Source organism: Denticeps clupeoides, chromosome 13 (assembly GCF_900700375.1).
Source record: "Denticeps clupeoides chromosome 13, fDenClu1.1, whole genome shotgun sequence".
Classification (NCBI taxonomy): Eukaryota; Metazoa; Chordata; class Actinopteri; order Clupeiformes; family Denticipitidae; genus Denticeps; species Denticeps clupeoides.
The window spans coordinates 2,028,522-2,266,889 of NC_041719.1; the positions used below are offsets into that span (position 1 = coordinate 2,028,522).

Here is a 238,368-nt window from a genome sequence, read left to right on the forward strand (position 1 = left end):
AAGGTATGAAGTAAAATGTCCCTGCAGGAAAGAAGACATCATAAATATAATATGTCCTATGTGATAAATATCAATATCAAGATCATCATTTGTTAATAAAACATTATTTCAATCACTTTACTTCATTTCATTTTTTTCTTCCATGGTGTATCAAGGAGCAGAAGAATTCTCTTTTATATTCAGCACTTTACAGAAGATCTTTACTTTCTGATTCATTTCACATGAAACCTGAGCTCCTCCATCACTACTTATTCAGCATCTGAAGGACTCTACGTGTCCTTCTCACCTTCATCTCTTTTGTTTGACCGTGGTCAGGGAGTCTGGAGTCGAAAATCCAGGATAGATATTCATGAGAGAAAGCTAAATGAGCTTCAGGTAATAAATAAAACACACACATACACACACACAGACAACAGAGCATGTTCAGGTGTGCCAGGACTGTGGTGGTTTCTGATGAAACTCTCTGACATCCCACATCCACCCAGCATCTCTCCAGCAGCCTCCACATCAAGAATCTCAGTTCTGACCTCCAGCATTAATTGTGCGTCGGTGCAGCAGCTTGATTACATTTTGCTTTGACTGTAGAAATCAGAAATGTTCCATCCTGCAATCTTCTTTATTAGGAGAAGAAATGAGAGAATGTCCATATGCAGCTGTGGATCAGCACGTCCAGGCATCTGCAGCATCATCCACCGTAATTAAGCCATTGTCAAATCGATATTGGTCAGCATTACCATCAACAGTCATAACACTCATATCTCATTTCCTCACTAGACTTCTCCTGCTGAAAGGCTGCGTGGACAAATGAAGCAGATGATGATGATGATGGAACACCATGGTGCTACTCACTCACAATCAAGTTAATCAACACACAGAAACCATCCACATCTGCATGAGTGGTCTACAGAGGGCTCCTTCAGCAAGTTTCTGTTTGAAGACATGGACAAAACTCGTTTCCAGATCCAGAAACCCAGGAACAAACCAACACAAATATGAACAAAGCCAGCAGGAGAAGGAAATCGGGACAAAGAAGTCGATGATGTACAGAAGTAGGGCGAGATCAGGAGACTCCAGGGGCTCAGAGGAGCTGCTGAAGGAAGAGTATAAATAGACCTGGGGTCAAGGGTCAGACACAGGCCTAAAAACCAAACAAGAAGCAGAACATGTCTGATATCGAGGAGGACTAGTGTCCACAACTCTAAAATACACATAGTAAACCCCTAATTAATAACAACTCAACTTCCATTCATGTCATGATCCGGTCCGGCAGGGGTTACTCCGGATCCGGAGTTTCATGTTGGTCCTGTGTATGTTCCCTGATTGTTATCACCTGTGTATCATTGTATAAAACTATCCTGTTCGTGTCTGTTCGCCGTCAGGTCATTGTGATGTTCCTTTTTCGTGTGTATTATGTATTGAGCCCCTGTCCTGTGACGTCTGGCGTATGTGTCCTCCTTCCTCGCCATGTCCAGCCATCGTGACAATTCATTATTCAAGTTCCATTATTCAAGGTGTGAAGTAAGTATGGCACAAATAAAAATACCTTTTATTCCTTATGTCTTCCAGGAACAAAACCGTGACACCGTGGAGTTACCCTTAAATGACGTTCTTCCCTGATGTTACAGATCCATACCAATTCCTGATGTTCCTCCAGTAATGAACTCGGCAGGTTGCTCATCACTGCGCTTACTGGCCTGAACTTCCCTCGAAATCACGTCCACACAATTAACGCAAACCAACACTCATCTCATTCTGCACCAAAAGCAAAGCTAAAAAAGGCCAGGCTTAGTAAATGACTGGACAATGGACCATGAGCATGCTGGTACTGGACATGTCCAGTTGGCAGGAGCCGCAGTGTCCATTAAATTCTCATTTCTTTTATTTCTTCTTTATATTTCAATTTAGAGTCGCATCCAACACCCACAGCAGCTTACAGCTGGCGCTCATGGCTGAGATCCAGACCTGCAGCAGGGAGAACAGCGGGGTCAGGACGGGGTCAACAAGGTCCAGACACGGTCAACATCAATCAATGCTACATCTGGACTTGTTAATTACACGATTTCTCTGGAGCGCTAATGCTAATTTCTGTCTAAATATTAAAAAAATAAATATTTGTAATGATCCTTCATTGTTGATACAGTTTCAGCTGATTAATGTGTAGCACCCATCAGCACCAGGTATTTATGCTGAACTCCCACATTAGAAGTGGGATGAAATTTGCCAGAGGGGGGAAACCACAACTGAGGCTTAATGCATCTTATGGCCTCGAATATCTAAACATGGAATATGGTTTTAAATGATGAATGAGTTCAGGCTTTGATTGGCTAAGAATTCCACTGCTAGTGTACATTTACTCACAAGAACATCTTAGTCTTAGACATTATTTTATTTAAATTTTCCAAGTGCAAATGTACAATACTCTGAAAGAAATACAAAAAAATGTGAAATGTAGCTTGTTGAAGGCTAATTAGAGGGAGGGCTCTCAGGTTTTGAGGAGTAAGGGTGAGAGCAACATTCCACCACCGCCTAGTCAGATGGGCCGCAAAAATTAGGGTGTTTCAATAATAATTTAAAAAGAAAATTATTTACAGGCCTGTTTGGAGAGAGATGATTATAATATGAGAATATGTGTGTCATAATGAAATATGGGTTAGCATGTGGTGGTAAGTAGAGTAGCCTGTATATGCCTTTTTCCTGTGTATACCAAATATTACATTGCTCAAAATTAAAAAGATTTTTACAGTCTAATACTGTACTATTCAGTGTGACAGAGGGCTTCATTTCATTTCTTATATCAGCGGTCAGTTTAGACAACTGGTGTTATTTATGTCTGCTATATAAAGAAGTTTGTTACTAAGGAATTTTCACAGTTGGATTCTGAACCAGCTAAAAGTTGAATAAAAACAACTAGTGTTGTATTGGATTCATGACTAATCCTTTTTTTACACAAGTAATTGAATGTAACTAAGTAACTTTTTTTTTCTTCCATTTGTGGCACCTCCTGGAACATGGAATATATGTCACAGGCTGGCCATGATTCCTGGCCCTCTATGACCTTTGTGACCTTTGTACAAACACTGGTTACTTGGTGTTTAGAAACGTCATTTGCATGTTTGAGAAGATAAAAAGATCTTCAAGTTGGGGCAGTGGTGGCCTAGCGACTCGGTTGAAAACGGTTGTGGGTTCGAATCCCGGGCCGCCAAAGTGGCGCTGCGGTGCCACTGAGCAAGGTACTGTCTCCACATGCTGCTCACTAAGGGTGATGGTTAAATACAGAGGACACATTTCTCTGTGTCACCGTGTGCTGTGCAGCAATGTTTCACAATGACAAAAACTTTCTCTTCACAAATTCTTGAAACAGAAGACCACACCACACAATTTTTTGTGTCTGTGTTTTGTGGCAGATTTTCTCTTCTGATAAATATGATTTTTTTACATTTTCTGCTCCTCTAGTTTATGATGAACTGCAGGCCGAGTGAATTCAGACCCCCCACGATTGGGAGAGATACCTTGGACCAGATGTTCTTCTCATCACGTGAGGAACTAGAGTCACTGCCATTCCTGATCTCGGTGATGAAACTGCATTCATCCACACACAGATTCCTGCATTATGCATTAAAAATGCCGCTGCTTTATGAAAAGGCCTTTTAATTTTTCATTAAGGAGAGCTCATATACTCCAGGGAGGTGGACTTCCGACTCTCGATTAATCAGATAGATTTAACAAGTAGTAAAGCATCCCATTCAGAGGCGGACCGGGCTGGTGATTAACCAATAAAAGGCTGCGGTGAATCCATTAGCGTCCGCGTTGTGAGCTGTTTAACACCTGCTCATCATTTCTCAGCGGGGAGCATCGATCCAGCGGAATCCACTTCCTGCACTTCCATTCACCAGGTGCTGACGGGGGCTCCTGTGAGAAAACGTCTACAGTATGTTCTTCTAGAAACAACGAATCTGTGTCTGACAGATCAATATTCAGTGTGAAGCTGTATCTCAGCCTTGTGGTCTCCAGCAGAACCAAAGGTCAACGAAACAGAAGACAAGATGAGATGTTTCAATGTGCCAGTCAGACCTCCTCGATATCGTATTTATATTTCAGTGGCCAGGTGGGCATCCCTGTCCTCATGTTCTGCTTTGGAATTTTTGTGTGTGCAGCAAGGCAGGTGCTCCTCTTCCACCTCCTCCACCTTCTCTGCTTATCCTCCACCTATTCCAACTCTCTCCACCTTGTCTTTTGTCTTCCACTTCCTTCTTCTATTCCTCCACCTCCTCATCCTCATCTTCCACCTCATCCTCCACATCATCATCCACCTCCTCCTCCAGCTCCTCCACATCCTCCTCTGCCTCCCTCTCTTCCACCTCCTCCACCTTCTCTGCTTATCCTCCACCTATTCCAACTCTCTCCACCTTGTCCTCCACCTCCTTCTTCTATTCCTCCACCTCCTCAACGTCATCTTCCACCTCACCCCCCACATCATCATCCACCTCCTCCTCCAGCTCCTCTACCTCCTCCTCCTCCAGCTCCTCCACATCCTCCTCTGCCTCCTCCTCTTCCACCTCCTCCACCTTGTCTACTTATCCTCCACCTATTCCACTTCCTTCACCTCATCCACCACCTTGTCCTCCACCTCCTTCTTCTATTCCTCCACCTCCTCAACCTTGTCCTCCACCTCCTCCACCTCCTCCTCCAGCTCCTCTACCTCCTCTTCCTCCAGCCCCTCCACATCCTCCTCTGCCTCCTCCTCCTCCACCTCTTCCACCTACTCTACCTCCTCCATCTTGTCCTTCAGCTCCTCCTCCACCTTGCCCTTACCTAGTCCTCCACCTCGTCCTCCACCTGCTTCTCTGCCTCCTCTTTCTTTGTTTTCCAGCAAAAGGTCTCAGGTGCAAACACAAAGCTGAAAACACAAATGGGTTTTGAGTCTCAGCTTTAATCTCTCCTCTGTTGGTGAAACGTTCTCTCACGATTAAACGGATCCAACAGAAACGCTGTCTTCTCTTTCCTTTCGCGTTTAATGTCGCTGACCCCACCATCACTGACTTTTCATCACTATGCATTTTTAATCCACTTGCTTATGGACGCGGATTTTTCTCTCCTTGAATATCATGTCCCTCCCGAAAAACCAGGCACTGTTATTAAATGTATTTAGACATTAAAGTAAAGTAAACACAACACAACTGCCACCTTTTTAGTCATGCTAAATTACAGTTCTCTGAGCGGGAACCAACATTAAGACCATAATTACGCAATTACCATCTGTTTAGCGTAGCCAAGGCTGCATTATGCATGGCAGCGGGCACTTCTTAACTAACAGCAGCGCGCCATGCCTCATAAGCCCCGCCCCCAAGGAAAGGGTCCCACGAACAGTTAATGAGCCACTAGATTACAGCCATGGTGCTTCCAGATTTGCCGGTTGTGATACACAGCAGCACACGGTGCACACAGTGAAATTTGTCCTCTGCAGTGCACACAGTGAAATTTGTCCTCTGCATTTAACCCATCACCCTGAGTGAGCAGTGGGCAGCCATGACAGGCGCTCGGGGAGCAGTGTGTGGTGACGCCTCAGTGGTACCTTGGTAGATCGGGATTCGAACCGGCAACCTTCTGATTACACTATGCCACCACTGCCCTGGATTTTACTCTGAATTGCTCGGGATCCCGTACAAAAGAGCAGGAATTCATTTAAATATTCTCATTAAGCTCAATTCAAGCGATTTTGTAGCCCACCTTCTCAGGAAACAGCTAACGTTGATCCGTTATCTGAGCGGCCACAGATAATCCTACCCTGAATTCAAGATGTTCCTATTCATACAAAACATTAATCGGGAATAATCCAATTAACCGTGCCGCCGCTATCTGGTGCAGCATCTCCAGCACGTCTCAGGAGAAACGCCACGGACAGATGAATGGTTGGAGACATCCTGCTGTTGCGGCTAATGGGAAGGAGCTGCGTTTCACCAGAAGATGGGATGTGAAGGAGGCCTGCTAATATCTGTCGCGGTTCCGTTCGACTCTGGCGCCCCGACTGCTGTCTTTAACCGCTGCTGCCGGCTCCGGGCGGCTGTGTAAGTGCGACGGTACTAATTTATGTCCTCGGCTCCATTGTAACGTGAATAATGCCCTGGGCGCACTCCGTTTAGCCAATCATGATCAGTCTGAGTGGCGAAAGTGAGAGCTGTGAAGGGGCCGCAGATGAAAGGCGGTGAATCATCTCCCGCTGATGGAGGTCACCGTAAGCCGTCAGGAGTCTGGGCTTCCCGTCGTCACCGTTGGCGATCCATTTTGGAGGAGGGGCTGCCCCACGCCCACTTCCAACCCCGCAATTTGCTGCTAGACACTATTTCCTGTTGACATCTCAGGGCATAAATCACTTCAGAATGTAACATTAGAGTTTATCACCCATGAAATAGGATGGATTTTGTACATTTGTACTCCTTTGTTTTGGCCGGACACGTCTTTAGTCCATAAAACCACACTCAGTCCTCATGAATCTTTTAAATGCCATTTTTTCATCCACTTCCTCCTCAACACTGTTCTGCGATGGATGTCCAGCTGCACTCCATTTTACATCTGACCCAACGTTCCTCCTGATTTCCTGCCAGTGGGGAAACAGGAAATTGTGCCATCATGGCCTCAGACATCTTCACTGCACAATAAATCTCTTCTTCAGATCATTGTTAGTCAGGGTTCCATACGGAACGGAATCCCGCGCTTCTCGCACCTGGAATGCTCTCTGTATCGCGTTCTGAATTATTCAGCGTTCCTCCGTCCACTGTGAGACTGGAGGCCTGTGGAAGGACCTGCTTCTCAGTCTCTCCAGCATTCCTGGACCTTGTTCTGGGTGATGGTGCAGATCAGGGAGATGGTCGGACTATTTTAAAGTATCTCTGTGAAATCTTCATCTGAGTTGTCCTGATAGGTTTTTGAGACCACAGATTGTCCTCTGGTGCACCTGGAAGTGACCTCTGACCCACAATTTCTGCCTTTGTCCCATAATTTCTCAAGACAACCAGGACAACAATGTTCCCACAAGGTTCCACCCTGGAGGATGCTTTGCTCCTGCTAAGTTTGGGCAGTAAGGGCAGACAGGTGAACGTGCGTCCAGTTCATCTCTCAGATCGGTTCCACACGTTCTCCAACACTAGATTCAGGGTATTGATCGTGTCATTTGTCATTGACTGAGGTTCCTGCAGCAGTCTGGACGATAGGAGACCCGGCATTAATCACAGCAGACACATGACCTCCACTCCTGCCGGTTCCATCATGCCTGAGGAGAAGCTGAACCTGGTTCCTCCTCTCTACGCTGGTTTAGCACAACCCCGAGAGCTGAGTAACTGGGTCAGTTCTGCGTCCAGAGGGTCTACTTAGCGGGGAGTCTAGGGGGCAGAAAGCAAATAAGGCCAATTAGTGCTGGTTAATGTAAAACATGAAAAACCAAACCAAACAACAGAACCACATGGAATCAAAGAAATGGGCCGAGATCCGCAGGAAGAAGAGAAAAGAAGAAGAGAGCTGCTCACAAAGGAGCAGAAGAAAGAATAACGAGCGCCTAGCAGAACGTGGGTTATGAAACGCGACATGAAAAAGCAGCAGGTGGCCCAGCGGAGGTTCAACCTGACACCGAATCCTGGTGAGAACAGGGACGCCACCAACTCTTCATCAAACAGCTTTACTTTTACTCAAACCGCCTAACAACATCAAACGCATTGTAGGGAACCGATGAAGACTTAGACCGTCGGGATGGATACTGATACGCAAATAAATAAAGAAGCATAACTTTCTGAAGATTCCATCCATAATTTCCAGTCTGAAGGTGTGTTGTGTTCTCATCTAACACTAGTGCAGAGAGAAAGAGAGAGTGTGTGTGTGGTGTGTGTGTGTTATGTTGATCAGGATCAGGATCACATGTAGACGTGTGTGTAGAATGGAAGTCACCAGACTCAAACATGAAGAGAAGCTCAGTTCTGCGATTAGAAAGCCTGAAGGTTAAATACTCCCACCTCCTGCACTCTAATTACTGACTGTGTGTGTGTTTGTGTGTGTTTGTGTGTGTGTGTGTGTGTGTGTGTGTGTGTGTGCAGTCCACCTGATTAAAGCCACTAGCTGGCAGTCGAAGATTGGTTCACTCACACCATCACATCACACACACAAACATATACACACTCACTCTCACACACACACACACACACACACACACACACACACAGAGCATGAAAAAGTGTGAATCATGGCGCCATCGGTCGTGACTCAGCTCAAGGACAACAAATCCATCTTCAGCAAAATGTCTGAATTGACCCGGCCTCTATTTGAATGAATAAATGAACATGAACAGTAGGAGGGGCCATACCCTGTCCAGGACCATGGGGGGCGGAGCTTCGTCGTATTCTAGTCTGTGGGATGAAAAAGGAAACCTCGCGTGCTAAATACGGTGAAGGTTTTGTCTCCCCCCAAAGCTCCGTGGAGAAGAAGCCAGAACGGATGTGAGGAGCTCAGCAGTCCTGTTTTTCTGCAGGTGCCTGCATGCCAGTGGTGGGATGTGTGGCAGCTCTCTGCTGCCCTCTGTTGACCCCCACCAGGCACCGCAGCAGCATCGTCACCACGCCAGGGGCGTGACGTGGGTGTGAAGAGGTCGTTCGCCACCGAACACACGGCAGGTCAACAACAAGCAATAACATGCAGATTGTGCTACAGCAGATCAATAGCGTGGAAGATATGAAGACGCTCCAGATGCTGGAGGAACTGATCTGCCCTTGAGATGTGCAGATCAATGGTCCGACGCAGATGAAATATGCGATCCACAATACCAAAGGAGGTCCAATTAGCACCAGGCTGAGCCATCAATACCTGACGCAGCGCTGGAATGAAGATGTATAATCAGTGGAGTGTCCTGCCCGCCGGGGTTTGATAGGATAGTTTGAACATTAGCATCTAATCAATTATTTATTGATGTTGAGTTCGGCATTGTTCACTCAAGGCACTTTCATGAAACTGAGACTGTTCAACCACCGTCCATCTCTCTGGTCCATATTTAAAACCAGCTTCATAAGATGGGAGAAACTGAGATGTTTCTTTATCTCACGAGACACGATCTGTGAGGTGCACATCAGCAAGTTCCAGCATTTCGCCGAATCTCCACCGTCCATCTCCGGACCATCATAAGATGTGAGAAACTGAGATTTTTTTTTTAAGTGATTGTCATTGTCATACACACAGCACACGGTGACACAGTGAAACGTGCCCTCTGTATATAACCGTCACCCTTGGTGAGCAGTGGGCAGCCATGACAGGAGCAGTGTGTGGGGACGGGACCTTCATCGAGGGGACCTCGATGGCACCTTGGCGGTTCGGGACTCGGGTCCAGGTTCCTTACCCACTAAATCACCACTGCCACACCGTCCATCACTTTATATTTAAATCTTTATTTAAACGTTTATTTCTCTCGGCTGCATTGGTTGATATATATCGAGGCCTGTAGAGGTCAACAGTGAGGAGTATTTCACAGAATGACGTTTCGAAGCGTCCTAATAGCCGCTAATTTGTTTTTTCAGCCTCATCGGCGTTAAAGGATAAATTCGGTCTTCATTAGCCTTAGAGCTTATTAACTCAGGTTATTGTTCAGCGCACACATCAATCAGGCCGCTCCATGAACAAAATCGACAATTATGTCCAGATGAGACGGACGATGGCGGCATTTTAAAATATTTTTAATGGATGTGCGCATTTCTCTCCAGACCCTCCTGCTGCCCATCCGGCAGAATCGATACCAAGCAGCAGAATCAATCTGACCAGCAGCAGCGTTTTCCTGCAGTGTGACCTTTAACCTCTCCGGCAACAGCCAGTAATGGGATCAATCTGGCCTGATCCTGGAGGTACAGGCCAGGAAAATTTAAATGAAACGGCGAAACCTTCTCTGGAAAAAAAGAGTGAGGAAGTCCACACATCAAAGTGAGTTGCCAGTGAGTGGTCTAAATGATCTCTAATGTCAATGAGACGGATGTCTACATCTGAAGACCCAATGAAATGACCGTCCAGGATCTTTTCCACAGGTCCACACATCAAAAAGCAAAGGCAACTAAGCTGAGAACCTCCTGAAAAAGTATTTAATCCGCCGTAGCAGAGACGCTAGAACAAGAACAAACCAGAGGTAAAGCAGATTTGGAGGTCACGTCCAGATCCTGAGCTCTTGCAGGTGTTCTGATGGGACATTAATCAATATTGAAACTGGAAAATATTCAACTTTATATAAACAGCAAACATCTCACACGGTGATGAATCCACAAATACAGTTCTGTTTCATCCACACAGTTGGAACCTTCATGAATATTCCGCTGAAGATCAGCTTAATAGAATCAAATGAATAATTCTTGAGCGTCTCTGCAGTAGATTAATTTTATGTGAATTAACCTCTAACCTGTTAACTCTATGAACATATCAGAAGTTCTGATATCTGCTTGGCGGGTAGTGGAACATGCTGTAATGGAGATGTACCGATGAAGCACTGCAAAGCAGAAGACAAAAATTCCTACGGCGTGAAGACGGGAGGAGTTCTGAGGGTTCCTGAGGTGCACCACGCCATGCAATGCGTTGTTGTATGTAGGACAATAATGTAGGACAGGTGTGTCAGCTGCTGCACTGCGTCAGATGGCCACCGCGCCGAGCTCAGAGATCTCCGAATGCGTGGGTGACGTCTCTGTCCTGGGAGGGGGAGCTTTAGAACATCTCCTCGCCCTCAGAGAACATGCATGAGGCCGATGATGAGCCCCCCTCATCCTCCTGGAAGCACTGTGACCAGGTGCTGTGTAAACTACTGCCCTGCTTTGCACATCATATTTTCTGCATTTTTATTAGAAGTTTTAAATATACTTATGTCTTGGATCTTTTTAATTCTGCTGTGGAGCTGCATCTGTGATTTTACTGGTTGAGTTCATGATTCTTGATTCTTCTCATGATTCTTCTCATGATTCACCCTAAGTCTTGTTCATGTTCATCATCTTTGTGAAATTTACCATAATCCACAACTGTCCACCTTAAGCTAATAATAAAGAAGATAAAAAAGGTTAACACCTGTTCCCCTACATGAGACTCCGGATGGGACAACAGTTTAAGATCCTCAGTAAAATATGGATGGCTGAGACTGTGAAGATTAAATAGATAAATTCAATATGATATGAAGTCAAGGGTTTTAACACTACTACTAACGGCCCCTTCCCCCTTAACTTCAGCAACTCTCTTGTCAAACCTAAAGCAGAAAGTGCTATTAAGTTGGGGTATCATGTACACATTCTACCGGGGAACCATCGAGAGCATCCTGTCTAGCTGCATCACTGTGTGGTTTGGAGCCTGCAATGCGTCCTGCCAAAAAACTCTCCAACGCATAGTCACAGCAGCTGAGAGAATCATCGGTGTCCCTCTCCCCTCCCTCCAAGACATCTACAGCACACGCCTCACCAAGAAAGCCCTCTGCATAGCAGCTGATCCCACCCACCCAATGCAAACCTTCTTCAGCCTGCTGCCATCAGGGAGGAGACTGCGGAGTCTCCAGGCCAGGACCAGCAGACTGAAGGACAGCTTCACCCATCAGGCTGTCAGGAAACTCAACTCCCTCCCGGCTCTGCCCCCACTCCCCTCACTCCCCTCTTCTGCTCCACAAACTTTCTGAACCCTAACACACACAAACTGACCATGCACCAGTCACTCTGTGCAGCTCTGGTCTGCCAACTACCTCACTTGAACTTACCTCTGTTGCACTACATGGGTTTGCACTCTCCACCATGTGCCCTTATTTGTATATGGTGTTTTTAAAATTGTATATTGTTTTTAAAAATTGTATTTATACCTTTGTATTCAATGTTACTGTTTTGTATTTAATGTTACTTGTATGGGTCAGAGAGTAACGTAATTTCAATTCTCTGCATGTCCTGTACATGTGGCAGAATTGACAATAAAGCTGACTTTGACTTTGACTTTGACTTAATTGGACCTTGGTTCCGTAGAGTTCTACATTAAGACCTCGGCCGTAATCATTTATTGTGGACAAGCAAATAAGCTCTTTAGTCAAGTTTTAAGGTAAAGTTATTCTGACCAATATCTTGAACGGTAGTACCATGTTGGAAAGGACACAGGCAAGGTCTTCATTAGTCCCGCCCATTGACAGACAGAAGTAATTCATGATGCGCTGACTGTGAATTTTTTTAATTATTTAATTTAGGCAATGGTACCCCTCCATATGTTTATTTCTGTAAAATTTCATTTCAAATTTGAAATTTGAAATTGATTTTATGGGTTTTTTTTATTTCAAGTTTTTGTAATGAATAATGAAGTGAAGTGATTGTCACTTGTGATACACAGCAGCACAGCACACGGTGCACACAGTGAAATTTGTCCTCTGCATTTAACCCATCAGTGTTAAGCAGTGTGTGTGTGGATGGTGCTTTGCTCAGTGGCACCTTGGCGGATCGGGATTCAAACCGGCAACCTTCTGATTACGGGGCCGGTTCCTTAATCGCAAGGCCACCCCAATACAGTACAGTATGATGCACAAATGATATTATTGTGGATGACAGCTTCATTTTTTTAGTAGATATGCTGAGATATGTGTCCTTGTCAAACGGACCATAAAGGAATCAGTGCAGATAATTGTTCACAAATTATCAGAAGAAAAACAAACACAAATTTCAAAATAGTTTATAATAAGTTTATATTAGGATAAAAAGCCTTAACAATATTATAAAGCTATGTGACAGCATTTTCAATAATTCATCTTCTGGCATCAGACAATAAGCTGTTTCATAAAGAACGCAGGTTCAATTCTGTGCTTTCATCCAGAGATGAATTAAACCACGAAGTGAATGATTCAACATACACAAATCAGCAGTTTAATAAAAAAAATGTGCCAAATAATAATAACAGAAACAATAATAACAAGAAATATTAAGATGTATTAAGATGTACCCAACTGGCCTCCAGAATCAGAATCTCACCTCCTGGGTGACAATTATGAACATGACCTGCTTTTAAACAGAATACTCGTTCATCTGAACCAGGTCATCGCTGAAGACCAGAACGCGGAATGTGAAGGCAAGTTAGCCAATGAAGATCCGGAGACCTCAGCCTGGTCTTCTCTCCAGCTGCCGCTGACGTGGTCCTGCTGGGGTCCTCCTGAACAAGTCAGACCTTCGTGCTCCCTTTACAGAGCTGCATGTCATGATTAAGATGATTATAACAGTGAGGTATGAAGCAGGGGCTTCGCCGGACGTTACATTCATCAGAAGGGTCCAGGCGGATGGAAAAGGACCATCGCGCCCCGGAATGCAGACTTCCTGTTCCTCAGTAGTACATCTGGTCCGACAAAGCAGGAGAAGCAGTAAACGACCCTGTATGCAGACGATAAACACCATAAAGGATGGAGTGATGGAGTACTTTTACATTCCAGTGAAAATTAAGGCTTATGATGGTTATACTGGTTACTGCATTTTAGTAAAACCTCCAAACCTGCGATGCCGCTGAAGCCCAAAAAAACGTCTTTAAATAACAATTTCAACCAACAAAAATCACAGTAGAATACGTTCTAAAAGAAAAACCTCTCTTTATATTCCGAGCTTTTTCTTCCCGGCGGAAGACGTGGAGAAGAGCACTTGGTTTAGCTTGTGGGGGCGTGGTCCCGAGGCCTACTCCCAGCAGGCGTCCAGGCGGCGGATGCGGACCCGCTGCTTGTAGTGGTACTCCTTCAGGTGCTCCTTGAGGGCGCTGGGGATGGGCAGCGCGCCGATGCCGTCGTAGGTGGTGCGGCTGCTGACCACGGCCCTGCAGACGTGCTGCAGGCTGAACGGCTGGGTGCGGTGGACGGGGTTGGACAGCAGCGGCTCGAAGAACATGCAGGAGTTGGGGTCCTTGTAGTGCTCCAGCAGGCCGGTGACGGTGGGCGCGTGGAAGACGCTGGGGTCGTGCACGTCGAAGCTGAAGTTGTGGTTCCACTGCTCGATGCGCGCGTGCAGCGAGCGGCCGTAGCGCCGGAAGCTGACGGAGAACAGGTAGTCCTCCTGGGCGGAGTCTCGCAGCAGGAAGGTGCCCTCGGGCTTGCCCTCCAGCAGGGTCTCCGCCTCGTAGCGGTCCATCACGCCCCAGTAGCAGGGCAGGTTGGTGATCTGCAGCAGGTCGGGCACCAGGCAGTGGATGTAGTCGATCTGGGTGTGGATGCGGTAGCGTTCCTGAGATTTGGCGGGCTCGGCCTGGAGGGCGGAGCTGTCGGCCCCGAGGGGAGTAGCCGTGGCGCCGGAGGACGCGGCCACCTCGTCCAGAGTGTCCAGGCAGCTCTGCAGGAGGAGCTGGTGGTGCTGCTGCTGCTGACGGAGGAGGAGCTGCTGCTGCTGCTGCTGCTGCTGCAGGGTGGCACGCTCGTCCCCCGCCAGCTCGTTCATGCCGTGCGCCAGTTTGGGACCCAGCTTGTATAACGGGTTGATCTGGGCGGTCACCTCGAACGTGTGGATTTGAGCATTGGGCGGAGGCTCCACCCCTTGCTCGATGCTGATCCTCCGGCGTTCGCGCAGGCGGTCGTCCTCGTCCTCCTCCGCGCCCGGAGCGCCCCCTGTAGCACCACCCAGAGACTCTAGCAGGGCAGGCTGGGAAATGGGGGCAGTGTGCTGCTTAATGAGGTGCCACTTCTGGGCCAGTTCTGACCTGGCTGGGAAGGGGCAGCTGTCCAGCATAAGCTCGCTGATGTGGATCTTACGGCGAGAGGAGGACGTGGAAGACGAGGACGCAGCGATGGACGATGGTGACGATGATGATGATGTTGATGATGATGATGGAAAGATCTGGAAGGATGATGGCGCTGCGCTGTGGCTCTTTATGGGGAAACACTGCCCCACTGCATCCTGTATCTTCTGTCGGAGGGTGCGGCTGCCTCCCGCTGCTCTGCCGTCGGGCTCGGCGGCGGACGCTTCCGGGGACGATGACGACAACGACCCCTGCGGCTGCCTGGCAGGGACGCCCAGTCCCGGCCACCGCCTCCTCGCCGTCACCGGAGAAGAGTCCAGGCTGTCGAGCAGCTCGCCGTACTCCACCCCATCACTGACCGGCCTCTCGGCAGGCAGGTGGCGGGCGGCCACGCCCTTCTTCTTCCCTCGCTCCCCCTTCCGCCACTCCACCCTTGCGTCCTGCCGCTCCTCGGAGCGGCTCTGGCGCACCTTGGGCCGCGCCCCACGCTCCCGCTCCTTTCCACGTTCTCCAATGTCCTTCGGCAGAGACATGTCCGCTCGCCCGACGATCCTCACAGTTCTAGAGTGACGAATAACCTGGTCAGTCCTGCACTAAAGCCAAGTCCTCCATCCCTGCACATCTGGAGAAGAGAAGGGAGCAGAAACAGCGGTCACGTGACATCCTGAGGGTAAAGACCCGGGTTCAAGCCCCACTTTCTCCAGGGGGACGGTCCCCGTCACACTGGACAAATAACAAGTCTAAACGTCACTTTCCTGGTGTGATACAATATGCACTAATCCTGATATTTTCTTCCACGCACGATGTCAAGTGAAATATTTACCACGAGACAAGCAGCTAAGGGAATACTTCTCATCTACTAATGAACTTATACCAGTATTCGTTATAATATCACGCGTGTTGCAGAAATAACGAGACGCGGCCAACAAAGTAGAGCAGGCTAACTGCCAACTCGCGTTAAACAAAGCCGAACCAAACGTTCCCGTGGAGGACCATTCCGGGACGCGGCTAATGAAGACATTTACCCGGTAAATTAACATACCCGCAGAAAAAGGGACCCATTATCACAGAAACAAGCTAAACAGCTACAACCTTAGCATGAGCGTGCGTCACTTCCTGTTTTCACCGGAAGCTCTTTAAAAGGATAGCGGACGCTGTTTTTTTGTTTTTTTTACTTTTTTATATTTGTGACTTATTCCTAAAATGACAGCCTTGCTTTGTGGCGAGAAACTTTCCTATTGTGATGCATTACCACAAGACCTGCAAAGCTCGATCATGATAAAGTGTAATGCAGTCATCGCTAAAACCGATTTTTAATCGGTAAAATTGTTATTCCAGTCCCACAAGCACACGTCTATTATATTAGCCATTTTATTCAATTAAACTAAATTCCTCCGTGTCTATATGTGTGTACTGGAAACTGGATGAAGTTTTACTCACGGCAGCGATTTGAGAACGTAAAGAAAGTGAACTGAGCACCAGGTGGACCTCGCGAACCGAGTCTCAATTCAATAAATCTGGTCATTTTATACAGATTATTATTGTGATGTGAAGCGCTGATAACACTACAGATCCCAAAATGCAGCGCTTCAGTTGCCTTGCCGAACGTGATCTTTACGCTGCGGCTGAATCTGTACAGAAACAGTTTCCAAGTCGACTGGGGTGAATGGGTTGTGAAGCAGCTCTAAAATAAAATGTTTCGTGCTTCACAGTCACCAAAGCGCCGTGCTGTCTTAGTTGGTCGGCAAAGTGCGCACTGCATTGTGGGATCTGTAGTTCGTGTGTTATCGTGTGCCCAGCGGGTACCCGCCAGAGGGCGGAAGTGATGAAGTGAGGGCGGAAGTGAAAATTGGGGCAGCTGTTAGCCTGTTAGCATCACATTGTTGCGGTGAGACTAAAGCGTCGTTTTAAACGGAGCCCGTGTGAATGTGAATCTGCGAATTTGAAGTAAGTCCTCGTTTGTGTGAAACGGGGCGGGTTTGTCGCTGGCGGCGCGATTTAACATCACGTTCATCAGTTCTTGTCTGCATGTCCTCGTGTAAAGCGCGTTATTTACGTTCTTGGTGGTAATGATGATGATGATGGTGGTGGTGATGATGATGGTCCTCGTGTCGTGTCCAGGTGTCAGGATGGTATGTGAGCTGCTCCTCTCCTCTGTCTGGTTCCTCTTCGTCATCTTCTGGATGGAGACCATCAGCGTGTGGCTCTTCCTTTGCTTCTTCTACCAGGACCGAGTTTTCTACCACTGGGGAGACGGGTACTGCTCACTCCACTCCTCACTTCCCTCACCCACCCGGCTCTCCGCATCCGCTCACTCTCTTCTCTCCTGCAGGGCTGTTGCTGATGATCCGGGCCAGATGCTCTACATGCTGACCAGGTGAGGAGCTTCACTTTAAATCGATCAAGAGCTACAGCTGGAAATTCTATGATGGTGGTGGTGGAGATGATTTTGATGAATGAAATTACTCCTCTGCTTTTAACCGTCACCCTTGGTGAGCAGTGTGTGGGGACGGTGCTTTGCTCAGTGTCACCTTGGCGGCTTGGGATTAGAACCGGCAACCATCTGATTACTTTTGCCACCACTGCCCTTAAGCAATTTCCTTCTGAATTAATAAAGTGTTCTAATTCTGGTGGTGGTGGAGATGGTGGTGATGATTGTAATGATGTGCGCTGCAGGGTGGACCGGTCAGATGAGCAGCAGACCTGAGTCGACGCTGACCAGTGTGGGGAAGAAGACACTCCAGCTGCACCTTTTCTTTTTATTTTGTTGGTCTCGTGAATTGAACGGATCTCCCGGCGTGTGGCGGCTCGTCCTGCACGAACTGGAACCCAGCAACAGATGTGTGAGGATCAGCAGGGAAACTGTGGCATGTTCCTCTAAATCTCCATCTAGAACCACAGGGGATTATGAAACCATCCGAAGAACGTGGAGTCTGAGACATTAAAACTCCCCTTTAAACTACAAGAAGACTGACATTAAACCCGAGTAGCATGACAGTGCACTTTTTTCATATTTTCACATTGGATTTTCTTTTTAAACAAAATATTAGATCCATTTATTGTATGCAGACTGTTACTGTTTTTTGCCTTGTTAATAAGCAATATAAATAGTTTTTTTTTTAATAATTTTCAACAAATCCTGTCCATTAGTGTATATTCCGGTAAATAATAAACGAGTGAGAGGTTTGTTATAAATGAAGTCATTTTTGGCGTCTGGAGTGTTTGTTTTGGGGCCGATTTCGCGCTGCGCTGCAGTACCCCGCCGCTCCTGCTGCGGCGCTGCCGCGGACTCTCTCCGCCGGGACCCGCGAATAAGAGCGGCTCCGCTCGGTCCTCGCCGTGGCACGGTGGCGTAGCGCGGCACCAAGTTCGCTTCTGCCTACCCCGCACGACCCGACGCTGCGAAGGCGGAATCGGAACCGGAGCTCCGCCCGCTCCCTCCACGATGGCGCCGACGATCCAGACTCAAGCGCAGCGGGACGACGGGCACAGGTAGCGGCTAACGGGCTAAACGTGCGGGGGTAATATTTACCTCCTCCTACCCGCACGTTGGAACTGCGCATGGGGTTATTTGGTTGAAAGTGACGCCGGTTTTCTTTCTTCTCCTTTTTTCCCCCCCCAGGGCTTCCTCGCACAGGAGCGTCCCGGAGAGGTGAGAGCCTTGCGGCGGTTACCGTGGCGGCCGTTCTGTCGTGGGGCTCCGAGTCTGACCGCGGCTGCTCCTGTTTTCTCTAGGTCCGGTGTGGTGTGTCGGGTGAAGTACTGCAACGGCCTCCCCGACATCCCCTTCGACCCCAAGTTCATCACCTACCCGTTCGACCAGCACAGGTGAGTAAAACCCGCCGGTCTTTAATCAGAGAAAACGCGCCACTTACTACCATGTCCGGGGGGGGGTGTCCCTGTCGCTACTGATTATAAGGGCGCCTGGTAAATGCTGGAAATGTAAACGATTATCAGGATTCAAGATTGGTATACCTACAGTATACCGTGTATTGCAATAATGTTATGATAGTGCAATCATAAAAAAAATTATATACACACTTAACTATACTAACTATAACTAAAGCTTAAATACCGTACAGGTTATCTCTATAGGAGAAAAGTAGTACTTTTCTGCACAATGAACAAGACGTAACTGGACAACATCTTGTAGGATGCTTGTGAGTGGCTATGTTGGATATTTCAAACAGGACACAAGACAAACGTGCAGGAATGTGCCAAAAAAATCAGGTGCATCAGACTGGAGGTGTATTGCCGTTGAGTTTATCAGTTTTTTTCGGTGATGACGGTGCATTGAGAGCTCTGACTGTTTGTGGGAAGAAGCTCTTGCAGCGTCTGGCAGTTACAGTACGGTAGGAGGGAGAACAGGGCGTGTGAGGGGTGGTGAGGGTCGGAGGTCAGTCTGAGATGTTGGACCTGAGAGAGTCCTGAACTTTAGTTCTGAATATTATATCACGGCGCGGCTTGGTTGTCCTGCCCTCACAGGTTTGTTCAGTATAAGGCGACGTCACTGGAGAAGCAGCACAAACATGAACTGCTGACGGAACCGGACCTCGGGGTCACCATTGACCTAATCAACCCCGACACCTACAGGATCGACCCCAGCAGTAAGCAGAACAGACCTACACACACACACATTAAACTGGGATGAAGTCAAATAACTGCTCTTCTGTCAGTTCTGCTGGATCCTGCTGATGAGAAGCTTCTGGAGGAGGACATCCAGGCTCCTTCAAGTTCCAAACGGTACGCCTGACACTCATCATCATCATAATCATCTCCCTCTCTGTATTTCTAGTAAATATCTGAACGTCTGTTGCCTGCTCAGATCCCAGCAGCATGCCAAAGTCGTGCCGTGGATGAGGAAGACCGAGTACATCTCCACAGAGTTCAACAGATACGGCGTTTCTAACGAGAAAGTGGAAGTCAAGTGAGTTGCGTTGCCCGAGGTTGGAGGAACCATGATGGTTCCTGCATGCGCCGCTCTTCATCTTCATCTCTTCACAGGATCGGAGTTTCAGTGAAACAGCAGTTCACAGAGGAGGAGATCTACAAGGACCGGGACAGCCAGATTGCTGCCATTGAGAAGACATTTGAAGATGCACAAAAATCTGTGAGTCCTGCTTGTCCAGTTTTAAAATCCAACGATCTGGACTGCAGACCAGCTGACTTCTTGTCTTCCTCCAGATCGCCCAGCATTACAGCAAACCACGAGTTATGCCAGTGGAGGTTCTGCCCGTCTTTCCTGACTTTAAGGTGATGAAAGTTGAACATTCCACCCTGAGGGTAGAGCCCTTCACCATGAAGCCCTCATCTCAACACGCCACAATATCTTCTCTTCACAGATGTGGATCAACCCCTGCGCTCAGGTCATCTTCGACTCCGACCCGGCGCCTAAGGACATCTCTGGTCCTGCTGGAGTGGATATGATGTCCCAGGCCATGATCAGGTGGGTTTAATATCAGATCCAGGGCCTGCATATCATCTCCTGTGTTGGGGCTGAATGTCCAGAGATGTTGCATTTTGCAGGGGTATGATGTTGGATGTTCTTGGATGATGTTTGATGTTGTGTTTTGCAGGGGTATGATGGACGAGGAAGGAAACCAGTTTGTGGCTTACTTCCTGCCCAACGAGGACACCATGCGCAAGCGCAAGAGGGACTTTGAGGAGGATGTTGACTACATGCCTGAGGAAGTGTATGTTCTTCAGATGTTTTTCCCTACATATTTTGGAACTCATGAAAGTGGCGTTTCACTGAGAACGTTTCCTCCTGCAGATACGAGTACAAGATCGCCAGGGAGTACAACTGGAACGTGAAGAACAAGGCCAGTAAGGGCTACGAGGAGAACTACTTCTTCATCTTCAGGGACAGCGACGGTGTCTACTACAACGAGCTGGAGACCAGGTGGGAACCCCCGGAGGTTCGGGGTGGGTGGGGCAGCGGCATGCATGCGTGCGTGGTTCTGACTCCGCCTCTGTTCCGTGTTCCAGAGTGCGTCTGAGCAAGAGACGCGCCAAGGCTGGAGCCCAGTCCACCACCAACGCCGTGCTGGTGTGTAAACACAGGGACATGAACGAGAAGGAGCTGGAGGCTCAGGTGAGTCTGTCTGTCTGGGTGAGGAACCTCCGGACGTGTGATGTTTGGTTGTGACCCTGCTCGTGTTCCGCGTTCCACAGGAAGCGCGAAAAGCCCAGCTGGAGAACCACGAGCCGGAGGATGAGGAGGACGTGGACATGGATAAAGACGCTCAGGACTCCGGTCAGTGTCTTGTTCTTGATGTTTGTGGGATCAGAGACACCTGATGGTGATGGTGGTGATGATGATGATGACGTTGACAGGTGAGGAGAAGGAGAAGGGCAGCGAGAGCGAGAACTCTGAGAGCGAGTCGGAGCGCGAGGAGCAGCCGGACGAGGACAGGAAGCGGCGGCGCAGCGGCAGCGAGAGCGGCGAGGACCGGCAGACCCGCGAGATGCGCGACGAGGAGGAGATCTTCGGCAGCGACGACGACGACAGCGACGAGGAGAAGAACGGGGGCGGCGGCGGCGGTGGCGCGCGCTCCAGCGGGGACGAGGCCAGCGGCAGCGACGAGGACGAGGACGCCGGTGGCCGGAGGAGCGGCAGCGCCTCCCCCGCCCACAGCAGCAGCGACCGCTCGGAAGCTCCCCAGCACAGCGCCAGCGAGCGCGCGTCAGACTCCAGCGACGCCAGCGACAGCGAGTGATGTCACTTCCTGTCACCACTTCCTCACACACACGCCCGAATCGCCACTACTGACCCCCCACAGTTTTATTTTAACGAGTCCCCGCCCACCTGCGAGGAGACGCCCAGTTCCTGTGTGGGGTAATGAATTATGGGTAATGAACTGGTGGACCTGTTTTGTTGTAGGTTAGACACAACCATGTACGTCAGTGTATAGATGATGGAAATAAACAGTATCTGGTGCTTTTTTAATCACGTCCTCGTTCTTCTCTCTCTCACACACACACACACACACCGAGAACCTCGTACAGAATTCACAACCATGAACCATCTCCTCTGGAGACACGAGGGCTTTTATTTTATAGCGTTGGAGGCTTGTACTTCAGCGGAAGAAGGACAGTTTGTCTTTGAGCCACGCCTCTGACAGGTCTTCTGGGTTTCGGGTCTCGAACACCTGCAGGAGAATGAGAAGATGACCTGGTGATCAGACTGAAGATGGACAGGTCATGGCTTCTCCAAACATCTCTTTAATTTTTTTTTAAATTCTGAGTGGAACCTGCACGAGGTCCAAGCGCGTTGTTACTTGAGAAAGGTGGAGATTTCCGGGTAAAATGGTCCTCGTGAGATGGCCTGGTTACCTTGGTGAGCTCCGCCGCCTGGACCAGGTGGTTCTTGCTGCCAGCATACATCATCTGCTGCTCAGGTCTGCAGCCTGTGGGGAGCACGCCGTCGTGAGGGCTCTACTCGGCTGGCTGGGGCTCTCTGGTGAAGGTGCAGGAACAGGACTTACCCACAGGGCTGGAGAAGATGAAGCAGAGTGGATACGAGACCCGTCCGTCAGCGTGCTGGTACCTGTAGCTGTACACCATGAACGTGGAGCTGCGAGTTAAGGAGGGTGGTGATGATGAACGTGAAGGTGGACCGCTTTAGAAGTCTGAAGGATATCTGGGCTGCCGCTCCGGGAGCTCGTTTCTCAGCTCGTCCAGCGAGACGTCCTGAAACGGAACAGAGGCTGCTGAACTCCGACCTCAACAGTGGCGAGAGATGAAGAACCATCTTACTTCGTACTCCTGCTCCAGGACCACCAGCTGCTGCTGCATGTCGATTTTCACTGGCGAGGAGACATGAATCAGCCGTGAGTTTTCATGGTGGATGATGAGATGATGAAATGCAGGAATAAAGAGGAACTCACTCAGTATGGCTGCATTGTTGGTCTCTTTCCGAAAGCGGAATTTCTTCAGTTTCTCTTTCAGGCTCTCGTCCACCTCGCACACGACCAGCGAGTCGGCCTGAAAGTTCAGAAACGAGCACATCGGTCACCTGATCAACGGAAAAGCAGAGTTCCGAGCGAGAGACGAAGCTCATGCTGAAGGGCGGGAAGTTCTTCACTTCCCGTCCCTGCACCGCTGCAGAACACGACAACACCAACCAACACCAAAAAGCGTTCTGCATTTTGCGAGACGAGCTGAGCAGGACTGCGGTGACGAGAACGTTGGACACGGCGGATTCAGCCCCTCACCATGATCTCGGATGCAGGAAGCCTCCTCTGCTCGCATCAGCTTCCTGTTTCAACTGAACATCAGGGCGGTGCAACGTTCCATCACAGGAAGTGAAAGTTCACAGTTGGTTGAAGACCACAGTGCAGCCTGATGTTCCGTTACATATAGCATTTACCAGACGCCCTTATCCAGAGTGACTTACAGTCAGTAGTTACAGGGACAGTCCCCCCCCTGGAGACACTCAGAGTTAAGTGTCTTGCTCAGGGACACAATGGTAGTAAGTGGGATTTGAACCTGGGTCTCCTGGTTCACATGCGAGAGTGTTACCCACTAGGCTACTAGCACCCCATTACAGTGTGTTTATGATACTCAGCAGGATCGTTTTTCTACCAACGTTTTCACTTCCTATGATGGGAAGCTGATGTCAGGGCAGCTGCATCTGGAACCCTGGTGAATCCGCCATGTAGAACGTTCTCTGCATCCTGGCAGACCCGCTTCACGTGCAACAACCAAACCAGCATGGAAATCATGGAACTCATGCTGGTTGCTCATGTTTTTCCCAAACACAAGCCGTTTACGGCCTTCCTCTGTTTCCATGGATGCGGTAGACTGAAGTTGGTTTGGTTCTGGACCAGCTACTTCCTGCTCTTTCTATTGGTCTTCCTGTTCTGGATCAATTTCCTCAGATGTTACGCTCTTCAGGAGACGCTGTGGGGCATAAAGTGCAGGAAGCATCTCCAGGCAACATCACCACACACACACGCACGTGCACACACACACTCACTCACGCCTCACTCAACACATCACACACCTCACACTACACACACACACACACCTCACAGTACACACCACACTACACACACACACTCACTCACTCACGCCTCACTCTACACACCACATACTCACACCACACTACACACACACACACCTCACAGTACACACCACACTACACACACACTCACTCACTCACTCACGCCTCACTCTACACACCACATACTCACACCACACTACACAGGGGCAGTGGTGGCCTAGCGGTTAAGGAAGCAGCCCTGTAATCAGAAGGTTGCCAGTTCGAATCCCGATCCATCAAGGTACCACACACCACACACACACACACACACACACACACACACACACTCACTCACGCCTCACACTACAAACCACACACACAGATTATAGTGACCTTCATCTCTGGAAACAAACTACCTGCAAGCTACACACTTCTTCTCCTTTATTGGGGGAAGTGCAGATCATATTTTAATCCCATTATTGCAGATAATATTTTCTTTTAATCCTTTTAGTGCAGATAATAACGCGGCCCGACCGACAGATGGCGCTGCTCTAATCATGTTGCTCCTTTACGACGTAATTGAAAACGTGTAAATAATAATATATTCTCTGTTCAGATGGTTATTATAAAAATTGGCCTAAACGGAAGATATCGTAAATCTAATGAGATTACGTTCTTCAGGAGACGCTGTGGGGCATAAAGTGCAGGAAGCATCTCCAGGCAACATCACCACACACACACGCACGTGCACACACACACTCACTCACGCCTCACTCAACACATCACACACCTCACACTACACACACACACACACTCACTCACTCACGCCTCACTCTACACACCACATACTCACACCACACTACACACACACACACACTTCACAGTACACACTACACACACACTCACTCACTCACGCCTCACTCTACACACCACATACTCACACCACACTACACACACACACTTCACAGTACACACTACACACACACTCACTCACTCACGCCTCACTCTACACACCACATACTCACACCACACTACACACACACACACACTTCACAGTACACACTACACACACACTCACTCACTCACGCCTCACTCTACACACCACATACTCACACCACACTACACACACACACACCTCACAGTACACACCACACTACACACACACTCACTCACGCCTCACTCTACACACCACATACTCACACCACACTACACACACACACACCTCACAGTACACACCACACTACACACACACTCACTCACGCCTCACTCTACACACCACATACTCACACCACACTACACACACACACACCTCACAGTACACACCACACTACACACACACACTCACTCACTCACGCCTCACTCTACACACCACATACTCACACCACACTACACACACACACACCTCACAGTACACACCACACTACACACACACTCACTCACTCACTCACGCCTCACTCTACACACCACATACTCACACCACACTACACAGGGGCAGTGGTGGCCTAGCGGTTAAGGAAGCAGCCCTGTAATCAGAAGGTTGCCAGTTCGAATCCCGATCCATCAAGGTACCACACACCACACACACACACACACACACACACACACACACACACACTCACTCACGCCTCACACTACAAACCACACACACAGATTATAGTGACCTTCATCTCTGGAAACAAACTACCTGCAAGCTACACACTTCTTCTCCTTTATTGGGGGAAGTGCAGATCATATTTTAATCCCATTATTGCAGATAATATTTTCTTTTAATCCTTTTAGTGCAGATAATAACGCGGCCCGACCGACAGATGGCGCTGCTCTAATCATGTTGCTCCTTTACGACGTAATTGAAAACGTGTAAATAATAATATATTCTCTGTTCAGATGGTTATTATAAAAATTGGCCTAAACGGAAGATATCGTAAATCTAATGAGATTACGTTCTGAATGGAGACGGGCTGCGCATGCGCGCTGCGCGCCGAGCGGATTTCTCCCGTGCGTGATGACGCAGCGCGTCGCGTCGCGTCGCGTCACGGCGCAGTCGGAGTAGCTGCTGTGTGTTTTACTCGGCGCTAGTAAACGCGGCGTAATCGCTGCTTTATTGTCGCGCTGCAGCCGCGTTGTCCGCACAGCGGTCGCGTAGCGGCCTGCCGGCCTCCGTTTCCGCTCGGATCGGTCCGGACGAGTCGCGCCGCAGCGCGGATCTATTAAAACGCGAACCGCCGGAGGAGGAGGAGGAGGTGGAGGAGGTGGAGACAAAGTGCGGCAGAAATGCGCAGAAACGCTGAAATCGCCGCGGAAAAGAGCGCCGAACCTCCCCGGACCGGAGCCCGCTGCCAGCGCGACGCGCGGCGGACGCAGTGAAGCCCCGACGCGCCGCCGGACCCGCCTGCTGCGCGGAGCGGCCCGGAGAAGGCCCGAGCAGGTTCGTTCCCGGCCTTCCTCCACCTGTCACTCAGCAGGACCGTCTCTTCACCTCTGACCCCCGAGAGTCTGCTGCTATAATATTCATATTTACACTCCAGAGGAGCCAGACACTTAGTACAGATACAGTCTGGCTTTATGATAACCAGGGGTGCTGGGAGGAGCACATCATAATGACCATTATCCTCATCATCATCATCTTTTACCTGCTACCAGAGATATCTGGTGTGGTGATGCTGCACCAGCTTCGGCAAAATAGATCTTTCTTCTCAGGAATTATAATCCTGCTGTGGCCAGTAAGGTGCTGAATCATTAATCTGACGATAAATAAGTGACCTGAATACAGTGCAGGCAGCGGCTGCTGCTGATGATTTGATCATGATTAATTGCTGATTAATCACGGAACCAGGGTTGTCATGTTGGATGGAAGTGACCTGTATGACCTCTTGTCTTGAGGTCGTGACCCAGGTTTACCTTGTTTACCTTGAAATGTGTTTCTTCTCTCTAATTGAGCTGAACTCCGCCCCTTCCTGCAGACGCAGAGACTCAGATCCTACCAGAAACTTCCACGCCGCCCCCCTGAACCATGTGAAGTTGGCCCTGGGAGAACGTTCCGGAAACGTCACTCTGGGATACCACACCTGCGCCTGACCTAGAGACCCCGCCCCCCAAAACCTCAAACCCCCGCCCCAGCGAGCCATGATGTTCCGCGACCAGGTGGGCGTCCTGACGGACTGGTTCAAGGCCTGGAACGAGTGCGAGCAGACGGTGGCGCTGCTGTCGCTGCTGAAGAGGGCGTCGCGCACGCAGGCCCGCTTCCTGCACATCTGCCTGGAGCACTGGCTGTCCGACTGCACCGAGATCCACATCCTGGAGGCCGAGGCCAACAACGCGGGTATCCCTTCCACCCAACACTCACTCCTTAAACTTACTACTTACTTATTGCTCTCTAGTTTCGACGGAGCTTCATCATGTTGCTTGTAAAGTACATTTAACATTTACATTCTGACCGTTAAATCCAACAAGGGAAGTCACGCCTGTGTAAAAACGCCACTTTTCGACTCGCTATTAAAAAAAGTCAGTTTTAGTTACTAGGTACTTATTGCTCTCTAGTTTCGATGGAGCTTCATCATGTTGCTTGTAAAGTACATTTAACATTTACATTCTGACCGTTAAATCCAACAAGGGAAGTCACGCCTGTGTAAAAACGCCACTTTTCGACTCGCTATTTAAAAAAGTCAGTTTTAGTTACTAGGTACTTATTGCTCTCTAGTTTTGATGGGGCTTCATCAGGTTGCTTGTAAAGTACATTTAACATTTACATTCTGACCGTTAAATCCAACAAGGGAAGTCACGCCTGTGTAAAAACGCCACTTTTCGACTCGCTATTTAAAAAAGTCAGTTTTAGTTACTAGGTACTTATTACTCTCTAGTTTCGATGGGGCTTCATCATGTTGCTTGTAAGGTACATTTAACATTTACATTCTGACCATTAAATCCAACAAGGGGAAAGTCAGGCCTGTGTCTCTACTGTAAAAACGCCACTTTTCAACTCGCTATTAAAAAAAGTCAGTTTTAGTTACTAGGTACTTATTGCTCTCTAGTTTCGATGGAGCTTCATCATGTTGCTTGTAAAGTACATTTAACATTTACATTCTGACTGTTAATTCCAACAAGGGATGTCACGCCTGTGTAAAAACGGCACTTTTCGACTCGCTATTGCCGTGTCTCTCCTGCACATTTGTGTAAAGACCCGCTCACCTCTGCCTCTGATTGGCTTTTAACGTGAAGTTTGTACCGTCAGTAACGGTAACGATACCATCGCTGTTCATAGACCTAGACCACAAAACCCCAACTGTGTTGAGATTGACGGTCTGGCTTGTTCTGCAGCCGTGGTGAGCCAGTGGCAGCAGGAGCCGAAGGAGAAGGTGGTGTCCCTGCTGCTGTCCCACCTGCCGCTGCTGCAGCCGCGGAACAGCGAGGCCAAGTGTGAATACATGAAGCTGCTGCAGGGCGTCCTCAGCCACACCATCGACAGCAGCCTGTTCGTGGAGGAGAGCCGGCAGCTGCTGAGCTACGCCCTCATCCACCCCGCCACCACGCTGGACGACCGCACCTCGCTGGCCATGTGGCTCAACCACCTGGAGGAGCAGCTGTCGGCGCGGGCCCCGCCCCCCTGCCACGCCCGCCAGAGCTCGGACGAGGGCCTGGACACGGGACACGGCTGGCACGACATGGCGTCCCCATCTGGGCAGAACGGTCACATGACCTTCCACAGCAGCGGCACAGGTGGATCACAAAATCCATACGGTTGTACATTCAAACATTTTACAGATTTACTGGAACACTCAACATTTATTTCTTATATGGCCCATAGTCACATACAGTATGGCACGATGGGCTTTGACAGGCCCTACAGTTGACCCTTCTGCACATAAAAGGGAGAGAGTAAGAAAGGAAGAAACGTTGGGAAGGAGTGATATAGAGAGGGACCCCCTTCCAGGGTAGAGTGAGCCTGCAAGTGGTGTCAGTGCAGGGTTGGTGACGATTTGTCCAAGAAGAGGAAAAAGTCCTACAGCTGTAGAGGTGGACAAGTCCAAAGTGTAGTATAGAGTCACCTTTTACATCGCCAGGCGCTCCTGTCCATTTCTTCAGGGTTCCCAGGGCTCAGGGAATTTCTGGAATATCAGGGAATTTCAGTAAAGGTGTTTTCAGACTGGGAAAGTCAGGGAATTATCAGGGAATTTTGTAAATAGCATATAATGCAGCAGCCAAAGTCTGATATGTATTTATGCGTTTTTGTTTTGCTCAACGCCTCTTCTGCTTTAAAAATTGGCAAAAATTTCAAGATATTAGGTGTGAAAATGAAGAATTTAAGGACTTCATCAGGTTGCTTGTAAAGTACATTTAACATTTACATTCTGACCGTTAATTCCAACAAGGGAAGTCACGCCTGTGTAAAAACGCCACTCAGTTTTAGTTACTAGGTACTTATTGCTCTCTAGTTTTGATGGAGCTTCATCATGATAAAATAAACGTTGCATGTAGAGGATGTCAGAGATGGAGTTGAGGTTTTGGCCTTGTGAAACGCTGCAGCACGGCACACGGTGGCAGTTAAGCGCGTCCTCTGCCTTTAACTGCACTTAACCTTTGGTGAGCAGTGGGCAGCCATGACCGGCCCCCGAATGGTTTGTTCCATTCGACACGCCAAGCTGCCTATATTCAACAACAATGATGTATGAATATACAGGGAAATTTAAATCTGACCCTGATCATTTTTACTTTTTTTTTTTTTTTTTTTTTTTTTTTATCTTTAATGGTGTAAAAAACAGTTTGAAGTGAGATTAATATCGAGGGCCAGTTATACCGTAAACACGTCCCTCCTTCTGCCCATCCAGGCATGGCGGTTCAGGTCCAGCCCAGCCCGGGCGGCCGGTCCCAGCAGGCCTGCGGTTCCGAGGAGCTGGGGGTCCGGCAGAACCCGGGCGGTCCGTCGGAACACGCGCCGCTCTCGCCCCAGAGCAGCGTGGCGTCCTCAGGCAGCGAGCAGACGGAGGAGCAGGGCTCCGCCCGCAACACCTTCCAGGAGGACGGCAGCGGCATGAAAGGTCAGAGGTCGTGTGTCCTGTGCGCCGATGTGCCGTCTGGGTGCTGATGCGGCGACTCGTGTTGCAGATGTGCCGGCCTGGCTGAAGAGTCTCCGCCTACACAAGTACGCCTCGCTCTTCTCCCAGATGACCTACGAGGAGATGATGATCCTCACCGAGCAGCACCTGGAGTCCCAGGTCAGGAGAAATCATCTCAATGTTCTTCATATGTTCACAGACACCATCCACTCATTCTACTGTGTGTGTGTGTGTGTGTGTTGAAGAACGTCACGAAAGGGGCGCGGCATAAAATTGCTCTGAGTATCCAGAAGCTGAGAGAGAGGCAGAGCGTCCTGAAGTCGTTAGAAAAGGTATTCACCTCGCGCTTCATTTCTTTAGATGAAGTTCTGGATTGGTTGACGAGTGCTGAAGAAATTCTCTGCTGCGTTTCAGGACATTCTGGAAGGAGGAAACGTACGTAACGCCCTGCAGGAGCTGCAGCAGATCATCATCACGCCAATCAAGCTCTACGCCGTGCTGAGCTCCAGCCAGAGGGAGGCGGAGCCTGGGACCACGCCCACCAAACCAGCAGAGGACAAGGACGTGTCGGTGGAGAGTTTCCAGTCAAACAGCCCCTCTGCATGTGACGGGGAGTCCTCGGCCACGCCCATCTCAGACGGTGACATTGCAGGCCAGTTCACACGAGTCATGGGCAAAGGTGAGCGCTTCAGCTGGTTTCAGGTCACATGTCCGCTACTGTGTCTGTGATTGGTTAAAACGCTGTGTGTGTGTGTGTGTGTGTGTGTGTGTGTGTGTGTGTGACAGTCTGCACCCAGCTGCTGGTGTCCCGGCCAGACGAGGAAAACATCAGCTGCTACCTCCAGCTGATAGAGAAGTGCTTAACCCATGAGGTGAAGGAGTCACCACCTTCATCATGGTGTCAGAATGGAGAGTGGCTGATGATGATGATGATGGTTTTCTCTCATTAGGCCTTCACTGAAACACAGAAGAAGCGACTGGTGTCATGGAAACAGCAAGTGCTGAAGTTGCTCCGCCTCTTTCCTCGGAAGGCCATGCTGGAGATGCCCATGTACCGCCAGAAAGGGTCAGATCTCCATCCCTCTCTCCAGCCCCCACTTCCTGTTCCTCCTGATGCCTGCTGCGATTGGACCTGCTCCTCCTCTCCTCCCTGCAGGTGGCCGTACGGCTCCAACTCTCTGCCCACAGCCGGTTCTGTGGGCGGGGCTCTGGGCCGCCGGGCGCCCAGGCAGTTCCAGCTGCCGCCCCGGGGGCTGCCATCCGGCCGCATGGGGCTGATGAGCCCGGGTGGGATCGGGGGGACATCGCCACGTCACACCCTCGCCAGCCCGGCGCTGGCCTGCCAGGGGAAGCATGTAAGTTGGTGGCCGGTCCGGGTGTCCACGACGTAGAAGATGGCAGCTCTGATCCCTACACGTCTTTCCTCTCCCACAGAACCTGTGGTTCGCCAACCCCGGTGGCAGTAACAGCATGCCCAGCCAGAGCCGCAGCACGGTCCAGCGGACTCACTCGCTGCCCGTACACACCACGCCCCAAACCATGCTGCTGTTCCAACAGCAAGGTCCGCGTCCCGCCTCCGGAACCGCAGAGGTCCGCACCGCCAGCCGCCTCACCACGTCTCTTCCTCTCCCCACAGAATGCCAAGTTCCGGGCACGGACCTGGAGATCAACCCCACGCTGGAGTCGCTGTGCCTCAGCATGACGGAGCACGCCTTAGGTGGTGAGTTAATCTTCTCACTCTGCTCTGCTCATTTATCCAAAGTAAATTAGAACATCAATTCATGAATTCACAGCTACAGGGGATCCATAAATTACATGAATTCATCAAAATATAACAGAATTACATCTGCATGGCCTCTGAGAAATGAGAGAGGAGGTGGACCTGAGTTCATGTAATGTGGGCGTGTTTATGATAATGATATTTCAATTGAAAGGGATCGTTTTAGTCATTGTGAAACCCTGCCTCACAGCACACGGTGCACACAACAAAACGTGTCCTCTGCATTTAACAGTCAGCCTTGACAGGCGCTCGGGGAGCAGTGTGTGGGGACCTCAGTGGCATTATCCAGATCGACTTACAACGTGCTTACATGTTATCATCCCCCACCATGCCCCTTGACCGCTAGGTAGGGCTGCACGATTATGACCAAAATGATAATCCCAGTTATTTTTATCAATATTGTAACATAATTATTCATCGTTTTTTGTAGAACACATTTTAGTGTACTTTCTATTTTTAACATACAGTAAGTGAACAAGACTTTCAGATTTATGGCGATTAAAAACCAGCTTTTCAACATTTTCTAACTTATGAGATGACCAAATTTCACTATGAAAATACTTAATTTTTTTATATTTAATACGAAAGATGAACATCCAATTACCTGCTTATTTCGGAAAACAATAACTATAGACAAGGCATATCCATAAACTGAGGCATTTTTGTATAGATTTGTCAAGAACTATAGATCATGAAGTAAATAAAATATATAGAAGAGTCAGAACAGCAGCTGTGCCTTTCCTGTGTGGTGGGGTGGGAAGACGAATAACGTTACTTGTCGAACACAAAATTTCGTTACATACAAGATGATGAAATACAAACTTATTAATTGTTACGCACTAATTCTTCATTCACTCATTATATTCGTACGTGGTGCAAAAGTCAGTCATTTTTGCTCGTACTGTCAGAGGAGAGTACCCCGTCCAAATATGACGCCAGTATTAATGCATGCTGAGAGGCTGAATCTGACATCTAGTGTACATAACTATGGTGTATGCAACTTTTTCAACCCCAAATGAGGGACAACTTAATTTAAGCCGTGATCATGATTAAAATTCGATTGTGCCTCCGTACTGCTAGGCCACCACCGCCCCAAATTAAACAGAACTATTGCTCATGTTGACTCCGCCCCCTTTTGTCAAGACTAATTGAAACCTTATAAAAGATTCAATTTGCCAGTTTTTCAAATGTATGTTGAGGAATGAAAATTCTGGCCCTGACATGAACCTGATCTCTTTCTACAGATGGAATGGACAGAATGTCAACGTTATGAAGTGGAAATGAAAGCTCACGCTTAACGCTTCATAGTGGAACTGGAACTCTGTTCCGGCCGAAAAAAGAAGACGAAGAAAAAAATTTACCAAGCAAGAAGCGGTCACTACAAAAAGACTAAACTAACTGTGTACATGTTATCTGATATTTTTCTACTTTATTATACTTAACTAAGTTTATTATAAAAAAAAATGGAATATTATATTACAGGAGAGCGGGCGTGGACAGGACAGCTGTGGTTGGTTAGTTCAGCTGCTCTGTGATTCGCTGGACTCCAACCTTTAGACTGACAAAGCCAGTGATGCGCCTCTGAGAGGAAGGGCAGGGATTGGTGCTGTCAAAAAAGGGGTGTCGCCCTTTGTGTTTCTTCCCTTTTCCTCCCGCCACGAGTGTGTGAGGCAATCTGAGAATGACGTCTAGCTCCGCCCTCATGCTTTAAAACGAGAACGAACGTTTTCCTTTAGGTAGCCTGGACTTTAGCTGGTTTAAAGCTCTTATGCCCACTTATATAAAAAACCCCACCTCCTTCCCACAGACATGTCCTGAGAAAGAATCGTGGTCCTGGAAGACCCCCGAGTTTCAGCTGAGCAGTGCCCACATCGTCCAACATCCCGAGAACCCAGAGGCAGACTGGTATCCCAGCCACTTGATGTTGGGAGGGGCTCGGTTATTCCCCAGGCCACGCCTCTTCAGGGCTCTTTTTCTGGTGTCAGGGACTTTAAAAGCTCGAGTTCCTCATGTTCGTCTTTTACCCATCAGTTCATGAGCAATGTTGGAAATTTGCTGATTGGTGAGTCTTACAGATTCTTCTGGCATCTTCAGGATCATATTATTGGCTAAAAGAAAAGAAAAACCCTCAACCAATGGAACTCAAATTCTACCGAGTGCATGAAATAGTTATTTTTGTCTGTGAAACAGTGTGGATCATTGGAGCACATGACAGAAGTTCTCCTGGTTCCTCCACAGACCTCCACTGTGCTCCGTTTCCCCTGGCGACCCCCGTTGCTCTTAGAAACGCTCAGGGACCCCTTATCACCCATCATCCTATGCAACATTAACCCACAGGTGACTGCCGTTCTGTTTCAGCACGTGTTCTGTGGTCAGGTTCTAGCTGGGCTGTGTGGGCGTGGCCACGGGTTGTAGAATGTGTGGGACCTGCTCAGACATAGAACATTCCGGTCCATGACCCGGCTGACCAGCGAGACTACGACTGTTACACATCCACATCCTCCGCCACGCGTCCAGATTCCGTCTTCTCTTCACCAGCGGTGCTTTTTTTTTTTTTTTTTACCACATTCCGAAATCCAAATTCTCTATTTTTAACATGACGTGCCTGATTACAGAATAGCCCCCATCCCATAACACCGCCGAACTTCATCATTCCAAAGAGTGTCCAGGACCGGTGGGAGGAGCCAAGGACTGGCCATGCCCAGGGGTGGAGCCATGTTGCCAGGGACGCGTGTTAAGTGTTAAGCAGCCATATGTGTTTGTGTTGTGTGCGCAGTGGGCGGGGCCGTGGCCGTCTCTGGCCCCGCCCCCCCAAGTGACCGCTGACCCCGCTACTGTGATCCTTCAGCAGGGAAGTCTCTGTTTAACACTAAGGACACGTGGACTGCCATCGTGCGTTGCCGTGGGAATGAGCTCTTTTTTTTTGGTTCCTGTTATTGATGATATTATTGTTATAATCATTTGCAGTTATTATTTAACACGCCTCTATGCTTTACGTGGGAGAGAGGGGGTCTGTAGGAGTTTTTTTTTTTTTTTTTCTTGTTTCCATCCCTGTCATGCTACTTACTTGAATGGATTCAGATTGTTATTAAATTGTTGATGTTTTGCTAGTTTATAAAGCCTCGTTTATTCGCGGGTCGGTCATCCGACGTGACTAGTAGAGGCGGAGCTGGTTGGTGGCTTCAGCACCACCCGCCGGCGGACAGCTCCTCCTTCGCCCCGCCCCCGGAGCCGCAGACGCAGCCACGACCGCGTCCGCTCCGCCACCGTCCCGCTCCCCGTCCCGTCCGCATCCAGGCCGCTGCTGTGGGTCACATGGCGGTCCCGCTGGTGGCGGTGGCGCTGCCGCTGCTGCTCTGGAGCCTGGAGGCCGGAGGTAAGGGGGCTGGTGGGGCCGCAGCGGGGCAGGATTCGCACGGACGCGCTTACGTAACGCGGCGTGGGCGTGCCGCATCTTCGTCCCCTTCGTCACCATCTTCGCGTCGGTCGTGTGTTTAAAAACTCGCTCCGTCGCCGGATCGATCGCGACATCTCGCGCACGTGACCTCGCGCACGTGCGCGGCGCGCAAATCCACCTTGACCCGACCTGCAGCAGATTTACCTGGAGCCCGCGGCATCATGGGAACCCTCCTCCGCGGTGGGGTGTGATGGAGGCGACACGTGAATCGGTGGCGCTGCGGGGTTGTTGTGCGAGTCTCCATGGCGACCGAAGCCATGACGATCATCTTGGTTTGAAGTGTTCAGATTTGTTAGTCCAATGCCCATGAAGGTCACCACGATCTCATTTTCTCTCTTCTCTGCAGCTGCCTCCTTGCCTCTGCAGGATGGGAAGGTCAGTGACTTTGATTTTTGTTTTAATAAGAATACACGACTGGTTGGTTGATGGGAAATTTAGTGTTTATTTCAGTCCAGCGTTACTTTCATTCTTCATCAAGACTTAGTTGACCATCTGAAGACCATCATTAGTTATATGGACAGAGACCCTGGAGATGTTCAGAGGGGTTGAACCTGGGACTCTGTGGTCTTTAACAGTGGCTGTGTTGCACACTAGGCTACAGTGAAGAACCTCAGATCATAGCTCTGGTTGGTGCATTAGGGTGATGGGTGCATCACTTCAGGTTCCCTGATGTTTCCACAACTCTGGCTGGACCCTTTTCTACTCACATGATGGTCCTCAATCATCATTCCATGTTTTAGTCAACATGACCATGGGATGTGTCTCCTGAAAAGAGAAGGTCTTTACTGCAAGACAGCCAGTACTAACTGTTACCAGCTGAAACATGGGATACATCTTCACAGGACGGACACACACATAAATACAAATACTTACACATACACACACGTACCTACAGTCTGTTCAGGGTCGCCAATCCGCCTAGTGTACATGGAGGGTAGGAGGATCCAGGAGAACATGCAGACCACGCCCACACAACATCCGGCTCCACCTCAAAAGTGTGAGGCCATGTCAATGGCCACAGTGCCATCGGGCCACCATGCAATCTAATCACCGCAGTCTAATGATTTAATCTGTCTGATTATTTAAGTCTTGCTTAATTAACTGTGTTTATTCCTGTATACGTATGTATGTGTGTGTGTGTGTGTGTGTGTGTGGACCCTCAGGAACCCGACTGCTCTCAGCTGGATGTTGGTGTGCATCTCCCGCTGTGTGGCCGCCAGCTGCCAGGTGAGTTTCTCCACACGGACCTGCAGTAGAACCCTGTAGCTCCATCCTGTTCCGATGGCTCAGTGCTGCTGTTTGTTGCAGTGGAGGAGAATCTGAGTGTGGAGCAGCGGCACCACGGTCTCTTGGAGGAGCTGCAGCAGCTGGCAGAGGACGGTGAGGAAGAGCAAGGCCTGTCCTTCATTCATTCATTCATTCATTCATTTCAAACCTCAGATGATGGTCCGTCGCTTTATTAGAGACCTTGTATCTTCACTTCTGGTCCACTCTGTTTTTGTACCTCATCAGCTACCAGTGGTCAGTTTTTACTCTGTGCTGACTTCTCATGCTTGATTGCAGAGAGGAGAAGAGAGAGGGACTATGCTCGGGAGAAAGAGGTGTATGAGAGAACTGAAGAGGAGGCTGATGAGAACCATCTGAATGAAAATCATGAGGAGCAGAAGAGGAGACAGGAGATGATGGAGGAGCCCAGACTAGAGGTGAGCAAAAGAGGGGATGAAGAGAAGGCCAGAGAACTAGAAGAACTTCTGGCTGAGGAGATCAGGAAGAAGGAGAAGAAAGATGGGGAGGAGATGGAAAAACTCCTCCTAGAGCTGAAGAAGAAGAGGAAGCAGAAGAAAATGTACGAGTCAGAGAAAGAAGACAGGAAGGATGAGGAGGAGGAGGAGGATGTGAAAAAAAGCAGCAAGGAAAACCTGGAGGACATGGAGAGAAGGAGGAGTGAGGATAGGAAGAAAAACGAGGTGGAGCTGATGGTGGAGAAGGAGAAGGTGGAGCAAGAGCTGAAGCGGCTGCTGGAGGAGGAGAAAGATGCCACAAAGACGTGGGAGAAGGAGAAGCAGAAGGAGCAGAAAGAGGAGGAGCTGCAGGAGCTTCTGAGGAAGATGGAGAACATGAAGCAGGGACAGGAGAAGGAGGTGACCAGTCCACCAGATGTGACTGGGGAGAATGAGGAGCAGGTGGAGGTGCAGCGAGAGGGAGGGATAAAGGAACCTCAGCAGAAGAGGGTAATGGAGAAAGCCAGTGACGAGGCCACTCGCCAGTTTGAACAGGAGAAGATCAGAGAGGATGAGACAGATGAAGATGAGGAAGGCGGCCAGGAGGAAGATGGTGGAGAGGAGGAGAAGGATGAAGAGGAGGATGAAGGAGAGGTGGGTGTTTCCTGCTACCTGTAATCAGACTCAGAACCCAGAACTGAAAATCCAGACAAAGATCAGTCAGAATTGTCTTCAATCTTCACCTGCATAACAGTGTGTGTGTGTGTGTGTGTGTGTGTGTGTGTGTGTGTGTGTGTGTGTGTGTGTTCAAACAGGAGCTGCTGGAGATCGAAGCACAGCTGCGCAGAGTGGCCGAAGAATTGAGAGCCATACGGCAAGGCTGAGATCTCCACACACACAGCTTCTCACCACTTTCAAACCAGCTTTCATACTTGTGTAGTTCATATGAAACTCCATGAATCAGTATAGATATTTAAAACTGATTGACTGATGACAGGGGCATGCTGTTCATTGAAACACGTTTATACGATTTGTTTCTAATGAGCGGCAGATTTCCCATGCTGTGTAAATCCATAACGCATAACGTGACATGATGGCAGGTGTGTAAATGCTCACCATAAACTAATACTTTATATCAGAATGTCATTTGGAACGATGGCATCTGTGTGAAGACTGTTATAGTGTATTCTGATCAGTGCAGGTATCAGCTTTCTCTGTTTACTATGTGTCACTTCTGGCTCGAACACTGTTAATTAATACAATAAAAGGAAAAACTGTTAATAATGTGAATGGAAGAGCGACGCTTTGCACTAAAATCTACCCGCCAAGGGCATCCGCAAATCATTTCCCAACAGCTGAAGTCCGCTGACTTCACTCTTCAGTTCAGCAGCCAAGGAGACAAACAGCGCCCCCCACAGACGAAAAAGCAATGAGCACTTTCACCGATCCGTCTGGACTCTAAAGTCCCAAGAAATGCAATAAGCTAAGAAGTACTTTATAACCCATAAACACACACAGTGAGAGAGAAAGAACATATGCAGTAGATAGTGAATAAAGTTTATTATCATTAGACCACATCCAGATCATTTTGTATTGTAATGAAATGACAGGGTAATTTAAACGATAATTCCACTGTACGGTGTCTGTATGATGATGGCTGTGTCCAGGTGGCATTTGTACTTGTGCCTGTGGTGTCTAATGCTCTAAAACGTGAATAAAAGCACAGTGTACAGAACGGCTGCAGTCTCCTGTTTTCATTCATGCTTCATACCAGCAGCGGTGATGATGACTGATGATGATGATGATGAAGCACCCTCTGTGGATGAACCTGTGGTTGACAGGAAGTCTACCTGCTTTTCCATGATGGATTCAATATAACGAAGCAGGGACGGGAAGAACTGAGGAACCCCCTCATAACCTGGGGAGATATTCAGTCTTGTGTTTATTATTTAGTAGCTGTTGTTGTAGCGGTGGAGTAGAGATGTAGTAATGCGGGAGGAGTAGTGGGGTGGAGTATAGGTGTGGTAATGCTGGAAGAGTAGTGGAACAAGGGTGTTGTGATGCTGGTAGAGTAGTGGAGTAGGGGTGTAATAATGCCGGATGAGTAGTGGAGTAGGGGCGTAGCAATGCCAGAAGAGTAGTGGAGTATGGGCGTAGTAATGCCGGAAGAGTAGTGGAGTATGGGCGTAGTAATGCAGGAAGAGTAGTGAAGTAGGGGCATAGTAATGCCGGAAGAGTAGTGGAGTAGGGACGTGGTAATGCCGGAAGAGTAGTGGAGTAGGGGTGTTGTAATGCTGGAAGAGTAGTGGAGTAGGGCCGTAGTAATGCCGGAAGAGTAGTGGAGTAGGGGTGTAGTAATGCCGGAAGAGTAGTGGAGTAGGGGTGTAGTAATGCCAGAAGAGTAGTGGAATAGGGCCGTAGTAATGCCGGAAGAGTAGTGGAGTATGGGCGTAGTAATGCCGGAAGAGTAGTGGAGTATGGGTGTAGTAATGCCGGAAGAGTAGTGGAGTAGGGACGTGGTAATGCCGGAAGAGTAGTGGAGTAGGGGTGTTGTAATGCCGGAAGAGTAGTGGAGTAGGGCCGTAGTAATGCCGGATGAGTAGTGGAGTAGGGGTGTAGTAATGCCTGAAGAGTAGTGGAGTATGGGTGTAGTAATGCCGGAAGAGTAGTGAAGTATGGGTGTAGTAATGTCGGAAGAGTAGTGCAGTAGGGGTGTTGTAATGCTGGAAGAGTAGTGGAGTATGGGTGTAGTAATGTCGGAAGAGTAGTGGAGTATGGGCATAGTAATGTCGGAAGAGTAGTGCAGTAGGGGTGTAGAAATGCCTGAAGAGTAGTGGAGTAGGGGTGTAGTAATGCCTGAAGAGTAGTGGAGTAGGGCCGTAGTAATGCCTGAAGAGTAGTGGAATAGGGGTGTAGTAATGCCGGAAGAGTAGTGGAATAGGGGTGTAGTAATGCCTGAAGAGTAGTGGAGTAGGGGTGTAGTAATGCCGGAAGAGTAGTGGAGTAGGGGTGTAGTAATGCCGGAAGAGTAGTGGAATAGGGGTGTAGTAATGCCGGAAGAGTAGTGGAGTAGGGCCGTAGTAATGCCTGAAGAGTAGTGGAGTAGGGGTGTAGTAATGCCGGAAGAGTAGTGAAGTAGGGGTGTAGTAATGCCGGAAGAGTAGTGGAGTAGGGCCGTAGTAATGCCTGAAGAGTAGTGGAGTATGGGTGTAGTAATGTCGGAAGAGTAGTGGAGTAGGGGTGTAGTAATGCCGGAAGAGTAGTGAAGTAGGGGTGTAGTAATGCCGGAAGAGTAGTGGAATAGGGGTGTAGTAATGCCGGAAGAGTAGTGGAATAGGGGTGTAGTAATGCCTGAAGAGTAGTGGAGTAGGGGTGTAGTAATGCCGGAAGAGTAGTGGAGTAGGGGTGTAGTAATGCCGGAAGAGTAGTGGAATAGGGGTGTAGTAATGCCGGAAGAGTAGTGGAATAGGGGTGTAGTAATGCCGGAAGAGTAGTGGAGTAGGGGTTCTCATTACCTGGGAAGACGTTGATGTCGATGACGGTCAGCGCGTGTGTTTGGAGGTCGATGATGATGTCCACTCCAAACAGAGACATGTCCAGCTGAGTTCGCAGCTCCTCTACCAGGGCAGCCAGGGCATCGCTGGGTGGGGGCATCTGAGGACTTGACTCTTCCTCCATCTGAGAGGGGAACAGAAGACAGGGTGAGTAGGACGGGACGTGTGAGTGAAATGCAGGATTTGGACAAAAACACTCACAGCAGTCAAGGGTGAGCAGGACGCTGGTTTCGAGACGTCGTGACTGTTGAAGAAAATTGTTGGTCTGTCTAGAAATTCAACATCAGACACTAATCAGCTCGTAATCAATATGTTCGCCGATGTGAGGGGACCATACTGACCACTGGGCCCTAGAGGGAAGTTCTTCAGAGAAGGTCTCTCCACAGTGAAATGACTGTCTCCAACCACGAAGACCTTGTGTAGGACAGCGCCGTGGTTGACGAAACTCTGCAGGACGCAGGGTGGATGAGCGTCAGGGAGGCCCGAGTCGCTGAAGATCAGAGACATCTGCAGAGGAACCAGGGAGCCCACAGTGTAGAACTCCGAGTGAGATGGTGATGAGCTGGCAAGCTACGTACCTGATGCGAGCGCGGGCCGTGCGCCACACGCGTTTTACAGACTGAAAAGACAGAAACAGTCCTCATGAACCTTCAATCATCATGAACCTTCATGCAGAACCTCCGAATTCTGAATGTTTAATGAACGTTCTGGCTGTAGAAGAATCTGAGGACTCACTCAGGGGGTATCTCAGCAGGCCGCTCCTCACCGCGGCCACAACAGCTGACAGGTCGCTGGTGTTGATCTCCAGGTACGGAGGGCAGCAGATGTTCTTCACTGTCAGGAGTTAAAAGATGGATTACAAATGAGCAATGATGCTGGAGCCCACCTAGAAAAAAAACTTCACTCGCCCCTGGCTGAGTTCTGCAGCTCGCTCAGGATGCCGTAGGTGGTGATTCGGTCCAGCAGCTGGGTCATTGCTGGGATTGGGTCCAGCAGAACCGTTTCAGGATGTGCAGAAATGTAGTTCTGAGGCACATTCACAAATGTCATGTTCATGACCACATAAAATATTGTTCTGTACTAATCATCACACGAAACCTGAAAGTTGGTGAGCAGGTTCTGAGTTTGGGCATCGCGTCCCGACTCAACAATGATGTCAGACAGTTTGTGGATAATCACATCAAATGGACCCTGGGACTCCAGGGATCGTGTCAGATCCACCTGTGAAAAGCCAGAAGACGTTACACAGAGCTGCTCGTCTTTTGTCTGAAGGTGCTGCAGCTGAGGCTGACAGTAATGAGGAAGGGTCAGGAACAGACATGCGGTGGACGGACAGGCCACCTCACCTCCACCACCTCGATCCCACGGCTCCTGAGGAACAGCAGAGAGAGAGAGGGGAGCTCCTGAACCTGGGCTTGGTTGAGGAACACATCGACACCTTCTCCTGACTGCGGGCAAGACTCACGCGCACAGGCTGCTGAAGCCGGACAGCCGCATCCGGCTCCTCTTCTTCCGGCTGAGACAGAAGCCCACCCGCCGGGAGACCCCCATCTCCACCACCTGCTGCTGCTGCGACTGACCGATGGAGGACGGGGCTCAGGACACTGGAGAGACACGGGGGGAGGAGCTTCTTCCTCCTTACGCCAAAAGGAATTTGTAAAAAACAAACAGTTCAAATATTATTTTGAGGATATAATAAGAGGCCTTTTATACATGGATTTCATTATACAGTACAGGCCAGAAGTTTGGACGCACCTTCTCATTCAATTAGTTTTCTTTATTTTCATGACCATTTACGTTGGTGGATTCTCACTGAAGGCATCAAAACTACGAATGAACACATGTGGAGTTCTGTACTTAACAAAAAAAGGTGAAATAAGTGAAAACATGTTTTATATTCTAGTTTCTTTGCTCTGATTACTGCTTTGCACACTCTTGGCATTCTCTCGATGAGCTTCAAGAGGTCGTCACCTGAAATGCTTCTCCAACAGTCTTGAAGGAGTTCCCAGAGGTGTTTAGCACTTGTTGGTCCAGCTCACCCCAAACCATCTGGATTGGGTTCAGGTCCGGTGACTGTGGAGGTCAGGTCTCCACTTTTTGTTAAGTTCATAACTCCACATGTGTTCATTCATAGTTTTGATGCCTTCAGTGAGAATCTACCAACGTAAATGGTCATGAAAATAAAGAAAACACGTCGAATGAGAAGGTGCGTCCAAACGTTCGGCCTGTACTGTATATTGTTCATGCTTTATATGTTAAATTGTGTTTTATTTTTGCTTTTTTATGGTACATGTAAAGTAGCTGTTAGCAGGCTGTCATTTCCAACGTCATTTTTCTCGTTTGATGGGACTTTTGGCACGTGCGGCGCTCCATACCTGGGCGAATAAAAACAGAAAGAGAAAGTAAAAAAGTGGAACCGGGAAGCCGCGGATAAAAGCTGCATCGCCGTCTCCGTTTTACCGACTGCGCTGTGACCATGTCCCGGGGGTCGAATGCAGGTTTTGACCGGCACATCACCATCTTCTCTCCGGACGGCCGCCTCTACCAAGTCGGTGAGATGAAAGCGCTTCCCGGGTGTGTGTGTGTGTGTGTTTGATGGTATAAACGCGATATCACGGCTGGAACAATAGTAAGAAGTCTTAAATGATGATTGTCAGGGTGGTAGTAGCCTAGTGTGTAAGACACTCGCCTATGAACCAGAAGACCCAGGTTCGAACCCCACTTACTACCGTCGTGTCCCTGAGCAAGACACTTAACCCTGAGTGTCTCCAGGGGGGACTGTCCCTGTAACTACTGGTTGTAAGTCGCTCTGGATAAGGGCGTCTGGATCTGCGCTACATGAAGATACCTGCACCGTCTCCAGACGTGACAAATGCAGCAGATAATGAATCCATATGAAGATGAAAAATATGTGTGCTTTACAGAGTACGCCTTTAAAGCCATCGTCCAGAGCGGCCTGACGTCTGTCGGGATCCGGGGGAAGGACTGTGCTGTGGTCCTCACGCAGAAGAAAGTGCCGGTGAGGAACCTTCTTAACCTTTTTGTCTTTTTTGACAGACAGATCGATTTTAGTTGAGAGTTTGAGCTGCGTTCTGCTTTTCTGACCTGCTGAAGCGTTTCTTGGTGAAGCGTCCCCTCTCAGCACTTTTCTGATGTGACGCGTCTCGTGTTTCTACTCGTTACTTTCATCGAGACACGTTTTCTGCTTCTAACCTTGAACACAGGACAAGCTCTTGGACGCCTCCACGCTGACCAACATGTTCCACCTGACCCCGCGCATCGGCTGTGTGATGACGGGACACCACGGTCAGCTGGGCACACACCCTCGGGATGATGGCTGATGATGTGAGATGGTTGTTGGAATAAAACCTTCATGTCTCTGACAGCGGACAGCTGCTCCCAGGTGCACCGCGCTCGCGTGGAAGCCGCTGAGTGGAAGTACAAGTTTGGTTATGACATCACAGCAGACGTGCTGTGCCGGCGAATGGCGGACATTTCTCAGGTGTACACGCAGAACGCGGAGATGAGGCCCCTGGGCTGCTGTGAGTCTGAACGCCAGAGCTTCCATGTCATATTTCATGTGTCATGTTCCTTCACCTTCCTCCGCCCATCATCCCTCGCAGGTATGGTCCTGGTCTCTGTAGACCCTCAGAGAGGTCCAGTTCTCTACAAGTGTGACCCTGCTGGCTACTACTGCGGCTTCAGGGCCACAGGGGTGGGAGCCAAGCATCATGAGGCCAATGGCTACCTGGAGAAGAAGCTGAAGAAGCGTCCAGAGCTGTCCTTTAGCAGCACTGTGGAGGTGAAGACCAGCTTCTTCTGCTCCAGCGTCTTCTCATGTTTGATTTCTCATTACTTTCCTTCTCTTACTTCAGTTGGCCATTTCCTGTTTGTCCTCCGTACTGGCCATGGACTTCAAGGCTAATGAGCTCGAAGTGGGCGTGGTCACCAAGGATAACCCCAAGTTCAGGTACCTTAGTTACTGAGCAGCTTCATAATGTTGCAATGGATTGTCTTTTGTCCTCAGACATGGAACCTGGGATTTAGTGACAATATAGAATTCTCACCTGTCTGACCTCCTCAGGACTCTCAGCGAGGCAGAGATTGAAGCCCACCTGATGACCATTGCTGAGAGGGAGTGAGCATGGGAGGGAGTCCCCTGCCCGGCGTCACTTGACTTGCAGACACACCTGCTTTCAACTCACCAAATCATTAGAATCAGTGAAATCTCTTAAATAAACAGAGTGAACTTTTACCCTGTGTCGTCCACAAACAGCACACAAACTTTCAAACCCACCCATCCATTCTACTAGTAGTGGACATACTTACCTCTATTTTTCATACATCTGTACAGAATTAATATTATTATTAACAATATATTTTATTTATGACGAACTTGATATTTTCACATTTCACTATTTTCAAAGTGCTACATCATAAAAGCTAAAGGAACTAAATAAATTAAGAGCCGTATATTCAACTAAAAAGAAGTCCTGGTTTAAAACTTTGGCAAAATGCCTGGGGAGCAGTGTGTGGAGACCTCAGATCATGATTCGAATCCGCTAGACCATCACTGTCTCCGCACACACTGGTACTCAATCCTTGCAGAGATGGCAAGCCAGTGGAGTGAACGAAGCATGAGGGTTATTTTTACTGCAGCCCATGAAGACTCTTAAAAGTGCGTTGCAGAGACAAAGGTGTGGACCAGTTTGTCTGCATCTGATAGGGAGAGCGTGGGACAAAGCTTGGTGATGTTTCTGAGGTGCAGATGTGATGTCTTGCCGAGGTTCTTTATATGGTTTTCTTGGAGCTGTTCCATCAACACCTTCAGCAGACAGATCCAGCATCATTACAAATTATTAATATTAGGTAAGATGGCTATCAGGTAGCAATGAACTTTTCTTTAATTAGAAGAGAGCTGGCATTCAGTTATAAAATAACCCAAATGGATTCTGGAGAAGAAAGCACAGAGATACCATAATGGTATGACACATGGCCCTACTTAAAAAAAGGAAGTTGAAAAATTTGGGTGCGATCTAAATCGAAGAAAAAACGGTTACTAGCTCACATTTGAAGAAATATACTGAAAAAAGTTACGAGAAGTCTTAGCAGTTTAAAGCACGTTATTAGAACGTTAGAACGTTGAAAGAGCGCTCATAGTGGACGGCAATACTACTGCAAGATCCCGTTGCATTTGTTGCCAGGTTGGGCGTTGCGAGTCGCAGTTTTTGCCGCTTTAAACTGAATAAGTTTCGACTCAACCTGGCAACCGAGTGTGACAGAACTGGCGGTCGACGCGGGCCCGAGTCGCGACGCGTTTAATGTGAATTTTTCGCCGCGTTTCGAGTTCCGATCCTCACAAAGTTCATGTGAAAGTGAACATGGATGCAGTGAACGCGTTCAACGGGGAGGTTGGTGGTTTTCTCTCCTTTTATTTAAATAATCGACGAGTAGTGCGCGGCGAAATGCACCTAGCAAACCAGTCAGAACGTGAACGGGCCGCGGCGGGAATTATCCCGAAATTTATTTTACTTCACCAGACATCGAACAGAAACATATTTGAACTCTTTCAAATTCCATTTGTTACGTTTTCCTTGATGTTTCGCCTGTGTTGTCGTATCCTCGTCCTCTTGTGCTAATGCTAACGCGCTAATCCGACGCGGCCTTATTTCCAGCCGAACCGTCGGAACTCCGCGCCCGTCCCGTTCTGGGTTCGGCTGCGTGGGGTGGCTGTGATTCGGTGTTGTTGGACATTATTTGGACGTTTCACGGTGTATTTGTCCGTGTGTTGGCGCGCCAGGGCGGGCCTGCTTCAGCTAGCGGCGGCGAAGTTCTCTCCCCGTAAATCCAATAATGGCCGCCGCCTGAATAATGTTGTTGTTAACGTGGTTTAATTTTATCCCGACAACGTTGGGAATATTTGTAAAATGGTAAAGCCACCCCGCCATGTGATCGGCGCAGGCTCTTCTAGCTGTTCTCTTTTACTTTACCTACTTCTCCACATTATTTACGATCCAGAGAGCAGGTCAGAGTCCAGAGCCCAAGCCCCCACAGCCCGGGGAGGAGGAGCTCCTGTTAATGAAGTACGAGGCAGCGAGCCTCTCCCCAAAACGATCTCCATGATGTCTGGTGGAGCTGCTTCATCCAGCTCAGTGCTGGCTATGGACCAAGATCACTGTTCTGATAATGAGGGTCGATTTTTGTTGTTTTCTGGGGTGGATATTACTCCAGGGGCTGATACTGTTAATGGGTCCTAAAGACCAACAAAGAACTCCGGTGAGCACCTACTCCAGGCTCTAGTACTGTAAATGGCTCCTAAAATCGAAGGAAGAACACTGGTGAACATCTCCTCCACGGACTGGTACTGTAAATGGGTCCTAAATACCAAAGACGAATTCTGGTGAACATCTCCTCCATGGACTAGTACTGTAAATGGGTCCTAAAATCAGAGGAAGAACTCTGGTGAACATCTACTCCAGGGTCTAGGACTGTAAATGACTCGTAAAGACCAAGGAAGATCTCTGGTGAACATCTACTTCAGTGTCTGTTTCAGTTGCCTCAGATGTGCAATTTATCCATGTTTAGTGTCTGAAGCTCCTGAGCTTGAGTTTTGAGTAAAACATAGTTGTTTGCGGTTGGCCGTCCAGCTTCAGGCTTGTTATGAAATTCTAGTCTTTTGGTAAGTGTACATTTGTTAATGAAGACCATGTCTCTTCCTCAGTTATTCTCCATGATTGACATGAAGCCTCCGATCTCCCGAGCTAAAATGATGTCCGTGACGAAGGCTGCCATAAAAGCCATTAAGGTGAGTGACAGACACACATCCTGCTCTCGTTTCTCTAAGGAAGTCAGTCCTTCATGCTTTTTCCATTTTTTTCAGCTCTATAAGCATGTTGTGCTGATAGTAGAGAAGTTTATTAAGAAGGTGAGTTTTCTTACACGCTCCACTCCCCTACTGGAGAGATTTATTTTTCTGTGTACATGTAAGAATGAAGTGTCGTGCTCTGTTTTATGGCTGAAGTGTAAGCCAGATTTGAAGGTCCCTGGTCTGTATGTGGTCGACTCCATCGTCAGACAGTCCCGCCATCAGTTTGGAATAGAAAAGGACGTCTTCGGCCCCCGTTTCATGAAGAACTTCAGCGCCACGTTCCAGAACCTTTACTTGTGTCCAACTGATGACAAGGTGCTACAGTAGCATCTGAGCTGAATTTTCCAGATCCCTCTGTACGTGTTTGTTTTTACGGGCTTTTATGAACATTTCTCATGCAGAACAAGATCCTGCGCGTGTTGAACCTCTGGCAGAAGAATGGAGTTTTCACCATGGATGTCATTCAGCCGTTGTTGGACATGGCCTCTGCCCCTCTCCTGCCTCTACTGGAGAACGGCTTTGTTGAAGGTCAGTAGCCCAGCTCCCCTCGTAGTTGAGCTCAGAAACCTGAGCTTCTTTGGGTTTGTGTTGATTGACAGGATTGGAGTTGGAGGTCAGTGCTGTTGTCCTGTGGCGTTATGGTACTTTGTCAGGGATCTCAGGTGGAGGTGAACCTCATGCTCTGCTCTCGAACTCTTAATTACAGAACTCATGCTAATGTGAACATGTCCAGGTATCCAAATGAGACTTAATATATTTTTATTGTAATGATTTATTTTTTTGCTTTTTGTGTGTGTCTGTTCTTGCCATCCTAAGGGTCACCACCCATCACCATGCCACCTGAGACCTCACTTCCTGTCTCCAGCACCTCCCTTGCAGCGGCTCTTCCTCAGCTGCAGAACTCTGGTGCCCTAGCTGCTGTGGCTCAGCTCTTCCAGTCCACTCAGGGCCACGAGGTGAGACGGAGGACCCAGGCACGGCATTCAAATGACCGGACTGTAAATCAACCGCCTCCATTATCTCTTTGTCTCTGAAGCAGCTGCAGCAGATCCTGCAGACCCTTCAGCAGCCCCACATGTCAGCCGAGACCCCACCGCCCCGCCAAACACAAGCCGCCGCACAGACGAGTTCGTTCGACAAGGTACCTCATCTAGAACTGAGACCCTGCACGCCATCTGTGTCTCTGAGTTCAGATCTCGAACATATTACGGGTGCAGAAATTAAGCTCACAATCGATGCATCGCGATTCAGATGTGGACGATGCTGCACTGATGCGGAACTCTACAAGTTTTTACTGCGGTCAATTAGCGTTTCACTGGCATTCGGTTGACTGTTTAACACTGTTGCTAGGGGCACTTGTATTAATGGGAAAAAATATAACAAAGTAAAGTTTTTCAGTGGGTGGTAGTAGCCTAGCGGGTAACACACTCGCCTATGAATCAGAAGACCCAGGTTCAAATCCCACTTACTACTATCGTGTCCCTGAGCAGGACACTTAACCCTGAGTGTCCAGGGGGGGGGGGGACTGTCCCTGTAACTACTGACTGTAAGTCGCTCTGGATAAGAGCGTCTGGAAAATGGAAAATTTTCATGTCATGGGACCTTCAACGCTGTAACATTCATCGTGCTCCTCGCTATTTAACGCTCGCTGCAGTTTAAGGTTTGCCGCGCTTGTAGCTGTATAACACGCTTGGCTGTTCTAACGTTTGTTGTACTCATTGCTGGGGTGTGATTCTCTGGGTGGGCAAAGCATGAGAAACAGGAAGTACAAGGGAGGTAACCTTTCTCCATACAGATCCGGCCGCCTGAGCAGAAGGGCCAAAGCACTCTTTTACACCTATCACCATTTCAAGCCACCGCAGGGCCATAGATAAGATAGGTCAGGGGTGGGGTTTTTACCCTGACTTGTGCTGTAAATGAGCGGTCAGGTGACTCGTTCCGACTAGTGAGAAGGAGTTGAATCGGACTGTCTATTACGTTTTGGTTGAACAGGGGTGACCGTGATAAATGTATAAACGACATATTCTTGACAAAGTAAAAGAGCTGTGTGCTTGCGCACATCTCGATCATGCCGCTCATTCTGGCTGGAATAAGAGCTTTTTATTTGTACAAGCTGGTAGCCGAAGTCAGCGGTACAACACGGCCATTTTGCGCTTACTGACTGGCGAGAACTGTCTGCCACCACGCAATGGCGAGGGTGCCTAACCGCCCATGTAACACACATCTCAACATGCAACACTCGACTATTTACATCCGACCTGCACATTTCCTTCCCTTCTTAGTCTAGCAAGCCTTCCTCCGAAGTGAAGGCTGATCACCAACAGTTCCCACTCAAGGGGAATGTAAATATTAACACTGCAAGGCCTTATTTTTATGTTTGTGTCATATTTCTGCATCTGCTGCTGGCCCGGCCCGTCTGCCAAAGTTAATGTGGTCCCTGAGCTTAAAAGTTTTGCACACCCCTGAGGTAGGGGAACTCATATTAATGTTAAATAAGTGAAATGTTCATAACAGGGGTCGCTGTTTAACATTCATTTCGCTCATTACTAACCCTTGTCGCGCCCGTTTTGCCGTGTAATGCCTGTTGATGTTGAAGATTCGTTAGCATTTTGCCAGAAATTGACACCATCTGAATGCGCAGCTGCCTGAACGCAGTCGTGAGTCATAACACATTCATAATGTCGTGAGACATAATGTGAAGTAATGTATAACAAGAAAAATGTAATTGAGACATTAAGTCATTTAATGGCGAGGCCAGTGAAGGTTTACACTTCTGGTATATATATATATATATATGTATATATTGTTTATCTGTGTATTGTATGGAATTCTCTTGTTCTATTTGGTGTCCATTTAGAAACTTCTTGACCGGTTTGACTATGATGATGAGCCAGAACCTGCTGAAGACGTAAACAGGGATGCAGCACCTTCTGTTCCTGAGTAAGTTTTTCTATCGGCGCCATATCTGAATTTATTTTACGTTATTGTTGGCAGAATTTAATTTCCTCCCCCCTGCAGGGACATTCATGGGAGTCTGCAGCAATCGCTGCTGTCTCAGATTCTGGCCCAGATGCCCAGCGTGGTAAGTATTTACCTCTGACTATTTTATTACTTATTATAGTTAACTTTTTTTTTTTTTGTTCTGTTGTAATAAGTCACACATTTAATAGATATTAAAAATGAAATTTATATCAATATTGCACTGCAGATGACATGACTTTTTAAATCCTCCTAACCCAGATCATGCCCAGTGTTTCCCAGTCATACCCACAGCTGCTCGGTGAAGCTGCTCATCAGGTGACCGCGGTCCCTTTAGTCCCGCACCATCAGGTAAGAGCATGGGAGTCAGGATTCATATTCTAATTAGGGTCACAACATGGGGATCAGAACCACACACATTCTAGTTTCACTGGAAGGTATATGATTTGCTTTCTTTGATAACTTGCGGGGCACTATTAATTAATTTGTGTAAATGCATTATTTAAATAATGCCAACAATAATTTTATCGCACATTTTTTAATTGTCTATTTTATAGATGCGCGTCATTATGTGTCGCGCGTTGACCACAACAGAAAAATGGAAGTGAAACGCTTGCACTGATGTGTCGTTGTTTGTGCAAGCTTTTCTACTGTTGACAATTGCATAATAAAATATTTGCATAAATACAATATTTTATTGTATAATATCTCTGTGCTACAATGACAGGAATAAAATCTTTCAATTACACAATGTTGCGCACAAAAATGTGCTTAACTGCGATTAATGAGACAATCATGATTATCTTGCACTAAAAATGTTCACTGTAACAGTAAATTGAGGATTTAGTTTTCTGCAGCGTCCAGCAGGTGGTGCTGCTGTTTAGTGTTGTTTTTATAAAAATCTGCCCTCAGTTTATTCAGATGTAATCGATTTCGCTTGTATTAAAATGCATTTATGGATTTTCAGATTCCTGCCTTTGTGCCTGAAGAACAAAGGGAAGGGAAAGACAGAACTCAGGTCAGGAGGTCGCGCTCCAGGTTGGTAACACTTCATTTCACCCATTTAATTTTCACATGTCTGGTTTTTTTTTTTTATTTATTTATTTATTTATTTATTTATTTTCTTGATTGGAATAAATCTCTCTTTTTTTTTCTCTCTGAAGGTCTCCCCGGAGACATTCTCCCTCACATTCACGCAGGTCCAGGTCCGGCTCGAGGTCACGGCGATCCCGGTTCCGTGATGGGCGTTCTCGATCCCGGGAGCGGCGCTCTCGCGAGTGGCAGTCGCCACGTTCCCGTTCCCAGGAGAGGCGTGAGCGAGAACGAGAACGAGAGCGCCGCCAGAAGGGTCTTCCGCCCATGAAGAGTAAAGCTCTCGCTGGTGGGTCCTCATGTTGTTGTTGTTATGCTGGGATTCTGCCTTTTGTCACCATGACCACTCAGCCATCCATCTTCTTCTCCTGCAGTCTGCACCACAACCCTCTGGGTGGGGCAGCTGGATAAAAAGACACATCAGCAGGACATTTCATCACTGCTGGAGGAATTTGGACAGATTGAATCCATCAATGTACGTACTGAATGTATGAGATGATTTGTATGTGTTGTATTGTGAAGATTGTAAAAAAAAAAAAAAAAAATTGTCTATGTTTTATGTACGTGAATATGATGTAATCCTGTCAGATGATTCCACCGCGAGGCTGTGCCTACATTGTCATGGTCCACAGGCAGGACGCCTACAGAGCTCTTACCAAACTGAGCAGAGGAACTGTCAAAATCAACCAGAAGGCCATTAAGGTTTGTGGTGGAGGCGTTCGTGAACAGTTGCTGTATATTTATTTATTGTAATTTGCATATTTTTGTTGGTCATCATGTGTTCTCTGTGGTCTTCTGATACTGTGGAGGTTTTGAGGGACACTCTCTGACTCTCACTCTGTCCTGGATCAGATCGCCTGGGCCTTGAATAAAGGCATAAAGGGTGAGCTGAAGCAGTTCTGGAACGTGGAGCGTGGGGTGACCTACATCCCCTGGAGCAAGGTGAATGTGTCTGAGCTGGAGAGCATTCGGGAAGGAGGGATGCTGGATCCTGACACTCTGAATCCAGGTGAACATTCCATCATCACCGTGGTCCACGGTTCCATCACTGACCTCCGGGTCTGGAGGACTGGCGTCATTCCACTGTTTCCTGCTGTGTTTAGACTGGAGCGGCGCCGTGACGGGCCTGGTGAAGGGAAGAGGGTGGGCGGACGGAGCACAGGTGGAGCAGATGGAGGCGTCGGCAGTGCAGGTAAAGACTGAAGGGTCTCAGGTGAACGTCCATATGAATGGTCCTGATGTCCCCTCTAGGCGTAAAGTTGCTGTAAATCTGCTGTCTTTGACTTCCTGTCTGCTGTGCATGTATGAATACAGAACATTTTATTGTTGTGTGATCTTCCACCAGCGCGCAGTGGCAATAAAATCCAATCCAAGCACAGTAGCTTCAGTAGAAACTGAAGATGGAAATAAAGAGGTCCGTGTCGTGAATGACGAGTTCTCCCATCTTTTAATTGGTGCTGTTGTCTCATGCTGCGTTTGGGTGGGTGTGTCTTGTTCTCACCTCCTCCTTTTATGAAATGGTGAAGTGCTTATTCTTATTCCACACAAGACCCTTTCATCCTGATATTTTATACCCTCAAGCTGCAGAACTGGCTGAAGAACCACAGCTGGACCTAACTGAGCTCTAGAGATCTAACCAACTAACTTAGTACAAAACACGCACACACAATCTAATACCGACTATTCATCCTTTTATCTGCTGGATTGTTGGTCATGTTGAAAATTCACAAACACACACAAACCGATCATTCGAGCGAACCGAGGGACTCGTGCTCTGGAACTGTGTCCCAGTCATGATGTCTAATCAGGGACATAGTCGGGGTTCGCTTAGTCTCCGTGGCAGCGGACTGCAGGTAGGAGACGAGGCTTAAGAAGAAAAGTACAATTTTAATGAAGAAACGAATGAACTGTAGACTGTAATGAAAATGTTACCTGCTGTAAATGCCTTCTGAAAAGTTCTACGGACACCTGCAACATATGAAATTGTTTGTTCATTGTTGGTCAGAGGACTACTGTTAATTCTACAGATCTCTGCGTTCACACGTATCAAACTGGTTGCGTTTTAACCTCACTGCCGTGTGGTGAAGGTGAACCTCCGTTTTATCCCTTTGTGTTTCTGTTACATGGAAACTGGGTCCAAGCATATGTGCTCTTTAGTTTGGTTCCTTGTGCATTTTTATATTCAATCGACGTTCGTATTAGAACGTCTGCAACATAAAAGCTCAGCTGGGTATGAAGGAATGTAGGAACGTTCGGAATCTCAAAACTCTGCAACAGCACCTCCTTTAAATGTAAAATGAAGACAAAAAAGACAATCTGTCCCTAAAAATGACTGCTCTCCGGATTGTAGGGTAAGTATTTATTATACTCTGGCCATTTTACTGGCTGCTAGATTTTCCACGTAGACCCTGCTTCCCTTTAATGCTCCAGTTTCTAACGTGCAGCGCTGGATTTCTCTTCGGCTCTATCGCGTTGTGATTGTGAACATATTTCATTGTGATCAACTGTGAGTTTAGTTACGTTGAGGAACAAAATGACAAAGAACGTCTTCGAATAGACTGATGATAACCAGCGTGCCGAGAATCTAGACTATTTAAAACCCGCTCTGTGTCATGGTCTCCAAAAGGTGAGTGTATATCTCTGGATTCCACCTCTCCTGCTCTCTGGCTGGATGTGCTGAGGAGCTGTAGAGGGGTGAGAAGGTAACGGTGCCTCCTTATTCCTCTCCGGCTCTCCTGCTGGACATGCTGCGGAGCTGTAGAGGGGTGAGAAGGTAACCAGGACCGGTGCCTCCTTATTCCTCTCCAGCTCTCCTGCTGGAGAGATGTGAGAAGGTCCTGGTTCTCCTTATTCTTCTGGAAGTGGTGTGTTTTTTTTTTTTTTTTTTTTTTTTTTTTTTTTTTTTTTCTCTTGGTTCTGATCATTTGGATCTCAAATGGAGATCCATCACTCCCCTCTCACTCGTCTGGCACTGATGGACTGAACTTCAGAATCCTGCGCAGTTCAGGAATCTTTCCCATTTTTCCCTGGAATGGACCAGGAAGTAGGAAGTGGCCCCTGGTGGCCTGACTGGAGCCCATCCTGAGGTGGCTGGTGTCCCCGGACCCTTGGCGCCGGTGGGTAAGAAGAGTCTGTAATTTCCCCGTCTGTTAATGTGGAGTTTTTAAACTGGTAACTGCTGAAGAGTTTTCAGTGATTAGCTCTGCCGCACCACAAATTCCCAGTTTATCCAGGGGAATTCTGATCTTACGTTTCTAATTGTATCTAAAAGTAATCTAGAATATTTTCTACATCCCAGCTGGTCTGGTGAATAGAAGCTGCACTCACATTTCGATAGTGTCACCTCATCATGGGTTCAGATGAGCTTTGAAGTTCTATCTAAACAAAGAAATGGAGGGAATTGAAGCACACCAAATCGTGAGTTTAGAGGCCATTATGTTAACCAGAAGATGTGGCCTAGAGACATGAGTGTGGTAGCTCTTATCCAGAAGACTTTCTCAGTTGAGGATTTTTGGTTGCTGCTGTGGGGAGAAGGTGCATCTGACCAGAACTTCAGCAGCAGGACGGTCAGATGCACAACTGGCTTCTCTGATTTAGGATGCCATCTGGTGGCCATTTGGAGGAAGTCCAAGCTGCACCGTGGTGTGTGGGCGTACCATCAGGTGTGTGTGTCAGAGCAAGAAGACCGTTCCTCATTAGATGCACACAGTTTTTAGTTATTCGGTCCGGATGCATCTTTTCTGTTCTGAAAATTCAGTAGATTTTCTCACGGAAATTTCACGTTTAACTTTATATACAGACGCTACCAGTCAAAAAAAAACGTAATAAATGTTTCATACTTAATTAAATAATTTTTTCGCCTCCAGTAGCGGTTGCCGCAGCAGATAAACCGGTCTTGCTGTCCGTTCAACTGAACCCCGTTTATACGTGCTTGGGACAGTCACCAAGATATATATACAGTCATGTCCCCACATACACGTCCCCAGTGGCTGGTTAAAAATATTTGCTTACAAATAAAGTGACACTAGTGATTTTGTATGTGATTTATCAGTGTCATCTCCTCTAACAGTTACAACTACAGTGTAAATTCAAGGCCTGATTCCATCCAAACCATCTCCGTCAGGCCGTACGTTTCATCTCCACTACTGTTTCTGTAGAAATAAATAGCTGTGCCACAATTTGGCGGCATGTTTGGGAAGAATGATCGGTGAGACAATTTAAATTTTGAGAGCAGTGGTGGCCTAGCTGGTAAGGAAATGGACCCGTAATCAGATGGTTTCTGGTTCAAATTCCGAACTGTTAACGCACCATCTCCACACACTGCTCCCGGGTGCCTGTCATGGCTGCCCACTGCTCAATCAGGGTGATGGTTAAAAGCAGAGGACGCTTTTCACTGTGTCACCATGTGCTGTGCTGCAGCGTTTCACAGTCTCAATCACTTCAATTTCATTTAAAAGTGGCTTTAGATGAGGTCCAGTTTACTGGTGTGAAGATGGCCTTTACTCTGTAAATACGTGCCTTCTACCGTCAGTCCCGACTGCTGAGCTTTTCCCTGCGACCGGCAATCAATATTTAAGACACAGAAATCTCTGCCCTAGTTAAACCATTAACGTTAAGGAACAGCCTCAAACCACGCAGATGTTTAACAGGATGTCACACGCAGGTACATCAATTTCCATATTCTAAAGCAAACTGCTCATAAAGTCTGCAGTTTATGTAATAAATGGAAAGTGGTAAGAACGTTGCCCGCTGGTGTAGATGGGAGAAGAATCGTGTTTATGGATTTTTTTGGTCGATATTGTCTGAAGAACAACGGTAATATTATACAATTTAGTCTAATATCTTATATACAGAACATACAAAGATTTGAGAAAAAATACCACAAGTGTACACAAGGCTCCAAATAAAATACACAGCTAATACAAATATATATATTATATATGAACTACACTAAATTATGCTAATTTAGTTTTAATAAGCTGCAAATGGAAACACATGAACCATAATAATGTAATCTGCTGCGGTGTGCATTATATATGCATATGATCAGCAGTAATTCGATATGTAATATACAGTTATGAATAATGTGGATTGTATAGTGCTGAGGTCCATTCACAGTTCAGGACTGAAATAAAATGTGTTTCTAAATGCCTAGGTGTCAAATATTAATAAAATAATGGTTTATTATTCAGTGTCATTAAGTGAAACTGACCCATACAGAGGCTGCACCGTGTTTTTACATTAACAATTGTAACTTGAGCGAGATGGACACACTGCTGATAAATCCTGGATGTCCTGTTCTGTTGGAATAGGGTAGAGCTATAAAGATGGTGTTTAGTGTGGATTTCTGAAATAAACTCGACTACATTTCTCAGTTGAAGGTAAGAAGCCTTGTCGTGAGAAATACACTGGTCGTCCGTGACTTTATTCCCACCACTCTAATAGTTAGTAGACCCCCCCCCTCTCATCACCAAAACCACTCTGACCTGACCTTGCATGGACGCCACTGGACCTCTGAAGCAAACCGTGTAAGTTGTGAGGTGTATCAAACTTGTTCTTCCAGCGCATTCCACAGATGCATGATTCGATCTGGAGAACACTGCACCTTCTCCCGTTGCGCAGTGGTCCAGTTCTGATGCGCTAGTATTGGACACAGGTCCACATAGAAACCAAGACTGGTCTTCAGCGAATCAGTAGTTCTTCTGTGGTATCGGACAACACAGACCAGCAGGCACTGCTCGTGCATCACTGTATCTCACCAGTTTTCCATCCTTGGACCAGGAACATCCCGCAAATGCAGGTTTTGCTGTGTAATTAAGGTTCAAATCCTTAAACTGGATGTGCATGTAACATTTACAGTATTTATCAGATGCCCTTGTCCAGAGCGACTTACAATCAGTAGTTACAGGGACAGTCCCCCCTGGAGACACTCAGGGTTAAGTGTCCTGCTCAGGGACACGATGGTAGTAAGTGGGGTTTGAACCTGGGTCTTCTGGTTCATAGGCGAGTGTGTTACCCACTAGGCTACTACCACCCTGTAGTGACAGGGACAGTCCCCCCCCTGGAGACACTCAGGGTTAAGTGTCCTGCTCAGGGACGCGATGGTAGTAAGTGGGATTTGAACCTGGGTCTTCTGGTTCATAGGCGAGTGTGTTACCCACTAGGCTACTACCACCCTGTAGTGACAGGGACAGTCCCCCCCCTGGAGACACTCAGGGTTAAGTGTCCTGCTCAGGGACGCGATGGTAGTAAGTGGGATTTGAACCTGGGTCTTCTGGTTCATAGGCGAGTGTGTTACCTGCTAGGCTACTACCACCCTTAGTAACATATGTAACATCATCTACTGGCCGCCTACAACCAGTTAATCAATAACCTTCACTTCACCTGAGGGTGGTGTTAATATTAACCAGTTTAATTCAAACTGCCCAGCCTGGTTCATAAAGTTGATTGCTTGTTGAGTGATTTCAGCGTCCAGCTTGGTCCTCATGAATGTTGACCTCAGCCCCGGATTCTGACACTCTACTTCACCGCAGAGACCGTTTTCTGGAAGGCTCCAAGTCTCCTGATATGCTGACTGTAAGACAAATGTAAAGGCTGGAAATAAAGAGAGCGGTTCCATTGGAAAACAGGAGAAGATCAGGAAAGCTGCCAGGCCTCATACCTGGGCACTTCGTGGTCGTAACTAAGAAGACAGTCTGGGGTTAAGTTACAGTGACGTGTGACGCTGTGGAGATGGACGTGGACGGTGGCCTGTCTGCATTGCAAATGATAGTCTGAGTAATGGCTCTGAAACAGAACTGAGGGTAAGACTGGTGTGATGTCCGACCAGATGTATCCGCAGTGTGGATCGTCAGTGCTGTCCAGAAGACATTTTCATTTGTACTTGGTACCAGGTCGACAGTCTGGATGTCCACGACGTTCGATTTTACACAATGCAGAATTTTTACAATCAATACTGTAAAAAAACAAAATCAACAAAACGGTGATCGATGGCCTGAACGTAGCCACTGGAATTATTGTAAAGGTTTTCAGTAATTGCTCTTCTCTTCCATATCAGTAACAACTCATTTCCTCATTTATCTTCTAGATTCCTGGTCTTCACGTATAAACCATAAGAGTTTGGTCTCATGAGCATGCGTGTTTTTATTTTTCGTATTTTGTAGATGCCGGTGGCCCAGGCTGCGGGCGTCGTTGGAAGTTCTTCGTTTCCTGTTCACAGGGCAGCACTGCACCCTGGAGCTCCTCCCCCTTTCACCCACGCAGGGCTGGACCCGACACGGATCCCCTTTGGTATGAAACCCCCACGTTCACGTCTATTTGAAAATACTGCGCCCGTGTGGAGCTGACTTTGTCCTTTATGCAGGATTTCCTCTACCGGGGGTTGTTCCTGCTGGTGGAGCTCCTGGACACAAGACATCACGTGAGCTTTCATGATCTCAAAATAGCATAAAATGCGCTCAAATTCCATACATCACCTAGTAAAGAGAAATCACGTTCTTCCCTCGCCTTCCCATAGTGTCTGGAACCCCCCTGGAAGACCCTTCAGACCCTGAGAACCTGACTGATCTGTCAGTCAGCCCCCCACCGCCAGCTGGTCTTCTTGGGCCCAGACCCGGGGTGATGCCCCTGCAGCGTCCTCCAGGAGCCCCGGCCCAGTTCATGCAGCACTTCCCACCGGACATGCCACTTCCGCACATGGCACCTGTGGCCCCTCACATGATGGCCAGAGGTCCAAACTCGGTCATGTACAGGGAAGCAGCTGGCAGGTTCAGGATGGCCGTGCACCACCCGCCTCTGGACGACTTCTCTCCACCCATGGAGGGATTCTCTCCACGTGGGCCACACATGGAAGACTGGGAAGGGGGACGTTTTGGGAACGACTGGCAAGGCTTTGAACCGGACCATGAGCCAGGATGGTTTCAGGACGAGCCTCCACCCAGAGGAGGAGGTCCTGGTGGACGTGGGTGGGGCAGGGACAGGCCAGGTGGCCCGAGCCATTTTATGAATCGCCATGAAGGATATTAGAGGAAAGACAGCTTGTTTAAAAAAAAAAAAAAGTGCTGATGCTTTGAATGCTCTCCGGTTCCTGAAGAACTTCCTTTCTGGTCTCACATGGAGATGTGTGGAAGAGGTGTGATGGTGTCCAGATAATGTATTTGAGCGTTGGTCCCTGTAAATTTGTGTATTTTGAGAACTTTTTGTTCATGCTGTACACTTCTATGTGGAAGATGGATGTCCTGAACATAGTGTGTAACTGCTTTATTGTGTTTGGATGACATTTTTATTGAAGAACACCACGTCTACAACATATTTCCCTCTCTCACTGTTTTTTAGTAAACTATTTTCATAATCGTGTCTTCCTTGGTCATTATTGGAGTCGCTGCTTGTGTTGGAGCAGGAGTGAGGTCTGTGGCACCTTCAGCACCAGTCAGGAGAACCAGGTAACCGGTGACCTCCGATCTCCTTCACGGCAGGACAAAACCGACGGGCTGTGGGTTAAACTGCCATCTGAGCAGCGGGAATATTTTATGACCCGCTCGGCGTGTTAATATGAAACGCCGCGACGTGATCGCATCGAAATTCGCGCCGCGCCGGCCGCGCGCTTTTCTCGCGAGATCTGGCAACACCGTATCGCGGCAACATGGTCGCGCGGCGGAGCGGCTAGGGTCGGACCCGCATCCCGAACGCCATCGGAACCGCAGGCGGCGACGGCGACCGCGCCCGCGGCAGCGACGTTCGGATTCGCAGGTACCTCCGCCTCCCGCGGCTCCTCTCCGTGTTCCTCTCCGGTTCCTCTCCGGTTCCTCGCGTGCGTCCGAATCCTCTCGTCCTGCGCGTCGCTCCCGGCCTCTTCACAGTCCCCACGTTTCATGCTTCGTATTCATCTGGTATAACGCGTGCTGCGCCGGGGCGTCTGGATGTTGCCTGGAATTCCTCAGGTCTGTGCTGCGTTGATGTTCGGGTTGGGCTGAAGGTCAGAGCAGCTTTATGAATGAAGTTACCAGGAGAAGGTCAGGATGGTGCCTCCATGTGACCATGCAGACCCGATGAGGTCAGAGTGCCAATGGGGTAACACTCCTCTGGACACCGGATATATCTTCGTGTGTGATGAATGCACCAGACTGACCCTGTGGTTCAGCAGTGCAGCATTTTTCATATTAGACAGATCTCCATTTTTTCTCACTTCTGATGGGGATGGCAGCCTGGAATATAGATGGTGGGCAGGTATGGACTTGGTGGCCTGGTATGAAGATGTTGGGCTGATATGGAGATGGCGGGCTGGTATGAAGATGTTGGACTGGTATGGAGATGGCAGCCTAGTATGAAGATGTTGGGCTGGTATGGAGATGGCGGGCTGGTTTGGAGATGGTGGCCTGGTATGAAGATGTTGGGCTGGTTTGGAGATGGTGGCCTGGTATGAAGATGTTGGGCTGGTATGGAGATGGCAAGCTGGTATGAAGATGTTGGGCTGGTATCAAGATGGCGAGGTGGTAAGAAGATGTTGGGCTGGTATGGAGATGGTGGCCTGGTATGAAGATATAGGACTGGTATGGAGATGGTGGCCTGGTATGAAGATGTTGGACCGGTATGGAGATGGTGGCCTGGTATGGAGACGGTGGCCTGGTATGAAGATGTTGGGCTGGTATGGAGATGTTGGGCTGGTATGGAGATGGTGGCCTGGTATGAAGATGTTGGGCTTGTATGGAGATGGCGAGGTGGTATGAAGATGTTGGGCTGGTATGGAGATGTTGGGCTGGTATGAAGACGTTGGACTGGAATGAAGATGGCGGACTGGTGGTACAGTGTGTGGCTTGTGATGATTGTTGTAAATGCACGGTTAACGTGGCAACTGTGAATTATTCATTTTATCCCACGTTCACATAAAGGCTCATTCAGCTCTGAAACACTGTTTTGTTTTGCTCGACTCTGGCATGTGAAGGACGCTCTCTCCTCCATCTTTTTCATAATAGGTGGAATATTTTCATAATAGGTGGAATTTGAGAGCATGGAGAGAATGTTCAGGAATTCCCACTCGGTTCAATAGGAAAATCATCACAATCTTCTTTACACTCACAGACCCACTTATTCTGAGTAGTGAACAATTAATCAATATGGCAGGCAATGGGGGTGTGGCTGAAGGAGAACTGGAGGAGTTCTCGTTTAAGTCGATTATGAAGACGAGTGAGACAAGTTTTTAATGTTTGGTCCTTTTCTGAAGGCTCACCTGTATTTGGGAAGAATGCTTTTTAATTATTAGTCATCTGCTCATTGTTGCATTATGAGCTTGTGTGTTGGCCATACAGACCCTGGCGATGAGTAAACTGGAACTGCCAGATGATCTTCTGAGAACAACAAGTTCCTTCTTCTGTCTCTGATGTGGAGGATGAACCGACTCCCCCCCCCACCCCCGTCTCCCCCCATACAAAGTGCACATTATGCAACAACATGAGGCTTTTCTCTGATGAATGATGATCTGTGTTTCTTTGACAGTGTGAGTTAAGTTTAATTCTCTGATGTAAAGGAGATGCTCCAGATGCTGGTTCGATTCATGATCCGCCGCAAAGCACCGTCCCCACACACTGCTCCCCGGGCGCCTGTCATGGCCGCCCACTGCTCACCAAGGGATTGATAAAGTATAAATAAATAAAAATATATAATAAGAAAAAAATATATAAAATGCATTTAGACCAGATTTCACAAAGAAAAGCTGTTCTTCTGAAACACCTGGAGAAGAGTTTGCCTTGTTTGTGCTGCTGTTCCTCTAAATGAGCCAAGCTATCATCAGTTCTCATCTTCTTTGACCTTTCAGCAGCATTTGACCATCCTAAGGAGTTTTGGAATTCGAGACTCAGCATGTGACCTACAAGATGTTGTGGAAAGGATACACATATGTTCCATGCAGACACTCTACTGGCTTCCCTCAGGGCTTGGTGCTCCTGCTCCCTTTCTCAGTGAGGTCAAATCCTCACATGGGTTCTCATACCACTGCTCTCAGCTTACCTTCTCCGCTCCTTTCTCTGACCGTAACGTTCCTGCCCAGACCTCCCCACATCAGGGCCTGACCTCCTTCAGTGACTGCATCTGAGCTTTCCTCCCATCCACTTATCGTTCCCAAGGACTCGGGTCCTTGTTCAGACCCCCGCAGGATGGACGGAGTGTCCGGACGTGGATGTTTGGCTGAATTATAGATGCTGCGGCTGGGAGCTGCTCCACTTTCAGCGAGTGCCGGTTCAGCTTTTTCTGTGGAAGCGCGAGGATTCCCTAAACTGGATCTAGCCTGGAAATGTACCACAACCATGACGGTCCCTAAAAGTGCTGAATGAGTGGGTTTCCTGGCATGAGAATATTTATAATACGGTATATGAGCATTATGGTGACCATTTTTTGGTTGCTATGTGTCATTAGTATTAATAATAACCTTCAAAGCCTCCACGTGTTCTCAGTCTGTTTTCTGACATGGAACCATCACCATTCAACACTAATGATCTCTGCTCAGGCCTTCAGCTTTCATCTCGCTTTACTCCTGATTATTACTATTATTCCACAAGAAAGGGCACAGGAGTGTTATTATTTTGTAATAACCGATAAATTAAACGAGCAGCGTCCACCCTGAGAACCGCACTCACTGAGGATAACCATCTCTAGCGATACACACAGGAAACAGAAAAGGTTCCGTGTTGTAGGTTCCGAGTTCAGTAGTGACTCAACTGGGATTCGAACCTGGAACTGGGTGGTGCCTTCTGGATCAGATGATGAGCTGGCAAATGCTGGGTTGAGAAGCCCCGCCCCTCAGTGACCCCAGTGTCAGTGCTGCTATGAGCACAGAGCTGCTTTGTGGATCACATGATCCCAGCGGTGGAGGGAATGCCCTCCATCCCCTGTCCTCTCTGTGAGGCCAGTACGTCATCGCCAGCACCATGACAACCGCACTGCAGACGCAGTGCCACCACCACCGCCAACTTCGCCAACACTGTCACCACGTCACCCTCTCTAAACCCACCACTGCTGCAGGGATGTTAGGTTTTATTTTCTTGTCTGTGTTTTAATTCACTCACTTTGTGTGTGTGTGTGTGTGTGTGAGTGGGGGTTGGACTCTTCCAGAAAGGTGTGTAATGTGGGCGTGGTTTACGAGGACCTGTTGGGTTTCCTTTTTTGTGCAAATGTTCCCACAAGGCACAGCGGGAGCAATTAAAGACTTGAGATCAGAGGAGGAAGGAGGAGGGGGAAGCTCCGCCCACCGTAGCTCAGCTCCACCCTCCTGCCTCTCCTCATGCTGGATTTGCTCAGCTGCAGAGTTCAGATGGACTGCGAGCAAGAGAGAGAGAGAGAGAGAGAGAGAGAGAGGCAGCTCCATGTTCCACCACTCCACATCATGAGGTGTAAGATCCTCTGGATTCTCTCCGCACCAACTGAACCTACTGCAGGTAAGAGGCGTGGCTACTTCCCCCCCGGTTGATTTGTTTTGTTTGTTCCAGTCTGGGAACTGGTGGTGTGTGAGATGGCGGCTCTGTCAGCATCAGCTGATTGAAGAAGATGAATTTTGGCTTCAGGGGGTTCAGAGGAGGCAGATAAAAGTAACACTGTAACACACACACACGTTCAAGGGCTTCTCCGTCTGTAGTCGTGCAGCAGTGCGGCGTGGTGTGTGTGTGTGTGTGTTTTATTGTAATGATGAATCTCCTGCAGCAGCTGCTTTTGTGAAGCTGTGAAAGAAAGATGATGAATTGCAAATCAGTGGTCAAAGTCACGGAGGATCCACGGGGTGTCCTGAGGGGCTGCAGAACATCTCAGTGGGGGGTGGTGGCCCATCCTGTCTGTGATCGGGGGAGGGGGCCGTCGGTGGGGGGGGGGGGGGGGGTGGAAGGTGTTATGAACAGAAGTTTAAATGGAGTTTACAGACCTCACGGTGGGCTGGAGGACGGTCCCATCAGGAGACCCCCACCCTGTTTTGGTGAGTGTCTCTGACCGCTGCAGGACATTTCACACTCGCTTCATGGACACAATGGCTGCCTGTGTTTTTGGGGCCACTTTCATAATCAGCGCCTAATTAAACTGACTGTGGAGACAACAGCATTAGCAGTTGTGTTGAAGTAGCTGATGTATGTAAATCTGTTTAAAACCTCTACAATTCAGCAGATTCCCTCTCTTCTTGCCGATCTTTTGTTCTCCTTGATAACTGTGTGCCCATTCCAGGCATATTTCCCCCTTGGTGGTTCTGATTGGTTCTGCAGTGGGCTTCCTGTGTTAACTAATTTGTGTAGATTTTCATTTTCGTGCCGTTGTTCTTGATCTTCTGGAGTTGGTTCTGTGAGTTCCAGATTAGAGCAGCTCAAGGCGACTTCTGGTTCGCTTTGTGCAGTTGTGTGTTGGGATCTGCAGTTGCCCCTGGGTGCAGCAGTAGGAGGGTGATGGTCTTTGGACCCCCTACAGAGGATCCAGTGTCTCCGGTGTTTATAGGAACAAAGAGAGAAGGACACGAACAAAGTGTGAAACCTGAGATGAGAAGCAACAGATGCATTACAGAACTGCAGGATTGTGTGTGTGTGTGTAGTGATAAGATGAGATTCTTCTGATTAGCACGTTGTGTTGCTGGTGTTGTCATGTCCTGCTTACTTCCATCATGCCTCTGGTGGTGTGTGATGTTTGACAGTGTTTTGTATAGGGATGCAGTGCTGGATCGTGGAGGTGGAACCTGTGATTTTGTGGTCATCTGGTTCATAGGTGAGTTAGCTACCCACTAGTCTACTAGTGTGAAGTGAAGTGATTGTCACATGTGATACACAGCAGCACAGCACAACCCCCCTGGCACTCTTGAATGCCCCCGACTCTGTGGAGCTGCTGGAACCTGCCTGCTCTTCCAATTAGATTGACTTTTTACTCCCTTCACCACAGACCAGAACATAAACAGAGAAACGTGATTACTGGTAATTTCAACACTTTTTTCATTCACGTTATAACATAAAATTAAAACATGACAGTGGTTATGGTTGAAGTAGAGAGGATGGCATTTATGACGTTCTAGAAAGTAGACCGTCCTGTAGACTGTGGAGTTCTACGTGTTAGAAAGTAGACCTTCCACGTTGGAAAGTAGACCTTCCTGTAAACTGTGGAGTTCTACGCTTTACAAAGTAGACCTTCCTGTAAACTGTTGAGTTCTACGCTTTACAAAGTAGACCTTCCGTGTTAGAAAGTAGACCTTCCACATTGGAAAGTAGACCTTCCTGTAAATTGTGGAGTTCTACATGCTAGAAAGTAGACCGTCCTGTAGACTGTGGAGTTCTACGCCTTAGAAAGTAGACCTTCCACGTTGGAAAGTAGACCTTCCTGTAAACTGTGGAGTTCTACGCATTGGAAAGTAGACCTTCCTGTAAACTGTGGAGTTCTACATGCTAGAAAGTAGACCGTCCTGTAGACTGTGGAGTTCTACGCCTTAGAAAGTAGACCTTCCACGTTGGAAAGTAGACCTTCCTATAAACTGTGGAGTTCTACGCTTTACAAAGTAGACCTTCCTGTAAACTGTTGAGTTCTACGCTTTACAAAGTAGACCTTCCGTGTTAGAAAGTAGACCTTCCGCGTTAGAAAGTAGACCTTCCTTTAAACTGTGGAGTTCTACGCGTTGGAAAGTAGACCTTCCTGTAAACTGTTGAGTTCTACGCGTTAGAAAGTAGACCTTCCTGTAAACTGTGGAGTTCTACGCGTTAGAAAGTAGACCTTCCACCTTGGAAAGTAGATCTTCCTGTAAACTGTGGAGTTCTACATGCCAGAAAGTAGACCGTCCTGTAACCTGTGGTGTTCTACGTGCTAGAAAGTAGACCGTCCTGTAACCTGTGGAGTTCTACACGTTAGAAAGTAGACCTTCCTGTAAACTGTGGAGTTCTATGTGCTAGAAAGTAGACCGTCCTGTAACCTGTGGTGTTCTACGTGCTAGAAAGTAGACCGTCCTGTAGACTGTGGAGTTCTACGTGCCAGAAAGTAGACCGTCCTGTAACCTGTGGAGTTCTACACGTTAGAAAGTAGACCTTCCTGTAAACTGTGGAGTTCTATGTGCTAGAAAGTAGACCGTCCTGTAAACTGTGGAGTTCTACGCGTTAGAAAGTAGACCTTCCTGTAAACTGTGGAGTTCTACGCATTGGAAAGTAGACCTTCCTGTAAACTGTGGAGTTCTACGTGCCAGAAAGTAGACCGTCCTGTAAACTGTGGAGTTCTACGCGTTAGAAAGTAGACCTTCCACCTTGGAAAGTAGACCTTCCTGTAACCTGTGGAGTTCTATGTGCTAGAAAGTAGACCGTTGCTTTTGAAAGTAGACCGTAGAGAAGAACTTTCAGGCCTTAGCGATGAACAGATTGTTAAAGTAGAGCCACGCCCCTCATGACATGCCTGGGGCAGAAACAGTTTGGTGATCCTCTGACTGAACTCTGAATGACTTCCCAGATGGGCCCGACACACATGCCTCCGCTGCTGTGATGGGAACCTCACTGTTCCACCACTGGTTCTGTTACCACGGTGCAGACATGCAGAGCGCCGCAATTTACCACTGATGGGAACTTACACACAGAAGCAGAGTGGGAATTTTCTGTCCTAACAGGGACCGACAGCCTGAGACAAATGGGATGTTAAAGTTCAGACTTCTGACATTTTAAATGCCTTCAAAGTCTTGGAACGTCTTTCCCGGGTTGTGTAAAGATCACCTGACAGTAGTGGCGAAATTCCTTCATCAATTCCAGCTAGAAATCAGTACACGTGTATTAGTAAACAATCAGAAACTTGTCTGAAACCATGACTGGGATTTATGCGGGTGCTTCTCAGTGTTTTATTTTCCTGTCCTGAAGCGTCTGACATTCCTGGTCCCTGTAGATGTTGTGAAGGGGAGGAGGTGGCAGTCGGACCCCGGAGTTCCTGCTGCTGCCTCCTGTCCTGACAGGTTGAGGTATTTACCTGTTTGGACTCTTTAATTAACAGAAGATGCTCCGCCCTGCACAGCACAGGCGACCAAATTCCTCTCGTGGCTTCGTAGTGAACGTTGCAGGAGAACCGCTGCAGGTGGATGTTTCCTCAGGACTTGTGTGTGATGTGAGTCTGATTCTGAATTCTGTTGTGGCCTGATTGTTCCTGGTAGAACGTGTAGATTTCCTGTCTTTCATTGAGAACCAGAGTGTTACAACAACAGAGTGTTTGTGTGTGTGTGTGTGTGTGTGTGTTGTATTGAAATGTGTGAGTTGCTCATGTCTCCGCTTTAGATGAAAAGTTCTCCTTAATGTTTTATTGCGGTGCTGAATCTTTTGTAAAAATTTGGCTTCATCTAAATGAAAAGTTGGTGTGGAGCCTTGTGTGTGTTGATGTGTGTGTGTGTGTGTGTGTGTACACTCATTGGCCGAGGAACGTTGTTGTGAGGACGTTTCTGGGTCAGACGCTGTAAACAACTCGTCTCTGTCCTCAACTTCAAAAGCGTCCATTCATCAGTGGCACTCAGCTGACCCGCCCCCTCATGACTGTTACTGTAACCTGCAGCAGAACACCAGGATTGTCGGGGTCACCGCGACAACGGTGATGTTGGGGACACTTAATGGAATTCTGTCGTCAGCAGTGTGTTAAACGTCCATGAAAGGTTGTTTTGTCTCAGGGTTGTGTGTGTGTGTGTGTGTGTGTGTGAGAGTTGAAGAGTGTCATATTCCATGTTGGTTGAAGGTACTCACAGGTAGTCGTGTGAACGGGTGGAGAACCGCTGGTTCCGACACTTACTTGACCCAGTGGGAACATCAGTGCAAAACTGAGCTGAAATTTGTATGTAACCACGCCTCCAGTCCCTCTCGTATCCCACAATCCTCTGCTCACGGGCCTCTGACCCCCTTTCTGCAGCAGGGTTGTTACACCGGGCGTCAGTAAATAGGATTATTCCAAAGACAGCGGCACTGGGGTGGATCTGTCCAGAATGATGAAGTATGTGTGGTGAGGTTCACTCTATTAATGTGTGTGTGTGTGTGTGGAGCACATCACACTCATCAGGAAGTAAACAAGTTGCCGTCATCATTTCTGTGTGTGTGGGAATGTGGAGAATTTTCCAACGGAACCTTTTACCTTTTGTGTGATGTGCAGCACTTGGGACGCTGCAGCCATTAAAAAGAATGACCGTGATATTGTTTTGAGCCTGGACCGTGGTACAAATCTTGCCTCAGGAGCTAGAAAAGGTCACCAGGAACTCGCGGGGTGGGGGGCGTGGCCACGTTGCGGTACCGTCACATGGTGCCTGCTGGCGTGTGGTCATATCTAAAGCAGATTTTACTGTTATCCCACGGAAGAATTCTCTCCGTCTGCTTCCAGATTCCGGCCGCCATGCTTGTTGAGTGGATCCCGCGCCGCTGGACAGGCCAGTGACCCTGTCGTTTCCGTGCAGGTTTGTGTCCCAGCTGCATGTTGCGTTGTCATTTCCCGTCATCATCTTAGATTTCATCAGACATCTGCATTGTGTTTGCAGACGTTGAACCATGGGTAACGTGGAGAGTCACAGCGGGGACCATGCCTTGTACCGGGACCGTCACGGCCACCTGTCCCGTAAACACATGTCCCGCTCGCTGCGCGTCTCCAGCAAGCACTCCCACCCGCTGCACCGCACGTCCACCGGCAAGATGGAGCACAGGAACTCGGAGACCAGCACGCGGTCCAGCAGCACTCCCAGCATCCCGCAGTCCCTCGCTGACCACGGCCTGGAGCCCTTCAACGACAGCGGCCTCCTGCCCGACTTCAGCAGCCCCATCTGGGTGGACCGAGTAGCCATGAACCTCCGACCTATGTCCTTTCACCATGACCTGGCCGAGGGACAGACGCCACACCCCACAGGCCGTCCCGCTGATGCAGCGGCAGGCAATGGTCCACCAGACTGCATCCTGAGGACCCGGGACGGCCCGCGGGAGTCCACAGCGGCAACTTTTAAGAAGCGCCGGTCCAAATCTGCGGACATGTGGCAGGAGGACAGTCTGGATCTGTCTCTGTCTGACCTGAGCCAGGCTCACCTTACAAGCACAGAGGAGATTGTGGACACGGCGGACGAGCGCGACTTCACCAGCGATGTCCCGCCCTCCGGGCCACTGGGGCTACAGTCACTGGACGACCTCTACGAGCAAAAGAGCCCGAAGGGTCGGCAGATGCACAAGCGCTTTAGCAAGTGGCACAAAGGTGGGAAGCTGAGTGGCGAGGGTGAAGACGACAAGATGCTGTCTCCAGCCGACGACGATGGGACTGCATTCGGCGCGTACACCCTGCCCTGCCGCCGCTCACACTGCTTGTCCGAGGGCCTGAACAGTCACCAGGCGCCCATGTCCGCCAGCCGACGGGCGCAGACCATTCAGGTAAGCCGTGCTTCTGCATCATCATCGTCTTTCATATCCACAGGGGTCCTCTGGATAAAGTCCCCATATAACCAAAACCCACACCAAACCTCATTATGTAAATCAGTTCCTGCATAAATCAAAACTCGAACAGTGCAGTCGTGCAGCTCCTCCTCATCACGTATTCATTCGGTGCGTGCATGAATATGGATGCACAATCGGAATTCTGTGTGTGTGTTGCTTTAGGATCACCCCGATTACAGTGCAGTGTGTTTTTAACACACCTGAAGTTGTCCTCTGTCTGAGACGCACACTGTTCTTTTGTAATGGTAATGAAGGGAGCTGAGGGGAACGTCTTCAGAGTGTGGAGATGTGTGTACGTTTGTGGAGACATGTGTATGAGTGTGTGCATGTTTCTTTGTGTTTAGAAGTTTGTGCAGATGTCGGTATGTGTCTGTAAGTTTGTGGAGACATGTATGTGTGTGCATGTGTGTGTAAATTTGTGGAGACTTGTGCATATATAACGATGTATATATATATATATATACATCGTGTGTATATATATAAGTGTGTGTAAGTTTGTGGAGACGTGTGTATGTGTGTCTATATATAAGTATGTGGAGACGTGTGTATGTGTGTGTAAGTTTGTGGACACACGTGTCTGTGTGTAAGTTTGTGGAGACGTGTGTATGTGTGTATATATAAGTGTGTAAGTTTGTGGAGACGTGTGTATGTGTGTATATATAAGTGTGTAAGTGTGTGGAGACGTGTGTATGTGTGTATATATAAGTGTGTAAGTGTGTGGAGACGTGTGTATGTGTGTATATATAAGTGTGTAAGTGTGTGGAGACGTGTGTATGTGTGTATATATAAGTGTGTAAGTGTGTGGAGACGTGTGTATGTGTGTGTAAGTGTGTGGAGACGTGTGTATGTGTGTATATATAAGTGTGTAAGTGTGTGGAGACGTGTGTATGTGTGTATATATAAGTGTGTAAGTGTGTGGAGACGTGTGTATGTGTGTATATATAAGTGTGTAAGTGTGTGGAGACGTGTGTATGTGTGTGTAAGTTTGTGGAGACGTGTGTATGTGTGTATAAATAAGTGTGTAAGTTTGTGGAGACGTGTGTATGTGTGTATATATAAGTGTGTAAGTGTGTGGAGACGTGTGTATGTGTGTGTAAGTGTGTGGAGACGTGTGTATGTGTGTGTAAGTTTGTGGAGACGTGTGTATGTGTGTATATATAAGTGTGTAAGTGTGTGGAGACGTGTGTATGTGTGTGTATATAAGTGTGTAAGTGTGTGGAGACGTGTGTATGTGTGTATATATAAGTGTGTAAGTGTGTGGAGACGTGTGTATGTGTATATATAAGTGTGTAAGTGTGTGGAGACGTGTGTATGTGTGTGTAAGTGTGTGGAGACGTGTGTATGTGTGTATATATAAGTGTGTAGGTGTGTGGAGACGTGTGTATGTGTGTGTAAGTGTGTGGAGACGTGTGTATGTGTGTGTAAGTGTGTGGAGACGTGTGTATGTGTTTGTCTGTGTTGTCTTGTGATTATGGAACTCCTCCCACACGTTCCAGTCTGAGAGAGAATTTGAAAGATGCTGTGGGTGCTCTGAGAAGGGAGAAGACCCTCTTTAACAGTCTCCATCCCTGACCTGGACTCTCCTGGCGTTTGTGGTGGATTTGATTGGACGGAGTGATGAAGTGTGCGCTGTTTTGCAGGATGTCACCGCTGGTGAATGCAGCGAGTACGAGGACAGCGGCATCGATGGGCTAATGGCCGATATGGAGCAGCAGCACCAGTCGCGCTGCTACAAGACCATGTCGGCCACCTTCTCCCTCTACTCCCCGGTGGGCGGAGGCGGCGTCGCCAGCAGCGACACGGCCAGCTCCAGCAGCGGCGGGGGCGGAGGGGGCAGCAGGGTTGGCGAAGGCGTGGTGCAAGGCATCTACGAGAACTTCAGGCAGCAGCTGGAGATGAACCGTTGCCAGGCTGACGGCCCCGAGGAGGCAAGCTCCGCCCTCAGTGACGAGCAGAGCAGCTGTACCGTGAGCTCCGCCTACCAAAGCGACCCTCTGCTCACGGTTGCACAGGGAACTGTGCGCAAAGCTGGACGTCTTGCTGTCAAGAACTTCCTGGTGCACAAAAAGAACAAGAAGGTTGAGTTGGCGACTCGCCGTAAATGGAAGAGCTACTGGGTCTCCCTGAAAGGTGGGGTTCCTCAATGGTTCAATAGAACCTCCCGTTACTGACAGCGGCGGATGTGCACTACTTACTAATGGCCACTGGGGGGCAGAGTTCCTTGATTAAAAGGCTCCGTTCCTCTGAGAACCAAGAGGAACGTTCCCCCGCTGGGTTGAAACGTGCTCACGTTCTCTCCCCGTCTCGTTTCCCAGGTTGCACGTTGTTCTTCTACGAAACTGACGGTCGCTCGGGGATCGATCAGAACAGCGTCCCCAAGCACGCGGTGTGGGCGGAGAACAGCATCGTTCAGGCCGTTCCTGAACACCCCAAGAAGGACTTTGTCTTCTGCCTCAGCAACTCTTTGGGCGACTCGTTTCTGTTCCAGGTGGGTGGAGGTCCATCACGCGGCTCATTAACCGTTGAAAACAGCGCTGACCTCTGACCTCTCTGCAGACGTGCAGCCAGACGGAGCTGGAGAACTGGATCACCGCCGTGCACTCGGCCTGCGCCGCTGCCATGGCCCGTCAGCATCACCGCGACGACACGGTGCGCCTGCTGCGGGCCGAGATCAAGAAGCTGGAGCAGAAGATCGACATGGACGAGAAGATGAAGAAGATGGGCGACATGCAACTGTCTGCCGTCACCGACACCAAGAAGAGGAAGACCATCTTAGACCAGGTGGGACACGTCTTTGTTCCCATGGTAACAGTGATTCTGACAGTTTACCCTGATTAGTCCAGCAATGAACACACACACATAAAGACAGACTCACACATTTAGACAAACACACATACACATTTACACAGACACACACAAACACACACATTTACACAGACAGAACACACATTTAGACAAACACACACAAACACACACATTTACACATACATACAGAGCACACACATTTACACAAACTCACACGTTTACCCAGACAGACACGCAAACACACATTTACACAAATACGCGCGCACACATAGACATTTTTGCACAGACAAACACACACATTTACACAGACACACATATTTACACAAACAGAAACCCACACAAAGACCAGTAGCTGGGGAAGCTTCTCATGTTACAGTAAATGGTTGTGGGCGTGGCCCTGTCTATCCAATCAGACGGATTTTCTGATCTGGTGCCGTCGCCATGGCGCTGCAGCAGCTTCTCCTGGCGTGTTGGCCAGCATCAGGTTCCGCATTGTTCCGCTCTGAATGAAGTGGGCCCTCGGTTCCTTGTCCTGCCTGCCAGTGGAATGCGCAGCATTGTTCTCCTGTCCTCTGTCCGTCACTTGGAAGGACAGTCTGGCCCTCGGAAAGTGGGGCGAGGTCGGGGTTGAGGAGGGGGTCGCCCCACTACCCTGAAACTTCCAGACGCTCAACATGCCATTTTCTCTTTTCTCCATCCAGATCTTCCTTTGGGAGCAGAACCTGGAACAGTTCCACATGGACCTGTTCCGGTTCCGCTGTTACCTTGCCAGTCTGCAGGGTGGAGAGCTGCCCAACCCCAAACGCCTGCTGGCCTTCGCCTCGCGGCCCACCAAACTGGCCATGGGACGCCTGGGGATCTTCTCGGTGTCTTCTTTCCATGCACTAGTACGTTTATCACTCCATGTATGATCCCAACCAGATACTAAGTATTTTCCCAGTTCACTTGTCCTCTTTTGGGGACCACAGGGGAGGGGTAAAAAGTTACCTTCATGTTAATTGCCATCGAGATGTGAGCGTACCCGTTCCAGTGGCTGACGGTCCTGTGTAATTTACCGTGTCGTTAAGTATGTTCAGGTACGTGGGTGTGTAGGTGTTCCTCTGTGACCTTTCACGGGCCGCTGTTTCGCCCCGCAGGTGGCGGCTCGGACCGAGAGTGGCGTGAGGCGGCGCACCCACGCCATGTCCCGCTCGTCCAGCAAACGCAAGAGCCGCTTCTCCTCCCTCTGGGGGCTGGACACCAGCTCCAAGAAGAAGAGCAAGAGCCGTCCCAGCATCAACCAGGTCAGCTGCTGATGGATGCAGGAGGCTCTCGTGGCCTTTCAGACAAACTCACCTGATTATTTGAGGCACTAAAATAAAAAGAAGGTCCTGTAAACACATGCATTATGGGTTGCCTGCTCTTTCACTCTGACCCTGGTCGCCCCTGTTCTCGCTGGCAGGTATTTGCAGATGGAGACGAGGCAGCGAAGAAGCCCCTGGACGGAGTCTTCACAAGCGCTGTCAGTGACACCATGGTAATCACAGCATCACTGCTCACAACGCAAAGTCTGCGTTGATCGTTTCATCCATAGAGCAGCAACACCTAAATCTCTTCAAACCCTCACAATCCCAACAGCGTCCACAGGTACCTGCTGCAGGTACTGGTCAGACCTTGCTGCAACTACTGGTTGCAGGTTCTGGTCAGATGTTGTAGCTGTGCACTGCCTTTGGTCTGGTTCCCTGAAGAAATCCTTGTTGCTCCACGGTGGAATGGTCTAGATGTAAATGTAATGTACAGTATGTGTAAGTGAGATGTTTAAGACTGATGCCAGTGCAGCTCCTTCACAACAGGCAGCTTCAGATTTGGAGATAAAAAGAATAAACAACATATTTCCTGAAACTCTGGGAAAAATGTCAAAATTTCACTTGACCTGCCCCACAGGGGATTTATTCATTGTGCTTCTGCAGGAGCATTGAAATGTATGTGTTCCTCTTTACCTCAGAGGTTGTGTCTCCAGACACTTTCTAATGGAACATGAAGATTTGAAGAGCTGTAGCTGGTATTTTATGTTACACATTTAGGTTGTCGTTCTTTGCTCAGCTGTAGTCAGGAGGGAAGCTTTTCTGCCATTTTGCATTGATCTGAGGCTCCATTTGTTCTTGCTGTGCAGAAGGATGGAGAGCCGCCAGTGAAGAGCCTTTCCAGGCATAGTACCGACCACGACATCTGGGCCTCCAACCACCTCATGCCTTCCTGGGTCTGCCTGCCAAACGACCAGCCGGTGTTAGCCATCATCCAGCCTGGCGAATCCGCACTCGATGCTCTCGAAACCATCTGCAAGGTAATACCTATCACCAGGAGCAATTCATCCTGATCATTTTCATGCTCACCGGCTCATCTTCTGTAGAATACACTACTGGAATAAATCCTGTTCAGTTCTGGATCTGACAGAAACTATTAGAAGTAATTTGATGGAAGACTATTAATAAATCCCCCTCCTCTGGCCTTTCTCACTAATAAAGTCTCACAAGCTGGATGCCACCAAGCATTACCTACGGCTGAAGTTCCTGATTGACGGCTTTGTTCAGTTCTACATCCCCAAGCCTGAGGAGGACGTGTACGACTTGGTGAGTGACGAACGTCACACAACTGGATTAAATTCAACAGATTTAAATTTCTGTTTGTTAAGATTCATACATCTCCACTCATCTCCACACTTCTACAAATGTTTACAACCATCTCCACTCATCTCCACACTTGCCACTCATTTACAGATGTCTACAAGCATCTCCACTCATCTCCACATTTTCCACTCATGTTCAGACATCTTCAAACATCTTCACTCATACCCGCAATTCTACAAATGTCTAAAAACATCTCCACTAATTTCCACACTTCTACAAATGCCTACAAACATCTCCACTCATCTCCGCTCTCTCCACTCATGTACAAACATCTACAAACATCTCCACTCATCTCCACACTCTCCACTCATGTACAAACATCTACAAACATCTTCACTCAAATCCGCAATTCTACAAATGTCTACAAACATCTCCATTCATGTACAAAGCTCTACAAACACCTTCACTCATACCCGCAATTCTACAAAAGTCTAAAAACTCCACTCATCTCTGCACTTCTACAAAATTCAATAAACATTTCTACTCATATCCACCCTTCTTCAAACGCCTACATAGTCATCTCCATATGTTGAGCTCTTGTAATCCATACCAGTAAACACCTTCTTATGGACCATCTATGGTGTTCCACACAGCCAAAAGCAACTCTGAATGATTGTGTTCATCCACAGCTCTACAAGGAGATTGAGGTCTGTTCCAAAATCCGCAAGATTGTCCAGTTTGAGCGCAGCGAGTCCTGCATGATTGGATACGGTAAGTTTTTCTCCAGGGTAAAATAAAACATTTAAAACTATAACTGCTGAAAATATGTACATATATATTATGACTGATTGATGACATGTATTTATGTTGGTCTTTTGTTCTCTTCTCTGATCTGTCCTCCCATCGTGCTCTTCCTCCTTCACTTCACCGCCTCTCTTCCTTTTCCATTCATCTCCATCCTGCAGGTTTCTCCATCTCAGTTGTGGAGGAGGACGGGATGCAGCAGCTCTTCATCACTGATGTTCGGGCTGGAGGCCTGGCGTTTGCCAAAGGTTTGTTTCCCTCCTTTAATGAGCTCCCTCTCTCTCAGCCAATGTGTCTGTGTCTCTCGCCCCTACTTTATTGTGTGTGTTTGTGCGCCCGATGTGTGTGTATGTGCTGCTCTCTGGATTCTGTCTTATGTAACAATGCCATTCTGCTCCTGTGGGTTTTTCTTGAGGCTGAAATTAGAAAGACGTTGTGGTGACTAACACTGAACTTTGGTGCTCTGTGTGTGTGTGTGTGTGTGTGTGTGAGTGTGGGGGGTCGTGGAGCTCTGCAGTCAAGTGTTTAGGACATTCAGGAAACTGAAAAAAGGGGATTGGGAAAAAAACATACATGTCTGGGAACACGAAACAGCAGCACAACTGACATGTTGTAGTAGTTGCCTGGTGGGTGAGACACTCACCTATGAACCAGATGACCACAAAGTCCCAGTTCAAACCCTACTTACTACCATCATGTCCCTGAGCAAGACACTTAACCCTGAGTGTCTCCGGGGGGGACTGTCCCTGTAACTACTGGATGTATGTAGCTCTGGATAAGGGAGTCTGGTAAATGTCAGAAATGTACAGTACAGGCCAATAATTTGTACACACCTTCTTATCCAACGTGTGTTCTTTATTTTCATGACCATTTACATTGGTAGATTCTCACTGAAGGCATCAAAACTATGAATGAACACATGTGGAGTTATGTACTTAACAAAAAGAGGAGACCTGGCCTCCACGGTCATCGGACCTGAACCCAATCCAGATGGTTTGGGGTGAGCTGGACCAACAAGTGCTAAACACCTCTGGGAACTCCTTCAAGACTGTTGGAGAAGCATTTCAGGTGACGACCTCTTGAAGCTCATCGAGAGAATGCCAAGAGTGTGCAAAGCAGGAATCAGAGCAAAGAAACTAGAATATAAAACATGTTTTCACTTATTTCACCTTTTGTTGTTAAGTACATAACTCCACATGTGTTCATTCATAGTTCTGATGCCTTCAGTGAGAATCTACCAACATAAATGGTCATGAAGATAAAGAAAACACGTTGAATGAGAAGGTGTGTCCAAACTTTCGGCCTGTAATGTAAATGTACAGCGTGACAGTAGAAGGTGTTTTTCTGCTGGGTGATGAGCAGTTGCAGGTGGTGGTGGTCAGGAGGCGGGGGGACGAGAACGGGACAGTATGGCACTATTCACCAAAAGTCTATAATGTGATGATTTATTGATGAGGTATAGTGATTGTAGATTAATATGATAATGTGGTAGTGTGATGATATATATGATTTTATGTTATTATGAAATGTAATCTTATGTTATTAATTAAGATAATGTGATTTGCCGGCATTCCGTAGGCGTCTTGTTTTGCTCTAATTGGGTGAGAATGGAGATTCTGATTCATGATGAGATTTTTTAAATCAGGTGGAAGAGACTAATGAATCGTCTGTTCCTTAAACTCTCATCAGGTTCTCGAGGCGAAGCGTTTCACTTTATGTGACCTTTACTTATACAGAAGTTGGCAGATGCTGACGCCACCATATCTCACTACTCATTAAATGTTTAAAAAGATCCGATTAGAGATGAATTGGTCCAGAGTCTGTGGGGGTGAATCTGGTTTTTCTGCTCACGGCTGCAGGCCTAAACGCTGGAGACGAGATCCTGCAGCTGAACGGGAAACCCTCCAGCAACCTGACCTTCTCCGACATGAAGGCGGCCTTCGCCCAGATCTTGCTCTCGCTGACCGTCAACACGCTGCCCACCGTGGAGCGGCGCCAGTTCTGCTACCAGCCCCCGCGGCGCTCCGACCTGACCGACGAGCAGTGCACCGACATCTTCTCCCAGAACCACGGTCTCCTCATTTTAACAGTGAGAATTTCATCCAGAGTTTGGACTGCTTCGTGTCACTGAATTGTGAGATGCTTTTCTCTACAGAGGAGATCCTGGACGACGGAGTCGGACTCATTCTGGAGACATCAGGAGACAGTCTGGAGGACGACTCTGAGATCTTCAGTGAAATGGACGACTGTGTGAAGGTGAGGGTTATAAATCTTCTCCCTGCTATGCTGCAGAATGCTGGATGAGTTCTCAGGCTTTCTCTGTTGGATCTGCTCCTGTTACATGCCACCATCTGCTCTGTGCTCATGTGTAATTGACCGAGAGGCGTGGGTCGTCTTCCTGTTTTTATAGAGGAGCATCACGCTGTCATGGTGACTCCTTACTATTCAGTTTAGGCGTATCGATATGTCGTCATTGATCATTTAATCAGTTGATCAATTGTAGATGTTCTCTGTGGTGAGGCTCCTGGAGGATGAATCTGTCTGATGCTGCAGGGTGTCAGGCTGGAGTTTGGGAGGAGAACGTTGAGGAGCTCCTGCTGAATCTTCAGTTTGTCCTGTAGATTCCCATAATGCCCTGCTTTGTATTCATGCCCGCCCATGTGTCTGATGAACGATGGTGTCAAGGGTGTTTCAGAGGGAAGTTTTCTGTGCAGATCAGCACTTCCTCCCTCCCTCCTTCTCCAGTTCCTGCATTGATATTCTACTGCAGAGCACCTGCCTGACTAATCCTGCTCTGCAGAATCCATCTTCTCCTCTCTCTCTCTCCCCCACTCTCTCGCTGTGTTTCCTGGTTCTGCCGTGTTCTCGGTGCCGCTTGACTCCTCGGCGTTCAGCCTGTAAACCAGAGGGACGGAGAAGGGAGGGTGGGAGAGAGGGATGGAGGGAGGAGAGAAGAAGGATCATGCTGCAGCAGATCAGAAGGAGCAGGAGTAGATTTGGTTGGAAGTGCTGGTGGGCGAGGAGGAGACGCTTCATCACGATCTTTTTTTTTTTTTGTGGAGATGAAGTGGAGCATCGTTCCTTTTGAGACTCAGACTGAAATATCAGAGGCTGTTGCTCCTGATTCATTTTTCCAGGTTCATCCATCTCCCTCTGTCAGCTCTTATGTTCTTCCTCTCCTCCTTCTTCTCATCTCGGTACCGGTTCTTACGCAGTCATGTCCGCACTGAAGCGCAGTCGACACTGCAAACGCTCCTCTGAATCCATCTACGACATTCTGCACCTGGTGAGAACCACTCCAGTACCTCCTCCACCTCTTTCTTCATCATCATTTCTGTATGTGGTTGTGCTGTCCAGGATTTATGTGACCTCTGAGTCAGAAGAGCTTCTCTGGTTATGGGGATCAGATTTATTACTGCGTGTGACAGTCTGGTGTGTTGTTGCAGTGTTCCTGGTATGGTCGGTGTGTTGTTGCGTTATATTGGTATAGTTTGGCGAGTGTAGTTTTTGTAGTTTGGGTGTGGTTTTGTAGTTTGGAGGGTGTAGCGTTGTGCATGGTGGGTGTGGTTTTGTAGTTTGGAGGGTGTAGCGTTGTGTATGGTGGGTGTGGTTTTGTATTTTTATGGGTGTAGCGTTGTGCAGGTTGGATGTAGTTTGGAGGGTGTAGCGTTGTGCAGGTTGGATGTAGTTTGGATGATGTAGCGTTGTGCATGTTGGATGTTGTTTGGAGGGTGTGGCGTTGTGTATGGTGGGTGTAGTTTTGTAGTTTGGAGGGTGTAGCATTGTGCAGGTTGGATATAGTTTGTATGGTGTAGTGTTGTGCATGCCGGGTGTAGTTTTGTAGTTTGGAGGGTGTAGCGTTGTGCAGGTTGGATGTAGTTTGGATGGTGTAGTGTTGTGCATGGCGGGTGTAATTTTGTAGTTTGGATGGTGTAGCGTTGTGCAGGTTGGAGGTAGTTTGGATGGTGTAGTGTTGTGCATGCCGGGTGTAGTTTTGTAGTTTGGAGGGTGTAGTGTTGTCCATGGCAGGTGTAGTTTTGTAGTTTGGATGGTGTAGCGTTGTGCAGGTTGGAGGTAGTTTGGATGGTGTAGTGTTGTGCATGCCGGGTGTAGTTTTGTAGTTTGGAGGGTGTAGTGTTGTGCATGCCGGGTGTAGTTTTGTAGTTTGGAGGGTGTAGTGTTGTCCATGGCAGGTGTAGTTTTGTAGTTTGGATGGTGTAGCGTTGTGCATGGCAGGTGTAGTTTTGTAGTTTGGAGGGTGTAGCGTTGTGCAGGTGGGATGTAGTTTGGATGGTGTAGCGTTGTGCATGGCGGGTGTAGTTTTGTAGTTTGGATCGTGTAGCGTTGTGCAGGTTGGAGGAAGTTTGGATGGTGTAGCGTTGTGCATGGCAGGTGTAGTTTTGTAGTTTGGAGGGTGTAACGTTGTGCATGGCGGGTGTAGTTTTGTAGTTTGGATGGTGTAGCGTTGTGCAGGTTGGAGGAAGTTTGGATGGTGTAGCGTTGTGCATGGCGGGTGTAGTTTTGTAGTTTGGAGGGTGTAGCGTTGTGCAGGTTGGATGTAGTTTGGATGGTGTAGCGTTGTGCAGGTTGGAGGAAGTTTGGATGGTGTAGCGTTGTGCATGGCGGGTGTAGTTTTGTAGTTTGGAGGGTGTAGCGTTGTGCAGGTGGGATGTAGTTTGGATGGTGTAGTGTTGTGCATGGCGGGTGTAGTTTTGTAGTTTGGAGGGTGTAGCGTTGTGCAGGTTGGATGAAGTTTGGATCGTGTAGCGTTGTGCAGGTTGGAGGAAGTTTGGATGGTGTAGCGTTGTGCATGGCGGGTGTAGTTTTGTAGTTTGGAGGGTGTAGTTTTTCTGTAATAAATGTGTGTGTGGCGATGTGCAGCAGCTCCGTGAGGAAGCTGGTGTATTTATAGAGCTCTGTGTAGGACGTGTTCCATTACCTTGATCCTATGATCTCTGGTTCTTTGTGAGGAGCACTTCACAAACTCTGCCTAAGGCTGCAGAACATGCGGTGGTGTAGAAGAGAAGAAGTTCCTCTTCTCACCTCACAGTCCAAGTCTAATGTGTTTCTCACGACGGAGTCGGGGGAGAGAACAGAGTAACGCCTCCAGAAGGAGCGTGGTTCTTTCCGAGGGGCAACCACAGATGTTCTTCCCATCCGCAGTGTTCAGTTGGAACATTTTCACAGTCCCTCTGACTGCGAGGAGATGCAGATCGTGGTTCAGCTGTTCAGTAGAAGAGCGCTGAATTTCAGCTTGCAAAATGCTATGAAGAGTCTCCTGACTTGCCTGATGGATTTTCTCTGCAGAACGTCCAAAACCACGTAGATGGTCAGTAAACGCTACAGGTACGGTCTCTGATGAACCTGTCCCCAGAGTCCACACGTGCAGAGCTGTTATGGCACCTGTTTCCAAGGCAACGTGGTTTTTTGGACAGGTGTTTGTGTTTTAGTTTGTGTAAAGTGAAGATCAATATGCCTCCCAGCTGAGAAGAACCGGGGGGGAGGAGGAGATGAAGGTCTGAAAATAGACGGCGCGGCGCAGCGCGGCGGCGCGCAGAGGAAGACGTTCGCCGCCCTGATTCGTCTCCGTCCTCTCCTCTCTCCTCCCGCAGAGCACGGAGCAGGTCGCCGCGTTCTGCCGCAGCCTGCACGACATGAACCCGGCGGACCCCGCCCCCGACCTGCCGCGGCCGCCGCCCACCGGCGCCGCCCGCCAGCTCTCCGACGCCGACAAGCTCCGCAAAGTCATCTGCGAGCTGGTGGAGACGGAGCGCACCTACGTCAAAGTGAGTATCCGCCCGTGCCACCGCCCGAGGGCACGGTGCCCAGAGCGGCTCTTCTCGAAATAAATCATCTCTACCTTCCTGCTCTCCATCCGCTCCTCACAGGACCTGAACTGCTTGATTGGGAGATACTTAACCCCTCTGCAGAAGGAGACCTTCCTCACACAGGATGAGGTAAGAACCCCATCGCGCCCCGGCATGGACTTGGACGTTCCCTCAGAACGATCAGAGGGAACGTTTCGTCCGGCTCTGCTCTTTCAGCTGGACGTGCTCTTCGGAAATCTGCTGGAGATGGTGGAGTTTCAGGTGGAATTTCTGAAGACCCTGGAGGACGGCACCAGGCTGGTTCCAGACCTGGAGAAACTGGAGAGGGTGGAAGAGTTTAAGGTATCTGTCGGACCTTTGCCGGAAATGGGAACGGGTGTTCGGCTTACTGTGTACCCTGCCGCAGATCATCAGTGCTTTTTTTTTTTTTTTTTTTTTAATGAAATTCTTCAGAAGATCCTCTTCTCTCTCGGAGGATCTTTCCTCTACTATGCTGACCGCTTCAAGATCTACAGCGCGTTCTGTGCCAGCCACACCAAGGTCCCCAAGGTCCTTGTTAAAGGTGAATAACACCTGATCAGCTCCACCCTGTCTGAATCAGCTACTTCTGTAAATGATGAAGATGACGTTCAGGATGCTCTTCATGCTCTTACAGCTAAGACCGACCCAGAGTTTAAGGCGTTTCTGGACGAGAGGAACCCGAAGCAGCAGCACTCATCCACGCTGGAGTCCTACCTGATCAAACCCATCCAGAGAGTCCTTAAGTACCCGCTGCTCCTGAGGGAGCTGTACTGTCTAACCGACCCCGACAGTGAGGAGCACTACCACCTGGACGGTGAGTACACACACACACACACACACACACACATCTGTCTTCTCTGTGCTTTATGGTGTCATCGCCCCTCCCCTCTGCTCCTCAGTGGCGATGAAGGCTATGAACAAGGTCGCCAGTCACATTAACGAAATGCAGAAGATCCACGAGGAGTTTGGCACCGTCTTCGACCACCTGATCGCGGAGCAGAGCGGGGACAAGAAAGACGTACGCCGCCGTTCCTTTTTTCTCTTCTGGTGACTCACGCTGCTGTATTTTTAGTTTCTCCGCCCACTTCCCAACCAGAGGCTTTAATAACGCCGGAGTCTCCATACGGCCCCGTGGATGCGCTGGATTCATCCGTTCCTTGTACAGTGGAGTTTAAACGAGGTCCCCTGCCACCATGTAAATGCTCTCTGTGCTGCAGGTTGCAGACCTGTCCATGGGGGACCTGCTGCTGCACACAAGTGTGACATGGATCAACCCACCAGCCTTCCTGGGGAAGTGGAAAAAGGAGCCACAACTGGTCACATTCGGTACGTCCCAGCTTCTGAATGTGGCTGCATCCAGATGTCACCGTATGAACCCTTAAGATGATGAAGATCAGATGAACCACAGCTAAAAGCTATGGACCAGGCTGACTTCTTTCTGTTTCTCTTTCAGTGTTTAAAATGGCTGTGGTTTTCATCTGTAAGGATGGTTCCAAGCAGAAGAAGAAACTGGTGAGTGTCCATCTTCTGTCCCTTAACACGGCTCTTTAATGATCCAGTACTCATACGGGCTGTCCTCTCTCAGGGTTCTTCACACCGGGGTTCTGTTTCCAGCGATGACAAAGACCCATTCCGATTTCGTCACATGATTCCAACAGATGCCCTACAAGTCCGAGCCCTTGGCACAGCGGGTACCACCAGTCCCTCAATTCTATAACGGATTCAGGTAACAACAGTTACATGGAGTGTGTAGTGATCACCATGTTGTTCTCCGTGACAGATGGGGAGGGAACCTCCATGTGTGAGATGGTCCACGTCAAGTCCGAATCTGAAGGAAGACCTGAGAGAACATTCCACCTCTGCTGCAGGTGAGAAGCAATGACTCTAAAAAGAGCCAGCACCCCTGCCCACTCCAGTAGTTGTAGTTCAGTAATAGTACAGCAAGAGTACAGTAGAAGTACAGTAATAATCACAGTAAGAGTACAGTAGTTTTAAAACAGTAAGAGTACAGTGGTACTACAGTAAGAGTACAGTACTTTTCGTGTCATGAGTACAGTAATAGAGTAAGAGTACAGTAGTTTTAGTATAGTATAGTGGCTATAGTATAGTGGCTATTCGAGCTCTCAACAACCACAACACTTCATAGGACAGAACACTAATACACTAATACAGCACTTTCACTTTCAATCACTTCTGGACTCAACCCCCCCCCCCCCCCAGAATCCTTGCACAATTTTTTACTTTTTCTTTCACTTTACTCATCTGACCTCCTTCACCCTACCTGTTACACACATTTTATGTTAAAGACATAAAAGTGTAATATTTGGTTATGTTTGCATTATTTATAGATTGGTTCACTGTATACTTGCAATATTTGCAATACTTTTGTCTATAGAAGTCGCTAAAGCATCTCACTGCATATCATACCGTGTATGACTGTGTATGTCAACTAAAATTTGAATTTGATAGTATGAGTACAGTACTAGTAGTAGTAGTACAATAGAGATCACAGTAGTTTTATATATAGTAAGATTACAAAAGTAAAACAGTTAGAGTACAGTAGTTGTAGTACTGTGCGAGTACAGCAGTGGGGTAAGAGTACAGTAGTTTTAGCATTGAATGTCTACAGTAGTAGTACTAGGGTAGGCTTTTGTACATTAAGAGTACAGTAGTACTAGAGTAAGTGTACAGTAGATTAACACCATTTACAGAATAACAGGGTGTTCTGCAACACCTTGTGAGATGAGCTCCAGCAATTTGAAATATTTGAAATCACAAGATCAGTGGCAATTTCTAATCATCTTTGTTGATCAGGAATCTTTCCTTTCACGTGATTGGACAGTGCGGCTGATTCTCTCGCTCCTGCTCCTTTCAGCTCAGTGGAAAGTAAGAAGGACTTCCTGAAGACGGTGCAGTCCATCCTGAGAGACAAGCAGCGGCGGCAGCTGCTGAAGACAGAGAGTCTCCCGCTCAGCCAGCAGTACGTGCCCTTCGGCGGGAAGCGCCTCTGTGCCCTGAAAGGTGCCCGGCCCACCATGAACAGAGCAGGTGGGGGCGTCCACAGACCTGGTCCATTCTGTAAATACCTGCTGAAGGTCCTGACATGACCGTTCTTCTGCACTCTCCTTCTTTAGTGTCTGCCCCCACACGCACGCTCGGCAGGAGGAAGTTGGTGCGGAACCGCTTCACCATCGACACGGACATTGTGTTCGACGGAGAATCCAGTGGCGACCATGACCCCCCGTCCCCCGACTCCCACGAGGCCCTGCAGCAGAGGGCCACCCTCTCCACCGACAGCGGGGACACAGATCGCTGGGTGGAAGAGCAGTTTGATCTGGACCAGTACGACGATCCAGATGGATCCGTCAAAGAGACAGACATCCTGAGCGATGAGGAAGATGACCCCGCCCTCCAGGGCCCTGTCGCTGCCCTGTCCCTGGAGAGCGAGGCCCCGAACGAAGAAGAAGCTCCGCTGGAGGAAGAGCAACATCCAGAAACCCCACAAGATGCCCCAAGCCCCCGACCCCCTGTTAAACTGTCCCACTTGGGCAAGCAGTGTGCCCTGTCAGTGCCCAGTGTGGAGGAGTCGGCTCCGCCCACCATCGCCGATGTGGTCTGGGTCCGGCGAGAATCTGACTCCCACCAGCAGACGGAGAGTTAGGGCATCAACTCATGGATATTAATCGATATATATCCACACATACTAAACCCCACCCAGTTACTCCGCCCCTCACTACACCCACGCCGCCGCCACCACCACCACCACGCAACGAGCAAATCAGAGGGCAGGAGGCAGGGGGAGGGACTCAAGTGTACAATCATTAAATATAATCAGCTGATTAGAAATGCAGCGGCGGTTGCTGATCAGAAGCTGCCAGTTGTTGCCAAAAAGTGGATTTGAACGTGGAATGAAAGGGCTGAGAATCTGTAATATCTGTAATATTCAGCGTTTTTGGTTGTATATAATTTTGCCTGATTTGTTATTCATATTGTGTTTAAAATGGTGAGATTTTTGTTATTACCCCTTTTGTTCCAGACTTTTTTTTTTTTCTAACTTAACAAATCCTGTGTTACTTGAATATTTTTGTCGGACAGTTTTTTTTTTGTGCTCCGTGCTTTGTGTCTCTGTAATAGAGGATTTGCACATTCAAGTCGTTTGCTAGCAGAGAAATCTGTAACCTACATTGTACCAGCCAAATTGTGTGTGTGTGTGTGTGTGTGATTCCTCTCGAGTGCAAGAATTTGTTGCTGCTGAAAACCCATCATCATGAATTTGACTTCTTTGAAAAGAAAAGATAAGGAACCATGAATAAGATGATGAAAAGACCTGCTGTTTGGCCGAAGCCACATTTTTAAACTTTGTAAATAGAATTGTGTATTGATATTATATTAAAATAAACTTGTTTCTTACATACGTTATTGCCGCAGCGCTGTATTAATCTGAGAATACAGCGGATGGAGCTGAGCTACGTTTGAACTACAGTCTCAGAAGCTCTACACATCTTTGAAGGTGTCTCTAATAAAGTGGCCAGTCAGCTTATTAATCTGTAGCTTTCCGGAAGAAGAGAATTTAATAGACCATTTCATAACCAGAGTGAGATCCACAGAAAGACATGCAGGAGTGTGTGTGTGTGTGTGTGTGTGTGTGTGTATGACTCACATCCTGTTAGAACCTGTACAGACTCAGAACAGCCCAGATCTAGAACCAGGAGAGTCAACTTCCTTCCACTTGGTGGCGCACTGGGTGACGTGTGGTGTCCTGGTGAGCAGCAAACACCACAGCTTCACAAGAACACACTGTCTTGGTTGGCCCTGTGGAGGTTTCTATGACGATGAATAACCAGGGTTTCATCCACGCCGACCTCCTGGTGGAACAATGAACTGTGGGCATGTGTTGGTTACAGAACGGGAGCTGCTTATGCAACCCACTTCAGGAAATAATTCACCGCCCCATGACCGAGCCTCCCACAGAGAAAATGTCCAGTGGGTGCAGATGAGGGTCCTTTTACCTTCACAACATGTCGAAATCATGTACTGGTTACCTGCTGGTTTCAGCACCTTCTGAACGGGTGTGTGCAGTTTCACGGTTCCTCACTGTCGCGTTCAGGATGTTTAAGGCGGCCTATGAATCACGAATCGATGACGCTGCCCCATATTTTATTGTTCTGCTCTGCTTGGCAGGAAGTATGAAATGCTGGACAAGATGTTCGACAGGAGGAACTTTTCTCAGATCTCAGCTATTGAGCCGAGTTAATGGCTGGCTGCTACTGTTCTTCTCGCAGAACCAGCAGGTGGCAAAGAAGAGCCACTCACCATGAGTTCTCCTTCCCACCCACACACACACATACGGCACAAACACATACAGCAACACAAAAACGTGTCCTATGAACGGACTCCTTCACCACGGAAAGATGGAAGGATTGCTCCCCGTTCTCCCCGGACACAGAGACGTGCGGTAAACGGAACGTCTGTTTACCCGTGCCGCTCGGGTGAGATTACGACTCTTCTGATCCAACCTGTCCGACAGGTTCCTGGGTTTCGCCCGGCCCTCAGTCAAATAAGCCAACAAGGAAGAGGGCTGGAAAAGTGGGCATGAAACAGATCTGTGGAAGTCTCGGCTCTTTGCAGCGGCTGCTGATCTCGCAACGGGTCGCTGGTTCCTTCACCGCTTTCTGATGTGAAAGTTTAACTCACCCTGAGGAGAGAACTACCAGAACTACCCGATCTCCTCTGCTCCGTTAAAAGATTTCTGGGGCCACAGCTTGAATTTGGCAGAATCAGTCAGTTTCAGGAACGGAATATAAAAAAACTGCCCTGAGATGGAAATGTCACACTCAAAAGAGCTCAGAAATAACACAAACACACACATACACGGCAGATCTTCTGCCAACTTCAGACATTCATGAACTTCATCTGTTCAACGCTGCGGTTGGTTGATGTTTCCTGTCCTGGTGACGTCACGCTAAAAACTGAATACTAATTGGTCATTTGCAGCTCAGGTGTCTCCACACCTCATGGTGTCACCTGAGATGACAATGGTCACCTGACACTTGCTACACCAGTGCTCTACTTACAGCCAGAAACAGCCGGACACGCCCTGCAGCCGGATGGGTCTGGATCTCCAGAGCAGAGACATAGCTGTTGTCAGCATACAACATGGTCTGGTGCTGAAGTGATTGTCTTTGTGAAATGCAGCACAGCACATGGTGCACACAACAAAATGTGATCTCAGTGGCACCTTGGCGGCTCAGGATTCGAACCGGCAACCTTCTGATAACGGGTCCGCTTCCTTACCCGCTAGGCCACCACTGCCACTAGTTCTAGCCCTAATGGTCATCTGGCATCTGCCAGATCAAAACACAACTGTGATTAAATGGTCATATCTACACTGTTTTTCTTACACATTCATACCTGGTCAAATCTTTAGAAGACTATACCAGACAAAACAACACAAGACTGTACACGACCGGACAAAACAATACAAGACTGTACACAACCGGACAAAACAACACAAGATTTTACACAACCGGACAAAACAATACAAGACTGTACACAACTGGACAAAACAACACAAGACTAAACACAACCAGAAAAAACAACACAAGACTGTACACAACTGGACAAAACAACACAAGACTAAACACAACCAGAAAAAACAACACAAGACTGTACACAACTGGACAAAACAACACAAGACTGTACACGACCAGACAAAACAATACAAGACTGTACACCTACAGACAGAACAATTAAAGACAGTACACTACTATAGAAAGTAATTAGTTATTTATTACACACATTAGAACAGAGTGAGCAGGTAAACTGATGGATATTTGTTTGCTGGATTTATACTGAAGAAAGCTTGTGTTGGAGTCCCTCCTTTACACCGATTCTCTGAGATCATCAGCCATCCCTCAGCCTTGCTGGATGTTTTAAAGGTTTTTGTTTGTCTAGTGGAGCAGGAGCCACCAGTTTTATGGCCCTCCGGCTTCTTCTGATTGGCCCAAGGTGGCAGAACCAGTCGGGTGGCATATCTCTCTTTGACTACTTTTAAAAGTCCACGTCCTGGTTTTGTCATTTGGCTAGAGCATCTGCGAAGCAGAGTTTGTCTAGCCGCCATGGCATATTCAACCAACGGATCGTACGCGCTCAAGCCCTACAAGGACCGCTCTTATGCGGAGTCCTACGCCGGAACATACGACGACAAGGAGGCCAAGTCGTATGTGGAGACCATCTACGAGGAGCAGCTGAAGAAGGAGAAGCAGAAGCGGAAAGACGCGGTCTGCTGTGAAGTAGTGGCCATCGCCATTGGCTTTTTGGGCCTGATCGGCGTTTCTGCCGTCACCGGCCTGCCCATGTGGAGGGTGACGGCCTTCATCCAGGAGAACATCATCGTCATGGAGACGCGCTGGGAGGGCCTGTGGATGAACTGTTTCCGTCAGGCCAACATCCGCATGCAGTGCAAGGTGTACGACTCCCTGCTGTACCTGTCTCCGGACCTGCAGGCTGCCCGGGGGCTCATGTGCAGCTCGGTGGCGGTCACCACCCTGGCCTGCATCTTCTCGGCAGTGGGCATGCGCTGCACCAAGCTGGTGGACTCTCGCCCGCGCACCAAGCACATTGTCCTGGTGACGGGCGGCTGCCTGTACCTCCTTGGCTGCGTCACCACCCTGATCCCCGTCTCCTGGACGGGCCACGTCATCATCCAGGACTTCTACAACCCGCTGCTGATCGACGCGCAGCGCCGCGAGCTCGGCGAGGCGCTTTACATCGGCTGGGTGACCTCAGGCCTGCTGTTCACCGCCGGGGTCATTCTGCTGTGCCGCCACGCGCCAAGAACCAACGAGGAGGAGGACCCCGCCCAGGTTCTGTACCGGGCCGGGTCCGTTCCCTACAACTACTCCTACCAGCCCTACAGCTACCAGCCGGGATACAGCTACCAGCCCGGGTATCAGCCCGCCTACCAGCCACCATACAGCGGCATGCCGCCGCCGGGGTCCATGGTCTACACCCCGGTACAGTACACCTGAGCGGGACCGGAATAATCCTGGATTTTATTTATCCCGCATCAGGACGGTCCTGGCCAGGAAAGTTCCAGGCGCTTCGGCGCTGGTGTAGAATAAATGGACAGAAACAGGAATGCTGTGATTTTTCTCTGGTTATGGAGGGATTATGCACTAGTTACAGTTGTGTACAGGCTGTTTACTTTTTTTTTTTTTTTTTAATTATTGTCAGATAAAAATAAAAATCTGCTGATTTAAAAAAAATTGTCATTTTTACAGTAAGAAGACTTCCAGTTTGTTACAACTGGAACAGGTTTCCACTGAAAGATGTCTATCACACCAGAGGAATCTGGACTTGTAGAACCAGTCGCCATTCCTCTTAAATCAGAGAGATTTTATTATGTTTCCATCTCCAACCGACAACCGATTCCAGACTGAAGGAGTGAATCTGTCCCGTTTTGTGTGTTTTGTGTTATTACCGTGTCAAAATAATACAATATGAATAAAACATTACTTCACAAATACTTGTTCATGGATTTAGAAGAAAAAGGCATGAAATACATGCAAAACAATGGGTGTGTTACTGTGTTACTGTGTGTGAGACAGAACCAAAGATCCCCAGGGTATCGTTTCCTAGCAACAGGCAACACACCCCGCCCAGTCCTCTATGTCCCGGCTCAGCGGGTGGAGGAGGCGGAGCTCAGGTGCAGCTCAGGTGTGCACCTATCAGCTCCACGTCCACAGGGATGCAAAACCCTCCTTTCCCACTGGATGGAAGCCAGCGTGGCCCCGCCCACACCCGCCGCCGCCGCGGCCCCAACACACCCAGCCAGTGAGGCGGAGGGCAGGAATGGCGAACGGAGTGCTGGAGATCGTGGCCTGCATCCTCACCCTCATCGGCCTCATCGGCTCCGCCGCCAGCACGGGGATGCCCATGTGGCGCGTCACGGCCTTCATCGGCGAGAACATCATCGTCATGGAGACGCGCTACGAGGGCCTGTGGATGAACTGCTTCCGGCAGGCCAACATCCGCATGCAGTGCAAGGTGTACGACTCGCTGCTGGCGCTGTCCCCCGACCTGCAGGCGGCGCGGGGACTCATGTGCTGCTCGGTGGCGCTGGCTGGCGTGGGGCTGCTGATCAGCATCGCCGGCATGCAGTGCACCGGCTGCATCCGCAACAACGACCGCGCCAAGCGGATGGTGCTCATCGTCTCCGGCTGCATGATCCTGGCCTCCTGCGTCTGCTGCGTCGTCCCCGTCTCCTGGACGGGCAACGTCATCATCCGCGACTTCTACAACCCGCTGCTGATCGACGCCCAGCGGCGCGAGCTCGGCGAGGCGCTCTACATCGGCTGGGTGGCCTCGGCGTTCCTGTTCGCCGGCGGCTGCATGTTCACCTGCTGCAGCGTCCCCGAGGACAAGGAGATGGAGCGGCCAGGGTACCACCGCGGCGTGGCGTACGTCCCCTACGCCTACGCCCCGCAGCCGCTGGTGCCCGTTCCGCGCCAGGACGTCTCCACCTACAGCTACCCGTCCAGACAGCCGTCCTTCCAGCACTCGGGCCAGGCGTCCCGACACCCGTCCCTGCAGCCGGCCCGACACCCGTCTGTCCACAGCGCCGTGGCCTACCTGTGACTTCAGACTCACACACAAGCAGAGAAAATTCACGTCGGTCTAAATATCCGATGTCCCTTTCTGTCCGGTGTCCCTTTCTGTCTAAAGTAAGTTGTTGATCAGGAATCTGGAATTTGATCATCACGTCATGCTGTACATATAACATTTTGTGTGGTGTCCCCAGTTCATTTCAGTGGAAAGGGTGGAATATGCCAGTAGACTTTAATAATAAATAGCTATAATTAGAAGAATTATGCATTTGCATGTGACCTTTAGAGATTGTTCCTGCACCCGGAGGCTGTAGTCGCTTTTTGTTAATTATTAAAGTATTGACCTCAGTGAAGACTGTTTAATATGCTTCAGACCACGAGGACACTATCCTGCAGGGATAAGCTGTCCACCATGAAGACAAAATGGCTGTTTGCCGTGGACACTGACGCCGACACACTGTGCTTAGCGGCCGTGTAACTCATGAGCAGCCACGCCCTTTTACAGGCTCTTCAGAGCGGCCGTGTAAAACCTGCACGGTGGAGAATGGAAACGCGCTGTGATGACTGAAATGGAAATATCATTTTTTCCCCATTGTTAAATCATCCAATAAATGTTAATAAAATATTAATATTAATATGAATCATTACCTATACAAATGATGGAAAATAAAATAAAAACACCTGCGTTGGTCACTTGTCGTGCAAAGATAAATAAGAAAACAAATGAGTACAAAATAAATGAGATTCGGATTTAAATGAACAACATCTCACAGCCTTTACACACGTGTGTTCTGCTCTGTGCTGCTGGATGGAGGAGATCTTCACTGCTCTCCTGCCCGCCTGGTCCTGTTGCAGTTTTCATTTTGGACACTAGAACTAGTGGCAGACCCCATTGACAATGCAGGAAAGAACCTGCTCCCCCAGGCGAGCGAGGAGATCTCAGGTATATAATCTCAGGTAAACCCAGGATTTCACAGCCTGGTGTCAGAAGCAGTGAATACCTGGTAGAACGGAAGACCTGGATCTGGATCCTCAGAGGGGATGGTCTTAGGTGGTGGAGCTCCACCATCCCAACAGCACCCTCATCGCGCCCGGGCCTGCATGAGCTGAGGTGCATGGAGGTCAGATGTCTCTAGCGAACTGGCCAGGGCGTGTTAAGCTGGGATGGGCTGAGCCAGCACGAGCAAAGGGACTGTAAACAGAGTAGACAGAGGTCCAAAGCGCCCTCATCCTGTCCACCAATCAGGTGGCTTGACCACCGCTTCCTAAAACAAAGCTGTTGTTTCGTGTGAACACTTGATCTGGAGAGGACAGGAGACAGGAGACGGGTCTGTTCATCGGGGACGTTTTCGTCCCCACAGTTGTGCATCGGCGTGAGTGAAAATGGGCCAGGCCGTGCTGGAGCTCCTGGCGTTGGGCCTCGGCCTGCTGGGCCTCGTCGGGACCGCGGCCGTCACCGGAATGCCCATGTGGAGGGTGACGGCCTTCATCGGCGCCAACATCATCGTCATGGAGACGCGCTGGGAGGGCCTGTGGATGAACTGCTACCGGCAGGCCAACATCCGCATGCAGTGCAAGGTGTACGACTCGCTGCTGTACCTGTCCCCGGACCTGCAGGCGGCGCGGGGACTCATGTGCTCTGCGGTGGCGCTGTGCGCCGCGGGGCTCCTGGTGGCCGTCACGGGGCTCCGCAGCACCTCCTGCATGGTGACGCAGCCCAGAGTCAAGAAGTCCGTACTGATGGTGGCAGGACTCCTGCAGCTCCTGGCCTCGGTCTCGGTCTTCGTCCCCGTCTCCTGGACGGGCTACGTGGTCGTCCAGGACTTCCACAACCCGCTGCTGATCGACGCCCAGCGGCGCGAGCTGGGAGAGGCGCTCTACATCGGCTGGGTGACGGGCGGCGTCCTCCTCGCCTCCGGCCTGCTCTTCCTGTTCCAGTGTCCGGACTCCAAGCCGCGGCCGGCCGCGATTTACCGGCCCGCCTTCTTCTCTCAGAGGCCCACCGTGACCATGTCCAGCAACATGAGCTCCATGCCGGCCCAGGCGCTGAACCAGCCTGTCCCCGTCCGCGGCGTCCTGCTGCCCCCTGTGGCCGGCACCCCGGTCATGTTCCAGAGTCTGCCGTTACAGCACAGCGCCAACGGCGCCCCTGCGGTGCCCCCCGAGCCCTCAGACTCCATCAGGACCGTGGCCACCCCCGTCCACCCGAGTCGGGCGGCCTCGCCGTACGCCTCCCACGACTCCGTCTACAGCTTCCACCCTGCAGCCCAGAGGCCGCTCTTCGTGGGATACAAATATTCCGAGGTCCAGAGGGCCAGTTCCTCCCACAGCAGCAGCGGCTGCAGCGGCATGCGCATCTGAGGACTAATCGTACGGACCCGCACGGGAAACAGGCGCGGATTTGCCCGATGAGCCGACTTTTTCATACACTCCCCATAGAATTTATTCCTTGTATTTATAAAAAAAAGGGTCTTTCCACCTTTTCTGCTTCACTCCCGCTTGTATCCTCAGGTTATTGTCTGCACGTTTATTCGTGTATTTTCTCTTCCTTCACTATATCGAGTGTTTTGCAGTGTAAGGACCAGCATGAAAATGAGCAGAGTGGACGTTTTCAATATTTCCAATAAACACAACAATGTTGAGAGAAGAATGTCTGTTTGTCCCACAACATCAAGTCAGAAACATCACAAAACCATAATGAACAATATTTCATATGGACGAAGGTCTATACATTTTCTCTCTTTTATTGTTGCTATATGCATGCACAATGAGAATAAAAGCAACGAGAAAAATACAAAAAGGTGTCAGAAATGACAAAATGACAGCGCATCATACATACAGGAAGAATAAATATGTAAATGAGGTTTAATATGCACAGTGCGATTTGAAGTGTGAGTTGCACAATATTGCACATTGATTCAGAAGAAGTCACACTAGTGATGATCATGTACAGTGAGTAGTGGATGTTATACAATACACAGATATTACACAGTGTTTCAATGCTAAATAAATATTAATATTGCACAGCTGGGAGATAGAAGGAAGTCCGGGGGTTCGAGGGTTAGACTGAGTTTCGAGTGGTTGTGGCTTTTGGGAAAAAACCTGTTCTTGAGTCTTTTGTACTGCATGGTGACACATGGTGACAGGGAAGTGGCGTCGAGGCTTTACATTTACAGCATTTATCGGACATCTTCTGATCAGGGACAGTCCCCCTGGAGACAGACTATGGTAGCAAGTGGGATCTTTTCTGTTTACTGTGAAATACTCTGGTTTCATTAACAGCTCCACATTCCCACCTGACCCACATCTGACCCCTAGAGGGCACTTCTGCATCAGGGACACAGCATCCTGGTGAGGAATATTTTCACCACTAGATGGTGCAGGAAGGTGTGACGTCACGGAGAACGTCTTAACATCCACCATCGAACCCACTAAAGATGGCCCATACCGGGAACAAAAACTGTTAACTGGAGCCATAAACACAGATATCAAAAAGAATTGTTACCATTTCCTATGAGCCTTTTCAAATCCTAAACTGTTCACAAAACCCAATATATTCTCTTCCAAAACACATTTTAAAAAATTTGACTGTGGCGGAAAGATCTGGGTCAAAACCCCCCGAAATGTGATGTTATTCCAACATTCATGGTTTCTAGAAGATCACAAACACTGGGGTTTAAAGAATGTGCACTTCTGGAACATAACAGAGTATTTCTGTTATGGATCATATTTGCTGTGCCCAGCAAGAACTTGCATTCTTCTTCTGAGCCGGACACTGGATGGAGACATGGTCCCTGGGTGGAGACATGGCCACTGGATGGAGACATGGCCCCTGGATGGAGACATGGTCCCTGGAGGGAGGCATGGTCCCTGGAGGGAGGCATGGCCACTGGATACAGACATAGCCCCTGGATGGAGAGATGGCCCCTGTGTGGAGACATGGCCACTGGATGGAGAAATGGCCGCTGGATGGAGATATGGCCCCTGGGTGGAGACATGGCCACTGGATGGTGAAATGGCCCATTGGTGGAGATATGGCCAATGGATGGAGAAATGGCCCCTGGGTGGAGACATGGCTACTGGATGGAGACTTGGCCACTGGATGGAGAAATGGCCCATTGGTGGAGATATGGCCAATGGATGGAGAAATGGCCCCTGGGTGGACACATGGCCACTGGATGGAGAAATGGCCCATTGGTGGAGATATGGCCAATGGATGGAGAAATGGCCCCTGGATGGAGACATGGCCCCTGGATGGAGAGATGGCCACTGGACAGAGACATGTCCCCCTGGATGGAGACATGTCCCTTGGGTGGAGACATGTCCCCTGGATGGAGACATGGCCCCTGGGTGGAGACATGTCCCCTGGATGGAGACATGCCCCCTGGGTGGAGACATGTCCCCTCGATGGAGACATGGCCCCTGGGTGGAGACATGTCCCCTGGATGGAGACATGGCCCCTGGATGGAGACATGGCCCCTCGGTGGAGACATGTCCCCTGGAAGGAGACATGTCCCCTGGATGGAGACATGGCCCCTCGATGGAGACATGGCCCCTGGGTGGAGACATGTCCCCTGGATGAAGACATGGCCCCTCGATGGAGACATGGCCCCTGGGTGGAGACATGTCCCCTGGGTGGAGACATGTCCCCTGGATGGAGACATGGCCCCTGGATGGAGACATGGCCCCTGGGTGGAGACATGTCCCCTGGATGGAGACATGGCCCCTGGATGGAGACATGGCCCCTGGAAGGAGACATGTCCACTGGATGGAGAGGAGGTTTAATCTGCGGATTAGATCCGCGCCGCGCCGCGCAGCGAAGATTTAATCATTCCTCGGTGTTCCGCAGCAAAGACGTTGTCGGGGTCGCATGTCGCCGTGTGCGACGTTAATCTTCGTGCCGGCGGCGGACCGGGCTGCGGATGTGGGAGGACATGCAGCTCCTGGCCGTCCCTGCGGACCTCGGACCATGGCGCACGGCGGGCGGCTCCTCTTCACCCTGCTCCTGTTCGCGGCGGACCTGCGGCGGGGCGGCCAGCAGGTGCTGAGGATCGGTGAGCGTCCTTCTCTTTCTTCTGCATGTGGAGCTCAGGAGGACTAGAAACTGTAAAGTAACTTCACGGAGGTCCTTCTTCGTGAAGCATTAAGGAGGTTTTGTTCATTGTAGAAGGGCTGAAGTCCCGCATTAAAATGCTGAGCAGATGCTGGCTGCTCGGAGATCTTGTGGACTTTGATAGATGATGATGGTTTGGCCGTATTTGGCACAAACTTCCCTGATTAAAAGCTTCTTAATTGTAAATGGCAAGGAAATCATCCCAGATTATTATAAACAAAAAAACATATTCGTTCCAGATGCCCATGTTGTCCCACCTTTCCGAATTATATTTGCACTCTTTTCTGCAAGGCCTATATTAAATAGTTAAAAATGAGTGATTAGTTGTCACATGTGAAACACTGCAGCGCAGCACACGGTGACACAGTGAAATGTGTCCTCTGTATTTTACCATCACCCTTGGTGAGCAGTGGGCAGCCATGAAAGGTGCCCAGGGAGCAGTGTGTGGGGAACATGTGAGGAACATGTCTGGAACATGTGAGGAACCCGTCTGGAACATGGGAAGAACTCATCTGGATCATGGAAGAAGCCCATCTGGAACATGGAAGGAACCCGCCTGGAACATGGGAGGAACCTGTCTGCTGCTTACCTTGTAATGCTGATTGAATATGGTGTCTTCCTTGGAGAAGGTGGAGATTTTCCTCAGACCCCCACACAGGACTGATGAATGGAAGCTGCTTTTACTTCCTGAGGTTACTGGGTCTCTTGGTTTGAATGGATTATATAAATCTACGGAACAAAAGTGTTTATAGGGATGAGGGAAAATTCTTCTTAAAATCCTTGCTGTCCTTTAATGTAGGTCAGACGCGGGAACCGAAGCGCTCAGATGATGCGTTATGTAAACTGCCCACCAATATAAAATATGCCTTTAATCTGCGCATTGTCCTGCTAATCTTTCAGAATCGCGCTGGCACGAGAGGCCGTCTAATCTTTCTCAGCTAATCTGGCCCATATGGCACTGGTCACAATTAAGGTCCCCACTTTCTCCTGCCGATGACCACTGGCACCAGAACGTGGCGGCCAGCCACTGTCCTCGCTCGCAGCGCTAATGGTGGCAAATCTCCTTCCCCAGGTTGCCCTTAAACAACCAGCACTAATCTGCCTCCTCGGCCGAAGCTGGCGTCCAGCCTCATTTACTTCTACTTGGTTTTGTCCGGTACAACGTCCTGCTGGCGTCAGTAGATCTCGTTCTGCAGCGCTCTGGAAATAAAGTGCAAGACGAGGTTTAACTGAGACGCCGAGGGAGCACAGAGACGACTCAGTCCTGCACATCAAACAGGACGCTGCTGGACGGGCGGGGTGCAGGGGATGCTGGGAAGCCTTCTAAGGAGACGCAGCACAATTACTCCATTGTGGCAGCTGCCTGTCAGAGCAGGAGCCATAAAAATGTCCCACAAACCCTCATTTGGTCCTTTATTCCGTTTCTCTCTTTCAGTATAATGATTTCTGTGCTCATGTATTAAAGTGGCTGAGAGAGCACATAAATGAGCTCATTCAGTCCAACATTCTGGATGATGCTCATGCTCGGTTTTGATGTTTTGCTATATGTGCATGAATCAATGGTAGCATCTACAGGAATCAGAATGAAGCTTTCATAAACCGAAAAAGTAAAGCTGGAGATGAAAAATGACACATCCACCTCAGCGGAACCCATCTGGCCGCAGTCCGTGTTTGTCACGTTGTCATGTGATTGTGGTAGAATTCAGAGGAGAAGGTTCCTGTAGATCCACTGCTGTCTGTAGTTTCTTTAGCATGATTGATTGCTCTTTCCTCCATTTTACTGTCATTCAGACCAGACACCGTCGTATATGACGGACGAATCTGTTCATTTCCAATTTTCTACCATTCACACAAGCAAGAACTATGGGAATAAACATGGAAAATGTTAGTGTCATTAGAGCATGAAGTCAGACTAACGTGTGAAAGTTACAGTGTGAACCATGATTACTCTATAAAGAAATAACAGGCGTGGGCCGCCAACCTCGTCAAAAATCAACAGAATATTAATATTTATTAATAATTAATAAGGTTGGGTTTTGTCAAGCTGGGTCAGGTTAGGTCAGATTGGGTCCAGTCGTCTTGGGTCGGGGTGGCTCAGCTTCTGGTTGAGTCGGCCGACCCGACCTCTACTGCTTCACCCGCCGGTTGCGTCTTCATACACCACGGTGACCATCTTCCACTTGTAGAGCTGCACGATGTCCAGCACGGCCCTGCTGATGGAGGCGTAGTCACGGTACAGGTTTATGAAGAAGCTGTCCTTGATGACGCAACCAGATCTGAGTCGTGTTGGGTCAGGTTGGGTTTGGTCTGGTTGTGTCGGGTTGACTTGAGTTGGGTCAGGTCGTGACGGCTTGGATTATTGGTCGGGTCGGGTTGGTTTTGAGCGGTAAATTAACATCCTCTCCATATGATTTGCTGCTTGGATTTTTTTCAGGTAATTAGTAAAAGTGTTTTGCATGTTGTAAATTAATTTTATTAAATTTGTCCTCATCAAGGGGGCGAGCGGTAAAGGAAGAGGCCCCGTAATCAGAAGGTTGCCGATCCGCCAAGGTGCCACTGAGGTGCCACTAAGCGAAGCACCGTCCCCACGCTCTGCTCCCCGGGCACCTGTCATGGCTGCCCACTGCTCACCAAGGGTGACGGTTAAGTACAGAGGACACGTTTCACTGAGTCACCGTGTGCTGTGCTGCAGCGTCTCACAATGACAACCACTTCACTTTCATTAATTTTACCACGTTTAAGTCATTAAGAGGCAAGGATTGTCATGAGAATAGGAGACACCTCTATTTGATGAATTTGTCTGCTTGCAGGATGTTCGTCCACCTCAGTTCAGCACCTCGCTGTGTCTTCTGATCTCTGTCCAAAAAGCAGCGTGTACGATGCCGTTTATGGTGTCATACGTCCCTTTTTTCATGTCCTCACGGCTTCTTGTGTCACTACAGGGGGCATCTTCGAGACCCTCGAAAATGAGCCTGTTAGTGTTGAAGAACTCGCCTTCAAATTTGCTGTAACCAACATCAACAGGAACCGAACATTAATGCCAAACACCACGGTGACATACGATATCCAGAGAATAAACTTATTTGACAGTTTTGAAGCTTCAAGGAGAGGTATTGTCTGGTTTTAATTTTGGATTCGGTTTCTAATTGTGTATTAAACAATTTAAAATGTCTTTGTCCCTTGCCAGCTTGTGATCAGCTGGCGCTGGGCGTGGCAGCAGTTTTTGGCCCCTCACACAGTTCCTCGGTCAGTGCGGTGCAGTCGATCTGCAACGCCCTGGAGGTCCCACACATTCAGACCCGCTGGAAACACCCATCAGTGGACAACAAGGACAGCTTCTACATAAACCTGTACCCTGACTACGCCTCCATCAGCAGGGCCGTGCTGGACATCGTGCAGTTCTACAAGTGGAAGATGGTCACCGTGGTGTATGAAGACGCAACCGGTGGGTCTCCGGTCCATTCATAACACTTCTGCTTAAACTGTCAAAAAGTCGTTATGAAAGGACGTTCTCACATTAGGAGATTGTTCCCTTTGCGTTCGTAAACTGGCCTTGTTCCACGTTTATCTGTCGAATTTGAAGACATTTCTGAGGATGAAATGTGTTCGAAATGAATGCCATGGATCCTGTCTTCCCCTGCAGGACTGATTCGTCTTCAGGAACTCATCAAAGCTCCGTCCAGATACACCATCAAAATCAAGATTCGGCAGCTGCCCACGGGGAGCAGGGACGCCCGGCCTCTGCTGAAGGAGATGAAGAAAGGAAAGGAGTTCTATGTCATCTTTGACTGCTCCTACCAGACGTCTGCAGATGTCCTCAAACAGGTCCTCTCCTCAGCTCTGTCTTCTGAAAGTAGGTTAAAGTACCTGAGATATAAGTTTCCTGATTCCTCCTCCAAAGGAACTGAACATTTTCTTGTCATGAATCATTTTGTACTCCAACTCTGGGAGTAAAAGTTCAAGTGAAGGGAATTTGGTGTGTAACATCATGGTGACCCCTCATGTGTTCACTAATATAGATAGATATCGTACCTGGAATAAATGTAAGAATTATGTGGTGACTGCATGTGTCTTCCCTCTTTCAGCTCCTGTCCATGGGGATGATGACGGAGTATTATCACTTCTTCTTCACCACATTGGTACGTCCCTTATTACTGTGCAGAATCCACTCTTTTTTAAACTGGGAATGACTGTCTGTCTCCTGTAGGACCTGTTTGCTCTGGATCTGGAGCCGTACCGCTACAGCGGAGTGAACATGACGGGGTTCCGCCTTCTCAACATAGACAACCCACAGGTCGCCGCTGTGGTGGACAAGTGGTCAATGGAACGTCTGCAGGCTCCGCCCAAACCCGAGACCGGCCTCCTGGATGGCATGATGACAGTCAGTGGAAACGGCCAACAACAGAATCCAGCTTCAAATACACCCTGATATTTTACTCTTTAATTTTACACAAATCAGTGTTACACTGATGTCATGAGAAGAGACCTTAAGAGCTGACTACTGAATACCGTTCATCAGCCAGGTGAGATGTGACCATGTTCCTCTCCCCAGACGGAGGCGGCGCTGATGTACGACGCCGTGTTCATGCTCGCCAGCGCCGCTCAGCGCTCGGCCCAGATCACCGTCAGCTCCCTGCAGTGCCATCGCCACAAACCCTGGCGATTCGGCTCACGGTTCATCGGCATGTTCAAGGAGGTAGCCACGCCCATTCCATGACCACTTGCTGATGTAACTGTCAGGTTCCTCACTGTACAATTAATATGGTCGCACATGAGACAACACAAGACTCGTAGGTCCCATCTACGATCTCCAGTTTCAGCTCTTATGCTGTCCAAAATAATTCGTTATTAGAAAGCAAACTACTCTAACTATTGGAAGAAAGCAAGAAAGGTGGAGAAGGAAGGATGGATTATAGAGTATAAGTAGAACTTTTATTCTGTGTTCTGCACGTAAAGGCTTTTGAAGATTAGGTGGGATTTACTGGGGATGCGATGAGGTGCGTAAATCTCCTCTGTTTCCATTTAAGATGAGAAAAGACTTCACTTTGTGTCCAGTTTCAGGTTTATAACAATCAGTCTTTTTCTATTCAAGTGTTTAAGGGTTTAAAGAAGGTAGCTGTGTGTTCTGGATCTGGTGCAATAATCAGTGGAGATGTTTGTGCAGTAAAGGTTCCTCTGATATGTTCAGCACTTTGCTGCTTGCGAAACTCGGTCATGGTGTCTTTAAGGAAAGTATTAGATGTTAGATGTTAGAAGTATGGACCGGAGGACATGAAGACAGGATTTTCGACCCCCAGGTGCAGTGGAGTGGCCTGACTGGACAAATCCTCATAAACAAGACGGATGGCTTACGGAAGGAATTTGACTTGGACATCATCAGCTTAAAGGAGGACGGCATGGAAAAGGTGACCAGCATGCCCCTTGCTCCTGGGTTTACGCTGTATTGTGTCCTCTACACTTAAGACCGACATGTTTCTTTCCTTTCTGCGAGACGAATGGCGAGGGCAGCAGCCGACTGAACAAAGTCTGGAAGAAGGTTTGTATTGTGGTGGATGGTTGTCCCTGTGCTGTTTTCCTGGGGTTCAGACTATAAAACGATGGCAGCTCTGACCCCTCATTTCCTCTGTTTCTTGTCCCTCTTTCCCTTGTTGAGTACAAAGTTGTAACCACATTTAAATGAAAAAGAATAAGCTCGGGGTGCCTGGTTACAGATCGGGGTGTGGAACCCCAGCACTGGCCTGAATCTCACTGAAAGCAACAAAGACAAGTCGACCAATGTGACCGACTCCATGGCCAACCGGACGCTCATAGTCACCACCATTCTGGTAGGACTGTGCCTACAATCTTCTTCTCCTTGGGTTCGGATTTCTGCTCGTAACCCGTGGAAATTTCCCAGGAAAATCCATACGTGATGTACAAGAAGTCGGACAAGCCGCTGTACGGAAACGACCGCTTTGAGGGCTACTGCCTGGACCTGCTGAAGGAGCTGTCCAACATCCTGGGCTTCTCCTACGAGGTGAAGCTGGTGTCCGACGGGAAGTACGGCGCACAGAACGATAAAGGGGAGTGGAACGGCATGGTGCGGGAGCTGATCGACCACGTGAGTGGAAGTCAGGGGTCAGCGAGCGACTGGTGCGTTTTCGTCTCATGACCACGTCCTGTTTCCTGGTGGCAGGTGGCCGACCTGGCGGTCGCTCCGCTCACCATCACGTACGTCAGGGAGAAGGTCATTGATTTCTCAAAGCCATTCATGACCCTGGGCATCAGCATCCTGTACCACAAACCCAACGGCACCAACCCCGGGGTCTTCTCCTTCCTCAACCCCCTGTCCCCGGACATCTGGATGTATGTCCTGCTGGCCTGTCTGGGGGTCAGCTGCGTGTTGTTTGTCATCGCCAGGTAAGGTCATTTGGGAGTAAGGTGAAGTGAGAGTGACGTAACGGTGAAATGTGACCCTTAGTGAGCAGTGGGCAGCGGCACCTTGGAACCAACGTTTGGATTACTGGTCCATTTCCTTACCCGCTAGGCCACCGCTGCCCCGTGTAAATTGCCGTTGCTAGTTATGAAGATAGTTGGTGCCGGTGGTGCAAGATCCTGTCTATTTAGGTTGTAAAGAAAAGCTTCAATTTTTATGCTTCGTTCATTTCGTGTGATTGTAGGTTCACGCCATATGAATGGTACAATCCCCACCCATGCAACCCAGACTCTGATGTGGTGGAGAACAACTTCACCTTAATAAACAGCGTGTGGTTCGGTGTAGGAGCCCTGATGCAGCAAGGTAAGCAGGATGGGTGAAGTTTCAAATCCAGAAACCAGACTCCCTTAAAAATCAGTGGTTACAGGGACAGTCCCCCTGGAGACACACAGGGTTAAGTGTCTTGTTCAGGGACACAATGGTAGTAAGTGGGGTTTGGAACTGGGACTTTGTGATCTTCTGGTTCATAGACAAGTGTCTCGCCCACCAGGCCACTAGCAGCCTATTCTGGTTGATTCAGAATGATAGTACATGGTGGACTGGGCTCATGCTGCAGATGGTTCTTCTTCTGCTCTTCTCACAATATGCACGTCTGTCATATTGCAGGATCAGAGCTGATGCCCAAAGCTCTTTCCACAAGGATTGTGGGTGGAATCTGGTGGTTCTTCACTCTCATCATCATCTCGTCCTACACGGCCAACCTGGCTGCATTCCTGACAGTGGAGAGAATGGACTCACCCATAGACTCTGCTGACGACCTGGCCAAGCAAACCAAAATCGAGTATGGCGCCGTTCGAGACGGCTCCACCATGACCTTCTTCAAGGTGAAAATTATGAATCTGTTTCATATCATTTCCTCATCGAACGGCTTTCAGTCATGAATGGATGAATTGATTATGAACTCAGAGATTTACTCACTGCTAGATCTAGCGGTGGAACTGGAGAGAGAACTCCTGTTTCTGTGCTGAGCCTCTTTGTGTTTTCCTCAGAAATCGAAGATATCCACGTATGAAAAGATGTGGGCGTTTATGAGCAGCCGCAAGAACACGGCGCTGGTGAAGAACAACCGCGAAGGAATCCAGCGTGTGCTGACCACCGACTACGCCCTGCTGATGGAGTCCACCAGCATCGAGTACATCAGCCAGCGCAACTGCAACCTCACCCAGATTGGGGGACTGATTGACTCCAAGGGCTATGGCGTCGGGACGCCGATCGGTGAGAAGATGCCACACAGACCACAACGTCTTTCAGCAGATTCAGTGGGGAGAGTGTCATGAAGCAAATGTCATCTCCTTTCAGGCTCCCCGTACCGTGACAAGGTGACCATCGCCATCCTGCAGCTGCAGGAGGAGGGGAAGCTCCACATGATGAAGGAGAAGTGGTGGAGGGGAAACGGCTGCCCAGAAGAGGACAGCAAGGAGGCCAGTGCTCTGGGCGTGGAGAACATTGGTGGCATCTTCATTGTGCTGGCTGCTGGACTCGTGCTCTCGGTTTTCGTAGCCATAGGGGAGTTTATCTATAAATCCCGGAAAAATCTGGACGTGGAAGAGGTGAGTGTTGGTCAGTGTGAGTGGCACAATAAGTTCTGACTGTGGAACACCGTGGACCTGCTGACCGCAGAAGGACCTCTTTTGTCAGGGATTTTCTTTTCTGTCTGTCAACCTGCCCACCCAAGACATCTTGAGTTGATTTTCGAGAATCTGCATCTGTCCCGCGTCTTAGAGTAGAGATGTAAACTGGTCCATTTATTTTAACAGTGAAGGAAAACTTGAAAATTTCTCCACAAGATTCCATTTCAAACATAGTTATGATCAAATTTTCATCTCGACTCTAATAAACTCTAGTCTGTTTTTTTCTATGCTTCATTTGTTGGTGCGGTGGACACTGAATGTGGACACAAAATATGTCTTATAAAAATGCTAATATTTTAATGTCATGCATTTTATTGATTAGCCATTGAGTGTTTGTGAATTTTTTGCATGTGTTATATTGTTTATGACATTTCTGGAATGTGAAAATTAATTTTGGATTGTTTCATTGTGACAGTCTCAGCTTTTCTCTTTTCTGTCCTTTCTGTATGAAAGAACGCTGTTCTCCTTGGTTCTGTTGTTCCTTCGTTTGTTCCTCATTTAGGGTGCTGACCAATCACATCCTCCAGTCAGTTCCTGTCTGTCTCAGAGTTGGACATTTCTTCCTTGAAATGTGTAGGATGTCAACGTCCAGTGAAGTTCAGTCGATGGTGTCTAAAAATGTTCCGGAATATAACGAGATTTTAGATGGCCGCAGTTAACCTTTCACCAACGTAAACAGGTTCTTTTATATCTTCTGCCGTATGACAATGTCCATATAATGACGATCCTCATGTGCAGGACAAAGCAGATGATATGGGCAGAAATGACAAAGCAGCGTCAGATCTGAAGAGCGCTGGAATAAAATAAATCCAAATAGAAACACAGTTTCTCCTGTTGTAAGTAACACGTGAATTCAGATCATACATCACATCGTTACTTTTATTTTCCTTGCTGTTAAAATGGATCAGCTAGGTGCAGACTTCATCAATGTCTGTACCGTGTTGTGTGACGTCTCGTCTCGTCTTCTTTGACATTTTCCTCCTTTCAGTTCTCTCATGGAGGATCTGGGCAGGAGACAGAAGAAGCATCAGAAATTGCAATGAATCTCTGGACCTCCGGACAAGAGAGACACTGTGACATCACTCCATCACCGACCTTTGACCTGTCGGGGTCTGCGGCCCTGACCCACCTTTTGTCGGTGGGGGTTTGTTCCAGCGCCGTGGATATTTTACTCAATAAAGACTTTTTCTTTTTTTTTTTTCACAAATGCTGCCTGTTGGTTTATTTCAACATGAACACCAGCCTGCTGTTTCTTTGCAAGGGTTCTAGACACGGGGTTCTATTTGTGGGTTCTAGACATGGATTAAGCATTTGTCAGAAGAACACAAATTTGTAATAACACACTGATGATAAGATTCCAACATGAATAGCTTTTTTATTATCAGAAAATAATTCCAGAAGAGACACCAACAAAAAAATTTAAAAATCAACAAAACGTGTCAATATGAACATCTACATTGTCACGGCTGATGAACATTTTACTTGTAGGTTGAGGATAAAACCATAAACTTTATCTGGTATGACCCAGGTCTGGGCTACGTTGGTGACAGCACTTTTGCAGTGGTGGCCTAGCGGGTAAGGAAGTGGACTCGTAATCGGAAGGTTGCCGGTTCGAATCCCGAACCACCGAGGTGCCACTGAGGTCCCCTTGATGAAGGTACCGTCCCCACACACTGATCCCCGGGCACCTGTCATGGCTGCCCACTGTCACCAAGAGGACACATTTCACTGTGTGCACCGTGCGCTGTGCTGCAGTGTAACACAATGACAATCAATTCACTTTCACTTTCTGAATGGTGGACCTGATGCTAGCAGATCTTGACCAATGAATCATAATTCTTGTTCTAATGTGAAGTTATTGAAAGTCTCAATGTTCTGAGGAGTGCAGATGTTTAGTGTCAGACATGTATGTAATATGGAGAGAACCATGTTCCACTGATGCTTTATGCTGTCAGGTCATCAGAAAAATGTGACTGAATGTATTTAGGAGTAATAATCATTAATTTCCTGGATGCATAAAAAAAGGTTGAAAATGCAACTCCTCTTAAACTGAAAAGATGTAAAACCAGCAGAAAACAAATGGCCATAATCCTCCATCAGACTCACTCACAAAAATATCAGATACTGGAAATGAACGCAGACATCAGCTGGAAGTGGACTGGATCAGGATGAAGGTCTGGACCCTGCTCCTCCTGATGCACCACGCCCTGCTGGGGGGATTATGGTATTAAGGCTCGCCTTCCCTAATCCTGTCAATGGGATCCAGTCTCTTCCTTGTGCATTACCCCTATAATCAACCTGCTGCTGATGTGGGGTCTGTAATCACCCGGCCACTCGCTGATGAAGTTCCTCCCCTCGGGGTCTCTCCACCAATCAGAGAGCGGCAGGTGAACTCAGGTTGGAGACCTGGGGATAAGACCTGATAAGACCTGCTAAAAGTGATTAAAAGTCAGCAAAACACAGGAAAGAATTTCCCACAAGCCCTGCACCATCGGCATGGTGCGGGATGAACATCAGGAAGACTTGCATCTCGTGCAGGTGGGTGGGTGCGGACCACTGTGCAAGTTCACTTTTGAGATGAATGGTTTCCGTCTTTGGACAGATAAGCTTTCGGCATCACATTGATCCAGTCAGTAACAGTTTTAATTTGGGTTGAGGATTGACCAGCCAGGTCCTCCAGCCCAGCCCAGCTTTTGGACTCCTCTTGACTTTTTGTCCCATAACCCCCAGGATCTTATTAGAAATGTAAAATGAATGCTTCACTGCGTCCAACCTTGGCAGCGACGGCCTTGCAACAATCCTGCATGTTCAAGGACAGAAAGGCCGTTCAGCTGGTTTTAGTGGAGATTCTTCTTTTTGCATATTGAACCTCTACATGGAACCTGGTTATGATCCACCAGCCTGAAATATGAACTTTTAAGATTTGTATGATGAATAGTCTGTTAATCAACTTTAATAATCATCATGGTGTCTGTGATTTGGTAAAAAAAAATCTCATTTTATCGATGTTTCCCACCAGAAGGAGTAGAAGAAGCGGAATGTTCCAGAATGTCGCTCTTGGTTCTCCGGGGTGGGGGAGGAGAGTTTAGCATTAATCTCACGTCGTAGCAGCAGTTGAAGGTTCTGATGATGAATTCTGGGATTGGGCTTAACACTGCTTTCATTTTGTTTGCTGGTCTTTAATCTTCTAACCCTGAGTTCTTAATCAAAACCGCGAGCAGGTTTTTAAATCCGGCATGAATGAGGCCGGGGATTACGCGCCTCTGACCTTGCCGCAGCGCGCAGCTGCTTCACGCTCAAATCAGCTTTCTCGCCCGGCGTGCTCTGCAGGAGGAACCGACTTTCCGCGGGTTCGAATAATACAGAGGCGGGGACAGCGAAGAAGGTCTTTAATCACCGATGGTTCCAGTACAACAAGGTGGAAACCAGTCCTTCTCAATTGAAGCAACGATGAAGATATGAGAAATATTCAGTTCCTGAAATCAACAGATGAACATTTTCATCCTTTTTTGGTACAGAACAGTAGAACCCTTCAATGAGAAAAGATATGACACTTGATTACATCAAATGTTGATGCGATATGACAGCTACCTCGATCGATCCATCCATCACATTCACCCACTTAAACCCCCACAAAAAAATAATAATACAGGTTTTCCTTCTTCCTGAAGAAGGTAAACTGGATATTTCATTCACATTTTAATGATTTTCATCCTGATTTTGCATTAATAATAATAAGCGTCCTGATGTTAGGAGGACATAATATGAAGGTGGTTACTGGACGTTTCTAGAGATGCTCCAATACTAACAATTAAAAACTCACTGGAACCAGATTCTGAGTATGGACCCAGTGGTGGAAGTGGCCATTTTGTGTATTTCACAAAATTACTACGCAGTATTTCAGCCACCGCCACACATTTAACTACACAGCTTATATAAACACAAGAGTGCAAACCCCATATTGTGCTGGTATCAGTCCTTTAGAAGTCAACTGAGCGAGCAGGACGATCAGATCCTAGGCAGAGGAACAGAACCTAATCAGGTTTAATTAACCAAAGACAAACCACCAAGTTGATCAGATTTAATTTACTGCAACTTGTCGTCTTCACTTGCCACCAGAGGGCAGCACAGCTCCTGGGAAATTGAGAATATGATTTTTATTTCAGACATGCTGTCATGATCCATCGGTCGAAACACAAGAGTCCTCAGATTTCAGCTGTGGCATCTCACTGCCCTCCTACTTCCCTTCAATCCCAAAATACATCTGGAAAATGTCACCACAGCCTCGCTGGCTGAGGAACTGGTAGAGCTGCCCCAGGTCCATGTGATTTCCTCGCGTTCCATGTGGATCAAACACGGCCTCCTCAAACCAATCAAACTTCCGTAGCACGTCAACACAGTCTGGAGTTTCAACGCAGACATCTTCCCGGTGTCGAACCATGATCTTCTTCCAGGTTAAACATTTCACCCTGCTTTTGAAAGACATGATCAGTGGGTGCACACCAGAGCTGTATATCTCGTCCCGAGCCTGACCCGAGGTAGCATACCTGGCCCAGAACTCGTCACACAGGGGCTGCAGACCCTCCACACACACCACACCAGGCTTTCCAGGCATGCTGAAGCCACTCAGCTGGAGCTCCTTGGCCCAATCCAGGATGTCCTTCCTCTTACTCTTGTTATAGATGTGGTGGCTGTAGATCCACAGTCTGCTGAACGTCTGCTGGAGGGGTGTGGAGCAGTCTTCTATCCTGGGTGCTGGTGCTGACGAGCCCCTGTCAGCGTAACGTGGGACATTCTCCTTCAACCAGTCCAGAATGGACAACACACACACCTCTCCACAGCAGTTCTCCTGCAGGAACCCAAACAGGTCCGAGTGGAGCTGGGTCTGCTGCGCTCTGCTGAGTTCAGGGCACCTGAACACAAATACATACATATACACTCAGTAACTTATACACGCAAAACACGTACAAACACCCATACATGCACACAAACACACACATATATATATATATATATATATATATATAGACACACACACACACACACACACACACACACACACACTCTTTATTTTCATGACCATTTACGTTGGTAGATTCTCACTGAAGGCATCAAAACTACGAATGAACACATGTGGAGTTATGTACTTAACAAAAAAAGGTGAAATAAGTGAAATAATGTTTTATATTCTAGTTTCTTTGCTCTGATTACTGCTTTGAACACTCTTGGCATTCTCTCGATGAGCTTCAAGAGGTCGTCACCTGAAATGCTTCTCCAACAGTCTTGAAGGAGTTCCCAGAGGTGTTTAGCACTTGTTGGTCCAGCTCACCCCAAACCATCTGGATTGGGTTCAGGTCCGGTGACTGTGGAGGTCAGGTCTCCACTTTTTGTTAAGTACATAACTCCACATGTGTTCATTCATAGTTTTGATGCCTTCAGTGAGAATCTACCAACGTAAATGGTCATGAAAATAAAGAAAACACGTTGAATGAGAAGGTGTCCAAACGTTTGCATATACTGTATATGTGTGTGTGTACATATACATCCATATCGGCAGTAAAAATGAATGTAAACATGTTGACCTGACGGATACTTCCGGTAGCACAGCGGGGTATTTAGACACGTAGGAGCAGGATAACGTGACGGGAACCTGAGGAGAGGATCGGGATCAGTAGCCTGTGAAGCCAGGTTCAAAACCCACTTACTACCCCACTGAGCCCCGAGTGTCCGCTGTGAAACTCCGCTCACCGTGTCCACCTGCAGCGTTATGAGGAAGTGAGGCCTGGAGCGAGGAGCGGAATCGGACCTTCCCTCCACGAAGTCCCTCAGGTCCGCCAGAGCCGCGGGGTCCGGCAGCAGCAGCTCCTCCTCGCCGGGATACATGCTGCACAGCAGCTCCAACTCCGCCAGCTGCGCCGCGGCGGCTTCGACGTCTGCCATGACCAGCGTAGACACACGTGACCGAATTCAATTCGACCCGGCGCGGAGTCACGTGGTTTAGTAAAATGTCTCCCTATCGCTGATCTACCACACGCCGTCCTACCGCCTAACCGCTTAACAGCTCTATCCCTACAACATACAAGTCAGCGTATAGTAACTTCCTGTGTTTAGACGACATTTCCGGTTTTAAAGTAAAGCTTATTTCATTCCGAGATAGCAAAATACATCCTAATTTAACGCATACAGTTTTCTGGAAATCTGAATCATATACATTTTCTAAGCATATACAAGTTCCCGGAATATTATTTAATGCAATAGAACACACCTTTGTGTGGAGAACTTTTATCTTGACAAGTTTCTACTTCTTGTTGCCCGGAAGTAAATCCGTGAGTATTGTTCTCTCACGTTGACTTTACAGGCCAGTTTTGCTAGTCACATTTCACCCGAATCGTGAAATATTGAAATATCACGTGTTCATACTGGACTCTTAGGTTGAAGGCGACTGTTATGAAAACCAGTCCAGATTTGGCGACAGTAACTTGAGGTGGAGTGAAACTTTCCTTCTTCTGCTCACCTGATGTATGCTTGCAGCTCAGAAGATCTCGCAAGCCAGAGCAGACCAAGATTATGAGACTAGTTTAGGAGTTATGAGAAGAGGGTGTTAATGGTCCCGGAGGTGCAGTGTTCAGGTGGGTTAATGCTTTCATTTTGCAGGTAATCTGCTTAGACATGGGCAAGAAGAAGGGAAAGGAAAGGAGCTTAAGAGAGGAGAGCCCTGTGGACCAGACAGGTAATTGTGAAGTTCCTGCTGAAGGTCCTCCTGCCCCATGGACTCCCTGCTTGAACAGGTCTCTGATGTCTCTGTCTGGGAAGGTCCTCTCTGTCCCCACGTCCGGAGGGGAATTGACCCTGTCCTGTTGAAGAAGACCGCAGGTGGCGTGGACTGGAGCTCCTGTCAGGACTGCAGGGAGCTGAGCTCCACACCTTCATCGGAGGAGGGCGTGCCGGTGATATGGATGTGTCTGAAGTGTGGACACAGGGTACGTTCAGGGACTTGGATGGTAGATGTTCTGGTACTCGGTGTGTGTGGCCCATTCGAACCATTCTCACATTCTCGAATGTTCTTGAAGGGTTGTGGACGAGGTTCTCCAAACCAGCATGCCATTAAGCACAATGCCACGCCGCACTCCGACCTGCACTGCCTGGTTCTGAATTTGGAGAGCTGGGCTGTGTGGTGGGTGAAAAGCTTCCCCTCTGATCCATGTGAACTTGGCCGGTCTCTCCCGCCTGCTTGCGTGACCTGGCTTGACCTGTTTCCATCCGCAGGTGCTACGCCTGTGATGACGAAGCTCGGTACTCCAGTACCGGGCAGATGGCGCAGCTGGTGACCAACGTTCAGAAACAGGTGGCTTCAGGGGACTGCAAGAGAAGTGCACCAGCGAGTAGGTCACGTGGTGATGTGTCTTCATCTTGGTTTTCGTGAACATGCTGATGCGCTTTCTCTGATGTCGTTTTCTCCTGACCCCTTCAGAGGTGAAAGAGGCCAGACTTCAGGAGGAGATGAAACTGGAGGATGAAAGGGAGAAGAGAGAAAAGAAGATCTTGAAAAATGATGACAAACTTGAGCAAAGTTCAGAGGCTTTAGAAAGCAGTGCTGCTGGTGGTGTTCCGGTGAAGGGACTCAGTAACCTGGGAAACACGTGTTTCTTCAACGCGGTTCTGCAGGTGAGCGTTCCACTATTGCACTACAGTTGCCATCTGCTGGCTCTTATTGTACCGTGACTATAAAGCTGCTCTGTGAACCTCTGATCTGATAAGAAGTAAAATTCGGAAATGTTCAAGGTGGGATGTCTGCCTTAGCAGCAGGAATTTCTGGCATTCACCATACGCCCTTACCCAGAGCGACCAGTAGTTACAGGGACAGTCCCCCTGGAGACATGATGGGGCAGTGGTGTCCTAGCGGTTAAGGAAGCGGCCCTGTAATTAGAAGGTTGCCGGTTCGAATCCCTATCCTCCAAGGTGCCACTGAGGTGCCACTGAGCAAAGTACCATCCCCACGAACTGCTCCCCGGGCGCCCACTGCTCACTCAGGGTGATGGTTAAATACAGAGGACACATTTCCCTGTGGGCATCGTGTGCTGTGCTGCTGTGTATCACAAGAGACAATAACTTCACTTTAAAAAGTGAAGTTTTTAAATTGCACCCCCAGCACCCCTGTAATCAAATAATTACAGAGAAATGGGCTTCTGCACCAATTCAAATTCTTCCCGTTTCCGACGTTCCTTTACAGAATCTGTCGCAGACGCAGCTCCTGAGGAAGATCCTCCGCAGCGTGACTGATGAGAAGACCAGTCTGAGCATCACGCCTCCACTGTCCACTGAGCTGGTGAGCGGGGCTCTCCATCCGTCCTGGTCAGATGGATCGTTTAACCCCCATAAATATTACCAGTTTGTGCTACACATTGTTGAATTTGATTAGGACATCAGTTGAGATCAATTGAGAAAAATGTCACTCTTCTGCGGGACATGATGTTCTTTCCAACTTATACAAAACCATAGCAGAACTAATATGAAATGTAATTTTTAATATACATGTTTGGCTTTTCGTAATTGAAGAGTCCAATTGAGGTCCAGCTGGAACGACCTGGGTCACTCACGCTGGCCATGTGTCATCTGCTCAACGAGATCCAGGAAACCAAGAAGGGAATGGTGACCCCGCGTGACCTCTTCACACAAGTCTGTAAAAAGTATGTTTACGTGGATTTGGTAACGTTTCGCATCGGATGTGTTGCTGTGGCTGACTGTGATCCTGGTCAACTCTGCAGGGCTGCCAGGTTCAAAGGCTTCCAGCAGCAAGACAGCCAGGAACTCCTGCGCTATCTGCTGGATGGAATGAGAGCAGAGGAGATGAAGGTGGGTCTGGTATGAGTTTAAGGGTGTTCTGCGGGGTCGGTGGGTGTCGGTTTTTTACGATCAGCCTGCTTTCCATGTTGTCAGAGGATGAACTCTGGGATCGTGGAAGCGCTGAAGATCTCTGGAAAGATGGACGATTCAACCAAGTCATTAGTTAAAGGTGAGCATTTCCTGCACCTCCACCATGTTCAGACCTGATGTCCTTACCATCTTTTTCACTTACGCCTTTGCAGAATACGAGAAGAACGGGGCGCCCAGGAACTTTGTTGACCGGGTGTTTGGTGGGGAGCTGACCAGTACGGTGATGTGTAAAGAGTGCAGGACGGTGCGCGTTGACACCTGCAGCACACGCACGCAGCACATTTCATCTTCTGAACCTGGTGTAACACCATGGCTGTCATCTGCAGGTGTCCTCCGTGACTGAGATGTTCCTGGATCTGTCACTTCCCGTTTCTGATGAGGTAACCGACTAAAACACATCAGGAGGTGAGGAAAGGATGTAAAAGTGGTGATGTTGTTTATATTCAGGCATATAAGAAGAAGAACCAGAAGAAAGTCATCCAGAAGAACAGTTTTAGCAGTGATGGGCGGGGCAGCCCCGTCTCTCTGGCCAATGAGAAGGACGATATTCCAACTGGCACAGGCAGCAAATACCAGCAGAAAAAAGCCAAGAAGCAGGCAAAGAAACAAGCCAAGGTAAACATCTAGACCATGTCCATCCTGCTAGAGCAGAGGTAAGACGTTCTCTCACGTGTCCACACATTTACAGAACCAAAGGCGACAACAGAAGCAGGGAGGGAAGCTGACCCTGGATGACCTGATGAACCAGGAAACTGAGGTGTCCAGTCAAGCTGAAGCAGCTGGAGCTTCAGAGCCAGAGAAAGGAACAGAGGACGTACCTGGGCCACAGAGTGATGTGGACCCAACAACAGAGCAGGAACTGGTCAACGTTAATGGTTCACTGGAGAGTAAGGAGGGAGGTGAGGACTCAGCAGAGGACAGTCAGCCCATCATCAACAGATTCCTGGCCCTGTCAGAAGACCGAGACATGGACAATGAGACTGAGAACATCACAGCTGAGGAGGATGAGGAGGAGGCAGCTGGAAAAACAAGCCCAGCAGGCGAGCTGGTGGAGGACCTGGACCATCTCAAAATAGAAACGTCTTCAGGGTACATGCTTCCTACCCTGGAGAATGGAGATGTGCTTGCTGAGACCAGGGAGTACGTGGTGGTGAACCAGGATCCAGATCTAGCCTTCCAGACCCTCGCACCACGGGTGACGCCGGAGAAGCAGGAGTGCTCCATCTTCTCATGCCTGTTTCAGTTCACAGAGGTGGAGGAACTCACTCAGAACAACAGCTTGCTGTGCATCACCTGCACCAAACGCCAGTCCTGCACCAGAACCTCTGAAGGTAACCCTTGTTCTGGAGCTGCTCCTTCACAGAAGCACGTTGGTCACCTTAATTTTTTAATTTACAGCCACACCAGACCCCTAGATTCTTGGCTTTGTTTGGTTCCACACTCTGACGGCTGCTGTTGATTTGTCAGGTCTGGAGAAGAACGTGTACAGAGACGCCCTGAAGCAGATGCTGATCTCCTCCCTCCCGTCGGTGCTGACCCTCCACCTCAAGAGGTTCCAGCAGGTAAGTGGGCGTGGCGGGCACGCTGGCGTCTGGTGTGTGGGGCTGGAGTAGAAATGCAGCGTCTTCCCTCCAGGTGGGCTACAGTGTCTGCAAGGTGAACAGCCACGTCCGGTTCCCCCACGTCCTGGACTTGGCTCCGTTCTGTTCGCTCGGATGTGAGGTAGGCAGCTCCTCGCCGCACCGAAACTGGAGGCGCTGCAGGGGCTGATGGGTAACCGCTTTTTATGTCCGTACAGGGCGTGTTGGATGGACAGGGCCAGGCGCCGTACCGTCTGTACGGGTTGGTCGAGCACAGCGGCACCATGAGGTCGGGTCACTATACTGCTTACGTCAGAACGCGGCCGCAAGGTACAGCTCCTAAACGGGTCCTTATGAAAGAGTACTGTAGCATAAACAGAGTTCTGGGAAAGTTGGAACGTTCCTTAAATCTGAATTAAATTAAAAATAAAATATCTCATAATCTCTTAATATTTTATTCACAACATGGATAACAAGAAATGTTCAAACTGGGAAGTTTAACACCTTCCGCCACTACATGAGCTCGTTTCAAATTCGATGCCTGCTACAGGTCCTGAAAAAAGCAAGAAAGTTTCAAGAGATTCAGCAGGTCGAACATTTAACAGCTAGTTAAGTCTAGCGATGACAGGTTGGTCACACGATTATGACTATAAAAGGGACGTCTTAGAAGGTTTCTCATAAGTAAGGAAGCTTTGCAAACCATATCATCACAAGGTTGGGAGAAACTGTAGATATCTCTCTGTGTACGGTACAAGAACGATGCCCTAAATAACCAGGATCCTGCAGATATTACAGCAGCAAGGCTTTGTCGAAGGAGCTGAACTGCGGTGCAGATCTTTCGCCGTTTGGTGACGTTTTCATTACATGAAAACTAACTCTTCAGCTGCTGGAAACCTCTGTCAGGCAGGAACTCCATCTGAAACTCATCACCCCGATACCCAGACGCCTCCAAACAAGAAGAGGAGATGCTGCACCATGGCAGACGTGTCCCTGTCTTGTATCGTTCATTTAATTCAAATTTAAAGGACGTCCCAACTTTTCTGGAATTCGGGTTGTATTATCATCATCGTTATTATTATTGTCGAGAATTATTATGTGTGAACAATGGCAGTTTAAATACTCACCTGCCTGATGTTCTGCAGAAACTAATGTTGGTGCCATAAGCAGCATGCTCTGTTTCACAATATGTACTTGTGCAGGATTATATCTCTGACCACTGAAGAACCAGCGAAGGTCCTGCAGTACGCGTCCTGACTCATATCTCATGTCTTATTTCACTCATTCAGGCAGCTGTGATCTTTCCAAAGGATCCTGGTTCCATGTCAGCGACAGCAGTGTTCATCCTGTAACTGAGGCCAAAGTTCAGAGTTCACAGGCCTACCTTCTATTCTACGAGAGGACCTCAAGTGCCCAGATGAAGGAGCAGAGTTCTCTCTCAGGCCTTCATCATTGACAACTGATGAGAAATAGTATTTTATCTTTTGATGCTTTTTGGTGAAAATGTCAGTCGGCTGTGGCTGCTCACAGGTTGTCCTGCTGAACATGAACCTGTCCCCTCTGGAGCAGATCGGTGATGACCTGACTTGGGGTGTGAAGCACAGAACTGGGTGATTCATTGCGCTGGTTTGTGAGCATGATAAAAAAAGCATCTTTTTAAAAATGAGATATTTATTTATTTTATATATCTCACTGTAACAAAATCACGATTAAATAAAGCCTGTATAATATTTCGATACATTGTGCCTAATTAATATTTCTGGTTGTTGGCTCTTATTTCTGTGACGTCAGCGCTGCCACCGTAGTGCATCGCGCGTTCAGCGTCAAAATGAAAATCTTTAATAGTTCGAACTAGCTTGACATTAACAGTTTTATAGTCGCTTGTAGTTTTTAAGTGTTTGGCGGAACCATGGTAGACGAGTTTAGAAGAAGAGACGATAACTTGCTTTTTACCCATTTACCCATAAGCATGCAAACATCTACATTTCACACCAATGAGCAACAGACTATAACCAAGTCTAAAGCACAATTTAATATGTATTTCATGTAAATTGTCATGTAAATTTGAAAGAAAAAAAATGCAGGATATGGCCCATCGAATTCTGATCTATACTTTTATGTAGAATGTAGTGCCGTAGGGGGAAAAAAAACCCCACAACAGGCCATTTAGGGTTAGAGTTACTCTTTTATTCTATTTAAACCATTGAACTAGTTAACTGAGGGAGAAAACATTGTTATCAGCGGTGTTTTTAAATATTTAACGAGACTTTTATTTTGAAGTCGAGTTAGCAGCGCTGCTCTCACGATGCTAATCAGAACTTTCTCACGTCACATGACCGCACGGCTGTTTTTTTTTTCTTACTTTACCTGTATTTCACTTTTTGTACTTTAAACAAATGAACAGATGCCAGATATTCCGCGGGGGGTGATGACAGGTTAGTGAAGTACTGTTTAAAACGCACACACATTTGAGAACTGAAATTCTGCTCACATGCTAACGTTAGCGGTGCTAAATCGAAGTTTTCTCGGACAGCGATAACCGAGTTTATTTGAACCCGCCTGCATGTGTCGCAGTCGTGTACAGATCAGGGATTAAGAAGAAGCCCAGTGCTACAAGCCTGCTTTTTACTCCCGGAAAAACACCAAACCGAGTCGAACCGTGACTTCCCGACCGCAAACACGTTGCAGCTCAGAGATTAATATTGTTTATTTTTCATATTCATATTTCGCGCGTGTGTGTGTGTTAATAGGGCTACTGTTATTATGATTTGTGACTAGCGAGTTTTCTGTTTCACCTTGCTTGTTCATATTAGACAGGCAAAGTAGTCATACATGTTGAAATACTGAATCCATAAATGTGTTCAGTAATCTGTCACAGGTACATTCTCATGTGTGAACTGCTGTCTTGTCTGGTTTCTGTAGCAAATGCCCGGCACCATGTCTGTGGATGGCCACCAGACCTCTGTCTTCACCTTTCAGTCAGCCGTCCACTGCTGTCACGTGCTGCGCTCCCTCGATGAGCAGAGGAAGGAGGACGTTCTGTGTGATGTGACCATCGTGGTGGAGAACCGGAGCTTCCGGGCGCACTGCTCCGTGCTGGCATCCTGCTGCGACTACTTCCATTCCAGATTTCTCAACAACGCCAGTCAGAATCTAGTCCTCACGCTGCCCCATCAAGTAATTACCTTCTGGGTCTCATGTACATAGTTCATCGGATATCATATGCCTTTTTCACCACTTGTCCATCACCCAAACAAATCTAGAAACTGTACTCAAACAGCTGGACTTCAGAATATGGTCTCTATCCTCTGTGCTGTTAATCCAGCCAAATCACTTTTATAGTCACATGACATGACACCAATACACAATGTACAGGGCACATGAGTGAAAAGCTTCTCATGCAGCACTGGGTTGCAACACCAATAAACATTCATGTACAGTACAGGCCAAAAGTTTGGACGCACCTTCTCATTCAATGTGTTTTCTTTATTTTCATGACCATTTACGTTGGTGGATTCTCACTGAAGGCATCAAAACTATGAATGAACACATGTGGAGTTACGTACTTAACAAAAAAAGGTGAAATAACTGAAAACATGTTTTATATTCTAGTTTTTTTGCTCTGATTACTGCTTTGTACACTCTTGGCATTCTCTCGATGAGCTTCAAGAGGTCATCACCTGAAATGCTTCTCCAACAGTCTTGAAGGAGTTCCCAGAGGTGTTTAGCACTTGTTGGTCCAGCTCACCCCAAACCATCTGGATTGGGTTCAGGTCCGGTGACTGTGGAGGTCAGGTCTCCACTATTTGTTAAGTATATAACTCCACATGTGTTCATCGTAAATGAACCAATGTAAACCAATGTAAATGGTCATGAGTATAAAAGAAATCCAGTTCAGATGCTCTCAATTGCATAGTGTAGTATTAATTCATTCATGATGTGCTTTTTTTTTTATCTGCAGGTGACAGTGGAAGGCTTTGAGCCGCTTCTGGACTTCACTTACACAGCCAAGCTGCTCTTCACCGAAGACAATGTTGTAGCAGTTCGCCGCTGTGCACAGTTTCTGGGGTTTCACAACCTGGACCAGGCCTGTTTCCAGTTCCTCAGCCCCAAGCTGTCGAGCCACGATGCTGCAGTGCAGCTGGACAGGAAGGATGGAAGCAGTGAGGTTCCTCCTGGAGAGAATGCAACGTCGGGGTGCGGCAGCAGGCAGCTGGAGAACTGGGACACAGGCAGTGCAGCACCGCAGCCCACACCACCCCCTGTCCTGGAGAAGAACCTGTCTTTGGACTTCTCTCCACCCTGCCCGGCCAGTCCGCCATTTCCTGCGGCACCTGGACAGGAACAGTTGTGCCTGCAGAGCTGTGGGCCGGAGCTGCAGCCGTCATCCACAGCCACTGGTTCGGGGGGTCTGTGCCCGTTTCTCAGCATGCCAAGCCCTGGGGAGGAACCCGCCAACTTAAATATCTCAGAGGGAGTGGCTTTAGAAATGGTGGACGAGTGTCAGATCAGAGACAAGGTGGAGGTCTGTCCCCTGTCAGACCAGGACCCTCTGCCTGGGGATCTGAGTTTAGCCGACCAGGCGACGGAATGTTCAACACTGTGTCCACTCAGAACCTCAGCCACACCTGAGACACCTGACAAAGGAGCCCTGATATTCGAGTCTTCAGAGAACACACCTTCCACGCTCACCCCTATGGAAACGTCCAGAGGGCGCAGCAGTGTGGAGAGGGAGGTGGCTGAGCATCTCGCCAAGGGCTTCTGGCCTGACTTGTGCACTTCGCTGTCAGAGCCTCAGGATCCGGAAGACCCGCCCTCCTCTGAGAGTGTTGGTACAGTCGACTTCCACTGGCTGAAACACCTAGACCTCAGTGCAGCCACCAGCGAGTGCCCCTTCCTCCGGGACCTAGGCTCAGATGAGACCCCCGCAGTTGAGGACTGCTCCAGTGCGGCCCAGTCAGAAAAGAGCCCATGTCCATCACCCATCAACTCGGCCGATTACTCCAACTCAGACACGGAGGAGGATGCCAGTGCCACCCAGGAGCGAGCGCGCGAGGTTACAACCCCTGAAACTTGGCCCCTCCCTCTCAGCTTTATTTTAAATATCACTATTCTCCCTCATTTTACATCACTCCGCTTCACTTGAAATATCACTGTTAGCTCTCATTTTACATCACTCTCAGCTTCACTTGTAATACCGTATTCACGCTCATTTTCAATAACACTCCACTTTACTTTAATTATCACTATTCTCTCTCGTTTTACATCACTCTGCTTCACATGAAATATCACTATTCTCTCTCGTTTTACATCACTTCACGTGAAATATCACTATTCTCATTCATTTTACATCATTCCACTTCACTTGAAATATCACTATTCTCTCTCATTTTACATCACTCTCAGCTTCACATGAAATATCACTATTCTCTCTCATTTTACATCACTCCGCTTCACTTGAAATATCACTGTTAGCTCTCATTTTACATCACTCTCAGCTTCACTTGTAATACCGTATTCACGCTCATTTTCAATAACACTCCACTTTACTTTAATTATCACTATTCTCTCTCGTTTTACATCACTCTGCTTCACATGAAATATCACTATTCTCTCTCGTTTTACATCACTTCACGTGAAATATCACTATTCTCATTCATTTTACATCATTCCGCTTCACTTGAAATATCACTATTCTCTCTCATTTTACATCACTCTCAGCTTCACATGAAATATCACTATTCTCTCTCATTTTACATCACTCAACTTCACATGAAATATCACTATTCTCTTTCATTTTACATCACTCCACTTCACATGAAATATAACTATTCCCTCTCATTTTATATCACTCTACTTCACTTGAAATATCACTATTCTCTCTCATTTTACATCACTCTCAGCTTCACATGAAATATCACTATTCTCTCTCATTTTACATCACTCCGCTTCACTTGAAATATCACTATTCTCTTTCATTTTACATCACTCCACTTCACATGAAATATAACTATTCCCTCTCATTTTATATCACTCTACTTCACTTGAAATATCACTATTCTCTCTCATTTTACATCACTCTCAGCTTCACGTGAAATATCACTATTCTCTTTCATTTTACATCACTCCACTTCACATGAAATATCACTATTCTATCTTATTTTACATCACATAATTTTTCAAGTGCCATTTTATTTAAAAGTCTGGATTTTTACCCTGGAGTTCATTAGAGAACATTGCTTTTTCCAGGTTGCGTTACCCTTCCCAGTGAAGCAGATCTCCACCATGAGTCGCAGTGCCTTTCAGCAGATACTAAGGCAGCAGCAGCTGACCCAGGAACAGCTGGAGTTTGTGCACGACGTGCGGCGGCGCAGCAAAAACCGAGTTGCAGCTCAGCGCTGCCGGAAGAGGAAGCTGGACTGCATTCATAAGCTCGAGTGCGACATAAAAAAACTGGTATGTAGGTTTTGAATCATATGGGGCTTAGTAAGGTGCAATGATAAACTGTAGGAAACTGATGGTATGACAGTGATTGATGTCTGGATGGTTTGTGTAAATAAACTGATTCTGGTTCTTTTGCTGATGCTCTGCCTCTCTTTACCATGACAGCGGGGTCAGAAGGACAAACTGCATCAGGAACAGCTTCAGCTGAAAGTAAGCCTGGATGCGACCCTGCAGAGCCTCTTCAGCTTGTGTCAGAGCGTCTGCAGTGAGGGGAGTCCTCCGGCCGAGCAGCTGCTGGCCCAGTACCTGTCCCCTGACCGGCCGTCCTCTGTGCTGCTGACCCCCATGTCCTCCCCGAGCCTGACCAGTCAAGACACCCTCACCTCCAAACAGCAGGTGGTGGGCGAGGCCGTACCCCCCTGTCTGAAACCAGACCTGGTCGGGCCAGAGACCCCATCAAGCACAGCATGATGTCCAGAAAAATCATTTTTCTTGTCCAATTTTTCTTCCTGATTGCCTCAGGGTCGTTCTAGCGCTTATCCTTCATTCGATCAGCTCTTATTTGAGGCAGGAATTCACTGTTACTGGTTTAGCTGGGCCACCAGTGTCACCACATTTCTAAATGTCAGGAGAAAAGCTCCAAAATTTAGGGAATAATTTGTATTAATAATATGCGGGACAGTAGACTACCTCAAAAGTAACCGTGATTTATAACTTCCCGTCTCAGTCCCCCGCACCTTTAATCTCTGCTCTTAGGGTTCTGTTGATATTGAAACGGTTAATACAGAGGTGTTCCCTGCGCGTCTTCTATTGTATCTGTATACTTGTCACTTGCATTTATTCGCAACGCATTCTGTTAAGCAACTATTACTTTTCAGACGCATTAATCACGCCGATTGATTTGCAACTTAAAAAATGTAGCAGAACTGGATGATTGTTTTTTTTTAAATATATGAACGTTATATATGAATGAACTGTGCCTCTTTACTGCCAAAGTGTTTTTTTTTTTTTTTTTTTTCATTTGTGTGTGTGTGTGTTTTGTATTTGGATGATTCCCTCATTTCATTTCCATTTCTGGTAAATGGTATTTGCATACTGATTTTGTTATTTGAATGAGTGTTGAGCACATCAGGATCGTGGCATCCTGCTTCTTTCTCCATTTTGCCTAAGTGTTGAGATATGTCCCACGGAGGGGTTCTGCTGCGGTTGTCAGACTCTCGCTTATGAAGATGCTGCAGATACCCGACGGCCTCTGCTGCTGAATGTCTAAATGCGGAATCTCTCTGTCTTCTAATCACAATGTTTACAAAATCAATAAATGCGGAAGAACTGATTTACGTTTCTCTTTTGCAGACAGATATGATAATATAAATGTAACATCAGTCTACAGTTATAATGGCCAATTTCAGACGAAAGATCTGACCAATGATGATAAAACATCCTTCTTTTCTTTCTCTTCATTTTTTTCCCCTCCATCGGCCATTCTGGTAATAAGGCTTTTTTATGCTGGCTCTTTTATGCACTAAACCCATTCTTTGGCTCTGTTGAAGTGTGAATGCATGTAATTGCATTGGTTATGAAGGTCATGTTCAGGCCTGTAAACACGGGGATTTCATACATTCCCTCGCACTTTTGGCATCCAGACACTTTTCATTTCTTTAAAGGTTTGAGATTTTTTTAATTCCTCCAAATGCTGTTTTTGCACCATGCAAAATCCTTTAATCTTGCAGCATTGCTGAATTTTATCATTACGCCGCAGAAATTGATATGCACTTTCAGAAAAAGTGAGACTCATTGGATTTGTACGAATGTTGATTAAATATGATCATTTTCAGGCTCAGAGATTCTTTTCTGTTTTTAATATATATGATGAATATGAATCCTTAGGAACACACTATTTGATAAATTAATAGGTTTTTATGAATAATTATTACACAATTATTACACAATAATAAGTACACTTTTTTTTTACTGGGGCGGGGGCATAAATATGACTGAGGAAGAATTAAAGAAGGACTCAATATGGGTCAGATCAGCTCCAGGTTATCAGTCCTTTTCTTCAGCATCGAGTCACTGTTGATGCTTCTGCGTTTATGAGATGATTTTGATTCTCAGATGCGCAGCTACATAGGTGATGGACACACCTGCGTTTCTATCACAGGTTCTCCTCATTGTGCACCTCCCATTACAGCAGGTAAAGTTCTGTGCTGGACCTGAAGACTGGAGACATGATCACTGAGCACTCCGGTCCTTCAAAGTAGAATTTCACTTGATCAGATTGTCCGGAACGGGCAGTTTTCGGCCCATTAAAGAAGAAACAAGCAAAAACAAATAAGATTTCTTTTCAATTTATTGTTAATGCATCTTCCCACAGGCACATTTACCTGGAAAAATTATTCTTACAGAAGAAAACCTCAAAGATGCCCTCACTCTTATTCACATGTATTCATCATTTATTATTGCACATTATCGGACTTATGTTCATTAAAATGAGCTGTTTATGCATTTCTAACTTATTTTCCATCTTCCCTGTAAGCACATAGATTGAATGGAAGCTCTTGGAAAAATCATGAATTTTCCAGTCTGCAGGTGGCAGCAACATCCTGATACTGAGAGATAAAGTAAAATGGTACAGTATTAAACATGGTCAGATAAAAACAACAATAGAATATGGTACACAGCAAAAAGCACAGAACAAGAAAAAAAATTTACTAATTTAATAATTTACTCATACAGCGAACAAGGGAAAAACAAACATAAAATTCTTCCATAGTCTTATGTCATTAAAAATTGGTTTAATGATGAACGTGACTGATTCTCCAGGGCTTTAAAGTGGAGATTTTCTGTTACGAACACAAAGGCAATAATGGTGATTGTTGTATAGAAGTCATCATAATCCCTTCATGAAAAAGAATTCTTAAATCTGATTTGAAAATTTGTCCTGAAATAAATAATAATAAAAGTTTAGTAATTTTTTTTCTTTATTATTCCCTTATTCACATTTTTTCCACCATTAAAACATTTTTGTGATAAAAAAAATTTGCCTACATTATGTCCTGACAGAACTTACACATTATGTACATATATAATGCTGAGACAGTAACTGACGTAACATTTTAAATATCTATGTAATCTAGTGTACAAATCATCACACACATGGTGCTGTCCTGTGTTCTGAAATGGGATTCAGTTTATGGGGGGCAGAAGCATCCAAACAGAATAACACGATAAAAATAAAGTTAAACGGCCCCATGTTGTGCTTTTATCTCAGGAAGAAGGAAATTATTCTGATGCTTCTAATCACTTTTTCTAATAGGGAACCCCTCAGTCAATTCAGTTGTGCTTCTTTTTCTCCTGACATTTACATATTCTCATATTTTTAATTGTTACGTCCATGTTGTAGTTCACAACCCAGATTGCATTCAAAATTGAACAATGAAACAGAAAGAGTTCTAACAAAAATAACAGTAAAAAAGATTATATGTGATGCACATCCAGAACATGAATACAGCTCACATATTCTTCTCTTAAAGTGTAATTATTGGCAAAGCCAAGGTTTTCCGACTTGAGATGAACCACATTTCTTGCCGCTTCCTGGTAATATCTGCAAAAAGGTATATAACAGATAGCATGAGGGTACCGGGGAGACAAAAAATCATTGACTTGTTAACACAGGAAAGCACAAAACACGGCTCAGAATAGTTTGGCACTGAATCACACCAAATTTTTAGGTTTGTTTCTGCTGAGTCTGGTTCTGCTGTTTGATTCATTACTGTACAAAAAGGCATAATTTTTCTGCAGCAGGTTGGCCTTTTTTTGGCAGGATGAATGAAGGCGAAACGCCGGCACCACAGTCGGACTCGATTAGAAAAAAAACGGAGTCCGTCTTCCTGCACTGGAGGTGATGCCACTGATAAAAAGAAAGAGATGCAAAACAGAGGTCTTAAATGAAGTACTCTTTCTTTTCCTCTGCATGTGCGTGGTTTCCTTCTGCATTGATGATGGCCGTGTCGGCGTCTGGGGCGTCCTCTGCTCCTTTGGCCTCATTGGTTAAGTATGTCCCTGTCCACACAGTCCCACAGGTCACAGACACATGAGCAACAGCAGGGAACGACACAGACATGCTAGCATTTCCACCGGCTCCTCGCTTTGCAGTGGCCCGTTACGAGACACGCTCCTGCTTACCTTTATGTCTGGCCAGGTAGCGTCCAAGTACGATGATGAAGCAGAGGGTGATGAAGACCACAACTGCCACAACACCCCCAATCAGGCCGTGGTCTGGGCCGTGCTGTGCAATAACGTTAGGGTCTGGAGAGGTGAAAAGACAAAGTGCTGTAAATTTCAGAAGACTGAGCAGTATGGACATCAGGCTGTGCAGCTGTGGGTGTAGGGCATGAGTGTCGGGTGTGGTTATAGGGTGTCGGTGTTGCTATAGGGTGTGGTTGTAGGGTGTTGGCTTAGAGCGTGAGTGTAGGGTGTTGGTGTAGGGTGTTAGTGTAGAGTGTTGATGTAGTGTGTTAATGTATGGTGTCGGGTGTATGTATGTGTGAGAGTAGGGTGTGCTTGTAGAGTGTTGGTGTAGAGCGTGAGTGTAGGGTGTGGTTGTAGCGTGTTGGTGTAGAGCGTGAGTGTAGGGTGTGGTTGTAGCATGTTGGTGTAGAGAGGGAGTGTAGGGTGTGGTTGTAGGGTGTTGTTGTAGAGCGTGAGTGTAGGGTGTGGGTGTAGCGTGTTGGTGTAGAGCGTGAGTGTAGGGTGTGGTTGTAGCGTGTTGGTGTAGAGAGGGAGTGTAGGGTGTGGTTGTAGTGTTTTGGTGTAGAGAGGGAGTGTAGGGTGTGGTTCTAGCATGTTGGTGTAGAGCGTGAGTGTAGGGTGGGGGGTGTAGCGTGTTGGTGTAAGAGGGAGTGTATGGTGTAGTTGTAGCGTGTTGGTGTAGAGCATGTGTGTTGGGTGTGGTTGTAGCATGTTGGTGTAGAGAGGGAGTGTAGGGTGTGGGTGTAGCGTGTTGGTGTAGAGCGTGAGTGTAGGGTGTGGTTGTAGTGTGTGGTATAAGCTGTGGATGTAGGGTGTAATGTTGATGTAGGGTGTAATGTTTGAAGCGTAGACGTAGTGTAGATGCAGTGTTGATGTAGCATGTTGGGTGTGGGTGTAGTGTGTGGGTGTGTGGTATAAGCTGTGGATGTAGGGTGTAATGTTGATGTAGGGTGTAATGTTTGAAGCGTAGACATAGTGTAGATGCAGTGTTGATGTAGCATGTTGGGTGTGGTTGTAGTGTGTGGGTGTGTGGTATAAGCTGTGGATGTAGGGTGTAATGTTGATGTAACATGGAACTGCAGTGTTGATGTAGCATGTTGGGTGTGGTTGTAGTGTGCGGGTGTGTGGTATAAGCTGTGGATGTAGGGTGTAATGTTGATGTAACATGGAACTGCAGTGTTGATGTAGCATGTTGGGTGTGGTTGTAGTGTGTGGGTGTGTGGTATAAGCTGTGGATGTAGGGTGTAATTTTGATGTAACATGGAACTGCAGTGTTGATGTAGCATGTTGGGTGTGGTTGTAGTGTGTGGGTGTGTGGTATAAGCTGTGGATGTAGGGTGTAATGTTGATGTAACATGGAACTGTAGACGTAGCGTAGATGCAGTGTTGATGTAGTGTTGGGTGTAGTGTGTTGTGTGGGTGTAGGAGTTGAGACAGCGGCTCTGCATCGTTAACATTGTCGCTCCCACAACACCTCTGATTAGTGCAGCTTGATGAACGACCACAGCAAAGTGATCCAGAGAACTGAAGAAACTGGGGAGATAATCTCATTAAATTTAATTTGTGCTCAGTTCTAGTTCTTCACGGCTCCAGTGATCTGCTCAATTCTAATAAAGCCAGACACCGTCTTCCTGAATTATTTACACCCGCTGGGACATGGTGAGACCTTGATCATTATTTTTATTTATTGCCCTTCATGGTGCCAACGTAGACTCCACATCACCCTGCTGGTTTTACTCAATGAGAACACCACCCTATTTCATGACGCAAAATCACTTTACATCAGAGCACCTCGCTGGTACAATCACAATTTAAGTAAAACAGGAAGTGTGGTCATATCATGCAATCAGATTAGAGGAGAAGAGAAGCCAGTGAGAGAAGACCTGTTGACATGTTTTGATGGTCAACCTGGCCTGGATCTAGTTTAGTTCACACTGCATGAAGCAACATGCCTAACCAGTCAGCAACCCATGTGTTGTTGGGTCCACCCCTATCTGTACAAAAACAGGGAGCCGTAATCATGGTTGTCACCAATGGTCTGTACCAGTCGCCTGATGGAGGTACCATCCCCCACAATGTAGATATCTTCACACTCTCCACAACATGTATCTTCACAGTGATGATGATGGTGTTCACAACACATTCGATGACCACATGCTTCTCATCTTTGACCTCAACTGCCTTGAGCCTGAAAGCCGTTTACATGAAGGACTGTTGGATTTGCTGTAAAATCTTCCCCATTGAATACTCAAGTGGAAATATTCAAAACTTCTCCAATACAGTATGTTTCAGTAGAAGCAATGCATCTAATCTAATCTGAAGATCTGGTTTCTAATGAAGGTGAACTAAAGAACACTTCCCTCCACCAACATCTTTCTAGAACTTGTTTCCAAGGTTCACCCAGATAGATCATTCTCTGCCTGGTGACGTGCTGCTGTGGAACACATGCAAGAAGTGAAGCAGAACAGAAACTTGGAAGCTCTGAAACTGTGAACGTCTGAGGAGCTTCTGACTTCACATGAAGCACTGAGGCATCAGCTGCACAACAAGCAGTTCATCATGCAAGACAGCCCTGATCACATGCTGCGAGGAACTTGGCGTGCCTCGACGCCAAAAGCTCGTATTTACCTGTGGTGGCACCTGGAAGGTCTTTGGCTGTTGGAACGGGTGCAGACAGAGAGGGGAGGGAAGACGGGGTGAAATAGACAGGACCACACAACAGAACCAGACAACATTGGAATGAGCTGATGTTCATGCTATCAGGAAGTATGTGGCGGAGCAGCACAGGAACCACTCTGGGCCACGCCCAGCAGGGAACGCATGAGTAGAATAAAAGTGTCCTTTTCAGGGCTTTGTCATAATCTGTCATTTTTCTAACACTGCCTGTTTCATCACTTCGACTGTCATCTACAATCATCTCAAACGTGAAACCAAGTCCATGGAAACACTCCAAAACGATCCATGTGATCCATCCATCAACGGTGGCCATAAGAGATTAGTTAAGTTTAACTGGTCCTGCTGAGTTCATGTCCTTCATGAAAGTTTACTGTGAAGAATATCTTCAGCCCTGATGACCTTATTGCAAATGAATATAATGCATCGATAACCATATATATATATTTTTTGTGAATGTCACAGAAATGGACATTCTGGACGTAAAATGGACATAGAAAATTCTTTCATTAAACAGGCATCTGGAAAGAGCATTTTCCTCACAAGGTGGCTGCTTAAAATTCTGCCCCAGAATTTATCATCCCTTCAGATGCAGCTACATCCATAAATCCGGATTACATCTGCAAACGGTGATAAAGTGCAGCGGAGTGACATTTACAGCTTCTCAGCGGCGGCATCATTAGCAAATTAGCTACGTTCCAGAGCTGAACGTGTGGCGTGATAAACACCAGAGAATTCTACTTCCACGGCACCACTTTTACTACATAGATATTACATCCAGTGAAGCAGGTTCAACCAAATACTGAGCCGCCATTAGAAACCGTATGGCTGTCTAGCACTTACTGCCTGTGTTTAAGCCGATAATGATGTTCTAACTTCACCACTGATGAAGGATGTTCCAGCCAGCTCCACTCTGTGTTCTCTGGTAGCCCCAGAGTGGAGGACGTGAATCTGGACATGGCTGGGGGAACTCACCGTAAACGTAGAGTTTGTACTCGCCGTAGTCCATCCCCAGGAAGTTTTGCGCATTGCAGCGGTACGTGCCATTATCTGTCTTGTTCAGGGTGGTGATGATCAGTTCAGTGCCTTCAACGATCATACGTTCCTCGTCAGGAAGATCTCCCCCGTCTTTAGTCCATGTGACTGGCTCGGGCCTGAAGACCACCAGGATTAACATGAGTCTCAGGACAGTAAGTGGAAGTGAAGTGATTGTCATTGTGAAACACTGCAGCACAGCACACGGTGACACGGTGAAATGTGTCCTCTGTATTTAACCATCACCCTGAGTGAGCAGTGAGTGGCCATGACAGGCGCCCGAGGAGCAGCGTGGAGGGACGGTGCTTTGCTCAGTGGCACCTCAGTGGCTTTTTGTCGGATCGGGACCTTCTGATTACAAGGCCGCTTTCTTAACCGCTAGGCCACCACTGTTCCTCAGGTTTGTGTTCTACTGGGGGCCTGAATGAGGGTCGCTTAGTAATTTGTAAAACCTGAACTTTGTTAGTGTTCCCCCATTTCATGCTGCATCTACTCTTCATCATGCTGCTGCAGAACTCTGAACGGACTGAGGCAGGACTTACAGCGGGTTGCCTTTGGACACACACTCCAGTTTAAAGTACTGGCCCTCCTGTGGGAACAGAAGTGAGTGCATAATCTCTACATGTGGGGCATCTGTGGAGAAGAGACAGAGTTTAGTCGACCTTCTCAGCAGCAGGACAGAGAGAACCACACACAAACACAACAGAACACCCAGAAACTCAGCACCACTCGCTTCGAGGCCCTGCAGGGACTTCACCGTACAGACAGCCCACACTCTGATGGATGGAAAATGACTTCAGGTGGAGTTCCACTCACAGTGAACCTGCAGGACCTCTGTGACCTGCTGTGGCACGGTGGACAGCGAGACGTGGTCCACTGTGCAGGTGTAGGCCACGCCGTCGTCACTGCGGTCCACCTGGAACTGCAGCGTGCTCCTCACCATGAAAGATCTCCCCATGGCGTTCACCTCCCTGATGCCTGCAGACAGTTGAGTGACTCCACATGAACACCCCAGCAGGTGGAGTTATTTCCTTCTTCTGCTTCAGACCAGGCTGCAGAAACTGACATTCCCACCTTCAACCTCTTTGTCGTTCCGGAACCACCGGATTTCAGCAGCGGGTTTGCTACCTGAGGTCAGACAGGTCAAGGTGACCTGGTCTCCTTCTGTGGCTGGTTCGGCAACCCCAGTGATCTCTGGTTTGTCTGGGACCCCTGCGATGTAGAGATTATGATGATGTTCTGATGCTGTCCAGAAATAGACACTGTACTCATCTCTTAGCTACTCACCCAGAACAGTAAGGAAGGCCTTTGCTGTCTTGACTGGCATGGTGAAGAGAGAGCAGGTGTACTGTCCTTCGTCAGACAGGGCCACCTCACTGATGCTGATGGTCAGCTCCTTCCACGAGGCTCGTACTAGTTTGATTCGGTTGTCCCTCAGAGCTGCGGTTCAGACAAACACCATCTGAATATTCATGAACATGTAGAGACCTCAAGGAACAGTTTATAACATCTGACAGGGCAGATGAGGCCAATCATTCGAGACGTGGAGGAGCATGTGGAGGTGTGGTGCTTGTGGAGGTTTTATCACAGTCTCCTCCAGGTGGTCACATCAACTGATGAGACGGCCTACTTGGATGAGGTAGAGAACCTCCTTTCATGGTATCAGAAATCCACCTCGAACTGAATGTCAGCAAGGACCCAGCAACTGGTCTACAAGCCCCTCAACATCAATGGGATTCCAGTCGAGAGGATGAGCAGCTTCAAATACTTGGGTGTCAACATCTCAGAGGACCTGACATGATCTGAACACATCCCAGTTCAGACCAAAAGGGCATAACAGTGCCTGTACCACCTGAGACAGCTGAGGAATTTCAGGGTGTCTCCAACTGAGCATCCTGACACAGAACCTTACTTCTTGGTTTGGGAACAGCCCTACAGAGTGTGATTCGTGCAGCGGAATGCCGGTCACCTCTTCCACCTCTGCAGGACATTTACTCCAAGAGATGCAGGACCAGGGCCATCAAAGTTTTCAAGTACAAAACATTCCCCAACAACAGCCTGTTCCAGCACCTAAAATCGAGCAAAAGACCAAGACTGAGAGACTAGGGTGGAGTTTCTATCCTCAGGCCATAAGGAGGCTGAAACAAGGACATGCACCACAGCTCACACCACGACCATCTGAATGTTCAGTGTTGACCGTTCATTTCATCTACACCAGTAAATGAAAAATGCACTTTAACCCACTACTGTACCCCATTTCACTTTACTTTTACATCCGCTTCATACTGTGTCAGTGCAGTATCCAGAGTAACCACTCACTGACATCGGTCTGATTTTGACTGAATCCTTATATTTGTCATTTATAAGATTGGAATGAACACTGGATGCTCTACACCCAGCTGTTTTTAGATACTCTTCTATTACTAGATTGTAGTTGTCTGTTCTTTCTTCTCTCTTTTTGTTATTTGGCAAGAAAACTGCTGCTATTTATCAGATCATCCAAAACTTCAAGGAGAGAGATTTAAGTGTTGTGAAGAAGGCTTCAGGGTGCTCTTTAAACGTGATGTAATTGCCAAAATAGTTTATCTAGATATCTTAATAGTAATCTATATATCAATGTAATTATTCATTCATTTCGTTATATATTATATAATATATAATATTCTTTATTTATAAAAAAATACATATTAAAAAGTTCCTGTGTTCCTCCCCCGTTGTATTGAAAATAGTATTGAGCACCATCCTTAGTATAGGTATCAAGTTTGAAATTTCAGTATTGTGATCATTTATATGTGGAATATACATATATACAAAACTGTTACAAAACAGCTGTAATTAGTTAGAGTGAATAACTATAGTCACAAGTCAGTAAAAATGTATTTTATACTTTGGATTCTGAGATATCTCAAATGGAACACATTTCAAAATATTTTCAGTGTTCCATATTCATTTTCTCTGAACCAGTTTATGTCTATGCTGATACCTACAGTAATTTCAGGAGCGTTAGGATTTAGAATATAAAAAAGTTGACTAATAGACCATGCAGTTGCGGTTATATTCTCTGTTTAATCCAGAGCTGATCAGGTTCATATGCCTGAGCTACAGCAGCAGCAATTATCAGCAAAACTGTATCTGATCTGGGCTTGCTGACATGTTTATTATCCATCATTTGACTGCCACATTTGTGGCAGAGAAATTTGCTGAGAAAAAAATAGATGAAAGTTCAATAACCTCTGAAACATCACTGGGTCCCACAATGATCTTGTTTTAGTTGTTAGACATGATTCCAGATGCTTCCTGCACAGTCTGTTACATTAATGGTCACCCCAGAAGCCTCTTATAGCCATGAAATGAAGAAAAAGCTTATTTGGAAACTACAGCTACAGACATTGCATTTGCTTGACCATCTACAAAATATACATTGACATGAGACCAACAACACTAGACTAACATAGATTTTGTGAAGGGTCAAAGGTCACAGAAGCTGTTTAATATAGTCATGTGTGGAAACAGTGTGACAAGAATATAAAATGTGAGTGAGGAACAGTTCTGTTGAAAGTACGATGTTCGGTGGAATTCCTATTCTGCCATATTCCAGTGTCTTATAGGAGCCCCAAACATCCAGCAAAATCTCATTAATGATGCTTTTTACTCAAGGTTTTTATAGCACAAAAGATGTCAGGACCCACACAAATCCCTCCTCCTTCATTGTTCGGATAATCTCCCCAGTTAATGATCTTTCTAATGAAGACATTAAAAGACTAATTTAGTGCATAATATCTTTCTGACTGCTGCAAGCCACTTCACTCGACTTTCCACACCGTGATATAGGCAGATTTATCTCTTCCCCACATCCACTTCAGCAGTTTTGTTGGTTCTGGGTTCTTGATTTCGTAGTTTTACTGATTGCATAATGCATTGTTCATGTGGGATTTTCAGAAGGAATTTATCGTTAGTGAAAATATGACTTATTTTATTGTCCACATGCACAAATTGATTTTTCACTTCTGTGCACAAAACCAGTTTAAACAAATGTGTTTCTTTTCCAGCTGCACCCTAACAGCAGTAAATCACCAGGAACGATGTCCAATTTGCTCTCTTCCTCTGCAATAAATCAAGCCCCCGGTAAAATGGTAAAAACTGGAGATAGAAGACATATGCAACTCATCACCGAGGCCCAAAGAATGGCTCCTAATGAATCTGATGCATGATTGATACGCTGCCCTGCTGGAGGAATCTTCATATCCACGGGCCTGACAGACAGAGGTGGTGGACCTGCTGATGAATAATGGATGGGCTGGAAGAAGCCTGCAAAGCAGCTCTGTGAAGATCTCTGCAGGCGCTTGTTCCAGCAGGGAGAGACGCCACATCCATATGGATCAGCTGATCCACGGACCTAACGGAGCCACTTCCACATTCCAACAAACAGCCACACACACACACACACACACACACACTCACACACACTAAAAGCACAGGAGAAAAGAACTGCTCTGTAATATTGTGTGGATTATGAGCCTCTTGTTCTTATTGTTCTGTGAAGTGATTAACCTGTGTGTGTGTGTGTGTGTGTGTGTGTAGTCAATACCGTCTAAACTGAGACTGAGACACTGCTGAGACCGGAGGGTATCAAGACCCAAATTGTCCCACACCACCCCTCTGCTACGTTCCTCCACTGGCTCCCAGTAGCTGCACGCATCAGGCTCAAAATACTGATGCTGGCCTACAAAGCCAAACATGGAGTAGCACCATCCTACCTCACAGCCCTTATTACACCTCGCACTGCACCTGGTATACTCCGAGCCTCCAGTACTGCTCGCCTGGTCCCTCCATCTCTGAAGGTAAAAGGAAGACGCTCATCTAGACTCTTCTCCGTCTTGGCCTCTCGGTGGTGGAATGAACTTCCCCTCGAGGTCAGAACAGCTCAGTCACTGAGCACCTCAAGACCTTCCTCTTTAGAGAAGATTTAGATGAACTTGTAACTTTCTTATTGTCTGACTTCTGTATAGAAACTACAACAGAGTGAATAAAAAGATTGTATTCATAGTTGGGGGTCCTAGTGAATCAGAATTGATCTCTTCATCGATGGTAACATGGAAGCACGTTGTAAGTCGCTCTGGATAAGGCCGTCTTCCAAATGCCGTAAGTGTAAATGTAAGACCGAAACACTGCCGAGACCGAGGGTACCGAGACCAAGACTGAAAACACACTAGGGCTCGAATCAACATCACATTACTCAGATCAACTATAGAGAAAAAAGACGTTGCCGTAAGGTGTCATTACTTGTTAAATCTAATTCATATTATTATATTGTCCGTATGGCACTCATTTTGTCATGAGGCCTGATATAAAATAAAATTCCCTGCAATCCTCTCCTATAACCATTTTATCAGACCTAATCAAGGGAAAGAGATGGGATGTGCCAGAAAGATGTTCATATTAAGTCTCTTATACCAGGGACAGAGGCCTCGGGTAAGTTATGAATATTAATGTCATAATCGCTTGCTTAGAATTGAAGACACAAATGTTCACTGACACTCTTAAATACATTTTCTTCTGGCCATTTCGTCAAATTAACATTAGTAAGACAGTGCTGGTTCACTGATCTACACACCCTAAAGTACCATGAAGTTATTTAAAATAATTTACTCTAAATTCATTTACATCATTACATTCATTACATACAAAAAGATACACACCTCATGATGGAGAGGGCTCGACTAATCAAGTTCCATTTTCAATTTGCAATGTCTTACAATGAAATTATTGCTGCTCTTGCACACAGACACGGGATTCTAAATCAGTCGGACTCGTTTTCTGCGCATCTGAAAGATAACCGGCTTTTGAATTTGAATAAAATAATAATGCTGTGAGGATGTTTTCTCTTTCTTTCCCATCCCATCGAGGCCACTGTGTCCGAGACCAAGACAATGTCAAGATCAAACCAAGACGAGACCGAGACCAAAAAAAATACATTTGATTTCAAGACCGGTCTTGTGAACTACAACACTGTATGTGTGTGTTGGGTGTGTGTGTGTGTGTGTGTGTGTGTGTGTGTGTGTGTGTGTGTGTGTGTGTGTGAAATGCTTCACTCACCTTTCTTGTCCCCGAAGAACAGCGTCTGCTGGGCCGGGTTGGACCACTGCAGCGAGGTGTTATCATTGTGTTCCACGCGGCACGTCATGTTGGCCGTGCTGCCCTCCACCACCGTCACATTCTGGGCGATGGGGACCTGATCCTGCCCACCTGCAAGAAGAAGACCATGCCACTCAAACCGCCATCACCTCCATTTACAGAGAGAGGAGAACTTGTTTCAGAAAGCAAATGGAAGCAGAAGAAGAATCAGACTTAAGCGCCAGGCTCGGGGACAGATGACCAGGGACCTGGATCATAATCAGCAGGTGGGAATGGTGAAATCTAGAAGAAGTGAACATTAACAAGTTGTTCATCTCCTCATCTCCTCCCGGGATTCGGGGAGTAATTGTGGCCTAATTACAGGAAGTCAAGTTCCCGCTCAGAGATCCTGCAGCTGGGTAGCAAAACCCCCCCGAAAGTTGGTGGACCCACAATTCCAACGCCTGCAGGGAGCGTCTAATCACCACAGGCCATCCCACCTTCTTCTACTCCATTCCCACCCTTTTGTCATTTCAGCTACATGCATGTTAGATGGTACATAGTGAAACGAAACAAGGTTTCTCCGGAACCTGGCGCTATATCCAACATTTAAACAACATTTCTCCAGAACCTGGTGCTACATGTACGTTTCTCCAGATCCTTGTGCTACATGTAACATTTAAACAATGTTTCTCCAGAACCTGGTGCTACATGTACGTTTCTCCAGATCCTGGTGCTACATCAAACATTTAAACAACGTTTCTCCAGAACCTGGTGCTTCATGTACGTTTCTCCAAATCCTGGTGCTACATGTAACATTTAAACAACGTTTCTCCAGAACCTGGTGCTACATGTACGTTTCTCCAGATCCTGGTGCTACATGTAACATTTAAACAACGTTTCTCCAGAACCTGGTGCTTCATGTACGTTTCTCCAAATCCTGGTGCTACATGTAACATTTAAACAACGTTTCTCCAGAACCTGGTGCTACATGTACGTTTCTCCAGATCCTGGTGCTACATGTAACATTTAAACAACGTTTCTCCAGATCCTGGTGCTACATGTAACATTTAAACAACGTTTCTCCAGAACCTGGTGCTACATGTACGTTTCTCCAGATCCTGGTGCTACATGTAACATTTAAACAACGTTTCTCCAGAACCTGGTGCTACATGTACGTTTCTCCAGATCCTGGTGCTACATGTAACATTTAAACAACGTTTCTCCAGAACCTGGTGCTACATGTACGTTTCTCCAGATCCTGGTGCTACATTTAACATTTAAACAACGTTTCTCCAGAACCTGGTGCTACATGTAACATTTAAACAACGTTTCTCCAGAACCTGGTGCTACATGTACGTTTCTCCAGATCCTGGTGCTACATTTAACATTTAAACAACGTTTCTCCAGAACCTGGTGCTACATGTATGTTTCTCCGGAACCTGGTGCTACATCTAACATTTAAACAATGTTTCTCCAGAAACTGGTGCTACATCTAACATTTAAACAATGTTTCTAAGGAACCTGGTGCTACACCAGGACGAACCGGCTACATTAAGTACAAACAAGGGACACACACCGTGCAAGAAGACAGACAGACAGCGCTAAAAACAGTGAAATAAATAATGAAGGTGCCCATTAAAAACCATCCATTCTGGTTCGTGGTTCCAAACCAGCAACCTTCAGATTACGGGGCCACTTCTTTAACCACTAGGGCCACCACTGCCCCACTAAAAATAGAGTTTAAACTAACGATGATGGACTCTTTAACAGAATTCTCCAACTGGAATATTTACAGGCGGTCAGGCAATCCTCTTCAACAGGGTTTAAGCACACCTACTCCTGCACCTCCACCCTCACACTCTATACACAATGACTGCTGACACCGGAAATTTCCAACAAGTTCCGCACTGAGGGCAGCACAGGAGGCAGCAGCGAATCACTTCACTTTCATCTGCGCCCCGATAAATACACCCAAATACAGGCAAATTATTCTGATTTACATACAGCTTCCAACAAACATGCGCACACACACTACAGTGGAGAATTGGAACTTTAAGACTGTGATTTGGGGGAATGGAAAATAAGTTCTGGGTGCATCACGTTCATCAGAAGCCTTGAATTAAAATTGTGGGCGCGGTCACGGTAGGGAAAGAGAGGAGATGGACGCTGCGCTACGCCCGGGCGTGTGACGTATTGACAGGACGTCCGGAATGAGGAAGTAGGGTGTGTGAGAGCAGTCAATCATGCCTATAGGAACATTAAAGTTCATCTTCCTGTTTCTGTCACATCTGAAGCCGTGATGTGACATTCGCGATCACAACCCTCACATTGTCTTTTTCCGGGTCTTGGTTTGCTCAAAAGCGAGAGAAAAAGATTAAAAAAAAAAAAGAGCAGACAGACAGATTGTGCCGATCTCTGACTCCTCTGATCCCGCATACTTTGCTTTCTATGATTTAAATGTCAGGAAAACACAGAGCGGGATGGGAAATGGGTCACATGATGCACCCAGTTGACAATCTAATTTTTAATCACAGCAAATCGCAACACAATGCGGCACTTTAATTAACCGTCTGACTTCAGGGTGCAGGGTGGCCTACTTGGCCGTGTTTTGGGGGAGGCGGAGTCTGAGAATGAAGCTTCTTTAATTAGGACTGTGGACCTCAGGCCCTGCTTAACTCATCAAGAGAAACGAAGGGGCGGAGTCTCTGCTGGAAACCCACCCCTCGCCACACATGCACAGTCATATTTATACAATCAACACAGTCGAAAGTTGTGCTGGAATCACAGGTTTAGGGTGCTGTAGCTCACAGGGTCATCAGGATCACCCAAAAACACAAAGCCAGATTGAGCCCTGAGTGTTCACCGCCCGTCCTTTATAAAATTTTGAAATTTAATTTGAGGTGATATAGGAAAATCCATAGGTAATTACACTAAGCACAGCCAGTCGATGCCTTTTGCCTGAGTGCACAATATAGCAAATCAATCAATCTTAATGACATGTCAAAAATAGATGTGAAAATGGGGAACACAAATGAACTAGGAATATGTCTTGAATGGCCTCTTGTGTGCAATCTCACTATGATTTATATATGAATTTTAATGGCTGCATTACCCTAAAAATCTTCACATTACTATTCAGGAACAGCGCTTGGTGTGAATGACTGAAGGTCCGACCAGAGGACAGAAGTAAGGTGTGTGAGAGCTGTCAATCACACCCCCATCACTCGTTAAAGAGCATCATCTTCTGTCAACCCCGAAGCCATTAATGCAATGACATCAGTGATCATGACCCATCAGAAGGCCTGATTCAGGATCAGCTAAGAGGAGTTTGTGCTTTAAGAGAATGCAAAATCACCTAACGGGGACAGAGGACATCAAAACATCAAGAGTTCTGTCTTTTTTTCAAGCCTGGAGGTCAGGGTTGGGAATAAGATTTCAAATTCAACCCTGCTGCAGGACAGCATTAAAGGGTCTGGAGAACAGAACACGTTTTGCATAATGAGTAAATCTGGGTTCATATTCAGCGGCGCTTGTCTCCGTGATTAACAGTGCAGCACCCGTTTCCAATTAATACCCGATGCCCTAATCACACGCAGCCTTATTAGAACACTTACCGGACTGACCCTGACATCGGAATGCCGATCCTGGAAGATCTTTACATGGGCATGATGAACTTTCCTAACAGGCCGAACATGAAAAATCCTCATCACTCACCTTTCACTCGGGATTTGGTTGCGGCCTCTGGGAGGGCGAGTGATTTCATCCACAGGAGGGAGGAAGGGAGGAGAGGAGAGAGAAGAAGAGAAACAAAAGATTAGATAACTATATCTCGTCCCAGCGCCTTGAGAATTCTGATTGTATTAAAGTTGAATTCTGATCGTATTAAGTGATAATAAATGCACCCAGAAGCCAAACAAACAACAACAACAACGACAACACTTATTTTTTATATAGCCCAAAATCACATACAGTGTGTCTCAATGGGCTTTGACAGGTCCTACAGGCCCTAAACATAATGTCGGAAATCTCATTATTAATCTTCTGCATAACAGGATGAAAATCCTCCATGGTAAAACATGCAAGCATTATTCCACTGACACTCGTCTTCACTTGTCTCCATCAGAGGACTTCTAATGACTCTACCACCAAGAGCCTGAAAACATTAGTCCTGTCTGGCAGACCTAGTTCTGTTCTGAGAACTTCTCAATCCTGGGGGACTGTGTGTGTGTGTGTGTGTGTGTGTGTGTGTGTAGTAGAGGTGTGAACCTTCACTGGTCTCACGATTCGATTACGATTATCCATCATTGAAATCCCTCGTTTGGTTCACTAGGACCCGATCTGTAGATAACAGTAACACTTTAAGGGTCAGTGGTGGTCTAGCGGTTAAGGAAGCAGGCCCATAATCAGAAGGTTGCCGGTTCGAATCCTGATCCGCCAAGGTGCCGCTGAGCAAAGCACCGTCCCCACACACTGCTCCCCGGGCACCTGTCATGGCCGCCCACTGGCCCCAACTGACCATTTACCACATGAACCACAGAACATCCAATTCAGAAAACAAATGGAACAAAACTGAATAAATATGAGACTTCCTGATCTACATGGAAAAACTTACGAGGAAATCTAATAGAACACAGAAAACAAGACTCATTTCAATCCATATAGGATGCACGTTATACTTAAAAAATATTCACATGATGTGGGCCGTTCTGGTATGAGTGACTTTATCTGAGGAGCCCATTGTGTCCAGGATGTCTGACTGGTTTGAATAATTCATCATTGCTGCTTTTTAATGAGATGTGAGCTGTTGGTCAGCGGCGACGCCCTGGGCACAGTGGAGACACAACGCTGAAGTTCCCATCCATGGCAGAAACAGGTCAGAACTTTACTACAATAAACACAGAAACCAATAAAAATCCAACAGAGAAAAGCACAGAAAAGCAAATGCATCCCATTCATATCCACAGCTCCATAAAGTCCATCTGTGTCCACCACAGCCCTGTTCTTCACAAAATCGGTAATTCTCCAGATTTGTTAGCCTGATTTAATACAGTCAGGGAAAAATTTATTTGATTTTAAATAAAGAGATGATCAGCCTATAATTTCAATGCATTTCAAATAGTTATAAATGAATGAACATTTTCCCCGATTAAACCTTTCACTCCTTGTTATGCTCACATTCATCTTTACACCCACGCCTCCTCCGTCTTTTCCATCTCACCATCCTCCCATTCACAACCATGACGAGGAGACGTCACACAGCGAACGCCGCACACTTCCTGTACACAGGGGTAATGAAGGTGTAATTCAGTGTGACTAACAGACTTTTAAACCTCTCGACACCGTGTGTCAGAGGAAATCTTCCAAAATGTTCGCGCTGAATGCCGCAGAAGCTGCCGTGTGATTATAAATGGCATCTTCCGCGCTGTGGCCGCCAGCTGGACATTCATCATCCTGGCGAAGGAGCTCATTTCACCATCTCATGGCTCCTGCAGACCAGAGTCATGTGGCGATGTAAAGACTCATGAAATGCAGATCTCATTCTGTCTCTGTGCACCTCAGGTGAACAAAACTGAACCTGGTTTTTGTTCATTCTGGAGCACGTTTCCACTTGCAGATGAGTCACAGCATATTTGCTGGGTAGGAAAGTGATGAAAATTGTATTATTTCACCTTCAGATAGCACTTCTAGACATGCGAGGACCCAGAACTCTTGAAGTCTGTGGTTACATTTGAACACAACAATGAAATCAAGGTTGTTTGTTCTTGTGATCTGTAAGAGAACCCTACTGTCCTGACCTGAATCTCTGAATGTCAGATCAGAAGCTGCCCACAGTCTTCTCACCCACCGCAAGTAGAACATTTCAACACATTTCATCATAAGTTCATCATCAGTTCCATGGATTGGCATTTATCTGAAGACTTCTTCCAATCTGAAGTTACGGGGACAGTGCCCCTGGAGACTCTATGAAGGTAGTAAGTGGGCTTTGAACCTGGGTCTTCTGGTTCATGGCCTACTACGACCCTTACAGACCAGGAACAGCCTGAAATTGGCTTCGCACACTCACAGAGCAAGTTAGTCGGTAGCATCTTATCGGGCAATTAAGCAACGCTGCACACAAAGCCCAACTCCAGCCCCCGAGCTGCATGAACATCCTCCGCCTGAGAAGCTGCCCTGATATAAGCGGCCGGTGTGGAAACCATCCTCGTTCCTTCCCATCGTTTCGCCAAGGCAGCAAGGCAGAATTAGTCTGACATGAAACCGGGGAGCAGAAGACCTTGCTTAAGGGAACGACCTTCCTGAGTCCTTATCTGCTTCGCCGCTCTCATTTACCCTTGAAGCCTCCACTGCATCTTGATGGCAAGGCCGGTGCTGTCAGGAAATGGCCACGGAGCCAGGACCAGCTCTCTGTTAAGTGGGAATTTTAGAAAGGAAATAAAACGCTGACGCCAGCAGGAAGAAACACGCCAACACGCACACACACCACCGAAGGGCTGTTTTAATTGACTGGGAGTTAACTGTAGGACTCGTGTTGGGCCACGTGTGGTAAAATATAACCAAGCACCAGTAATTACAAACTAATCAACAAATGATCTGCACTTCTCAAATACACAAAGAGTTGAAAATAGCCCCTTCGTGGTCTCAGCTGTAAGGTTTGATCGGAATCCAGTGTCGTTCAGTGCATTCTACTTTATTAATTAAGCGTGATGATTATGTCCGTTGAACATTTTTCCTTAAAGCATCACTCTATTCTCGATGATGATATAATTGATTTGTTATTGAGTGGCGTTTCAAATTTTGCGGCACTCACCCAGCGGCAGCTCTTCACAGACCGTAAATGAAGGGTTTGGATTAGACTAAAAGTGAGGGGTTTTATTCTCATGAAGTGTGCATGGTTCTGTACCCCCTGTTTAAGCTCTTTAATGGGTCTGAAAGAAAAATGACTACGAGTGAGAAAGTCCAAGGTTTCTCCTCATTATGTGACAAACGCGCCCCAGACAGGTTTGGATTTGAGGTGATTTTTAGATTCAGACACTTTCACTTGCATCATCTCTCCATAGACAGAAGGAAAATGACTGCAGGGGAAAATGGAGAGAAAACTAAAAAATTCTGCAGAACCTCATGACACAGATACGGTCAGGTCCATAAATATTAGGACACTGACACAATTGAGCTCAGCAAGTCCACAGAAAACAACCGTGGTGGATGCAGTCGAGTTCTTTCCCAGGTGAAGAAAAGCCCTTCAGAACAGCTGTCCAGATGAAGAACACTCTCCAGCAGGGAGGTGTACGTGTGTCAAACTCAACAACCAAGAGAAGACAAGAGAAGACCAGAGTGGATGCAGACGCTTCACCACAAGATGGAAATCATTGGTGAGCCTCAAAAACAGACGAGACAAAGATCACCTTGTACCAGAGTGATGGGAAGAGAAGAGTATGGAGAAGGAAAGGAACCATTCCACCTCATCAGTAAAGTATGTTGGTGGTGGAGATGGTGGTGTTAGGGTGTATGCAGGTAGGGCTGCCAATGGAACTGGTCCCTTTTCTGTTTACTGGTGACCAAAGCAGCAGGAAGAATTCTGAGGGTTTTTTTGTCAACATTATCCGCTATCAGACCACGGGACGGTTGGCATCGGGGGACGTGAGGAGGCGTGGTCGGGGACGAATAAAGGAGTCAACAACATCAGCGTCAGAACAATGGCAGAGGGGCAAATCCGAAAGGCGTGGTCGAGGAACAAAGGCCAGGATCAATCAGAAAGAATGCTCACAACAGCAGTGATACAAGATCGACGGATGAGTCGGTTTCCATCTTTGCATTGTTGCTTTATGCTGGTGGTTGTCCTCAAGGTTGCTGTGATGGTTCGGGCGCCCCCGGGGACCTCACTCTTCCAGCTTCCAAGTTCTCCCCCGAGGATAAAGCAGCTGTTGAAGAAGGTGAATTCGGAGTAAAGCTCACGCTGACCCGGCCAACCAGGGAGAAGGGCACCTGACAGTGATCTAAATGGCCTGTAACTAGGATTCATCCACAGCGGCCAGGACCGCTGAGTCCGGCAGTTCACCCCTCACCCCCAGATTGAAGTAAAGAGCTGACCGAGGCAGCAGCGCTTCATAATGATCTCCTCGTTTTGTTCGGCAAACTGGCCTGGATTCAGGCCACCCGCTGCTGCTACCATCTCCGGCTGTTTACTGTGAAGATTTACATCTGCTTACAACTTACACCCTTCGCGGAGCCCGTTCTGTTGGATCTGGCGTGTGAGGCGTTACTGTCAGCTCATCCAATTACCAGGACCTGCCTCAGCACAGATCGCAAGCTGAAGTGGGACCAGTGGGGACCCAGTAACGGTTCCCCTTTCGCCTGGGTCACAGGCGGAGCCACAGAACCTGTTCTCCATCCATCACCAGATGTTCACTGTGAGCCCCCGGCCATCACTTCACATGCTCATGTCAGAATGTCCTTCTCCAGCCGTGAAACGTCACTTGACGCTGTCAAACACGACAGCCTCCCTGATGGTCTTCCACAGACTAATAATCGTTGGATTTGCTCATGATCCATGCAGATAAAAAAAACTTTTATATAGATGTTGATAATTAGCACACGATGGAACCTGATTCTCACATTGTCCCAGTGCTTCTGATCATGACATAATAAGCCATAAGACTCGGTCTGCCTGTCATGGATCACTGCTGTGTTCAGATACACACACACACACACACACACACACACACACACACACTTGCTGAAGTGCTGCCTGATTGTGGGGGACATCAAAACTGCATTGAGAAACCAGATGAGAGGCATCATTTCACTCCACACTGCAGATCTGCTGCAATAATCATCACAAATCTAATGATGCATGAATAAAATGTCTCTCTCTCTCTCTCTCTCACACGCACACACACGCACACACACAGTGAAACCAGGGACAGTGTGTGCAGATAAAGGCCGACTCCAGTGCTGTTACAGGGTGGCCAAAGCCATTTCCAATTAACCCTGACAGGAAAAACAGTTCGAGTATCAACACGTCCAGATGCTGCTGAGGGATGGAGGCTGCGGGCCAGACAAACGACAGGCCTCCATGCGGTTCATTATCCCCCCATGTTCCGTTTTACCCACAATCCCACAGCACCACAGAACCTGCTGCCAACTAGTCAGTTGCTTGTCAGTCCTGTCCTGAGGAAGAGGAAAAAGAACCTCCTGCATGGACAATGGATTTGGACCTGATGGGTGCGTGGACTGAGTGAGAAGATTTCGTCAGGTGGACAGCTGTAGCGTGCCCAGATCCAGGGTTCGGTCACCAGAGGAACACGAGTGACAAATTTCATATTTTTTTTTACACTGATGCATAGAATTAAGTGGTTTTAATGCCGCCGCAGCAGTACATGCTGGGAAAAGTGTCAGGTGTCACGGTGTAAACCATCAAACTGTAGATGAAGGTGGACATGGTGACCTCCACCCAGGCCCCAACTGGACTCAGAAAACACTGGACTGGCACTGGACCGCTAGTACAAGACAGACCAGCGGTGGCTTCCTGAATAACGATAAATTAATGTTCATCTTCAGAGCTGCTGAAAGGATTTCTGTATTCTGACACCAATTCTACTATTTTCCAGAGGACAGCACACACACACACACACACACACACACACACACACACAAAATCTTCACTCCCTGTTCACAGCGAGCTGAGCTCGACGCGCCACACCTGCCACACGGTTTTCTAAACTCCCTGTAAGATGATAATGGCGTGTTGTAGATCCCTGGACACTCGGAGACCGTTAAGGACCGGACACTAGCCCCTTGGAATCCAATTACCAGGACCTGCCTCAGCAGTGTGTTTCCAAGGGGCGAACCGAACACTAGTCCGCTTCGATTCTATTGCCACGGTGCCACGTATGTATTTTTTTATATTTATAAATGAATGCCACCAACATGGGGACTGATCCTCCTCTCCACTCACATTGTAGAAGGCCAAAAATACAACGTAGGCGTGCGCGGAGGAGTTTAAACGAACGAACCAGGTGAAAGCTCCTCTATCTCCATTTTCACCTTCCTGATCACATGTTGTTTCCCAGACAGATAAAATGAGAGGAGGTAGTTTACTTTACTTTACTTTATTTTGCAGACGCTTATATCCAAAGCGACTTACAGGAGAAAGACACCAGCAATTCTCATTCGCTTTCTATAGATTTTGAGTTTACCAAACTAAGAGCCCTGATGAGGCCGAACTTGTCAGAAAAAGAACATGCTCAGAAATTGTTAAGTGCTAGACGAAGAAAAAAAAGACATTTTAAATTTGCATATGAAAACGTGAAACTCGAATGAAATAAATAAAATCCCCAGACCGCAACTACATTACTAGATTACTGTCACGGTTTCCGACCGTGGGCGGGTGTCCCAGTCCGTGTGCCGGGCCGGGGGTCCATGGTGTCCATGAGTTTGTGTATATATACCGCCCTCTGGTGTTCAGTCCTTGTCAGGTCCTGTGTCGTGTGCCTGTTACGGCCTTCTTTCCTGCAGAGGGCCACTTCTGGCCGGGACGAGAACAGGAGGCGGAAGGAGAGGGAACTGCCATCCTGCTCAAGGCGAGAATATTAAAAATCCAGGCTGCTTTTTGCCCCGGGGAACTCATCCATCTTTATCGTGCTGGGATCTCGGCACTCGAAACAGAGCGGCCAAATTGGACTCTTTAAGCCTTTTGTCTGTTCGCGTCAGACCCCCGTCATGACGACAGAATGAAATGGTAACCGAGCGAGTGATTGAGCTCTCATTAAGAGCTCACTTTTTAATTGAAATATCCACACATGACACAGAGAGACGCAAGGGACAGAAGCTTTCTGCTGCTTCTGATTGGTCGAGTGAAGCACTACAGACGGCTCTACTCATCATTCGCTGAAATGATGTGAAGTGCATTAGTGGCCCATTAGTCCTCACCAGACTGTTAATGACAATACAACGTATAAATGACGTTTGGCAGTGCTGCCTTGGGGACAGTCACTCCTGCTGGATGCCCACGTGGATGCGAGCTGCCTGAAGGGCACCACGGTGCCAACACTTCCTGGAACTTCCCCCACTGCAGCCCGGGGCGTGGCTGACAACAGATTTCACTGTCTGGACAGCACACCAGATCAGGGAAATGGCATCCATGGCCAACATGTCCTGGTTGCATGTGTGACATTTGAAAGTAGCAAGAAAAGACAAAGTTGAAGGCAATGAGTTCACATTCAGAGCACAAACTGTGTGTATTAATGACTGCATAATTATTTATATCTAACTTTGGCTGTCGTGATTATTACAACATTATGACAGCATCCTTCAAACCACGAGGATTGGCAAAGGCGCCCGGGGAGCAGTGTGTGGGGACGGGACCTTGATCAAGGGGACTTCAGTGGCACCTTGGCGGCTCGGGATTCGAACCAGCAACCTTCCGAGTACGAGTCCGCTTCTTTTATTTTATCATAATTATAATGTCAGCGAAACCAGGACACATGAAATTGACAGCTGCCAAGCGAGAAAAGTGAGAAAAACAGACGAGCATCATTTACATTTACAGCATTTATCAGACGCCCTTATCCAGAGCGACTTACAATCAGTAGTTACAGGGACAGTCCCCCCCTGGAGACACTCAGGGTTAAGTGTCCTGCTCAGGGACACAATGGTAGTAAGTGGGGTTTGAACCTGGGTCTTCTGGTTCATAGGCGCTAGGCTACTAGCACCCTACGGCATCAGTCGGCTCTGGAGCACGGATGTATTTGCTGAGGGGTGGTAGTAGCCTAGTGGGTAACACATTTGCCTATGAACCAGAAGACTACAGAGTCACAGGTTCAAATCCCACTTACTACCATTGTGTCCCTGAGCAAGACACTTAATCCTGACTGTCTCCAGGGGGGGACTGTCCCTGTAACTACTGATTGTAAGTCGCTCTGGATACACGCGTCTGATAAATGCCGTAAATGTAAATGTAAATTCCTGTTTCCTCTGCGCTAAATCATCTTTTCAAAGTCCCCTTCTGCTGAAACAGCTTTAGAAATACGACATGAAATTGCATCAGACAATAGTTGTAATATTTATGCTGGATGCCAACAGGTCCACTGTGTATTGTATAAAAACCTCAATGCACCATATAATCACTATAGTGATTGTCATTGTGAAACACTGCAGCACAGCACACAGTGACACGGTGAACTGTGTCCTCTGCTTTTAACCATCATCTTAACCGCTACGCCACCACTGCTACTGAATGCCAGCATATTCTTCACATGTCATGAGAGGACGAATCAGCCAATATCAGTTCTCATCAGAAAGAAAATATCTGCAAATCATACGCAGCCAGCAAGAAGAACAGAAACCGATCATAAATATGCAAATTCCACCTCATTTATCTGCTGACGTAGTGCTGCACAGCTCCACCCAGAGACTGGAAGCAGCAATAAATCAAGCTATTTCTGTGGACACAAATGAGGAAAGGACTTCACGCATCTGCTGCAGTGTGCTGCCACGTTAGTGTTCTGGTTGTAGATCACTAGAGTCTATTTAGAGAAATTATTCTGCTGAAAAAGCACATTTTGTCAATCCATGTCCCACGTCGGCACTATCTATAAACTTGGAGGCATCGCTCAGCTCCATTTATCTTCAGACCAACCTGTATTTGTCCGACAGAATGAGATCCCACGAGTGCAACACACTGGGCAGGAAAATCAAGCTGCTTTTCTCAACAAGGGCTGCGCTGTTCCACACGTTTCAAGCAGGAGGTCCCACTCGTCCAGGCCCAGCCCCAGTCCAGGGGTAATTTCCACGGTTCCTCCGGTTCCTCATGGTGCATGGAGAGATCACGAGAACAACAAGAAAATACTGCCCGGAATTCTTTGGGATTTTGCGGCAAAAGATATAATAACCTGTTAAACAGAATGTTGATTATTGTTTAAAATCGGTTTTACGTTTTTTTGCACAGGCTGTAAATTTATGATGCTCCAGCTGCTAAGCAATATGTTTATTCTGGTAATGGTTATTAAATGAATTTAAGGCTTTAGTAAATGCCACCACGCGATGATGACTCCTTGATTTTCCTTCATCCACACATCAGCCTGATCTGCAGCTGGTCTACCTCTATGTACCATCTGACCTCTAATACAACTAATACAGCAGCACAACTGATCTTCAACCTTCCCAACTTCTCCCACACCGCCCCTCTGCTACGTTCCCTCCACTGGCTCCCAGCTTCAAAATACTGATGCTGGAGCAGCACCATCCTACCTCACAGCCCTTATTACACCTCGCACTGCACCTCGTATACTCCGAGCCTCCAGTACTGCTCGCCTGGTCCCTCCATCTCTCATCTAGACTCTTCTCCGTCTTGGCCCCTCGGTGGTGGAATGAACTTCCCCTCGAGGTCAGAACAGCTCAGTCACTGAGCACCTTCAAACAGCAGCTCAAGACCTTCCTCTTTAGAGAATATTTAGATGAACTTGTAACCTTCTTCTTGTCTGACTTCTGTATAGAAACTAGAACAGAGTGAATAAAAAGATTGTATTCATAGTTGGGGGTCCTAGTGAACCAGAACTGATCACTTCATCGATGGTGACATGGAAGCACGTTGTAAGTCGCTCTGGATAAGGACGTCTCCCAGATGCCTTAAACGTAAATGTAAGAGTGCAGGCGGGTTTGTAAAATGGAAATCACTCATGTGATGGTTTCATTTTTTTCACCCAGTGGAATGATTCAATTGTTTATTAAAAATAAGCAAATGCAATTTCTTTTCAGACATGAACGGAATCTTCGTAGCCTGTAACGAGCCCATCTGACCTGGTGCAGTAGAGACCATTGCTCCTACATCCATGGTCCTTATCTCTCCAGCAGGAGTAAGTCAGGCCGCTCATGGTAATTGAATGTGATTACCAGGGTGCCTCAGCCGATAAGCGTTCGAGTGGAGCACGGAGCTTTTTAATAAACTCAGAGAGCTTCCGATCATCCTTCAGCCAGCAAGGAAACGAGAGGGAAATCTCGCCTAATCCCCTTCCATTATTTTTATCTTAATATGTTCTGCTCCTCCAAGACTAAACGACAAACTGGCCTTTAGGCAACAAGATGGAGATAACGCAAGATAATGAGACGCGCCATTGTGTGTAATATTTCAATCAAACACACAATGAAAACAGGATTCCATCGGTTCACAAACATATTCTGAAGAAAAGGAGTTATGATAAAAAAATATCTATATCAAAAACAAACCAACAGCACCATATTACTGCCGTCACGGTGGTCTTGGCTGACAAGTACTTTGTGTTAATTAGGGCTGTTAATTAGGACCGTTGCCCTGTCCTGCATTGTGATGCTGTGTGTGTTTGTTGTGCATATTTCTTTATTCATTTTTGAATTAATTTTTTTATTCATTTCCACGCTGTCTCATCCTTAACCCAACATGGCATGAAACTAAACTTTACCCTTACACTATCATTTAAAGGTTCATTTGGTTTAAAATCTAATTATTATTAAAAGTGTTTATACTCACTTATCAGAATTTTCATTGCACATCTGCAAGAATTCTCTCTCTAAAAAGTTAAATGTTTGTCATTTGTATTTATTACAATCTCTAGCATGAAAAATGGAGACACTTCTGCGTTGTGAATGGAACACCATGAATCTGAATTCAGCCTTCAACAATGACCTTCATCTCTTATTCGAGGATTTGTGTATCGCATAAGGTGGCAACACATGATCCTCACCATCTGCTTCACTTGAGTCCATAAATCAACCTGAATTCCTGTATTTCGTTTCTGGCATCTAGCAGACCTTCAGGTCCAGACTAAGGTTCAGACTGGAATACAGTTTAGACAGAGTTGACTGTTTGCATGATTCTTTTTTGTTTTCCTGTGTTTTATCTGTCCATTTCCCATGTTCCATGAAATATTATAATAATACACATAACAATAAACCAGGAGTCCAATTCCTAAAAATTAATAATTTGTAATTAAAATGCAACGGAGACAATGACATTTCAAATCTCAAGGGTTCGTAGTTTCAAGCTCGAGCTGTATGCTGGGGTTTAATATCAATTACAGCCTTAAATTGATCTTCTCAATCCTAATTAAGCAAAGTCCACTGTCGAGGTTGGCTGAGGATCTAAGAGAAGTCGGATTAAGATGCCACAACATTATCCTCAGATCCTCAATCTCCTCACATCAAACCCACCACACAAACTCATTTGATGCATGGAGTCTCACCAGAAGAAGAAGTGATGAGAGAGTAATGAGGGTAGATTTTGTTAGCAGAGGTAATTTCAGAAGCCAGAGAATACAACACAATCGTTCAAAAAATCTGTTTGTTGAAACCACAAAGTATTTAAGTATTTGCAGACTTCATCCAGAAAACTGGAGCAGCTCGGCGGAAGCCAAGTGGCTTTCACTGGGAAAAATACACAGTTATAATGCACAGGAGATGAGTCCACTTCCAGAGAGCACAGAACGTTGTCCCGACGATGATGCCAGTGATTTTAAATTCAGAAAATGGAGAAAATCATCAAAAGTGTCATGACATGTACAATTCAGTTTGTGATTCGATGATAAATCTGGATTCTTGTTCCAGGCAGCACATCTCCACCTGCTGATGGAGGAAGCTCCTGAGAGGAGAAGGTAATTAGGTCATTTCCTCCATTTACAACCTTGTTTAAAGATTGAGGTTCTCCAGTCCATCTGGATTATGAGTTGATGAGGTCTCTACTCCTATTAAAATATCTACCACTGAGGAGAATCAGATTTATTAAATTCTATTATTGTCATACTTCATCTAATTACCTTCCATTTCATCTGAAAAGTTCATGTAAAAAGTGCACAATCATGTTCTTTTCTGTCTGTCCCGTATGAATTATGGACGCTTGAGGAAAGGAGCTGGGTCAGCGGTGGAACTCTGGACACTCTGCGCATGTATGTAGGTTAAAGCTGATTGAGATCTTCTCCTCCTTCTACAATGCTGTCTGCTATAAATGACCACAGATCCAGCCTGGATGATTTACTGGGGGGCTGTAGCGTAAAATCCACAGGAAATGTGGAGATCATCCCCTTCCCCTGTAAACGAGGAACCCTGCAGAAGCCCCTGTCTGCTGGCATGACGCTTATAGCCAGACAGGATCCAGAACACAGAACTTCCTGTTCAGTTCGACTAACGTGTCAATAATCAACTATTATGGCAATGAATCAAGAGGAAAGGTATTGATCATTTAGCCTCAATTTAATATTCTGAACAGATCCAGGTTATGGATTCACACCAGATAATTCCTCTGTTGTTCGTTTCAGATGAAGAATAAAAATTTGCTAAAACTAAAAAAATAAAAACCCTAAAAAAAACCTCCATAAAAACCCATTAAAAAACAATAAAAACCCATGTATTTTACACGCTTTCTATTTTTATTCCTTCTACAGCTTCAGTTAATGAAGTGTAATTACAGTTTGGACCATAATGATTTCTGAATACAGTGAATGTGCAGCAATAAATAAACACAACTTATGTTCAAATGAGCAACTTTAATCAAGGCAAACAGCACCAGAGGATTATGGGTCCTAGTGAATAAAAAGTTGCTAAATACCCAGGAAAACACACACACACCCACAGATAGTGCTGGCTTGATTACTGGGTTAGTGTGTGTGTGTGTGTGTGTGTGTGTGTGTGTGTGGGTCTGTTCTAACGCCAGCCCGCACGAGTGCCACCGCGTCCCCGCCTGCAGCGCGCCAGCCGTGTAAAATCAGGATGCGGCGTGGTGTGAAGGAGACGTTTGTCTTTTCCTCCTCCTCTCATCATCTCACTCGCCCACCGCATCGCCAACGCCGCCGACAGGCCACCAATCACAGCCCAGAGAAGACGCCATGGCGAGCAGCGTGGCCCACATCTTAACAAAGGAAGCGAGAAGCCATCGTCACAGCCACATCTACGCCCCGAATCCGGAGGATTCGTCTGCTGGAACTCCACATATGGTCGATTACAATCCTCAGAGGCAGAGTGCCTGTCAGTTGCCTGACTTTGCTTCCTGATAATGGGGACTTTTACAAAGATTAGCATAAAACGGGTCCTCCTGGGGTTCACCAGCCAAGGGTAAAGCACCAAAATTGCTGCAGGTGCTCAGTGGCGCAAGTCTGAACAATCTGGATATTAAATGACACCGAACCACACGAGCTGGCTCATGACAGAGGGCAACATATGTCAATTTCACGCGGGTTTTATTCACCTGAAATCATCTGGAACGCACCAGGGCGGGGCACCAGACCGCCACCGTTTAAAAGGCGATATTTAGTTAATGCTCAATTTAACATTGAAAACTTCTGGCAGGATGTCGAAGATGTTGTCGGTACTGTGACAGGGTGATGGGTCACACGAGCATCAGGTGGAACAGTTCTTCTTCACTTACTTCATCTGGATGGTCTGGTTTGTGTGGTTCTGTGCTCTGCAGGACGTGCAGCACGAGCCATTAGTTTTGGTCGAAAGCACAGAGCGTACAGCAGGGTTTCCACGGATCCTTAAAAAGCCCGATATACGAGTTTCCATTTGAGGCCTTAAATATCATTAAAAATGAATGCTAATCCCTAAATCTAGAGTTTAAAGGTCTTAAACTTAAATTTATACTGCAGACTTTATAAATAAAATAAAACAATCTGCCGGCCACTGCATGCATGTTGGTGCCCAATTTGGACCACGCAGCAGCGGAATGCATCATTATAATGTCATATTACAATATGGGCGCACAGTTATCAGCGCTGATGCACTGGAGTAAATGTTCTTCACACACAGTTCCACACAAAGTGGGTTTTTAATGGGTGCCGGTGGTCTAGTGGGTAAAAACACATTTACTCCTGAACAAGATGTTATTGGCTAAATGGCGTGAGTGCTGAAGAGACGTGAAGTTCTTACCAGCAGTTAAAGCCACGTGGCTCATAATTACCTGGCTGTGTGCTGTTATGTGGCCTCCCACCATGTCTCCTTGAGACTCTCGTGGTGGACCTGCCATGGTCAGGTTGATGGATGAGGCAGAAGCTTTGCTATATTCCAGACCTCACTGAATAGAGAGTTCCCATTTTCTCCCACAACGTATTCACTCCATCAAAGTAACAGATTTGAATCAAGCCACATTCCAGAACCCAGCATGGTCTCACGCCCCGAACCCCAGTGTAGAACTCAAATCACAAGGAACATGAAATGTTAGACTTGAAGTGAAAACAGGTTAGATCTGGTTATAAAATATGTGAATTGGGAGCTGCTCTCATGTTGCTACATTGGTGGAATTCCCACAATTCCCACAACCAGGTAATTCACAGTTCTAGCAGAACACAATCAGAACATTCCAGAAGCAGCCTGTGGCCACCATTAGCTAAGGCATAATAAGGCGAAGGCAGTGCTGTGCAATGGAGGCCTGGCTCATTGCCTTTTAATGCTGTTGATGGGGGGAAATGACTTTGTTCCCTCCTCTTTACCTTTTCATTCTCCTCCAAGGGCAATTACCCTCCATTAGAGCCATTCAGAGCACTGTGGTCCCCAGGAGAACATGGCAGAACTTCTGGCTGCCGGGGTACAGCGCGACGTTGCTGCGCAGGTGTGTAAATAACGGCGCGATGCAATTCATGTTGTACGATGTGCAGCAACATTTTCTGCCCGACTTGAACAAACCGATTACCAGTTCGGCCGTGGCGTGGCGCGAGGAACGTCCTCGGGAACGTGATGGACTACATCCTGCTGATGGGCCCCATGAACGTTCAGAAGCTCATCCACAATTATTTATCAACTGCACACAGGCAGTAAACAGACAAACGTGTATTATTAATAACCTGCCAGTTACATTCAGTTGGTTTGAAAAGGTCTAGATCTAGACCATGGTGGCTTTTCGCTTTATTTGCTAGACGTAGATGCATCACGACGATCGACTCCAGATTCCCCCCCCCCCCCGATCCTGATCGTTTCCCTTCCTTCGTTCAGAGTTATTCCCATTCATCTGGTGAAATCGAGTTGAATTGGAGAGGAAATGAGACTTTTACAAATGTGATTACCCTTGGCCATGGAGACAGGGCCAAACACAGCAGATAATGGAGGAGGCAGAGAAGAAGTTATAATTAGCTAATTAAAGGTGCGAAGTACCAAAGAGAAAGAAATCAAGGTCAGAAGCATTTAAATGCAAATAACTTGATCAGCGTGGGCCAAAGTGAACACATGCAAATATGACCATCTGTTCAGATGTCGCCGTGATCCAGGGTTTCATCAAATATCCTGCAGATTGAACTTGATTCAGTTCTCACAGCCTCCCATTCATATCCAGCATCACGCCATGTTAGATCCTGAATATCAACACTGAAGAACAATCTCAACAGGGGAGGACTGGCGAATGTCGGCATTTCTGGGTCTAATGAGGGTCGTTCTAACACAGAAACCTGAAGTAACTGACAGTCCTGTAAGGATAATATTGATAAAGATGTGCAGGAATTTTAAAATCTTCTCTGCAGCCTCTCGTCTTCATGGGACGAATGGACGTGAGGGCGGAGTTTGCTACTTCAGTCTGGAGGAGTGCTGCTCGTGTCCTTACGGAGAGGAGATGTTGTCACCAGAGTGGCTCCATCTGCATGGAATCCCACCACTCAAGCATCCTTGTGATAACATACCTTAATAAAGCAGCAATTCTCTTCCCTGACAGGGACGTCAGAGATGTGGAATATTTCTGGATGCTTCAGCTCAGCACTCATGTGTGTGATGTATTGAGTGCAGCAGGACGTGGTGGGGAGGACCAGGGTAAAGAGCTAATGCACCTAAATGCATTAAATCAAAATGCAAATATCGGCTAACTGCACGTGCTGAGAGGTAAACAGCTTCCTCCCAGCTGGAGAACAATGACTGAGCCGTGTTCTCATGTCATGAACTAAAGCAACGTCTACTGTAGAACATCCAAGTTCTTTAAACCCTTGGTGTTCTACATGAACTTCACCCACAGAACTCCTTCGCCTCCAGTGCCTCCAGCCTATGATTTGACTGGAGGTAGACGGGGGGTAGAACTCAGCCACTGAAATCCTGCTAATTCTCTATGATGGTGAGGTCAGCTTGTTTTCAACTGCTCTGGTACCTTTACACTTTCTGCTCACCAGGTCCGACCAGGTCACAAGTGGGAGTGTCCATGAGGAGGAGCTTCTGCCAAGAGCTGTCAGATGTGGTCCACAGTGCTGGTGGTCCTGGGAAATTCTATTTGGATTCCCTGCTATAGAAACCAATATTACATGAAGTTCCGTGATTATGCAGCCATCTGCTGAGACAAGATCATGAAGTGCGCATGTGTGCAATAAATTATGAATGTTTTGGTTTTGTCATGAACAGAAAACTCAAAGACAGTAAAGCCCCCTGCAAGGTCAATCAGACAAGATTCCCGTAAAACAGCATGAACAACCAAACAACATCAAATCCTTGGATCTTCGTGCTGAAAAAAATTGTTCAGGGTTGGATTCTAGACGTCTAAACAGTGAAACAGTACTGGGGTCACATAAAAACTGAAATACACACACACTCCCAGTGGAATGGTATCTGAAGTAAAATGATGCCGTTGGGCAGATGGATCACATCGAGCGAGATGGATGGCTGGACGGACAGATGGGAGTTGGGTTAGAAAAAGAGCTTCAGGCTGCACATAAATAAAAAGTTCACCATTCCTTATATGTTCTTTAAGTATTATAAAGGTAAAGGGACCCAGACGAGTGCTTAATTAAGCGCTTAATAAACTGTGATGTTCGCGGTATAAACTCAACACCCATCAGAGTTTACCACTGCAACAGAGCCATCCACCAAGAAGAGCACAGACCCACCCTAAAAAAATGACATTTTAACTGGACATTGATAATTGTCCTTCAGATAACTGCTATTAATAAAATACAGGAAGGGAAGGCAATACAAATGACATGCAACATCTGATTTCATTAGAATGATGGAGCAGCTCGGGTCAGAAATGACCTCTGTGGAGATTGCGACTTTGTGAGAGATTCAAATTAGGGTCATATTTTCCAAACCCGATATTGCATTCATATTTACTATGATATTTTTACATTAATGAAATGTATCCATGTATAATGTATTGATTTATTTATTTTTTTAAAATACAAAATGTATAAAGTTATGTACAAATGATCCCACGGCTCTCTTCCACCTCCCCGCCTGCAGGAGGTGGTACACGTTGTATGCGCAGCATCACATCACCCTGGTGGTATGTGAGTCCCAGCTGACCTCGCCCTGCTCCAGACCTGGAGCTCAGAAGAACGATCAGAAGAATGGAGGGAGCTGCAGGAAACTGACACTCAACTCTGGATCATTTCCATTATGGTCAGCTGGGAGTGGCGATTAGCACAGACGACCAGGAGACCAATGGCTTCTGTTTTCGTAACGAGCTCTACTGGACCTCAAGTATTCAATATAATAAAAACATGAAAAGTGACGGCAATGATTCATAGTGAAGGCATTCATTCATATCAGAATATGAGCTTAAACTGTTCTTTACGTCTGTGTCTGTGAATGAAATGAACAGAAGCCTGACCTCTGACCTCTGACCCCATCCTCTGTCTCACACCAGATCTTCCTCCTCTGACTGCAGCCCAATAGTATTAACAGCAACTGGATCTCATTTAGATAAAACCGTTAATGAAGGTATCAGGACCACTTGTTCTTTCAAAAAATGAGAAAACTCTACAGAACAAGACAGAAGATTTGACACCAACATGGACATCATCAGGAACAACATCCCTACAAACACACCGATGCTGCAGATGCTGCAGATGCTGCAGAAGAAAGATCAGGATCAAACATCCAAACCATCCAGACCAGAAAGAAATGAGGCTCAGCTGATGAACTTCAGGAGAAAACGGGGTTCATCGCTGATCTGAGTCTTAATTCCTTCCACCTAATGGAACATCTCCTGGTCGCTGCTGTTACTGACATCATTAATTAACGCATACACATTCACCCAGTAGCCCAGCCTCCCTCCTCATCTCACCATCTACAGCTGAACTCTGACCCCGGCGGTGGAACAGACATGCCATTTACGATCATAATGATCCTCTCTGCTGCCGCTGTTTCCATGGTTTCTGGCAACTGCGCCATTTATGTTCTGCACTTTCCATTCTTTCTGCTGAAGGACTAGACTAAACAGGGGGTGTGAGGACTTCTGTGAAGTTTGAGTTTTCACTCCACCCACTCTCCAGAGTCCAACACAAATGTCCTTATTTTTATCCAGGTGTAACTTCGTTGGACAGTATGCGTAGTCGGTGTGGACCGAAGCACATTCCCAACGTTCCATATGGAGCTGTGCTACAACATTCCTCCGACTGAAACAGCGGGGAGGACTGGATTTACAGAATCTGAGACAGCGGCACAATGGATTGGAAATGAAACGAACAAGAAGGGCTTTAACTGCAGACTTACATCCAAACCAGGTGAATGGCGTAGGAATTCCAACAGTTTGTATATGTGCGCAAACGCCAGACACACAAAACCTCAAATATCAAATATTGAAAAATATTATTCCATTTTAAATGTGACGGCAATAATATTGGGATGGGGCAATAAAATGCCAGACACGTGGTGGTTCAAAAAGAAATGGAACATTTTGGTCAGTTAACTAAATTGAGCAAAGCACCGTCCCCACACACGCGTGTCATGGTGCCCACTGCTCACCGAGGGTGATGGTTAAATACAGAGGACACGTTTCACCATCTCACCGTGTGCTGTGCTGCAGTGTTTCATAAAGACAATCACTTCACTTCACATGCTCGTTTATCTCCATTTGATGAAAATATACCTGAGGGAACTCTTTATCTCTGCAGGAAAAAGCAGAATGTCAGGAAGGTGATCTTATTAAATGCCAATGTCACAGAACCCTTTATCACGTAACTTGTTTTGCTAGAACCTCCTCTGGGTCTGAGATGTGGCCCCTTTTTACTCTCATTTTTCCCTTTAGGCGCCTTAATGTCCTTGTAGTGGAGAAAGCATGGTGTGGTGATGCTCCCCAGACGATGTGTGAGAGCTTCATTAAAGTTCAGAAACCATCAAGGCTGGCTGGGTAGGTAGTTCCTAGGGGTGTGGCGAGGATCTGACGACACGATACGCATCACGATACGATTATATCACTATGTATTGCGATACTGTACGTATTGCGATATTCCACGGTTCACTGAAAATGTAAAAACAGAGCTGTAGCCAGCTGTACAGCGCCATCTACAGGAGTGGAGGTTGCAGTCACACGCTGATTCTCAGCTCTGCTGACCTCACTAAAGAAAACGCTCGACAGCGCCACCCGGTGGATTAAATCTGTGTACAAAACCATTGATTTCCAATACAATATTACCATATAAAATACCGATATTTAATAATAAATATATAAAACGCTCCCCTCTTCTAGCAAGCAATCGCAGTTCATTTCTAGAGAAACTTGAGTGACTTTCAAGGTCAAACTGAAGCTTCATGCATCCTGTTGAATCAGCACATGTGGACATGTGGACATGTGGACAGGGTTGGTTCCCTCCATCTGCATGTCTGTCATGAGGGGCTTGGTGCTGCCTTCCTGCCCGTTGTCCCATCACACTGCACACTCCGATCCAGCCGTGGGATCGTCACATCAACCCACGCTGCACAGATCCCAGCGTCTGGTCAACAGGACGTCACCAGAAGGGTGAAAAATGAATTTAATTTCTAGTTCTAGTTCTAGTTCTAGGGTGTCACTGTCCTATTTCAGAGCAGGTAGGGGTTCCTGAGTCGAGCAGGACGATAATAGCGAACAAAAATGAGAGAAGATCTAGATCTACATTAAAATACAATTTATCATCTCCATGCAGCCATTTGGAATCAATACCATCAGCATCGATTGACATTTGTTATTCCTGCACAGGCCATATCAGAGTCCATGAATATGAATATGAAAAACATGGCAGCTCAGGTAATCTGAGTGAAGGAGAAGAAGCTGCTGAAAACTTCTTCCACGCAAGTTCTCCAACCTTCACACCGAGGAGCTCCGCAAGCATCACTGCGGCTCCCACGGCTGCGTGGAGGTGCCACGCCCAGCTCGGCCGGTCCCCGGCTCCTTACCTCCTTCCACGACGCTCCCGCAGGCGGTGTACAGCACGATGAGCAGGTGCTGGCTGGAGATCATATTTCCGCAGCTCGTCCGAACTTCCTACCGCAGGACGGAGCGGGCGATCCGGGCGCCGAGCTGTCCCCGCCGCAGCTCCACCAGCTCCAGCTCCACCAGCTCCAGCCCCACCAGCACCAGCCGCGGTCCCGCCTCCGCCGCTGACAAATGAAGGCGCCGCGCCAATGATCTCAGGAGCGCCGCAGCCGATGCTGCTGCACCACGAATAAAAAAGCCACCAGCTGCGTTCCAGGTTCTGGCTTCATCTGGCGCATCCCACTGCAGATCACGGTTCTCATCACTTATCACTTTGTTGAATGGTTGATTGATTGATTGATTGATTGGATGGATGGGAGCTGGTTCTACATGATGCCCTGCGGTACCCAGAACCGCAGGGCTTCCTCATGACCTGGAGAATCGATCTGAGCGTGTCTGCAGGCAACGAGCCTAATTATCTGCCAGACATTAGTCTTCATTCGGCGAGCCTGGACTGTGGACCGACTGCTCGCCACATTTCGTCCAATTTAACACAGTCCTGCCCCTGCTGATCTCTTCATTTCTCATACCTGAGCAGCACAGGGATGAAGAGCTCAACAGGCGGACGTTCCACAAGGTTCCCCACAGGATTCCTCTCCACACGGATATTTCAAACGTAGATATTTCCGTCTGTTTTATGATTATATGACGTCCAGGTAATAATTAGTAGTCTTGGTTTTAATGAGGGAACCTGGGCTGCACTAAACCTGCGGATCCTGACTCCAGGGTTTCACGTGGTCTCCCTGATTTCCTGCTTGTCTGCATCTGTGTTCACGTGTATAAATGTCTGCCTGCTGTATCACGTCCTGTATTGTGTCCACTGTCTCTGCCTTGTTGTTTTTTGGTTTTACCTGCCCTGCTGCGCCACAGTGGCCATAAAGGCTGTCAGAGAAATGTGAGTTCCTGCAGGTTCTGCAGTCCTTCATTTAACTTGTTTGTGAGTGGTGTGTTCGACCTTCTGTGGACAGAGAAGAATAAATTCATATTCATATCTCTCTGTGTCCAGATTCAAGATCGTCATAAACATTGTGATGTCATATTGTCAACCTCTAGAGCACTGAACATATTTTCCTACTGAGGTCTGTGAAGATCATGAATAATAATTCGGAATGGAGTGGAGTGGACCTTTTGTGCGTGACGTGAAGATGATGATCTTTCCACCAGCAGCAGTCCATGTGAAATGAAACCAGTTCCTAATCCTGCTGCTGCTGGTGTGCACGTCTGGCCTTGGGCAGCTGGGTTTCTCACAGACCATTGCATGGGAAATGAGTTGATTTCAGAGTTTAATTACTGCCGTTACTGCCTGCTGCACAAAATCCTGACACGGGACCAAACCAAGAGGAATCAAGAATTCTCTTCGCCTTCTCTTCTCCTCAGACTGACCTTCAGTCAATAGTTACAACCAGCATGAGATCTGAGAACATCATCCACAGGAGGAGTATCTCCTCAAGGGAGATAAAGGTCATGATGTGCAGGCCATTTCACAAATGAAGACTCATTTCAGCCCCAGAATCATCGTTATGTGCCGTTCATCATTACTATGAATTCTTACCTTGAGCTCACATCCCAGTTATAATACTCCAATCAATCATTATAGTTTATTATAGTGATTATAGTGAAGTGATTGTCACTTGTGATACACAGCAGCACAGCACACGGTGCACACAGTGAAATGTGTCCTCTGCATTTAACCCATCACCCTGAGTGAGCAGTGGGCACCATGACAGGCGCCCGGGGAGCAGTGTGGGGGGACGGTGCTTTGCTCAGTGGCACCTCAGTGGCACCTTGGCGGATCGGGATTCGAAAGAGGAAAACCGTCCAGATTTGCTGATACGCCGCTGTGACAACGACGAGGAACAAGTGGTTGATCATTGTGAGTGAGGGAATGGTGCTGAGGTTTGGGAGATGATGCTGCAGCCCTTCCTCCCGTCCAGCATGTTCCTCAAATTCTCTCTGCTGCTGATTTGAAATCAGGCCACTGAACCTCATCCTGTAGTCAGCACCAGCGACACCGTCATCCTCCCCCGGGTTTCGGAAACCAACATCATCCTTCCTTGGTTTTGTGGTCCTGTTGCTGCTGGTCAGGTGGGGTGCCAAACTTTTCCCGGTACTCTGGACCAGGATCTTCTGTCTGCCATGTCCTTTTCCTGATGGTGTTCCTCTTATTATAAATGTATCCTAGCAGAGTCCCGTCCTCGTTCTGCCATTTGTCTTTTAGCCCTGTCACGTGTACAGTCTGTGTGGGGTCCCTGTGCCCTGTTTTGTTGAGTTGCGTCCTTTCTGACATCATCACGTGTTGCTGGCAGGGACCTGTTTCATTTACAATCAGTAGTGACAGGGACAATCCACTTGAAGACACTCGGGGTTAAGTGTCTTGCTCAGGGACACAATTTTTAGTAAGTGGGGTCTGAACCTTAGACTTTGGGGCAGTGGTGGCCTTGCGGTTAAGGAAGCGGCCCCGTAATCAGAAGGTTGCCGGTTTGAATTTCGATCCGAGGTGCCACCGAGCAAAGCACTGTCCCCACACACTGCTCCCCGGGCGCCTGTCATGACTGCCCACTGCTAACCAAGGGTGCTGGTTTAATACAGAGGACACATTTCGTTGTGTGCACCGTGTGCTGTGCCGCAGTGTTTCACCATGACAATAACTTCACTTTCGCTTTGTGGTCGTCTGGTTTATAGATTTGTGGCGAACCAGGACACACCTGACCGAAGGGTCAGTGCCTTGTCAACAAATCGTTGGTCACATGATGATCATATAATGAACAATGTGAAAACTGAGACGTGACGTCAGTAAATGTCTGTCACCATGGAAATGTCGTATCTTTGCCGTATTCGTGCCGTGGTGTGCTGTTGTGACAGATGAGACAGGTGAACTCATTACAGGACCTCCCTGTACAGGACAAAGCAGAATCATGTCCTTTCTGAGGATAACAAAACCACAGGCGCCACCCCCTCCAGAGACATACGACCAGCCTTCCAGGCCTGGGACAGAGCCAGCAGATGGATGGATCTACAGTGATGTAGAGAAACTTCCACTCATATCTCATCTTGCTTTCATGACCAGACAGGTCCTCCATGCTTTTCCGGTGTCTGGGTGATGGAACCACATCCTGTTTGTTGCCAGCCTGCAGTTTTCCACAGTAAACCGCTTTTATTAAACACCGTTCACGTTGTTCTCGGAGCAAAGTCCACTGTGCCCCAGGTGTCTTTTTACTGCTTACATGGTCACTTCTCCTCCTCCATGAAATGAGTGAGAGGAGAAACCAGCTGGGATCTCTGTCCTCCGGGCAGCATGATCATCCGTCAGACAACTTCTTTGATCTGAGCCATCACCCTTCCTGATTGATATCCAGGATAAAGATGGGATGCACCCACTTTCTGGGGCGTCTCAAATATCGAACTTCCGTCAACTTGTGCAGAACAGAAAACTGACAGGAAACAGAAACGTTTTCCTGGACACAGATCACTATCTGGAGTAAACATACAAAGATCTGAACCACCCTTCATGTACAGAATCCAGGATTAGAATAATATACGTAATTTTCTAATCTGATGAACAAATTCTGGGGGAGAAATACTGGCATAATTTCAGTCCATGAAATTAATTTAATTTGCTATTGACAATAACTTGCAGCCCCACCACAACAGCAGCATTGTGGACATCCCTTTGAAAGGTCGCGATATTAACAGCATAGTACCAATCCTGTAGACATTCTGGACAGAACACATTTGTAATCATATCCAACGTGTAAAAAATAAGTCATTGAAACAATATTATAACATTTCAATACAGCTACAATACATGTAATAGATCATAATGAGCTAATAAGCTATTTGAAATTAAATGTACAAATTAATTTGTCTAACAATTCATTTGTCTAACAATTGACAGAATTTGATGCACACTGCACAGGGGGGTGATGGATGAGGGTCACAGTGAAAGCAGGGGACCTTCTACCTGCACAAATACATTCAGTACAGGCCAAAAGTTTGGACACCTTCTCCTTCAACGTGTTTTCTTTATTTTCATGACCATTTACGTTGGTAGATTCTCACTGAAGGCATCAGAACTATGAATGAACACATGTGGAGTTATATACTTAACAAAAAAAGGTGAAATAAGTGAAAACATGTTTTATATTCTAGTTTCTTTGCTCTGGTTACTGCTTTGCACACTCTTGGCATTCTCTCGATGAGCTTCAAGAGGTCGTCACCTGAAATGCTTCTCCAACAGTCTTGAAGGAGTTCCCAGAGGTGTTTAGCACTTGTTGGTCCAGCTCACCCCAAACCATCTGGACTGGGTTCAGGTCCGGTGACTGTGGAGGCCAGGTCTCCACTTTTTGTGAAGTACATAACTCCACATGTGTTCCTTCATAGTTTTGATGCCTTCAGTGAGAATCTACCAACGTAAATGGTCATGAAAATAAAGAAAACATCTTGAATGAGAAGGTGTCCAAACGTTTGGCCTGTACTGTACATACATATAAACATGCATGAATAAAGTATCATCTCCCGTGTGTACGCGGCCCTTTTGTTCACTGTGGAACATTGAATCTATCCCAGGAAGATAAATATGAAGGGATATTTAATGATGTGCGTAATAATAGAGCTACAGAAACCAGCCTTGAAGCTGTTCAGGCACTTATTACAAATGAAGAAGTTGAATAAGCCGCTGGAATGATTTGCTCAGCGCATGAATGATGGCTGTAATAGAACTCAGCAGACTCTATTTCACTAATTAACATTGAACAATAGAACTGAAAGAGCTTCTCCACTCATGTGGTTACTGCCACATATTTATGGTCTCCAACCTCTGTTCAGAAGAACCCAGGGCATATTTTTTCTGTCTACAGCTCAGAGGGTTCTGTGATATATTAATATTTGTCTGGAACTTTAAAAAGAGTGATGTGTATTTTCAGTCATTAGATAGCCTGATAGCGCCGCCTGCAGCACATTGTGGGTCTGGTGATCTGATGGACAGGTGGAGGAACAAAGTAGGACCTGATCATCACTCAGCATTGCAAGTGTTGGTTCTTAATCAGACAAGAAAATGTGGAAAATGTCCAAATTGCGACACTTCCAGCATATAAGTAGAACACTGCATGTTCTTGAATATCTCAAGGCCTGCAGTGATTGTCCAGTGATCCCATTTACATTTACATTTAGAGCATTTAGCAGACGCCCTTATCCAGAGCGACTTATAATCAGTAGTCCCCCTGGAGCAACTTAGGGTTAAGTGTCTTGCTCAGTTCAAGTTCAAGTTCAAGTAAACTTTATTGTCATCTCTTCTATAAATTGTGCAGATATACAGAGAGACGAGAAGACGTGGCTCCAGTTTACAGTGCAACATAAAAGTAGACAACAAAAAACAGATGCGCCACATGAAATACAATATATAAATAAATAAGATACAAAATATACATTTTAGCTAAAAATGAAGTTTTAAAAAGTGACCAGTGATATATATACATGTTTAGACTGTGCAAATAAACAACAGTATTGATAGTACAGTTATTGGTATCAGTGCAACAAGAAGAGGTAGTCCGTATAGCAGCAGTGCTTAATTGCAGCAATGAGGTGTAAAGTGCAGAGGTGCAACAGAGTTAGTGCACAGTGCGAGTGTGTGTGGGGGGAAGTATGAGTGCAGGTAGTGTGTTCAGGAGCCTGATGGCTTGTGGGAAGAAGTTATCACGCATCCTGGAGGATCGAGACCTGGACACAATGGTAGTATGTGGGATTTGAACCTGGGTCTTCTGGTTCATAGGAGAGTGTGTTACCCACTAGGCCACTACCACCCTGAGCATCCCAGAACTGCTTCACTCTGCTCGGTTTCAGGGTGGAAACCGTTCTCTACATTCTAAGTAATCACAACCCTCAAATTGTGCTGATGTTGGCATGGTGGTGATGGGAGCTGCAGGAGACCACCACAGGAGATCATCCGAGCCCCGCTGTCCCCTGCTGTCCATCTACTCTATATATACCGTTTACTCGACAGTAGTCCAGTTTTAACATATTTCAACAGCTGATAGACACCAGTAATATGCAGACATCACAGATTCCAACCTAATCAGACGGGGCTTCCCAGAGGACAATACCAGGGGTGTAGACAGGATACGCAGCATGCAGGACAAGACGACAGTCACCAAGTAGAATGGAGAGAATGATAAATCAAGCTTCTTTTAATCATCAACTACTTACCTCTGTATTTAGGTCTGTTTCAGAGGACATAAGTTTTAAATCCTTGAACTATTGAACGCTTTCTATGTACAGCACAGCACACAGTGACACATTGATAAGAGATAAGATAAGATAAGATAAGATAAGATAAGATAAGATAAACCTTTATTAGTCCCACAAGTGGGAAATTGCACTTGTCATGGCAGAAAGTGGATAGAAGCAGAAGGTAATAGCAGCAAAAAACAGAGGTAATAGCAGCACAAAAAATAAGATAAATATGTATCTGTATATATGTACAAATTTACAATTTAAACAATTAAACAGTGAAATGTGTCCTCTGCATTTATCACCCTTGGTGAGCAAATATAACCTCACAGTGTCTGATGGATAAAGCATTTTAATGCAATCTGTAAATTGCATTAAAGCAATTTAATGAAAAGCAGAGCGCGAAACGGTGATATTCCAGACTTTCAGTTGTACTAAACGTCCTCCTCAGTTCCTTCTGCTGGTCCAGCTGAACTCTGCTTTTTGGCTCTTGCTCCTCCATCCTTGAAATTGGGTTTTGGAATGAATCTCATCTGTTTATTAGCCTTATTGACGCTTCTCTGGAAATGCTGCCCCAGACCAGGATGGTTCCTTCCTGCTTTTAATCCATTTCAGTTTCTCTTCCTTGTTTCACTGTAGTTCCGAGTGAAGTACGGTCCTCTGCTTAAAAAGCCACACGTTTGTTCTATACGGTGTGCTCGGCTCTGATACGATCAAGATTTTCATCCTTTCGTATCTGTAGCATGTGCAGAAACCTTCATTACTGATCACAAAAATGAAGACGTAAGAAATTCCGTGCGTTACGTACGGTGACGTAATTTATGAGGCTTCTGGGACTAGTGTGGGAAGGAAGTCTGTCACTACCTTGTTCCTAGGGTCGACTCCGCCCTGACCTCACCTTCTGCATGATGACTCTACCCAGCCTGGAGGTCAAGGGCCGTATACGCAGGGTGATCAACACTCTTCCAGGCTTTCGTGGGTGATTCCTGGTGGTCGGCCCAGGTGTCAGAAGGTACACTGATTTTGTGTTCTAGGCTTCTGGTGATTTGAAGTTATTCTTAATTTTTGGATTTTGAGTTGGTGGTTTGGGTATTTTCTGTTTGTGGTGTTCTCCTTTTGGTTACTTTGGAAGTTTAGTAGAAACACTTTAATACAAAGAATATCCTTCTTCTATACAATCTTTTCTGTGTTCTTCATTCATCTATTTTAAACATCATATGTTGCGTAGAATCTCCCTTAGCTCCATCTAGACTACTCATGTGGATAATTGACTGTTAAGTATAGGAAGTGAGAGCTGCTCTTTAGCCTGATTGATGGGTCTGGTGTGATGCTGTAGCGCAGGAGCTCGGAGGAGCCGGGTTACGGCCACATCTGCACACATCACACGCCTGTCTGAATATAGATCATCCAGAAATATCTCCGTTGTGCAGGTGGAGAGCTGGCCATAAGCTTTCCTCAAAGGGGCTAAAGCAGAGGAGGCATCATAAAAATGGGCTGAATTTTATGGTCCCGAGCAGTGTTGGACAGGGAGCCTGCTGCCTTCTGGTGTGATTTAAACCACTAGAATTTTGAGCTAAGTTTAATAATCTGATTAGCTGTTTTTTATTAGATGGACACGGCAGCAACAACATGCATCTTGTCTTCAGCTCGGTGCAATCCGTGGCCCCAGGGGACAGACGTGGAGCACATCACCTCAGGAACTGCATGAACTGGACAACAGCTGTCCAGTTTCTCTCGGTCAGGAGACGACATGCTCGGTGGAGCAGAATATGGAACTTCCTGCCGGTCCTCCTGCAGGACATTATACAGGTGTGGACAGAATGGAGACATATTCAGTTCCTTCCTGAACTGAATACCATGGAGCAGAGCAAAGAGCCCTGGAGAATCAGAAGGCACATTACCACCGGGGGCTGGTGCTGGTGTTCTCCTGGTAATGACGGCCTTCTTCTGGTAACGGTCTGTCACAACGGCGAGCTGACAGGGGAAGGAAGCGCAGAGGCGGGACATGCTGGGAAATAAGGATTTATTTATAAAGAATAAAGGAAAACGGCGCGATGGAACAACATAAACTAGCCCGCAGGCGTGTGGCGATTGCCAGAACTCAAAAACACAAAACAGAAACTGAAGTTCGTGCTCAGAGTCCACAAAAATGTCGGCACTCCCGAAGGGGCGGAAATCTCCGGCTTTTAATGCGGCATCAGGATTGGCCACAGGTGATGAGCCCAGCTGCAGTCAATCCTGACAAGGCCGGTGCCGGTGTTGTCCTGGTAACGGAGGCCAGTGCCGGTGTTGTTCTGGTAACGGTGGCCGGTGCTAGTGTTGTTCTGGTAATGGTGGTCAGTGCTGGTGTTGTTATGGTAACAAAAGCCAGTGCCAGTGTTGTTCTGGTAACGTTGGCCGGTGCTAGTGTTGTTCTGGTAATGGTGGTCAGTGCTGGTGTTGTTATGGTAACAAAAGGCAGTGCCAGTGTTGTTCTGGTAACGGTGGCCGGTGCTAGTGTTGTTCTGGTAATGGTGGTCAGTGCTGGTGTTGTTATGGTAACAAAAGGCAGTGCCAGTGTTGTTCTGGTAACGGTGGCCGGTGCTAGTGTTGTTCTGGTAATGGTGGTCGGTGCTGGTGTTGTTCTGGTAATGGTGGTCAGTGCTGGTGTTGTTATGGTAACAAAAGGCAGTGCCAGTGTTGTTCTGGTAACGGTGGCCGGTGCTAGTTTGTTCTGGTAATGGTGGTCAGTGCTGGTGTTGTTATGGTAACAAAAGCCAGTGCCAGTGTTGTTCTGGTAACGGTGGCCAGTGCCGTTGTTGTTCTGGTAATGATGTTCGGTGCTGATGTTGTTCTGGTAATGACAGCCATTTTCTGGTAACGACAGCCAGTGCCTGTGTTCTTCTGGAAATATTCGTTTCACTGTTTTTTAGTTCCGTCTGTCTTCTTCAATGTCTACATGTTTTGTTTTAGTTTAAATGTTACACTGGAATACATAAGAATGTATGAGGTGCATATGTAGCCCAGTTTGTCAGTGTCACACACGGTCACTTTAGATCAGTGTTGTCTAACATGTATGTAGCTCAACTTCAACTTCAAACATAGACTTCGGTCGGACTCTCTCCAGATAAACATGATGTATATTTGAACAGGTCCTTTGCCAAATCACAGTTCAGACTGTGGATTCTCAGTCAACATGAGATTACAGATTACTTAAAACAGGCACAAATCCGCAGTCACTGTGACATCCGAAAGGACATTTTCTTGGGGCATGTGTAAGTAAAAGCCTGCCATTTTACTGATCACACACACACACACACAGCTTCTGTTTCGTATACAGGTCTTTCTACAGCTATGGTCAGTCAGGGAATCCACTTTATTTCTCCATTCTGAATAGAAACACATCCCACTAGCCGCTGTGAGCATTTTTAAGAGTGCAGAGATGGCAATATCTGTGGTTATTTTATGTTAGCATAAAATACACACAGTATAACAAGAAATTGGTCTTTAATTACAGAATCAGAAATATGACTGGTTTGGAAATAAGCCATATATATAAATAAGCCTTGATTATTACTATTTCTGCAGTCATGTATATAGTATATAAATCTTAAATTACATCTTTATAACGCGCTTTAGATGAATGAACGGAGTCTCTGCGGTCTGGTGTGCAGGAAGGCGGTGACGACGCTCGTCCCTCCACTCGTCTGGTCTGGAGCGAACATGGCGGACGCGGAGGACCAGGCTCTCCCCATCCCCGAGTTCGGCAGCCTGCTGCGGCTGGACCCCTACCTCCAGCCCTACGAGAAGGACCTGCGGAGGAGGTGAGGCGGAGGACCGCAGACCGCGGCGGGTCGTAGCGCCCCTTATTAAACACGCGGGCCTGAACGTGGCCGCGACAGCGCCGAGATCGTTTATTTTTATCCAGGCATGAGCACGCCGCCAGTGCGTGACATTTCCCTGCGACGCTTCCCCTTCGTCTTGGCCACGCCCACGGTTAAGGTCGCGCTGGTGTCGGTGCGTCTCAAGATGGCGCCTACATTTCACAGTTTCGTAAGAGCTACCTTAAAAATATGGCGTCACTCAGAACAGCGGTGTTTTTTTTTTTTTAATCCGGTCTCGTAGTTTTGGCTCATCTTCACCCATTTACAGCTTCTGACTTCTATTATTCATCCACATTTAGTGTATGTGAGCATGTTTCGACTTACAGTCAGTAGCTACAGGGACAGTCCCCCCTGGACACACTCAGGGTTAAGTGTCTTGCTCAGGGACACCCGTTGTTACAACGCCCTTTTACACCACCCGCTGTGTTCTGGTACACGACCCCTAACGCCCTCTTACACCACCCGCTGTGTTCTGGTACACGACCCCTAACGCCCTCAAAACCAACTGCTGTGTTCTGTTACACAACCCCTAATGCCCTTTTACACCACCCGCTGTGTTCTGGTACACGACCCCTAACGCCCTCTAAAACCAACTGCTGTGTTCTGTTACACAACCCCTAATGCCCTTTTACACCACCCGTTGTGTTCTGTTACACGACCCCTAACACCCTCTTACACCACCCGCTGTGTTGTTACACGACCCCTAACGCCCTTTTACACCACCCACTGTGTTCTGTTACACGACCCCTAACATCCTCTTACACCACCCGCTGTGTTGTTACACGACCCCTAACGCCCTCTTACACCACCCGCTGTGTTCTGGTACACGACCCCTAACGCCCTCTTACACCACCCGCTGTGTTCTGGTACACAACCCTTAACGCCCTCTTAGACCACCAGCTGTGTTCTGTTACACGACCCCCAACGCCCTTTTAAACCACCCGCTGTGTTCTGTTACACGACCCCCAACGCCCTTTTACACTACTCGCTGTGTTGTTACACGACCCCCAACGTCCTTTTACACCACCCGCTTTGTTCTGTTACACGACCCCCAACGCCCTTTTACACTACTCGCTGTGTTGTTACATGACCCCTAACGCCCTTTTACACCACCCGCTGTATTCTGTTACACAACTCCCAACGCCCTTTTACACCACCCGCTGTGTTCTGTTACACGAACCCCAACGCCCTTTTACACTACTCGCTGTGTTGTTACACGACCCCTAACGCCCTCTTACACCACCTGCTGTCTTCTGGTACACGACCCCTAACGCCCTCTTACACCACCCGCTGTGTTCTGTTACACGACCCCTAATGCCCTTTTACACCACCTGCTGTGTTCTGTTACACGACCCCCAACGCCCTTTTACACTACTCGCTGTGTTGTTACACGACCCCTAACGCCCTCTTACACCACCCGCTGTGTTCTGGTACACAACCCCTAACGCCCTTTAAAACCAACCGCTGTGTTGTTACACGACCCCTAACGCCCTCTTACACCACCCGCTGTGTTCTGTTACACAACCCCCAACGCCCTTTTACACCACCCGCTGTGTTCTGTTACACGACCCCCAACGCCCTTTTAAACCACCCGCTGTGTTCTGTTACACGACCCCCAACACCCTTTTACATTACTCGCTGTGTTGTTACACGACCCCCAACGCCCTTTTACACCACCCGCTGTGTTCTGTTACACGACCCACAACGCCCTTTTACACTACTCGCTGTGTTGTTACATGACCCCTAACGCCCTTTTACACCACCCGCTGTGTTCTGTTACACGACTCCCAACGCCCTTTTACACCACCCGCTGTGTTCTGTTACACGACTCCCAACGCCCTTTTACACCACCCGCTGTGTTCTGTTACACGAACCCCAACGCCCTTTTACACTACTCGCTGTGTTGTTACATGACCCCTAACGCCCTCTTACACCACCTGCTGTCTTCTGGTACACGACCCCTAACGCCCTCTTACACCACCCGCTGTGTTCTGTTACACGACCCCTAATGCCCTTTTACACCACCCGCTGTGTTCTGTTACACGACCCCCAACGCCCTTTTACACTACTCGCTGTGTTGTTACACGACCCCCAACGCCCTTTTACACTACTCGCTGTGTTGTTACACGACCCCTAACGCCCTCTTACACCACCCGCTGTGTTCTGGTACACAACCCCTAACGCCCTCTAAAACCAACCGCTGTGTTGTTACACGACCCCTAACGCCCTCTTACACCACCCGCTGTGTTCTGGTACACAACCCCTAACGCCCTTTAAAACCAACCGCTGTGTTCTGGTACACGACCCATAATGCCCTTTTACACCACCCGCTGTGCTCTGTTACACGACCCCTAACACCTTCTTACACCACCCGCTGTGTTCTGGTACACGACCCCTAACGCCCTCTAAAACCAACCTCTGTGTTCTGGTACACGACCCCTAATGCCCTTTTACACCACCCGCTGTGCTCTCTTACACGACCCCTAACACCCTCTTACACCACCCGCTGTGTTGTTACACAACCCCTAACGCCCTTTTACACCACCCGCTATGTTCTGTTACACCACCCGCTGTGCACTGTTACATGACCCCTAACGGCCTCTTACACCACCCGCTGTGTTGTTACACGACCCCTAACGCCCTCTTACACCAACCGCTGTGTTGTTACACGACCCCCAACGCCCTTTTTCACCACCCGCTGTGTTCTGTTACACGACCCCTAACGCCATTTTACACCACCCGCTGTGTTCTAGTAAACGACCCCTAACACCCTCTTACACCACCCGCTGTGTTCTGGTACACGACCCCCAACGCCCTCTTACACCACCCGCTGTGTTCTGTTACACGACCCCCAACGCCCTTTTACACCACCCGCTGTGTTCTGTTACACGACCCCCAACGGCCTTTTACACCACTCGCTGTGTTGTTACACGACCCCCAACGCCCTTTTACACCACTCGCTGTGTTGTTACACGACCCCTAACGCCCTCTTACACCACCCGCTGTGTTGTTACACGACCCCCCACCAGAACACAGCAGGTGGTGTAAGAGCGCGTTAGGGGTCGTGTACCAGAACACAGCGGGTGGTGTAAGAGGGCGTTAGGGGTCGTGTAACAACACAGCAAGTAGTGTGTTCTGTTACACGACCCCCAACGCCCTTTTACACCACCCGCTGTGTTCTGTTACACGACCCCTAACACCCTCTTACACCACCCACTGGGCGGCAAAGGAAATGTGCAGGTTTAAAATATAATCGAGTCTAGCCTCTGTTTCACCTCCTCAGCATTCATTTTTGCATCGGTCTCGCTATAATTATAACACGTCACCTCACGACAGTGACATTTCATTTAAAAAATGTACCACGTGAAATTCTTTTACCAATCACCGAAACAAATTTACAAGCAGCAACTTCGATGAGACACAAATTTATTTGTTATTATTTTGTTGTTCCAAGGAAAGAAATATTAAAATGTGTACAGAGGTGTGAGTGGTAGACCCCTGTACATTCATACATGGCTGTGCTACGAGTCGGGGAGAATCAGCGCTTTTTAATCTGTGGTGGCCTCTCCTCCGCTGTGTCTGAAGGTTCAGCCTGTTTCAGAAGCAGCTCCTCCTGCTGGAGGAGGCGGAGGGCGGCTTTGACCAGTTCACGCGCAGCTACAACAGCTTTGGAGAGCAGCGGCAGCCCGATGGCACGCTTGTCTTTAAGGAGTGGGCTCCTGGCGCTGAGGCGCTCTTCCTCACTGGAGATTTCAGTGAGTTGCAATTATACAGTTATTCACTGATATGTTAGGTATTATAATGCCATTAAACTGTCCTATGAATAAACAGCGTTGAATGAACATGTTCACGTTTTTTTATTTCAGCTGTGTCACAACCTATTTACTCTGCATATGTGTAGTGGGTAGAGCAGCAGTTGAATTAGAATTGTATATTTTGTATGACTGTAGTGATTTATTAATGAACTGCACTTGCTCAGTCTTGCCATGTTCTCGTTTTTGGTTGCTTTATGAATAGATGGTTGGGACAAGTTCTCTCATCCATACACACATATGGATTTTGGGAAGTGGGAGTTGCATCTGCCACCCAACAAAGACGGGACGTCCCCGGTCTGCCACGGGTCACAGCTGAAGGTACGTCACACTGTTGAGGAAGAATTTCCGAATAAATCCAGCATGTGGAGGTGTATTTATGCTGGGAATACTGGCTGGTGTGGTATTAGAGCAGCTGCACCCTTCTTTAAAGGTCCCTTATTCTGGAAATGTGACTTTGTGAGTCGATTTAACATTAATCCGAGTTCCCCCAGTCTGTCTATGGTCCTGCAGTGGCTAGGAATGGCAACAGGTGTAAAGAGTTCTTCACCGCTCTGCTTCACTGTTCAGAGAGCGGCAGCTCAGGCTGACGATCTGGAATTTGTCCCCTTATGACAACGTGCAAAGCATTGCAGTCGCTCTGGATGTAAAAAATGAGCACAAATACATTTTTTGTTTTGTTTTGTTTTTAGTTTTTGGTTCCGTGGACATGACTTCCTGTCAGCGCCAGACATTGTGGTTGGTGAATGGTGTCGATGACGTCATTTCAACTTCTACAGGCCGCTGTCCTCCTCGTCCCGCCCCTCTCCTCCTCATTAGCATGTAAAGCTACAGACACCGTAACGGCGCGCCCTGCGGAATCTCATTGTGGGACTGGATCAAAGTGGCTGTAATTCTGCACCACGGCAGCTCGAGACCTTCCTCTTTAGAGAATATTTAGATGAACTTGTAACCTTCTTCTTGTCTGACTTCTGTATAGAAACTAGAACAGAGTGAATAAAAAGGTTGTATTCATAGTTGGGGGTCCTAGTGAACCAGAACTGATCACTTCATCCATGGTAACATGGAAGCATGTTGGAAGTCGCTCTGCATCTGCCATAAATGTACATTTCGTTAAGGTACAGTATTAGGGGAACACTCAGACCCGCATAAAAGCAAAAACATGTAATAATAGGGGACCTTTAATGTGATGAGGTGATGAGGCGTGACGATGGTCACATGCTGCCATTGTTCATTGTTAGTAGAGGTCAGTGCAGGGACAATAAGAAGCAGATGGAGCTGCTGGCGCTCGCACTGTCCCTGTTTGCCTTGACCAGCCGTCTCTTTTCATTCATAACTTGGCCTGCCTGGACCAAGGAAGTTTTTCCTGTTCCATTTACAGCATTTACCAGACGCCCTTATCCAGAGCGACTTACAATCAGTAGTTACAGGGACAGTCCCCCCCTGGAGACACCTCAGGGTTAAGTGTCTTGCTCAGGGACACGATGGTAGTAAGTGGGATTTGAACCTGGGTCTTCTGGTTCTTGAAGAGAATGAAAAGGAGAACTCTCAGGGAACTCTGGTGGGAGGACGCCTCCGTCTTTGTTCCCTGTTGGTTTGGGGTTTCCAGTTTTAAGCTGGTTGGTTTTGTATGTTATTGGGACACGTGGATGCACCTTGTTCTTCGCTGCCTGATTCCACCTTTGTTGTATATTTATCATCAAAACAGATTATATGAGCTGTGGTCTGAATGATTACCGACGAAAAAAGTATTTTACTAGTCAAGTCGGAACAGGAACATGAATGAAAGTGAAAATGTCTTTCTGTCCTTCCCTCTGCCCCGATGCAGCTCACCTTGCTGTAACAGCCCTCATTTGTCTTCGTCCCCAGGTAGTGGTGCACACCAAAGACGGAGAGCGGCTCTACAGGATCTCACCTTGGGCCAAATACGTGACGCAGCAGCGGGACTCTGTGGTGTACGACTGGGTTCACTGGGACCCTCCCAGTCCGTACGTGGTAAGTGGGAAACAAAACTCCCATCCACGCGTGTAATTAAGGGGACATTTGTCCTGTGTGTGGAATTCACCCGTCACATGCGCTACCATTCGCTTTAAACTCATCTCTTGTCCTCAGCTCAAACATCCACGACCCAAGAAGCCCAGGAGCTTGCGGATCTATGAGTCCCACGTAGGAATCGCTTCTCCGGAAGGGAGGATTGCGTCTTATAGCAACTTCACAGCCAACGTGCTGCCGCGGATTAAAGACCTCGGTAAGAGATGAGCAGACCTCTGCGATTTATCCACCAAGGACAAGGACTCGGTCACCCCCATGTGGTGTCATTTAAAGCCACATAAAACCCGACCACAAATCAACATTGTGCTCCCATGAAACGTCCCAACTCCTATAAAATGACACCAGTTTACAGAAAGCGATGGTCAGCGTCCCGATGTCAGTCGTATTTCTGCTGAATGTCAGATTCAGAGAAGTTGCTGAAGTTGCAGTCACCATCAGGGCTGTTTTCAGCATTTTCCTGGTTATTTTCCTGGTTATTATCTGACGTGCCAAAAGTCTTTTTGCGTAGACAGCGGTCGTTTTCTGAAACGATGAAACTTGTACTCCTGTCGGGCCACGGGGTGAAGAGGGGGACGCAAAGAAGGGGATTTTAATAAAGGAAAATAAAGACCTGAAACAAACTGAAAAGCGGCAAGACATTAACAACCCAGGACAAAGGAGTGAGGTTCTAATCTAATGAAGGTTCTAATCACCCGTCCAAACAAGGTCTACCTTGGTGGCTAGGACTGGCCGGCTTGTGACCAGCTCCTTTATTTTTCCTTTTGAACAGAACATTAACAGGAAGGAACGTGTGACTCAATATCGTTTCATGTCCGAACATTTAGTGTCATTCAACAGGGTGTAGTACATTTACTACAATCAGTAGTTACAGGACAGGACAGTCCCCCCCCTGGAGACACTCAGGGTTAAGTGTCTTGCTCAGGGACACGATGGTAGTAAGTGGGGTTTGAACTTGGGTCTTCTGGTTCACAGGCGAGTGTGTTACCCCACTAGGCTACTAGCACCCTATAGTAAGTAAGGTTGAACTGTGGGAAATGAATAAATAGCGAGATGCCGGACGCACAGATCTGAGTCGCTGGGCTTCGAACCTTTGTCTCTCAGCTCCTCTGCTGGTGCTCGCCATGCCTGATTTGTCTTCTTTTCCACTTCACGTCCAGATTTTACTGAATACCGGTTCACCCCACGTCACCATGCTGACCTCAGTCCATCTCCACAACGTCCTAAACTGACCACCGAAGAGCTTGATGATGAAATGTTTTCATGATTACTGTACACCTCGCCTCCTCCAGGGTACAACTGTATCCAGCTGATGGCGATCATGGAGCACGCCTACTACGCCAGCTTCGGCTACCAGATCACCAGCTTCTTTGCTGCATCCAGGTGAATAACCTTCAACGGAGCAGACACAACTCCTCCCTTTCCTCTCCTGCTGGAGAGATCAGGCTTCTTGAGCCTCCGGTTTCCTAATGGCTGGTGTAAATCGTGCTTCTGTGTGAAGATGAGGAGATCCGTGATCCTCCTGTAAACTCATCTGGGGTTAATCCCACAGCTCTGCTTTTTAATTCCCATTTTGTTGCTCAGTCCGGTAGAACGGATCACCCAGTGTAATACAAACAGGGTCATTTCACCCATGATTGATCCCTTTCTCGCTGTGTTCTGGTACGTGATGGAGGAGAGCAGCTGGATAGCACCGATGGGGAGCCCGCTGGGTGGGTTACCCATCACTCCCACCAGCCTTCCAGGGAGAGGATGTGAGATGGGTGTTTAAATGGGCTGAGGAGAAGATTCATTCGCTCTTCTTATTTACAGTGAACCTGTGATGCGTGCAGTATTGGTGTGTGTGTGTGTGTGTGTGTGTGTGTGTGTGGGTGGGTGGGTTCTTATATCCTCTCTTGCCCTCCAGTCGCTACGGGACACCCGATGAGCTGAAGGAGCTGATTGACGTGGCTCATTCCATGGGCATCGTGGTGCTGCTGGACATGGTGCACAGCCACGCCTCCAAGAACACGGAGGACGGCCTGAACAGATTTGACGGCTCCGACTCCTGCTTCTTCCATGGGGGGTCGCGGGGGGAGCACAGTCTCTGGGACAGTCGTCTCTTCAACTACTCAAGGCGAGGTTTCATCCCGTCATCGCCCCGTATGAGCTCCGATGACTGATTCTGAAAACAGTGATTAGCTGTTTGACCATTAGAATGTCCTTCATATTACTCACACACCACAGCCTGTGGGCACGTGAGAGTCCTGCAGGTATCCTGTGGTTACGGGGCGTCGGCATTATGTTTAATTAATTTATTCTCGGCAGTAATGAAACCTACAGGACTCTGAGTAGCCTGTTTGTGCGACTCCATCTGGGCCGGTTCTCTGATCAGCTAATTTTATTTGTTTAGTTGAAATGTTGTTCCATCCTCTCTGATGTTCTTTAATCTTTATAAAACTCTTTCTAACATGTTGAGCTGTTCAAAGATTCATGCATTCTTGAACGGAGCAGCTTTATGATATTTTATTACATGTATGGAGAATTTAACCCCCTTATTATAGGGTTAAGTGTCTTGCTCACATTTACATTATCCAGAGCGACTTACAGTCAGTAGTTACAGGGACAGTTCCCCACTGGAGACACTCAGAGTGTCTTGCTCATGGACACGATGGTAGTAAGTGGGGTTTGAACCTGGGACTTCTGGCTCATAGGCGAGTGTTTTTCCCACCCAGGTTCAAACCCTACTTACTACCATTGTGTCCCTGAGGAAGACACTTAACCCTGAGTGTCTCCAGGGGGGGACTGTCCCTGTCACTACTGATTGTAAGTCGCTCTGGATAAGGGCGTCTGATAAATGGCGTAAATGTAAGATTATTCTGAAGTTTGTTGGCGGAATCCCTCACTAACATTAACCCGTAGTATTGCCGTTGACTGACGTTGCGGTACTGAATTCAGATGATCAGGCGATAGCAGATCCTGGTTTTGATTCACTTCTGGATGCACTTTTTTTTTCAGAATTTCAGCAGTTCAAGGATTTTCCCCATTAACTTGTGAAAAACTGTTTCAGTCTGTTATAATGGCCCTTGGTCCATAAGGAGTTTAGTTATTATATCACGTGATGTTTCCCCCCCCCTATCTTTGATTGTGAATCTATGTCCTGCATTGCATTCCCCTCCTAACACTTCTAATAAATAATTCATCAACGTTGCACACTGTAGCTTGTTCCATTTATCAGTGTAAACTCCAGTGGCTCCTCTTCGCGAGGAGATGTTTATTGGAATTTATCTGGGCAGGTTCCTCTTCCTCCTCTGTGGACCTGGGTCTGTGTAGCACAATAATCAAACACATGAACAGAAAGACTCAAAAAGACAAAGAAATCCAAGCTCCTTTTTCTACCCGTTCATTTAGTTCCTGGAATGTAGGACAAATAATCACCACGCCATGTTTATATAAAAATGATATTATGTATTAAAGCCATTTTACTGTGATAATTATAAACTGCTCATGGTTTGAATGGATGCTTTGTTGCATGAAGCCTTGCCGCTTACATCTGCACAAACCTAACGGTCTTTCTAACAAATAATTCTGCTGGAATAATTGGCGAAGCAGGGACAATATAAAGACACATAACGAAAAATCGAGGTAACCGTAATTGTAAACTGTTGATATGTGATTTGTGTCTCTGTGCAGCTGGGAAGTTCTACGCTTCCTGCTGTCCAACCTGCGCTGGTGGATGGAAGAATACCGCTTTGACGGCTTCAGGTTTGATGGTGTGACCTCCATGCTTTACCACCATCATGGCATTGGTAGGTCAAAGTTGCACGGTACAGTAGTAAAACAGTATAAATAAGGATTATAATAAATCACTTCATGTGTCCTGAAACACATGTCTGAGTGCTGAATTGGAGGTGTTGAGACCACGCCCCTTTTCTCCAGCATCAATTAGAACATGGAGCTGGGAAATGGATTCTCTGTCTGGCTTCATTATTGAACCAGTGCTGACTTAGTTGTTTGATCTAAGTATGCAACGTCTGTGAACGTGTGTCCATCTGTACATCTGTATCTGTTCTGTGTTCTGTTGAAGGTTCTGGGTTCTCCGGTGATTACTCTGAATACTTTGGGCTCCAGGTTGACGAGGACTCTCTGGTTTACCTGATGCTGGCCAATCACATCCTGCACAGCCTGTATGAGGACTGCATCACCATCGCAGAGGTAGTGCAGCCCACGTGGAGTCATGAACTGATCTGAGTACTGATTTGGGGCAGTGGTGGCCTAGCGGTTAAGGAAGCGGCCCCGTAATCAGAAGGTTGCCGGTTCGAATCCCGATCCGCCAAGGTGCCGCTGAACAAAGCACCGTCCCCACACACTGCTCCCCGGGCGCCTGTCATGGCTGCCCACTGCTCACTAAGAGTGATGGGTTAAATGCAAAGGACAAATTTCACTGTGTGCACCGTGTGTATATCACATGTGACAATCACTTCACTTTAACTTTAATTAGCTGTGATTTCTTGTCCTTTTTACTGCTTCTAGGATGTGTCAGGAATGCCAGCGCTGTGTCGCCCCGTCACAGAGGGGGGGTGTGGCTTTGACTATCGTCTCGCTATGGCAGTTCCTGACAAATGGATCCAGGTGAGTTCATGTGTGGTTCTATTTCTCTCCCTCGCTTTCTCTCTCTTAATCTCTCACAGCACTTCTCCAAAACGGTGATTATATTATTAGGGCTGGAAACATTCTCCTAATTCTGCTGGGATCGGTGTTTACTCTGCTCTGCATTCATGGCTTTATTGATCTTAAATGACCTTAACTGCTGCTGCAAGTTAAAGTTAAATTGGATTCTTTTCTTTGTTTTCATTGTGTGCTGGGATAGTGACCCCAGTGTCACTATCCACCACACCACTGTCTGTCAGTTTCCCATGAAACACAGCAGCAGATATTGCGTGCCTCCAAGGAGGGCACCGCCAAAACGTGACTCTGATGGCGAATCCCACAATGCAACAGCCAAGGGTGGTGAAACATGAGGTCGAGGCAACGAGAAGCAGAAAAGGTTCCTGGTTGAATACGATTATGCTGATGAAGAGCCGTGACTGCTAATTGGTGAAATTCCAGTGGTCCAGTTATTCCATAGCAGCCATTTCCTCCAGAAAACACACACTTGAAACCGAATGGAAACAACGAAGGACAAAGAAAGTGGGGAGCAGAGCTTCTGGAGACCTTCACAGTGAAAGCTGTTAGGATGAAAATGAAATCTTCTACAGTAGTCCCTGGAGCTGGATTCTGGGAATAAATGTAAGCATGAAAATATATGGTGATGTTGTGAACATCTAACACCACTGCTGTAGGATATACAGCTGGTCTGGTCCTATCTGTTGCTGGTGCCCAACTGTCCTTTTTTCCTGTCTAATCTGTGACGTGTTATTTACATAAACTCCTCCTGGACTTCCAGGATTCCTCCCAACAAGATCTTCTCCACTCTTTCAATCTGCCTAATAGGAGAAAATGAATTTTGGGCAGATTGAGTCTGGATTTGCCTGAGGCAGAGGAATCTGCATGCTGGGAAAGATGATTAATCTCCATGAGAGTCAAAAAACAGGAGGTGGCGAAGCTGAGAGGACATATCTACCAAGTGCATGTCTGAACAAATAAAAATCTCCATTAAAAAAATAAGTAGGAAGATCTACCCTGTCCAGACTTTGTCTTCTTCAGGCTCTGCTTAAATTTTTTATCTAATTTGTTTATGATCACTGATCATCTTAACATTAGTGAAGTGTTATAAGAAGGCTGGTGAGCACAGAAGTGGTCTCCAACCTTCAGTAGGAAGCTATGGACAGGCCTGATATATAATACAGAACATGTAATGGGGGTTAGAAATGTGTCTTCTAGAGGAGTGTGTCTCAGTCTGTTTCTCTTCTTGCTGCCTGTATTGATTGTGTTCAGTGATAATAAATGAGATCCTCCGTTTGTTAGTCAGCTGTCAGCTTCAGTCTCATTATTGTGACTGAGCACCCGCCTGGTTCACAGACCTGGTTCAGGATTGGGATCTGATTGGGATCTGATTGAGGTTCCAAGATGAAGAGATTTTATAGCAGCTGGAACGTTTTGTATATGAACAGGGGTAATACAGGATTCAGAGTTTCACTGCATGAGCACATGTCACATGAAACATTACATATTTTATACATGGATGTTGCTGCATAAACACGTCCAATCATCTGAATTTGTGGACATTGTATTTTCTAAAATCCACACGTGGCAGGATTTGCATTTTTAAATATGTGGAACTGAAGGCTCTGTGATGTTCTTGATCACTGCCTTTGCAAACCATCAGAACAATTGGGTCTAAAGTGCTCAGTGAAGATCTAAGAAAGAGCATTGGTAAATACACTGCAGATCCCATGATCTGGAGGTCTGGAGGAAGACCCAAACTGTCACCCAGAGCTGAGAGGGAATTGGTTGGGATTTTCAGGAACAACCCAGGAACCACCAAGACCAAAACCTGTCATGAACTTGATCAGTGGCACTGAAGGCCCCGTCCAAAATTGCCACCTTCAAGTTTGACTGAGGAAGGATGTTTTTGACTTGTGGAGGAAGGTTTCATGTTCAGCTATTTGATCACAATAACAAGTGGTTTGCTTGGAGGAGGCTTTTAAAGCAACTGTCAAACATGGTTGTGAACAGTGTTAGAGCATGCGGTTTTGCTGCCAGTAGTAACTTTTAATAATTCAGCATCACCTCAATTCAGCAGCTAGATGGACTAATCATTCCACCCCAGAAAAGAAACAGTTTAAAGAAGTTAGAAAGTGGAAATGTTTACCAGAATTACAAGGGAAGGCTTTTGGTTTAATTCTCTACAGATCCTGAAGGAATACAAAGATGAAGACTGGAACATGGGGGACATCATCTACACGTTGACCAACCGACGCTATGGGGAGAGCTGTATTGCCTACGCAGAGAGTCATGACCAGGTAAAGCTCCATATACAGTCCAGGTCAAAAGTTTGGACACACCTTCTTATTCATTGACATCAAAACTATGAATGAACACATGTGGAGTTATGTACTTAACAAAAAGTGGAGACCTGGTCTCCACAGTCACCGGACCTGAACCCAGTCCAGATGGTTTGGGGTTAGCTGGACCAACAAGTACTAAACACCTCTGGGAACTCCTTCAAGACTGTTGGAGAAGCATTTCAGGTGACGACATCTTGAAGCTCATCGAGAGAATGCCAAGAGTGTGCAAAGCAGTAATCAGAGCAAAGAAACTAGAATATAAAACATGTTTTTAGTTATTTCACCTTTTTTTGATAGGTATATTTATTCATAGTTTTGAGGCCTTCAGTGAGAATCTATCAATGTAAATGGTCATGAAAATAAAGAAAACACGTTGAATGAGAAGGTGTCCAAACTTTTGGCCTTTACTGTACACCAGGACCTAAACATCCACGTACATCAACATATACCCCAGCGTCTAAACTTCCATAAGTTAAGCCATTTCAGGAGTTGTTCGGTTTGGTTCTTTCCTGAAAGGCCCTAGTTGGGGACAAGACTCTGGCCTTCTGGCTGATGGACAAGGACATGTACACCAACATGAGTGCCATGGTTCCCATGAATCCTGTCATTGACCGTGGGATTCAGTTGCACAAGATGATCCGTCTGATCACCCACAGCCTGGGAGGAGAAGGGTACCTCAACTTCATGGGTCAGTACCTTGAATTAGTGTTTTTTTCTACAGGAAAGGTAAACCTCTGGAGGTTCTTTTAGAGATAGCAAGAGTTGAAACTGCCAGCAGAACTGTGCAATAAAGGACAACATTGTGCAAAATTCATTTGACCTGATCCAGTGCATGGTATGGGCTTCAAAGTATAATACAACCACAATTTCAAAAGGGGCAAAAGAAGGGGTAACTAACTCAAAAGGACATTACAGTTGTGGTGTAGAATACATTCATGGACAAAAGTTTTGAGAATGAGACAAATACAGTTTTTTGTTTTGAGCAGTTTGCTGCTTCAGTGTTTTAGATCTTTTTGTCACTTGTTCCTGTGGTGTATTGAAGTATAATCACAAGCAAGTTTGTCGATCAGCTTCTGGGCCGAATCTTGACTGATGGCAACCCATTCCTTCATAATCAGTGCTTGGATTAAAGTCCAGGGAGTTTCCTGGCCATGGACCCAAAATTTCAATGTTTTGTTCCCCGAGCCACTTAGTTCTCACCTTGGCCTCATGGCACGGTGTTCCATCATGCTGAAAAGACTTTACAACTCATCTGATCACTTGTCATGTCATTCTGGGGTATATGCATAATAAAACCAGTATTTGGGTTATTCTCAACGTTTGGCCATGACTGTAGTTATACTATATAGTGCACTGAATTACAATATACTATATAGGACAAGATTTTAGTGTATGACAGTATTGTAGAGCAAGACTACTTGGTGAGAGAAATTTCCGATGTCTATAGAGCTCAGAATCCACACCACATGATAAGTACAGCCTGGTGGTAGGAGAGATGGTGGGGAAGCGTAATGGTTCATCATGCATGATCATGTCTGGAAGGCTGTTGATTTGTCACAATTTCTTGTGCTGGTTGGGGGTTGGGTTGACGGACATTGGCCTGCTGTGATGCTACCTCTCCCTTGGTCCATAATAATGCAGGTAATGAGTTCGGTCACCCGGAGTGGCTGGACTTCCCCAGGCAGGGGAATAATGAGAGTTACCACTATGCTCGCCGGCAGTTCAACCTGGTGGACATGGATCACCTGCGCTACCAGCAGCTGTATGCCTTCGACCGGGACATGAACCGAACTGAGGACAAGTACGGCTGGCTGTCCGCTCCACCAGTAAGGACACACACACACACACACACACACACAATTATTCATGCTATATGGTGCTATATGGTCTCAAAATATGTCACCACGCTGGTGTCTATTTACTAGTACAGATATTAGCAGGAAATTCGTACAGGTTGTGCAAAGTGAATGTGGTGGTGAAGCTGCACTGGTTGTTTTGTGTCTCTTGCTCTAAATCTCGTCTCCTGTCATCTAACATCACCGTCTTTCTGCTCGTGTGATCTGGGTGCTAGTAGCCTAGTGAACCAGAAGACCCAGGTTCAAATCCCACTTACTACCATTGTGTCCCTGAGCAAGACACTTAACCCTGAGTGTCTGCAGGGGGGGACTGTCCCTGTAACTACTGATTGTAAGTCACTCTGGATAAGGGTGTCTGGTAAATGCTATAAATGTAAATGTAAATGTTGTAGTCGTTTCATGTTTGTCAGAAGTCAGCGCATTTGTCAACGCTGCTTTCATTCTCATGCAGGCGTTCGTCAGTGCCAAGCATGAAGGGGACAAGGTCATTGTGTTTGAACGGGCCAACGTCCTCTTCATTTTCAACTTCCACCCCAGCAACAGCTATAGCGGCTACCGCGTGGGAGTAGGGGCTCCTGGGAAGTATCCTTCATGTCTTCAAAATACCTCCTGCAGGACATGTAATGGCGACGTGGACCAAAATAAAATCGAATCCTCAGACAAGCTGCTGGTCCCCCCAAAGTTCAGGGTTGTGCTTTACTTGTGAAAGTGAAAGTGAAGTGATTGTCATTGTGATGCACAGCAGCACAGCACACGGGGACACATTGAAATTTGTCCTCTGCATTTAACCATCACCCTGAGAGGGCGGTGGGCAGCCATGACAGACGCCCGGGGACCAGTGTGTGGGGACGGTGCTTTGCTCGGTGTCACCTCAGTGGCACCTTGGTGGATCGGGATTTGAAATGGCAGGGGTAGTAGTAGCCTAGTGGGTAACACACTCGCCTATGAACCAGAAGACCCGGGTTCGAATCCCACTTACTACCATTGTGTCCCTGAGCAAGACACTTAACCCTAAGTTGCTCCAGGGGGACTGTCCCTGTAAATACTGATTGTAAGTCGCTCTGGATAAGGGCGTCTGATAAATGCTGTAAATGTAAATGTAAAAAAATGGCAACCTTCTGAAAATGGGACCACTTCCTTAACCGCTCGGCCACCACTGCCCCACTAAAAGTACTACTTAAGTACAACATACTGCTCTTATTCCAGCTGGATTTCGCTCTTCCACCTTGTCTTCTTGACCACTGACCTGTATGTTACATTTAGCATAAAGTTTTTGACTGGATCACAGCTTTAGAAAGGACCAGTTTATGTGTCAGAGGTGACGTCTGAACACCAGACACTCAAATTATCCATAGACGAGAAGTTCTTTTTCCAGCGGGTGCATTTACAACTTCTGCTTCTCTTTAATTTTCTGCCCGGGTTCCTCCTGCCAGTGAGCGTTTGATGTCTAACAAGATGTCTTCCCGCTGGTTGAGGATGAGAGGGGGAGGACAGCCAGGAAAATATCTGAGAGCCACGAGCAGAGGCAGTTGTTAAAATAGAAAAAGTGTGTGTGAGTGTGTGCGTGAGAAGGGGGGGTAAACGGTGTGAGTTTCAAGCTCCAAGACCCCTCACCACAAACAAGGGCCAGAAGAAACAGAGGAACCAATTATTGGGGAAGACAGATGAAAGTGGAACTCAGAGGCACAGCGAGGTGAACAAGATGATGTGAACAATTTTTCATTCATCCCAGCACCTACGTTTCGCTGCTTTCAGCAGAGGAACAAGGAGCACGTTCATCAATTCAAACGAAAGGATCACAGATTTAGAATGGTGAAAAATGAATCACTCATCCATGAAATATATAATAATAATTTGTATGTTCTAAACTGGGATTGATCGTGGGAAGAGAATGATCATTACGAATGAAATTATTTATTTGATATTTGTGTGTCCGTTATTGCAGTTATAGTAGTGGTATGTCTTCAAAAGTCACCTCATTTTGAATTTTTCATATGTAGTCGGCCATTTCTCTATTTGTCGTGAGGTCCTGCCTAAAGATTTATTCAGAGTAGTATAACTGCTCCAGAATGAAAATGCCCGCGTCCCAGCTGTTCTCTCATAGCTGTTCCTCATTTGGTTTTGTGGCGATGATGATTGAGCTTTTACTCCTTAACTCCAAGTTCTCCAAGGTACACCATAAAGTTGGATTCAGATGCGGTCCAGTATGGGGGTCATGGACGCCTGGATCACAGCACAGAGTTCTTCACTGAGCCACTGCCCTTCAACGAGCGGTCCTACTCTATGCAGGTATGGACACCTATCTTGCAGGTGGATAGGTGTGGATGGATGCTGGATAGTATTAGTCATGATACTTGTATTACAGGATCAGCACCCATGGTCACCTTCCTGATGGTGTTCAACATTTACATGACCTTGTAAATGTGCATGATGTTCATGCACCTCAAACCAATGGCAGTTCATGTATTTATGCTTATGATCCTGGCTGCAGGACAATCCTCACCTGGTGTCACACTGCCATTTCATCTGTGCCCTGGCTCCATTGGACCGTTGGTCATGTGCCATTATTTTGGGCTTCACCTCAAATGATGATTATATAGTCGACCATCTAGGAAACAGCTAACAGGAAGAGAAAGTTCTGGGCTCCAAGGTCCTGACATGATATGAAATGTTCCGTCTCCAGGATGCCACGTGTAAAAAGAGGCTTTAGATCTCTTGAGATTCACACCAAATTCTGAGATGCTTCTCAGCGATGATCAAATGCCTCCAGCTTCTGTGATCTGAGTGCCATCGCTTTATTTATGCGCTAACAGAGTAACAAAGCACATTGGGGACTGGGGTGGGGCTTTCTGGTTCTGGTGCCTTATACCAGGATACAAATTTCTGAAGCACCATGTGACATGGAATTCATTATCAGCCTTTTGAATGATTATTGAATCATGATTATTGTAATTCCTGAATATGACCTGCTGATAGAGTGACATGTACTGGTATTTTGTTGTTGCTCCATGTTGCTCCATGCAGCATTGGGGAGGTATGGAAACATAACGTAATTCAGCATGGACACCATTTCCCCTCGAGCATCTGCCAGACAGTGGTGGGTAAAGCACGACAACCATAAACTCGCCGTGAGTTTTCTTTCGGCGTCCATTCAGCCACCTAGAGGCTGTTATGCCACAATATGCGAGATGCAAGGTGAGAATTTTTGGAGACTTATCAATGCACAATTGTTCAATCTCTTTGTGTTGCCTGATGGGAGGAGCTTATATGGAGGCCGTCATTTATGGCGATAGAAACCCTTGTCACACAGCAAGTGCATGTTCCATGTCCAGCATCTTTGCTCTGGGGGCTTTTTCTCTGCTGTGGTGCCGCTGCTGTGTTTTGGGGCTCCTCAAATGCCTGGGAGAGGCTGAAATGGTGTCCATGCAATTCGTGAATTATCTTCTAATTAAAATCGCTCTCTCTCTGTCTCGCTCAGGTCTACATTCCCTGCAGGACGGCTATTGTACTTGCCAATGAGGAAATTGATTACTGCTACTGAAACCATTGGATGGATTCTGAAGACCCTCCGAACTCATCAGTGCCAAACACAAGAGTCTTCACAGTTCTTATCCTCTGTTTCCATCTGTTTGGGTTTATATGTTGACTTGCTTTTGATGCTCACTATAACGTGTATTTAGTTTTGATGTGGCATCCCATTGTTCACCTACCTGAACATTTTCAGTAGGCACACAATGTGGGCGGAGGCTAGAATGCTCTAGCAAGTGGCTCTCCAGGATCACTGGTCTAAACCTAGTTGTTGAGCCTGGTCCGCTATAAATTTGAAAAAATAACGTGCAGTTGTAAATTGTGCTGTTGACAAGACACATGTGGAACGTGTTTACTACTGATGAGCCTGTGTTGACCACACCCACTGTCTGATCCAGGTTGTAAACTGTACAGCAACTGTATTTATTTACACTTACTGCCTAAACTGCACTTCACAGAGAGCTTGAATAAATACAATATTCTTCTGAACATGCAACATCATTTTTATTATTAATAAATCGCTGTGTGATGACTGCATCTTCTTTAAATATTTAGGTGAAGTTCATCTTGTTTCCCTGTTGATGTGCTGACCATTAAAGAGCAAATAAATTGGCAAAACAAAGAGCTGAAAGCAATAGGTAGAAAAAATGTATTTATCTCGTGTAAATTATTCTGATGGAGCCCAGTTCATTTAAGTCACTATGTGTGACTTCTGTAGATGCTTTACTGTAGAAGTAGAAAAATGGCGTGGACGAGAAAACATGGATCAATTAATACTTGCTGTGGGACTCCCCATCTATTCGTTTCACAGATCATTTCATTCACACATAAATTTTTGGTCAAAATAAGATCAGAAGATCACACAACATGTCCAGATACATTTTGCCCAGCAGGGTTGCCAAGATTTTAACTTCTCATTTAAAAACAGGGGTCTGGGTTTGGACCAGGGGTGGGTATGAAGACCCCCCTGATTCAAATTTTCTGAGTTGAAAGCAGTTGCTCGCATTTTAGTTTTATCAGAACAGACATGACATAATTTAGATCACGTTTACACCTGGTTGCTACAGTGGTTCAGATTTCTTACGCTAATTGTTGTAAAATCGGTTAACTCTTCACTCTTGCCCATTTTTTCTGCTTCCAACACATCAACCTCAAGGACAAAATGGTCCCTTGCTGCTTCGTAATAATGTCATTGCAAAAAAATAATCCCCCGGTCCTAATGTTATAGCTAATTATTGAAAAAATTTATATCAGACACACTTCATCAAGGAGACCTCAGTGGCACCTTGGCGGTGACTCGAACCGGCAACCTTCTGATTACATGTCCGTTTCCTTACCTGAGAGGCCACCACTGGCCCATCATGGACGGCTCCTTGCTCAGTGCCTCTTGTGAGTGATTCACCAGCAACTTGCTCTAATTCACTTTGATTGCATTCCACTGCAGCCAAATTGGAGCTGTGCACCATATGCTGTGGTTTGATCGGTTTCCCCTGCGGATGAGAGGGGGGTTTAAAAAAACAACACACATTGGTATTCCTGAAGTTCACTCCTCGAGCTTCACCAGAAATGTGCAGAACACGTCACTTCACCTTCTGATTTAGAACCAGAAGCACCTGGGGACAGATGCTCTTCTCGGCTCTCCAGCAGCAGAAAGAGAAGCTCTTTGCATAAATAAATCTGCCAGAGAGTTGAGTTTTAATGTAAATGTAAAAAAAAAAAAAAAGGCAGGTACCATCTCCATGTGGTGAAATGGGATTTTTAATTTTAGTTCTCCTGGTGCCTCCTGGGTAATCCTGCTCTTCCTCTCATTTTATGTGAGTGTGATGCAAACTCAATATGTCAACCAGAGGTCTATGGATGCCAAGGAACTGATTCAATTTGACTAATGATAATAAAACTATAACCGAATTTCTCAAACACATTGTCTAATTAAAGTGTTTAAATAATTCGTAACTTCTTACTGTATTTGAGTGATAAAAACATTTGAGAGCTGACTAGATTTGTTAAGCATAATAATGTTATTATAAAGATGGTATTGGGATTTTGGCTTCTGCAGAACCGAACTGTGGATGTTTGGACCTGGTATTAAAACACCAGACCAGTGCTGCTCTCTACTGGTATTACATTACTTCAGCACCATCAGTCTTTCATCTGGATTCTTACACTCCCACCCTCTGCCCATCCCTGTTCCTCAGCACTGCAGTTATTTCATCAATGATCTCAACGCTCCGAAAATCTCCAGCTCCTCCTCAGGGTGTTGGGTGTCAACATACTGTATGTGATTATGGGCTGTATGAGAAATAAATGTTGTTCTTGTAAAGTATGTTGATATTATGATTACTAATATTATTATTAAGGGTTTGCCAGATTCTCACCGCTGTGTCACAAAAAACGTGTATGTGTTGTTGTATGTAGGTTTTTCATGAAGAGCTATTGCAGGTTGTCATTATGTAGGGTCGTATGGGGAAGGAGGCGCAGAAGCTTGATATCATGAATAAAGTTTATTAAACATAAGACAGAATGTATGCTTTCTGGTGACCCCCGTATTGACCTCGCTTCCCCAGCCCTTTGTGAAAAATTATTGATTACAAACCTAGTTAAAATGGACTAGGCTCTAACAAATGGAAGCACAGGTTAACAATATTGTAAAATCGTGCTTTTTTTTTCAGCTGAGGCGCCAGTCCAGCCAGTTCTTTCCAAATGAAATTTGGAAGCGGTGATTCGCTCTTTCATTACGCCCCGCCTTGACTTCTGTCATTCATCGCTTCTTGGCATCTCTGGACATCTCTAGCCAGACATCTCTAGCTCACCTTCAATTAGTACAAAATGCAACTGCAGGTTTTGTCACTTGTACAAACAGGTGAGATCACATAACCCCAATCTTGTCTGGCTCCCTGTCTCTTTTAGAGTCCAATTTAAAATGATTTTATTTTAGTTTAAAGTCACTGAACGGCTCGGCTGCAGCCTATTTGTCAGACCTACTACAGGCGCCGTCAGTCGCTGGGTTTAAATCTCGTTTAAAAACTCACTTTTACACCCTGGCTTTTAACCCAGCGTGAGGTGGTTCTAATACGGTGTTCTGATGTCGTGTTTTATGAGGCTTCTTATGCAGTCTCTTCTTAACTCTTTTACTATGTAGTCTTAAATATTTTCTGTTTTATTCGACCCCTGGTTTAATTCAAATTGCTGCACATTCTCTCTTATTTTATTCTTTTTTTGTTTTTTAAATCTTTACCTTTACTGAACATTTTGTCCATGTCTTTCCTGTCCCTGGGGACAGTACATTGCTCAGTGGCACCTCAGTGGCACCTTGGCGGTTCAGGATTCGGCCACCACTGCCCCAGCTGGCAACATCTTTGCTTTACTCAGTATTCAGTGCGGCGAGAGTGAAACACTGCGGCACAGCACACTGTGACGCAGTGAAATGTGTCATCTGCATTTCACCGTCACTCTTACTGAGCAGTGGGCAGCCTTGATTAGTACCTTGGTACCTTGATCAAGGGGACCTCAGTGGCACCTTGGCAGTTCAGGTCCAAGATCAGAGTCGATAAGCATCTGTTCTTTTAGAGATACCATGCTGTACCCACAGATATTCAGCAGGAACTCACAGCCATTTCTGGATCATCAGTCGGAATTGATGGTGCCCACAGCAGTGCTTCATGTGATTGACATTCCCAATGGCTTCAGATTCCATCATGTGATCTGCCCTTGATCAGAACTGTTGCTCTGTCTCCTGATTGGTGGAGGAGAGGGGAGAGACTCGTCCACCGCCCACAAGTCTATAAATTATCTCCACGAGAGAAGCCTTATGGAGAAATGTGTGTGTGTGTGTGTGTGTGTTTTGTGGTGGCATCAGGCCATGCTCTTTGTTTGCACTGGTCATGCATTTTTAATCAAATCCCCTTCTGTTAAGATTCACTTTTAAAAATGAAATCAGGTGACCTCAAATGAGCTCCAGCAGTTATGTAGGCTTTAAAAAAACTTTAAATATAACATTTAAAACCCAATTTCAAAGGCAGCCAGTGTAATGATGATGCAACTGGAGTATGATGACAATTTCCTAAATCTTATTACATTTCAATTTCCAAATTGTCCAGTCTGGTAACATCATATTAATCCTTGTTCACATTATCCTGTCCAAGACCAAAAACACACGTGCAGATTTATTACAAGCATTTTTTTTTTTGTAGAAGAAGAAGAAGAATTCTGATAGTCAGGTAGTCAGTCTGACATTGGTGAAACGTTTGTTACTTTCTTTAACCCGCAGACTGGAGCCCTGCTGGAACAGGTTCAAATGTTACCTGGTTGCATTTCTGACGGCGGGTTTTCATAATAAGTCATAACTTTGTCTGCATTGCATTTTCATTTGAAGACACAGCCTCTTCCATACTCTCTAAATGCATCCAGGGCTGTTATTGAGAACACTGCAGATTTTATCATGTGGGTTTGTTGTCTGGACATCAGATCATTTTTTAATATTCTGTCTTTGCCTGATCAACACATGTTCAAACAGATCACACAGTTTTTTTCTATCAGCGACTTCAGCTAAAAAGGTCATCGCTCAAACCCCCATGGAAGCGTAACGCATTGACTTCTGAAAGCATGGTGAGACGAGGGACGAATGGAAATGATAATCAGTGTAATAATTTGGAACGCCCCTGTACATTGGGGCTCACGTGCGGAATCTTGCAGGCCAGGGCGACCCTGACACGGGTCGTGTGTTGCGTGAGGGGGGTGTGTGCGTGCCGTCATCACAGCTGCTGTGTCACGTGACCGGACAGTTTCTATTCGCAGTGTGACACTGTGAATGGCCTGTGGCCAGCCTGGCATTTGGAGTCCGTCTGCTCGGCAGCCAGGCGTGATTTTTGGACGCCTTTTTATAAACTGAAGCCTGGAGCCAAGGCGCGTCTGGCACTGAACAGCGTTCAGTCTGATATTGAAGGAGCCTTCGTTCTGTGAGTGAGACACAAGTGGTTTCTTTTCTTTCTTTTTTTTTTTTTTTACTATCCATATGGTAGTAATGAGGGGCAGCGGTGGCTCAGTGGGGAAGGATGTGGACCCGTAGTCAGGAGGTTGCCGGTTCGAGTCCTGTCACGGCTGCTCGCTCCTCACCAAGGGTGATGGTTAAATACAGAGGACCCGTTTCACCGTGTCACCGTGTGCTGCGCTGCTGTGTTTCACAATGACAATCGCTTCACTTTCAATTACGCTGATGTGAATTAATGGTGGTAGTAGCCTAGAGGGTAACACACTCGCCTATGAACCAGAAGACCCGGGTTCGAATCCCACTTACTAAACCCTAAGTTGCTCCAGGGGGGGACTGTCCCTGTAACTACTGATTGTAAGTCGCTCTGGATAAGGGCGTCTGATAAATGCTGTAAATGTATGTAATGTAATGTTTTTCAAAAGGAAATTATATGTCTTAAAATTACAGACTGAATAGCAATAAAAAAACATACAAATCTAAACACAAATCCTTCAGCATCAGAACGTTCGTCTCTCCAAAACCTGCCGGTGACGGGCAGATAGTGTGCCGGCAGATGCAAGCGTGACGAAACCTCCACCGGGACATCGTGAGACTCGTTACAAGTGCGCCGTTGTGTGGTAATTTGTGTGTCCTCCTTGCTGCCCCCTGCCAGGGCCTTGATCCGGACGCCATGGTTCTGGGCGCGTTGCAGGACGTCGGGCGGCAGCTGCTCCGGGTGAAGGCGGTGGACTGCGGCAGGACAGAGTCTCGACTGTCCCGCTGTCTCGGCACGCTGGATCTGGTTGCGCTTGGCATCGGCAGCACGCTCGGTGCAGGGGTTTATGTGCTGGCCGGCGCAGTGGCCCGGGAGGCCGCGGGTCCTGCCATCATCCTGTCCTTCCTCATTGCGGCCGTGGCATCGGTCATGGCTGGTCTTTGTTACGCGGAGTTCGGTGCCCGTGTGCCCAGGACAGGATCTGCGTACCTCTACAGCTACGTCACCGTGGGGGAACTTTGGGCCTTTATCACTGGCTGGAACCTCATCCTCGCCTACGTCATTGGTGAGTTTCCAACAAATCCTGTCTGTCAGATAAAACTGTGAGATAATATTCAATAACCATTTCATGTAAAATGCAACTTTCATTAAGTTGGCGGATTGGGGGCTTCCAAAAAGTCTAGGCCTGTTACCTTTTGTATGTACTACACAGTACAAGTGTCCTGCAAAGTTCAAAGTTCACTTTGACATTGAACATGGTAGACCCCTTTATCATTATCAAATGCTATCAAGCATTATTTGCACTTCCATATACCTCCACTCATTTTTAATCTTAATTATGGTAATTAACTGTTACTGTGTGTTATTACACTTTAACATACAGTGAAGCTGCACAGTTACAAGCAATTAAGCAGTTGGACTGATTGATTTGTTGTACTGTATATTTGCATATTGTATATTTGTCGGAATCGGTAGGTGCGATACGTTCTTGTTGATGTTGACCAGGGACATCTAGCGTGGCGCGGGCGTGGAGCGCCACATTTGACGAACTGATTGGGCACCACATCGAGCCATTCTGCAGGCAGCACCTGACCATGAATGCCCCGGGCATCTTGGCAGCGTACCCGGACATCTTCGCAGTTCTCATCATCCTGACTTTAACAGGTGAGACGGAACAGGAAGCAGAAGTGACATGAAGGAACGTCACTATTCATACGGATCATAGAGCAAAGAGCAGCTCTTATTCCATCTGGGCATTTGTTGAAGGATCCACGATTGTAACTGTGAATTGGTTTCTAGTCCTACATGTTGAGAATGTCAAGATTTCAGTGTACCCAGCACACTCTTTAATATAAAAAAAAAAAAAAGTTCTGCTGTGCCAATATTCAACCCAAAAATAAATAGGAGTTCAACCCATCATATTTTCCCACAAATATTCAAAAGCAGCTTCATGGGACAGAGATCAAAGAATCTATGAGATCTAAACTTAAACAAGATAGCTTGTTTAAGTGGGCAGTGGTGACCACTGAGGTGCCACTGAGCAAAGCACCGTCCCCACACACTGCTCCCCAGGCGCCTGTCATGGCAGAGGACAAACTTGGCAGAGGACAAACTTCAATGTGTGATTGTCACATGTGATGTCATTGTCACATGTGTGATTGTCACATGTGATTGTCACATGTGATAAACAGCAGCACAGCACACGGTGGTGTGACAGTCACTTCACTTTATTTTCTTTATATTTTAGCTAGATAGATTCAGTGGTGGAGAACACGTGAATATTACAATCCCTTTACAAACCCCTGATCGTAACGAGACATAGATCCAGGCAGAAAATGTGAAAATGTGTTGTGGTCCTGATGCTGGAATCTCCCTTTCAGGTCTTCTTGCATTTGGGGTGAAGGAGTCGGCTGTGATCAATAAGGTCTTCACCTGCATCAATGTGCTGGTCTTGCTCTTCGTGGTGGTGTCCGGGCTGGTTAAAGGAAGCTTGAAGAACTGGAATGTTGTTCCTGGTGAAGTTCTCAACAGCACTAAGTGAGTTACAGTAGTGTCCCTGTAACAGTGTCCCAGTAACAGGAACGCTACCATCCTAAAATGTCATTTACAAGTGTCCTGGGTTTTCTGTTTAAAACATGAAATGGGTTTGAACTTTCACTTTCACTTCATATAACATATGTAACTTATACATACATACATTACAAAAGTTTGGACACCTTCTCATTCAATGTGTTTTCTTTATTTTCGTGACAATTTACGTTGGTAGATTCTCACTGAAGGCATCAGAACTATGAATGAACACATGTGGATTTATGTACAAAAAAAGGTGAAATAAGTGAAAAGATGTTTTATATTCTAGTTTCTTTGCTCTGATTACTGCTTTGCACACTCTTGGCATTCTCTCGATGAGCTTCAAGAGGTCGTCACCTGAAATGCTTCTCCAACAGTCTTGAAGGAGTTCCCAGAGGTGTTCAGCACTTGTTGGGGTCCAGCTCACCCCAAACCATCTGGATTGGGTTCAGGTCCGGTGACTGTGGAGACCAGGTCTCCACTTTTTGTTAAGTTCATAACTCCACATGTGTTCATTCATAGTTTTGATGCCTTCAGTGAGAATCTACCAACGTAAATGGTCACGAAAATAAAGAAAACACATTGAATGAGAAGGTGTGTCAAAACCTTTGGTCTGTCCTGTATATACATAGGTTTATATAGACACATACTTCATACACTCTAGTTAAAGTGAAGTGATTGTCACATGTGATACACAGCAGCACAGCACATGGTACACACAGTGAAATGTGTCCTCTCCATTTAACCCATCACCCTGAGTGAGCAGTGGGCAGCCATGACTGGCGCCCGGGGAGCAGTGTGTGGGGACGGTGCTTTGCTCAGTGGTACCTCAGTGGCACCTTGGTGGATCGGGATTCGAACCGGCAAACTTCCTTAACCGCTAGGCCACCAGGTCAGAGGTGGCCTAGCAGCACCACTTACTGGGGCATGCTACTAGCAACTGCTCTCACTGAAAATGGTTTTATAATAACCCGTCATTAACAACCATTTCCAGCACATTTACAACATGAACAATGTCTGCAATGGAGTCTTTTTAATGCACATTTCTGTAGTTCTGTCCCTGAGTCTTCGCTGCTGTCTCTGTCAGTGGCTCAGGGCAGAAACCGGAGGAAATTGGCGCTGGCGGCTTTATGCCATTTGACTTTGCGGGGGTCTTGTCTGGCGCTGCCACCTGCTTCTACGCCTTTGTGGGCTTTGACTGCATCGCCACTACAGGTGAGTGAAGGCAACTGAAGGCTCCTATGACTGGACTACATCAAGTATTAGGACTATTTCTCAATTCATTTTAACATTTATTTTCATTAAAGCCTGGAACACATTTGCAATGACTACTTAAATGTTAAATTATTTAATAAATTGCTTTTGATGTGCGGCGTTACAGAGAGTGTTACACAGGGGCAATATCTACAGGGGCATGTATCACCACCCGTTCAACCCATGTGTACAAAATCTGTCCAGTCCCAGGCCTTTTTATCTTTTCATCCCGATATAATTACCCCAAACCTGATCCACCGTTTCCGCGGGTTACCGTTGTCCCAGTTACTGTCTGGTTCAGTCAGTCTCTCTCGACTAATCAAATAGGGCATGACATTCATGACATTCACCTCCCAAAGGTGGCAATTAAAAAGTGTAATATTGCATTCCTGAAAACATCATTTCTACATGGAATCAGATGAATTTGTGTGTGTGTGTGTACGTAGGTGAAGAAGTGAAAAACCCCCAGAGGGCCATCCCTACAGGCATTGTGGCCTCTCTTCTCGTCTGCTTTGTGGCGTATTTTGGCGTATCCGCAGCACTCACCCTGATGATGCCGTACTACCTGTTGGACAAGAACAGCCCTTTGCCGGTGGCCTTTAAGTACGTAGGCTGGGAAGGTGCCACCTACGCTGTGGCGGTGGGGTCCCTCTGTGCCCTTTCTACCAGGTGAGCGCCCACCATTTCGTCTGAATTCCGTGTTAATGTTTCTCCTCTGTGCTTTTTGCAGTTAGCAGACAGCCTTTACCTGTCCTGTAGCTCACTAGATCTTCTGCTTCCCCACGTCCATCCCATATCATGATTTTTCTAGCCAGCCAGAGTACAGCGTACTGTTTCTCTTCCTTTTCCAACTGGATTTTGCCCAGTTTATTGAGTCGTGTTTCACCCACTGCAGTAGAGTATTGAGGCTTATACACCAATTTCAGCAGGACTGAATGCTCCACAATATGCTGCAGATATAAAATGATGATGATGCACAGAAAATATTTTATATTTATAAATCTGGACGAAACTAACACATTACACAACACAATTGCTCTAATAGAGTGTGTTTCTCTCTCTATCTATCTCTCTCTTCCACTAGTCTACTAGGCTCAATGTTTCCGATGCCTAGGGTGATCTGGGCGATGGCAGACGACGGCCTTCTCTTTAAATTCCTGGCCAGAATCAGCCCCAGAACCCAAACCCCGGTAACAGCCACTCTAACTTCAGGCCTTGTGGCAGGTGAGGCTTGTTCCAGTAATACTGCAGCTTCCTCTCTTCCCTGCATGGATGTAGGAGCAGTCTGGATATTTCAGGACGGTGACCTAAAAGCCCAGTTGTCTGTTCTTCTGCAGTTTATACTTCAATGGTTTGACTTGGTTTTAGATTTGATGATGATGAATCTTGTATAGTCTCCTGGGTGCCATGCATTATTTATGCTATGGCTGCTCTTCTCATTTCTATCATGAGAGGGAGAAGCCAATTGTTGCCACCATGTCCAGTAAGATGAGAGGAGAGCAATGTTTGGAAATGTTTGGAGAGAGGGGGCAGTGTATGGTCTCGAATTCCAGAGTATTCCAGACTGGAGCACTCATCTGAATCAGACAGCAATGGTTTGGGGATTTTGCTGTTTTCAGTCCTTGGTTATATGTGTCATGATAATAAGTGCGAACTGTGATTTTGAGCCGATGCCCATGTCCTTCAGAACAGGGTTGCGTTGGTGGAAATTGACGGTTCTTCCTTTCTGCCCTGCAGCCGTCATGGCGTTCCTTTTCGATCTGAAGGACCTGGTTGATCTCATGTCTATTGGAACTCTGCTGGCATACACTCTGGTGGCTGCTTGTGTCCTGATTCTCAGGTCCGTCCCGTAAACTTCTCCCCAGACATGTTCTACTGACACTTCATGATGATTCATTTCTCACTATTGATTCAGTATCATGCATTGCAGTGTAAGTTACTGTAGTTTCCATGTTATTATGAACAAAATCATGTTACTGGAGTTACTATTAAGCATAAAAAAGAAAGCCCAGAATTCTTCAGTGAGATTTAACAGACCATTACAGAAGATGCAAAGCAGAGGAGAAAAGCGGTTGAACTTATTTGAACGGGAAACTGACCCAAAAATTCAAAACATAGATGGCAAATTAAATATATCACAATATCATGATTATGATATTCGGTCAACATTTGGTAAATATCATTCGGTCGACATGATTCGGCCAACATGTATCATTGTGTGGACCTTTCATTTGTATTTACATTTACGGCATTTACTAGACTTACAATCAGTAGTTACAGGGACAGTCCCCCCCTGGAGACACTCAGGGTTAAATGTCCTGCTCAGGGACACAATGGTAGTAAGTGGGGTCTGAACCTGGGTCTTCTGGTTCATAGGCGAGTGTGTTACCCGCTAGGCTGCTACCATCCTACAGGGGTATTAAACCCCTGTCCATGATAAGCTATTTATGGTCATAAAGTCATGTGCCCATTAGCTGCTGAATGAACAGCCTAATCCAAGATTAATATAAAATTTCTCAGTTTCTATGAACAGGTGGAATCACAGTACAGAATGCTCTATGTTCCATTTTCATTCAGTTTCTGATTAATAAAATTTTTCAGCACAATGCAGCAACTGTAACGTTTTCATGTTTCTGTAACAATCTGGAAGTTACGTTTTCATAGTTATTTAGCAATCTGGAAGTTACGTTTTTATGGTTATGTAACAACTTGGACATTAAGATTTTCATGGTTATGTACAATCTGGATGTTACATTTATCTGATTGTTTCTTTTTTGAATTCTTTGTTTTTATGTGATAAAAACAGATATCAGCCTGAGCAGCCCAGCACTGTCCTGCCATACCAGGCTGCTTTGCAGGACGACGAGTTCATCAGTGAGCCAAGTACAGTGATCCTTCCTGCTCAGGAGAGTTTTACTTTCCAGAACCTTCTCTTTCCAAAAAATACCGACCCATCAGAGCTCTCTGGTACTGCAGTCAACATCTGCACTAGTATTCTGGGTGAGATACCAACAAACATGTGAAGATCCTATGTTGTCCTTTGTTACCAATCATACATGAATTGTGCACTTAGACTCGGATGGTCAGACTGTAGATTTTCAGGAATGGATAAGAGTAGCCACACCCACACCCCTCTCTCTTCAGGGCTGCTGGTGTGTGCAATCTGTGTTCTGGCTGTCCATGGTGGCTCCACCACGTGGTCAGTAATAGCCATCAGCATCTTGGTGCTCCTCTGCCTGCCCATCATCATGGTGATTGGGCGTCAGCCGGAAAGCAGGACCAAGCTGTCCTTCAAGGTTCGTGTTTCATTCTGTCAGAAGAGATCATAAACACCATTGTAAAAATTAAACTAAAACCACCATAAATCATCTGGAGGATCTGATGAATTTTGGTTTGGTCAATCAGATTTATAAAATCTCTGCTGAAAGGTAATATGATTACTGGCGACGGCCCTGTTATATGCCACATAACTGACCAGTGCAGCACTGCAATGGAATTCATACTTTATTCATCCATCTGCACTGAACCACCTTTCACTTGAAAAGTTTATTCAGCATGTTAATAAACAGCATGTTGGTCACACACATTTGGTGCTTCTAGGTTGCTTAGGTCCTCTTAACGCTGGCCTCCTAATTAATCCATGGCTTCATACATGGGAAGTATGGGTCTACAGTCATCGTCAAAACTTTTGAGTATGACACAAGTACTGATTTTCACAAAGTTTGCTGCTTCCATTTTTATTATGGCAATGTACATATACTCCAGAATGGTATGAAGATCTTACCTAATTTTTTTCTACCACCTTACCTATTTTTTCCCACAACCTTACCTATTTTTTCCTACCACCTCACCTAATTTTTTTCTACCACCTTACCTAATTTTTTCCTACCACCTCACCTAATTTTTTTCTACCACCTTATCTAATTTTTTTCTACCACCTCACCTAATTTTATTCCTACCACCTTACCTAATTTTGTTTCTACCATCTTACTATTTTTCTAGCACTTCAACAGAGGAGGGGCGACCACCGCACGAGGGGGGGCGACCACAGCACCGAAGGGGGGGCGACCACCGCACGAGGGGGGCGACCACCGGACCGAAGGGGGGCCGACCACCGGACCGAGGGGGGCCGACGACCGCACCGAGGGGGGGCGACCACCGCACCGAAGGGGGGGCGACCACCGCACTATGGGGGGCGACCACCTTACCTACTTGGTTCCGACAAACCTTACCTAATTTTTTCCTACCACCTTATCTAATTTTTTCCTACCACCTCACCTAATTTTTTCTACCACCTTACCTATTTTTCCCTACAACCTTACCTAATTTTTTCCTACCACCTTATCTAATTTTTTCCTACCACCTCACCTAATTTTTCCTACCACCTTACCTACGTCTATTATTTCATTGTACCAACCAAGTTTTAATGCTTATAATATAAATCACCTGGTTACATATATGATGTTTAATATAAAACAATAATAGATATTCATATTAATTAATAATATTAACAATGTTGATATTTGTCATAAATTACAAAATAAATCTTATATAAAATGAGATTGCATTTTACGTAGAAAAGAGGTTTACAATTACCCCATTTTGAGCTTCTGTGGATGTAAATACTAGACATTCAGAAGACGTCAAAGTCTGGCGTCACAGTCAGTGGAACAACAGCAGACATGGAAAGATGAACTGAAAAGACGTTGCTTGTGCAGTGGGTATATTCATTTATAATATCAACACTGCACACACTGCACAAACTTGATGTAATTGTCAAAGCCTTTTAAAACTTATAAAATGCTTGTAATTATAATTCAATACACCACAGAAACAACTGACAAAAAGATTTAAAAAAAAAAAAAAAAAAACTTTGTGAAAACCAGTAATTGTATCATTCTCAAAACTTTGGCCAAGACTGTATGTTCCAGGCTTTTGGAATAAATGAAAGATTTCATCACAGTGTGTTGTTCCTGGCAGGTTCCCTTGTTGCCAATCCTTCCGATAGTCAGCATGTTCATCAACGTCTACCTCATGATGCAGCTGGGCAGAGGGACATGGATCCGATTCAGCTTCTGGATGGTTATCGGTTGGTTCACTCTGCATGTTTCAGTCTCAGAGTTTGTATTAAATTTTAAATTTGAACTGTAGTGCATTTTGAAACTTTTCTTTTGTGTGACCACTCAGGCTTCATCATCTATTTCACCTACGGCATCAGGAACAGCACAGAAGCCAAGATTAACACTGACAGCAGCATCCGTCACATAAGTGGTGAACTGATGACTCCAGAAAAGGAGGTCTTCCTCTGCAACAGGATGAATGGCGTAGTTGAGGAGGACAGTGACACATAAACAACACGTGTCTTCATCTAAACATGGTTTTCAGTTCAGCTTGGTGCGCGTTCCCTTGGCCAGAAGACCACCCTGTTTCTCATTACCGGATGCCATTGTTCGCATTAATGGATATTTTTGTAAATTCACAGAGCAGTGCTGAATAGATATTATGGATTTTATCCACGTTAATTCTGCATCTGTAGTACTTACACTTTACAATAACTTACATACAAAACGGTCATTTATTAGCTTGTCATTTTCACTTCAGTCACATCATAGTTAGCAAGTGAAGCAGTTTACAAAATGTCACACCTCAGCTTACCTGGTCTAACAGAGTCCTGATCACCCCGGTGCCATCAATTCGGACGGCACTTTCACTTGTTCTCTCATGTCCTCTCATTGGTTCTTGCATGTTCTTGCCATGGTTTGCTTTATCAATGTTGGTTTTTGTTCATGAGCAGAGCATGTGAGTGGAGCAGAGAGGTTGGAAGCGGAATTTATCTTTATTATTATCAAGACACATTAAAAAATAGCAGTTGTACACAAGTGTGTTTAAAAATGGCATTTGTCTTCTAAACTGTAGCATGTGTTGCCTGGAGTAAATGAGGTTTTAAAGGTCCCCTGTTATGAAAATGTGACTTTGTGAGATTATCTAACATTAATATGAGTTCCCCTAACCTATCTATGGTCCTGTAGTGGCTAGAAATGGTTAAAGTTAAAGTGAAGTGATTGTCACATGTGATACACAGCAGCACAGCACACGGTGCACACAGTGAAATTTGTCCTCTGTATTTAACCGTCACCCTGAGTGAGCAGTGGGCAGCCATGACAGGCGCCCAGGGAGCAGTGGCACCTTGGCGGATCAGAATTCGAACCGGCAACTTTCTGATTACGGGGCCGCTTCCTTAACCACTAGGCCACCACTGCCCCACAGTGATAGGTGATAGGTGTAAAAAGGGTTTTTGTCATTCTGCTTTACCGTTCAGAGAGAGCGGCAGCTCAAACGTTAGACATCATAAGGGGAACCAATGGGTTCATTTTATTTTTTCTGCAAAAACGCTGATATGACTGCCTATGTGTCAAACATTGTGGTTGGTGAATGGTGTTGATGACTTCTATAGGCCGCTCTACTCCTCTTCCTGCCTCTCTCCTCCTCATTAGCATTTAAAGCTACAGACGGTAGCTGGATCAAAGTGGCTGTAATTCTGGACCAAGGCTGAATTTCAGAAAAAGACGTTAGATACACAATTAGAGGACACTAAGACCAATATAAAAGCAAAAAAAAACCCATTAATTATAGGGGACCTTTAATAGTTTTCTGAGCGGGCTCGTGTGGCCCTGATATAGAGCAGCTGATAACTGGCTGATCACAATATCATGACTGTAAACGCATTATAATGCAATTTTTTTGCTTTATGGATTTTTATTTTATCAAAGGAATTCTTGGATTTATTGGTTTCATATTCCTTTTTGAACATTTCTTTGTGTTTAGATGACAGTGGTAGTAAATGTTACACTCACTAACTCAGTGCGATATGTCTGGTTTAAAGTGAAATTCTTACTATTACATAATGTTACAAGCAAATAAATCAAAGCATTGTGAAGAGATGTCATGACAATGAAATACTTTTGGTTTTGGCATCTTATGACGTGTGTGGTACATTCTGGATCATTGCTGGCCGAACAGAAAAAACTACACAGAGGGGGTTCAAATTCAGGTTTTCTCACATGGTTCTGAAACAGGTTATGATCTGATGCCTATAAATAAGGACATGAGTGTAAAATAGTGACATTTTGTTTCGTTTGTGTGCATTTCGGTATTTTGGTATTTTCTGTTATTGGACTGTTTTTGATTCTGTGAATAGAAATGTAATTATCGTCGTTGCATATTTATTTGTCGGTATGGCCCGTGTTTCCGTGCTCTCCGGCAGGTGGCGCTGTAGGCCTCCCACGCCTCCCTGCTGCAGCCCGCTGACGCGGTGGAGGCTGCGGCGGACCTTCAGCGATGCGATCCTCCCCCCGGCTGCGCCCGCAAGGTGGGTCCTGCGCTCCGAGGCTTTATTATAAAGGCTTTATTATAAGACGCGGTTCATTGTGGCTCTATAGCTGCAGCGTGAGGGCAGTAGAAACGCGGAGGGCCTGCACATGCGCATTAAGCGCCGATGATGGCGTTCCCCTGCATTCCGTCTCATGTCCGACGGATATTTCTGCGCTTCTGTCATCATGAAACATTAAATCTTCATCTTCGCAGCTCAGCCAGCCTGGTGTTCACCTGTATTGAACTGGATCGGCTAGAAATGTCAAAATCTGAAAAAAGAAATGGTATCAAATGAATATAATGATGACACTCACCTTCTCATGTATTCTGTTATTTCCAGTACTGTGTATTTAATGTAAAAAGAAGGAGTATATGCGGTTTCATTTTACAGTTTCCTACTGCGCACACAGACCTAACCGGAATGTTACAATTCTCAAATCTAGGTTGCAGCTCTACACTGTCCTGCTGCTTTAAAAAAAAGGATTATAATCAGGTGATTAGTTAAGTTAGTTGGTTAGTTAGTTGGTTAGTTATGCCTTTATTGTCACTGCTCTGAAGCAGGATGCTACAGATACCCCAATAGGGACTACTTAACGGTGCAATCTAACCAACAGTGCAGACGGTAAATCCCAGTATGTCTGCTAAACACTACATATGAAGTTATGGACATGCAGTACAGTCAAGCATTATACATAATGAGATGGTAAAGTGTTGCAATTATGTACAGAAACATACAGTGCACCAGGCAAGTATTCATTTTTTCATGTTACGGCCTTATTCCAAAATGGATTAAATTCGTCTCCACCCCATAATGACAACATGAACGGCATTTACTTGGAGTTTTGGCAAATTTATTAAAAATAAAACTAAAAAACTGAGAAAGCACATGTAATTAAGTATTCACAGCCTTTGCCATGAAGCTCATATTTGTGCTGAGGGGCCTCCTGTTTCACCTGATCATCCTAGAGATGTTTCTGCAGCTTAAAAGTGAAGTGATTGTCACACGTGATACACAGCAGCACAGCACACGGTGCACACAGTGAAATTTGTCCTCTGCATTTATCCCATCACCCTGAGTGAACAGTGGGCAGCCATGACCGGTGGGTCGGGATTCAAACCGGCAACCTTCTGATTACGGGGCCGCTTCCTTAACCGTTAGGCCACCACTGCCCCTTAATCAGAGTCCACCTGAGGAGAAAACGTGTTTGGACCTGACTTGGAAAGACACACACCAGTCTATATACGTCCCACAGTTGACACTTCATGTCAGAGCACAAAACAAGCAGGAAGTCAAAGGAAATGTCTGTAGGCCTCTGAGATAGAATTGTCTCCAGGCACAAATCTGGGAAAACTCAAATCTGGGACTCTTCCTAGAGCTGGCTGGGAGAGAAGGGCTTTAGTAAGGGAGGTGATCAAGAACCTGATGGTCACTCTGTCAGAGCTGCAGAAGTCCTCGGTGGACAGAGGAGAACGTTCTAGAAAGACAACCATCTCTGCAGCAATCCACCAGTCAGACCTGTATGGTATAGTGGCCAGAAGGATGGCACATGGCGGAAGGACTTTCAGACCACGAGAATCAAAATTCTCTGGTCTGATGAGACAAAGATTGAACTCTGGTATGAATGCCAGAGGAAACCAGGCATCGCTCATCACCAGGCCATAACCATCACTAAGGAAGGAAGCAAACCCGTAATCAGAAGATTTGCCGGTTCGAATCCCGATCCGCCAAGGTGCCACTGAGGTGCCACTGAGCAAAGCACCGTCCCCCCACACTGCTCCCCGGGCGCCTGTCATGGTGCCCACTGCTCACCAAGGGTGATGGTTAAAAGCAGAGGACACGTTTCGTTGTGTCACCATGTGTGGTGCTGCAGTGTCTCACAATGACAATCACCCCACTTTCACTTGCAATACTTTGCCCAAGCACGGTGGTGGCAGCTCACGGTGGTGAACATCTCTGGAGATCTTAAAATGTCTGTGCACCAACGCTTCCCATCCAACCTGATGGAACTTGAGAGGTACTGCAAAGAGGGACGGGCCGAACTGGACAAGGATTGGTGTGCCAAGCCATTGGCATCATATTCAAAAAGACTTGAGGCTTTAATTGCTGCCAAAGGTGCATCGACAAAGTATTGAGCAAAGGCTGCAAATAATTATATGTGATTTCTCGTTTTATTTTTTTAAAAATATCATAAATTTGCCAAAACATCAAGTAAACTTTTTTCATGTTTATTATTATGGGTGTTGTGTGTATAATTCTGAGGAAGAAAATATTTGGACTAAGACTGTAGCATAATAAAATGTGGAAATGCACTGTATATGTGTGTGTGTGTGTGTGTGTACTTTGCAGATGGCAAAATAGTTGTAAATTGTTGCACATTGCTCCGAAATTTGTGGCACCATCCGACCTCTACAACTCATACAAAGCGCTGCAGCACGACTGATCTCCCACAAGTTCTCCCACTTGTGGGGTCCCATTCTTCCTGTCCGGGGTCGGTTTGTGAGGAAGTCTTTGATCCAGGAGCAGGTGAGCCCATTGGCGTCCCATTGGCTTCCTGTTGCTGCCCAGGTTCAAAATTCTGATGCTTGTCTATAAAGCCAAGGAAGGGTCACACCCTCCTACCTCAGATCTCTCTGATCGTGCAGCACTGCTCCACTGGTACCACCATCTCTCAAGGTACTAGGAAAGCTTTTATTCATATCCATACTTGGCCACATGATGACGTGAGAAAAAATAAAACCTCCCAGTGAGTCAAAAAGCACCTACTGCTGTCTTCTGAAGTTAGGACCATATGTCGAGGACAGAAATAAAAAGCTTTTCAGTGTGGTCTAAAGGTTTAAAGGTTTAAAATGGCTCTCTTCTAAGGATGGGATGTTACCTGACTCTCCTTTTTCCTTTACCAGATTTAGAACTGTTTCAGTGAACCATAGAACTTTTGAAAATATAAATTTGTTTTCTTCGCAGGTCAGAAACAACTGTGCATTGAGACACTCTACTGTTGAGAACACCAATTCAAAACCTAATCTGACGCAAGATTTATTTATGAGAGAAATATTGTGGTGTGGAACATGAGTGTGACGGATGACTTTGTTAGTTCACTTGGCACCAGTCTACAAGATGGCCAAGAGGTTGGAAACAACAATAGGTCCTCTGATGGAGACGCTAATGCTAATAAGATCCAAGTTGAGGACAAGAAAGGGACAGCAGGGTTTAGGACATTGTCTCCTTTGCGGTCTTGTATAGAAGAGCAAGACAGGATCATCGTCTGGGGAACAGTTTCCCAGTGTGATGACCCAGATCTGGCTGAGTTTGAGATGCTCGAATGCCAGGAGCTGGAGGCCTACTTAGCAGAAGAGGACAAGGCACTTGCAAAAGCTTCAGGAACTGCAGAAGTAGCAGATCTGTCCAAAAGTCTGAATGCCACTGAAGCAACATCAGGCTGTTGTACCATTGAAAACAGTGTGGAAGGGGCGCATCCAGGGAATGAAGAGACTACTACTACACATGCTACACAAATCATGGTCCAGAATGGCAGCTTGGAAAATGTCTTCCTTTCTCGCCTTCCCACAATGTCCACAAGCCAAACACAAGAGAACCCAACATTCGCCTCCAATGCAGACCCCAGCATTTCCAAGCAGTCAGCAACTCCTGCTGAAATAAGCACAAGATACAGCACAGGTGTCAAACTGAATTATGGCTCTACCATTTTGCCCAAGACACCTTTTGTAGAAGCACAAGAAAAGCGGTCAGGTCCAGATCCATGTGAGCTGAGAATTGGAGAAGATTCCAAGCAGTCCAGTACCACTGGCGCTGTGCAGAGTTCTCATGGGCATTACTGCTTAGAACCCAAGTTTACGGATTTGAAAAAGAATCCTTCCAAAGCAAACGAGAAAGTTGCTGCCACGCACTCAGTTCCACCTACCTATAAAAAACAGAATTCTTTTGAAAGGACTTGTGGGGCAAGCCCAACCAGCTTGGAGAAAAGAAAGCCTTGGGGAAGTCCTTCCCGATCAGCCACACCCCCATCACCCAGGTTCACCATGACTAACAGGAGGCAAACCCTCTCATCTCCAGCAAAAACAGCAAGCAGCAGAGCTCCAAGCGAGGAACATAGTGTCTCCCCTCAAAAGGTTATCAGCAGTGCCAAGCCTTCCACCAAGGGCTGTCTGAACAGCAGTATCCCAAAACCCATTCCTCCTCAACAGCCACAGAGAACAGAGACTGAGAAAAAGAGCATTAAGCCCAAAAATGTGCGTCCAAAAATCATCACATTCATTCCAAGGAGTCCTCAGGTGAGGCCGTTTGGTCATGAGATCCAAAAGCCCTCTTACTATGGCCAGGAGTTGGTAGTAACAGGCATCAGGCCTCCCAGTCATACAGTCCCACATAGACTGGCTAACAAATCTGAGAGCTTCCATGGAGAATTGCGGGACAGATATATGAACGAGGTGAGAATTTTTGTATTTTTTGGAATGCGTTATTTATTTATTTTTCCTTAATGCCACAGTGGTGAGAAGGAGATGCACGTACTGTGACGCCCATGAGCCACTTTTAGCAGCGGGGAGTGATCAGGACTGAATTGGTGTCAGATGGGTGAGCCCAGTGGCACCTGGGCGTCACAATAGGTGTCCAGTGGAAGAAGACTTTCACAAAAAGGCAGTATCAGAAGTGCCTTTCAGCAAATTAAAGACAGGAGTCGTTTCCCCATGATAATTTCTGTAACCAAAACTGTATAACAAGAACACTTATAACACCAGAAAGAAGCACAAGACATAGCACAAGTGTCAATCTGAATCATAGCGCTGCCATTTTGCCTGAGAAGGCGTGAAGGTGATTGTAATTGTAAAAAATGTTGTTCCTGTGTAGAGATCGAGGTACATTTGGGAAAGATTCTGTTGCAAACCTCATTGCAGTCTACAGGACTAAAGGTCACATTCAAACCATGTTCCCATATTGGCTTCAAAGTCATCTTGCCTTTAAGATGGGTAGCAGAGAGTAAAAAAATGTACACTTCTGAAAGCTTTAGACGTACCCATTCTCATTTAACAGAGAATCAATAAAATTATGTATTTGAAGAATATTCCGAATCAGCCCTAATCTTGGAAAAAATAGATTTTTGTTGAAGCTCCCTTCCAATAATCCAATGTTTCTAAATTGTAGATGGAGATCCATGTTCAAAGAGGATATATGAAGTGAAGGACAATGGAAATTTTTAAATAATTTTCACATCTCTCCTCACCAACAAAATATTGTTAACGATAAACTTATTTATCAGAGGTTATCTATTTAAAATGATTAATGAAGGGCAGAGATTTAAGTGGATGTGGATAGCAAACTAAAAACTCCAGATCGATCCATAAGCAATCATGTCAGTTCATAAAATCAACTTATTTTCAACCTGGGCTGAGCAGTAATAGAATTGCATATTAGGTAAAGATAATGCCCTTAAATCCCTTGGTTTAGTAAATTTAGGAAACTTTGCTATTGGATGTTCCAAATGTAGCAAATGAATTGAATTTAAATATTAATGTAAGTGTAGCATAAATAAATAGTTAACCAAGGAAGACTTTTAATTCTGATGACATTAATTCTACCCAAAAATGACGTTGGAAAAGAGGTCCACTTCTCAATTGTCTATACTGAATGGGGCAAAATTAGCCTGAAAAAATTGCCAAGGAATGATAAAAATGGCCAGATAGTTAAGACCTTTTTCAATTGTACGAAAAAATTGCATGGATTTATCTTGGGGAAGGCTCATTTTATTTAGTATGATACTTAGTTATCCTTTTGTAGGTCTTGTGTTTCATTTCAAGTCACTAGAATGCTCTATCTATCATTTTTGAGGATTTTTAATGTATTCAATAGGTGTCTGGTGGTTCCCATGATCTTATTGGAGTATATTGGTCCTCACAGGCTACAAGGCCACAGCTAGGAGTTGGTGCTGTTGCCAGGCAACCTGGTACAACGAGCAAGATGATTGTAACAGGTCAGAGGTCAACTCTGAGCTTCAGCCATCCACCTCCAGGGGGCCCAGCCACTTTTTGTCAGGATTATGCTGGTAAGAAAGAACACACCTACAGTTATTTTTCTTATTCCGTGCTTGATATGTGGCTTTTCCTCTCCATTCTCTGTGATTAATAAAGGTTGCTCTAAGATAGGATTTTTCTAATTCAAATAAAAACAAATAAATACCCACAATTCTGTTAGTTGCAAAATGTTAGATTAGATTTCCTAGACATTTCTAATGAGTATTTTTCCTCCCACATGTGGGACTAAGTTAAGGTTACTGTATGTTTACAATAGTTTACAATAAAATAGTGATAAGCACAATATGATCCATCAGAATCAGAAGTTGTTTAGTTACTTTTCTGATGGCGATATAAAAATTCTAGTTAAAAAATAGAGCCGGTAGAGATCTGCTCAAATGAGGCCTCAGCTCTCATCTCACTGGCGTACTTGCGGGGACTGTCCCCGTAACTACTGACTGTAAGTCACTCCGGACAAAATCATCTGATAAATGCTGTAAATGAAATATATCAGTATCAGGTAAACTAAGAATGAAATAATTTTAATTAGGGCTGTCAAAGTAAACGCGTAAGTAACGATTTGTATAGTGTGAGTGGTTTGTGAATAGTGTGTGTGCATCCCTGTAGTATTGTGTTTGTCCAGTGGGTGATGCCGTAGTTGCACGAGGGGGGTTGTGGCAGACAAGTGTTCATTTTCGTATTGTATCGTTTTTTTGGGAGCTGAGCTGTGCAAGTTTGTCCCCGTTATGCTACCTTCATCTAATCGAAGGTAAACTTGTCGATCGACAGAGTTGTTCATCTTGTATATCATCTTTTTTTGTGTGGAGTTTTTCCTTGTGTGCAGAAGGGTCAAGTGTGAAGGCTGTCAACTGTAGGACCTGTCAAAGCCCATTGAGACGTACTGTATGTGATTTGGGGCGATATAAGAAATAAATGTTGTTGTTGTTGTATACATTTTGCATTCCTTGGTGAGCGAAGCATGTTTATTAGTATATAGATTTTTTTTTTGCATGTATGCATGTTTGTGTGTATGTGAATGGTTATTGTTTCTATGTTTATGCAGATTTCACGGTACTGTAAGTTACAAAGACCAGAGGGACTCTTCTTGACCTTTAATATAGCAAAGAAAAGAAGTCGAGACTCACTTCTGGATCCAAGGGCTGCTACAGTTCAGATTCAAAGCAGTGACTTGTATGTACTAAGCAATCGTCGAGTCTAAAATACCTCTTGCTGGCCAACATCTCATGCACACGTGATCCTCCACCTCGCCAACAGCAGACCACACTGGATGGTTTTCTACGCATGAAAAACTCTACACACAATAAACCTTTGGGAGCGATAGATGAATGGGTTCAGTACAGCTTGCAGGCTGATTAACTCTATGCAGGACGAGGGTCTGCTTGTAATAATTTGTGTCGTATCTAACGACTGCGCGTATGAATCGCCTTCGAGAGCCACTGCTGTAATGAAAATACGCGCTAAAGTAGAGACAACTTGGTTGTGCTCACCGGGGATTACTGGACATTGGTCAGTAATCACAGTTATCTTGCAATTGTAATTCTATATTGTTCCTATTTCATTTTGTTCATATTTCATAATTTTTTTTTAAATATATATATTTTTCTCATTGTAAATACATAACATAAAACTGCATAAAAAACTGCAAACATATTTGTCTTTTCCTATGTTAATACATGTATTAAAAACAGTATGTTTAGGACAGACTGAAAGGTTAACTATGACAAAAATCTGAATAATTGCGATTTAATTATTTAATCTTCTGACAGCCCTAATTTTAATATACGACATATTCTGCTCTTTATCTTGAGTAGTGAAGAAAGAAGCTGGCATGGAGACAGCGCCCAAATTCCTATTGCCGAAGCCTGGACAGTCTGGCCTCCGGCCCCCTGGCTTCTCCAACCTGCCTCCTGCCCAGCTGGCTGCCTTGGGCTGTGTCCGCAGTGCCAGTGTGTCGTCAGTGTCCAGCAACCAATCAGACGAAGGCAGCCACCATAGACCTTCCGGTGAGTCTCAGTTACGGTTTTTACACACATTTTCTGAAAGCATGCCTCATATTGTCAGAACTCTACACACAAATAAAAAAACACACACAATGGCAAAACTCTTCAGTTCTCCTGCAAAATGAAATTTGTTTCACTACTTTAAGCTGAACGCTCCTGAGTCCTGTTTTAAATGTAAGCACATAAAAATGACCTTTCTTTCCCACTGCATGCATTTTCTGAATGGCCACAAATAATGTCATTTTGGAATAATGTTTATTGTTTGATATAATATCTATCCAGAAAATTTAGCGGCGTCAAAAAATGTACGCTATATCATTCTTGATTCATTCATGAGTGTTCAGACCGCAACACTGAATAAAATTTTGTTTGACAATATTTGGCTACGAGTAGATCATTGACGTCACATATTTTGGGGGTTTGGGTGTGTGCAGATGAAGCTAAAATAGCTACAGCCAAAGACTGTGAGTGTTGTTGCTAATGCAAGGTAACGCACCCGAAGTTGAGGTTAGTGGAGGGTGCCATCTAGTGGTCACTGTGCAGTGCTTGTAGATTATGTATTTACATTTACAGCATTTACCAGGCGATCTTATCCAGAGCACCTTACAGTCAGTAGTTACAGGGACAGTCCCCCCCTGGAGACACTCAGGGTTAAGTGTCTTGCTCAGGGACACAATGGTAGTAAGTGGGGTTTGAACCTGGGTCACCCTGGTATGGTAGTAAACTGGTAGTAAACTGTATTAAAAGGGGTGTGTAGAGTTCACAAGTGCAACAGTCAACAGGGTCCTATGCTATATGGAGAAGTTCGGTTGCAAATGGAAAATTCTTCTAGCATGAGGTTAAGGTTCTGATGGATCACAGCTTCTTCCAAGTAGAAAGAGTTTCAAAATGACTTTCTTTCTCTTCTTGTTGTCTGGGCAATATATATCACAAAGTTGTTGTCTCTGAATCAGGTTGCCAGGTGGTGAATCTTCCTCATCTGCTCCTATGTCACTTCCTCCATGAAGTTCAGAAGTTTGATAGACTAGTGTATTGTATAATAATACGTTTTTTTCTCAGGGTTGTGATACTTGTGATTAGTTTGCGCTCTAGGCTGGTTGCATTTAAAATATTTAGCTGTAGTGGCAGGCTAATTGCATGTCTCTAATTAAATTAAATGATATATTTTGTAGTGTCCAGGAAGGAAACTGAAAGAGCAAGAGCCTCAGTGTCCCTGAAAAGGTGTGCAGTTATCCCACCAAAACCTCAGTCTGCAGGTCAGTCAACTCCTCTCATCTTGCCCCTGTTCTCTGGATCTTCTCAATACGGGTCACAGGTCATAGAGAGCCTGTTTATTGACATTCTGAGCTCCTCCCTCTTCCCATAATTCCTTGCACCTTATTGATTATAATCCTGGCTGCCTACAATTGTCATGGAGACGGAGATCTGGGGAAATAAAAAAAAAAAAGAATCAGAATGTAGCCAAATTGCTGAAGGCGGCTTCATATTTTTAAACAGTCTAAAGAAAATGTAATTGTATTATTTATATAAAAATACATCATATTTGGCACTTATCATAGAATGAAGGCTTGTAATTGAAATGTCTTTCTCAGTGTTTTGTGGGGAAGCAGAAGATGTTACACTGATCCAGAGGCTGAAGCGACGCTGTGAGGACCAAGCCAGGCAGCTGAGGAGCCTCCAGGTGGAGCTTCAGTGGAGAAGCCATGTCCTGGAGGTCTTCTCCATCACCACCCAGCACTTTAGTCAGCAGGTATGGGTCCTGATGGCTGCTCCGCTTTTATGTGTGCAAGTACTAGTGAAAAGAGGGATGTGAGTAGGATGTGTGTGTTCACGTGCTCATGAATAAATGAAGATTATCTAACATACTGTCATTTCATTATATCTTTGTGACAATGTTTCTCCATATATGAAGTGTATGGATGTCTACAGTTCAGTGTGAGGAGATCTGGGACCCTCGTGGACGTGGAGAAACCCGTCCTTGCCTTTTGTGCTGCAGCCGGCAGAATTGAATGAATCTGATTAGTTTACAGAGGATGACTGAAGGGTCCATCTTGGGCCACACCCCTAGTCCTGTGGGAATCGTAACATTTATAGCAATTGGTGGTAATGTCTGTATAGCACTGTTTCATCTTCCCCTTTAAATATTAAAATACAAATGTACCAAATTAAGTAAAAACAATTAATGCAAAGATGTATAATGTAAAAATCTTGGACTTTATTGTTGAAGAACGTATAATGAAATCACAACCCTTCTTCTGCAATACAGAGATGATGTGGCAGAAATGTAGCCCGGTTTTCATCAGACTCTGCCCACTATCATTTGTGGACAAATAAGAAGATCCGGATGCATGCGAGTGTGTGTGTGTGTGTGTGTGTGTGTGTGTGTGTGTGTAGGCAGTTGCAGTGTCATTCTTCTGCTGCTTCCCCCCCTCTTGTTCCTCCTCTCTCTCGTTCTGTGCCCCGCCCTTTGCAACTGTGTGTGTGTGTGTGTGTGTGAGGGTAGAGAGGGTGTTTCCCTGGTAGTTCTAATGCTAATGAAGCTGTCTTCAGACCTAGCATGGGCCAGAGCTGCCGTGCTTTTTGTCCCCGTCCTCCCAGCTGTCTGGATGCCACGGTAACAGCAGGATGAGCAGCTTCGGCACCGTAGGACACTGACTGTGTGTGGAGCCATTTGTTTAATCTTTTACCTGTGTGTGTGTGTGTGTGTGTGTGTGTGTGGTCTGCAGTTTTATTAGTGAGAATTTTTCTGCATTTGACTGTGTGTATGTGTGCATGTGTATAAGTGTATAAGATCAGAGACTGGTCTTTTTGTCCATGGGTAATATGTGTCTAGAATATTTATATTGTTCCGATGCAGTTCAAGGCCCACATGTACACTATTCCAGATGCTTTGACCTGCTTGATGGTCGATGATGGTTGCTACTCAGGTATCATCTTCGTGGACGTGGGGTGCGTTAGTGGATGGAAGAACTTGTGGTTGGCAGGCCTGGAAGTCATCATACAATGTCAGAGGCCGGGCTGGAATCGTGGTCGTGGACGGAAGAATGGGTCATTATCATCAGTAATCCAAAAAGGCGAGGTCAGGACGCAGAAGGTCGGCTTGAGGCGAGGTCGGTCAGAGAACGGCTTTCAACGGATGATTTCGCGGCTTCGTTCTCCTCCTTTTATACTTGGGTGTGGTGTCCTTCCGGTGCGACGAAGTCCAGGACGCCTCTGCGCCCCCTGGTGCCTGGGAGTCGGGACGGCAGCCATGAATTGTTTCCAGTCTCTGCTGCACCTCTGGCTTCAAGTTATCTTCAGGTGTCCAAGTACTGGGTGTGGCTTTGTGTTGTGATTTAAAATTCATCCGCTGCAGGACTAACTGCTGCACAGGTGCAGGTGATCTGTGATCTGCCACCAGGACCAATTCCTTCTGACTATCAAATCCCTGTGATCATCACCTTCAGGGGCAGCAATCATCTCCACAGTCGATGGATCGTGCCTGGAATCCCTGGAGCCCTCGACCAGCTCCCTCCTGCTGCTGGTCTCCCTTGGCAGCCCTGTGGATCTTTCCATTATCTGGCTCATGCCCATCCCTCAGGCAGTCAGAACCATACCCTTATTATGGCTTTATTTAATACTAGATCACTAGCAAACAAGACTTTTGTACAGTTGTATTTTCTGTTTCTGAGCGGTGAGTATGTAGCATTCACTGAACCTCCTCCAGACTGCGCCTTCTTCGGTTCTCCCCGGACCTCAGGCAGAGGTGGACGCTTGGCCATAGTTCTTGAGTCTGGTTTCCGCTGTCAGCAATCACAGCAGCCAAATTCAGTCTCCAGTTTTGAGCTTCAGCTCTTTGAGCTGCATCAGGACACTTCTTATATTGTCCAAAATCACATACAGTACGTCTCAATGGGCTTTGACAGGCCCTACAGTTGACACCCCCCACACTTGACCCTTCTGCACACAAGGAAAAACTCCACTAAAAAACTCTAGGAGAGACAAAAAAAGAAAGGAAGAAAGGAGGGAAGGAGTAATACAGAGAGGGACGCATTTCTAGGTTAGATGTGAAGATTTGTGCAGGAAAATAAAAAAAGTTGTAGTACAGTTGTAGTGGTGGAAAAGTCCAAATTGTAGTATTGAGCATCTGTCCATGTTTGGAGGTGCTGGACAGTGCAGAGTAGGTTTTAGTCCAGTTTCATTGTGTACATTGCATGTCCATTACAATGCTACTGGTCCATTTAAAGAAACTTTAGTTGTTACTGTGGTGACCTTCTGATGCATTTCATGCTGATTCATCTTGTCAGCAGTTCATCGCTAGGGACCAGGATCCCGTCTGGTGGTCTCATCATTGGACTCTGGAGTTGGTCTGGGTGCTTGATTCAGTGCCTCATAAAGAACAAGCAGAAACAGCGTCAGACAGTGACGGTGTAGGGCGTAGGGGTAGCGGGTAACACACTCGCCTATGAACCAGAAGACCCAGGTTCAAATACCACTTACTACCATCGTGTCCCTGAGCAAGACACTTAACCCTGAGTGTCTCCGGGGGGGGGACTGTCCCTGTAACTACTGATTGTAAGTCGCTCTGGATAAGGGCGTCTGGTAAATGCTGTAAATGTAAATGTTTTACATTACCACTTATTAAAAAACATAATCTAAACCCGACTGTCTTATGTAACTATAGACCATTTGCAAAGCTTCCTTTTCTCTCAAAGATTTTATAGAAAGTCATCTATGCAGGCCAATCTCGATCATAAATCACAATATAGCACTGAGACTGCACTCTTAAGAGTTTTTAATGATCTTTTCTTAACCATATTCTGCTGCATCTCATTGTTGGATGTATTTGCAGCCTTTGATACGGTTGATCACAACATTCTTCTCTCACGTCTAGAATTGTTTGTTGGCCTTAAGGGTACCGCTGTCCAGTGGTTCCACTCGTCCTATTTTAGGCCCAGCTCCCTTTAGTCTCTGTCTGTTGCTTCTTGGGATCGATTTTTTTCCAAGTACAATACGACATTTCATTGCTTTGCTGATTTTGTGTGTGTGTGTGTGTGTGTGTGTGTGTGTGTGTTTGCAGAGTGAGAGCACCGCTCTAAGGGAAAGGCAGTTGTCACTGGAGTTGACCAGGATCAGGGATGAAGTGGGTGAGTTTTATACCTGGTTGTGTGTGGCTCAGTACAGACCCATTACAACGGTGCAAATAAATGAAATAATTATGCCATAATAATATAGATTTAAGTTAAATCAACATAATAAGATGAAAAACAAACAAATGTGAGAGAAGATAGTTGCATTTTGAACAGGTAAAGAGCTGGTCTCTTTTGCAGCCTTCAGTGTGGAGTGTCGGGAGCGTGTTCAGGGTGAGAAGGCAGAGCTGGAGCAGCGTTTTGATGTGCAGCGCCAGGCCCTTCGTGATCAACAGAGGCGAGAGCTGGGGACTCTGGAGGAGCGTCTGAGGATGGAGAACTGCGCTGATGTCCAGCGGCTCCATGCCCAACAGCGGGACCAAGTGGAAGCACTTCGCAGTCAACACCAGGAGCTGGTGGGTGGAGCCTCCTGCTGATTAAATTTACAGCATTAACCAGACACCCTTATCCAGAGTGACTTACAATCAGTAGTTACAGGGACAGTCCCCTCTGGAGCCACTTAGGGTTAAGTGTCTTGCTCAGGGACACAATGGTAGTAAGTGGGGTCTGAACCTGGGTCTTTGGTTCATAGGCGAGTGTGTTACCCACTAGGCTTCTAGCAACCACATCAGTCACCAGTTATCAACACCAGTGGCACCACCCATCCTTCCTTCCATCCATCTATGTACGTCACTCTGGAAAAGAGTATCTGCCGTTGTCACGGCAGCGCAGTCAGGAAGGAGGCCAGTGTATGACCGCAGGGAAACAGAACTCAGACCATGCGCTCACACGGACATGGCCCAGGGTGGCAGTAGCCTAGCGGGTACAAGCCAGAAGTCCCAGGTTACTACCATCGTGTCCCTGAACAGTCCCCCCTGTCTCTACTGATTGTCCCTGTCACTACTGACTGTAAATTGCTCTGGATAAGGGCATCTGATAAGTTGGAAAGAAGCTGAATTCGGGGAAAATCGGCCATTTTTTTCGCTTCTGTTGTTTTTGTGTATTGATTGAAGCAATGACGGCTATGATCCCTTATCTTCATCTCTGGTAGGTGGAGGAGATGAAGGAAAGCCATGAAGCTTCCCTGTCAGAGGTCGAGGTGAGCCACAGCGCGGCCCTGTCCACGCTGCAAGAGGAGCACAGCAGAACAGTGAAAAGTGAGTGGGGAGAGTGAGAGCGGGGAGTCACAGCGCCACCTACAGCTGTGGAGGAGAGTTAAATCAGTGTTCAGGAGGTGCTCTGTGTCTCTATGTGGAATAATAACACTTTCAGATAACACTTCATGTGGTATGTAATTCTAAAAAGAGGGACCAAGGGCAGGAATTAAAGTAATTTGCTGCTTACTGGATGATACTTATTTCATGTACTACATGTATGTTAGACTGCTCTGTTCGTCTATCTGAATATGCTGCAATGTCAACCTCTTGTGACAGATCTGAAGATGGCTCATGAGCAGCAGAAAAAGTCTCTGGAGGAAGAGTTTGAGAAGCTCAGACTATCCTTGCAGGTACAACTACTAGTAGAAGTAGTATAGTTGTTATATGTACACGTAGACTAATAAACTAGAGGTTTCAGCATAATCTAAAGACATAATTAACCTGGTAGTTGTCTCTGCATTCTGGGTAATGGTAATGCAAGATGTGCTATACAATGGAAAAGTGGAGCTGGTCACATTTTTAAATGTGTACAGTTCAGTTTTATCTCTGGTTGTAGTAACGGTGAACTAGTAGTAGTAGGGTTAGTAGTTGTGCTGCTAGTAGTACTGGGGGTCTTTAATTTTAAGTAATTAACTGAACTCTTGTGGACTCTGGACAGGACCAGATCGATACGCTGACTTTCCAGAACCGCAGCCTGAAGGACAGAGCAAAGAGATTTGAAGAGGCTCTGCGCAGAAGCACAGATGAGCAAATAGTGGTGATGTACCCTGATTTAGTTTGTCTGCTGCAAAATGATGAAATCTTTTGCTCCTATTTGGAACATCTGTTCATCACCTGTCATGGTCATGATGTTACAATAGCCATAACTCAAATGTGTCCAAGCTGTCTGGAATGAAGAGTTTCCACCTCCTGGTTTGACGGTGGGGACTGTTTTCTTGGAGCCATAGGCAACTCCTCTTCCCAAAAGAGTTGATGCCAAAGAGCTCGGTTTTGGTCTCATCTGGCCACAAGTCCTTCACGGTGTGGTGTGTTACCAACTCTTTTCTTGGTGACTATGGGCCCAGCTGCCTTGAGATCCTCCCGAGTAGATCTCGGATGCTTCTCATTATCACGAGGTGAGACCGTTCGTGGAGCACCAGAGCGAGGGAGATCTTATTTTTTGGTTCTTTCATTTCTGAAAGATTGCACCAACTGATATCACCTTCTCGGCATGCTGCTTTGTGATGGCCGTGTGGCCCGTCCCTGACATGTCCCTGACATCCTTGTATACTGATCTTTATATATCCCGTACTAAGCCACCTGAAAGTGAAAAGTGAAAGTGGAGTGATTGTCATTGTGCAACACTGCAGCACAGCACACACTGATACAACGAAATGTGTCCTCTGCTTTTAACCATCACCCATGGTTAGCAGTGGCGCCCGGTAAAAACAGTATGTGGGGATGGTGCTTTGCTCAGTGGCACCTTGGCGGATTAGGATTCGAACCGGCAACCCTCTTATTGTGGAGCTGCTTCCTTAACCTCTAGGCCACCACTGCCCCCATATCCCAGCTCACTCAGCGACTGCATCACTGATCTTTAGTGTAAGGGTCAGGAAACGGTCCCGTAATCTGAGGGTTGAAAATGGTTTGAATCCCCACACACCGTTTACTAAGGGTTAAATGCAGAGGACACAATTCATTGTGTCACTGTGTGGTGTGCTGCAGTGTTTCACAATGACGATCACTTCACTATCACTACTCACCAAGGCATCCAATCATTATATTATATTAATGTTATATTAATATTATATTATATTAATCACTTGTCAGATCTGCTTCTTTTGTCCAGAATATTTTGGTTCTCTTAGATTCAACACATAACTTTGAAAGATTACTCACCAAGATTTTACTTTATCATAGCCTGCCTCCGTCCATTTCTGTCTTACTTAGCTCTTAGCTCCTTGTCACTCTCTCGGGTCCACAAACCATAATCTCCTCCCTGTCCCACGCACCAGACATTCCACCCTTGGTGGCAGGTTTTTCAGTGTTATGGTCCATCAGCTCTGGAACTCTCGTCCACGGTCTCTCCATGATTGCTCCGGAATCTCCGGTTTTTGTATGTGTACAAATGTATATTTTGTTACTGTTCTTTGTCGTATCAGTAAAGCGGTCTTGGGTTTGTTATATTAGTAATACTCTGCAGTGTAGCCCAATATGGCGTATAAATATATGTGTGGATGATATGTTTAATTCAGGATGCCCTGGCACCATACCAGCACATTGAAGAGGACCTGAAGAGTCTGAAGGACGTTCTAGAGATGAAGAATCAGCAGATTCATGAGCAGGAAACGAAGATCTCGGAACTGGAGAAAATGGTGATCCACGATACACTGTGGACATTTACTTGTATTAAATTTGGGGGTGGGTAACTAGGTGGTGGGAATTGAATAAATTAATTGTTAAAAAAAAAAAAGTATAAAAAAACAACAAATCTAATCGCTCTTTGCATTCCAAGCAAAGGGGAACTTTTGTCAGTGCCCGATTTCCTAGAGAACCGATTACATTGATGCACACATCAGAGCTAGGACAATGGACAAATCTGAAGACAGTGTGTTGCTAGGACTGATTCATTTCAAACTCTACCTGACGAAATTAATAATTTTTAATCATGTCCCTCCCCTGATATGAACATCAATTGTAAAGTAATGCTTCATCCCATCCCATTTCAGGCCCAGAAGAATGTTCACTTAGAGGAGCGCATTCAGGTCCTGCAGCAGCAGAATGAGGACCTCAAAGCCAGGATTGAAAGCAACCTTGCCATGTCCAGGTCTGTTTCCTTCACCAGTTAGTTATGCACCTCAGGTTCAAGCCCCACATACAACCACACTCAACCCTGAGTGTCTCCAGGGGGACTGTCCCTGTCACTTCTGACTCTAAGGCCACTTCGAGCTGGCTAAGGCCGCCTGGTAAATGCTGTAAAATGTAAATGTAATTTTTTTCGTTTTATATAGATCAGAGTTGTGATGAGTATAAATCTCAGGAAGTCTTGTACAGTCATGAGTAAATAATTCAGTTTTATTCATCATCAGGCAACTGACAGAGAAAAATGCCAACCTGCAGGAGCACGTGGAAAAAGAAAGTAACGAGAAAAAGCGTCTGAGTCGAACCAATGAGGAGCTGCTTTGGCGTCTGCAAACTGGGGACCTGAGCCCCCGTATGTCGCCCACATCATCCCCTGTCCGGGTGTTGCCAGGACCCGCCACCCCCTCTCATTTCCAGGAGTTACCCCGATGAGGCACTGCCACACATCTGCCCACCCATTCCCATTGAGCGCCCATCACCTTCGCTCTTGATGTTCTACTGATTTCTACGTTTCTCAATCCAAACGGAAGAAAGGGTGACGTCACTTGTTCGCTCTCTTTTGTTTTACCCATCGCCTTTGATATCGTACCACTGAGTTCTGGTGTTTAAACACTAGTACTAAAACGTCACCGTTTGTAAACCCTCTACCTTTGAGGTGTTATCTGATGAGATAAGGTCTTGGCGGTGCCTCCTGGTCTGGTATCCATCTCCAGTAAAAGACGGGCCAATTTACATCCCAGCATCAGGATTACAGTCACCAGCAATATTTCTGCCAGTTCTAATGGAATGAGGAAATTAGGGAGCTCTCCCCGAAGACAAGAATGATCATAAATGGCATGATGTTCATGCTTTAGCATTACAATCTGCATTGGGTCTGTCTGGTTCTAACCCTCGATGTTGTATTGCGTCTTTTCACGATGTTCTGTACTGAACTGCCATGTTGCAGTCAGAGGTGAGGAACTGTTAATAACACACTCTGATAATCATCTGATCATCTATTCTGATTATCAGCTTCACTTTATATATATAAATAAAAATTCCAACCGCAGAACCCACAAGAGCAACTATGCACTGTTCAGTCTTCCAGTTGCCTTCTCTGGGCGGTTGGTTGTATTTCCATGAATGTCGATCCCAGTTGAGGATGTTGTTGAGTGTGGAACGTTCCGTTCCAGTGCGGAATGGTCCCTGATTGCCTCTAATTAAAAAAAACTTTTGACAAAAGGACATTCTGAAGCTTTGTTGTACTCTAGTTGAGGTGTAATATGAAAACCAATGCATAAAAACATTTTCAATTATCATAGAGACCAGGAATGTAAATTATATATATATATAACATTCTAAACCTCAAACATACATTGATCAGTACAATTCACATGAATGTTTTATTTATTATAATGAAATATTTTTCATGGTTATTGCAGCCGCTGTCTGCCTGTAGGATTAGGACTTTTCGTTTTGTCTGGTTTCAGTGCAGTCGGATTTACTTTCAGCAGCTGATTTATATGCAGCTCAGGAAGGCGGATGAAGTTTCATGGCATTGACTAGTAGACATGGTCACCATGAGTTTGGGTTAAGAGCCTGAAGATATTACACCATTTACCTCCCATTTCAGTCAGGAAAAGGTTATTCACCAAGCATCCTACAGACAGTTGTCCAAATCGATTGCCTATGTATGCATTTATTTCTGATTATTCGCTTGTGTGGCAAAGCAGATGGTATCAAGGTGGAGTTCACTTTTTTTTTTTATACATGTTTGGGTATCTGTTTTTTTGTCAATTGTCAATCATCAACCCTGCATCTGGTTTGGCCTATTAAGCTACTGACAGCCTTCACATGTAATTTTTAATTTTCAGAAGTATTAATAAGCTTGAGCAGCCTAATCACTTCACTCACAGGTGAGTGAACAAGCTTGAGTAAAATTAGTTTGAAGTAACCTCTGATTGTGTTCTGTTTGTATTTCTGCATGTGGAGGAACATCTGAAGGTCCATATTTGACCCTTTTCTGACGCTGATTCCATTGTGAATGACAGTAGTCTACATTTCTTGTATTAAAATCAAACAAAGACTTGATTATATGCTTACTTCTGAACAGTAATACATTTGTTTGAATACAGCCTGCTGATCAGGTACCAACACTGCACAAATACTTGTGTCCTGTGGACACGACTATGCTATATCACATCAATCTATGAATGTCTGACCATCTCAGCTGTGTATTAATAAAAATCATAATCATGGTGCACTGAAGTATTGCTGTTCTGCTAGCTTTTGTCAAGTTTGGATTGTACCAAATGTCAAACACCATGTAACAGCCTTTCATTTTACTGCCATGTTTGAATTTGCATTGTGATATTAATATTTTTAATGGAGAGAAGCCAAACTATTATGGCACAAATGTGTTGCATCTCACATATAAGTATAGAAGAAAATAAACCAAAGAAATTCTCTGTCTTTAAGCTAACATCTCTGCATGCTCACTTGTGCAAAAAAGGCTGCAGGATGTCAATTGGGATGGGAAATACGATGGTGGAGTTATTCTCTGCTGCAATGGTGTTGAGAGTCTGCAGGTACCGGAGCTGCAGGGCTGAGGGGGACTCGGCAATCACCAGCGATGCCTCCTTCAAGGCTCGAGAGGCATTCATCTCCCCCTCAGCAGCGATCACCTACACCCCGAGACAGAGAGGTTCCAGTTGATCCCAGATCTCAACATTTTTTCGGCTTCCTGACATATTTAAACGGAAATACACTGCTCAAAAAACAAAGGGAACACAAAAATAAGACATCCTGGATCTGAATGAATTAAATATTCTTATTAAATACTTTGTTCTTTACATTGTTGAATGTGCTGACAACAAAATCACACAAAAATGATTGGTGGAAATCAAATTTATCAACCCATGGAAGTCTGGATTTGGAGTCACAAAATTAAAGTGGAACAACACACTACAGGCTGATCCAACGTTGTTGTAATGTCCTTAAAGCAAGTCAAAATGAGCGGTGTATGTAAATGCTTTTTAATTTTGTATTGCTTGTTAATACGGGTCTGTAAAACAGTTTTGCTGACATGGATTTGATGCCATTTCTCAATTTGGTTTCACAATGTGCAGTACTGTTTGCACTGCTGTATGTGACACCAAGTGAAAACAATGATGGATTAATTGATGACAGGGGATTTAGATCTTTGACCAGACAGACCAGAAAATTGTTCTGATTTATGCATGAGTGTCAAGTGCTTATGTCTGTGCAAAAAATGCATGCATGACCCAAAATAGTCAAAAAAAAGTTATAATTAAAAGTTTTAGTTCCCCTGTATGGTTACCATGGAAAAGGGTCACACCCATGAGGGTCCATTTAAAATATACACAAATCAAAGGATTGCAGTCTGATTGTGGCTTATTAATCTTTTGTCTGACCTTGGCTCTCGCCTCCCGAGTGGCTTCGGCCTCAGCGGCCATTGCTCTCTGGAGCTGCTGGGGTAGTTTCACATCCTTAATCTCTACCCGTTCCACCTTGATGCCCCACAGCTCAGTAGCCTCATCCAGCGACTCCTGCTAGTCGTCAGGCAACATGACCCGATCAGGTTTGTTTTTCAAGCATGCTGATGATATATATGTAAGTATGTATGTGTGTATATGTATACAGTACAGGCCAAAAGTTGCTGTTTTGAAGAAACTAGAATATAAAACGTGTTTTTTGTTAAGTACAGAACACCACGTGTTCATTCATAGTTTTGATTTACAGCATTTACCAGACGCCCTTATCCAGAGCGACTTACAGTCAGTAGTTACAGGGTTTGAACCTGGGTCTTCTGGATCATAAGCGAGTGTCTTACCCACTAGGCTACTACCACGCCTTCAGTGAGAATCTACCAATGTAAATGGTCATGAAAATAAAGAAAACACATTGAATGAGAAGGTGTGCCTAAACCGTTGGCCTGTACTGTATATGTATATATGTATGTGTGTGTGTGTGTGTGTGTGTGTGTGTGTGTATAAATGTAAACAGTCCATACCTGCATGCTTTGTGAGATGCCTTCTCTGTCTGACAGAAGCTCTGCCAGGTTTTTTGTTCCAAGCACGTTTCTCAGAGTAGTTTGTGCCAGAAAGCGTGTAGCGAAGTCAGCATTTGAAACGCTCACCACAGACGAAACTGGGCAGTTGACACGGAAGTAAACGACACCGTCCACAGACGCGGTTACTGAGTCTTTGGTCAGGATCTGTTGTCAATATTGGAAGTGTTTTCTCACATTTGATTTTGTTAAAAAATATATTTAAAATAAGAAGCTGTACTATTAAGCTTTACCTCTTGAGGTGGGATTTCAAATGAAACGGTTCTCATGTCCACTTTCACAAATGTGTCTGTGCAGGGCAGTACGAAGAACAGCCCTAACAATAAAGAAAATATCACCAAAATATCACAGAATTCTCCTGTTTAAAAAGAATGGGATTGAATCAGATATTTGCACCTGGTCCTTTTGGTTTTTTGTCCACAATGCGACCCAATCTGAACATCACCGCACGCTCATACTCTTGAACTATCTGAAAAGAGAAGTGTTTTTAGGTTTTAAAAGCCAGTCTCCAGACACGAACCCTATAGAAAATCTATGGAGCAGCTGAAACTCTGTGGGACCGTCTGACCTCTGCATCAAACATTAAGTTATGGTTTTCTATTGTATCAATTGTAATGGTGGGCCATTCATATGGATACACCTTAATAAAATGGGAACGGTTGGTGACATTGAACACATTAGTGGTCAGAAACTTGTAAATAACTCATGAAAGAATAAAGTTACGTTACAACCAATCACACCATTGTTTTTCTTGTGAAATTACCAATAAATTTGATGTGTCACATGACCATATGTGAAAAACAAAAACGCTTCCTATTGAAAAAACAAAAGTTGGATCCAAGATGACCAACTTCAAAATGGCCACTATGGTCACCACCCATCTTGAAAAGTTTGCCCCCTCACATATACTAATGTGCCACAAACAGGACGTTAATATCACCAACCATTCCCATTTTATTAAGGTCTATCCATATAAATGGCCCATCCTGTATATATGCAATACAATGATAAATAATAACTTTAAAATCTGTTTATCTGTTTATCTGTTTATCTATATTGTTTTTAGAATTCTGTTTCTCATATATCATATCTCTCAATTATTTGTAAATGGGGAAACTTCAGCAGTATATCAAATACTAATTTTCCTCACTGATTAACGTACGTAACTTTGGTAACTCTATAAATGCTTAGTGAACCGTAGTTTATTTTAAAATATTTAAATATTGGTTTGTGGAAATGAACACTGTGGTAATGGGTACAACGTAAAAATAAGTTGCATAATTGAATTTACCTTCACACACATGAATATGGTGACTGGCAGCGTAGCCACCGTCAGCAACAAGGACACGATGAACAGAATCCAGCCGCAGACACCGAGAGATCCTGGCTGCTCATCTGATGGAATGTGATGACCGGGTTCATACACAGGAATAAAACATGCTGAGAGAGTTTCTGAGCACGAACATGCTGGTTAACAAACTGGGAAGTAATTCTCAAATCAGTTTTTTATTTTTTTATTTTGTCATTATGAACTGCTAAAACCATCGGCATGCAAGTTGAGATTCCACTTAAATAGCAGTGTAATTAGTGTAATTGTGTTATGGGAGTCTTGTATTACAGTAAGTTTTATTCCACCCAGGAAATTCACAAGGGCTGTCTTCACCAGTTCGCCCTAAAAGACACCTAATTTCAGCAATTTTCTGCTCAAAAGCTGTGCAAGGCTGAGATACCTACCAGGCAAGATGTCTGTGTGGCTCTCACTTCGAACGTTTGTGATCTTCACCTGGTGCATCATGTCTAGCGCAGTTGGCGGGTGGAACTGATGCCTGTCTGTGTGGTGCAAAATGGACGGATTTTGTGTCTGACTGTTTTACCGGCAGAGGCGTGGCCTATCCCTTAACCTGCTGGCAACGTGACCTCTGGTATCACCAATACACACAGCGGCTTAGGAATGACGACCAATTTTATGGTCTGCTGTTTCTGATGAGAGATGAGAATTCAAACAATTTCTGAATTCACATTTATTGGCCCGACTACATTCAACAAATTCTTTATGAGAGTAGAAAAGAGTAGGAAAGGGGAGGTGCAATCCTGAGATGAATAAATGATGGAGCCGTAGCTTGACACTCGGCTCCTGAAATATGACCTGACAGGGAGAGTGATGGCAAGATAATCTATCCTTGAATTTGAATTAAATGAGCTTTGCATAATGCATTTCTTGTGGAATATATTAATGGTTGCTTCCATGATCTTTCACTGTCAGCCCAACCAGTCAAACTGTGTTAGTTTGAATTAACCCAGAAATCTAGCTTTAACTAGAAGACCCATGTTCAAACCCCACCTGCAATTTAACACACAAACAAAGTGGTATGCATGACCACTTCATGTTAGTGGAGTGATTAAACTACTTCCTGTTGCCTACACCAGATAACAGCTGTTCCGGGAAGTTTCCCCATTTCCCGTCCGCTAGGTGGCAGTGTTTTCAAGCCTTTTTATCTGCTTACTGTATATGTTCCGTTCAGAAAACAGATTTTTTTACGACAGATAACCACGATTCTTTACTGTTTATGAAAAAAATTGAATGAACAACCATGTCATGAAACACTCATATTGTCTTGGTGTCGCCAGCATATGAAATGTTTAAAGAATTTTCTTGAATAATAATAAATAATACTCTTACTAGTTTTACACTGCCCATAATACAAAATATTAAGCTGATCTATGTACAGAAAGGCATGATGTTGGATTTTTGGGCCTGTCAGTATGACAGACCATTTACTATTATGCTGGGAATACGTTTTTGGCTCCCTGAGCCAAAGGCCTCGCCGAGACCTACGATCTGACATATGGGAGTTTGGAAAACCCGGAAAAACGCGGAAAACTGGGAAAAAAGGCACAAAAAAAAAAAAACATGCATTACATTCAAGGCTGCCACGCTAAGACTGTGAAACGCACAGAAACATATTGTTTATTTTGGTAGGTCGTACGGGCCGCCCACAAATCGGGTTGTAAAAAGTACGGTTTGCTATTGTGCAGAGGAACAACCTTTCAGCTCCCTGTGACCAGCCGTAAAAGGTAGTTACACGGGAGTTGAGTCACACAATATGATAAATTGGATGTGTCGCTAGCACCAACTGGGGGTCAGGAAAACCTTGAAAATGAGGAAAAATGCAAACAAAGCCATGTCTCGCATTCGTGGCTGCCACACTAAGACCTTGAATTGCACAAAAAAAATTACACATTGGTTGCTTTGTTGGGGACAAAAAAAACAGGTTTCTTAGAATTTGCGATGACACGGTTGAGCGTGCACACATAAATTTCAGATCAGGCTTTTTGTTCTGGACTTTTTTTGGACATTGTGTCCAGGTGGTTTGACATACAAAGAAGTTTTTGATGTTGTCTCCTAATGCTAACATGCCAAATTTTTCAACATGCTCCAAACCTCACCAAATTTCACGTGACGCATCTTAGCCACACCCTGTTAGCATTTTTGGTGTTAGCATGCTAGCATTAACATGCTAGCATGCGTTTTTTTCAACATGCTCCAAATGTCACCAAATTTAATGTGCCGCATCTTGGCCACGCTCTGTTAGCATGTTTGACATTATCGTGCTAGTATTAGCATGCTAACATGCTAAATTTTGAACATGTTCCAAACATCTCCTCATGTGACCGCCTGTTCTATCGGCTACTGTAGTTATACCGCCTGCTCTTACAGCTGACACCAGCTCTGGAGGCCCATCAAGACGCCCGGACAGGCCCATCAAAATTTCCATGGAATTTTGGTTTCTAGCTTTTATTATTATTGTCTATGCATAAGAATGAAATAACGTAATTTACATCTACGTTATATTCAGTGACGTACCCAGCAATACACTATTCATTTTGCACATATGTGAGAGAAACATGCTTGCCTACTCAATATGCACACAAAGTAGATTCATATCTAGGTACTACATTACAGCACACCAATCTGTCTAGAGGTTTGTGTGATACTGACTGTGAAATACTTTCTAATATTCCAACTCATTGCTAATATACAAGGGAGACCGATGTGCCCAGTTGCCAGGAAAAATAGTTTTCAGTGATATATAAGATATAAACCATTGTCCCGATTTATAAAATCACATTTATTCAAATTGTGATTTCGGATCAGTTTCCAATGCAATCCAACTTGATTTATAAAGCACTTTAAAACAACCAACACAGGACCAAAGTGCTGTACAGTGAATAAGTTAAAAACGATAAATAAAAAGAACTAGCACCACATAAAACATCAATGAAATCAGCAACGTTACAACATAAAACCGTATAGAAGCGCTGTTCCGCCCCGTGGTGTTCGTGTTTTCCTTTTTGTAGGAGGGGCCTGTAATTACGGAACTCCTCCCTTACCCGACGCCGATTAACTCTTTCGAGTTATTAAATACTACAATAAAATTAAAATAGTGGCAGCCACTATTCCTAACAATATTCTATAATTCTTTATATTCTTTATTAAAATCTTAACGGAAATAATTATTTAGTAGAAACATGAAATGCATGTTGAATTTTTAATGAAAAAAAAAAAGACATTCTGTATAACAAACCTTTTTAATTGGCAGAGCGACAGACCAAGTTAATACTGACAGTGGCATGTGGCAAACACACACACACACACACACACACACACACACCCATGTGTGTCCAGCCAGTGGTATCAGTCTGTCAACTCACCTCCATGCAATAGTGAATTAGTTACGCTCCTAAAACACCTCCAGCACTTCCAGTTCAGCACCATAATGACGAGTGGAGGAGAGATGCGGAGACAACAAGACATTTATTTCATCAGTAACATTTGGGAAACAGTGAAACGACTTTTTTCGTTTCGTTTCATAATGTTTAATGAAAAAATGAAATTAATTTTATTTGTGTTAAACGACGAAATCACAGATTGCTGTTCAAAATTTTTTCGAAAGAGACAATGAAAACTTTACTTTACTTTATTTGGCAGACGCTTTTATCCAAAGCGACTTACAATGGGAAGACACCAGCAATTCTCGTTCAATTTCTATAGAATATCGAGTATACAAACTAAGAGCCCTGATAAGGCTTAGACTTGTCATTGAAGAGCATGCTCGGAGAGTGTTGGGTGCTAGACTAAACGGTGACTTAGTATTGATGGTACCGAAAGTTCAGGAAGATACTACTAAGCTGACAGATGAGCTCATGTGCAAAGAATAATGTGCGCTTTCTGAAAAGATTGCTGGGTCGAAGAAAAGACGCACCGAATAAAAACGTGACCTGATGGCCCAAGAAGCAAAGTTAAACGACAGAAAAAGACATACATTCACTTATAAATGTGACTGACGAATCTGTAAACTCCTCGAGTACCAAAAGTCGTATTAACCTGCATGTTAGAGAGGAGCAGCAGGACGAGCCTGATGAAGAACCAGGGACCTCGTACTGAGTTCAGAGAGCCTGGGCACTTTTTAAAGAAACTTCGCCTGAGCAGAGAGAGAAGGTTCTTTAATGCCGTTCTTTATTATGTGCTGATATTGTGAACAATGGACGTGGACAATGTGAACTAGGTGGACGGTGACAAGGAGGAACACACAGGCCAAACCAAACCAAAGTGTATTTTTTTACAGTGCGGGAGGGAAGTGCCATGTAAAACCAAACCAACTAGTGCTGTATACACCTCCATAAAACCATCAACCAAACTGGCACAGAAGAGGGCACACACAGGACGAAGGACCAAGACTACAGACAAGAACAACTACTCCAACCCCAACTCTCTCTTTCTCTACGCCAAACCCTCCATTCACTAAGCCGCCGTCTTCCTGTTTCAGGCCTTCTGTTATGAGGCAGCAATCAGAAACTATTTAGGACAAAAAATGATATTTTCTAAAGACAAAAATGTAAAAGCAGTAGTTATTTATAGATTTCTTAGAAAAAAAAGAGTCATTTAAGCGACTGGAAACGTACCGAAGACATTTACAGGACAAATAAAGGAGAGAAGAGGAGAACTAATGGATAGAAGAGTGGGATCCCATGACTTTATATTAATTTATGATGAATTATAAAAGGAATGGTGATGGTGAAATTGATTACTGGTAATTGGGTCTGTCAGGAAGACAGACCATTTATTATTGTGCTGAGAATGGCAAAAAAGAACATTAAAGAACGTTAAAGACCGCCACGCGAAGACCGTCAAACGTAAAGAAACAACGGATTTGTAAAATAAAACTTACCACAGTAAAGAAGCCCCATTTTACAAATCCCATGCCCGCAGCTGTGACCAATGCCCGGACAGACCCATCAAAATTTCCCCTGGAATTTTGGCTTCTAGTTGTATTGTACAGTCCAGTACATGAACTTGAAGGCCCTGATCTAATAACTCTGCAAAGGTTGTAACAGGATCCTCATGTTGAAATTAATCCTGGGAAAAATCTTGCATAAGCATTACATGCTCATTGAACGTATTGATGTGTGTGACTATGCCCGCTTGGACATCTCGCTAATGTTCATTCACCAGTCTCACTTATCGTGTATGAAGGAGCTGGAAGGGGATCGAGACATGTGTATACATATACTGGGAATGGAAAGGTTCCTGTACCTCACTGGGAAGAGTCCTGGGCCACCAAAACTCCTCACCCTGCAGAAGCTACTTTAGAGCCCTGACTACATGAAATACACACAGACCAGGGCGAGCGTGTTCAGTGACGCAAATCCACGAGAGTTCATCCTTTTTTAGAAGAAAATGAATTATAAACCAAACATAAATGTGATCATTACCGTATTTTCGAGACTAGTAGAAACATGTTAAATGCTGAGGTGAAGAAGAAATAAGGCCATGATGAACTTGATGGCTGCAAACGGCCTCCGCAAACGTCTGGCGATGTATATTCCATCGAATTTCAAATTCCAGGGTTCTCTGCACAGAACATGATCAATCCAGGCAAAGTCTTGAAGATGTTCATAATAAACAAAGTGTGACATGTTGGTTTAGACAAGGCCAAAGAACCAGGAGGCCAAACTACAGGAGTTGGCCATCCGAGGGGCTTGTAACCTCCATTGAAAAATAAAAGTTAGTCTAGAGCCCCGTTTAAACTTCCAAACATTTATTGTGCTGAAATACGCAACCATTTTTGTGTTATAGCTTTCTTGCAAGGAACTTGTCTCCCTTCTTGGATAAAGTTGGGCCTTTAGCAGGTTTGAACAGGTTTTACGAACTTGTTACGAAGAGGCAGGATCGTAAGATAGAGCTGCTGGCATTGAAGACGACCCAGAATGTCAATAAGCAGAGTTCAGATTCTATTCGAAGAACTAGTTAACGCGTTCGGAATGACATCCCACCAATCCTGCTAATAGCATTATCTAGCAAGTTCTATTCTCTATTCTCAAGTTCAATTACCTAGTACGGTTTTTGTCCGACTGACACGTTCAGACTCTCCAACGATGTGCCGTCCTGCTACCACTGCAACGCTAAACTCATCCTCTTCCGTCACAATTCCACAGATTTCAGCATGATTGACAGACATCAGCTCATTGGCTGAAACTCAGTAAACTCAAATTTTGGGTCCATGACCAGGAAACTCCCCGGACTTTTAATCAATCGAAAAGCCACAAATTCGGGAGCCGGATTTTATATTCAGCTCCAGTTTCTTTAACCGTCGTCTTGTGGTAGAGAAATTCACCTCCTTACTTTCTGACCAGGCTTTAATTTCTAAAAAAAAAAAATAATAATAATCCGAGCACATATACAAGTGTTATAATGTTACAGTATTATATGAAACAATAGTTTTATATAGTATTATATAATAGTTTTAATAGTATTATATGAAACAATAGTTTCATAAACAATAAATTGAATATCTACATTGTAACTCCGCCCATCTGGGCAATCGCGAAATCCCATTGGTGGGCGCCGAGCCGCACCCGGAAGTGAGTGGCGGCTCCGCGTGTGCGGCGAGGCAGGATGGTCCGGTTTAAGTCCAGGTAAGGTGGGACGCGGGACGCGGGACTGGACGTCTGGACGTCGGCGTGTAACCCCCCTGCTGCCCGCCGCAGGTACCTGCTGTGCGAGGTGTCCGTGTCGGAGCGCGGCGGCCTGCAGCTGCTGGAGGAGCGGGCGGTGCACCAGGCGGTGCGGTCGGCGGTGGCCCGGTCACACGGGGACTACGGCGCGGCGCTGCTCCAGCTCGGCTTCTCCGGTGCGTTTTCTGTACGGAGTCACGTAGTTTTCTCTGTTTAGTTACGCAGTCACGTGGTCTGCTAGTGACGGAAGCGAGTGTAAGGGGGCGTGGCCGAGGCCTCTGCTCGTTACGTCAGCGGTTCATCCCGCCTCAGAGAGAGAGAATGAGCGAGTATCGGACAGAATTCCCCTTTAGGTAAATTTTTTAATGCAATTAGTTAATTCCACATGTGCAGTTTGTATAATTAAGAAGTAGTTTGCAGAGTTCTCCGTTGTTTTTATCATCATACTATTATATCAATAGTACTACTACCATCATTATTATCATTGTACATCATATACTATATACATTTACATTTAAGGCACTTGGCTAGACGCCCTTATCCAGAGCGAATTACAACGTGCTTCCATGTTACAATCGATGAAGTGATCAGTCCTGGTTCATTAGGACCCCCAACTATTAATACAATCTTTTTATTTTTATAAATGTGTCCACACAATAAAAAGCAATACATAATTATAGGGGAATCTTTTTTTCTTGTCTGCTGGTTTTCTGTCTGAATTCTGTCCGATTCTCGCTCATACGCCCTCCAACAAAACAACCCACAATGCACGGCGGGATTCACCCCCCATTTATACAGGAAGCAACATTTGGGATGAAACTGCTTAGTCCTGTTGCTCGTGGTGTTGGCCGGGGAACACCCACGGTCAAGTTTAGAGCTGCCAATCCAGCCAGTGTGGAAACCGGAGAACCTGGAGGAAACCAGCAGCGACGTGGGGAGAGCACGTAAACTCCGAGCCGGGATCCAAACTCACAACCTCGGAAGTGTGAGATGTCGAAGCGAAGGTGACGCAGTGAAATGTACACGGCCTGTCTGTCCTGTTTTCCCAGTGAAGTACGTGAACGGCCCCACCGGCGTCGTGCTCCTGCGCTGCCGGAAGAGCCACTACCGCCTCGTCTGGTCTGCCGTGACGTTCATCAGCAGTATTGAAAGCCGCAGGCGGAAGGTCCAGTGTTCCTTCAACTGCATTCATGTTGGAGGTGAGAGGCCTGACAGACAAATGACCTGTTTTTATTTTCCCGTCGGTCCTGGGAACCGACCCTCCCTTGTCTTCCTGTTTAAATGCAGGGACCATAAGAACGTGCCAGAAGTTTCTAGCGCGGTACAGCACGCAGCAGCTTCACAGGATGCTTCCGGAGTGTAAAACCGACGGTAAAACGGAGTCCTTTCTTCCCCGCGGACCATCACGACGCGCCGTAACGTTTCTTCTCCCTGCTTTCTGGTCCCTGCAGAGGAAAGGCTGGAGGTGCGCAGGGCTGTGATGAGCTGCACTCTGGTGAAGAAGAGCAGAGACGACGACGACGACGATGAGGAGGAGGATGATGATGTTGAAGATGAGTTTCCATCGTCCTGAGGCTTCCTCAGGAGGGACAAATTGAGGCAGAGCGTTTTTTTTTGTTGTTTTTTTTTTTATATTCCAGCTGCCAGCAGGATTCTGACTTTTACTGATGCAACCCTTAAATTTCCATAATTTACTTCTTACTGCCATGCTGGGTTCACATTTTTTATGTATAAATTAAGTAAACATTTGTTGTGAATTGTCTATATGAAGGAATAAGACAATTTAATTGAATGTTTGTCATGTTTCCATATGTCATGGAAGATGAGACTGCTCTTAATAATAATGAGATGAGATGAGGGTGGTTCTCAGCATCTGAGGTAGACTGACCCTCCTCGCTCAACTGTTTTTGTCCTTGACTGAGAGTTTGACCTCAACCGGAAAATAAGAGGAAAACTGCCTGAATTGACATGTGAACAGCAAGATCCACGCAGACAGAGATCAGGTCTTCACGACGTCCCACACAGAAAAACAGTAAATGTAGAGTCGCCATCTGCAGGATCGCGGTACGCGAGGAACGCCTTCTTTCTCAAGAGGAACACCAACATCTTCTGATGCTGGCAAGATAGCAGACGAACAGACAGAAGAGGGATCCGACACAACCTGATGTGCCAAACAGCGTCCCGAAGGACGCCCAGTAGACTAATAAAATCAAATTGGTGATAACATGGACCAGTTTTATTTCCCCTGGGTTAATCTATGCTGTCGGTGACGTGTGACAAAAAAAAAAAAGTTAAAATTGCAGGATAATGATTAGATTCATGTTGAGAATGTAAAGTAAAATGATGGCAAAATAGGGTGGATGTGATGATGGTTTTATTATATATATTTTTTTATTCTAAGTTAAAGGGGAATTTCATGTCCGTGATAGACGTGAGTATTTTGAGGGGCAACAGGAAAACCATGGTGTCTTTAAAGATGCTGAACATAAAGGAAGGTTCAGAAAATCTAAACGAAAGGAGAAAAATGAACACATTTTATTTCAATTTTAAAAATGCAATTATAGGTACACCTCATATTGAGTTATTCATATTGAGTTTGGGGAAATAAATTTTAATTGAGTTTAAACTGAGGCTCGTCCAATTTACATTTACAGCATTTATCAGGGACCCCCATGGAGCAACTTAGGGTTAAGTGTCTTGCTCAGGGACACAATGGTAGTAAGTGGGATTTGAACCTGAGTCTTCTGTGAGTGTGTTACCCATTAGGCTACTACCACCCAATTTGCTGAGATCCATGCCAGTCAATGCAAGAGAATTAAATTATTACACACAAAAAAGCAACATACACACATATTTCAGTTTTGAGATGAATTATATTACTGTTTGTTTTTGCAGATTTCCCGCATGATCAGGGACGTCGGTGTGAAGCTTTTTAAAGTACCAGGTTGTTGGGGCTGCGGCCAGTTTCCCACAAACCGCTGTTCCTCTAGGTGGTCCTGATCACTACAACATCTGGGAACAGAGCCCCCATTTATACTGCCGTCCTTAATAAGAGGTGGCAGGAACAGGAAGGACCGATTAGCCGTCATCACCAGGGCATCACAGGAAAAAACACAAATGCACCAGGACGTAACGTGACATAGCCTTAAAAAGACGGTTCATGCTCGGAAACCCTCCGATGTGGCCGAACTACAACAATTCTACAAAGTGGAGTTTGGCCAAAATTCCTCCACAGAACTGGATTCATGGGCTCACCCAACTGTGGACCCACCACCCGCAGGAGGAACATGAAGGGTAGGGTGCAATGTGGACCGGGTGGCAGACTGAGGTGGGAGCTTTGGTGGTCCGATCACCGGACAAGGAAACTGGCTATTGGGACATGGAACGTCACGTGGGCAATGACAGTATGACCTGGAGGGGCGTGATTGGGAGGAATGGCCCGCCAGATCTGAACTCGAATGGTGTTTCATTATTGGACTTTTGTGCAAGCCACAGTTTGGGCACAACGAACACCATGTTAGATCATAAGAATGCCCATCTTTACGCTTGGTACCAGGGCAGCCTAGGTCACAGGTCAATCATTGACTTTATAGTTGTATCACCTGACCTGCGGCCATATTTTTTTGGACACTCGGGTGAAGAGAGAAGCGGAGCTGTCAACTGATCACCACCTGAGAACCAGAGCTGGGATGCCTGGGCATGGACTGTCCAATCTCAGGGGCATGGCTCATGGCTATGGATGTTTTAGGGCTGTCATTGTTGCAACATTGCGTGGACATCAGGGGCCGTTCCGGTGGAGCGGCAGACTGGGGTGGTTGCCCAACTATAGGGGGATCAACAACAACAACAACAACAACATTTATTTCTTATATAGCCCAAAATCACATACAGTATGTCTCAATGGGCTTTGACAGGCCCCACACTTGACCCTTCTGCACACAAGGAAAAACTCCACATAAAAAAACTCTAGGAGAGAGAAAAAAAAGAAAGGAAGAAACGTTGGGAAGGAGTGATACAGAGAGGGACCCCCTTCCAGGGTAGAGTGAGCCTGCAAGTGGTGTCAGTGCAGGGTTGGGGATGATATAATAATAAGTCCTACAGTTGTAGGGTTGGAGAAGTCCAGGATGTATTCAGTGCCATGGTCTAGATTACGTGTCCATAATGATGTTACTGGTCCATTTGAAGATCCCTGAAGCTGTAGTTGTAATGGTGGTGGTGGCTGTGGTGACCCTCTGGTTTGTTTCATGTTTTGACCTTGTAAAGCAGTTGTCAGGAACCAGGATTTATTTGCTGGTCTGATCACTGGGATCTGCCAGTAGTCTGGGTGCTTGATTCCGTGTCTCGGAGGGGGGGACTCTGTGATAAACTGGACTTTATAATTGACACTGCGTCAAAATCAAGTGAAATGAGGGTCAAGGACTTTAGCAAAAAGCCAGAGAAAACAGATAGGTTTTGAGATTGGATTTAAACACTGAGACTGTGTCTGAATCCCGGACACTGACAGGCAAGCTGTTCCACAACTGCGGAGCTCTATAGGAGAAGGATCTGCTCCCAGCTGTGACCTTCTGCACCTTTGGTACCTGTAGTGACCCCGCACCCATTGATCGAAGGGGGCGTGGCGGTTCGTAAAAGAACCAAAAGTTCACTCAGGTACTGTGGGGCGAGACCATTTAGAGCTTTATAGGTTAAAAGTAGGATTTTGTAGTCAATCCTAAATTTGATGGGTAACCAGTGCAGTGATTGTAAAACTGGGGTGATGTGGTCAAATTTCCTGGTTCTGGTTAGAATTCTGGCTGCAGCATTCTGTACTAGCTGGAGTTTACTCATGCACCTACTAGAGCATCCAGACAATAATGCATTGCAGTAATCTAACCTTGATGTAATAAATGCATGGACCAACGTTTCTGCATCATGCATTGAAATGATATTTCTTATTTTCGCAATATTTCTAAGGTGAAAGAATGCTAT

General features: G+C 46.3%; 21 protein-coding genes, 1 long non-coding RNA gene and 1 pseudogene across 45 annotated transcripts; 17 read left to right on the plus strand and 6 right to left on the minus strand.

Annotated features, from left to right (window-relative positions):
• Window positions 1-12,668: 12,668 nt before the first annotated feature.
• On the minus strand, window positions 12,669-17,032 carry socs9 (suppressor of cytokine signaling 9). 5 transcript variants are annotated; one of them, XR_003751723.1, is made up of 3 exons: window positions 15,758-15,832; window positions 13,581-15,337; window positions 12,669-13,373 (listed from the first exon to the last, which is right to left on the minus strand). XR_003751723.1 is itself a non-coding variant. In XM_029001333.1 (2 exons), the coding sequence occupies exon 2, from the start codon at window positions 15,246-15,248 to the stop codon at window positions 13,668-13,670; it is 1,581 nt and encodes a 526-aa protein (XP_028857166.1). In that variant the 5' UTR covers window positions 15,249-15,337; window positions 16,772-17,032; the 3' UTR covers window positions 12,669-13,667. The 5 variants fall into 5 exon arrangements, 4 of the variants coding, with proteins under 4 accessions (XP_028857166.1, XP_028857168.1, XP_028857167.1 ...); XM_029001333.1 differs by lacking the exon at window positions 15,758-15,832 and adding an exon at window positions 16,772-17,032 and having other exon boundaries at window positions 12,669-15,337; XM_029001335.1 differs by having other exon boundaries at window positions 12,669-15,337; window positions 15,741-15,876.
• On the plus strand, window positions 16,515-17,918 carry LOC114802433 (uncharacterized). The gene is made up of 4 exons (XR_003751724.1): window positions 16,515-16,662; window positions 16,837-16,972; window positions 17,048-17,092; window positions 17,392-17,918. It is a non-coding gene; the product is annotated as an uncharacterized LOC114802433 (long non-coding RNA).
• Window positions 17,919-18,006: 88 nt separating this feature from the next.
• paf1 (PAF1 homolog, Paf1/RNA polymerase II complex component) lies at window positions 18,007-21,664 on the plus strand. Its single transcript, XM_029001336.1, has 14 exons — window positions 18,007-18,207; window positions 18,338-18,367; window positions 18,451-18,543; window positions 19,201-19,322; window positions 19,392-19,458; window positions 19,541-19,642; window positions 19,720-19,825; window positions 19,900-19,968; window positions 20,058-20,161; window positions 20,292-20,408; window positions 20,489-20,617; window positions 20,704-20,809; window positions 20,890-20,971; window positions 21,052-21,664. Exons 1-14 carry the CDS (start codon window positions 18,161-18,163, stop codon window positions 21,432-21,434), a joined length of 1,557 nt encoding a protein of 518 aa, XP_028857169.1. The 5' UTR covers window positions 18,007-18,160; the 3' UTR covers window positions 21,435-21,664.
• Window positions 21,665-21,746: 82 nt separating this feature from the next.
• gmfg (glia maturation factor, gamma) lies at window positions 21,747-23,721 on the minus strand. Of its 2 annotated transcripts, XM_029001147.1 has the most exons (7): window positions 22,932-23,169; window positions 22,605-22,701; window positions 22,474-22,523; window positions 22,358-22,407; window positions 22,203-22,285; window positions 22,051-22,124; window positions 21,747-21,866 (listed from the first exon to the last, which is right to left on the minus strand). In XM_029001147.1, exons 1-7 carry the CDS (start codon window positions 22,932-22,934, stop codon window positions 21,795-21,797), a joined length of 429 nt encoding a protein of 142 aa, XP_028856980.1. In that variant the 5' UTR covers window positions 22,935-23,169; the 3' UTR covers window positions 21,747-21,794. The 2 variants fall into 2 exon arrangements, with proteins under 2 accessions (XP_028856980.1, XP_028856979.1); XM_029001146.1 differs by lacking the exons at window positions 21,747-21,866; window positions 22,051-22,124 and having other exon boundaries at window positions 22,147-22,407; window positions 22,842-23,721.
• Window positions 23,722-25,711: 1,990 nt separating this feature from the next.
• Window positions 25,712-34,644, plus strand: samd4b (sterile alpha motif domain containing 4B). 3 transcript variants are annotated; one of them, XR_003751638.1, is made up of 13 exons: window positions 25,712-26,126; window positions 26,662-27,020; window positions 28,016-28,414; window positions 29,524-29,733; window positions 29,801-29,910; window positions 29,997-30,083; window positions 30,166-30,430; window positions 30,538-30,623; window positions 30,702-30,817; window positions 30,908-31,106; window positions 31,186-31,471; window positions 32,776-34,071; window positions 34,147-34,644. XR_003751638.1 is itself a non-coding variant. In XM_029000287.1 (13 exons), exons 2-13 carry the CDS (start codon window positions 26,825-26,827, stop codon window positions 32,802-32,804), a joined length of 1,908 nt encoding a protein of 635 aa, XP_028856120.1. In that variant the 5' UTR covers window positions 25,713-26,126; window positions 26,662-26,824; the 3' UTR covers window positions 32,805-34,644. The 3 variants fall into 3 exon arrangements, 2 of the variants coding, with proteins under 2 accessions (XP_028856119.1, XP_028856120.1); XM_029000287.1 differs by having other exon boundaries at window positions 25,713-26,126; window positions 31,186-31,312; window positions 31,388-31,471; window positions 32,776-34,644; XM_029000286.1 differs by having other exon boundaries at window positions 32,776-34,644.
• A 92-nt stretch (window positions 34,645-34,736) lies between these two features.
• On the plus strand, window positions 34,737-38,444 carry LOC114801865 (trichohyalin). 2 transcript variants are annotated; one of them, XM_029000289.1, is made up of 6 exons: window positions 34,737-34,907; window positions 35,335-35,363; window positions 36,152-36,215; window positions 36,297-36,383; window positions 36,552-37,363; window positions 37,525-38,444. In XM_029000289.1, exons 1-6 carry the CDS (start codon window positions 34,847-34,849, stop codon window positions 37,591-37,593), a joined length of 1,122 nt encoding a protein of 373 aa, XP_028856122.1. In that variant the 5' UTR covers window positions 34,737-34,846; the 3' UTR covers window positions 37,594-38,444. The 2 variants fall into 2 exon arrangements, with proteins under 2 accessions (XP_028856122.1, XP_028856123.1); XM_029000290.1 differs by having other exon boundaries at window positions 36,297-36,368.
• Window positions 38,445-38,463: 19 nt separating this feature from the next.
• LOC114802177 (inositol-tetrakisphosphate 1-kinase-like) lies at window positions 38,464-41,814 on the minus strand (annotated as a pseudogene).
• Window positions 41,815-42,651: 837 nt separating this feature from the next.
• psma6l (proteasome 20S subunit alpha 6, like) lies at window positions 42,652-44,518 on the plus strand. The gene is made up of 7 exons (XM_029000291.1): window positions 42,652-42,815; window positions 43,188-43,282; window positions 43,488-43,569; window positions 43,650-43,805; window positions 43,887-44,065; window positions 44,139-44,233; window positions 44,348-44,518. The coding sequence occupies exons 1-7, from the start codon at window positions 42,740-42,742 to the stop codon at window positions 44,403-44,405; spliced, it is 741 nt and encodes a 246-aa protein (XP_028856124.1). The 5' UTR covers window positions 42,652-42,739; the 3' UTR covers window positions 44,406-44,518.
• A 977-nt stretch (window positions 44,519-45,495) lies between these two features.
• On the plus strand, window positions 45,496-59,557 carry LOC114801768 (splicing factor, arginine/serine-rich 15-like). 2 transcript variants are annotated; one of them, XM_029000053.1, is made up of 19 exons: window positions 45,496-45,674; window positions 46,985-47,068; window positions 47,144-47,188; window positions 47,285-47,446; window positions 47,533-47,659; window positions 47,948-48,087; window positions 48,171-48,272; window positions 49,989-50,071; window positions 50,150-50,213; window positions 50,372-50,461; window positions 51,078-51,148; window positions 51,274-51,491; window positions 51,577-51,677; window positions 51,791-51,904; window positions 52,055-52,211; window positions 52,306-52,394; window positions 58,366-58,492; window positions 58,566-58,622; window positions 58,719-59,557. In XM_029000053.1, exons 1-19 carry the CDS (start codon window positions 45,645-45,647, stop codon window positions 59,225-59,227), a joined length of 2,370 nt encoding a protein of 789 aa, XP_028855886.1. In that variant the 5' UTR covers window positions 45,496-45,644; the 3' UTR covers window positions 59,228-59,557. The 2 variants fall into 2 exon arrangements, with proteins under 2 accessions (XP_028855886.1, XP_028855885.1); XM_029000052.1 differs by having other exon boundaries at window positions 45,497-45,674; window positions 48,168-48,272.
• Window positions 59,558-59,817: 260 nt separating this feature from the next.
• tiam1b (TIAM Rac1 associated GEF 1b) lies at window positions 59,818-86,087 on the plus strand. 5 transcript variants are annotated; one of them, XM_029000050.1, is made up of 27 exons: window positions 59,818-59,950; window positions 68,522-68,594; window positions 68,676-69,546; window positions 71,250-71,739; window positions 71,925-72,097; window positions 72,166-72,390; window positions 73,116-73,301; window positions 73,551-73,697; window positions 73,856-73,930; window positions 74,567-74,737; window positions 74,919-75,023; window positions 75,710-75,791; window positions 75,986-76,072; window positions 77,684-77,896; window positions 77,980-78,080; window positions 81,437-81,610; window positions 81,713-81,781; window positions 81,869-81,994; window positions 82,106-82,214; window positions 82,308-82,487; window positions 82,573-82,691; window positions 82,891-82,999; window positions 83,127-83,185; window positions 83,259-83,364; window positions 83,454-83,541; window positions 84,549-84,721; window positions 84,808-86,087. In XM_029000050.1, exons 3-27 carry the CDS (start codon window positions 68,686-68,688, stop codon window positions 85,332-85,334), a joined length of 4,755 nt encoding a protein of 1,584 aa, XP_028855883.1. In that variant the 5' UTR covers window positions 59,818-59,950; window positions 68,522-68,594; window positions 68,676-68,685; the 3' UTR covers window positions 85,335-86,087. The 5 variants fall into 5 exon arrangements, with proteins under 5 accessions (XP_028855883.1, XP_028855880.1, XP_028855881.1 ...); XM_029000047.1 differs by having other exon boundaries at window positions 81,713-81,994; XM_029000048.1 differs by lacking the exon at window positions 59,818-59,950 and adding an exon at window positions 63,509-63,627 and having other exon boundaries at window positions 81,713-81,994.
• A 2,566-nt stretch (window positions 86,088-88,653) lies between these two features.
• On the plus strand, window positions 88,654-90,198 carry cldn8.2 (claudin 8.2). The gene has a single exon (XM_029000638.1). The coding sequence runs from the start codon at window positions 88,792-88,794 to the stop codon at window positions 89,701-89,703; it is 912 nt and encodes a 303-aa protein (XP_028856471.1). The 5' UTR covers window positions 88,654-88,791; the 3' UTR covers window positions 89,704-90,198.
• A 162-nt stretch (window positions 90,199-90,360) lies between these two features.
• cldn8.1 (claudin 8.1) lies at window positions 90,361-91,974 on the plus strand. The gene has a single exon (XM_029000637.1). It carries the CDS (start codon window positions 90,527-90,529, stop codon window positions 91,310-91,312), a length of 786 nt encoding a protein of 261 aa, XP_028856470.1. The 5' UTR covers window positions 90,361-90,526; the 3' UTR covers window positions 91,313-91,974.
• Window positions 91,975-92,608: 634 nt separating this feature from the next.
• LOC114802446 (claudin-8-like) lies at window positions 92,609-93,928 on the plus strand. Its single transcript, XM_029001364.1, has one exon. It carries the CDS (start codon window positions 92,665-92,667, stop codon window positions 93,640-93,642), a length of 978 nt encoding a protein of 325 aa, XP_028857197.1. The 5' UTR covers window positions 92,609-92,664; the 3' UTR covers window positions 93,643-93,928.
• Window positions 93,929-96,089: 2,161 nt separating this feature from the next.
• Window positions 96,090-104,909, plus strand: LOC114801830 (glutamate receptor ionotropic, kainate 1-like). Its single transcript, XM_029000217.1, has 16 exons — window positions 96,090-96,335; window positions 99,337-99,504; window positions 99,582-99,839; window positions 100,038-100,219; window positions 100,480-100,533; window positions 100,602-100,775; window positions 100,947-101,090; window positions 101,692-101,799; window positions 101,886-101,930; window positions 102,106-102,219; window positions 102,291-102,494; window positions 102,570-102,793; window positions 103,054-103,172; window positions 103,476-103,693; window positions 103,859-104,084; window positions 104,169-104,909. Exons 1-16 carry the CDS (start codon window positions 96,152-96,154, stop codon window positions 104,456-104,458), a joined length of 2,712 nt encoding a protein of 903 aa, XP_028856050.1. The 5' UTR covers window positions 96,090-96,151; the 3' UTR covers window positions 104,459-104,909.
• A 2,963-nt stretch (window positions 104,910-107,872) lies between these two features.
• On the minus strand, window positions 107,873-110,481 carry rwdd2b (RWD domain containing 2B). 2 transcript variants are annotated; one of them, XM_029001308.1, is made up of 4 exons: window positions 110,249-110,481; window positions 110,083-110,150; window positions 109,048-109,413; window positions 107,873-108,969 (listed from the first exon to the last, which is right to left on the minus strand). In XM_029001308.1, the coding sequence occupies exons 1-4, from the start codon at window positions 110,438-110,440 to the stop codon at window positions 108,738-108,740; spliced, it is 858 nt and encodes a 285-aa protein (XP_028857141.1). In that variant the 5' UTR covers window positions 110,441-110,481; the 3' UTR covers window positions 107,873-108,737. The 2 variants fall into 2 exon arrangements, with proteins under 2 accessions (XP_028857141.1, XP_028857140.1); XM_029001307.1 differs by having other exon boundaries at window positions 107,873-108,972.
• Window positions 110,482-110,819: 338 nt separating this feature from the next.
• usp16 (ubiquitin specific peptidase 16) lies at window positions 110,820-116,765 on the plus strand. 2 transcript variants are annotated; one of them, XM_029000840.1, is made up of 18 exons: window positions 110,820-110,826; window positions 111,155-111,230; window positions 111,314-111,480; window positions 111,571-111,674; window positions 111,767-111,882; window positions 111,972-112,165; window positions 112,731-112,826; window positions 113,057-113,187; window positions 113,266-113,353; window positions 113,438-113,513; window positions 113,587-113,678; window positions 113,761-113,814; window positions 113,882-114,049; window positions 114,123-114,765; window positions 114,902-114,996; window positions 115,070-115,156; window positions 115,233-115,344; window positions 116,301-116,765. In XM_029000840.1, the coding sequence occupies exons 2-18, from the start codon at window positions 111,170-111,172 to the stop codon at window positions 116,465-116,467; spliced, it is 2,451 nt and encodes an 816-aa protein (XP_028856673.1). In that variant the 5' UTR covers window positions 110,820-110,826; window positions 111,155-111,169; the 3' UTR covers window positions 116,468-116,765. The 2 variants fall into 2 exon arrangements, with proteins under 2 accessions (XP_028856673.1, XP_028856672.1); XM_029000839.1 differs by lacking the exon at window positions 110,820-110,826 and adding an exon at window positions 110,833-110,984.
• Window positions 116,766-117,307: 542 nt separating this feature from the next.
• On the plus strand, window positions 117,308-123,204 carry bach1a (BTB and CNC homology 1, basic leucine zipper transcription factor 1 a). The gene is made up of 5 exons (XM_029001027.1): window positions 117,308-117,446; window positions 117,934-118,188; window positions 118,973-120,067; window positions 121,261-121,467; window positions 121,621-123,204. Exons 2-5 carry the CDS (start codon window positions 117,937-117,939, stop codon window positions 121,924-121,926), a joined length of 1,860 nt encoding a protein of 619 aa, XP_028856860.1. The 5' UTR covers window positions 117,308-117,446; window positions 117,934-117,936; the 3' UTR covers window positions 121,927-123,204.
• Window positions 123,205-123,787: 583 nt separating this feature from the next.
• Window positions 123,788-159,860, minus strand: LOC114802444 (cell adhesion molecule 2-like). 8 transcript variants are annotated; one of them, XM_029001356.1, is made up of 12 exons: window positions 159,607-159,860; window positions 139,246-139,272; window positions 135,511-135,660; window positions 130,702-130,854; window positions 130,489-130,626; window positions 130,231-130,392; window positions 129,957-130,047; window positions 129,355-129,533; window positions 128,335-128,361; window positions 125,641-125,763; window positions 125,412-125,517; window positions 123,788-125,059 (listed from the first exon to the last, which is right to left on the minus strand). In XM_029001356.1, exons 1-12 carry the CDS (start codon window positions 159,668-159,670, stop codon window positions 124,933-124,935), a joined length of 1,347 nt encoding a protein of 448 aa, XP_028857189.1. In that variant the 5' UTR covers window positions 159,671-159,860; the 3' UTR covers window positions 123,788-124,932. The 8 variants fall into 8 exon arrangements, with proteins under 8 accessions (XP_028857189.1, XP_028857190.1, XP_028857195.1 ...); XM_029001357.1 differs by lacking the exon at window positions 128,335-128,361; XM_029001362.1 differs by lacking the exon at window positions 125,412-125,517.
• Window positions 159,861-169,597: 9,737 nt separating this feature from the next.
• gbe1b (glucan (1,4-alpha-), branching enzyme 1b) lies at window positions 169,598-188,496 on the plus strand. The gene is made up of 16 exons (XM_029001677.1): window positions 169,598-169,713; window positions 173,359-173,528; window positions 173,791-173,906; window positions 175,455-175,580; window positions 175,698-175,833; window positions 176,927-177,017; window positions 177,541-177,750; window positions 179,307-179,422; window positions 179,701-179,828; window positions 180,147-180,245; window positions 182,468-182,578; window positions 183,140-183,311; window positions 184,265-184,449; window positions 184,931-185,061; window positions 186,651-186,768; window positions 187,958-188,496. Exons 1-16 carry the CDS (start codon window positions 169,613-169,615, stop codon window positions 188,018-188,020), a joined length of 2,073 nt encoding a protein of 690 aa, XP_028857510.1. The 5' UTR covers window positions 169,598-169,612; the 3' UTR covers window positions 188,021-188,496.
• Window positions 188,497-193,664: 5,168 nt separating this feature from the next.
• LOC114801954 (high affinity cationic amino acid transporter 1-like) lies at window positions 193,665-202,360 on the plus strand. The gene is given in 11 exon segments (XM_029000468.1): window positions 193,665-194,034; window positions 194,475-194,633; window positions 195,350-195,521; window positions 196,627-196,754; window positions 197,240-197,462; window positions 197,878-198,017; window positions 198,531-198,633; window positions 199,600-199,793; window positions 199,938-200,089; window positions 201,774-201,882; window positions 201,981-202,360. Coding segments are annotated over 11 exon segments (1,914 nt in total). The 3' UTR covers window positions 202,145-202,360.
• A 1,704-nt stretch (window positions 202,361-204,064) lies between these two features.
• Window positions 204,065-223,852, plus strand: mtus2b (microtubule associated tumor suppressor candidate 2b). Of its 2 annotated transcripts, none has more exons than XM_029000871.1 (14): window positions 204,065-204,162; window positions 207,127-208,610; window positions 210,076-210,220; window positions 212,018-212,212; window positions 213,382-213,465; window positions 213,802-213,959; window positions 217,269-217,335; window positions 217,519-217,733; window positions 218,369-218,474; window positions 218,751-218,824; window positions 219,133-219,231; window positions 220,709-220,828; window positions 221,183-221,280; window positions 221,543-223,852. In XM_029000871.1, exons 2-14 carry the CDS (start codon window positions 207,231-207,233, stop codon window positions 221,745-221,747), a joined length of 2,946 nt encoding a protein of 981 aa, XP_028856704.1. In that variant the 5' UTR covers window positions 204,065-204,162; window positions 207,127-207,230; the 3' UTR covers window positions 221,748-223,852. The 2 variants fall into 2 exon arrangements, with proteins under 2 accessions (XP_028856704.1, XP_028856705.1); XM_029000872.1 differs by having other exon boundaries at window positions 212,021-212,212; window positions 221,543-223,851.
• Window positions 221,684-228,222, minus strand: LOC114802172 (erythrocyte band 7 integral membrane protein-like). Its single transcript, XM_029000873.1, has 7 exons — window positions 227,119-228,222; window positions 226,676-226,779; window positions 225,781-225,853; window positions 225,618-225,700; window positions 225,328-225,531; window positions 224,729-224,863; window positions 221,684-223,978 (listed from the first exon to the last, which is right to left on the minus strand). Exons 1-7 carry the CDS (start codon window positions 227,177-227,179, stop codon window positions 223,790-223,792), a joined length of 849 nt encoding a protein of 282 aa, XP_028856706.1. The 5' UTR covers window positions 227,180-228,222; the 3' UTR covers window positions 221,684-223,789.
• Window positions 228,223-233,293: 5,071 nt separating this feature from the next.
• On the plus strand, window positions 233,294-235,000 carry pop5 (POP5 homolog, ribonuclease P/MRP subunit). The gene is made up of 5 exons (XM_029001365.1): window positions 233,294-233,361; window positions 233,434-233,576; window positions 234,450-234,599; window positions 234,688-234,771; window positions 234,852-235,000. The coding sequence occupies exons 1-5, from the start codon at window positions 233,342-233,344 to the stop codon at window positions 234,971-234,973; spliced, it is 519 nt and encodes a 172-aa protein (XP_028857198.1). The 5' UTR covers window positions 233,294-233,341; the 3' UTR covers window positions 234,974-235,000.
• Window positions 235,001-238,368: the final 3,368 nt, after the last annotated feature.

Bases quoted from the DNA above. Each gene is read 5' to 3' on its own strand.
- socs9 (XM_029001333.1), bottom strand. From the start codon at position 15,248: ATGTCTCTGCCGAAGGACATTGGAGAACGTGGAAAGGAGCGGGAGCGT.
- paf1 (XM_029001336.1), top strand. From the start codon at position 18,161: ATGGCGCCGACGATCCAGACTCAAGCGCAGCGGGACGACGGGCACAG. The intron at 19,323-19,391 runs GTAAGCAGAACA...CTCTTCTGTCAG, and splicing joins CTACAGGATCGACCCCAGCA to TTCTGCTGGATCCTGCTGAT. The intron at 20,409-20,488 runs GTATGTTCTTCA...TTCCTCCTGCAG, and splicing joins GACTACATGCCTGAGGAAGT to ATACGAGTACAAGATCGCCA.
- gmfg (XM_029001146.1), bottom strand. From the start codon at position 22,968: ATGCGAGCAGAGGAGGCTTCCTGCATCCGAGATCATGGTGAGGGGCTG. The intron at 22,524-22,604 runs GTGAGTTCCTCT...TCTCCTCGCCAG, and splicing joins CAACAATGCAGCCATACTGA to TGAAAATCGACATGCAGCAG. The intron at 22,408-22,473 runs GTAAGATGGTTC...GTTCCGTTTCAG, and splicing joins TCCTGGAGCAGGAGTACGAA to GACGTCTCGCTGGACGAGCT.
- samd4b (XM_029000286.1), top strand. From the start codon at position 26,825: ATGATGTTCCGCGACCAGGTGGGCGTCCTGACGGACTGGTTCAAGGCC. The intron at 28,415-29,523 runs GTGGATCACAAA...CTGCCCATCCAG, and splicing joins CTTCCACAGCAGCGGCACAG to GCATGGCGGTTCAGGTCCAG. The intron at 31,472-32,775 runs GTGAGTTAATCT...CTCTTTCTACAG, and splicing joins GACGGAGCACGCCTTAGGTG to ATGGAATGGACAGAATGTCA.
- LOC114801865 (XM_029000289.1), top strand. From the start codon at position 34,847: ATGGCGGTCCCGCTGGTGGCGGTGGCGCTGCCGCTGCTGCTCTGGAGC. The intron at 35,364-36,151 runs GTCAGTGACTTT...GTGGACCCTCAG, and splicing joins TGCCTCTGCAGGATGGGAAG to GAACCCGACTGCTCTCAGCT. The intron at 36,216-36,296 runs GTGAGTTTCTCC...TGTTTGTTGCAG, and splicing joins GTGTGGCCGCCAGCTGCCAG to TGGAGGAGAATCTGAGTGTG.
- psma6l (XM_029000291.1), top strand. From the start codon at position 42,740: ATGTCCCGGGGGTCGAATGCAGGTTTTGACCGGCACATCACCATCTTC. The intron at 42,816-43,187 runs GTGAGATGAAAG...TGTGCTTTACAG, and splicing joins CGGCCGCCTCTACCAAGTCG to AGTACGCCTTTAAAGCCATC. The intron at 44,066-44,138 runs GTGAAGACCAGC...CTCTTACTTCAG, and splicing joins CCTTTAGCAGCACTGTGGAG to TTGGCCATTTCCTGTTTGTC.
- LOC114801768 (XM_029000052.1), top strand. From the start codon at position 45,645: ATGGATGCAGTGAACGCGTTCAACGGGGAG. The intron at 48,088-48,167 runs GTGAGACGGAGG...TTGTCTCTGAAG, and splicing joins AGTCCACTCAGGGCCACGAG to CAGCTGCAGCAGATCCTGCA. The intron at 52,395-58,365 runs GTAAAGACTGAA...CGTATTTTGTAG, and splicing joins TGGAGGCGTCGGCAGTGCAG to ATGCCGGTGGCCCAGGCTGC.
- tiam1b (XM_029000047.1), top strand. From the start codon at position 68,686: ATGGGTAACGTGGAGAGTCACAGCGGGGACCATGCCTTGTACCGGGAC. The intron at 73,302-73,550 runs GTACGTTTATCA...TTCGCCCCGCAG, and splicing joins TGTCTTCTTTCCATGCACTA to GTGGCGGCTCGGACCGAGAG. The intron at 84,722-84,807 runs GTGGGGGCGTCC...CTCCTTCTTTAG, and splicing joins GCCCACCATGAACAGAGCAG to TGTCTGCCCCCACACGCACG.
- cldn8.2 (XM_029000638.1), top strand. From the start codon at position 88,792: ATGGCATATTCAACCAACGGATCGTACGCGCTCAAGCCCTACAAGGAC.
- cldn8.1 (XM_029000637.1), top strand. From the start codon at position 90,527: ATGGCGAACGGAGTGCTGGAGATCGTGGCCTGCATCCTCACCCTCATC.
- LOC114802446 (XM_029001364.1), top strand. From the start codon at position 92,665: ATGGGCCAGGCCGTGCTGGAGCTCCTGGCGTTGGGCCTCGGCCTGCTG.
- LOC114801830 (XM_029000217.1), top strand. From the start codon at position 96,152: ATGTCGCCGTGTGCGACGTTAATCTTCGTGCCGGCGGCGGACCGGGCT. The intron at 102,220-102,290 runs GTAGGACTGTGC...GAAATTTCCCAG, and splicing joins TCATAGTCACCACCATTCTG to GAAAATCCATACGTGATGTA. The intron at 104,085-104,168 runs GTGAGAAGATGC...ATCTCCTTTCAG, and splicing joins TGGCGTCGGGACGCCGATCG to GCTCCCCGTACCGTGACAAG.
- rwdd2b (XM_029001307.1), bottom strand. From the start codon at position 110,440: ATGGCAGACGTCGAAGCCGCCGCGGCGCAGCTGGCGGAGTTGGAGCTG. The intron at 110,151-110,248 runs GTGAGCGGAGTT...TCCTCTCCTCAG, and splicing joins TAACGCTGCAGGTGGACACG to GTTCCCGTCACGTTATCCTG. The intron at 109,414-110,082 runs GTCAACATGTTT...ATTTGTGTTCAG, and splicing joins CTACCGGAAGTATCCGTCAG to GTGCCCTGAACTCAGCAGAG.
- usp16 (XM_029000840.1), top strand. From the start codon at position 111,170: ATGGGCAAGAAGAAGGGAAAGGAAAGGAGCTTAAGAGAGGAGAGCCCT. The intron at 111,883-111,971 runs GTAGGTCACGTG...TGACCCCTTCAG, and splicing joins CAAGAGAAGTGCACCAGCGA to AGGTGAAAGAGGCCAGACTT. The intron at 115,345-116,300 runs GTACAGCTCCTA...TCACTCATTCAG, and splicing joins CGTCAGAACGCGGCCGCAAG to GCAGCTGTGATCTTTCCAAA.
- bach1a (XM_029001027.1), top strand. From the start codon at position 117,937: ATGCCCGGCACCATGTCTGTGGATGGCCACCAGACCTCTGTCTTCACC. The intron at 118,189-118,972 runs GTAATTACCTTC...TTTTATCTGCAG, and splicing joins TCCTCACGCTGCCCCATCAA to GTGACAGTGGAAGGCTTTGA. The intron at 120,068-121,260 runs GTTACAACCCCT...TGCTTTTTCCAG, and splicing joins CCCAGGAGCGAGCGCGCGAG to GTTGCGTTACCCTTCCCAGT.
- LOC114802444 (XM_029001356.1), bottom strand. From the start codon at position 159,670: ATGATCTCCAGCCAGCACCTGCTCATCGTGCTGTACACCGCCTGCGGG. The intron at 129,534-129,956 runs GTAAGTCCTGCC...GGTGGTCTTCAG, and splicing joins GTGTCCAAAGGCAACCCGCT to GCCCGAGCCAGTCACATGGA. The intron at 125,764-128,334 runs GTAAATACGAGC...TCACCTCTCCAG, and splicing joins CCTTCCAGGTGCCACCACAG to ACCCTAACGTTATTGCACAG.
- gbe1b (XM_029001677.1), top strand. From the start codon at position 169,613: ATGGCGGACGCGGAGGACCAGGCTCTCCCCATCCCCGAGTTCGGCAGC. The intron at 177,018-177,540 runs GTGAATAACCTT...CTTGCCCTCCAG, and splicing joins AGCTTCTTTGCTGCATCCAG to TCGCTACGGGACACCCGATG. The intron at 179,829-180,146 runs GTAGTGCAGCCC...TACTGCTTCTAG, and splicing joins ACTGCATCACCATCGCAGAG to GATGTGTCAGGAATGCCAGC.
- mtus2b (XM_029000871.1), top strand. From the start codon at position 207,231: ATGAGTGTGACGGATGACTTTGTTAGTTCACTTGGCACCAGTCTACAA. The intron at 208,611-210,075 runs GTGAGAATTTTT...TGGTCCTCACAG, and splicing joins GGGACAGATATATGAACGAG to GCTACAAGGCCACAGCTAGG. The intron at 217,336-217,518 runs GTGAGTTTTATA...TCTCTTTTGCAG, and splicing joins CAGGATCAGGGATGAAGTGG to CCTTCAGTGTGGAGTGTCGG.
- LOC114802172 (XM_029000873.1), bottom strand. From the start codon at position 227,179: ATGATGCACCAGGTGAAGATCACAAACGTTCGAAGTGAGAGCCACACA. The intron at 224,864-225,327 runs GTATGGACTGTT...GACGACTAGCAG, and splicing joins GCATCTCACAAAGCATGCAG to GAGTCGCTGGATGAGGCTAC. The intron at 223,979-224,728 runs GTCAGACAAAAG...CTCGGGGTGTAG, and splicing joins CTCGGGAGGCGAGAGCCAAG to GTGATCGCTGCTGAGGGGGA.
- pop5 (XM_029001365.1), top strand. From the start codon at position 233,342: ATGGTCCGGTTTAAGTCCAG. The intron at 233,577-234,449 runs GTGCGTTTTCTG...CTGTTTTCCCAG, and splicing joins GCTCCAGCTCGGCTTCTCCG to TGAAGTACGTGAACGGCCCC. The intron at 234,772-234,851 runs GTAAAACGGAGT...TGGTCCCTGCAG, and splicing joins TCCGGAGTGTAAAACCGACG to AGGAAAGGCTGGAGGTGCGC.